Source organism: Ovis canadensis, chromosome 16 (assembly GCF_042477335.2).
Source record: "Ovis canadensis isolate MfBH-ARS-UI-01 breed Bighorn chromosome 16, ARS-UI_OviCan_v2, whole genome shotgun sequence".
Lineage (NCBI taxonomy): Eukaryota > Metazoa > Chordata > Mammalia > Artiodactyla > Bovidae > Ovis > Ovis canadensis.
The window spans coordinates 28573631-28861988 of NC_091260.1; the positions used below are offsets into that span (position 1 = coordinate 28573631).

The following is a 288358-nucleotide window of genomic DNA, read 5'->3' on the forward strand; positions in this document are numbered from 1 at the left end:
CGAACTATCTCATAGGCTCGCTGGCCATCACCGACCTCATGGTGTCGGTGCTGGTCCTGCCAATGGCCGCGTTGTACCAGGTGCTCAACAAGTGGACTCTGGGACAGGTCACCTGTGACCTGTTCATCGCCCTCGACGTGCTGTGCTGCACCTCGTCCATTCTGCACCTGTGCGCTATCGCGCTGGATAGATACTGGGCCATCACCGACCCCATCGACTACGTGAACAAGAGGACGCCCCGGCGCGCCGCTGCGCTCATCTCGCTCACCTGGCTCATTGGCTTCCTCATCTCCATCCCGCCCATGCTGGGCTGGCGCACCCCGGAAGACCGCTCGGACCCGAACGCGTGCACTATCAGCAAGGACCACGGCTACACTATTTACTCCACCTTCGGCGCTTTCTACATCCCTCTGCTGCTCATGCTGGTTCTCTACGGGCGCATCTTTCGAGCCGCGCGATTCCGCATCCGCAAGACAGTTAAGAAGGTGGACAAGAAGGCAGCCAACCATCGCCTTGCGGCGTCGCCGGCCCCGCAGCCCAGAAAGAGCGTGAGTGCTGAGTCGGATAGCAGAGACTGGAGGCAGGGCACTGAGAACAAGGTAACAGGGGCTCCGTGCGCCAATGGAGCCGTGAGGCAGGGCGAAGAAGGCGCCGCCCTGGAAGTGATCGAAGTGCACCGGGTGGGCAACTCCAAAGAGCATCTTCCGCTGCCCAGCGAAGCCGGTGCTCTCCCCTACGTCCCCGCCTCCTTCGAGAAGAAAAATGAGCGCAACGCCGAGGCCAAGCGCAAGATGGCCCTGGCCCGCGAGAGGAAGACGGTGAAGACCCTGGGCATCATCATGGGCACCTTCATCCTCTGCTGGTTGCCCTTCTTCATCGTGGCCCTCGTCCTGCCCTTCTGCGAAAGCAGCTGCCACATGCCTACCCTGTTGGGGGCCATAATCAACTGGCTGGGCTACTCCAACTCTCTGCTTAACCCTGTCATTTACGCCTACTTCAACAAGGACTTCCAAAACGCGTTTAAGAAGATCATCAAGTGCAAATTCTGCCGCCGATGATGACGGAGTAGCGGCGAGTAGGCCCATCCCATTCATTCTGCCTCCCCTAGTCCTCTGGAATCAAAACCTTTGCTACTTTCCCTCTGACATTCACAGCTGCTTAGGCGCGCTGCTTCCAGACCTCCTCCCCTCAAGCCTCTCCCAAGCCTCAGTCCCCGGGGGGAAGGATGGCGCTCCGCATAAAGAGGCTCTAGCCTCCGGGCAAGAGAGAAACTCCTGTGCTCTGTGAGAGGCGACCTTGGCTCAAACTGACTTCAGAATCAGTTTGATTCCAGCAATTGCCTCCTGCTTCTTCTGCCCCCCAATCTTCGCGGGGGAACTTTAAGCCTCAGCCGTTAAAGGCAAAAAAAAAAAAAAAAAAAAAAATCCACACGAAAAAGAACCTGTACACCCAGCCGCTGCGCCCACAAAAGGCTCCCAAGCGATCGCCCACTGCTACAACTTGAACTTAAGGTTCAGGACTTCGCTTTATTTCCCAGTAAACCCATCCCCGCCCCGTCCCGCTCTCATCTCATCCTTCCTCCCCATCTTCCCTTTATGCCCTCGCCAGTCCTAAAACACTGATTTGCTAGTCGGAAAAGCTGGGAGGGTCTGCTTTTCCCGGTGCCTAATGTGTCCCGGGGAGTCTCCGTCTGCTGGCGTGGGCTCCCAGAGTAACTCTCCCGAAAACAGCCCCCATGCTTTGTTTTCTTGGATTCAAAACAAGTGGCTAGAGGTTGTCTGAGTGGACCAGTAAGTACAAGGCTGGGCCAGAGGGAGAGAGCGAGGGAGCGCGGAACGAATTTATCCTTGCCTGCCTTGATGTCAGCACTCACCAAAGAAACTCACATTCATTGGGAAGGGAGAGCGGACTTATTCGGACAGGTTGCCGGCGAGTCTGTGCGAGCTGGCATCGCCACTTACCTACTGTGGGTGGCGCCCGCCGGCCACGTTGCGTGAGCCGGGCTGGGGCGCCGAGTGTCGAGGATCCGCGCACCTTCGCGGCTGTCTGAGGTCTGGTTTGTGCTGGGCGGGTGCACCGAAAACTAACCCCAACTCGAGCCATCCCGCCTACGCCCCGGGACTTACTCAAGCGAGGGTGTGTCGGCTTGGTCGCTCCGTCCGGTTTTTCGGACCTCATGGACTGTAGCCCGCCAGGCTCTATCCTTGGGATTTTCCGGGCAAGAATACTGGAGTGGGTTGCCATTCCCTTCTCCAGGGTTTCTTCCCGACGCGGGGATCAAACCCAGGTCTCCTACACTGGAGGCGGATTCTTACCGTATGAGCCACCAGGGACGCCCAACAGTTAAAGTTAATGGAAGCCACAGCTTCCAGAGCAGCTCTAAGGACTAGAAAAACTAGGAAGTCCCGAGGGTGCCATTGTCCGGGTGGGCCCGAGCTCTGGCTGGCCCTCCCTTGGAACCTGAAAGGAGAAATTTATCCAATGGAAGCAGATTTTTTTTTCTTCTCCTAATTCACTCCCTCCTTTTCCGAATGGGAAATAGATCTATTTCGCGCACCCTGACACTGAACAAGATTTGTTCTGCAGAATGTCCAGGACACTTGGTTACCAAGATTTTGTTTCCAAAAGGGAAATCAGGGCTTTCAGTAGAATGGGCCCCCACAGGTTTAGCACTATCTGTGACCTCAGAAGTGCTCATATTAAATAGAGGCCCTAGGGCGGCAGAGGATGAGTTGGTTAGATAGCATCACTGACTCAATGGGCAGGAGTTTGAGAAAACTCTGGGAGATGGTGAAGGACAGGGAAGCCTGGCATGCTGCAGTCCATGGGGTCGCAAAGAGTAGGACACGATTTAGCCAGTGAACAACAATAAAGGACTCACTAGGGGTGCTTTCTCTGCGGAGTCCAGGGGACTCCTGTACACAGCTCCTTGCCCTGACTGTCCTGCAACACAGGTTTGCCCAGAAAACGGTCTCTTGTCATTTTAATGTATGGAGCACTCTAAGCTTTCTTCTTAAAGTCCTTTCAGCCTTGCCACTCCTGCTGAAAAACCAGTTATCTTTACTGCCCCCAGAAGGGAAGTTTTTCAGCTCCATTTGAATATAAGTTTCCATCCATGTGACCAGAATCAAGAAGTTTGTTATAATTAGAGCTAGCCTCTAATTTTCTGATGAATGATGGTTTCTTTTCCAGTAATTGCACAAAGTTAATGATTCTTACTCCCTTCTCCATCCCTGCTTACCTTTGGAATGATTCCTTGGCCTGTTTTGAGAATTGTGTTAAAAAATTTTGCCAATGAAAAAAGTTCTCTTGTGTTAAAATGAAGAAAGTGAAAAGACAGCTCTATCACTTGTAGCCCTTTTATTGTTTGTCAAACAGAACAAAACCTCCATTTGGTATCTTTTTCTCAGACCTAAACCAAGAGTAAGCATCACATCCCCTTAAAAGAGAGGAACTATAAGCACTCTGGGAACTCAGTGGATGATTTTTCTATGCATAAGTAATGCTTCTCTTTTTTTAAGGGTTTTTTTTTTTTTTGATGTGGCCCATTTTTTAAAGTCTTTATTGAATTTGTTACAATATTGTTTCTGTTTTATGTTTTGTTTGGGGGAGGGGGAGGTGGCTAGAGGTATGTGGGACTCTTAGCTTTACCACCAGAGATCAAACATGCACCCCCAGCATTGGAAGGGAAAGTCCTAACCACTGAACTTGCCAGGGAAGCTTGGCATAAATAATGCTTAAAAGGGGCTATGGTGGATAAAATGAGAGAGATTTCTCCGGTCCATCACTTATTTATTTAAAAATTCAATTTTTTTTTCTCACAGTAATTTAAGTAGAGCTATATGAAAAACCAAACTTTGCTGTATGTCTTCCTACATTTTAAGGACAAATTCTCTAGATAAGATAATTTGAGTCCTAAATTGCTCATCCAAATTTTACCTTGATCAGCATTTGAAGTCTTGAGACTTCTATTTATTTGTGTCTTTTGCAGAACTTTGTCAATGGCTTTGGGACCTTTGTTCTTCCTGACTTGGAGGATTTACACACAAATGGGGAAGGAGCATCTAATTAGAGTATAATTGCCAAAACAATAGGAGAGATTTGAGGAATAAGTGCAAAAGAGCTGCATAGCACTAAAGAGCCCCTGATGCTTTTTTTTTTTTTTTTCTGTTTAAGTATTGTATTAAGGTAAAGTATATATGCATCAAAATTGGCCTTCACTCTTCCCAGTGACCATAAAGGACTTTAATAATGGTAATGCTACAATAAACTGATATCAGTAACATATACATCTTTATTTTAATCATAATCACTGTCTGCTTGTATTTATTTGTATAATTTTAAAGTTGAAGTTAAAAAAAAAATACTGTTACCAGGAGAAGATCCTGCTATACACATCAGGGATCTGACACCTAGAGAAATAAATTTCGTTTTAGCACAGAAACTCATGTAGTTTCTTTTTTAAAAATTCCTGTCTCTGGAAAGAGAGCCTGACATTTCATCTTTTACCCTTGAAACCATACAGTTTCCCTGACTGACACCTACAGTGAAGACTTAGACATCTGTCTAATTGATATAGACAAGGTGGGGGACTTGCCGAAGAGAAATGCAGACTCTAGTAAAAGCGCCAGGGGCCTGTGTTGCCTTTTGAGTGCAGTTGACAGTGACAAGCCCCCTTCCCTGTCTCCCCTACAGTTTCCAGCTGGAAGAAATTAGCCTTCCTGGTTTCAAACGAAGCAAAACATCGTTTTGAGGTTTGTCACTTATTTAAAAGTGAAGGGGCATTTTCCTTTCTGGCTGGGTCTCACTTGATAGTGGGATTTTTAAATGGAAGATCTATTACTACATTAAGATTCAAATGCTCTCTTTTCCCTGTGAAATCATCAGTAAGGCCTCTTGTTTCCCATGTTATGTTTGTTAATTTCACTGTTTTCTGGTGCCAGAAGGATGGCTGTAGGGCAAGGTAAACCCAAGTAAGCCTCAAGGGGAAAACAAAGTCAGAGCTATTATGGCCAGAGAAGAGGACACTGTGAAGCCTAATTTAGGCAATGTATGTACATACATATTCTCCTGATAATGAAAAGTCAAGATAGGAATCGAGATCACAAGAACTGTCTAGAGTTTTTCATTTGAAAAGTATTACATAAAGACGTCCCTGACCTTGAGTAAAATGATGCATTTGGTACATTTGTCTTATAGATTGTGGATATCGCCCTTCTTGGCCTTTGCTTTATGCTCTGGCATCGTTTCCTCCAAGGAGACAGCAGCTTTCTGTTTTCTACAGGGCTTCTTGAGCCTGTGTTAACACTCTAATTAAGAAAGAGAGTGTTGTAATCAGTCACTTCCAGTGTGACTAACAAGCCCAGATAAACAATTAGCGACTGTCACGTGTCAGGCTTTTTTGGATAATGTTGAAATATGGGACTGTAATATAAGCTGCTATAGACACCCTGAAGGCATTTTCAACCTACTTGGGTACTAAAGAATATACTACTAAGGCTAATAAGTAAACACTCAGCAGAATATAGGTATCATCTAAATACAGGAGTGGTTCTAAGGATTTGGAGGACAATGATCATTGTGGGCTGGGGGATGGTAGGGAAGATTGGGTAAAGAAAACTGTGTAGAGCATCCAGGATTGAGCTCTGAGCACATGAGGAGTGATAGAAAATGCAGATGTTCTTCACGAGGTGACAAAGAGAGTGCAATTCCCTCTACCAAGTGGGGGCCTGGAATGAAATTTTTATCTGGATTCCTTACATGCATCAGTCTGGATTGATTATGAAGGTAGTGATTCTAGCAAAAGATTCAGGCTCAAGACTTCCCATGAGTTATAACAACATGAAGAGTCTGGGAAGAGAGAGAAGAATCTAAAACCAAAGGAATGGGGATTAGGGTAGCTAGATAAGAGGAGGAGGAAATGGCAACCCACTCCAGTGTTCTTGCCTGGAGAGCCTGGTGGGCTGCCGTCTATGGGGTCGCACAGAATCAGACACGACTGAAGCGACTTAGTAGTAGTAGTAGTAGATAAGAGGAAGAATGTTCTGAGCAGAGGCAGAGCACATGAATAAGAAGAAACTCATCAAACCATTTAAGAGTGACAACAGGGTGACCAGGGTAGGTACAAGATAATAACTCATATTTATGTAATGTTTGTGATTTTGCCCAGTGGTTTTCACATGTAAAGTGGAAGTGTTTGTTGCTGAGTCATGTCCAACTCTTTGCAACCCTAAGGATGATAGCCCACAGGTTCCTCTGTGTGTGGACTTCTCTAGGCAAGAATGCTTCAGTGTGTAGGTAGTTATTCCCTTCTCCAGTGGGTATTCCCAACCCAGGGGTCAAACCTGAGTCTCCCAATGGCAGGCAGATTCTTTACTGTCTGATGCACAAGGGAAGCCTCAAGAATTTTGAAGCGGGTGGCCATGGTGGTTTGGATGGTAAAAAATCTGCTGCAGTGCAGGAGACCCAGGTTTGATCCCTCACTGGGAAGATCCCCTGGAGAAGGGAATGGCAACCCACTCTAGTTTTCTTACCTGGAGAATTCCATAGATAGAGGATCAGTGGGGTCGTAAAGAGTTTGACATGGCTGAGCAACTTTCACGCATAAGAAACATATAAATTTGAGATAGCAGATCCTTCTGGAAATACTAAATAGACCATTTTAGCCAAAGCAGAAGATTCATACACTAATGGGTACATACAGTAATGCTTGAGATCATATATGGAATCATTATAATACCAGTGGTTTCATTCATGGGGACCACTGTTATTGAGAGCAGATGTGTACTGTTTGCAGGTAATCTCAATGATGCAGGTAGGAAACAATAAATGCCTGAATGTGGGATGCTGGTAAGACCGAAAAGTACATCAGAGAAAGAACTGGCAAGACTTGGTGCCTGGATGTGAAGAGAGAGGGAGCTGAAGATGCTGATGAGGTTTTTTTTTTTGTTTGTTTTATAGATTCTTCTAATCTTTTGTTAATTAATTAGCTTATTTATTTTTGGCTGTGCTGAGCCTCATTGCTGCATGAGGACTTTCTCTAGATGTGTTGAGCGTGGGCTACTCTTCGTTGTGATAAGTGGGCTTCTCATTGTGCTGGCTTCTCAGAGCACAGGCTCTAGGAACACAGGCTCAGTAGTTGTGGCGCATGGGCTTAGCTACTCTGAGGCGTGTTGAATTCTCCTGGACCCGGGATCCAATCCATGTGCCCTGCACAGGCAGGTGGATTCTCACCCACTCTACCATCAGGGAAGTCTGCTGATGAGGTTTTGAGCCAAGGAGATTTGAGCAAATAACAGAAGAGGGAAAGTCAGGAATTGTTTCTCCTATGGGTCTTTGTTTTTTCAGCTTTATCTATAAATGTGAAAAAGCTTTGTTCTCTACTAAAAAGAATCCCCAGCCCAGATGGCAGGGAACTGCTGATAATGGTAGTGATACACGTGGTGTGGCATTTGAACAATCTGTCATTTGGGTGATTATGTGAAGAACGTCACCTCCTAGATCAATGGTTGTACTGATTATTGATACATTTTTAAAAAGTAGAATATGTTCATTGTTTTTTGGAGAGAGCACAATTCCAAGGGACTATAGCAGCCTTTCAAGAAGAGTGCCCCAATCTCAGATGTTAGGCAGGGATATTTGAAACCCAGAAGGCTGGCAATGTACAGTTGACCAAGCGAAGAACAGAGCAATCCAGTTTGCTCTTCAAGTTCACTTATTAAGAATCAAAGCAGACCTATTTTACCCTTGAACTAGATCTTTCTAGAAAATCTAGATCCATGAGACTGAAGTATCCAGTAAATTTTGTTTTCCAAATAAATCACTTTGCAATGGCAAGGATGGGGAAATGAGTCGGATCCACAGGCAATTTCACAAATCTAATCCTATCTCAGATATTTCCAGGCTCCCTGTATGTAATCCTGAACAATTGCTCAGACTTCCACAAAATTCGCCAGGCCAAAATTTCAAGGAGCTGTCTTGCATTGGCAAGTGGTCCTTTTGTGTCTCATATGGTTTCATCTCTGAAGAAAGAAAAGGAAGTAGGTTGACTGGGAGAAGAGAAGGGGGAAGAAGAGAGGAGACAACAGGACCCACCTATCTTGTTATTCGGCTGGCTGTGGAGATTGATGAGGAAGTTTTGAAACTTCTCCAAAATCCTTGCAGGGGAAGCATTCTGTGAAATATAGTGTGCTTCATGGTTCCTGGAAGCAATGAGTCTGTCTTTGCAAAAATTAAAAAGAGAGAAAGCAAACTTTGAAAGCTCGTTTTAATTTTAAAAGAACAGTATTAATAGAAACAGGAGTCTAATTGTAAATATTGACAATGTAGTGTTTGAAAGTGTATCCTGTATTGTATAGATACATCATTTTTAATACAGACTAAACACGCTGTATGGATATCACAATGCAGTTGTATAGTGATGATCTATTCATGAAGATGCACAGGGCTTTCAAGGTTTAGGAGGGACTGACCATGCACTAGGCTGTTAGAGAGCCCCTAATGCACTTCAGTTCCTATAAAGAATTGGGTGGGTATCCACAATTCTAGAAATAACCTTAATAATCATTAATGACATTGACATCAGTGTTAATAGTTTCTGTTTGGTTAAAACATCCTGTTATGGATTAAAGATGTTTTAGATGGTGGTGATTATGCTCACCAGTATCCAAGACTTTTTCTTCCTGGGTATAGTGCTAGATTACATATCTCAACCTCCTTTCTTATGAGGCTGATGTTAGACTAATATAATACATACAGAATTAATATCTTTCTTTTGAAGGTTGGACTGTAAATACCTCCAGAGTGATCTTCTTTTCCCATTTGATAGCTAGAGAGGATTCCCTGCACCTGGAGGAGGATGGAACCACAGGTACAAGGATCCCTGGATCCCTTCTTTATGTAGACCAGATTCTTCTCCTTTTCACACCCCATGCAACCTTTGATTGTGATATGAACAGAAATAAAACCTGAGTTTGACTTAATTAAGCTGAAATTTGGGGGATTGTTTATAGAACAATCTATTCTGATCAATATAAAATATCCATAAGTAGTACACTGAGTGAAAAATTTGCAGTCCTGTCAGTGACTTTGTCAGGAAGGTTGCTCCAGATAACTGAAGTGACTGACTGCCAACTTCTTTCCATTCTGGCCAAGGTCACTAACCTGCTGGGGAGGCATGGACGTGGGGCAGGATGACACACACGCAGTGTATGTTCTGAACAGTACTGGGCGTCCAAGAGGAGCCTGGAGTCCATCTCTGGTACCTAAGCCCAGAGACTTTGTTTTATACAGAGCCTTTATAGGTAGGCCCCTGGGCAACAGCTTTGGCTATTTCTTGGGTTTTGCGGAAAATTATAAAGTAGGAAAATTGATTTTGAATGCCTTTTCTTTTCTTTCAGGCAGCTTTTTCTTCCATTGTGCTTTCTCCATTAGCCTCTCAAAACTTGCACTGCCTGTCATACATTTAAAGTCTCCTACAGGCCATTTTTATTCCCCATTCTCTTAATTTTGGATCATACCAAAGGTAGCAGAGGAGCAGGCCAGTCCAGAAGAAAAACAAAGTTGACTAAGTTGACTGGCAATGATGGTGAACAATGACAACTTTTTTTTTTTTATCATTTGGACAGCTGAGAGAGGAGGCATTCCATATTCTTTATAGAGACACAGCTAATAATAATAACATGCAAAAAATAAAAATACTATAGAATATCTTGTGATATGGTATATTTCCATGGTTATAACACATAAACATTATCTCCAGGGAAATGAAACCATCTGATCCTAGGTATACTGCATTTTTCTAATAGCAGTTTTCTTTAAGCCCATGTGTTTATACATGTAGGTAGATGAAAATAAAATGCAACTGGCCAAGAACATTTCCTGTATTAATACATGAGATTTTTCAAGAGTTCTTGCAGCTGGAATGGCTTAGACTAGCATTATGGAGGAAAGACTGATAAGGGAGTGATTATAATAGAGGTCTGCAAAGAAAGAGCTGAGAGGTCTTAGAGATGGATTGGGTCTGAAACAGGCTGCTAAAGAAAAAAACACATTTAGAGATTTTAGAGAGTGGAATAGACTAGAAATAGGGAAATAACAAGCAGAAGGTACTACTCTGGGAAAAAAGAAATAGGTCTTTGATAAATTTACAGAATTCAATTTGAATAACAGGAAAGAGTAAGAAACCAGCAAAACTGATAAGAGATAAGGGGGCACAGAGAGGCCAAGAGGTCATTGCATGTGAAACACTACCAGGAGAGGTTATGTTGTTATAAGAACTAAAGGGAAGGATTACATGAAATAAACATTTCTTTTTTCTTTTCGATAAAAGGAAACCAGTGCATGCCAATAGTGACTAAGGAAATGGAAGTAACAAAGAGGGAAGATTGAAGGCTGCTGCTGCTGCTGCTGCTAAGTCGCTTCAGTCGTGTCCGACTCTGTGCGACCCCATAGACGGCAGCCCACCAGGCTCCCCCGTCCCTGGGATTCTCCAGGCAAGAACACTGGAATGGGTTGCCATTTCCTTCTCCAATGCATGAAAGTGAAAAGTGAAAGGGAAGTCGCTCAGTCGTGTCTGACTCTTAGCGACCCCATGGACTGCAGCCCACCAGGCTCCTCCGTCCATGGGATTTTCCAGGCAAGAGTACTGGAGTGGGGTGCCATAGATTGAAGGCAGTAAGAAAATATACTGGAGAAAGAAGGAATAATTGGAGTGAAGTCTTGACGAAGACAGGAGGTTGGAGGGTTAAATTTTGAGATGGAGACACTCTGTGATATAGGAGGTAAAGGGAGAATGTGTGGAAAAGTAGAGATATAATCCAGCCTTGGGGAGGAAGGAAGAAGCTGCATGGTTTCATTCCAGAGTTACACATTTAGATGGATGCCCCCAGTGAACAATCAAAATGGAAGCACATCTGTTATCTGGGAGCCAGATAGAAGGCCAGATAGTTGAGTGGAGCTGGAGGCTGCGGCAGTGCTTGGCAAACCTTGTCTCTGAGTTTGTGCTGACCTTTAAGCTACAGCATGTGAGAGCATTTTTTCTGCTCCTCCTAGCCTGTCTCTCTCATTTTCTTACTTCTTCACTATATTTGGCATGATCCAAAATTGAGGAATCAATGCATTGGAGTACTTTCTCAGGCTGGAAGTGGTATCTGATCATATTTGAACATTCAGTTGGTATGAATTTCAAATGTGCTCTTACCTCACTTGATAGTTTTTTATGTAAATTTTCATATTACTTGGTTTACTATACTTCTTACCCTTAAGTCATAGTTTGATAATATCTAGTGTGATAATAATGGGTTTGACAGCACTACTACTGATTTTTTATAAATGTTTATATCTCATTGGAAAAGACCCTGATGCTGGGAGGGATTGGGGGCAGGAGGGGAAGGGGATGACAGAGGATGAGATGATTGGATGGCATCAGTGACTCGATGGACATGAGTTTGAGTGAACTCCGGGAGTTGGTGATGGACAGGGAGGCCTGGCGTGCTATGATTCATGGGGTCGCAAAGAGTCGGACATGGCTGAGTGACTGAACTGAACTGAACAGATATATACATATATATATATATATATATATACACACATACATATATGGGCTTCCCTCATAGCTCAGTTGGTAAAGAATCCACCTGCAATGCGGTCGGGAAGATCCACTGGAAAAGGGATGGGCTACTCACTCCAGTATTCTTGGCTCAGCTGGTAAAGAATCCGCTTACAACGCAGGAGACCTGAGTTTGATCTCTGGGTCAGGAAGATCCCCTGGAGAAGGGAAAGGCTACCCACACAGTATTCTGGCCTGGAGAATTCCATGGACTATAGTCCATGGGGTCGCAAAGACTCGGACACGGCTGAGCGACCTTCACTTTCACTTTCATATATATATATATATAACATATATATATATATATATATATATATATATATAAAACTTGGGCTTCCCTAGTGGCTTAGTGGTAAAGAATCTGCCTGTAACGCAGGAGACACAGGAGACACTGGCTGGATCCCTGGGTCAGGAAGATCCCCAGAATGAGGCCATGGCAACCCACTCCAGAACTCTTGCCTGGAGAATCCAGGATCCTGAGGATCCTGGTGGGCTACAATCCATAGGGTCACAAAGAGTCTGATATGACTGAAGTGACTGAACACACAGGCATGCATATAGTAACAGGGTGCAGTAGCTTTGATCTAGGTGGATGGGTATGTGATTTCATGTTTTAGAAAAAAAAATATTGATAGTCCTTTGATGGCTACCAAAGAGGTAGTGCTTGCATTAAGGAAGAGTCTAAGAATAAAAGTGCCATAGACTCCATCTTCCTTTTGTAATTCTTGTTAGTTGATTGAGGAGCTTTCACCATTAGAATGTTATATAAGTCTTATATCATCCCTGGGATATATAAGTGGAAGAGTTTCCAAATAAATCTGCCTTTCTACAGATTCAAAACAGGTACAGACAATTTAAGTGATGATCCTAAGTTTACATGGCTGATTAGAGAGTCTAGTTCTCTGTCCACAGAGCATTGAAGCCCCCAAGAAAGAAGCATATCTACCAATCTAAGAGAATTAAGAGGCAGACCTTTTAAGTCCTTAGAAAGAAAACAGGCTAGCAGTGCTAATGTGCAAAAAAAGCCTGCTCTGTCTTCTCTCAGCTTCTCCCATCTCCTCAGTTAAATGAAAAATCCAAGGAGAATAAGGTCACCATCTATTTAATAGTTAACATTGAATTATCTCAGATCATAATTTGAATTAAAATATACCTCTTTATTGAGGTAGAATTAAATTCACTTGTGGTAACTTGAAGTTCACATTTAGCATTAATCACGGCATTCGAGGAAAGTTAATCCCAAATTAATCCTATAAATTCTGCTAATGTAGCCATGCTAAAATGGGACAGCTCAAGCAATATGGCCTTTCCATGTTTTTCCTCTTCAGGTTCTAAGTTATGACTCCTCTTTCAGCTATTGAATAATGAATGTATTTATCACAGAGTGCCATCGATCAGAGTAGAGATTTAAGTTAGAAATGGAAACAGCATTGATGCCTAATAACTATGATGTTAACCTTGGATAATGGTGTCATGATTTTCAGAGTATTTAACCTACAGGAGGAATCCACTGTCATTTTCATCTCAAAGTTGCTTCTACTGTCTTATTTTGGCCAGGAGCTAAATCCTCATGCTTTAACTAGGAAACTGTTAACATTATGACATAACACCTTGTTTGTATAGTTGAGGTAATTAATCTTAATTCAAGCAGGGCTGTAGTGTAAACTTTGTAGAAATACTGATTATTCAGAATAAATTATATTTAAATATGTTCCAACAAGTTGTGCAAACCTTTGAAAATGAAGGCACAGAGAAAAGTTACAAAGCCTTTCTTCTTATTAACTATTTGTCAATCAAAAGTTTCCTGAAATTTAGGGTCTACAAACTGGAGTAAGGATTTGTTTTCAATATTTTTACAGAGCTTCTACCACGTTTCCAGTACTGCAGATACTCTAAAGAGGCACACAGTTTTCATACACATTTCCTGCAATTAAACACTTTTTATCTAGGCTGTAGACTGAGGTAAATTCTGGAGTATTCATAAGGAGAAAGAGTAGCCTAGACACAGAGAGAGATGGCTGACAATAGTAAGGGCTGTCAATATCCCAACATAAAGGAGACGTTCCAGGAATTTGCCACTTAGTGAATGGTGGGCAAAACACTGAAACGTAGGAGGACAAGGAAAATCAGGGGATGAAGTGACCCCACAGCAGTATTTTCAAGCTATTTATGTAGCTGGATAGTGAGGAAATGAGTTGTGACCAAAACTCCCCATACCATTTAACATGTTGAAGTGGGCAGTTCAGTTCAGTTCAGTTCAGTCGCTCAGTCGTGTCCGACTCTTTGTGACCCTATGAATTGCAGCACACCAGGCCTCCCTGTTCATCACCACTCCCGGAGTTCACTCAAACTCATGTCCATCGAGTCGCTGATGCCATCCAGCCATCTCATCCTCTGTCGTCCTTCTCCTGCCCCCAATCCCTCCCAGCATCAGAGTCTTCTCCAATGAGTCAACTCTTCACATGAGGTGGCCAAAGTACTAGAGTTTCAGCTTTAGCATCAGTCCTTCCAAAGAACACCCAGGGCCGATCTCCTTTAGGACGGACTGGTTGGATCTCCTTGTAGTCCAAGGGACTCGCAAGAGTCTTCTCCAACACCACAGTTCAAAAGCATCAATTCTTCGGTGCTCAGCTTTCTTCACAGTCCAACTCTCACATCCATACGTGACCACTGGAAAAACCATAACCTTGACTAGATGGACATTTGTTGGCAAAGTAATGTCTCTGCTTTTGAATATGCCATCTAGGTTGGTCATAACGTTCCTTCCAAGGAGTAAGCATCTTTTAATTTCATGGCTGCAATCACCATCTGCAGAGTTGTTTGTAAATACTTACACTCTAATGGTTGTTCTTAATTCTGGCTAATTTAAATTATTGGGGAGCTTTTAAATATATAAATGACTGACTACCACCTGGAGATTCTGATTCATTGAGTCTGGAGTTAGGCCTAAGAAATCACTATTAACAACAACAACAAGAAAGAACCTCCTTGGGTGATTTTAAAATACAGGAAATGGATACAAAGAAGTTAGAAAACATTTAAGGGCATATCAGAAAACTCTTCATATAAAGATGTGTTGTGTGCTTCATGATAATTTTAACTTTATGAGTCTGAGACTTTATAACAGAGAAATATGATATTTGGGGCTATCTTCTACCTTTGAGAAAAAATGAGAAAAGGCCAATAAAACTTTGCTCTTGGTCTCCTGCTTATGATAGGAAGCCTTCTGGGAACCAACAATATAGCAAACAATTTAGAACTCAGCATAAATAGAAGTTAACTGTAAATGGACTTTTAAAAAGTGATTAATATTTAGGGTATCTACATTATACAAATACATCAATTTTAGATCTTGTGAAGTTAAAAATGACTGCCAGAGCTGAAAAGGTTAATGACATCCTCTGTTAACCAGAATGAGGCCTTGTCATTGAGAGAACATTTACTGCCCAGTGTTGTGAAGGAGATATATATGTACCTTTTGCAAAATGACCTTTATACACAAATCTTTAAGGTTGTAAATTTGTTTACTAATGATAAATCACAGTCCTGGAGTTATGGAATGAGGAAGGGGATTGATCTATGTAATAACTCAAGAATAAACAGGAAATATTAACAAGGAATGGGATGTAGGTCAGTGGTCATTTTGGCAAATACAGTTTTGACCTCCTGATGTTCTATATCTTTGGTTCTTAAATTTGGTTCTACTGTTTTTCAATTTGAACTTAAGCACTAGAGATGCACTCAGTGCACTAGAGATGAATTTAAGCACCAAGTCTAGAGATGTGTGCTAACCTAGTGTAACAATTTATTTAATCTGCCATTATTTTAATAGGAATGTACTTATAAATACAAATTATTTGACAAAAATTAAATCTCTGAGGAAAATTAAGGACTAATTTTGAAGGAATTAGATGATTAGAATAAGTACTATGTCATGATAGATGTTAATTTTGTTGAAGTATAACTGTTCTAATAAGTTCAGTTCAGTTCAGTCGCTCAGTCATGTCCGATTCTTTGTGACCCCATGAATTTCAGCACGCCAGGCCTTCCTGTCCATCACCAGCTCCCGGAGTTCACTCAAACTCATGTCCATCAAGTCAGTGATGCCATCCAGCCATCTCATCCTCTGTCGTCCCCTTCTCTTCCTGCCCCCAATCCCTCCCAGCATCAGAGTCTTCTCCAATGAGTCAACTCTTCACATGAGGTGGCCAAAGTACTGGAGTTTCAGCTTTAGCATCAGTCCTTCCAATGAACACCCAGGGCTGATCTCCTTTAGGATGGACTGGTTGGATCTCCTTATAGTCCAAGGGACTCTCAAGAGTCTTCTCCAACACCACAGTTCAAAAGCATTAATTCTTCAGTGCTCAGCTTTCTTCACAGTCCAACTCTCACATCCATAAATGACCACTGGAAAAACCATAGCCTTGACTAGACAGACCTTTGTGGGCAAAATAATGTCTCTGCTTTTCAGTATGCTATCTAGGTTGGTCATAACTTTTCTTCCAAGGAGTAAGCGTCTTTTAATTTCATGGCTGCAATCACCATCTGTAGCGATTTTGGAGCCCCCCAAAATAAAGTCTGACACTGTTTCCCCATCTATTTCCCATGAAGTGATGGAACCGGATGCCATGATCTTCGTTTTCTGAATGTTGAGCTTGAAGCCAACTTTTTCACTCTCCTCTTTCATTTTCATCGAGAGGCTTTTTAGTTCCTCTTAACTTTCTGCCATAAGGGTAGTGTCATCTGTGTATCTGAGGTTATTGATATTTCTCCTGGCAATCTTGATTCAAGCTTGTGAATCTTCCAGTCCAGCGTTTCTCATGATGTCCTCTGCATATGAATTAAATAAGCAGGGTGACAATATACAACCTTGACGTACTCATTTTCCTATTTGGAACCAGTCTGTTGTTTCATGTCCAGTTCTAATTGTTGCTTCCTGACCTGCATATAGGTTTCTCAAGAGGCAGATCATGTGGTCTGGTATTCCTATCTCTTTCAGAATTTTCCACAGTTTATTGTGATCCACATAATCAAAGGCGTTGGCATAGTCAATAAAGCAGAAATAGATGTTTTTCTGGAACTCTTTTGCTTTTTCCATGATCCAGTGGATGTTGGCAATTTGATCTCTGGTTCCTCTGCCTTGTCTAAAACCAGCTTGAACATCTGGAAGTTCATGGCTCATGTATTGCTGAAGCCTGGCTTGGAGAATTTTGACCATTACTTTACTACAGTACAATTGTGCATTAGTTTGAGCTTTCTTTGGCATTGCCTTTCTTTGGGATTGGAATGAAAACTGACCTTTTCCAGTCCTGTGGCCACTGCTGAGTTTTCCAAATTTGCTGGCATATTGAGTGCAGCATTTTCACAGCCTCATCTTTCAGGATTTGAAGTAGCTCAGCTGGAATTCCATCATCGCCACTAGCTTTGTTCATAATGATGCCTTCTAAGGCCCACTTGATTTCACATTCCAGGATGTCTGGCTCTAGATGAGTGATCACACCATCATGATTATCTTGGTCATGAAGCTCTTTTTTGTACAGTTCTTCTGTGTATTCTTGCCATCTCTTCTTAATATCTTCTGCTTCTGTTAGGTCCATACCATTTCTGTCCTTTATTGATCCCATCTTTGCATGAAATGTTCCCTTGGTATCTCTAATTTTCTTGAGGAGATCTCTAGTTCTAATAAATTTACTATTAAATTTTGTTTATAGATTGAGTGTTCCCATCAAGGCTGCAATGTAATTTGTTAAAGTTAAAAATGGAAAACTCAAAAATTGTACAAGAATTTTCTAGTTAATGATAGTCATTTTCATCCCCACATTTAATTCTAAGCTTTCCTGAATTCTTAAAATCAACAAGACATAGAAAAAGAGAAAAAATACCCACATAGATTATATCAGTGGGGATGAAGTGGTAAAACTGACATCCATGAGCTAGATATTTTAAGAAATTTCTGCAAGATGTAATAGAAATAGTACCAGATCTGAGGGAGGTTTCTACATGCATAGAATGTAATTAATTCTTCCATCCATCCATGCACTCTTTCACTCACTTAGTTTATAAATATTTATAGAGTGTATATAATGTGTCTCATATTTTTGAGACATTAAAGCTTCCTAGGTGGCCCAGGGGTAAATAATCTGCCTGCAGGGCAGGAGGCGCAAGAGACACAGGTTTGACCCTTGGGTTGGGAAGATCCCCTGAAGTAGGAAATGCCAACCCACTCAAGTATTCTTGTTTGGAGAATTCCATGGACAGAGGAGCCTGGTGAGCTCAAGTCCGTGCGGTTGCAGAATCGGACAAGACTGAGCATAGACACTCAGCTTCAAAGATCACAGAGGCAATAGTATTAACACAATTTTTGCTCTCATGAGGTCTAGTGAGGGGAGACATTGTCCAAAAGTCTGTGAATAAACAAACAAGATACAATATTATAATAAGGAGGATTCCTGGGGGGAGTGCTAGCAGTGGTTGTATGAAGCTCTATTTTATTGTGTGTCAGGAAGACCTCCCTGAAGACATGATGATAGTGCTGAGATCTGAATAGTAGGAGGGAATCAGCCACAAGACGATTCAGAGGAACAGCATTTCGGGCAGATGCAGTAACAAATGCAAGTGCTAAGAAGAGCTAAAATGGTCCAGCATGGCTGAAGAGGTGTGAAGGAGAGAGTTACAAGACATGAAGCCAAAGTAGATGCAACTTTACTGCTAAGGTAGTAAACTGTAAGCCTCAGGGCCTCACATTGACATCAGTTCTTGTAAGACCTTGTATTGAATTTTGTATTATTTTTCTTGAATTGGACCCATCAGCTTGCATAAACTTTAGGTTCCTTAAAGTTTGGATTCGCTCCTGAATCAGAGGTCCAGGGACAACAAGGAAGAATTTATAGGCTCTGGAAAGGGCATCTAGCTTTTTTGGTTGTTGATCTGGGGAGCCTTGGAAGGTTTGGGGCAGGAAGTACAGTGCTATGACTGATATGTGCCATGTATTATAGAAGGATTTCTGAGGCAGCTCTCCAGTGGATGGACCACATAGGTAGGTAGGAATATAAGGCAAGGTCCCTTAGGAGGGTTTTTACAGAATTGTCCCAAGGGCTTAGGAGATGGTGGCTTGGAACAGTGAGGCTGCAGTGGAGATGGAGGGAAGGGGATCTGTGTAAAATCATCTGAATAAAATCTCTAAAAAATATCCTTCCAAGTTCAAGTTGAAGGCATGGGTGGGAAGTGGGTAGTGACTAGAAGTAATATCTTAATCCTAATAATGACTTTGAGAAATGCATACTACTGAACCAAATCATTACATAAAAGGCTAATGAGATGTTTTTAAAAGAATAACATTCATTATTAGTGAAAATGTGGTGACAATGAACATTCATATGTACAGCTAATAAAACATCAATTGGCACACATTTTTCTGAAGCGAAATTGGTGCTATGCATCACAAACCTTTCAATGTGTGTTATTTTTGTTTCATTAATTCCACTTTTAGTAAAATCTTCTGTGGATATAATCAGACCACTGATGAATCATGCATTTATAGAAATGGTTCTTATAGCATTGTTAATATCGCAGATGAACTGGACAGAGGTTAAATGTTCAATAATATGGGTTTGAGTGAATTCATTAGGGTAATCCTTACAATGAAATACTGTGAAGTAATTGAAAAAGAATGCATAAGCACATATGTATTGGTTTTGAATGATATTAGCAATCTGTTGTTAATGAGAAAAGCAAGTTACAAAATATTGTACATGAAGAAATATTTATGCATATGAATAACAAAAAGTCTTGGATATATATCTACATGCTAACAATGTTTATCTTTCTGTGGTAGGACTGAGGATGGTTAAAATTTTTTCTGTCATGAATTTTCATAACATATGATATAAAAAATAAATTTAATTAGTGGTAGGAAATATTTTATATTTATAGAAAATTTGTATTATGTTTGTTATAGCTTTTGAGACTCCAAAGCAAATATCTTTTGCCATGTGGGATGTATTGTATATGTAGTTATAACCCACTAAAATTTTATTTCCATAATATTTTAGTTGTGGAGACAAGAATACACATAAGAAACAATTAGACGGAATGAAATGAAATAAATAACACAATGTTAAGTGATGTAAATGACACGATTTGCATCAGAAGATCAGTACAGACAGAATCTAAAGGGACCCAGGGAATCAACTCATTCTACCTTCTCCACGAAGTGAGATGAGCATGGCTTTTTAAGCTGATAGGATTGACAAGGAGTCACTTGGATGCAGAGATTAATGACTTATGAAGGCAGAGGTAAAGTGGTTGGTATAGTTAGACCTTGTTTGTGCATTTGAATGAATAAAGTCATAAGACGTATGGTAAGCTAGGAAGAAGAATTCATAAATTTCATTATGAATCCATCATCTGCATGTCAGGAAATTATTCTGGCCTCTTGAACAGTAGAGAGATGTGTGCCTTTTATTTTATTCTATGCAACAGGGACTAGGAATCCCTGGTGACTCAAATGGTGAAGAATCTGCCTGCAATACAGGGACCTGGGTGTGATCTGTGGGTTAGTAAGATTCCCCAGAGGAGGGCATGGTAACACACTCCAGTATTCTTGCCTGGAGAATCCCATGGGCAGAGGTGCCTCCTCCCCAGAGGAGTCCTTGGGGTTGCAAAGAGCTGGACACAACTGAGCAGCTGACACAGCACAACACCAGGGATTAAAGGAAGAAACCCTTGGCCAAGAAGAGTAGCGACAAAATTACTGACCTACGTTTACTGGGTTAGATACAGGGCTTGTCAGAATGGTGGCTGTGAGACCATTCAGGGAAGCCTCAGCAACTTACTGAAGTTGAATGACAGGAGTGAGTCCTTTTTCAAACTGGAAAACTGAGGTAATGCAAAACCAGCCTAGAGAAAGAGTGAGATGAAGCTTGAAGAGAAACAGTGGCCCTTCCCACAGGATAAGAAGGAATCAAACCCACAGTTTTTCTGATTAGCTATGTAGCTCAGGCTTCTGTGGTTAATGTGGTCCATTAATCCAGTTTGGCTGCCTGTGATGCCCTTGCTGAACATACATTGGTGTGTTTTGTGTTTCTGAACTAGATCATGGCACGTCTTTAATTGTCCCTCATTTCATACACCATGCTTTGGTTACACGGGCCATGAAATTAGCTATTGATTCTTTGATGTTTATCTGTAACTTGGCCCTCAGTTTTCTTGGTCAAGATTATGTACCGAGCTATACATTTAGCTGCTGTGACCAAAAGTGCTGTGTCTCCATTCTGGCTTTGGCTGTCCCTGTCCCTGTGCTCAGTTGTGTCCGACCTTTGCCACGCCATGGACTGTAGCCCCCCAGTCTCCTCTGTCCATGGAGATTTTTCAGACAAGAACACTGGAACAGGTTGTCATGCTTCTCCAGGGGAATCTTCCCAACCCAGAGACCAAACCCATGTCTCTTGTGTCTCTTGTCTTTCAGTTCAGTTCAGTTCAGTCGCTCAGTTGTGTCCGACTCTTTGCGACCCCATGAATCGCAGCACGCCAGGCCTCCCTGTCCATCACTAACTCCCAGAGTTCACCCAAACTCATGTCCATTGAGTCGGTAATGCCATCCAGCCATCTCATCCTCTGTTGTCCCCTTTTCCTCCTGCCCCCAATCCCTCCCAGCATCAGAGTCTTTTCCAATGAGTCCACTCTTCACATGAGGTGGCCAAGGTACTGGAGTTTCAGCTTTAGCATCATTCCTTCCAAAGAAATCCCAGGGCTGATCTCTTTCAGAATGGACTGGTTGGATCTCCTTGCAGTCCAAGGGACTCTCAAGAGTCTTCTTCAATACCACAGTTCAAAAGCATCAATTCTTCAGTGCTCAGCCTTCTTCACAGTCCAACTCTCACATCCATACATGACCACAGGAAAAACCATAGCCTTGACTAGACAGACCTTTGTTGGCAAAGTAATATCTCTGCTTTTTAATATGCTGTCTAGGTTGGTCCATAACTTTCCTTCCAAGGAGTAAGCATCTTTTAATTTCATGGCTGCAATCACCATCTGCAGTAATTTTGGAGCCCCCCAAAAATAAAGTCTGCCACTGTTTCCACTGTTTCCCCATCTATTTCCCATCAAGTGATGGGACCAGATGCCATGATCTTCGTTTTCTGAGTGTTGAGCTTTAAGCCAACTTTCTCACTCTCCTCTTTCACTTTCATCAAGAGGCTTTTTAGCTCCTCTTCACTTTCTGCCATAAGGGTGGTGTCATCCGCATATCTGAAGTTATTGATATTTCTCCCCAGAATCTTGACTCCAGCTTGTGTTTCTTCCAGTCCAGCGTTTCTCATGATGTCCTCTGCATGTAAGTTAAATAAGCAAGGTGACAATATACAGCCTTGAAGTACTCCTTTTCCTGTTTGCAACCAGTCTGTTGTTCCATGTCCAGTTCTAACTGTTGCCTCCTGACCTGCATATAGGTTTCTCAAGAGGCAGGTCAGGTGGTCTGGTATTCCCATCTCTTTCAGAATTTCCACAGTTTATTGTGACCACACAGTCAAAGGCTTTGGCATAGTCAATAAAGCAGAAATAGATGTTTTTCTGGAACTCCCTTGCTTTTCTGATGATCCAGCAGATGTTGGCAATTTGATCTCTGGTTCCTCTGCCTTTTCTAAAACCAGCTTGAACATCTGGAAGTTCACGGTTCACATATTGCTGAAGCCTACTCATGATCATATATCTCATTATCTATATCTGATATTAATATAGTTACTGCAGCATTATTTGGGTAGTGGTAATAAAGTATATCATTTTCTATCTTTTGCTGTTAATTTAGCTGTGTCTTTATATTTAAAGTAGATTTCTTATACATAGCATAGAATTGGATCTTGTTTTTTTATTAATCTGAAAACTTCTTTTAACTGATGTATTGTGATGATGATTTAGTCTCTAAGCCATGTCCAGCTCTTGCGAGTCCATGGACTGTAGCCCACCAGGCTTCTCTGTCCATTGGATTTCCCAGGCAAAAATACTGGAGTGAGGTGCCATTCCCTTCTCCAGGGGATTTTCCCCACCCAGGGATGGAACAAAGATCTCCTGCAGTGCTGGTAGATTCTTTACTGACTGAGCCACCAGGGAAGCCCCTTGATGTATTTAGACCATTGGTATTTATGTGTATACCAGTATGACTGATGCAAGGCTGTTGATTTGCTCATATCCCCCTTGTGCAGCAGTATCATGGACCGTGCTTTCTCCCCAAAGAATAGATATCACGGCACAGTTTGCCAGGTGCCATATGATACACAAGCTTATGCTAAACAAAGGAGTATAGATTGGGTCTGAAACAGGGAAAGATACTCTCACACTAAGCCCAGCACAGCCTGAGAAGACACTGTGTCTTGGCAAGAAGTTATTCCAGATCCAAGGCCTGCTTTCATTCTTGGCATCTAAATGGTGGTCAAAAGACTATATACACAAGACTGTCTTTCCCAATAAATATGTATTATAGAAAATTTGAAATAATACAAGAAAGTACAAGGAACAAAAACATTTTACTCATAATGCTACCAGCAGTAGGTAACTTCTCATTATTTTTGATATTTTTTCTTTCCATTTGTATATATTAGATATACATAATATTTTATATACTTAAGATCATAGTTTATAACCTGATTTTTTCACCTTGTGAGCATTTTATTATATTCCTAAATATTTCAAGATCACTCCTTCATATGACTATATTTAGCCTTATCTGTGACTTTTGATATTTAAATTGTCTTAAACTTGTTTTATTTTTGCAAATACCATTACAATAAATATCCTTCTCCAAAATCTTTGTGCATATCTTTACTATTTTTCAAGATAAATTCTTAAAAGTAGATTTATCAGTCCAGATGGTTTGACCATTTTTAAACATTTGATGCTAACTGCCAAATTATCCTTCATAAAGATCAAGCCAATTTACTCTTCCACTAGAATTGTAGGAAAGATTTGTTTTTGGAAAGGTGGAGGAGTTTTTCTACCTAATTTTTCCAGATGAGGAGAAGCAGAAAGAAGCATAATTTTTCTTGATAAAGGCAAAATTTAGGGATAGTTTTGTGGATTGTGGGTTCCTCTAGTACTTCCTGGTTGAAAACATAGCTAAGAGCAGCTCCCTAAAGAGTGAAATGGTAGATAAAATTTGAGTTTGTGTATTTTAAACATTCCTTTAAAAACAAAATTCAAGTAAATGCTTTCTGTTCCCCTTAAAATTTCTTTGAATATCTTGAATTTTCAGGCACTTTCTCACTTTTTATGGAGTTTGGGAGTTTCCTCTTCTCTTTCCTCCTCCTTTTTTTTTTCATTTTTCAAGGTTCTTCATGCTCCTCAGATTCTGACTCGAATGTCTATCCCTCCTGAAATCATTTCTGGTTCCCTCAAATCCGGCAACTGTTCAGGCACTCTGAGAATTGTGTGTGGGATCTACTGTACAAACTTGAGATTTTTAGTACATGTGGTTTTATGTATGGATCCTACTTGGGCTTCCAACATGGGGCTGGGGTCTTGCAGTGTTTCTGTTTCTCCAGGAAGGATTCTATCAGTTTGTATGATTGTAACATGAACCTATAGACTCCATAATAGCAGGAACAAACTTTATTTTCTCACTATTCCACCTAGGTTTCACACTGCTTAAAGCATAGTTGCTGCTGGAACTCAGGAAATACTTTTGAATAAGTGAATGAACAAATAGATCTAATTTATAGGGGCAGGGTGACTTCAGAAAAGTTATGTGCTTCATTTTCTCTTGAGCAGTCTTATCAGGGATGAAGAAAGATTGCATTTTTCTCCCCCAGGAATCTTTGGACTTCTAACGCTTGACTTTTCTTTACTCACAGAGCTCCTCCACTTCAGTGATGGTGACAAGCAGGCTTGGGCAGACCCTTCTGGGGAAATAAAAGCCATTAAGAAGACTCGTGTCATGTGTGTTTATATGTGTGTGTTTAAGGCAATTAAATTCATTAGGTCTAATTTTTCAAAAAAGAAGAAAGAAAGAAAGAGAATTTGCTGTCATGTTTGACTCTTTGTGACTCCATGGACTGTAGCCTGCCAGGCTCCTCCGTCCATGGGATTTTCCAGGCAAAAATACTGGAGTGGATTGCCATTTCCTTCTCCAGGGGATCATCCTAACCCAGGGACTGAACCACACTGCAGGCAGACTCTTTACCATCTGAGCCACCAGGGAATTTTTACAAAAAGGGAGGAGAACAAATCAATCTAAGTTTATAGCGTCAAAAGGAGGGAAAAAAAAAAAATCTGCCTGGGTTTATCCCCAGGAGTAAGATGAGGAAAGGATCATAGTTCCCTTGGGAGGTAGAAAGTCCTGAGCCCATTTAGATGCGGTAACTCCGAGGGTCAGGAATCTGAGGGGACCACTGTGAACTCTGAGCCGTGCCCTTGGGGGCAGGCAAAGCCTCCCTGTGGCCAGTCTTGGCCTGAAAGTGAGTGAAGCTGCCCATCCACAAATGGAGCTTGTTGGCTTGGGCCACAGATGGCATGACAGCTTGGACAAGTGGTGAGAAACTAATGCTTCACAGTAGCATGTGTCCCTAAAGAATGAACGGCGATTGTGGCAGCCGCAGACCGAGGTGCTTTTCAGCTCAAAACGCTAGTAGGCTGGAAGGCCAGTTTTTTTATCTATCTATCTGCTGGGGTCCAGCCCCGGTGGATACAGGGTGATTCGAAGGTGGGGACGGAGTCGGCATCTTTGGAAAAATACATATTTAATCACAGATATAGAGAGATTAGAAATGGATAGTGTAGTAGGAAGATTAGTGGAGAAAAAGAGGCTGAATAACTTGGATTACGTGGAATAGCATCCATGCTCCAGATGGGAATTCAGCCAGAAAAACGGGAGCAAGAAAGAAGCGACATGGGGGAATCAGTCTTTCCAGAAACTGATCCAATTTCTTTATTTTTGGGTTTGCTTATATACCTTTTGTTACACATAGAGATGAATACAGAGTCACGCGGGAGTCAGCAGTCCTGACCTTTATCAAAATCAGGTGATTCACATAAATGTATAAAAAAGGTACATCATCTTCTGGCCATGAGTAAGACCTGCTGACATTTTATGATCCTTTCTTTCTGATAACCAAAAATCTTATTTTTTCCAAGGGTGTTTTCTCTTAAACCAGGAACCACCCTCCAAATAAAGTTGCATTCTTATAGGGTGAGGGTGTAGTGAGTTACAATCAAGAAAGGAATTTATTTAACCCAAGGTTAACATGATTAGTCTTAAAGGTTAATACTTATTTCTCCCATATGCTTAAAGGTTAATACTTACTTCTTCCTATATGCTAGTTATATTCATTATAAGGGTAGGGAACATGGAGATTTAGCAGCAAACATCAGCCCAACAAATGAAAATCCTTTCACCAATGCTCCCCTTAAGATCTATTTAGTCTTAAGATAGTGATAAAGTTACATTTTTACATAGCAAGGACACAGTGATTTATAACAAAGCACAGTGATCTATTACAAAAGAGAAAAACCATTAACTCAAAAAGTCTAGTATTGCTAACATCAAAAACTACTGTATTTCCTTTTCTATATTCCAAATACATTGATTAATATATTCCCAGGTGCCTAAGGATATGGAGGCCTGGTGGCAATCATTGACTCCACGAGAAGAAAAAGCCCTATGCTAATTAAGACTCTCAAAATACTCCAAAACTCTCTGCACTGTTTATGGTTGAGGGGTAGTAAACAATCGTGTGCCTAGTGGCAGCACTATGGATAATCCTGTCACACAAGCTAGTCTGTCAGCAGAGAGGTTTGACCTGAAACATCCTTGTCCCACCCAGGGGAGGGAATTAGCAGCAATTATTGACACAACAAATGAAAAACCCTTCACCAATATAATTCCTAACCAACCCACTATACTAATAATTTCTAACTCCCCGAAATAATTTGCCTTTAGTAAGTCTAAAACATCTCATGCCTCTCAGGTTGGGAGGCTGTAAACAATCACATGTGGCCGGACGAACCTATACAGGTGGGCTAGATAACCTTCGGAGGAGTCTGTAAGCTGAAACACTCTTGTCACACCCAGGAATTTTTATTGCCTTGGAGCTGCACATTTACTCCTTCTCCAAGAAAAACGGTTATGGGGGAGAGCCCCCCGTAAAGTCAGAGGTGTAGGTGAGTGCATAAAACAGACTCTGGTTTTGGGGTTAGATGCTCAGGAACAGGGGGTTTCCTGAGGCTTGATCACGCCTTTGCGTATGCCAAGCCTCCTTCCTCATGACCTTTGCCGTGGGCGGAGTTCCTCACGCTGGCCCCTGGCATCTATCGAAATATTCTGGCAATCTTAACAGGGTGCAGAAAGCCCAAAATGACTGATATGTCTTCCTGCTAATCTGACTGAGTAGGGAATTGATCTTTTTCTAATTCACTTGAAACATTTAAGGAACTGTAATATAACACATACCTTACACGTCTCAGGGCAATTCATACCTCATATAATTGTAATTTTTGTTTTCCTAGTCATGACTTCTTACAGTTAGGGGCTTCTTATATAGATTTCTAGGGTATTCTTATCTGCTGGTAAAAGGAATACTCCCGCTTACTGTCCAACTTTTAGCCTGGGTATTCATAGGTTTCTGGACTAATTCTTATGTTTTAATGTTTTAAAATTATTATTGTTGACCTTAGTTTCCCTTTTCTTTGTATGGAGCAATATTGGGTGAGTATATATCACCACACCCACTGCAATATATAATTTTCATTAACAGCGTATGCTGTGGGATGTTTTAGGAACTATTCTTCCAAGCTTATATTTAACATTTAAAAAATGGTTGGAGGATAGATTTTGTTGCCGACCAGCTGTTTAGCTTAAATTTAAATTACTTTCTGAAACATGTTTCCTTGTTGAATATGTGCAAATTACATCTCGGATGTTAAAATGATGGTATGTAGGTGAAGAATCCTTGCTAACATCCTTCCATCAAGCTTCTCTCCCTTGTTTTTACTCCTTTATCCTCCCAAATAATTAAATGAAGTTCTCTGTGCATCATTGATTAAAAGGAATTGAAACTCGAGTCTATAATAAGGATCAAGGTACAGCTGGATTAAATAAACTTTCTCCCTTTTTCATTAGCATGGAATTGAGGGATGCGTTGCTGGCTACCCTCACATTTCTAGTATTCTCAAGTAGTGCTCTTCCATTCCAGGAGAGGTATAAAAATGTTTACCTTTGGAAATCAGTTTATGATATCAGCAAGTAATTTCAGAATCATCAGTGAAAAATTCTGTCTCATACTGTAAAGGTGTTTTTCCCCCTGAGGGAGAAGGAGACCAAGAACAGTTATGAATTTTAGACACAGTGTTGGTTATCTGGGTGCCTTTTACCTTACACCGATTGCATCCGCAGGACTTCCAAGGCAGTCCTTATCTCTCCATGGAAGCATAAGAAATGACATTGATTTGCAAGGTCTTTAAGCTTCTCCACCCTCTGCCCAGTTTTTTTGCTTGTTCTCTTCTAGGCTGTGTTAGTAGGCTCCCTGGCCTTGACTTTTAGTTAAGTTATGGCAACAGGCATTTTCCCCAGCAGACAGTAGAATCACAGGAGAAAGAGGTCACAATGTCGGTGTTTCTTTGTCACCACCCCTCTCCTTTCAGCTCTATCTATTCCAGCAATGGATATTTCCTTCTGAGATGACAAGTCCTGCAGTTCTGATGTGTCTTTGGTTACACTGGTTTTCTTCTCTACCCTCTTTTGGGGCCTGAAGGTGGAGATAATTTTCTGCTATTTTAATCCCTTAGTGCTCTCAGAGTTCCTTGTATGCTCTTAACCTTCACCTCACTTCTGTGAATAAATAATTCCTTCAAAATTCCTGCTGAGTGCATCTATATTTCCTTCCAAGACACTGAGTGAGAAAGCACTGCTTACACTGGGCTGATGACTTGAAAATATTAACTTTTGGAATGACCCTGAGTTTACCACTCTTTCAGATTGCTTCCTGGGCAGTAAGTGGTAATTTTATAATAACTTTTTGGAATCAACCAGCACCCCCATTTCAAAGTAAGGCTTAGGTTGTTGAGCCCAGGTGCCTTGGGCTGGAAGAAAGGCAAGTTTCAGTAAAAAAAAATGTAGATTACCAAAATGGACTCAATCAAATTTCCCTTCTACCTTTGGCTTATTGTGAAAGTAGTACTTGCCTAGTAAGCTTAGGCATAACCATTTGTTCTGAGACAAATCATGATCTAGACAGGCCTGAGGGAGGGCCAACAAATGATAGTGGTCCATTGTAGGAGCTGTTGATGAGTAGGGCTTGTACTGTGTTTATTTGTAGGTAGGACAAATGTTGGGCAGCCCATGGACCACCAGGCTGTGATAATACTTTCTAGTGCTTTGCAAAGCAAGCTGTGTCCTTACCATCTGGTCCTAGAGCTTTGTGAATTGCTACGCTTGACTGGTTTGGCACTAAATAGCCCAGAGAGGTAAGAACGGTGGCATCTATGGTGTTGCTTTTCTGTTAATTTTTAAATTAATTCCAAGTGAAAAATGAGGGTAAGTGGGGTGTTGGATCTTTGTTCTTTTTGTGTTAATGTTTCAAATAATCTGTCCTTCCTCTTGGAGGCTTCCCAGGTGGCTCAGCAGGAGACAGAGGGTTCAATCCTTGGGTCAGGAAGACCCCTTGGAGAAGGAAATGGCAACCCACTCCAGTATTCTTGTCTGGAGAAAAATGAGGGTAAGTGGGGTGTTGGATCTTTGTTCTTTTTGTGTTAATGTTTCAAATAATCTGTCCTTCCTCTTGGAGGCTTCACAGGTGGCTCTGCAGGAGACAGAGGGTTCAATCCTTGGGTCAGGAAGGCCCCTTGGAGAAGGAAATGGCAACCCACTCCAGTATTCTTGTCTGGAGAATCCCATGGACAGGGGAGCCTGGCAGGCTACAGTCCGCAGGGTTACAAAGTGTTGACGATGACTGAAGTGACTGAGCATGCACGCACATCTTTGCTCTAAGCATGCACACACATCTTTGCTCTTAATGTAAAGGATGGATAAGAGAACACGTGAGGATCAAGTACCATGCCATTTCCCATGTCTGGAGTGAACTGAATGTGGCAAAGGGGTGCATCTGAAGGTTTTGCGCTGGTAAAAATATCAGTTACCTCCAGGGAACCTTTAGATAAAAGGAACTTTGAATGAAATCTAGATAAAGATTTGTTGAGAAACTTTGAATCACTTACTTATATTTTCACTTGCTAGAAAAAATTTTTTTTTCTTTTTACTTGTTAGAGGGCTTCCCTGATAGCTCATTTGGTAAAGAATCCTCCTGCAATATAGGAGACCCCAGTTTAATTCTTGGATCAGGAAGATCCCCTGTAGAAGAGATAGGCTACCCATTCCAATATTCATGGGTTTCCCTTGTAGCTCAGCTGGTAAAGAACTGCAATGCTGGAGACCTGGGTTCGATCCCTAGATTGGAAAAATCCCCTGGAGAAGGGAATGGCTACCCACTCCAGTATTCTGGCTTGGAGAATTCTATGAACTATGTAGTCCATTGGGTCGAAAAGAGTCCAACAGGACTGATCGACTTTCACTTTACTTGTTAGAAAATAATATCTTCAATTCACAACCACTCACAAGTTTATGAAGTGTTTCTTGCAGGATACAATCCAACTACTTTTCTAGATCCTACAAAATGAATTGATGAGTTGGTAGACAAGAGAGGGCTACTTGCTTGTATTGCATCATTTTAATACCCCTCTCTTATCAAGTGCTCTTAATCAACTGGGTTTTGTTTTTCATTGCGTTTTTTTGACCTGCCTTGAGGGACTTGGTTAGAAAGTCCTGAGTGTCTTATTTTGCATTTACTACAGGATTGTTGTTGAGAATCCTGTTACTTACATTTCATATAATTTTTTACATAAGAACTTATGGCAAGACTGTCTCACAGGACAGTTTCAGGAATAATTTTTTTTTTTTGAGCAATTGGTGTTTGTTTGTTTGTTTGTTTAATTGAGCTGTATTTGACTTAAGATATTGTGTAAGTTGCTTCCCAGGTGGCTCAGTGGTAAAGAATTCATCTGCAAAGTAAAAGATGCATATTCGATCCCTGTATTGGGGAGATCCCCAGGAGAAGGAAATGGCAACCTACTCCAGTATTCTTGCCTGGGAAATCCCATGGACAGAGGAGCCTCACAGGCTATGATCCATGGGGTCACAAAGATTTGGACATGACTTAGTGACTAAAGAACAACACTGTGTGAGTTTAAGCTGTACAATGTATTGAGTTGATGCATCCATATTGCAATGTAATTGCCATAATAGGCTTGCTAACACCTTTGTTATGTCACGTAATATGTGACTCAACTAATGTGTTTTTATTTTATGGGGTCACATAACATACTGGGAGGGGGGTCACATAACTTATACTTTTTCTCCTTGTTTTGGCTGCTGGAAAGTTCAGAGCTAGTTCCTGGTCTATCTCTAAGCAATAAAGTTTCTATTCTAACATACCATCTTGATGTTATTATCTCTTTTCCAGACCTTTTTTAAAAAAAATTCTATTGTATGTATTTTTAAAAGCTACCTTAAATTATTTATGAATATAGTTCAGTTCAGTTCAGTTCAGCCACTCAGTGGTGTCCAGCTCTTTGCCACCCCATGGAATGCAGCACACCAGGCTTCCCTGTCCATCACCAACTCCCAGAACTTGCTCAAACTCATGTCCATAGAATCAGTGATGCCATCCAATCATCTCATCCTGTGTTGTTCCCTATTCCTTCTGCCTTCAATCTTTTCCAGCATCAGGGTCTTTTCCAAGGAGTCAGTTCTTCCCATAAGGTGGCCAAAGTATTGGAGCTTCATTTTCAGCATCAGTCCTTCCAATGAATATTCAGGACTGATTTCCTTTAGGATGGACTGGTTTGATCTCCTTGCAGTACAAGGGACTCTCAAGAGTCTTCTCCAACACCACAGTTCAAAAGTATCAGTTCTTTGGTGCTCAGCTTTCTCTATGGTCCAACTCTCACATCCATACATGATCACTGGAAAAACCATAGCTTTTACTAGACAGATATTTGTTGGCCAAATAATGTCTCTGTTTTTTAATATGCTGTCTAGGCTTGCCATAGCTTTTCTTCCAATGAGCAAGCGTCTTAATTTCATGGCTTCAGTCACCATCTGCAGTGATGGTGTCCATATTTTTTTTGGAGCCCCCCAAAATAAAGTCTGACACTGTTTCTACTGTTTCCCCAACTATTTCCCATGAAGTGCTGGGACCAGATGCCATGATCTTAGTTTTTTGAATGTTGAGTTTTAAGTGAGCTTTTTCACTCTCCTTTTTCACTTTCATCAAGAGGCTCTTTAGTTCCTCTTCACTTTCTGCCATAAGGGTGGTGTCATCTGCATATCTGAGGTTCTTGATATTTCTCCTGGCAATCTTGATTCCAGCTTTTGCCTCATCCAGCCTGGCATTTCATATGATGTATTCTGCATATAAGTGGAATATGCAGGGTGACAATATACAGCCTTGACATACTCCTTTCCCAATTTGGAACCAGTCCTTTGTTCCATGTCAGGTTCTAACTCTTGCTTCTTTAAAAAAAAAAATTATTTATTTTAATTGGAGGCTAATTACTTTACAATATTGTATTGGTTTTGCCATATATCAACATGAATCCGCCACGGGTGTACACGTGTTCCCCATCCTGCACCCTCCTCCCACCTCCCTCCCCATATCATCCCTTTGGGTCATCCCAGTTCACCAGCCCCAAGCATCCTGTATCATGCATCGAACCTGGACTGCTGATTCATTTCATATATGATATTATACATGTTTCAATGCCATTCTCCCAAATCATTCCACCCTCTCCCACAGAGTCCAAAAGACTATTCTATACATCTGTGTCTCTTTTGCTGTTTTGCATAAAGGTTTATCATTACCATCTTTCTAAATTCCGTATATATGTGTTAGTATACTGTATTGGTGTTTTTCTTTCTGACTTACTTCACTCTGTATAATAGGCTCCAGTTTCATCCACCTCATTAGAACTGATTCAAATGCATTCTTTTTAATAGCTGAGTAATACTCCATTGTGTATATATACCACAGCTTTCTTATCTGTTCATCTGCTGATGGACATCTAGGTTGCTTCGATGTCCTGGCTATTATAAACAGTGCTGCGATGAACATTGGGGTACACGTGTCTCTTTCCATTCTGGTTTCCTCGGTGTATATGCCCAGCAGTGGGATTGCTGGGTCATAAGACAGTTCTATTTCTAGTTTTTTAAGGAATCGCCACACTGTTCTCCATAGTGGCTGAACTAGTTTGCATTCCCACCAACAGTGTAAGAGGGTTCCTTTTTGTCCGCACCTTCTCCAGCATTTATTGCTTGCAGACTTTTGGATAGCAGCCATTCTGGCTGGCGTGAAATGGTACCTCATTGTGGTTTTGATTTGCATTTCTCTGATGATGAGTGATGTTGAACATCTTTTCATGTGTTTGTTAGCCATCTGTATGTCTTCTTTGGAGAAATGTCTGTTTAGTTCTTTGGCCCATCTTTTGATTTGTTCATTTTTCTGGTTTTGAACTGTATGAGCTGCTTATATATTTTTGAGATTAATTATTTGTCAGTTTCTTCATTTGCTGTCTTTTCACCTTGCTTATAGTTTCCTTCATTGTGCAAAAGCTTTTAAGTTTAATTAGGTCACACTTGCTTATTTTTGCTTTTATTTCTATTACTCTGGGTGGTGGGTCATAGAGGATCCTGCTGTGATTTGTGTTGGAGAGTATTTTGCCTATGTTTTCATCTAGGAGTTTTATAGTTTCTGGCCTTACATTTAGATCTTCAATCCTTTTTGAGTTTATTTTTGTGTATGGTGTTAGAAAGTGTTCTAGTTTCATTCTGTTACAAGTGGTTGAACAGCTTTCCCAGATTCACTTGTTAAAGAGATTGTCTTTTCTCCATCGTATACTCTTGCTTCCGAAACGAGTATTTATAAACATGTTTTCTGTGAGAATTTTTTATGCCTACAAAGTGTCAAACAAACAAACAAACAAAAAATCAAAATATAGCACTGATCAAGATGTGAAATATTAAAATCATTGATTATTTTGCATGGTTACATAGTGAAAAATAATGGTTGTCTGCCACAATAAGATTGCTCCTCCTTTGCTTAGTTCATTCAAAGTGATTTATGTTATTTGATCTGGACCATATAAGGCAGGTTTTTCCAAATGTCTGGTGTTCTATTCTAATTGAGAAGTGTCATTAATGGGCACTGGGTTAATTAGATGGAGAAGGAAATTTAGAAGGAAATTCTTGGGGCTAATGCAAAATGCGGGCTTGAAACAGTGCAGAACTCTGTGGTCCTTGCCCCACCCCCATGTCCTCAGTCTGCCTTTTGTCTGTAGGAAAAACTTTTGCCAAAGAGTAAGTTTCATTAGGTTTTCCCCAGGTGGCACTAGTGGTACAGAACCTGCCTGCCAAAGCAGAAGACATAAAAGACAACGATTCAATCCCTGGGTTGGCAGATCCCCTGGAGGAGAGCATGGCAACCCACTCCAGTATTCCTGTCTGGAGAATCCCCATGCACAGAGGAGCCTGGCAGGCTACAGTCCATGGAGTCCAAAAGAGTTGGACATGGCTGAAGCAACTTAGCAAGCAAGCACATTTAATCAAAGAAATGAGAACATGCAGAAACAAAGGAAAATAGTCAAAGGAAACCAAATAATAGTTATGCAGTCATTAAGCATAGTGAAGGACCTTTAGTTCACCCTGAAGTGTTATAGATAATGTTCTGAGCCATATCCTATAAGCTGTTTTATAGATACAGAAACTCCCACCAGGTGGAAGAAGTTGACAACATGATGAACAGACTGTAGCCATGGCATAAATTGCTATAATTCCAATAATTGGCTTCAATTGGGAACAAACCAATCCTGGATCTGAAGACTAACTGTACTTGAAACAATCAAGATGACACTGGTCTGACCACTGATGACCAACTTCAAGATGCTTGTAAGAGCTGACTGTGCTGTTTCTGCATGTAGCCCCCCAACCCCCTGTCTATAAATGCTCTTATCCACTAACTGTCAGTAGGGAAGCGCTGGCCTTTGAACTGGTGTCTGCCCTCTTCCCCCACCCCCACCTTTGCTAGCATCCAAAATAAAGCAAAATTTCCTTACCACCAGCTTGGCCTGTTTAATGGCCTTTGAGCAACAAGCAACTGGACCTGGGTTTGGTAACACATTGACCAGAGATTTGGATGTAATATTCATTTTTGTTAATGTGGTAGTAGAATTTATTAAATATTAAACCAACTTGTTAGTTAGTTAGGAGCATGGGCTGTAGTCCCCCAGGCTCCTCTGTTCATGGAGTTCTCCAGGCAAAAATACTGGAGTGGGTTGCCATTCCCTACTCCAGGGGATCTTCCCAACCCAGGGATTGGACCTATGCCTCCTGTATCATAGACAGATTCTTTACCATCAGGAAGGGAAGCCCATTAACCAACTTATATATACAATTATACTTTTTCATATTTGAAACAATCATTCAACACAGAAACATGCATTATATGCTTTATTAATTCTAAAAGAATATTTTGTGGAAGGTAAAACATTCAGAACCTTTAGACTTAATTAAAATTCAAATTTCAAACTGGTAGGTTTTTTAAGTTTTAAATATTTGATTCTCAAAAGTTTAAGAGGAGGAAAGTCATGAATGAGTAGCTGATAAATGGCTAAATAGTTTAATTGTCAAGTTTTGCAGAATTTATGAGTTCAACATCCAACTGGAGATTAACTTCATAAGGCCAGTGAGAGATGAAAAGTTCTGAATGATTCATTTAACTGTGTAATTTATTTGTTTCATACTTTCATGTGAAATATTCAAGTTTTCAGATTTTACATTTTACAAGAGGTACACTCACAAGTCTAAAGAGAAACAGTTAAGCCTTCAAGGCAAAAAAAAAAAAAAAGGATTTCAATTCCTAGAGTTTAATAAAGCAGCACTTACATACTTATGGTGTCTTTACATTTCACTTGCATAAGGGAAAAGTTAGCAGCATTTCTTTCACTTCATTTTCCCTCCACAGACCATTCTCATTATTTGTTCTTACAAACATCTGCTCTACTCAGGGCTATGAGACATGACCAGGATACCAAAAATAATGATGCTTTCATTCTGTCTAGATGTAAAATGATTGCACAAATAATTAGACAAGAATATCAAATCCCAAAGACATGAAATTCACACAACATAGTAATAAAATATATTGCAGCCTGCAGTATGATAAAATTCTGTGTGCCTTTGCTCGTTTATTTATTTATTTATTTTTTGTTAGGACTGGAAAAAGCTTTAATCATGAGTCACTGCCTAAGTTGTTGTTACACAGTACAGGGGACATTTTGATTTCTGACATTTTGATAATACTGATGAAATGGGGAGACAGGGAGGTGTGTGTACACTTAGAAATTTTGGCTACTTTAGTGGCTCCTAACTATGGCCATACTTGGGAATTATATGTCGAGTGGCTTTACACCTTATTGTTATTTCTTTAAAGACTTAATGTCTGCCTGGTAATATCCTTGAAGGTCAAGCTTTAGTAGGCTTGGATGGGGGTTGGGTATTTGTATTTTTATGAAGTTCCTTAAAACTTACCATGTGCATCTGAAGCTGAGAATTTCCTGGCATAATTTTAACTGACATAGAGTTTAGCCTGTGATATGATTTTTTTTTTCCTTTCTGACTTAATCCTTATATACATGTAGCTGAGTGTTTGACTCAGAACTCAAACACACCAGGTCTTAATTCAGTACTTAGAATTGTAATACTACCACTAGGAGATACCACTACAAGAGAAGAAATAAAAAGCCAACAGATTCCTGGCTCCTCAGTCTCAGTAATTTGAATATCCTTTGAGCAGAACCTCTAACTTGCCTTGTCTGATAATAGTGCAGATGACTGTGTTAGTTGCTTAGTTGCATCCGACTCTTTGTGACCCCCTGGACTGTAGCCTCCCAGGCTCCTCTGTCCGTGGAATTCTCCAGCCAGGAGACAATACTGGAGTGGGTAGCCATTCCCTTATCCAGGGGATCTTCCTGGCCCAGGAATTTAGCTGGGGTCTCCTGAATTGTTAGGCATATTCTTTACCATCTGAACCTAGGGTTACAAGTGCCGATATGCTCAAAAGCCTGCCAATCTCTCCCATTCCAACCAGGAGAAGGTCAAGTTTGGCACCACAGGGGGCCTCCAGGTCATTTGGTCATTCCTGAAGTTGAGGTGCCAATGCTTGATTATTTAAAGTTATTTCTAAGTCTGCTTATCTGTGTGGAAGAGAGGAGCTACTCTACGTTCAAGGTCAGGAGGGGCGGCCGTGAGGAAGTACCCCTCGTCCAAGGTAAGGACCAGCGGCTGTGCTTTGCTGGAGCAGCTGTGAAGAGATACCCCACGCCAAGGTAAGAAAAACCCAAGTAAGATGGTACGTGTTGCGAGAAAGCATCAGAGGGCAGACACACTGAAACCATAATCACAGAAAACTAGTCAATCTGATCACACGGACCACAGCGTTGTCTAACTCAATGAAACTAAGCCATGCCGTATGGGGCCACTCAAGATGGGGGGTCATGGTGGAAAGGCCTGACAGAATGTGGTCCAATGGAGAAGGGAATGGCAAACCACTTCAGTATTCATGCCTTGAGAACCCCATGAACAGTACAAAAAGGCAAAATGATAGGATACTGAAAGAGGAACTCCCTAGGTCAGTAGGTGCCCAATATGCTACTGGAGATCAGTGGAGAAATAACTCCAGAAAGAATGAAGGGGTGGAGCCAAAGCAAAAACAATACCCAGTTGGGGATGTGACTGGTGATAGAAGCAAGGTCTGATGCTGTAAAGAGCAATATTGCATAGGAACCTGGAATGTCAGGTCCATGAATCAAGGCAAATTGGAAGTGGTCAAACAGGAGATGACAAGAGTGAACATTGACATTCTAGGAATCAGCGAACTAAAATGGACTGGAATGGGTGAATTTAACTCAGATGACCGTTATATCTACTACTGCGGGCAGGAATCCCTCAGAAGAAATGGAGTAGCCATCATGGTCAACAAAAGAGTCCAAAATGCAGTACTTGGATGCAATCTCAAACAGGACAGAATGATCTCTGTTTCCAAGGCAAACCATTCAATATCACAGTAATCAAAACCTATGCCCCAACCAGTAACACTGAAGAAATTGATTTGAACGGTTCTATGAAGACCTACCAGAGAAGGCAATGGCACCCCACTCCAGTACTCTTGCTTGGAAAATCCCATGGATAGAGGAGCCTGGTAGGCTGCAGTCCATGGGGTCGCTAGGAGTCGGACACAACTGGGCGACTTCACTTTCCCTTTTCACTTTCATGCATTGGAGAAGGAAATGACAACCCACTCCAGTGTTCTTGCCTGGAGAATCCCAGGGATGGGGGAGCCTGGTGGGCTGCTGTCTATGGGGTTGCACAGAGTCAGACACAACTGAAGCGACTTAGCAGCAGCAGCATCAGCAGCATGAAGACGTACAAGACTTTTTGGAACTAACACCCCCAAAAGATGTCCTTTTCATTATAGGAGACTGGAATCCAAAAGTAGGAAGTCAAGAAACACCTGGGGTAACAAGCAAATTTGGCCTTGGAATACGGAATGAAGCAGGGCAAAGGCTAATAGAGTTTTGCCAAGAGAACACACTGGTCATAGCAAACACCCTCTTCCAACACAAGAGAAGAATCTACACATGGACATCACCAGATGGTCAACACCAAAATCAGATTAATTATATTCTTTGCAGCCAAAGATGGAGAAGCTCTATACAGTCAGCAAAAACAAGACTGGGAGCTGACTGTGGCTCAGATCACGAACTCCTTATTGCCAAATTCGGACTTAAATTGAAGAAAGTAGGGAAAACCACTAGACCATTCAGGTATGACCTAAATCAAATCCCTTATGATTATACAGTGGAAATGAGAAATAAAATTAAGGGACTAGATCTGATAGATAGAGTGCCTGATGAACTATGGACGGAGGTTCGTGACACTGTACAGGAGACAGGGATCAAGACCATCCCCATGGAAAATAAATGCAAAAAAGCAAAATGGCTGTCTAAGGAGCGCTTACAAATAGCTGTGAAAAGAAGAGAAGTGAAAAAAGCAAAGGAGAAAGGGAAAGATATAAGCATCTGAATGCAGAGTTCCAAAGAATAGCAAGGAGAGATAATGCCTTCCTCATCAATCAATGCAAAAAAATAGAGGAAAACAACAGAATGGGAAAGATTAGAGATCTCTTCAAGAAAATTAGAGATGCCAAGGGAATATTTCATGCAAAGATGGGCTCAATAAAGGACAGAAATGGTATGGACCTAACAGAAGCAGAAGATATTAAGAAGAGGAGGCAAGAATACACAGAAGAACTGTACAAAAAAGATCTTCATGACCAAGAAAATCACGATGGTGTGATCACTCACCCAGAGCTAGACATCCTGGAATGTGAAGTCAAGTGGGCCTTAGAAAGCATCACTACGAACAAAGCTAGTGGAAGTGATGGAATTCCAGTGGAGCTATTTCAAATCTTGAAATATGATGCTGTGAAAATACTGCACTCAATATGCCAGCAAATTTGGAAAACTCAGCAGTGGCCACAGGACTGGAAAAGGTCAGTTTTCATTCCAATCCCAAAGAAAGGCAATGCCAAAGAATGCTCAAACTACCACACAATTGCACTCATATCACACGCTAGTAAAGTAATGGTCAAAATTCTCCAAGCCAGGCTTCAACAATATGTGAACTGTGAGCTTCCAGATGTTCAAGCTGGTTTTAGAAAAGGCAGAGGAACCAGAGATCAAATTGCCAACATCCACTGGATCATGGAAAAAGCAAGAGAGTTCCAGAAAAACATCTATTTCTGTTTTACTGACTATGCCAAAGCCTTTGACTGTGTGGATCACAATAAACTGTGGAAAATTCTGAAAGAGATGGGAATACCAGACCGCCTGACCTGTCTCTTGAGAAACCCGTATGCAGGTCAGGAGGCAACAGTTAGAACTGGACATGGATCAACAGACTGGTTCCAAATAGGAAAAGGAGTACTTCAAGGCTGTATATTGTCACCCTGCTTATTTAACTTTTAAGTCAAAGGACATCATGCAGAGGACATCGTGAAAAACTCTGGGCTGTAAGAAGCACAAGCTGGAATCAAGATTGCCGGGAGAAATATCAATAACCTCAGATATGCAGATGACACCACCCTTATAGCAGAAAGTGAAGAAGAACTAAAAAGCCTCTTGATGGGAGTGAAAGTGGAGAGTGAAAAAGTTGGTTTAAAGCCCAATGTTCAGAAAACGAACATCATGGCATCTGGTGCCATCACTTCATGGGAAATAGATGGGGAAACAGTGGAAACAGTGCCAGACTTTATTTTTTGGCTCCAAAATCACTGCAGATGGTGACTGCAGCCATGAAATTAAAAGATGCTTACTCCTTGGAAGGAAAGTTATGACCAACCTAGATAGCATATTCAAAAGCAGAGACATTACTTTGCCAACAAAGGTCCATCTAGTCAAGGCTATTGTTTTTCCAGTGGTCATGTATGGCTGTGAGAGTTGGACTGTGAAGAAAGCTGAGCGCCAAAGAACTGATGCTTTTGAACTGTGGTGTTGGAGAAGACTCTTGCGAGTCCCTTGGACTGCAAGGAGATCCAACCAGTACATCCTAAAAGAGATCAGTCCTAGGTGTTCATTGGAAGGACGGATGCTAAAACTGAAACACCAATACTTTGGCCACCTCATGCGAAGAGTTGGGTTTCTCTTACCTTGGGCCTGGGGTATCTCTTCAGGCTGCTCCAGCAAAGCACAGTCGCTGCTCCTTACCTTGGAGGAGGGGTATCTCCTTACCGCTGCTCTTTCTGACCTTCAACGTGGGATAGCTCCTCTAGGCCTTCCTGCGCCCATGCATCCACCACTCCTTGGTTGCGGGGTAGCTCCTCCCGGCTGCCGCCCCTGACCTCGGACTTAAAGTAGCTCCTCTCAGTCGCGCTTAGTGCGCTGGTCTCAGCCGCCCATGCTTCAATCACAATAAACTGTGGGAAATTCTGAAAGAGATGGGAATATCAGACCACCTGACCTGCCTCTTGAGAAATCTGTATGCAGGTCAGGAAGCAACAATTAGAACTGGATATGGAACAACAGACTGGTTCCAAATAGGAAAAGGAGTACGTCAAGGCTGTATATTGTCACCCTGCTTATTTAACTTATATACAGAGTACATCATGAGAAACGCTGGACTGGAAGAAACACAAGCTGGAATCAAGATTGCTGGGAGAAACATCAAAAACCTCAGATATGCAGATGACACCACCCTTATGGCAGAAAGTGAAGAGGAACTAAAAAGCCTCTTGATGAAAGTGAAAGTGGAGAGTGAAAAAGTTGGCTTAAAGCTCAACGTTCAGAAAACTAAGGTCATGGCATCCGGTCCCATCAGTGCATGGGAAATAGATGGGGAAACAGTGGAACAGTGTCAGACTTTATTTTTTGGGGGGCTCTAGAATCACTGCAGATGGTGACTGCAGCCATGAAATTAAAAGATGCTTACTCCTTGGAAGAAAAGTTATGACCAACCTAGATAGCATATTCAAAAGCAGAGACATTACTTTGCCGACTAAGGTCTGTCTAGTCAAGGCTATGGTTTTTCCAGCAGTCATGTATGGATGTGAGAGTTGGACTGTGAAGAAGGGTGAGCTCTGAAGAATTGATGCTTTTGAACTGTGGTGTTGGAGAAGACTCTGGAGAGTCCCTTTGACTGCAAGGAGATCCAACCAGTCCATTCTGAAGGAGATCAGCCCTGGGATTTCTTTGGAAGGAATGATGCTAAAGCTAAAACTCCAGTACTTTGGCCACCTCATGCAAAGAGTGGACTCATTGGAAAAGACTCTGATGCTGGGAGGGATTGGGGGTGGGAGGAGAAGGGGACGACAGAGGATAAGATGGCTGGATGGCATCACTGACTCGATGGGCATGAGTTTGAGTAAACTCTGGGAGTTGGTGATGGACAGAGTTGCCTGACGTGCTGCGATGCATGGGGTCACAAATAGTCGGACATGACTGAGTGACTGAACTGAACTGAACTGAACTGAGAGCTAAGATGGGAAACAAACAGGTCGTTACAACTGGAGGCTTTCTTGATTGAACGCATTCTTTTGGGTGAAATGGAGTAAGCTATATTATTGTGAAAGTGAATCTGTGCACGTGAAAAATGCTCAATATCACTAATTATCAGAGAAATGTGTGAAAGACTACCTCACACCTATCAGAATGGTTGTAATCCAAAAGAGCACAAATAACATATGCTGATGAGGGTGTGGAGAAAGGGAATGATAATGCTGTTGGTGGGAATTTAATTTGGTACAGCCTCTGTGGAAAATGGTATTGAGGTTTCTCAAAAAAACTAAAAATAGAGCTACCATGTGACCCAGCAAAAATTTTATTCCTGGTTATACATCAAAAACACACACACACACACACACACACACACACACAAAATAGCAAAGAAAACCCTATTCAAAAAGATACATGTACCCCAATGTTCATAGCAACATTATTTATAATAGTCAAAATAGGGAAACAACCTAAGCATCCATGAACGGATAAAGAAGATAGGGTTTATTTGTTATATATATATATATATATATATATATACACACACATATATATATACACATATATATACATATATATATACACACACACATATATATACATATATATGTATAATGGAATATTAGCCATAAAAAGAATGAACTTTTGCCATTTGCAACAGCATGGAGGGACTTGTAAGGTACTATTCTTGGTGAAATAAGTCAGACAGGGGAAGCCCCCTCACAGCCTGGTACCATAACTAAACCCAACAAGATAAAGAAAAGACTTCTATCCTAGCAAGATAAGCCAGGGACCGTCTTACTCCAACCCTCCCAACTTCCTTTTCTTCTATATAAAGACCTCCTTTCCTTGGTGGGTGGGCACTTGCATTTTGCTCACTGTGGCCACAGATTCTGAATTGCAATTTCTCTGCTGATCCTGAATAAACCCATCTTTGCTGGGAAAATACCTGGCAGTCTATTCTAGGTCAATAGTTCAAAGTGTTTTAAGTGTTAATATTCTATGTGGGCATTTAGAATGAGAGAGGTTTTGAATGGCGTGTTGTAAATAATTTTTAGATGCGATTGATAACTGAATTCAGTCCCCAGATCCCCAGATCTTGACCAGCCACAGTTAAACCTCTGCTGAGCTCCCAAAGAAGATATTAAGCCTAGAGGATTCAGAGATGTAAGTGCTTAGTCTTTGTTGCTAGCTTTTGGCCCCAAGTTTTTAAGGGAACTGGGTTGAAATCATTGGGAGTTCTTAGAATTTCCTTTTCCTTTTCTCCTGTGATTTATGGTAGAGCAATTTCTGAGAGGCAGCTTCTGAAGTTTTTTCTCTGGCAGCTATCTTCTTTTCTCCTAGTCAAGAGGAGGAAGAGGAGCGATGAGAAAGGGAGAAAGATTTCTCCCTCTCGAGTAGGAGGAGGCCTGGGTTTGTCTCATGCATCAGTAACATGGCAAGAGGAAGAGCCAAGAAGATGAATTCAGAAAGAAGGTGGGAATTCTTTCAGAAACACAAGTTACAGAGGCAAAAAGGGGGAGCTACATTTCCCAGAAACCCAGAAGTGTAATCATTTTCCTCTACTAAACCCTCTATGAGCATTTTTGAACCAGTAACTTTCTTGATCTTGGTCCTGACACATCCTGGGAGAGAAAGCAGACTTAAGCTGGCTTCTAGGTATTTATATTAAGTCTCAGTATATTTTTACATATGAAAGAACACCTTCATGTTTTTGTTTCCCAGACTGTTTTCCTTCCTGCCATTTCCCCAAGGTGATGCAATCTGATTTGGGGGATCTTTTAAACATTGTCTACTATGACTAGCTATTGAAAAATAAATCTTGGGAAATTACAAAAATGATAGGGTTACTTTTAGGTAGTATCTCTTGTGAGCCCCCTACCTGTCAAGCACCAATTGCTCTCACATATTTATTTTTTGAACTGTTTGAATTCCCTGGTGGCTCAGACAGTAGATCTGCCTGCAGTGCGGGAGACCCAGTTTCTATCCCTTAGTCGGGAAGATACCCTGGAGAATGAAATGGCTACCCACTCCAGTTTTCTTGCCTGGAGAATCCCATGGACAGAGGAGCCTGGCGGGTTACAGTCCATGGGTTCACAAAGAGTTGGACATGACTGAGCAATTTCACTCACCCACTCACTCATTAAACAGGTAAAGTAATTAGCCTCCAATTAAAATAAATAAACAAAAACAAAATGAAACAAAATATAAATAAATAAATAAACAGGTATACTAGCATTACTGTCGGAGAAGGCAATGGCACCCCACTCCAGTACTCTTGACTGGAAAATCCCATGGACAGAGGAGCCTGGTGGGCTGCAGTCCATGAGGTCGCACAGAGTCGGACACGAATGAAGTGACTTAGCAGCAGCACCAGCAGCATTACTGTGATGCAGCATGGCATAATGCTTAAAAGAATGAACTTCAGGGCTCACCTTCTTGAGTTTGCCTTCTGGTTATATCATTTATTAGATTAGCTGTATGTGGTTGGGCATTTTTCCTAAACTTTCTTTGCCTAATTTTCTTATTTGTAAAAAAAGGAAGGAGGAAGGTCAAAGTGAAAGTTGCTCAGTCATGTTGCTCTTTGTGACCCTGTGAACTGTAGTCTGCCAGGCTCCTCTGTTCATGGAATTCTCCAGGCAAGAATACTGGAGTGGGTAGATGTTCCCTTCCCCAGGGAGGTGAGTAGCCTTTCCCTTTTCCAGGGAATCTTCCCAACCCAGGGATTGAACCAAGGTATCCCACATTGCAGGCAGATTCTGTACCAGCTGAGCTACTGGGGAAGCCAAGGGAATAACAATAACAGTGTTCCTGTGAAGATGAACTGATTTAATATATAAATATTTAAAACTCTCAGAACTGTGCCTGGCATATATGAGATACACAGTGAAAATTAGCAATTATTTTCTTCATTTTTCAGATGAGGAAATAGGCTTGAGAAGATAACAATTTGCTTAGGACTATACAGATGATCCATGACATAATCTAGTTTAACACTCAGATTGTAAGTGTGAAAAGACCTCTAAGAGCACAGTCCTATGGCACTCATAGAAATGGCCAGAGATTTTCAGTTCAAAGTAAATATACTACCTAGCCTCTATCTGTCTCCAGCTGGATCACCTTCTTTGCCATCCTGCTCTCTGTCTCCAAGAACCTGACAGGTATGAACCCCATCATGGGAGACCCTTGCCCTCTAGGTCTGTCAATGGGGGCCCCTGGTAGAGAATCAGAGGGGAAGAGAGCAGAGTATGGTAGAGGTATGTCTTTTCCCTTGATTTCCTGTGGGTGTGATGGCTTTGGCCTGGCTGTATCCCTTTGGCATAGTAATTGCAGTGGATCAATAAGCTTGTTTAAAGCAAGGCATGTGTTGTGTTAGTTGTTGGGATGGCTAATCAAGCAACAGTGTCAAAGGAATCATAGCGCTTTAGTGAAGATGTAACAGAACAGAGAACAGACTCCCAGAGGAGTTTCAGCCTTCAGGTCTTATCCCAAGGCCTCTCTTGAGTCTTTGTTTTTCCCTCCCAAGTGAGAAGAGATGCCACCCCTGAGTCCCAGCTTCAGTAGCCTCCAATTCTGAACCTTCTCTATATGCCTGAGGTGGAGTAGGGCAGGGAATTATAGTATTTTCCCTTAGGATTAAAGACTATTTACCTTTAAAATTAATTTTTATTGGGTGTAGTTGCTTTACAATGTTGTATTTCTACTGCACGATAAAGCGAATTAGCATTATGTATGCATATATCCCTTCTTTTTTGGATTTTCTTCCCATTTAGGTCACCACAGAGCATTGAGTAGAGTTGCCTGTGCCCTAAAGTAGGTTCTCATTAGTAATCTGTTTTATACATAGTAATGTATACATGTCAGTCCCAATCACCCATTCATCACACCTCCTTCTCGTATCCATATGTTGGTTCTCTCCATCTATGTCTCTATTTCTGCTTTACAAATAAGATCATCTATATCATTTTTCTAGATCTGGATATAAGCAATATTATACAATATTTGATTTTCTCTCTCTGACTTACTTTACTTTGTATGACAGTCTCTAGATCCATCATTTCTCTGCAAATGGCACAATTTCATTCCCTTTTATGGCTGAGTAATATTTCATTGTATATATGTACCACATCTTAAGAGTAAAGACTTTATTATTTGGTCAGGGCTCCCATAGCCCTACTCTGTGTGTTTTGGGTAGACTCCTGACCCACCCAGAGTTTGAAGAACTAGACAGGGCACATCACATATAAGGGTCTTGAACTGCTTCCTCTATATCGTTTCAAATACATGACTAATTTAGAATCCTTATGAGGAAAAGAGTTTGCTCATTAGCATTGTTACTGCTAATGTTTTATTAGCCTTGATTGATTTAGATAGATTGGCACAAGGTTTTTAGAACTGGTGGATTAATTTGCTTTTTGTCAAGAAGATACATAATGAACTGGGCCTGTCTGAGCTGGTGCCTATGAATGATTTATGTGGTCAGTAATTGATCAATCATCTTTCATTTGGAAACTTCCACTGTTGAGGGAAATATAAATTGGATCTCAATGATCAAATTTACACCAAAGTCTTAAAAGAAGAAATAAAAATGATTTGAAACTTGTCCTGCTATGACATTAGCAAATAAGTGTGTGGTGTTTAGATAGAGGACCGGGTCCTCACTTTCCCACAATGTAGCTTTGGGTAAGACAATTAATGTTTGACCTCAGTTGCCAATTTGTGAAAAGTGACAATATTCATATCTTTTTCCTTCCTTTCCTGAAATGTGGAGAATTTAGTAACAAATAAAACCGACATGATATTTAGTGAATGTCTACAATCTAGGCCTCATATGTAATAGAAGAGGAAATATATTATGTTTATGCCTGTCTGAGACTTAGCTATGCCATTTGTAATGTGGAAGCTTTGGATTTGATTAAGAGTTCTGTCAGTTTCTGAATGTGGCGAAAATTATTAAGCATTTCTTTGATGCAGGCGCTGTATTAAGCACTACATATATAAATGTTAGTCTTTACAACTCCCCTGGGAAGGTGCTAATTTTTTACTCACATTTTACAGCTCAGGAAACTAGGACTTAGAAGGTTAGAGTAGCTTGCTCAAAATACACAGCCAGCAGAGCATGAGCTTTAGCCTCTGATCTCAGCCAGCACCTCACCCTTCCTCCTGAGAGTCTATCTTCTGCCTTATGGAATGCATCTCACCTATTCTCAGACAGCTATCTACCACTCTTCATCTTTTTAGAGTTTTTGCTGCCCACACCACTATCACCAGCCAGTGGTGGAGGACTTCTGAGTTACTGCCTCTGTAATTAACCTAGACCAGGGCTTCTCAGCCTCAGCACTATCGGCACTTTTGTCCAGATAGTGCTCTTCATGAGCAGCTGCCATGGGCATCGTAGGATGTTCAGAATCATCTGTGGCCTCAACTCACTAGATGTCAATAACAACCCTCCAGGTGTGACAACTAAAAATGTCTCTGGAAATGTCTTCTGGGAGAAAAGTTACTCCAGGTTGAAAACTGCTAAGCTAGACCTTGACTGTGGGTTGATATGTCTTGTGTGTGTGTGTGTGTGTGTGTGTGTGTGTGTGTGTGTGTGTATTATGTGAAGCACTTTGAACACTTAGTAATGCTGACAGGGGCCTGCTGACCAGTGGATTTATAGTTGTAGGAACCTCCTGTTTCATATTGTTAAAATGATGACTGCCTTATTTGGAACTCATGCAATAGGGTATGAGCTGGATACGCTGTCAGATCTCTAGGCTCCTTTGTGTCTTCTGCAGATTAGCCTATGAGTAACCTATGTAGGTTGGAGAAGACACTTGAGAGTCCCCTGGACTGCAAGGAGATCCAACCAGTCCATTCTGAAGGAGATCAGCCCTGGGTGTTCTTTGGAAGGAATGATGCTAAAGCTGAAACTCCAGTACTTTGGCCACCTCATGCAAAGAATGGACTCATTGGAAAAGACTCTGATGCTGGGAGGGATTGAGGGCAGGAGGAGAAGGGGACGACAGAGGATGAGATGGCTGGATGGTATCACTGACTCGATGGACGTGAGTCTGAGTGAACTCTGGTAGTTGGTGATAGACAGGGAGGCCTCGCGTGCTGCGATTCATGGGGTCGCAAAGAGTCGGATGCGACTGAGTGACTAAACTGAACTGAACTGAACTGAACCTGTGTAGGTAAGCGGTAAGGGCACAGGCTGGAGTGAGGTGACCTGGCTCCTATACATAGCACCTCTACTGCTCCACAAAACTTGCTTGCTCTTTGGGCCTCAGTTTTATTATCTGCCAAAGTATGTAATTAGGTCAGATGATCGCCAAGGTCTCTTCTTGATTTAATAACAATTTTCTATCCAGATACTCAGTTACTCATACGGCAAACTAGTTCTTTCTGTACATATATGGTTTGTGACAATAAGACTGCTTATTTATTCAATTTTAATGCAGAAATAAATGACACCCTCTTCCTAGTTCATTCCTGGAATTTTGATATTCTTTTCACATATAAATCTCAACTATTACTAGTCAGAGCCTGCTTGTCAGTCCTGGTGATGTCTGCCTTAAAGAAATTAGGACAATTTTACAGCTGGGCTACAGTTGGTCTAATGGAATGATGAAATCCTTCCCCAAATCAGGTTTTTGTTTGTACGTCACAAATTGCATCCTGAAAGACCTCCACCTTGTAAAAAAACAAAAAACAAAAGTCCAGTATATTGCCCTCCCCTTGCATTATATGGGTGGGTATGTTCTGCTTTGTCTTACTTCCTCCAGAACAAAGATGTTAAGAAGAGGGCAGAAAGAGCAGGCCCCTACTACAGGGATTCTGTTCTCTGGCCCCAGAGTCCCACTGGTTGGGGATTCCATTAAAAAAAAAAAAACACAACACCTTGTTTTGAGGCAGAAAAATACATTGTAACAACAGCATAATTTAGTGAAGGGTGACTCCCAGAACCAGGCAGTGGGGAGGGCTGATCAGTAGCCCAGGTTTCTGCTGAGCACAGGTTTCTGGTGGCAGAACTGGGGGGAGTCAAGTTTGAAGATGCAGAGCTGTGCTCATGTGTGATTCAGGAAGAAAGACCATCACAGAGAATGAGGTTGGACAGACTAGGACACTTGTTACCAAAGAGCTTCCCAGTTCAGTTCAGTTCACTTCAGTCGCTCAGTTGTGTCCGACTCTTTGTGACCTCATTTATCGCAGCACGCCAGTCCTCCTTGTCCATCACCAACTCCCTGAGTTCACTCAAACTCAAGTCCATCGAGTCCGTGATGCCATCCAGCCATCTCATCCTCTGTCGTCCCATTCTCCTCCTGCCCCCAATCCCTCCCAGCATCAGAGTCTTTTCCAATGAGTCCACTCTTTGCATGAGGTGGCCAAAGTACTGGAGTTTCAGCTTTAGCATCATTCCTTCCAAAGAAATCCCAGGGCTGATCTCCTTCAGAATGGACTGGTTGGATCTCCTTGCAGTCCAAGGACTTGCAAGAGTCTTCTCCAACACCACAGTTCAAAAGCATCAATTCTTCAGTGCTCAGCCTTCTTCACAGTCCAACTCTCACATCTATACACAAACACTGGAAAAACCATAGCCTTGACTAGACAGACCTTTGCTGGCAAAGTAATATCTCTGCTTTTGAATATGCTATCTATGTTTGTCATAACTTTTCTTCCAAGGAGTAAGCGTCTTTTAATTTCATGGATGCAATCACCATCTGCAGTGATTTTGGAGCCCCAAAAAATAAAGTCTGACACTGTTTCCACTGTTTCCCCATCTATTTCCCATGAAGTGATGGGACCAGATGCCATGATCTTCGTTTTCTGAATGTTGAGCTTTAAGCCAACCTTTTCACTCTCCTCTTTCACTTTCATCAAGAGGCTTTTGAGTTCCTCTTCACTTTCTGCCATCAGGGGGGCTGTCATCTGCATATCTGAGGTTATTGATGTTCCTCCCGGCCATCTTGATTCCAGCTTGTGCTTCTTCCAGCCCAGAGTTTTTCATGATGTACTCTGCATATAAGTTAAATAAGCAGGGTGACAATATACAGTCTTGACATACTCCTTTTTCTATTTGGAACCAGTCTGTTGTTCCATGTCCAGTTCTAATTGTTGTTTCCTGACCTGCACACAAATTTCTCAAGAGGCAGGTCAGGTGGTCTGGTATTCCCATCTCTTTCAGAATTTTCCACAGTTTATTGTGATCCACACAGTCAAAGGCTTTGGCATAATCAATAAAGCAGAAATAGATGTTTTTCTGGAACTCTCTTGCTTTTTTGATGATCCAGCAGATGTTGGCAATTTGATCTCTGGTTCCTCTGCCTTTTCTAAAACCAGCTTGAACATCTGGAAGTTCACGGTTCATGTATTGCTGAATCTTGGCTTGGAGAATTTTGACCATTACTTTACTAGCGTGTGAGATGAGTGCAATTCTAGGGGCTCTTAAAAAGCTTCTCAAATGTAAAATGCCCCAAGCACAGCTGACCAGGCACCTTCTCTGTGCTATTCCCTCTGTGTGCCTTCATCTAGTAAATGACATCACCGTTTGCCCCCAGCCCAAGCCAGAAAGCTGCATGAATTCCTTGATTTTCTTTGCCTTTTCTTTCCCTACACAGAGTATCAATTTTTCCTGCTTGTCTCTCTCACTCTGGCTCACTTCTATCCTTCCTCCCTGTTGATACCTAGTCCAGGCCGCCACTGCCACCTGCCTGCGTTGCTTCTATCATCTCCTAACACGTGTCCTAGCCAAGTGTCTTCCCCTCTGCAATCCTGACTCTTGGCTTAAATCACAGTGATTTCCCCTGAACTCCAAGATGAGCATGATATTCTCGTACCTAAAATACTTGGGTGGCTTCCTATTGCCCTCAGGCCTCCCATCATGGTTTTAAAGTTCATCTCAACCTGTCCTTGCCTCTGCTTCTGATGTCACCTCTCAATACTTCCTACCTGGTACTCTGTGCTCCAGCCATACAGAAATAATCCATGACCTTGCGTTTCCTCTTATCTCCAGGCCATTTCCATACTGTCCTTCCTGCTTCAAAGCCTATAGATGAACACTTAGAAGCTCATGGATAGGAAGGTAGGAATGTTTAGTCACTGGAAAAAACTATTTGAAAAAGCATTCCTTAAACAGACCATTTATCAGTTGGAAATTTCTGGTTGAGAGCATAGAACACCTGTGGTTTAATTTCCAAAACTTGTACCTCAAGCCCTTTTCTTAGTTTTACCCTTTTTTCCTCTCTAATCTAGGCATATAAATATAAAGGATACCTTTGTGAAGGTGGGATTTTAGTTTTTCTGGTAATAATTAGGCTAAGGAAAGATTCTGAAGTAGAAAGACCTGATCTCAATTTTCAAACTTTACACATGTGTGCAAATGTGAAATGTGTGAGAATTAAAAACAGAGATAACATTAGGGAAAGAAGAACAAAGCTTTGTGATATGGAAGACAAAAGGAGTAAGGGTTAAAGTGTAGGAACAAAAAATTCCTTGGAAATGACCACTTAAAAGAGCAACTATTAGGAGATTATATGAAATCATCTGTGAAACTTTTGAAAATTATAAAGCACTATAGAATTTAAAGGATCTTTCCTTCATTAAGAAAACAGAGATTAAGCCACATACTACTAGAACTGGAAGAAATCCTCATTTTACTGATGAAGAAACTGAAGTCCAGAGAGGTTAAATATTCTGGGCATCATCACACAGCAAGTTAGCAGTGAATTGAAGTACCATTGTGGCCAGCAGAAAGGGGATTTGTCAGAACATTTTAAATCCTATCGAATTTTTTGTTTGTTTGTTTGTTTTTGCAGTGGATTGACAATTTCTATTCTGTAAATTAATATGGTATGCCAGAGGATGCTAGGAATGTGTAATATAGAAATAGAGAGTTCTTATCACAGGAATCAGTAGCAGCACAGAGGTGTCAAGACTGAGTTCCAGGAAACTTCTGCTGCTGAAAGACTGTCAGCTGTGCTTTACTGGAGAGAGGCTATGCCTCCCTGTCAGGCTGATTTGGTGATAAATGTCAATAGGAGATATGGAAGGAAATTAAAGTTCATGGATGGTTAAGGCAGCCAGGGTAAAAAGTAAAGGAAATTATTGCAACCTGACCATCAGTTTCTTTTTTGGAGATAATTTTGGTGTCAGATAAGACTCTGGCATAAAGGACTCAGTCTTTTTTTATTGGAATTGAAAAAGAAATCATGTTTTAATAAGCTTGAGGTCCCATTCAGAAGGCAGATGGTGGAGTTAGAAATAACAACTAGTGTTGGACTGCCTCAGCTCACCACTGGCAAGCAGATTTAGAACCATACCCTAGAACATGGTTTCTGGACTAGTAAATGACATCTGCTCTCATTGATTGGGATATCCTGCAAGAACCTCCAAACATTCAGCCTCCCCATCATGGTATTCCAGAGAGATTAATGCCAAGGCCACATAGAGTCATAGTGGCCGAAACTTCCTGGACAAATGATAAAATTCTGGTGCCAACTCAGGAGAGTACACGAAACAAGTGCCTTTGGACTCATGCACTTCTCACTAACCTGCCTCTTTTGCTGGCTGTGGTTCTAATTTGTGCCAATTCATCATCATCTGAGTTTGCTTCACACCCCTGTCTCCATATCCTCATTCTGTCCCTTCAGAGATAGTTTCAGTATCCTTTGTGCTGAGGAGGCTGGCTGGTTATCATCTGCTATAACCCACCAACCAATGTGCTTATCATGGTTGTGTAGGTGAGAACATGCCCTGGTTCATGAGGCACTGGCATGGAGATGCCCACCGGGGATGGATGATGGCCATGTGCTCGAGAGGGCACTGCTGTCCCTGTCTCATCCACCTACCCTCAAGCTCAAGCCCAAGGAGGCATCTCCTCTAACCCTGCCCACCCACCCCAACTTAGCTCAACAGCCCAGCATCTACAAGCCAGAGCAGGAGCCCACAGCTAACTCCTGCATCTAGCGCAAAAGCTCTGGGCACACTGGTCACAAGAGAGAATGGTTAACTGGTCATGCCCTCTGCAGGGCCTGAGAGGAGGGTGAAGGCAGAGATGGCTTCCAGATGACTAGGATGCCCAAGAAGGGTGGGGCTTTTTGTAGAAATCATGAGTTCATTATTTCTTACTGGTTCTCACTTTGTCACTTGTGTCTGTTCTTGGCAAAAGCATTTCAGAGTCTGAGTGATGGACTCCATGCTCAAGTCAGACTTGCCTTCCACTGCATCTCATTTTGGTTCTAAAAGCCTCTGCTGAGGGCCTGCGGGGAGGCCTAACCTCCTGGACCTTGACCTTGGAGTTGACACTCCAGGCACCTGCTTCCTGACCATACCTCAACCCCCAGACTCAAGATGTTCCGGGGCGGGTGGAGGCCAAGCCTTCCAAGGGTTTCTGACTGAATAGGAATTAACTCCCTCTGTCCCCTGGTGTTGGTTTGCTAATTGCTACCTCCTCCCACCTCCATCTTGTACAGGGAGGGTAAGGAGAGATCAAAGAAAAGGAAGATGGCTCCAGTTTGGCAGGTTGCAGGCCTAATAAGCAAGGGAACTTACTTATGGGAGACTGTGAGACAAGCACATCTCCAAACATGCCCACCATAATCTTAAATATTTTGTATAGAGTTCTTAACTGAGTTCAGTCACATAGTCAGTCCAGATGTTCTCAACAACAGCTTATGCTCTCAAGTCTGTGTCCTTGACAACAGCTCCCACCATGGGCGTGGTGGGCAGAACATGTATTCTAAGGACAGAGGTGGAGGCGAGGAGCCTCTGGCTGCATTCTGAATGCATTCATGAAGCAGATGCACAAACAGTATTTATTAGACACGAAGGATTTTTTCTATCACAAATAATGCTGTTAATTATTTAGCTTGTCATAGTATTCACGCAACAGAGACTGACAAATCCATGAAAGTGAAAGTGTTAGTCACTCAGTCATGTCTGACTCTTTGTGACTCCTTGGACTGTAGCCCACCAGGCTCCTCTGTCATGGGATTCTCCAGGCAAGACTACTGGAGTGGGTTATCATTTCCTTCTCCAGGGGATCACTGCAGACTCTTTACCAACTTAGCCACCAGGGAAGACAAACCTATGGTTTCCTCTAAGAATACACATAAAAGGAATATCCCCATAGGCTTTGGTTGCTCTTTTTCTCTTCCTTTAACTATTTGTATTGCAATAAAAATAACGATAAAAATGGTTGCACCTGGCTCACTGACCAACCAGAAGCCTCTTCCTCCTATTGTTGGTATCTATTCACTCTGGCATAGGTGAGGCCCAGTGGCTAGGCATACAGATTTATTGAGGGAAATAAATGTGAAGGATAGAGAGTAGAGGGAACAGGAGGAAGCATCAAAGATCTTCAGACCGCAACATAGGTCTGACACTTGTGAAAGAAGAGAGGGAAGGAAGAGAACCAAGTAGGTTGGACTTTAGTCTACTATAGCTCTGAGAAACTTGTGGCCAAACCTGAGTTCCCAGAACAGAGATTGCCTGTTAGCAGAGTCTTGTGTTGGTGAGAAATAATCTGTCACCTTGCTCTGCTCAGCTAGTGAGGAGCCTGTTAGGAACAGGAATTTAGCATGTATGTTACAGCGCCTTCAGAGATGTGGCTGCTGGAGGCTGTCAGTCACCCATACTCTTCCTGGAAGGCTTTCTGGAAGGGAGGTCTGAGTGGTGCATCCCCATGGCCACCGGTATTGTAGAAGACTTTTAAAAATGTCTATTGTAAATGCTCTAGGAAATACTCTCAGTTAAAATCAAAGTCTGTAAAACTCTTGCTAAGTCATGCAGTGTGAAGAGAGAAGCAAAAATTTTTTTAGAGAGTGAATTATAGAAAATTTCATATTATAGATTAACATCATTGAGAATTTCATCAGGAAAGAAGAGTGTGCTCTCAATTATAGACTGCTGTTGATATAAAACATGTTTCTAATCCAGTAGAAGTAATGGGGACTCACTCAGTGTATCAATATCTTCCCTCTCTTGCTTGGCTCTCATTACTAAAAACATTCATTTTTGGATGCCTGGCTAGGCCGTGAGTGCAGTCTATGAAAAATGTGGTAATTTCCTTGGTGTCAACACCTACCATTATCTAACTAAAAATATGACAGAAAGTGGGAATATCAATTTTTGTGTATGCTGGTAAATTAATAATTTTTTCATATACATGGGCAGTAGTTGGCCTTTTTTCCCAACTATCCTGATTTGTGAGAGAGTGAAAGGAGATGGCTCAGTGGTAGAGAATCTAACTGCCAATGCAGGAGCTGCGGGTTCAATCCCTGGGTCAGGAAGATCCCCTAGAGGAGGAAATGGCAACCCAGTCCAGTATTCTTGCCTGGAGAATCCCATGAACATAGGAGCCTGGCAGGCTACAGTCCATGGGGTCACAAACAGTTAGATACCATTGAGCCAGTGAGCATTAACACACGCACAAAAGATAAACTCTTTTCAAATGATTAAGCTAAGACATCCATTTAAATGTCAAGCTTATGAAATTTGTCTTTTTGTTTCTTATTAGGAAATTATCTCAGGTCTCTTTTGCAGCTGACTTTAGAATTCTGCTTGCAATGAAAAGCACTCTCTTGTAGTATTTCTGCTTCTTCAAATACCAGGGCATAACTTCAGGGGAGAAAGACAGCACCTAGGAGGGGTTTCAATAAATGTGGAATAGCGTTAACTCAAGTTTACCCATATTTCCTTATTATCATAACTAAGTTAGTGCAGGGGAGAAGAGAAATACAATGTATACCACTGATTTTTTAGTTTATTACTTTTAAAAATATTTGATAGCACTCTAATAAGGAAAAATATTTTTACCTTAAAAGGGTTCTAATATTAGGTTGTGTATTATTTCAGAAAATTAACTTGAAAATTCTATTTATGTATAGTGATTAAATTAGAGTTGTTACAAAAATAAGAACCAGATTGTTCATAGATGGGAGTTCAGCATCCTTTGGAAGCATTCATTTTATATATGGAACATTTATATATGGAAAAACTAACTACAAAATGAACTCTTGATTATGATAAGACAAAATCATTTTTCTTCCTTCATTAATAATATGGGAATATGCTGTTGTGTTCTTTAGTGTACCTAGAAGTTACATTGATTTGAGCTAAAGTGAAAGTTGTTCAGTTGTGTCTGACTCTTTACAACCCCATGGACTAAACAGTCCATGAGAATACTGGAGTAGGTAGCCTTTCCCTTCTCCAGGGGAGAAGCCTTTCCTTTCCAACCCAGGGGTCAAACCTAGGTCTCCTGCACTGCAGACAGATTCTTTACCAGCTGAGCCACCAGAGAAGCCCAAGAATACTGGAGTGGGTAGCCTTTCCCTTCTCCAGCAGATCTTCTAGACCCAGGAATTGAACCAGGGTCTCTTGCTTTGCAGGTGTATTCTTTTTTTTTTTGCTCTTTTAAAAAATTATTATTATTATTATTATTTTTTACTTTACAATATTGTGTTGGTTTTGCCACACATCAACATGAATCTGCCACGGGTGTACACATGTTCCCAATCCCGAACCCCGCTCCCTCCTACCCTTCCCCCAACACCATCTCTCCGGGTCATCCCAGTAAATGAATGGATAAGAAAGCTGTGGTACATATACACAATGGAGTATTACTCAGCCATTAAAAAGAATACATTTGAATCAATTCTAATGAGGTGGATGAAACTGGAGCCAATTATACAGAGTGAAGTAAGCCAGAAAGAAAAACACCAATACAGTATACTAACACATATATATGGAATTTAGAAAGATGGTAATGATAATCCTGTATGCGAGACAGCAAAAGAGACACAGATGTATAGAACAATCTTTTGGACTCTATGGGAGAGGGAGAGTGTGGGATGATTTGGGAGAATGGCATTGAAACATGTATAATATTATATAAGAAACAAATCACCAGTCTAGGTTCGATGCAGGGTGCAGGATGCTTGGGGATGCTGCAGGCGTATTCTTTACCAACTGAGCTCTCAGGGAAGTCCAACTTGAGCTGTGTTGCACCTAATTTCTCTTTCACAGAAGAAGAGTAAAACATAAATGAAATAAATCATAAAATTTGTACTGATAAATATCAATTCCTAGCTTTGGATATGTGTCAGTTAATGACTTCTTTTCTGTCACTTTCCCTCCATGTTTCACAAATCCCATTATTTTGATTTTTGTTTTCTTATCAGCTAACAAAGTACTTCAAGATATGGAAAGAATTGCCTCGGAGTTGAAGAGTTTCCCATCACAGGGACACTTAAGGGTAGGAATTCTGTAGAGGATCCTAGCAAATGATGGGTGGTTTGATTAGGTAAAACTTGGGCCTCTTCATCTCTGGTTGCCTATCCTTATATAAAACTTACTTATGGTCATCAGAATATACCTCACTTACCATTCAGCCTTCTCCAGTAAACTGTTCTTCCATTTTTCAAAAGTCTTTCTTTGAATTAAGCTTGAAGAGCATTTGTTAAATACCTGTAACATGCAAGACTATATAATAGCTACATTGGGAGAATCAAACTAGCCATAATGTAAATGTAATATAAAACTTTGCAGATTTTTAAGTTTCTACTTTTCAACAGTTAAAATTAAAACAAAAAAAGCACTATTTACCAAAAAAAAAAAAAAATTAGCTCCAAACTTCAGAGAGTTTACGACTAAATGGATGTGGATATTTATTAATACTTTCTTAAAGTTCATGATCTTTGTTGCCAACAAAGGTCCACCTAGTTAAAGCTATGGTTTTTCCTGTAGTCATGCATGGATGTGAGAGTTGGAATTTAAAGAATACTGAGGGCTGAAGAATTGATGATGCTTTTGAACTGCAGTGTTGGAGAAGACTCTTGAGAGTCCCTTGGACTGCAAGGAGATCCAACCAGTCCATCCTAAAGGAAATCAGTCCTGAATATTCATTGGAAGGACTGATGTTGAAGCTGAAACTCCAATACTTTGGCCACCTGATGCGAAGAACTGACTCCTTGGAAAAGACCCTGATGCTGGGAAAGATTGAAGGAAGGAGGAGAAGGGGATGACAGAGGATGAGATGGCTAGATGGCATTACTGACTCAATGGACATGAGTCTGAGTAAACTCAGGGGATTGGCGATGGACAGGGAAGCTTGCTGTGCTGCAGTCCGTGGGGCCGCAGAGTCGGACACGACTGAGTGACTGAACTGAACTGACTGAAAATTTATGAATTTGATAATTTCAATCATTCCAACAGGTCTCTAACAATACTATATATTATAACAAAACTTATAATGTATATATTTCATGCATAGTTTATAAGAATAATTAATAATTTAAAATAACATACTAAATAGCCAAACCAATTAAAATGACTGACCCTTTATGTAGAAAAATAAGTTTTTATATTAAAAACAAACATTAATTTACTACTGTGTACTAAACATTGTAAGAATGATTTTTTAAATGAAAAGTTTCAAGTTATAAGAAATCAACACACTCATCCCCGTCTCCTACATTTTCTATGCTGCTCTCTCCCTTTAGACCTTAAGCCATGTCCAACTCTTTGCAACCCCATGGACTGTAGGCCCCCAGGTTCCTCTGACCATGGGATTTCCCAGGCAAGAATACTAGAGTGGATTTCCATTTCCTCCATCAGGGCATCTTCCTAACCCAGGAATCAAACCCAAGTCTCCTGCTTAGCAGGCAGATTGTTTGCCACTGTGCCACCTAGGAAGCTCCTATTTTCTATATGGTACAGAAAATACTTCTGAAGAATAGTGACTATGAATCACTGAAAAAGACGCAATTACACAGAGGAATTAAATAATATTTACCACCAAAGGCAAGAAATTTGCCTAAAAAAAAATGGAAAGTTATTCTAAAACAATCGGTAAAGTAAAAGGGTCATGTCTAAAACTTAGTTTTTACTAAAAGATAAATTTGTTGAAACACTTCATCCCCTCATTCTTCTGAAAAATTGTGGTTGCAGTAAATTCTTCATTTCATCTATGTTTATCCACAGGTGCGTCTGCATGTAGTGCTGGCAACACTAGGAAATAAAAAGAGTAAAGAAATGCTGGGACTTACAAACATGGATGTGTAATTTTTTCACATTCTTAACCAATAAAAGAGAAAATAAGAAAGCCTTTGAACAAAAATACTGAAATGGCCTTGAAAGTGAAAGTGAAGTCGCTCAGTCCTGTCTGACTCTTTGCAACCCCATGGACTGTAACTTATCAGGCTCATCTGTCCATGGGATTTTCCAGGCAATAGTACTGGAGTGGATTGCCATTTCCTTCTCCAGCGGATCTTCCAGACCCAGGGATAGAACCCAGGTCTCCTGCATTGTAGACAGACGCTTTACCATCTGAGCCACTAGGGAAGTCCTTAGGCAATAATCAAATCAAAGGCATAGCTGCCACAACCACTGTTTAAACCTTTGAGTGGATTGAGGTGTTTTAGAACAAAGACTCAGGTAAGGTTGTGGGACCCAGAGAGTTCTTTCAATAAGACAAAATTGTTCTGGTAAAAGACATAAGTATGTCTCTCGCTGGAGAGCCTAATTGGTCCTTGTTTCCAGCAATGATTTAGAGAGAGAAGGAAGGACCCAGCCATGGGAAAGAGAAAATAAAGCTGTCATATTAAGAATATATAAGAGAACTGTAAGTGTGGCTGAGACATTCCAGCCAATTCAGAGGGAAAGGTTGAAGTCTAAGTTCATGGAACAGAATTGAGTCAGTCACCGTGACAGAGAATTTGAGAGCAAGAAGAGAAGGGGGCATGGGGGATGAGATTGTTGGATGGCACCACATCAGTAGACATGAGTTTGGGCAAACTCTGGGAGATAGTGAAGACAGGGAAGCCTGTCCTTTTTGACAGGACAATTTGTGACCCCATGAACCGCAGCACACCAGGCCTCCCTGCCCATCACCAACTCCCAGAGTCCACCCAAACCCATGTCCATTGAGTTGGTGATGCTATCCAACCATCTCATCTTCTTTCGTCCGCTTCTCCTCCTGCCCTCAATCTTTCCCAGCATCAGGGTCTTTTCCAAGGAGTCACCTCTTCGCCTCAGGTGGCCACAGTATTGGAGTTTCAGATTCAACATCAGTCCTTCCAATGAACACCCAGGACTGATCTCCTTTAGGATGGACTGGTTGGATCTCCTTGCAGTCCAAGGGACTCTCAAGAGTCTTCTCCAAAACTGCAGTTCAAAAGCATCAATTCTTCTGCGCTCAGCTTTCTTTATAGTCCAACTCTCACATCCATGCCTGACTACTGGAAAAACCATAGCCTTGACTAGACGGACCTTTGCTGACAAAGCAATGTCTCTGCTTTTGAATATGCTATTTAGGTTGGTCATAACTTTCCTTCCAAGGAGTAAGCGTCTTCTAATTTCATGGCTACAGTCACCATCTGCAGTGATTTTGGAGCCTCCCAAAATAAAGTCTGCCACTGTTTCCACTGTTTCCCCATCTATTTGCCTTGAAGTGATGGGGCTGGATGCCATATGTGCTATTAATGTTGTCAGTTATGATTGCCTCTTTTATATGCACTCTTGTAGCTTTTAACACAAAACTTGGAAAACAGTAGTCATTGAGAACATTTCTGTTGAATGAAAGAATGAATGACAAATGAATGACAGGACAGCATTGCACTTCCCTTAAAAGGCTGACACTGTTTCCATTTTATACCTAAAAAAGTGACATTGCCATTTCATCTGGTTCTATTTCAGAAGCAGCTTTGTTGGAGAAGGTCATGGAGAGGCCATGATTGCTGGTTGAAGTGAGAGCTGGATACAGGTAATCAGAGGCTCCTGATTCCCTCCCTTCTCCTTGGAAAGTATGTTTCTCTCACCATTTCCCATTCCCATAGTAGGACCTGTTTCAGGGACACAGGCTTGAGAGAGTCTTGATGGTCTCTTGCTGAGACCATCTGGACTGAATATGTGACTGGACCCAGTTAAGGTCTCTGTGTAAACTTTCAAGATCCTGGTGGGTGGCTGCAGAAATCTACGCCTCTTTTGACTGCCCAAGACAAGCCTTGTATGTTCCCTTGCTTACTAAACCCGCTACCTGCCACTCTGAAGTGATCTACTTCTTTCTTTGGTATCTCCTTACTCTTTGTGCATGGAGGTCAGTTTCAGACTTCACCCCAGGAACTCCTGTGATTTTAAACCAACAACAAAAAGACATAACAACATGAAGAAGAGGACATGGAGCAGATTATTAAAAAGGGAAGGGAAGAAAGAACCCCTGAAACTCCATCAAGATATGACATCAACCTGCCTATTTTCTGCATTAAAAATATATCAGTTGGCATTAGTTATTAACAGCTGAATATTTCCTTCTGAAGAATTGAAGTAGGTTCCTTTATAAATGTGTGTTTTCTTTATTAGCCTTGAGGCTTTCCTTTTAGCTGTTATATATTCAGTTTTGGACAAATGAAAATCAATGACTCATTTTGCACCTGGCTGGGGACAGGATGGCTAGCCCATCTGGGCAGGGTTGTAGGAGCTGCAGTATGAATAAATTCTCTGAAGATTCACAGTATAGTGGAATGAATGTCTTTTACTAACATCATGTTCTGATTGTACTCATCAACTTTCAGCTGATGTGTCACTAATGGGTTTGGTGGGTAATCTTCTACTTCCTATGGTAAAGATGCTTTAAGAATACATGGCTTCTACTAGAAGTTTATTTCTATGAGACCTCATTTTAAATACCCAAGTGCCATGGAAGGGCAAGTAGAGGGTTTGGAAACAGTTCTAAGCTTATTAAATATTATAAATTTAAAGCATTGTGTCATTTAAAAATGAATCACTTGAAAATAATTTGAAAGTTTAATAACCAAGATATAGTAAGAAAATATTAAGTCCAAAGCATTGAGGGAAAAGAAGTATTCACCCCAATAATTCCCTGACATTTTGTGATTGCAACACATTTTTGATTGTCCAAATTATAAATACTCCCCCCTCATTTTCTTAAAAATGGTTTAATCGGCAGGTTAATTCTTAACCTAAAATGGGTAAAAATTGGCTTCATTTTGATAATTTAGTAAACTCCTTCTTTCTCAGATTAAGAAATTAAGTGGAAGAGTGTCAAAATAGATGTTGATACCATATTTTGGATAATTTCTTAGATTCATATGTGAAAAAACCAAGTAACAAGTAAACTCTCTAATCTCTAAGATAGCAGTCCCCAACCTCTGACACCAGGGACCGGTTTTATGGAGTACAATTTTTCCACATACTGGGGTGGAGCAGGGGTTTGGGGATGACTCAAGCACATTACATTTATTATGCACGTCGTTTCTACTATTATTAAAGCTCCATCTCAGATCATTGGGCATTGGACTCCAGAGGTTGGGGATCCCTGCTCTCAAAGGACTCTGGCTTGCCTTGTGTCTTCATTCTGACAACTATAGGAAAATGCCATAGACTGGTGGCTTAAAGACAACTAACATTTATTTTTCACAGTCCTGGGGGCCAAGAAGTCCAAGATCAAGGTACCAACAGACAAAACATATGGTGAAGGCCTGCTTTCTGATTCATAGGTAGTGCCTTCCTACTGGGTCCTCACTGAGGGGAAGGGAAGAGGGGGCTCTCCAGGGTCTCTTCTATAAGGCACTGATCTCAGTTGTGAAGGCTCTGCCCCATGACCTAATCAATTCCCAAAGACCCCAGCTCCCAATATCTTTAGCCTGGAAACAGGATTTTAGCAAAATAAATTTGGAGAGAGAGACAGTGGGCACACCTATTCAGACCACAGAAGACTATTCACTGTCTTCTGCCACATTCTTCAAAGAAGTCATGTCTTATGCAATAAAGTGTTCTGAGAGTGAGAGTGAAGTCACTCAGTTGTGTCCAACTCTTTGCCACCCCACAGACTGTAGCCCACCAGGCTCCTCCCTCCATGGGATTCTCTAGGCAAGAGTACTGCAGTGGGTTGCCATTTCCTTCTTCAGGGGATCTTCCCGACCCAGGGATCAACCCAGGTCTCCCACATTCCAGGCAGATGCTTTAACCTCTTAGCCACCAGTGTTCTGAGGTTTTGTTAATACAGAATCAGGAGAAAGGCTGTGAAGGAGAAAAACTGTGAGGGAAGAACTTGCAGAATTAGCTTGAGGGACAGCAGGAGAGTAAGATGAGGGGAAGCTGAGGTGTTTATAGGAACTTGGTGGGCAAAAAAGAAAGAAGGAGTTTAAAAAATGTGTGCCCAATCACTGTATATCTACAAAATTTTTGAGAAATTGCAAGTAAAGTTTTGCATTCCTTTACAATTATTTTCTGCTTGCTGGAATTTTCTCTCTTTGATTAACATGCTGCTCACTATCTTTGCATCCTGTATAGGAATATCATGAGCATTACAGGTACATAAACTTCATGAACATTATATGTTTATATGCATAAGGCTACCACCTCTTCTTGTTCCATATCCATCATCAATGTTGGATAAATATATCAATCACATTACATATTCATAGTCCTTTCATGCATATTACACAAAGAGTCGGACATGACTGAGCGACTGAACTGAACTGAACTGAACAGAGGTGTTACAGCTATATTTATATTTGTTTTCTGTCCATAGTCAAATGTTTCTGATATAATTTGGAGAAAATATGGTGAAAAGCTTTCATCTGTGAGAAAATCACACAAACTGAAAAATATATTTGACATAGTTCACTTTATGTAATAGATTTCAAATTAAGTAAGTGATGTTCTTGTGTCGAATATCATGATTTTTTTTCTAAGTGGAAATGCAAGTTTACAGAGTCCAGACTATCAATGTGGTATTGTTTTAAGCATCAATTAAAGAAAATACTTAGCATATTAAAAAAGCAAAGACATTACTTTGCTGACAAGGGCCTGTCTAGTCAAAGCTGTGGTTATTCCAGTAGTCATGTATGGATGTGAGAGTTGGACTATAAAGAAAGCTGACGCCAAAGAATTGATGCTTTTGAACTGTGGTGTTGGAGAAGACTCTAGAGAGTCCCTTGGACAGCAACGAGATCAAACCAGTCAATCCTAAAAGAAATCGGTTCTGAATATTCATTGGAAGGACTGATGCTGAAGCTGAAACTCCAATACTTTGGACACCTGATGTGAAGAACTGACTCCTTGGAAAAGAGTCAGTCTTTCCTGATGCTGGGAAAGATTGAGGGCAGGAGGAGAAGGGGATGACAGAGGATGAGATGGTTGGATGACATCACTGACTTGATGGACACGAGTTTGAGCAAGTTCCAGGAGTTGGTGATGGACTGGGAAGCCTTGTGTGCTACAACAGTCCTTGGGGTCACAAAGAGTCGGACACGCCTGAGTGACTGAACTGAAGTATGAGAAAATACTGCTAATATACACCCAGAAACTGAAATTTTGTCACTGTTTGAATTCAAATGGGTTTAGGAATATAGTGAATGGATCACTAAGACCCCCTCTTTCACCTTCTTAGTTTACCTCTTAGAAGACTTCCTTTTATGTGGAGGCCAATTAGACTCAAAAGCAACAATAAACAATGACCATTGGTCCAAGAACTATTACCATTTATTTGATGGATATCAACAATAACTGTTGAGATCAGAAAGGAACTTGGCATATAGAGAAAATATGAGTTCAATCATGGTTGACCTTGTGGTTTCCAAGCACCACTGGCATCCCATTAGTGTGGAATCAGCATTCAATCTTGTCAATATAATCACTGTGAAGTTGAAAAGTTCAATCACTTGCAGAAGAAAATAAAACCCTTGCCAACTACCATATTTGCATGAGATAGAATGAAGGTAAGTGACACTAATCATTGAATTTATGGCTAGTTTCTTTCTAGTTATAAATTAAAAACACATCCTTCTGGCATAATCAGTATTGGTCAGACACTCAAAAGAATTGATTCGTCCAATTAACTTAAAAAAGTTTATGTTCCCATTGAAGAAATGAAAATATTTTAAATGCTTTTCTAATTCTGGAATCATGTGGATCTCAGAGATGTGTCAGAGTCAGGTAATATATCATATCACTGTCCCAGATCATTGTTTTAATGTGTCAATGTTAGGTAAATGACTTTTGATTTAGATATGTTTTCTAAATGAAAAATTAAAACTCAGTAGCTCAAAGGACTTCAAGGCCTTTTTTCAAGTGACACAAGAATCCTAGGGTGTATCTCACGGTAATTTATGGGGACAGTAGAGAAGAATTTCTGAAATTATAACGTTCCTAGATGATTCAAGGTATATGAAAAATGCACCTGTCTGAAGGGGTACTGTTCTCCAGCTGTATTATTGCTATTCTATTGGACTGCTCTTATCTAAAGATAATGCTTGGAGCCCCAAATATTTCTCACTGGCCTAAAATGCTATTGTTCCTTATTCTACCTCAAATACATGAGATTTCCACTTTTGGGGTCATAAATGGCTAGCAGAGGAGCAGAAGTCCTGCTTTCAGAAGATCTTACTTAAAATTTGCAAATAATTAAAGAGGCTTCCTATGGCTTTTCTCCTTAGTTAGTTAGTTGCTCAGTTGTGTCTGACACTTTGCGACCCCATGGACTTTAGCCCACCAGCCTCCTCTGTCCATGAGATTCTCCAAGCAAGAATACTAGAGCAGGTTTATTTCCTTGGGAAGGGGGCAGATACAGGTGAGAACTGTGAGGAGGGGAGAAACTGTGGAACCACAAGTTCACCAGCATGTGTATGTTAGTACTACAGTGGTTTATGCCTTTTATGGCCATAGCAATTGGCACTTAGGAGAGTTTGGGAGGCTCTAGGAATAACAAAGATGTTGACCGTGGTGGAAAAACAGAGTAGCTGACCAGGCAAGGGGAAAGAGAGCCCTGAAAGTTAGGACTGAGCTAGTGAATTAAGGGCCTTGAATGCCAGACAGTTTAGAATGTCCTGCAGACAAGAACATAGTAGAGGGGGGCAGAAATAAGGCAACGATCAAATTTGTATTTTAGATATATTATTCTGATTAGCCAGACTGGAGGTGGAGGATGGACCAAATGGGCAGGGGGTGAGAACAGTTGGCGGGGGTAAAAACCATGTTGTGCTGTGGTAAAGAATCCGCCTGCCAGTGCAGGAAATACAGGAGAAATAGGTTCAATCCCTGGGTTGCGAAGATCCCTTGGAGAAGGAAATGGCAACTCACTCCAGTATTCTTGCCTGAAAAATCCCGTAGACAGAGAAGCCTAGCAGGCTACAGTCCATGGGGTCACAAAGAGTCAGACATGACTGAGCAACTGAGCACACAGCGCTCAGAACACTCAAAAATATTTACTGAATGAATTGAATGAAATGGCACTGCACCTCTGTTGTAGGCGATTAAATGAGCATTATATTTTTTTCTTAAAGAACGCTCTCTACTTTAGGCTTAAACAAAAAAGTAATCAACTAAAAACATAAAAGTGGTTTAGATCTTTGTGGTCAAGTGATTCTCAAAAATGTTAGGGAGCATCAGAATTACCTGAGGGGCTTATTAAAACACTAATTGGTGAGCCCTATCTTCAGAATTCCTGATTCAGTGAGTGTGGGGTGGGGCCTGGGAACGTGCATTTTAAATGAGTGTCACGATAATGCCCATGTTGCTTTTCCAGGGCCCACACTTTGAGAACCACTGTCCCAGATCATTGTTTTAAACAATAGATTTTGATATGTCTGTTTCTGGAAGAGGGGATCTATCATATAATCTGTAGCGACTGATGGAGCTATGAAAAAAGAGAAATAGATGGATATCTTATTTTCCTTTGCCCAATATATTTTTCCTTAATACATTTTAACTTGGCCTAGATCATGAGTTATTTTAAATGGCAACTCTGGTACTGTTTTTGTAAGAGCACCATTAATTTCTTTCTATCTAAATCTGAAGGCATTGCCTCTGTGATTCTCACAGAGTAAAGTCATTTAATCTCTGCCTTGTAATTTACCAGGCAACATTTAAAGTTGTAGATCCAAGTAATTCTTTAAATCTATGTCTGGAACACTTATCATTGTAACCATTTAAGAACTATAATGTTTGTCTAGTATCAGTTGCTTTTATTAGATGTATCACCATCATAAATCACAAGCCTAGAAATATACCATTCTCATTCGCCTCTTATGAATCTCAATTATTCACTGTAGACCACCTCAGTAAAGTTTTAAAAAAATATGGTGTCTTCCAGGGAGTTGAGAAAAGAACCAAAGTATTATGAGAGTAAAGATAGTGTTGGGGCTTCTCTGGTGGCTCAGCGGTGAAGAATCTGCCTGCCAATGCAGAAAACTCAGGTTCTATGCCAGGGTCAGGAAGTTCCCCTGAAGGAGGGCGTGGCAATCCACTCCAGTATTCTTGCCTGGAGAATCCCATGGATAGAGGAGCCTGGCAGGCTATAGTCCATGAGATCATAAAAGAGTTGGACATGACTTAGTGACTAAACAACAGCAACAAAAGATAGTGTTAATATTGGAACAGATTTTGTCACTGAAAAGCATAAATTGCCTTAATACTTGTTACGGGGCAACTAACATAGAAGAAATATACCTATATTGAGATAACCATTTTGTTTATTTTACCAATCAGAGAAATTTGAGGATGAGAGAGAAGACATTTACAAGGAAATAATAGTATTGATGTAGAAAGATTTATTTCCTATAGAGGCTCTTGTGACTGGAACAATCAATTAAGCTTGATTCTCAGAACTAGGAGGTCTCTTACGTGGAAAAAATCTGTATTGCTCAGGGATAAAAAACATTTTGTAAACTCCTCCTGTGAATTTTATACATAAAAGTCATGGTCTTTCTGAAAGCATAGAATTTTTATATTTTCCTTCAAAATCTGGATTAGCTTTTCCAACTGTTTTCTGGAGCTCTTGAGGTCTGCTTCCTCACTAGCTGACTGTTTCCCTCATCCTAGCATTCGTATTTTTCTTATTTATATGCTTGCCTCTGACCCACTTGACCTTTATGGAATCAGAGTAACCCACTTTCTAACCTGGTTCTACCATCCTCATTGAAATATGTTTCCCATTTCCTTGAGGGAGGAATTAGCATCATGGGGAAAATGGCTGAGAGTCTTTTATAAACACATACTCCCTTAAAATTGCTCAGAAAAGTTTCAATATTGTGATTCCTGACTTTTCATCTGAGTGCTCAAGCGGAGGACAGTGCATAGGAAATAGTAAGAATAGCTGATGATCTGTCATTATCCTTCAAATATGCCTTCCCATTGAGGCAGAAAGATTTAGTAAGTGGAAGTCACTCAGTTGTGTCTGCTTCTTTGCAACTGCACAGACTATGAAGTCCATGGAATTCTCTAGGCCAGAAAACTGGAGTGAGCAGCCGCTCCCTTCTCCAGGAGATCTTCCTAACCCAGGGATCAAACGCAGGTCTCTGGCATTGAAGGTGGATTCTTTATCAGCTGAACCACAAGGGAAACCCAAGAATACTGGAGTGGGTAGTCTATCCCTTCTCCAGTGGATCTTCCTGACCCAGGAATCAAACTGGGATCTCCTGCATTGCACGCAGATTCTTCACCAACTGAGCTCTCAGTGAAGCCTGAAAGTGAAAGTTGCTCTTTGCAATCCCATGGACAGATTCTTCACCAACTGAGCTCTCAGTGAAGCCTGAAAGTGAAAGTCGCTCTTTGCAACCCCATGGACTATACAGTCCATGGAATTCTCCAGGCCAGAATACTGGAGTGGGTAGCCTTTCCCTCTCCAGGGGCATCTTCCCAACCTAGGGGTCGAACCCAGGTCTCCCACATTGCAGGCAGATTTTTAACCAGCTGAGCCACAAGGGAAGCCCTGAAAGATTTATCAATACATTAAATGGAACTCTCACAAAATAAGAGCTTTGGGTTTGGTTAACATAGCAGTAAGTTTGTTACACAGAGTTCTTATTATCTTAGACCCTACCCTCCACATTCTAGGGAAATCATTTATCTATTGGAGAATATAGTCTTTTATATAAAAATGTTTTTGTTGTTGAATCTCTGTCATATTTGACTCTTTGCGACCCTGTGGAAAAATATGTTTAGGATATGCTTGCTTTGAGGTAATCAGTCTTTACCCTTTAGGTCAGCAATCCCTTTCTTTATGGATAAAAGCTTTGGCCTCTTTTTGTTCCAAAATTTACATATTCATGTGATATAAAGTTATCTGAAATTTTCTGAAGTACATAGACCAGAGGTAAAAAGTCTCTGGTAACCTCCTGGGATGTCTAAAGAGCATTTATGCTTCTTTGAAACTGAAGGTTTTAAAATAGAGGGTACCTGTGTTTTGTATTGATTTCTATGTATATGTGATTGACTTGTAGCGTAAAAGAAGGGAAATGAAAACATTTGCTTTCTGCCTTGATTTTTTAAAATAAATTATTTTATTTTAATTGGAGGCTAATTATTTTACAATATTGTGGTTTTGCCATACGTTGACATGAATCAACTACAGGTGCACAGGGATTTTTTAAATTTAAAACTATTAATAAATGCTATGGCAACTTGTATTATGTTCTGAAGGAACTGCTTTAGTCTTAAACTATGATTTTTCTTCCTCCTCAAGAGTTCACCAGGGAAACTTAAAATAGAAACAAAGTATATATATGTGTATGTTTTCCCACTTCGCAAATTTGTTTTAAAACCTAAGTCATCTATCACCATGTCACAGAGTCAATAGAATCCTCCCCTGTAGAGTCTTGCCTGGAGGTTTTCTGTGTGATTCTCAGAAAAAAGGATTAGTTGAACCCAGAAGAGCTAATGTTACAGATTGCAAGGTGACTTGGGGCCTTTTTTTGATCTGTCTCTCTTCTTTCTAAGCTGCACATGAACTTCTTCCTATTCAGATCCTGTAGATTCTTCTTAATCCATATTACTTATAATTTTTAGTGCATCATGCACAGCTGATCACATTCTTCCTTTATTATTCCCTGGAGATTTTCTGCATAATAGTGTTTCTCAGCCTTGGCCATGCATTGGAATCACTGGGGGAGCTTTAAAATCTATTAATTCTTGAATGGGTCTCATCCCCAGAGATGTTAATTAATTAGTCTGAAGCATGACCTTTGTATCGGAACTTTTTGTTAAGAATTTTAAAAAGCAGTTTTATTGGGGTCTAATTGTCATACAAGGAATAATACATGCTTAAAATGTAAAATTTAATGTTTGATATACATATCCACATATAAAGTTGTCACCAAGAACAAGAGAGTAAAAACCAAAGGTTTGCTCAGAACAAGAGAGTAAAAAGCAAAGGTTTGCTCATGCCCCTTTATCTTTTCTCTCTTCCTCCAGGTCTGCTTCCCTCCATTCCCTTTCCAGGCACTCATGTACTAATTATAGTTATTTTAACATTATATGTATCTTAAAACCTATTGAAATATATCTCTAATTGTCTATGGGGTCGCACAGAGTCGGACACAAGTGAAGTGACTTAGCAGCATTAAAACAATAAGTGATCTATGTTTCAGCCAAAAGCTTATTTGGAATCACCTTACTGTAGAGTCAGTATTTGGCTACTCTTTGTTTTCTGAAAGAGCTCTAATGGAGGCTTACTGCCAAACATAGATCTATCTTTAGGACAAAGGTGTGAGAAGTCTCTTTCCCACTATTACTGCAACTAGAGGGATGAAAAGTTTGGGTGGAGGACTGTATTTCTCTTTCTACTGAGTAACAGCCTTTTCCATGTTGCAGGTCAGCTTATACAACCCTTTTAGTAAGGTTTGTTATTAATCAAAGGTTAGGCTTTATGAAAAATTGTGTCATTAAATAAAAATTGTTGTTAGTATACGTCTTGCTTGGCTAGACCTAAGATTTAGAGAAGACTAAATTTTCTCATACTTCAGTAAATCAAGTCTATTTTTTTTTTTTAAAAAGGTATCTAGCTTTATTTCACTTTCAGTGTGCATTTGGGAAAGTATGCTACTGTGTTCTAGCTCTTACTTTCAGCCATCTCAAGATGAATTTAGATTTTCCCCAGTGATGAGTTCAGCAGATGTTGGGAAAAAAGGTCCTATTTAGGAAAATAACTTTTACAAATACAGAAATAATGTTAGTATAATAGAATCTAAACCCAGCTTTGATCGACAATACAGAGAAAGAAATTTGGTTCATTTGAAAAAATAAAAAATAAAAAGCTTTAAAAAGAGAATCCTCTAAGGGTTATATTGGCAAATGGCCAAACTGTTGCAAGGGAATGACATAGCAGGGATTTTATTTATATTTCAGAGGAGTTCAGTCTCATTGGCTTAAACACAGGAACACCAATCAAAAGAACTTCATTTCACATCCATTCCCCTGCTGATAAACTATAACTGGTGACTGATTGCATGTGAAGTATGTTCTTTCTTCCCTGACTCTTTTGCTCCATAACCTGGTCATTTCCTGCCAAGGGTTGCTAAAGGACTTTTCCTTTACAGAGAAGAAGCACTCTCCTGGCACCTTAAAATGCTTCTCATTTGCAATATGAAAATGAATTGCTTTATGATGGAAGTATTTAGAAAGAACAAAACACTTTCAGATCAACTTTTAAAATAACAGATAATTGGCCAGGCACCTGGCTGAGGATATTACCATCTATACACAGATTGCTCTAGCCAGAGCATCTTACTTCCTCATTTTTTTCCTGCTATACTAATATTCAGTATCCAACAAATCTCAGCCATTAAAACAGAAGCTAAATGCAAATATTACCTGTCCAGTTCTTAGGGAGGAGAAAGTTTCTGCTTTCTTAAATGAATTCACCTGAAAAGTTAATGTTTGGGCTTTTACTTTCATTTAAAGGGTAAAGTAGTCAGTCCTGTTTCTGGAACTAGATAATACAATTTCAGAGAATCGTGGCTTTCTTCCTCTTAAACTAACATCAGATCTAATTTGAAATTATTGTGCTCTGTTTAAGTACCAAAAATAGTGGTTTCTGTTGCTGCTTAATGCCTTTGCCAAAAAGGTTGGGGGGAGGGTGTTCCAGATGGTGAAGATGGAAACTGAGCACACAATTTAAAATCAAGAAGGAATTCAGCATTCTTCCCCTCAGCTCTTGGTATCACCTTCAGCCTCAGCTTGTTACTTTCTTTAGTTTAAGCATCACTGTGCAGACAGTAAAGTCTCTAACTTCATGCAGAGTCCTAAAGGTCATCCTCTGTTGTTTCTTGGCTTTACAGCCTTTGCAGGCATTTTGTAACCATATAGCAAAGTTTACAGAATTCCCATTCGATAATGAGTCCTCACAGCTCTCAGCCTTATCTTCATCATTTAGCCCAAGTCAATATTCACACTTTCTCCTGATAGCATATTCAGTATCAGTTAATGTTCTTAGTTATAAATAACAGAAAGTGACTTTTGCTGAGTCAAGAACTGAGTAAAAATATTAGGAGGATATACAGTGATACACGGAGAAGGCAATGGCACCCCACTCCAGTACTCTTACCTGGAAAAACCCATGTGGGGAGGAGCCTGGTGGGCTGCAGTCCATGGGGTCGCCAAGAGTCAGACACAACTGAGCGACTTCACTTTCAGTTTTCACTTTCATGCATTTGAGAAGGAAATGGCAACCCACTCCAGTGTTCTTGCCTGGAGAATCCCAGGGACGGGGGAGCCTGGTGGGCTGCCGTCTATGGGGTCGCACAGAGTCGGACATGACTGAAGTGGCTTAGCAGTAGCAGTAGCAGTAGCAGAGTGATACACAGAATCTCTGGGAGAGCTAGAGATATTCACTTGAAGGTTAGGACTCTGTCAGGAAAAATGCCCTATGTCACTTTGCCGGAACGGTCCAGCTACTGGTCCAGGGAGTTCGTCCTAGATGACACTGGATATTGAATATTGCTGTGGACAGCCATGTTACCACTCCTTGGTAATTTGAACTTCCTGCAACCAGCATAGCTACCTAGTAGATTCAGTTTTATCTTGCTTCTTTGTGTGTGTGTGTGTGTAGTATGTGTATGTGTGTATAAATATGTGTGCTAGAACAGAGAAGAGAGACAAATTTAGTAATGCAGATATGTTGAATTTTGGCTACATGCTCAATTATTTTCTTAAATATATTTTATTCTGTATGCTTAGACCTCTGTGATGGCTAATTTTATATGTTAACTTGACTGGGATATGGTGCCCAGTTTTTGAGCCAAATTTGAATCTAGATGCTGCGGTTAGGTATTTTTTAGGAATAGTTAGCATTTAAATCATCAGGGTTTGAATAAGGTGGTTTGCCCTCTATAATGTGGGTGGGCTTCATCCAATCAGTTCAAAATCCTAAGCGCGAAGACTGAGGTTTCCTAAAGAAGGAATTCTAGCTCCAGACTGAAACATAGAAACCCTGCTTGAATTTCCAGCCTGCATATTTCAGGCTCAAGTTGGCAACATCAACTCTTCCTTGAGTTTCCAGCCTGCCAGTCTGCTCAACAAATTTCACACTTGCCAGGCCTCACAATTGCATGAGCCAATTGTTAAAAATCAATCTCTCTCTCCATTTAGTTCTGTCATTTTGGAGAACCCTAATATACACTGACTCAATTGGGCATTCTCAGGAGATAGTGAGGAACAGGAGGCATGGTGCACTGCAGTCCATGGGGTCGAAACGAGTTGGACAGGACTTAGTGACTGAACAACAACAACAATATACCCACTTTGTACATGAAGGATTATAAGTTGTCTAGTTCTTTTTCTAAATTTTTATAACATTTTAAACTACAACAACATACAAAAGATGCAAATGAATTACATAGCTTTTTCTAGATTTACTAGTTCTTTAGTATATATATATATATATATATATATATATATATATATATATATATATATATATGCCTGCAATGCAGGAGAGTCAGTTTTGATCCCTGGGTTAGGAAGATCCCTGAAGAAGGGAATGGCCACCCACTCCAGGATTCTTGCCCAGAAAATTCCATGGATGGAGGAGCCTGGAAGCCTATAGTTTATGGGTCAGAAATAGACACGACTGAGTGACTAACACTTTCTCTTTTTCACTTCGTATGTGTTTATGCTTATGGGCTTCCCTGATGGCTCAGTGGGTAAAGAATCCACCTACAATGCATGTGACACAGGGGATGCAGGTTGGATTCCTGGGTCAGGAAGATCACCTGGAGGAAGGTATTGCAAACGACTCCAGTATTCTTCCCTGGAGAATCCCATGGACTGAGGAGCCTGCCGGCTATAGTCAAAAGGGTCGCAAAGAGTTGGACGTGATTAAGCATGCACACATGTGCGTGTTTTAAAAACATAGGTTTTTAAATCTATTTGAGAGTAAGTGGCAGACTCCTAAACTCTTTAGCGTATATTTCTTTAACTCCTAAATAGTTCATCCTTTCTCCCAAGAATAAATGCTCATTAGCCTTTCTCATCAAATTCAGAAAATTAAACATTAATATAAGTATCTAATATAACTGTTATTCAAATTGCATTATTTGCAAATTACTTATAGCAATTTGAAAACACTAAGATCCAATCTCAGACTGTGAAATACATTTAGTTATCATATCTTTTCAGTCTCCTTGTCATATTCCTTTAGTTTCCTTTATTCTGAAATATTGCTTCATCATCTTTTTATCTTTTATTACACCAACATTTGGAAGAGAAAGGCTTATTATTTTGGAGGATATTACCCAAGGATTTTTCTCATGATGATGTTTTTCTTATGATTTGATTCAGGTTATGTACTTTTGGCTAGAGCACTGCATGAGTAATGTTATATCCTATTGAGTGCATTACCTGAGAGGCAAACTACCTTAGTACTTTTTCCCCCACTATTAGTGGTGTTAACTTTGATCTCTGTGTTAAAGTGGAGAGAAACAGTTTAAACAATGTGGATCATTTCACTTGCCACTGTATTCAATGAGCGTATGCCTCAAAACAAGGGTGAAGATACATCTATAGGCAGGAAATCAGTTAATGTCTTAGTTGGGTTCAGTTTCCCACATACGATTTTTTGTGAACATCTCACTGTACCAAATTCTGTTAACTATTTTTGTGAGAAATTTATGATATTATTTGAGTGTATTTTTGTATGCACAGTTGAACTTCACTTACCTACAAACAGGCTAACCCCACAGTAAAATCAAGTCTACTGTCTAACCATTCTTACACTGCTGCTGCTACTGCTAAGTCGCTTCAGTCATGTCCGACTCTGTGCGACCCCATGGACTGCAGCCTACCAGGCTCCTCCATCCATGGGATTTTCCAGGCAAGAGTACTGGAGTGGGTTGCCATTGCCTTCTCCTATCTCTAAAGGTAAACACCCTAAGTCAGCTTGCAGGCCAAATATTATATATTTTAAACTTCAATAGATGCCATCAGATTATTTCTGAAAACAATGCAGTAATCCCTAGTTCTACTTGCAGTATATTAGGGCTTCTTTCTTCATTTAATGTCCCACACTGAGTATTATTGTTCTGTTTTTGTTAATCATATACATTGTTGTAATTTACATCTCCCTGACAATTTGTGATACTGAGCGAGTTTTCATGTATTCATTGTGTTATCAAACAAGGTTTGTTTTGCCTAAAGCACAGCAAGCCAAAATGTAACTGAAATTGGGGTCCATCCGGCTGCTTGCCACTGAAAAGCCATTAAAGAAGCCATGTTGGCGAAAAGCAAAGTTTGCTTTATATTGGATGCTGGCAATGGAGAAGGGGGAGGAGCAGCGGATGCCTATCTAAAACCCAACTCCTCCCACCCCCCACCTCACTGGCACCCCTGATTGACTCCTGACAATCAGAAGGCAGAGCTTTTACAGACAGAGGGAGGGGGCTACATGCAGAAACAGCACAGTCAGCTCTGATAGTCATCTTGAAATTGGTCATCGGTGGTCTGACCAGGGTCATCTTGATTGTTTTAGGCACAGTTAATCTTCGCTTCCAGTGATGGTTGTTTTCATTTCTTTGAGGCAAATTCTTAGAATTGTGGTAGCTTATGTCATGCGACAGTCCAGTCGTCATGTAATTAACTTGTCCACCTGGGGTTTCAGTTATTTATAAAACAACTCACAGGACACGGCTCAGAATATTATCTATAATCCTTGAGGAGGAACTAAAGGTCCTTGACTGTGCTTAAACTATCATTATTTAGTCTTGTTGGACTGTTTTCTTTTGCTTCTGCATTTTCTCACCTCTCTGATTAAATTTATTCTTTGGCTAAAATTTTCCCACAAACAAATGGAAGACTGAGGACATGAGATGCAAGGCCATAGAGTACTCTTATCATTTCAAAAATGATAAGAGGAAGCTTTCAGCAAGGAGAGTTTATTCGTAAGGCAGCCAAGCTGACCTGAAAGAACAAATCTCAATACCCCCTCCCCCAAAGCAAGGGGCTTGAGGTATTTAAGGGATAAGGAATAAAATAACAGAGGGGTCTGAGGCCTGGGGAGAGTGGCAACAGGTGATTGGAAAAAGGTGGGATAACCTTCCTTCTGTGCAGGCGTAATTAAGATACGGTCCTCTTCACATTCCGAAGGTTACCCAGAGGAGCCATATAGGAAATGGCCTGGAGGTAGGCAGGAGCCTCATTTCACGGAGGAACTGAAATTGTTACTGCGTGGTTGGAGCACAGAGTACCAGGTAGGGAGTGGTAAGAGGTGACATCAGAGGCTAGGTTGAGATAAGCTTTAAAAAACCATGAGGAGGGGCCTGAGGGCAACAAGAAGCCACCACAGTATTTCAGGCATGAGAATATCATGCTCATCTTGGAGTTCAGGGAAAATCACTGTGATTTAAGCCAAGAGTCAGGATTGCAGAGGGGAAGAACTATTGGTTAGGACACTTGTTAGGAGATGATAGAAGCAGCGCAGGCAGGTGGCAGTGGCGGCCTGGACTAGGTATCCACGGTGGGGAAGGATAGAAGTAAGCCAGTGTGAGACAAACAAGCAGGAAAAACTGATACTCTGTGTAGGGAAAGGAAACACGAGGAAATCAAGGAATTCATGCTGCTTTCTGGCTTGGGCTGGGGGCGAACAGTGGTGTCATTTACTAGGTGAAGGTGCACAGAGGGAGTAGCACGGAGGAGGTGCCTGGCCCGCTGTGCTTGGGACATTTTACCTTTGAGATCTTAAGAGCCCCTAGAAGCTCTTTGGTAACAAGAGTCCTAGTCTGTCCAACCTCATTCTCTGTGATGGTCTTTCTTCCTGAATCACACATGAGCACAGCTCTTCATCTTCAAACTTGATGCCCCCCGTGCTGCCACCAGAAACCTGTGCTCAGCAGAAACCTGGGCTACTGATCAGCCCTCCCCACTGCCTGGTTCTGGGAGTCACCCTTCACATAATTATGCTGTTGTTATCAATGTATTTTTCTGCCTCAAAACAAGGTGATTTTTAATGGAATCCTCAACCAGTGGAACTCTGGGGCCAGAGGACAGAATCCTTGTAGTGCTTGTCTCCTCTCTCTGTCCTCTTCTTTACATCTCTGTGGTGGAAGAAGTAAGACAAACCAGAATATCCCAACCTGGATATTGCAAGGGGTGGGCAACACACTGTTTTTTTTTTTGTTGTTGTTGTTGTTCATTTGTTTGTACAAAATTGAGATCTTCTTGGATACAATTTGTGAAGCACAAGCAAAAACCTGGTTTGGGGAAGGATTTCTTCATTCCATTAGGCCAACTGTAGCCCAACTGGAAAATTTTCCTAATTTCTTTGAGACCTCTCCAGGACTGACAATCAGGCTCTGACAAGTAATATTTAAGATTTATATGTGAAAAGGATATTTTAAAAAAATCCAGGAATAAACCCGGAGAGGGTGGCATTTACTGTTGGGTTATGATTGAATAAGGAATCTCATTGTCACAAACTATAATGTGCTCAGAAAGAATTAATTTGCCATAGGAGTAACCGAGTATTTAAAAAGAAAATTGTTAGTTATTAAATCATGGAACGACCTTGGAGATCATCTGGCCCTATTACTGACACTGGCAAATCATGAAACTGAGGCTCAAAGAAGGGAAAAGCTTTGTGGAGCAGCAGAGGTACTGTGCATAGAAGCCGCAGCCCCTCACTCCATCCTGTGCCCTTACTGCCCACTTACACAGCTTCTCCATGGAATAACTCATAGGCTAATCTGCAGAAGCTAAAAAAGGGTATAGAAAGCTAACAGTATAGCTAGTTTATACCTTACTGCATGTGTTCCAAATAAGGCAATCATCATTTTAACAATATCAAAACAGGTGGTTTCTACAACCATAAATTCATTGACCAGCTGGCCCCTTACTAAGTGTCCAAAGTGCTTTACATAACACAAAAAATAGACACATATTTAATCCACAAAGTCTGCTTAATGGTTTTCAACCATGATCGGCTCTACCCTCAGGGGACAGTTCTAGAGGTATTTTTATTTGTCACAACTTGGATGTTGCTACTGACAGGTAGTGAGTAGAGGCCAAGGATGATTCTAAATGTCCTACAGTACACATGGCAGCTCCTCACAAAGAGAATTACACAGACCAAAATATTAGCCATTTGAATCCCCTGAACAGAGGTGCCCAGTGGGTGGGCCACAGTCCATAGGATCACAGAGTCGGAGGCAACTGAAGTGACTTAACACACACACACAGCTCATGGCCACTGACCACACAGTCAGTGGTCCTATCCAGTCTTTACCTGCTCAGCTTGAACTAGATGCAGCTGACTCCCAAGTTCCTAGAAAACAACTTGGCCCCAAATATCTGTTGTTAGGCTATAGGCTGCTTGGAAGACTTGTAAGTGTTAAAATGATCTTCATATGAAGGCAAATGAATTAGAAGAAATAGATTAACCAGCAATTTCAGTTGATATTTACATTTCCTTTTTTTAAAAAAAGAGTTTAGCTATTATCTTTTCCATTTTTGTTTATACTTTTTGGATATTAGAGATGATAATCTTTTGATGCAATTGTATTGCATTTTTTCCTCCCAGTCCATTATCTGCTTTTTATCTTCAGACAAAATTTAATCTTTTATGTAATTGATTTTATATTGTTTCAAAATTTCCTAAATTTCTAGGGAAATTGTTTTCCATTCCAAAATGTATGAATAGTCTCTGCTAGTTTCATCATATAAATTTATTGCATTATTTTTTAACCTTAAAATATTTTATCATCTTGAAATGTGTATAGGATACAGAAGCCTTCTGCTCGACCATTTACTAAACATATTACTTGTGACTCACTAAAGTGAAATCCCACATTTGCTACTTAAGTTCCTTTATAGTTTTGGAATTTTTTATGCTGCTGTATTTTATTGATCTATTTGTCTACATAAATATCAGTATGTTTTGTTAATTATAGTATCAAAATAATGTTTAATATAATATTGAGTAAGACTAGAGTCTTTCTACTATTTTTTTCCAAAATTTTTTAGCTATTCACAGACTTTTATTTTTTTCTTATAACCTTTAAAATTATTTTCTGTGAGCTTAAAATAAGAGAAAATTGGGAATCTGAATGTAATTGCATTACATTTATCAATTTATTTCTCAAGAAATAATATCAGTAGATTTCTCAAGGCTTTTATTTAAAAGTACGATTTTATGGGGAATTCCTGATGCTGAAGCTGAAACTCCAATACTTTGGACACCTCGTGCAAAGAGTTGACTCATTGGAAAAGACTCTGATGCTGGGAGGGATTGGGGGCAGGAGGAAAAGGGGACGACAGAGGATGAGATGGCCTGATGGCATCACCGACTCGATGGATGTGAGTTTGGGTGATCTCCGGGAGTTGGTGATAGACAGGGAGGCCTGGTGTGCTGCAATTCATGGGGTTGCAAAGAGTCAGACATGACCGAGTGACTGAACTGAACTGAACCTGTGGTCCAGTGGTTAGGACTCCTTATTCTCACTGCCAAGGGCCTGGATTCAATCCCTGGTTGGGGAACTAAAATCCTACAAGCTGAGCAGTGAGGTAAAAACAAAAACAAAAAAATTATGTCATTTCTAGGTTATAAAGGGTTAGAAAGATAGCATGAGTTTTTGTTAAAGTTATCCCTATATATTTTATAGTTTTAATACTATAAAGATATTTTTCCATATTTCTATATCTTACTATTTACTGCTAGCAGAGCAGTAATAAAATTTTCTGTATTTGTCTTATAATCAGGTTTTACAAATTCTCTTATTAATTTTAATGCCATTTTCATTGGAATTTTTTGTTTTTTAAAATCACAGTCGTACCTCATTTTGTCACTATTCTTCAACATTTCAATATTAATATTCTAATGTCATTTTTTTGCTCTGAATTGCAGCCTCTGATAAATGTGGAATTGTTATGACAGCTACAACCATGGCTGTTTTGTTCTTAATTTTAATGACAATAGCTTTGTTTTGTCCCCACAGTTGGAGTGCTGACTGTAGTCTATCATAATTTTGGTAAATTGTCTATCATATTTAAATTGTTTAATTCAAATATTAATTAGGTTTTTATTTTAAGTTTGGAATGACTGATGAACTTTATCAAATAGTTTTTCAGTGTCTATTTATGTGATTACCTAATGTTAACACTTTACTCAATTTCTGTTGAAATATTGGATGTTGGTTATTTGTTACCATTTTTATCACTGCTAGATTCCATTTCCTTATATTTTATTTAGAAGTTTTGAATATATATCCATTTGTGAGATTTATTTCTACTATTTTTTACAGATATTGAAACATGATTTTGTTGTCATTGTTCAGCTGGTAAGTGGTGTCCGACTCTTTTGTGACCCCATGGACTGTAGCCCACCAAGCTCCTCTGTCCATGAGGTTCTCCAGGCAAGAATACTGTGGGTTGCCATTTCCTTCTCCAAAGGTTCTTCCCATATCAGAGACTGAACCCATGTCTCCTGCATTGGCAGGTGGATTCTTTACCAGTGAGCCACCAGGGAAGCCTTATTGAAGTATAATTTACATACTATAAAATTCAACCTTTTGAACTGTCCAATTCAATGAATTTTACTAAATCTACAGAGTTGTGCAGCCTTTACCATAATCCAATTTTAGAAATTTCCATGGTTCTTGAAAGCTTTTTTGTGCCCGTTTGCGATAACTTCTCATCCTCTCCCACCACTCTCAGCAACCACTTGTTGTTTTCCCTGTTTATAGATTTACTGAACATTTTGAAATACTGAAGTCGCTTGTATTTGCCCTTTACTTGCCTTGATATTTTGGTGATTTATCCATTTTGTAATATGTTCGCAGTAGGTTTTTCTCTTTTTTCTGAAGAGTTTTACATTGTTTGGCTTTAAAAGATAAACCAAAGCATAGTAAAACATATGGTTTATTTCAGCAAAAACTGATTCAAATCAGGCCACCATCCAATCTAGCAGATAGAAAGGAGATTTAAGAAGCTGAACAGCATTCAGTGGGGCATCCCAAAGGGTCTCATCCTGGTCACCAGAAACTACAGAGAAGGAAAAATAATTTCTCCTCTACTTTTTGCCTTAGTAGGCAAAAATACATCTTGCGCATTGGAAATGGAAAAAGTAACACTGGGGACAGATCATCTATGGAAGCTTTATCAACAAGGCCTTCTGGCAGTTCACAAAATTAGTTCATAATTCACCTGGTTGATGAAGATATCAAAAGATAGTTTAAAGTGCTGAGTACTTGGCTGAGACCACTTCTTCTGTAGGGCATTTAATTAACGGATAAGCTTATCCAAGTTAAAATTTCTCCACTGTGACCACTGTAATTCAAGACCATCTTTGGTAAGACTAACTTGCTTATCTCCAGCCTTAGACCATTTTATTCACCAAAGGCCTCTGGATCCACTGGATCCAGTCCAGCTTAAGTAGAACCCAGTCTGACCCCAGACCTAGTTTGACCAGACCCCAGTCTGGTTTCTGAGTCAGACCCAGTCTGACTCAAACCAGTTCCAGGACACAGTCTGGAAAAAAAAAGTACTCAAATTCTAAAAGTTGGTAGCAGAAGAGCTATGGACCTAGGATCCAAGAGGGATTTCCCACCACTGCCTGGGACAGTAGGAAGACATCTAGATCGAGGGGCTCAATATATCACTGCTCCAAATACATTTTTAACATAAGTATGTCTCAGACAACATTTGGGGCAAACTTATATTAAAACCAAATTCATTATTTATCTGAAATTCAAGTTTAACTGGGTATCCTGTAGGACTCTGGAAGATGAATGGGAGAGGTGAGCCAAAGAAAATTCAGTTCAGTTCAGTTCAGTCGTGTCTGACTCTTTGCGACCCCATGAATCACAGCATGCCAGGCCTCCCTGTCCATCACCACCTCCCGGAGTTCACTCAGATTCACGTCCATCAAGTCCGTGATGCCATCCAGCCATCTCATCCTCTGTCGTCCCCTTCTCCTCCTGCCCCCAATCCCTCCCAGCATCAGACTCTTTTCCAATGAGTCAACTCTTCTCATGAGGTGGCCAAAGTACTGGAGCTTCAGCTTCAGCATCATTCCTTCCAAAGAAATCCCAGACTGGTTGGATCTTCTTGCAGTCCAAGGGACTCTCAAGAGTCTTCTCCAACACCACAGTTCAAAAGCATCAATTCTTCGGTGCTCAGCCTTCTTCACAGTCCAACTCTCACATCCATACATGACTACTGGAAAAACCATAGCCTTGACTAGACGGATGTTAGTTGGCAAAGTAATGTCTCTGCTTTTGAATATGCTATCTAGGTTGGTCATAACTTTTCTTCCAAGGAGTAAGCGTCTTTTAATTTCATGGCTGCAGTCACCATCTGCAGTGATTTTGGAGCCCCCCAAAATAAAGTCTGACAATGTTTCTACTGTTTCCACTGTTTCTCCATCTATTTCCCATGAAGTGATGGGACCGGAAAGAAAATTACAAAGTACTATAAGTATTTAAAGAAAATGAGAAGATGTAATTTATCCTATAATCATTAAAGCTTGTAATAAAATATACTTAACATACACTGTGTAGTGGCTCATGGCCATTTTGAAAGTGAAAGTGTTAGTCTCTCAATGGTATCTGACTCTTTGTGACCACATGAACTGTATCCTGCCAGGCTCCTCTGTCCATAGAATTCTCCAGGCAAGAATACTGGAGTGGGTAGCCATTCCCTTCTCCAGGGGAATTTCCTGACCCAGGGATTGAACCCATGTCTCCTGGACTGCAGGTGGATTCTTTACCATCTGAACCACCTATTTAAAAGACTTGTTACAAGTTTACTTTCCCTAGATTTTGTATTAGGAAAATACTTCTCATGTACTAGGCAAAAATATAAGCAAAATCTTGGGCACTGGAAAAGGAAAAAAATAATATTGGGTCCAGATCCTCTATGAAAGTTTTATCAAAGTCATCTGGCAATCATGAAATTAGCCAATTTATAACTCAGTTGGTTGATGAAGATATCAAAAGGTAATTTAAAGTGGATATTTTCCTAGATAAGTTTTTTGTTGGAGTCAGTAGCTTGTATGTAAAGTATAAAGAAATCATAGAATCTGTAGCATATTAAAAAGTAATTGACCTGATCAAGTTTGTTAGAGTCCTTGTTTTAGAGCATAAGACCTTAACATACTTATCAGTTTGCACTGAGAGTGTTTCTTCTGCTTTGCTAGAAAAAAAAAATGAGTTTGTTGCTCACATAAAGATTTTCAAAATCAATAATATTCCACAGTTATGTCACTTGAAAATTAAATTTGGCTATAATATGATTAGCAATTTGGTTTCTGTCCTTTGCTCTGCTTAGTAGGGTTAGGAGATGGTGGAAGGGTGGGCAGATGAGGAATGAGCTGAAGTTTTTATCTTCTGCAGGAGGCCAAGGGAGGCTTAGAAAGCAACTGCCTTGTGATTGTTTGGGATTTGCTGAATTCTGGGTGCAGACAATCTTATATGTAAGCTTCAGTATTTTTAATTTTTAAGACTTTTTCATTAACTTTGCAGTAAGAGCACATGTTTTACGCAGTTGATGTTTTGATCCCCACTATGAGCATTATATAAGGTTTATCTATCACCATGCACGTGCTGCGAAGATTAGCATACTGATTTGGAAGATGCCGCATATCTATGGTGACTAAACACCAGTAGATGATTATTACAATAACCTCCTCATTGGTCTGTCTTCCCCTGCTCTTTCTTTCCTTTTGTTCTTTATTTTCAACACAGCAAGCAGTCAGGGTAATCGTGTGAAAAATATAAATTAGATTTAATCTATTCAAAACTCTCTAAAGGATTTCCATTTCACTCACAGTGCTGTAAACACCTACAAGGATCTCTATTATTTCTATCTCCCCGCATCTCTGGGACCAGATTCCTTATTAGTCTTACTATGCCAAAGCCACAATAGAATTTTTGACCATGTCAGATTTCTCTCTGAACAAGGTTTCAGTATTTCCTTTCCCTCTTAACTTGCTCTTCCTGCAGATACTTTATAGACAAATATCTTCTTTTAGATTTTAAAAAATACTTTATTTTTTAGAGCAATTTTAGGTTCATAGCAGAGCTGAGCAGAAGGTACAGAGAGTTCTCAAATACTCCCTGCCCCGACACAGGCACAGCCTCCCCTATTATCACAGTGTCCCTCACCAGAGTGTACATTTGGTACAACTGATAAACCTAAATTGACATATCATAATCAGACAAGTGCCATGGTTTATTTTAGGTTTAACTCTTAGTGTTGTACATTCTGTGGGTTTGGACGAATGTGTAATGACATACGTCTAGTCATACTTATATCACCGTATCTTATAGAATAGTCTCACTGTCCTAAAATCCCCTGTGCTCTGTTTTTTCATCTCTCTTCCCCTTCAGACTGGCTTCTTCCTCTTAGTAACATGCATTTGAGGTTCTTCTTTGTGTTTTTATGCCTTGATAACTCATCTCTTTTTAGCACTGAATAATATTATCTGTGTTTATCCATTTACCTATGCAGAACATCTTGGTTACTTAAAGTTTGGCAATTACAAAAAAAGCTTCTATAAACCTGTTTGTGCAGGTTTCTATGTAGACCAAGTTTTCAACTCCTTTAGGTAAATACCATAGTGTGCAATTCCTGGTATGGTAAGAATACCTTTAGTTTTGTAGAAACCACCAAACTGTCTTTTAAAGTGGCTGTACCCTTTTGAATTCCCACCGGCAACAAATGAGAGTTCCTGTTGCTTCATATTCTCACCAACATTTGGTATTGTCAGTGTTCTGGGTTTTGAATTTTTACCACTCTAATTGGTGTGTAGAGATATCTCATTGTTTTAATTTGCATTCACCTGATGACATATGATGGGAGCATCTTTTCATATGCTAATATACCATTTGTATATCTTCTTTGGTAAAGTGTCCATTAAGTTCTTTGACCATTTTTTTTTTAAAATCAGTATTTGTTTTCTTATTGGTGCATTTTAAGAATTCTTTGTAAATTTTGCATAACAGTTCTTTATCAGGTATGCCTTTTGCGAGTACTTCCCCTGGCCCTTCCCCTTCCCCTGTCTTTCTGCTCTCTTGATATTGTCTTTCACTGAGCACAAGTTTTTAATTTTAGTGAAGTCTAGTTTATCCATTGGAGAAGGCAATGGCAACCCACTCCAGTACTCTTGCCTGGAAAATCCCATGGGCAGAGGAGCCTGGTGGGCTGCAGTCTATGGGGTTGCTAAGAGTCAGACATGATTGAGCGACTTCACTTTCACTTTTCACTTTCACGCATTGGAGAAGGAAATGGCAACTCACTCCAGTGTTCTTGCCTGGAGAATCCCAGGGACGGGGGAGCCTGGTGGGCTGCCGTCTATGGGGTCGCACCGAGTCAGACACGACTGAAGTGACTTAGCAGCAGCAGCAGCTTGTCCATTCTTTGTGTAGTGGATTGTGTCTGTGGTATTGTGTCAAAAAAGTCATAACCCAAACCCTCATCTAGATTGCATCCTATCTTTTAAGAGTTTTGTAGTTATGCATTTATATTTAGATATGTGACCCATTTGGGGTAGATTTTATGAAGCCTGTAAGGTTTATGCCTTGATTCATTTAGTTGCATGTAGATGTTTAGTTGTTCTAGAACTATTTATTGAAAATCTTTTAGGTTTTAATCAGAGCATCTTATCAAGGATAGTTTCTCTGTTCAACCTATCAAAATGTAACTTTACACTCACTGCAACACAATTATCTTCATCACCAAATGTATTCTTTTCCTCTTTAGCAATTACAAACAACATTCCATATATTTTACTTACTTATGTTACTTGCTGTTTGTCTTCCTCAGTTTATATCTGGGTACAGATAGGTCTATTTTGTTCCATGCAGCATCCCTACCACCTAGAACCATACTAACACACAGTAGGTACTCAATAAATGTTTGTTGAATGAATCAATAAAAGAAGAAATGCTCTGATCTGTAGGGTGGAAGCCTCACCAGCAACACTGGGAGTCCTGGAAACTTGTTAGAAGTACATATTGTCAGGCCCCGCAAAACCTACTGAATGAGAAATTTTGAAGTAGAGCTCAGCAATCTATGTTTTCACAAGCCCTCCAGTTGATTAGGATGCATGTTAAAATTTGAGAATCATTGCTCTAAAATTCTTCATGATCCATGCTTTCTTTGGTATTGGACACACATTGCCTCTTTTCTCTAAGAAGTGAGGTTGATGACTTTTCTGTAGCAAAGTACTTACTTACATCTTTAAATGTTAAAAAAGATAAGTTTCTTGGAAACCAAATCAGTCATTTTATTTTGATGCATAAAATAGAATTTATCCATTACTTAGTGTTCAACCAGCTCAGTAAATTTAATAGATTGCAAAATGGAAAACCCCCAGTAATGACTGAAAGGAAGAGGACAGCTAGCAGAAATCTTTCAGTTTGGATTTTAAAAGTCTAAAAACAGTACTTAGCCATTTATCCCTTCTTAAAGAAACATTTGTTTCCAAAACACAAAAGAACGGTCATAACAAAGTGAACTTGCAAAAGTCGAATGACACTTTACATTTTAATTTTATTTTATAATTATGCTCACTGGGCTTCTTTATTTTTATCTAGATTCAATCAATGATAGTGTTTGTTTTTTAGTTTGCTTGTGTTTTAGGTAGAACATGAATTATTTGAGCAATGACTTGCCAAATCAAAAAAAAATCAGGTATAGGTAAGGAGGGACTTCATTCAAAGAGATTGTTTCAAGAGAGAAAAGAAATGATTACGATATAGGGAAGGGGCTTTTGCAGTAGGAAGAACACTCTAATCATGAGATTTCTGAGTCTCAAGGATTAGGAAAAAAGAGGTTTTCTTTAATAAGAAGGAGTAAACAAAGTTAAAAGCAACCGGTTGGTGAAAGTGGGCTGAAAGTGATAAAAAAAAAAAGTACAATGATTTGAATGGACAATAGATCAGAGAATATTTTACTCCAAGATCAGCCTATTCTCAGTAGGGAATTATCAAGCAGGTATTCTATGCTGGTTCAGTAATCAGAGAAAATGACCACAGCAGGTCAGTTGCCCAACATTAACAGCTGGTAGATGTGATGCTGGGATTGAGACTGAGGCAGTCTGCACTGTAAAGTCTGTGTTTTTGACCATAAGCCATAATGCCTCCCATAGATAATATATGCGTTATATATTATCGCAGGGAAAAAAAAGACTATTTCCCTGGTGGCTAAGATGGTAAAGCGTCTGCCTGCAAAGCAGCAGACCTGGGTTTGATCCCTGGGTCGGGAAGATCCCCTGGAGAAGGAAATGGCAACCCACTCCAGTATTCTTGCCTGGAGAATCCCATGGACAGAGGAGCCTGATAGGTTATAGTCCATGGATTTGCAAAGAGTCAGACATGACTAAGCGACATCTTTTTTTTTTTTAAATGGGAAAAAAGACAAAAGAGTTCATTTATTTTTGATAAGGGCTTGTGAGAACCTATTCTGATACCCTATAGATGACAGTATAACAACACCCTGACGCCCTAGTCTTGCCAGTGGTGCTAATCTTCAATCAAAAAACACTACCAATGGCAGCTGCCAAGGATAGAAGTAGTCTGAAAAGGTTGAGGAACTTCTGTTTTCCTCAGTTTAAGAACTATAGGTGAGGTAAATTAAAAGGTACAAACTTCCAGTTGCAAAATGAGACAAAGATTATGAAAGGTACAGTATGGAGAATATAGTTAGTAACTATGGAATATCTTTGGGGACATGTCAAAGCTAAATTTCGTATGGTGATCAGTTTGAAATGTATAGAAATATTGAATCACTATGTTGTGTAATAGGAACTGACAGTGTTGTATGTCAATTATACTTCAAAAATAAATGTTAAAGTTGGTGGGACATTAGGTGGCTCTGGTGGTGACCGAGTGGCCCCTCCCTTCAGGAAGAAACAGATGTGTTCCTAGCCACCGCTTTCCAATCCCCAGTCTCAAAGCCAAGCTCACCCCCGTTGGACTCTGAGTCTTGCCTGCCCTAGTTCCTCAGGGCAGCCCCTGCTTTCCTGGGTCAGTTTGGTTATATAGACTCCAGGCTTTTGGAATAGCTTTCAGTTTAAGGTTATGTCACTGGTTGTAAGGTCCTTGGTGTCTCAGAGATGGAGTCCAGAGCCTTGACCTGTGATTTATTCTTTATTTTGTTCTTAATAAAAAATAAACTAATAATACACCCTAGAAAAAAAGAGTTGTGGTTGCCAGAAGTAGGGGTAAGGATAGGATGAAGGTTGTCAAGAGGTATAAACTCCAGTTGGAAGATAAATGAGTATCAGAGATGTCATCTTTTTGCTGTTGTCCAGTCATGTCTGACTCTTTGTGACCCCATAGACTGCAGCATACCAGACTGCCTGTCCTTCACTGTCTCCTGGGATTTGCTCAAACGCCTGTCCATTGAGTCAATGATGTCACTCATACACTGCTATATGTTTTGTGTGAAGATTTTTGGGAGAGTGAGTCCTGGAAGTTCTTATCACTAGAAATTTTTTTTTCTCTTTTTAAAATTGTGTACTTATGTGAGATGGTGACTGGACTTATGAAAATCACTTCATTATGCATGTGGGTCAAAGCATTATACTGTATACTTTAAACTTGTACAGTATTATATGTTAATTATGTCTCAAAAAACTGCAAGGAAAAATATAAATTTGTACTTTCTAAATGGAATCTAAGCAACTTAGTTTGTACAGCTAACTTAGTCTTGATGTAGAATTTCCTTTTGAAAATCTAGGTTAGAAAATGGAGTAGAGGGTAAAAATACTGGTATTTATCAATAAGATTATTGTATTTGCTTCAGAGTACTTGGGTGGAGACACATTTTAAAATTATATTAAGAATGAAATCGAAAAAGCAGAGGTAAAATTCCTTATTGCTGGCAATCAAATGTCTGCTGACAATGACAAACTGCTAGGGAAAGTACTCCTGGCTCTTTCCTCTGGCAATATGATCTGTTCCTGGATAAATTATATTAAAAGCACAAGTCTATCTCTGGGGCTTTGCTAAGAGAGCAGATTCTATCTGATTGTGGTTCTTTTTTCCTTCGGTGCCATTGGTAGACAGGGCTAGAGACTGGAGAGATTCAATAGGATTTCCCCCCTGAGTACTGACCAAAGAAATGATACTTAGGAGGCTCACATTCTCATAGCTTCTTCTCCAAAACAAGGCACATGTGAAAGGTTTGGGAATATGGGAAAGGACTCTAATCTGTAGGGTATTGCTTGGTTCTCATTCATAATTCTAAAAGTTGACAATAAATTAGGAAGCAGTCCCTCAGAATCTCAGGTGAATTCTTGCAGAAAGTGAAGAAGAAAGTGTTAGTCACTCAGTCATGTCCAACCCTTTGCCACCCATGGACTGGGTCACCTGGGTAGCCCACCAGATTCCTCCATCCATGGGATTTTCCAGGCAAGAATACTGGAGTGGGTTGCCATTTCCTCGTCCAGAGATCTTCCCAACCCAGGGATAGAACCCAGGTCTCCTGGGTCTCTTGTTTTAAATACAGATTACTTACCTACTGGGCTTCCCTGGTGGCTCAGACGGTAAAGTGTCTGCCCGCAATGCGGGAGACCTGGATTTGATCCCTGGGTCGGGAAGATCCCGTGGAGAAGGAAATGGCAACCCACTCCAGTACCCTTCTCTGGAAAATTCCATGAACTGAGAAGCCTGATAAGCTATAGTCCATGGGGTTGCAAAGAGTCAGACATGACTGAGCGACTTCACTTTATTTACCTACTGAGTCATTGAGGAAACTCTCAGTTCCTTTCCTAGACTTAGATTCTTATTAGACTCTTGGCTTTCAGAAGTCTCATTGGTTTTATTCCCATTGCGAGTTGACTTGAAGAAAGCTCCAAGTGTTTGTTCTTGCCTAGAGCATCTCTGACTATGTCTCAACCTGTGTAAAGAATTGTTCACTGGGTTTCTAAGCTTTGTGCATGCTTAATTGCTCAGTCATGTCTGACTCCTTGCGACTGGAGGGGATAGCCATCCCCTTCTCCAAGGGAGCTTCCTGACCCAGAGTTCAAACCTGAGTCTCTAGGTTTGGGGTATAAAGTTTCGCTATAGGAGGGAGCATCCATCCCTTTGGGTTCAGAGACCCAGTGGGACTCTGATTTAGGCAAATGATATGCCACTCACAGGACTGTATCACCGGCACACATTAGCACACTCCTTGATGAACGTAAATTCCCATAGTCATTCAGGGACGTCATCAGGACCCTTGTTATTATCTCCCTTTGAGAGATTAGAAAGTCAAAGTGTGTAGAAATAAGGTGGCCCATGTCACTCGGATGAAATTAGTGGCAGGTTTGATACAGGATGCAAATTCATGGACTTACATGCCTGTATATTCTCTCTCTTTCTACTTCATTGTCCCTAAAGTGCCTCAGAGGAAGCATTCTTTGAAGCTTTTAATTTGGAAATAATTTAAACTTATTGAAAAATATGCCATCTAGCATAAAGAACTCCTATGTTCCCATCACTGAAATTAACAAATTGTTAATATTTTGTCATACTTACTTTATCATTTTTGTTTGATTTCTTTTTTGGGTTGTTGTTATTTTACCATTCTCCTCTTACCACCATTTCTGTATTTGTTGTTGTTTAGTGGCTAAGTCATGTCTGACTCTTTGCAGCCCCATGGCTCGAGAGGCTCCTCTGTCCATAGAATTTCCCAGGCAAGAATATTGGAGTGGGTGGCCATTTTTTCCTTCAGAGGATCTTCCTGACCCAGGTATCGAACCTGGGTCTCCTCTTTTGCAGGTGAATTCTTTAATGCTAAGCCACCAGGGAAGTCCCCCACCCCTGCTCTTTCTATATACATAACATTAAAACAACAACAACAAAAAAAAACTCACTCAAGACAGCTGCTGACTGCAAGAGTGAGGGGGAAATAGCAGAAAGTGATTGGGAGCAAGAACTCAAGATGAGGGTGGCTCACAAGGGTTAGCCAAAGAGTTCAGTGCAAAGATGCAGATGGTGGTCTTTGCCTTGCAAGAGTATGAAGAATACATTAAAGCATTCAGTGCAAGAGGGCTGCATTCAAACACCTGCTATGGCAGAGTACGGAATAGCTAAGAGAGAGATCCACACAGTAGCAGCTCAGAAAAACTGCTTTATCCCTTCTTATCTTAGCCTTCTTCCCTTTATACTGATCCTGAAGGGTAGAGAAGCAGCTTGAGGAAGAGAGAAAGACAAGTGGGACAAGGAGAATAAAAGAACAGAGTAGGCTCTTTCTTTTTGTTTCCCAAGCTGAGGGTCAGAATCATGCCGAGAGAGGGAGAAGCTTTATTCAGATGAGAGACTAAAGTTTGGAGTTAAATAGGAGAGAAACTTTTTAAAAGTTTCAACTTTTAAAATACCTGAAAGGGATGGGAAAGACAGTGAGATCTGCTCTAATTGTCAATAAAGGATGTAGAAAATCCCATAGGTCATATTTAAAGGAAATGATAGGAGAAATATGACATTGCTTTATTATTATAACTTGTCAGTTTCAGCATGTTCAATAAACTGGCTACCCATGCTTAAAAATTCAAACACTAAATAAAGTAGAACTAAAATTCCTCAGTTCTAATTTTGTTCCTCCATAGACTTGTGGAAAGCTATGCTTTATATGTTTGTATTATATTCTTCCCAACTTTTAGCTATCATCCGTCTGTCTCTCTCTCTATCTATATATCTAACTTGCTTTTTCTGTGATCCAACGGATGTTGGCAATTTGGTCTCTGGTTCCTCTGCCTTTTCGAAGTCTGGCTTGTACGTCTGGAAGTTCTCAGTTTACGTACTGTTGAAGCCTACCTTGAAGGATTTTGAGCATTACCTTGCTGGCATGTGAAATGAGCACAATCGTACAGTAATTTAAACATTCTTTGGGGTTGTTTTCCTTTGGGATTGGAATGAAAACTGACCTTTTCCTGTGGCCACTGCTGAGTTTTCCAAATTTGCTGACATATTGAGTGCAACACTTTAACAGCATTTTCTATTAGGATTTGAAATAGCTCAGCTGGAATTCCATTACCTGCACTAGCTTTGTTTATAGTATTGCTCTATGTGCTCTTGCCACCTCTTTTAATAGCTTCTGCTTCTTTTAGGTCCTTGCTGTTTCTGTCCTTTGTTGTGCCCATTCTTGCATGATATCTCCAATTTTCTTGAAGAGATTTCTAGTCTTTCCCATTCTATTGTTTTCCTCTCTTTCTTTGCATTGTTCGCTTAGAAAGGCTTGCTTATCTCTCTTTGCTATTTGGAACTCTGCGTTCAGTTGGGTATATCTTTTCCTTTCTCCTTTGCCTTTTGTTTCTCTTCTTTTCTCAGTTACTTGCAAAGCCTCCTCAGACAACCGCTTTGCCTTCTTGCATTTCTTTTTCTTTGGGATGATTTACATCCCAATGTACACCTCCTCTACAATGTTATGAATCTGTGTCCATAGTTCTTTAGGCACTCTGTCTACCAGATTTAATCCCTTGAATCTATTTGTCACTTCTAGTGTATAATCATAAGGGATTTGTTTTAGGTCATACTTGAATGGCCAGTTATTTTTCCTACTCTCTTCAATTTAAGCCTGAATTTTGAAATGAGGAGTTCATGATCTGAAACACCATCAGCTGCAGGTCTGGTTTTTGCTGACTGTGTCGAGCTGCTCTAATCTATCTTTCTGTCTATCTTCCAATCTTTCTAGACATCCTACTCTAAAAGCTACCTTGTTCACTTTGCAATATACGATGGACATCTTGCAACACATAGTGTATAATCATAAGGGATTTGTTTTAGGTCATACTTGAATGGCCAGTTATTTTTCCTACTCTCTTCAATTTAAGCCTGAATTTTGAAATGAGGAGTTCATGATCTGAAACACCATCAGCTGCAGGTCTGGTTTTTGCTGACTGTGTCGAGCTGCTCTAATCTATCTTTCTGTCTATCTTCCAATCTTTCTAGACATCCTACTCTAAAAGCTACCTTGTTCACTTTGCAATATACGATGGACATCTTGCAACACACCATAGACTCTTCATATTATAAAACATAAGAATTCACCTTATTGTATGGATATACCATTATGTTGTTGTTCAGTTGCCAAGTTGTGTCTGACTCTTTACAACCCCATTAATTGCAGCATGCCAGACCTCCCTGTCCATCACCAACTCCCAGAGTTTTCTGAAACTCATGTCCGTTGAGTAGTCAGTGATGCCATCCAACCATCTCATCCTCTATCATTCCCTTCTCTTGCCCTCAATCTTCGCAGCATCAGGGCCTTTTCCAATGAGTTGGCTCTTTGCATCATGGGGCCAAAATATTGAAGCTTCAGCATCAGTTCTTCCAATTAATATTTAGGGCTGATTTTCTCTTGCCTGGAGAATCCCATGGACAGAGGAGAACCTGGTGGGCTATAGTCCATGGGGTTGCAAAGAGTCGAACATGACTGAGTGACTTTCACTCTCTCACTCCTTCAGGATTGACTGGTTTGATCTCCTTGCTGTCCAAGGGACTGTCAAGATTCTTCTCCAGTACCACAATTTGAACGTATCAATTCTTTGGTGCTCAGCCTTCTTTATGGCCCAACTCTCTTATTCATACATGCCTACTGGAAAAACCATAGCTTTGACTATGGACCTTTTGATGATTTATTTAAGCAGTGTGCTATTGAGGACAATTTATTTTCCATTGTTAGAGATAATTCAGTCATTTATTTAGGATACATTCCAGAAGTATTCTTGTGTCCAAAGTTTAAACTTAACGATGTTGTGATATACATTACCACATTGCATTTCTTACAGTTTGTGTCAGTGCAGAGTCATTCTAGCAATACACAGCACACCTCTTTCCCCATACCATTGCCAAAAATGTAGTGGATACTATGTGTCTACCAAGTACTTAGCCAACCACAAAGGAACACACATCAGTTTAGTTTCCAGTGATCATAATCAGAAATAAGAGAGTATCATAGAATAAAATAAAATAATTGTAATTGTTTATGTGTAGAGCTATTTAAATGGAAAACCTGAGAAGTAATGGGAGAAGGAAACAAAGCAATTCTAAAGCACCACCAATTTTGAATATGTTCCCAGCTTCCCAAAATGTGATAAGTGGGTCTAAAATTGTTTTCGGCATTAGTACAGTTTTGTTCCTGACTGATTATATGGATCATTGCAGAAACTACTTCCACTGTTGACTGGTTACTTTCAGTGACATCTGTGTGTGTGGGATGCTAGTGTATTATTCAAAACCCGCATTAGGAATGTGCTTCATTTGATGCTATGCCAGTTCTCTCCTTTTCTTTTTCCCTAAAATTGCCTCGCTAAAGACTAAAAATTTAATAATAACAGCAATGAGGTTGAAACAGCAAAACTGGCCCTTCAAAAAGCTGAGCACTTAAGAGTATCTCAACTATGAGTTTGCACTTCATCTGCTTTCCTGATGATGGGAAAATTCAAGTCATTTATTTTCCTCATGATGCTGTATTGTCCACAAATGATATGCTTCTTGCTTACTCTTGAGGAAAAGCCATGCTTAAATTTCCAAGGAGAGTGTACTTCACGGAGAAGAAACCTGAATCTGGTGGGTGTGTAGGACGAAGAAAGACCTGGCCTGCTGTTTCCAAGAACAGCTCCCAGTGGGCCTCCTCTGCTGCTCTGAGAGAAGTACATTGCTCAGTTTTGGAGTTACTCTTTGTGCCTTGCAAAATCCACTTAGGCCATCAAAACAGTGGTTTTGGTTCTGCTTTTTTTTTTTTTTTTAAGTGGAATAGTACTCGATTACAGAATGAAAACCTCTCTAAAAGAAAGTAATAACTCTTTGCCCTCAGGCCATGCATTTCCAAAAGCTGCATTGCTGAAACATATTGGCTGTCTGTAGGAAGTTCTTGCAACTATGGAACAAATGCGTAACTTTCTTGAATAGCTCAGGAGTTCTGTGACAGAAGCAGCCTACAGAATACAGTGCCTGAGTTCTTACCCATAGATCACCTTCACATGCTATAAATCTGAGGTGGAAACCCAAAGGTTGCACACTAGTGTCCAGTGGGCCAGTCTTGCCTGTAGGTTTTCAATTTGTCTAGCACAAGGCTTTAAACAATATTTGTTGGTGACCAACATTTAAAAATCCAGATTTCAGGGTTTCTTTTGGAAAACTGAGAGATCTGGTATTTATAAGGTGGCTTTCTTCCTAAGATAGCCGTTTAGCGTGAAACGTCCCATAGAATATGGGCTGCGCTTGTTTATCTCTCTTGCTTACTTCCGGTCTCCTGCCCTTTTGTTATTGTTTGATGGCTTAGTTGTGGCCTACTCTTTTGTGACCATGGACTGTAGCCCACCAGGCTCCTCCGTCCACGGGATTTTCCAGGCAAGAATACTGGAGTGGGTTCCCATTTCATTCTCCATCCTCTCTCCTGTGGGCCCTTAAATGTACTGCCCCTGGTGAGTTCTGAGAAGGCAGAATATATCTTTTTTTTCTTTTTTTAAGATGATAAAAAGCAAGAGGGAAATCTTTACAACAGCTCAGTTTGTTATTTCTCCTCTGTGAAGTCTTCTCTCCCCAATAAACAGAGAACACTCTGCTCTAACAACAGTTTGTATACACCCAATGAAGGTACTTTTCACAGTATATTATCTCTGTTTTTCCCCACATGTGACTTTCCCCATAAACCTAGAGGGTAGAAACTGTATCTTGATTGCTGTTGTGTTGTCCAGTGCCTATTACTGTGTGTAGGTCCTTAAGGATCTCCTTTCTGACTTGAATGACTGTCTGGATAGGTGGATGAACAAAAGGTCCCTTGGGGATATTCGTGATGATTTTATTTCCTGAGAGGCATAGAAGTGACTCAGAATGGATTTTTCTCAATACTTGGTGCTGCTGGGGTAGTCTGAGTCTTAAAGAACTTTGAGTCAGTGCCCCTGAGGCCTAAGCTATATATTAGTGAACTGAAAGTCACTCAGTTATGTCCAACTCTTTGCGGCCCCATGGACTACACAGTCCATGGAATTCTCCAGGCCAGAATACTGGAGTGGGTAGCCTTTCCCTTCTCCAGGGGATCATTCTCAAGCCAAGGACTGAACCCAGGTCTCCCACATTGCAGGCAGATTCTTTACCAGTTGAGCCACAAGGAAAGCCCAAGTATACTGGAGTGGGTAGCCCATCCTTGCTCCAGCAGATCTTTCCCACCCGGGAATCAAACTGGGGTCTCCTGGATTGCAGCCTGATTCTCTACCAACTGAGCTATCAGGGAAGCCCTAAAAGCTATATATTAGAGCAACACTATTTCCATGGAGCAGCTTTATTTTTCTCTGAATATAGGAAATAATGATTCTTATTTGATCATCCTATTAAAATTAACACAAACCCTAACAAAAGCTCATTATTCCTGTCAAATTTTTAATCATTTCCTGACAAAAGAAGAAGTTAAAGTCATCCAAAAATATAATTTCTGTCCTCCCTTTGGAAGAATAACTCGTTCAGGTTTCTCTCATTGTAATTTCCTTTGACTAAATACTTCTGTTTTTAGTTAGAACCTTATAAAAGACAGCAAAATCTTCTTTCCAATCTCACCTTTGTCAAGAACATAAATACAAAATGTTCAATGTTTTGGAACAGTTTTGAGATATTTCTCCTTTAAATTAGGTTCAAAATAACTAGAAGATAACATAGCTATTTAATCATAAATATTTTAGTGACTGCAATAAAAGAGAAGCAATTGAATAAATGGTATCTGACGATGATTATTCTAATTAGAACTGTTGTAAGAGAAAAGCAAAAGCAAGTCCGTGTATGGAAAAGGCGAAGTTGATTTACTTCAGTCATATTTAACACAGGCCTATTGTGAATAAGCTCTTAATTATTTTATCATAAACCAGAAGGTTCTTTAAGGTCTGTTTCTCACACAGAGACTTTAATATTTCTGTCGCTCTCAAGTGCCATCAGTCACTTTGACACTGATACATTTTAGAAGTAAAATTTAAATAATGTGGATTACATATACTTAATTCTATTTTGCATGTACTTACATTATAAAATTGGAAATAGATTCATTTATTTGAGGGACAGTGGGGAATCATCAGAGAGCTGATTATGAAGAAAGGGTTTATATTAGATCTGACTGTGAGAAATTCTGAGTAGATTCTGTCTTCTGGGAGTAGTTAGTACTCATTCTATGAATGTCAAAGTCTTGTTAAAACAAGGCTATGGTTGGAGAAGTTGCATTGAATGTCTGTTACACAATTTTTATTTATATATCTCTAAAAGTATATTTTTATATAGCATGCTGCTGCTGCTGCTAAGTCACTTCAGTCATGTCCAACTCTGTGCGACCCCATAGAAAGCAGCCCACCAGACTCCCTCGTCCCTGGGGTTCTCCAGGCAAGAACACTGGAGTGGGTTGCCATTTCCTTCTCCAATGCATGAAAGTGAAAAGTGAAAGTGAAGTCACTCAGCATACTTAATAATAAAAAAGCTACATATTCGGTATGTTAATTATTTAAGAAAACATTTTAAATAGATATTGCATTAAAATATCATTAAAACAAAAGCACTTGCTCAAACACAGAATTTATTTAGTGTTCTTGACCATGGAACACCACATTTTTCTCTGCTGGCATAATCCTTGGGAAAGGTTAATCTCTTTTCTAGGCATTTGAAGCTTCTTTCCCATTTTACAATGAGAACATGCCAACTTACACTAAAATGTTGCTTTAACGCTCTTTGTTTGACTATTTAGTAAAGAAAGAGTGCAAAAGAGATTCATCCAAACTCTCCACTGGAAATGAATTCCCCATCATTTTGATGGTGAGTTCCTATGGTTCTAAAGCACTGTAAATGTACAGCAATTACTGAACCCGTGAAGTAGCAATTTTCCCCACACAAATATAATTTTATGTTTCTTTAAAGACAACTGTAAAAATATCTAACAAAGAGAAATTCTACCAAGTAATCCTCTTAGGCAAATCTTTGTTTGATGTGGAACAGTGGATAGGAAAATAGGAACCACAGGCCACAGTTGGACTACTGGGACGTTCTGTTTGGCGCTGGGCTTCTCAAGGCAGCTCTGTCAAGGACTAGTTCTCAAGCTCTTGGGACATCATGTAAAGTTGTTTCGTGGCTCCCAGGTGGCTACTGGCGGAAAGAAAGGGCATGGAGCTCACTGGGAAAGGTAGGGCTGTGAATTCCTCTGGCCAACATCTAAGAAGCTGCAAATGGGCATTTCTAAGAGCCTTGGGGTTCTCTGCTGCTCCTGCAGGGCTCAGGGAAGACTGCATTTTGAAAATGGAAACTCAAAAGGACTTCTCAGTTGCCTCAAATTTCAAATTACTGGTTGGCTCTGAAGTGTGGGGTGGTACCGTTCAATGGCAAATGGAGGTTTTCTGAAGACAGGTTGTACTGTAAAGAAGGCAGTCCTTTAGCAGGCACTGAGGTACCTGTCACTGGGCTCAGGTCTCCCTTCATTAAGCTCTTCTTCAATCCAAAGCAATTTCATCAGGTCCTCTACCTGAATTGTGGGTTCCCATTTCTCTGGCATGGAAGAAATGTGCCAAATCCTCAGAAATCCAACTTCTCCCACAATTCTCCTTAACCAGCCCTCACACTTTCAAACTATGTCAATGTGCTTTTTTTTTTTTAATATTTTTTTTGATGTGGACCATTTTTAAAGTCTTTGTTGAGTTTGTTACAATATTGGTTCTGTTTTGTGTTTTGCTTTTTGGCCCTGAGGCACGTGGGACTTTAGCTTCCCAACAAGGGATAGAACCAGCATCCCCTGCATTGGGAGGTAAAGTCTTAACTACTGGACCACCAGGAAAGTCCCTCAGTGTTCTCATTTTAAAATAAAAATGAAGATACCAAATTTACTCCATACTTTTAGGCTCATAGTGACAAACTGAAATAGTTTTAAGACATATATTCAATTTAAATATATTATGTTAATTTTTATCAGTTATCAGGATTCCATTTTAATAAGTTAATTCTAAGACCCTTTGTCAAACAGCTGTGTAAACTTCTGAAGAAAAAAATAATGATCTGTCTTTGAATTTTCAGCCCTTATTCTTTTAAAACATTCTTGTTCTTACCACCCTATTTCTATCACATATTACCTCACCTAGACTACCAAAATATCTTTTCACTTGATTCTCTTGTTTCTACATTCCTCTCAGTCTGCAACTCTACACTATCAGAATATCAGATTAATTTTCCCCAAACAAGATATATCTTAAAAGATATAATTTGTTTATGACAGTCTCTTGTTTAACAATTATTGTTGACTCTCATTGCCCTTAGAATAAAACAACAAATGCCTTAAAAATGGTTCATCTAGCTCTTTAAGACCTATCCCTGACTACCACTACACTGACCTCACGTATCTATATTCTCTTCACTGCACCTGACCTGTCCTGGATGTTGTTGTAGCGCTATGAACTCTACCGTGGTTAGCCATGGCTTACTTAGGGTCTATTGGAAATACAGAGAAGCCAGAGCCAGCTCACAAAGGGCTTTATTAGACAGCACTATCCCTAACCTGGCTGTCCATCGTGACTCTGCCAACACCCTAGTCCAATTCACCATCATTTCTCATCTTGACTACACATTTCTATTTGGTTTACGCCTATCCACTCCTGGCTTATGCCTGGTTTTCCTTATCATTTGTCATGCTTGATCTTGCCAAAGAGCCATTTCCTTGCTGATCACTCTGTCTCAAATGCTGCTGCTGCTTCTTTATGCCAGTTATATCGTTCTCATTATTTACATCTCATATCAGTTATGCTTTTCTCAAGAAAGGCTGCCTTAAACTTTCTGACCATGTCAAAAACCTTTCTTATATGCTATTTTAGCTATGTGTGCCTTTTATTCACGACACTTTTCACAGTAAGTGATTTTCATTTATTTTTTCTAGTGTTCGGTTAGTATCAGTCTCTTCATGATACTGCAAGCTGCATTAGAATAAGGATTCTGTCTTTATTTCCTTCTTTTAGAAAATTATGTTGCAGCTTGAGTGAACCTGGAAAACATTATGCGAAATGAAAGAAGCCAGTCACAAAGACCACTTTTTGTATGATTCTGTTCATATGAAATGTCTAGAATAGGCAAATGATAGAGGCATTAAAAAAAAAAAACAAACATGAGTGGTTTCCAGGATCTGGAAGGGAAAGGGTTCAGCAGGAACAGAAAATGGGTACTAATGGGTTCAACTTTTCTCTTTGATGGAAATGGTCTAAAATTAGATTGCAGTCATGGTTGAACAGCTTTTGGAATATAGTGACAAGCACTGAACTTTACAGATAGGTAAAGTATAGTGTAGTATGTAAATTATATCCAAATAAAGCAGTTAAAAAATTGCTCTATCTCTGATGTCCAAAGCAATACTTGGTCAAAAATAGGCTCAGTACATATTTTTAAAATTAATATTGAATGATGGCTCAAAGTCATCCCTTAAGCTTATTTCAAAGAATAAATATTAATCAGATTTACAACTCCTTCCCCCCACAGTGAACATCAGAAAAGAGATTTTGTTAATGTTCAACTTCTCTAGAATATTAACTTTTTTTCTGTTTTCTGAGAAAATACAACAGCTAAGCAGATCCTCTTATGTCATACTATCTTAGATTTTCTAGAAATAAGGTAAAGTTTTTTGCATGTTTGATTGGTTTTTTTAAAAATATCAGGTTCCAAATTACCAAATTTTATTAGCTATACACACACACACACACACACACACACACACACCTTCCATTCTATCATTTCCCTGTGTGTGGAACCATGCCTAAGTTTTTTTCCTGCTGTATCCCCAGCTGTGATGCCTTGCACATAAAAAACTGCTATTTAGTATTTATTGAATGAATGAATAACCTTGAACACCTGAGTGCAACCTATATTTTATACTGATGCTGACACAAATATTATATTCCATTTCTGTCTATGGTAAGTATTGCTCCTATTATCTATAGACTTTCTGTGATAGTCCATCTTAGAAAAGCTCCCTCTTTCTCTACCTCTATATATCTATCTATATCTCTACCTATCTGTATCTATCTATACATGTTTTTTGGTTTATTTTATTTTTGTTATAGAGTCTTTCCATCCTTCATCCTTTATGGGCTACCCAATTCCAAATACCATCTGCTTTACTGTAGCTTTGTATTTCCCAAGCTAAAATAATTCTATTCTCCTATGTGCTCTCAAAGCAGTTAATTTATCACAGTTCTAAGGTAATGACACTTTGTATTATAAGCATTCAGTGAAAGGCTCATGTATCTTCAATTTAATTGTAAACTCTTTCAAGAATGCAGGCCATTTTGATTATATTCTATCTGCCATAATTCCCAACATAACATTTTGTATGTAATAATTACGTATTTATTCAGTATTTGTCAAAAGAATTAAACGATGGTCATTCCAGATAACCAAAGGCATTCCTGGTCTTTATTATTTACCTTGCTTGCTTAATTTATGTGTTTAGCTCCCCTTATGTAGTAGAGATTCTTTTACTGTAGAGTCCTCTTGAAGCAGTTTCTTGAAACTTCATTTCTGTCATCTTATTTTAGGAACTTCTTGTGGATTTATTGGAATAAGAATCTCTAAATAAATAAACAAGGCTCAAACCCTATTCACAAATCCGCTACATGGTAGGCTAATAATAGAACAATTTTCTCTGATCTAGAAAGAGGTTACTATATGTAAGAGTCAGTCCTAAAGCCAGTATAATTGGACCTTATCGAGAATTACTAGAATTAAACCGAGCACAATAAGTAAATTGAAAAGTCAGCTTGGTTCCAAGTCTGTTCAGTTTTCAACTAGTATAGAGCAAAGCATATTTGAGAATGTCTAGTGTAATTAGGAATTTGAGGGGCTGAGGGAAAAAATGTTGATAAAAGTACTTTTGGAGAAACCCTTTGCTTATAAAAAAAAAAAAAAAGATGCCCGAAGGACTGGTAAGTGATGGTTCAGAAATAAAATACATCCACCCCCCACCCCATTTCCTCTCTCTTTCTCTCCTTCAAGAATAAAAACACCCTAAATTCAGAAAAATTAGGAAGAGTTTTCTAAGCAGAACACACTCAAGGCTTCAGGGTTATGACTGAAGACCTGCAAGGGGTATATTTAACTTACACTATCATGTTCCAGGTATGCAGCAGAGTGATTTAGTTACATGTATACATATATTCTTTTCAGATTCTTTTCCCATATATGTTATTATAGAGTTATTATTATAGAGTTATTATTATAGAGTTATTATAGTTATTATTATAGTTATTATTATAGTTATTATATTATTATTATTATTATATTATAGAGTTATTATTGAATGGAGTGCCCTGTGCTATACAGTAGAATTATTTCATAGAATACTTCAGAGCTACAATTATATTTAAATATTTAAAATTGTTCTACTATTTGCCAGTACTGATACAAGCAACTTGCCTTAGAGCATTCCAAACTACTAAATTTATACAAATGATAGATCTGCTTTTTAAAAAATTCTACAAAAGTGTTTTTCATTCTAGAAAGATCTTTTAAGTAATAAACCCTGTAGAGACATTGTAATATTATTTATAAATTGTATGTATGTGCATGCTCAGTAGTATCTGACTCTTTGCAAACCCATGGACTATAGTCTGCTAGGCTCCTCTGCCCATGGAATTTTCCATGCAAGAATGCTGAAGTGGGTTGCCATTTCCTCCTCCAGGGGATTTTCCCAACCCAGGAATTGAACCCACATCTTCTGAGTCTCCTGCATTGCAGATGGATTCTTTACCCGCTGAGCCAGTGATGAAGCCCCACAAATTATAAAAATATAATTTATACATTTTGAATTTATTCAGCTTTAAAAAAACACATCTACTTAATAAAAACAAGGTACATTTGTAATTATCAAAAAGGATTACAAATTAAATGATGTTAAGAAATTAAAATGTATTTTCCCAAAGTGAAAACCTGCCCAACAGGGTAAATTCTGATGCTCTTCTGTTCTTAAATGTTTATTTCCTCATTTGTAACAAGAGTGGGCCATTTCTGCCTCAAATAAAAAACACCCAGTTTTAGACAAAATATTGAATTTCTGGTGCTAGGGTCATATTCCCATGTTATTATCCAGACAATTTTAAATATTAACAGCCTTGATAGGATATTTCCCTTCCCACTCTTGCTATGATCCTTGCCTTGTTTTTGAGATTCTATATTCTGTAGAATTTGTTTCCCATAATGGATATACTTTGCTGAGTTTTTTCTTTATAATATCCTTGGAAAGCAAGTTAATCTTTCCTTCCTCTAGTACTTTCTCTAATAGTGGCAAAGAAATTATTAAGTAGTAGGCAAATGAATATTTACTTTCTTTGTTCTACCTGCTTCTTTCTTAATAATAAATCCAGACATGTATCCCCAAAGATGTCTTATTTTTAGAATTATTCTGTTTCCTAGGTATTTTTAAGTTTCAAATCCATCTGCCATCAGAGTTTGGTACAAAGTCTCTGTACTGTTTATAATAATTTACCCAGAAGCTACTCAAAATATAGTAACCCTAGAAATATTCTACAGCTGTCTTCCTTTTACTATCTCTTATTTATCTTTTGGTTAAATACAGTTAAACAAATGCTTTCATTTGAAATCATCTGCTGAGAATATCAAAATTCTTAGTAATTATAAGCTTTAATTTCCGGAAAATTAGGATGGTTGTTTCATTTTCCTCTTCTTTTTCTTTCATCATAGGTGGGACAGAGCCATCACTGGTGCAGGTTTAATTGAATATAATCCATTTGAGTCAGAAAAGATGCTTCTGTCTTTTCTGAGGATGAGAGTGTATAATTTCAGAATGAAGGGAAGTGGGGCTACGTGATGGTGGGAAAACATGGTGAGACAAGCTGGGCAGAAGAGTGAGCACTGCTGGGCTGCGTGAAGGAGAGAGAGCCCTTCCTGTGGCCAACAATTCGCCCACCTGGTCTACCTCAAATGGCAGTGCTGGCTCATAGGCCAGTCCTGAAATCAGCTGAGCCACCCCATCGTGTGACAGAAAGCTGCTCTGCAGGAACCTCCTGATCTTGTGATCTAGAAGATGTGTCCTGCCTTGTTCCACAATGAAACTGGCCATGGGGATAATAATCTACTTCTGCCACCCCATTTAGGAACATTCTGGGACTATGAGACAAAAAAAAAAAAAAAAAAAAAAAAAAAATCCTTCCCAGGCAATCTTGATTTTTCTCTGTAAACTTTCCATTTTATCACACTGGAAAGCTGGTGTTTGTTGAGCTAGTTATATTCATTCAAAAAGTCTTTGCTAAGCCCAGTGTCTGTGTGTGGTAGCAGCAGTAGTAACAACCATTTATTAATGTTTACTGTGTGCCTGGAACTGGGCTAGGTGCTTATTTCCCTAAATATTTATGGAAACCATTGCATGATTATTATCAGCAATTAGCCGGAGAAGGAAATCAAAGTTTACAAAGGAGTAGTAATTTTCCTAGGGTCACGTGACAATTAAGTAAAAGTGCAGAGGTTTGAATTTAGAATTCTCTACCTTTTGAGACATTTTTCTTTTCAGTGCTTTAAAAAGCTCCCCTATAGTGTTATTCTAAGTAGATGTCTTGGGCAGAAGTAAAAGGAAAGTAGGGCCACTTTCTTGCTGTGCACATGTTCTAGCTGGGGAGAAAAACATATTTGTATAACAAAGACAAATTCAGTGAGTTGAATATCAAATGGACCTGCACCACAAAAGCACATGTGTTCTCACTTGAAGGTATGATTTTTATTCGAGGTCCTGCATTTCAGGAATGAAAAGAATTTATGAACAGAGAGTATACATCTTACTTTAATTTTTCTGTGGAATTGTTCTTTGTTGTTCAGTCACTAAATCATGCCCGACTCTTTGTTACCCCATGAACTGAAACATGGCAGGTTTCCCTGTCCTTCACTATCTCCTGGAGTTTTCACAAACTCATGCCCATGGAGTTGGTAATGTCATCCAACCATCTTACCCTGTATCACCCCCTTCTCCTCCTGCCTTCAATCTTTCCCAGCATCAGGGTCTTTTCAAATGAGCCAGCTCTTCACATCAGGTAGCCAAAGTATTGGAGCTTCAGTTTCAGCAACAGTCCTTCCAATGAATATTCAGGACTGATTTCCTTTAGGATTGAGTGATTTTATCTGCTTGCAATCCAAGTGACACTCAAGAATATTCTTCAGCACCACAGTTCAAAAGCATCAATTCTTCAGTGCTTAGCCTTGTTTATGATCCAACTCTCACATTCATACATGACTACTGGAAAAATCATAGCTTTGATAATATGGGCCTTTGTCAGTAAAGGAATATCTCTGCTTTTTAATGCTCTTTATATGTTAGTCATAGATTTTCTTCCAAGGAGCAAGTGTCTTTTAATTTTGTGACTGCAGTCATCCTCTACAGTGATTCTGGAGCCCAAGAAAATAAAATCTGCCACTGCTTCTGCTTTTTCCCCAACTATTTGCCACAAAGTGATGGGACCAGATGCGATGATCTTTTATTGAGTGTTGAGCTGTAAGCCAGTTTTGTCACTCTCCTCTTTTAACCTCATTAAGAGGCTCTTTGGTTCCTCTTCATTTTCTGGCATTAGAGTGGTATCATCTGCATATCTGAGGTTGCTGATATTTCTCCTCTCAGTCTTGATTCCAGCATGTGATTCATCCACCCAGCATTTTGCATGAGGTACTCTGCATATAAGTTAAATAAACAGAATGACCATATACAGCCTTGACATATTCCTTTCCCAATTCTGAACCAGACAGTTTTTCCATGTCCAGGTATAACTGTTGCTTCTTGACCTGCATACAAGTTTCTTAGTAGGCACGTAAGGAAGTCAGTCTGTTATTCATATTTTTAAAAAATTTTCCACAGCTGTGATCCACACAGTCAAAGGCCTCTGCATAGTCAATGAAACAGATGTTATTCTGAAACACCCTTGCTTTTTCCGTGATCTGACAACTGTATGTAATTTGATTTCTGGTTCCTCTGCCACTTCAAAGCCCAAATTGTACAGCTGGAAGTTCTTGGTTTAGTTCGGTTCAGTCACCAAGTTGTGTCTAACTCTTTACCACCCCGTGTACTGCAGCATGCCAGGCTTCCCTGTCCATCACCAACTCTTGGAGCTTGCTCAAACTCATGTCCATCAAGTCGGTGATGCCATCCAACCATCTCATCCTCTGTCATCCCCTTCTCCTCCTGCCTTCATTCTCTCTCAGCATCAGGGTCTTTTCCAAACAGTCATATCTTTGCATCAGGTGGCCAAAGTATTGGAACTTCAGCTTCAGCATCAGTCTTTCCAATAAATACTTAGGACTGATTTCCTTTAGGATTGACTGGTTTGATCTCCTTGCAGTCCAAGGGACACTCAAGAGTTTTCTCCAACACCACAGTTCAAAACATCAATCCTTTAGTGCTCAGCTTTCTTTATGGTCCCATTCTCACATCCATACATGACTACTGGAGAAAGCAGTTTTGACTAGACAGACCTTTATAGGTAAAGTAATGTCTCTGCTTTTAAATATGCTGTCTGGATTGGTCATTGGAGAAGGAAATGGCAACCCACTCCAGTGTTCTTGCCTGGAGAATCCTAGGGATGGAGGAACCTCGTGGGCTGCCGTCTATGGGGTCGCACAGAGTCGGACACGACCGAAGCAATTTAGCAGCTTAGCAGCAGATTGGTCATAGCTTTTCTTCCAAGGAGCACGTGTCTTTTAATTTCATGTCTTCAGTCACCATCTGCAGTGATTTTGAAGCCCCTCCAAATAAAGTCTGCCACTGTTTCCATTGCTTCCCCATCTATTTGCCATGAAGTGGTGGGACCAGATGGCATGATCTTAGTTTTCTGAACGTTGGGCTTTAAGCCAACATTTTCACTCTCCTCTTTCACTTTCATCAAGAGGCTCTTTAGTTCTTCTTCACTTTCTGCCATAAGGGTGATGTCATCTGCATATCTGAAGTTATTGAAATTTTTCCCGGCAGTCTTGATTTCAGCATGTGCTTCATCCAGCCTGGGATTTTGCATGATGTACTCTGCGTATAAGTTAAATAGTCAGAGTGACACAATGCGGCCTTGGCTTACTCCTTTCCCCATTTTGAACTAGTCTGTTGTTCCATGTCCAGTTCTCACTGTTGCTTCTTGACCTGCATACAGATATCTCAGGAGGCAGGTAACGTGGTCTGGTATTCCCATTCTTTAGGAATTTTACATAGTTTGTTGTGATCCACACAGTCAAAGGCTTTGGAGTAGTCAATAAAATAAAAGTAGATTTTTTCTGGAACTCTCTTGCTTTTTCTATGATCCAACGGATATTGGCAATTTGATCTCTGGTTCCTCTGCCTTTTCTAAATCCAGCTTGAACATCTGGAAGCTCTTGGTTCAGGTACTGTCGAAGCCTAGCTTGGAGAATTTTGACCATTACTTTGCTAGAATGTGAGATGAGTGCAATTGTGTGGTAGTTTGAGCATTCTTTGGCATTGCCTTTCTCTGGGATTGGAATTAAAACGGAACTTTTTCAGTCCCTTGGCCACTGCTGAGTTTTCCAAATTTGCTGGCATATTGAGTGCAGCACTTTCACAGCATTGTCTTTTAGGATTTGAAATAACTCAACTAGAATTCCATCACCTCCACTAGCTTTGTTCATAGTGATGCTTCCTAAGGCCCACTTGACATCACATTCTAGGATGTCTGGCCCTAGGTGAGTGATCACACCATCGTGATTATCTGAGTCATTAAGATCTTATTTGTATTTTCTTCTGTGTATTCTTGCCACCTCTTCTTAATATCTTCTGCTTCTATTAGGTCCATACCATTTCTGTCCTTTATCGAGCCCACTTTTGCATGAGATATTCCCTTGGTATCTCTAATTTTTTTTGAAGTGATCTCTAGTCTTTCCCATTCTATTGTTTTCCTTTATTTCTTTGCATCAATAGCTGAGGAAAGCTTTCTTGTTATTCTTGTTATTCTTTGGAACTCTGCATTCAGAAGGGTATACCTTTCCTTTTCTCCTTTGCCTTTTACTTCTCTTCTTTCCTCAGCTATTTGTAAGGACTCCTCAGACCACCATTTTTCCTTTTTGCCTTTCTTTTTTTGGGGGATGGTCTTGATCACTGCCTCCTGTACAGAGGCTCAAACCTTTGTCCATAGTACTTCAGGCAGTCTATCAGATCTAATCCCTTGACTCTATGTGTCACTCCCACTGTATAATTGTAGAGGATTTGATTTAGGTCATACCTGAATGGTCTAGCGGTTTTCCCTACTTTCTTCAATTTAAGTCTGAATTTGGCAATAAGGAGCTCATGATCTGAGCCACAGTCAGTGCATGGTGGTGTTTTTGCTGACTGCATAAAGTTTCTCCATCTTTGGCTGCAGAGAATATAATCAATCTGGTTTCAGTATTGACCATTCGGTGATGTCCATGTGTAGAGTCTTCTCTTGTGTTGTTGGAAGAGGGTGTCTGCTATGACCAGTGCATTCTCATGGCAAAACTCTGTTACCCTTTGATCTGCTTCATTTTGCACTCCAAGGCCTAATTTGCCTGTTACTCCAGGTATCTCTTGACTTCATACTTTTGCATTCCAATCTCCTATGATGAGATGGACATCTTTTTTGGTGTTAGTTTCACAAGGTCTTGTAGGTCTTCATAGAATTGTTCAACTTCAGCTTTTTTCAGCGTTACTGGCTTGGGCATGGGCTTGGATTACTCTGATATTGAATGGTTTGCCTTGGAAACAGAGATCATTCGGTCATTTTTGAGATTACATCCAAGAACTGCATTTTAGACTCTTTGTTGACTATGAGGGCTACTCCATTTCTTCTAAGGGATTCCTGCCCACAGTAGTAGATATAATGGTCATCTGAGTTAAATTCGCCCATTCCAGTCCATTTTAGCTCACTGATTCCTAAGATGTCGATGTTCACTCTTGCCATCTCCTGTTTGATCACTTCTGATTTACCTTGATTCATGGACCAACATCCCAGGTTCTTATGTGATATTGCTCTTTATAGCATCAGACTTTACTTACATCACCAGTCACATCCATAATTGGGCATTGTTTTCTCTTTGGCTCTGTGTCTTCATTCTTCCTGGAGTTGTTTCTCCATTCTTCTCCAGTAGCATATTGGGCATCTACTGACCTGGGTGTTTCATGGTTCAGTGTCATATCTTTTTGCCTTTTCATACTGTTTCTGGGGTTCTCTGATAGCTCAGTTGGTAAAGAATCTGCCAGCAATGTGGGAGACCCTGGTTCAATTCCTGGGTTGGGAAGATCCCCTGGAGAAGGGATATCTACCCACTCTAGTGTTCTTGGGCTTCCCTTGTGGCTCAGCTAATAAAGAATTTGCCTGCAATGCCAGAGACCTGTGTTCGATCCCTGGGTTGGGAAGGTCCCCTGGAGAAGGGAAAGACTACCCACTCTAGTATTCTGGCCTGGAGAATTCCATGGTCGAGTCTATGAGATTGCAAAGAGTAGGACATGACTGGGCAACTTTCACTTTCGCAGGGGGTTCTCAAGGCAAGAATACTGAAGTGATTTACCATTCCCTTCTCCAGTAGACCACATTTTGTCAGAACTCTCCACCATGACCCATCTGTCTTGGGTGGTCCTACACGGCATTGCTCATAGTTTCATTGAGTTAGACAAGGCTGTGGTTCATGTGATCAGTTTGATTAGTTTTCTGTGATTGTGGTTTTCATTCTGTCTGTCCTCTGATGGATAAGGATAAGAGGCTTATGGAAGCTTCCTGATGGGAGAGACTGACTTTGTGGAAACTGGGTCTTGTTCTGATGGTCAAAAAAGTTATCAAATAAGCTTGTTCCATCACCATTGTCATCATCAGCTGCCATGATCCTATTTCTTTTTGATAGTCACCATCTGTGCTAGTCGTTGCCCTGCCCCCTCCCAAATCCTCTCAAAGAAACACGGAGGGATCTGGTGTGAAAGCCCAGAAGCTGCATCCAAGGAATGTGGCTTCCTAGGGGACCCAGATATCAGAAGCACGCCAACCCCCACTGATTCCACTGCTCCTTTAAACCCCCAGAGGCAGCAACCCTCCACCTAGGGGACTACTGCGTAGTGCAAACTCTTCCCAGAAGCTCCCAGAAGTTCTTGGTTCATGGACTGCTAAAGCATAGCTTGAAGGATTTTGAGCATAACTTTCCTAGCATGTGAAATGAGTGTAATTGTGCAGTAGTTTGAACATTCTTAGTCATTGCCTTTCCTTGAGATTGGAATAAAAACTGACCTTTTCCAGTTCTGTGGCCACTGCTGAGTTTTCCAAATTTGCTAACATGTTGCATTTTAACAGCATCGTCTTTTAGGATTTGAAATAGCTCAGTTGGAATTCCATCACCTCCACTAGCTTTGCTTATAGTAATGCTTCGTAAGACCCACTTGATTTTCACACCCCAGGATGTCTGGGTCTAGGTGAGTGACCACATAATCTTGGTCATCTGGGTCTTTAAGACCATTTTTGTACAGTTTTCCTGTGTATTCTTGCCACCTCTTCTTAATCTCTTCTGCTTCTGTTAGGTCCTTACTGTTTCTGTCCTTTTTTATGCTGGTCCTTGCATGAAATGTTCCCTTGATATCTCCAATTTTCTTGAAGAGATCTCTAGTCTTTCCCATTCTATTGTTTTCCTCTATTTCTTTGCACTGTTCTTTGAAGGCCTTCTTATCTCTCCCAGTTGTTCTCTGAAACTCTGCATGCAGTTGGGTATATCTTTCTCTTTCTCCCTTGCTCTTTGTCTCTCTTCTTTCCTCAGCTATTTGAAAAGCCTCATCAGACAACCACTTTGCCTTTTTGCATTTCTTTTTCTTACAATGCTTTTGTTCACTGTCTCCAGTTCAATACTCTGCATCTGTTCATAATTCTTCAGACATTCTGTCTACGAAGTCTAATCTCTTAATTCTATTGGTCACCTCTGCTGTATAATCATAAGGGGTTTGATTTAAGTCATACCTGAATGGCCTAGTGATTTTCCCTACTTTCTTTAATTTAAGCCTGAATTTTGCGGTAAAGAGCTTGTGATCTGGTTACAGGATATGTACATTTAACTAAGTAAATTTTTATAGTGTGTGTTTAGGTAAAAGGAGAAATATTCATAAATATGTATGATGAATACAAATTACATAATGTACAAGTTTTCTAGGACCTCTCTTACAGAAAGCTGACTCTGTAAAATGCTTTTATTTGAACTTTGTGTTTGTGAAAGATCTACTGACATCATGGGTTGAAACAAATAACTGAAACCTTGAAAAGCATTTCTATTACTTTAAAAAAATTTTATGCATTATGAAGTCATAGTTCTTTTGTTCAAAGAATGACAATGGCGTACTTATGTATTTCTACTTTTAAGGAAATTGATTAAATTGATGGGTTTCATTTTCTTTTTTAATCCTTAGAAAGTAGGTTAATCTTCTTCTACTGCTGTATTTGAAATGCTATCTCAATCAGGATCCCATCAGGAGACAGAAAGAATGCAATAATTTGAATAGGAAAACTTTAATATAAAAATTATTTAAAAATTTCATATCTATCTATCATCTATCCCTCTATCTGCTTATAATTAAGAGGGAATAAAAGAGAATTCCACAGAATACCATGGGTCTGAGGGAGAGGGCCTAAGGAAGAGAATAACTTAGAAAGAGAGCTATTCTCTCTGAGAGTGGGATGTAGATTTTGTTGAAAAGGATGTGTTTCCAGTTCACTGGGTAGTGGAGAGGTTTCCTGGCTTGCTGAGCTGTCAGGACCAGAACTGATCCAAAGTCAATGAATTGAGGCTTGCTAGTGATGCTGTGTTTGTGTTTAAAGTTCTTATGCTTGCTTTGTGTTTAAAGTTCTCCAGACTTTAGTTGGGATTTATTTTAAGGTTTTGTGCTTCCAATTTTAGCCTTGATCTGTATTTGAGTACTCATATGGCACTTCAGTCTGATTTTGAGTCAGACTGTTCCATTAGAAGCTGGCTGAGACATCTTTGGTCCATTCCTTTGGGACCAGGGAATCGTCACTGAAATTGGGATGAATTGTAGCCTTTAGAATGCATGTGTGCATGCTCAGTCATGTCCGATTTTTTGCAACTCTATGGACTGTGGCCCATTCTTGGTTCATAGGATTTGTTTTTTTTTTTTTCAGGCAAGAGTACTGAAATCATTCAGTAGTTGGGCTAAATTATTGGATTGCTATCTCTTCCTCTAGGGAAATCTTCCTGACCCAGACCTGTTTTATGGGAGCTGCCTACAAAGACTGGCCTGGCTCCTCTGGAAGTAAACTGTTTCCTTAGAACTATAGGCTATTTGAGTGGCAGGCTGTTAGAACTGAGTTGTTTGAGCTTTAAACTGTTTAAGCTATTTGAGAACTATTCTTTTACTCTGGGGGAAAACACCTCTGAGAAAAGGGATTCCAGTTATCTGAATATTTTGAGAATACCCCTCACTACAGGAACTTTGGCTGATTTTATGTTTAAAAATCATGATCCTTCCTTATGGGCATTTCTAACTAAATGGACCTACCTGACCAAAGAGTATTTAGAATATCAATGGCCATTACAATGGGAAGCTTTTGAAATCCCCAAACTTACTTTTCTTAAAACTGAATTAGATTATTAGTTTTCTTAAAACAAAAATTTCTAGTACTGAAGGGAATGCCTATTTTGATGGGTATTTTGAGGCTTCCTAGGGTTATCAGGAGTTTTAAATTGCCTCTCTGCAAAATAAGACTTTAAGATTCACTGAAGTAAACAGCCAAAGGAAGAGAAAGTGGCTCCCAAGCCTCAAGCTCTTCTTCTTGGGCTTTGTCTCGGGATCTGCCTCTACTGCCATCCACCTCCTTCCTTTCCACACCACCTGTACCTTCAGCTCCCCCAATACTAATACTAATACTAATACCTCACTGAAATTCCTTTTTTTAAAAAACACTTGTCCCACTCCCTTTTCCTCTGAACTTGTTGGAACCTTGCTCTTTGAAATTAAGCCTTCCAAGAATCCAAAGGTTAAACCTTTAATTTCTTATATTCCTTGGACTAAGTATTTTATTTTCTTGAGCTCCAAAGTCACTGCTGATGGTGACTGCAGCCACAAAATCAAAAGATGCTTGCTCCTTGGAAGAAAAGCTATCACAAACCTAGACAGCATATTAAAAAGCGGAGATATCAGTTTGCCGACAGAAGTCTGCATAGTCAAAGCTATGGTTTCTCCAATAGTCATATATATTTGAGAGCTAGACCATAAAGAAGGCTGAGCACTGAAGAATAGATACTTTCAAACTCAATCAAACTAGTCATTATATAGATCAAACCAGTCAATCCCAGAGGAGATCAACCCTGAATATTCATTGAAGGACTAATGGTGAAACTGAAGCTCCAACACTTTGGCTACGTGATGTGAAGAGCTGACTCAACAGAGAACAGACCCTGATGCTGGGAAAGATTGAAGGCAGGAGGAGAAGAGACAACAGAGGATGAGATGGTTGGATGGCATCACTGATTCAATGGACATGAGTTTGAGCAAACTTCAGGAGATGGTGAATGACAGGGAAGCCTGACATGCTGCAATCCAGGAGTCACAAAGAGTCGAACATAACATAGCAACTGAACAACAAAAACTGGACTAAAACTGAATTGCAAGCCATAGTCAAAGAATTTCCCAAAGTAACCAAAGATCCCCACAGGTTTCCTAAGGAACTTAACACATCACTCAAACTTTTCAGCCTGGTTTCTCTGACTTATATCAACTAATTCTAGTTTGTATGCTTGTCAGCGAAGGCCAGCTGAGCACTTGATGAAAATCACAATTTGGGAAAACCCTAAAGCTTCTCTAGAATTACAACTGGGAGACCAGTCCATTAATTTATTTTATGGTCAGTTTCAGGCAATTGTTAGGTGACTTCATGAAGCAATTCCCAGGAATTTTTCAAAGCTTGTTAATTGGAACAAAACTCAGGCTTATAAACAAAAATCTGAATGATCTGTTCATGACTATTACAACTGACTTCAGTTTATTTTGGGCTTCCCTGGTGGCTCAGATGGTAAAGAATCTGCCTGCAATGCAGGAGACCTGGGCTCAATCCCTGAGTTGGGAAGATCCCCTGGAGGAGGTTATGGCAACCCACTCCAGTATTCTTGCCTGAAGAATTCTGCTTTTCCTTCCAACATTGATGCCTCAAGGTAGCTTTTAATTTTATGTATATTAATGTGCTGAATCAGGACCTTTGGTAGAAAGGACCCTGGTAGAAAGGACCAAGATGGAATGGAAAAACCACTTCAGACTGAGTTGATCTGGCAAAGCAGTTTTCTTACACTCTAAGTGTGCATACACGCTGAGTCACTCAGTCATGTCTGACTCTGTGATCCATGCACTGTAACCCACCAGCCTCCTCTGTCCATGGGATTTTTCAGGCAAGAATACTGAAGTGGGATGCATTTCCTTCTCCAGGGGATCTTCCCAACAGGAATTAAAGTCTCTTAGTATCCTGCATTGGCATGTGGATTCTTTACCACTAGTGCCCCCTCAAGACGGGTCACCTCAAAGGGAGGTCAGCAATATCTTTAATCTCAACATCAGCAATCAAAAGCTCCTAAACAAAACTAAAACTCCCCTGTGGTTAGTCACTCAGTCATGTCCAACTCTTTGGGACCCCATGGACTGTAGCCTGCCAGGCTCCTCTGTCCATGGGGATTCTCCAGGCAAGCATACTGGAGGGGGGTGCCATGCCCTCCTCCACGGGATCTTTCCAACCTAAGGATCAAACCCAGGTCTCCTGCGTTGCAGATGGATTCTTCACTGACTGAGGTACTAGGGAAGCCCAAGAATACTGAAGTGGGTAGCCTGTCCCTTCTCCAAGGGATTTTCCTGACCCAGGAATTGAACCAGGGTCTCCTGCATTGCAGGTGGATTCTTTACCAGCTGAGCTACCAGGGCGCTCCAAACTCTTCTAGTTTCTGCTATTATTTGAAAGAGCCAGGGCACTAGAAAAGAGACTGATACAAATGTAAGTGCTTTAGGCATCTCTAACCCTCTAACCAACCTTTCCAATATCTTCCTAATTTTCAGTGGTGGGCTTCAAGAAAATACAGGGGCTCTTTCCAGTCCTTCCTTTTAATTAGCCTGGAGAAACATTTCTCCAGATTCGGTATGAATCTCTTCTAGCCTGAGTCATATTCTCTTTGCTCAACGCCACTACTGTACAACAGCCCCTTTGTTGGAGTACTAAAACAGTTCAAGTTGGAGGGGATCTTTATTGAAACTCAAGAGGCTCCTGTCTCTAATCATGTTTCCTTTTGTTTCAGCCTAGAGAGATACAAACTCTTTTCTTTTCTGTTCTCCCACCCCAATCAATTTATTAGGCTGAAATTTAGAGAAATATCATGTCAGAATTTCTTTCTCCCCCAAACAGAAAATAACTCTAGAATTTGATGATAGTCATCAAACTAACCAAACAGGTGAATTAAATGACCCTTGACATCTTTTCTTTGTTTCATCTCTGACGGTACTAGAACTGATTTTGTAAACACTGATCACTTACTCCTATTGAATCTTCTACCATCTTCCTTATGGGCAAAAATCTCCAACTGATATTGGCAAGATCACAGTGCACCTCCCATCAAGATTCAAATAAATCTCTTAAAACTTCTTCCAAGAATTAATCAATACTCTTTGAGTAAAGAAGCCCTTCAAGACATAAAGCTCATAATAAAAGATTATGAAGCTCAAGACCTCATTTTCTCTTGTAGTAGTTTATATAATATTCCTTTAAAAATAATTTTATTATTTATTTATGGCTGTGCTGGGTCCTTGCTGCTGTGTAGGCTTCTCTCTGGAGAAGGTGATGGCACCCCACTCCAGTACTCTTGCCTGGAAAATCCCATGGACGGAGGAACCTGGTAGGCTGCAGTCCATGAGGTCGCTAAGAGTTCGGCACTACTGAGCAACTTCACTTTCACTTTTCACTTTCATGCATTGGAGAAGGAAATGGCAACCCACTCCAGTGTTCTTGCCTGGGGAATCCCAGGGCCGGGGGAGCCTGGTGGGCTGCCGTCTATGGGGTCGCACAGAGTTGGACACGACTGAAGCGACTTAGCAGCAGCAGCAGGCTTCTCTCTAGTTGTGGCAAGCGGGAGTTTCTCTTTAGTTGTGGTGCCTGGGGTACTCATGGTGCATGGGGTTCTCTTGTTGCAGAACATGGGCTCTAGGGTGCACGGGCTTCAATAGTTGTGATTTGTGGGCTCAGTAGTTTCAGCTCCTGGGCTCTAGAGCACAGACTTTGTAGTTGTGCACAGGCTTAGTTGCTCTGCAGCATGTGGGGTCTTCCTGGATCAGGGGTCAAACCCATGTCTCCTACATTGGCAGGTGGATTCTTTTCTACTGAGCAACCAGGCATATACACTCATAATTTACTGGTAAATAAAACTAATAGCCAAGAGTGGAAGTTTGTCTAGGACCTCCAACAATAAACAGCATTGTTATCCCTGGACATCTTGTTATTGCTAATCCTCATATATTACTAACATTCATTCCCATCAGGAGCCATTTCTTTGCCGCTGCTGATTTATGCAGTGTGTTCTTTAGTGTTTCAATCGATGAAGATATACGATGCCTTTTTACCGTCAACAATTCACCTGGACAGTAATGCCTCAAGGTTTTATGAAGGGTCCTTATTTCTAGCAAATCCTGAACCCTAACGTGGATGATACGAAATTCCCTAGGGATTTTATTTCCCTTCAGTGTGTCAATGATTAACTTCCAAGTTCTCCCCAAGTCTTCTCACATGAAGGCAGCATCCATTTGCTGGAGCTGTTAGCTTTAAAGGGACATAAGGTTGCTAGAGTAAAATTGCAGTTTACCCTAACACAACTTTCACTTTTAGGGTCTCTGATATCAGAACAAGGGCTACAACTAGATCCAGATAGACTTTGTCATGTCCTAAATCTCCCCAAAATCCAAAACTAAGAGCCAGCTGTGAGGTTTCCTGAGGCTCCTTGGTTTGGCTATTGCTGAAATTGGATTCCAATTTTTTTCTCTTATATCCAAACTTTTGTATGTTTTACTAACAAACAGTGACAATCCCAATCCAATTTTATGGGAAGAACTGGACAACATAACATTTTAATGAAGAGTGTGATGCATCCACTTGCCCTTGGGCATCCCAATATTTAGATTTTCTTTTCTGTCTTTCTTTTATATATATATATATATATATATATATATATATATATATATATACATATACACACACACACACACACACACATATATATATATATGAAAAGGAAGGAAATACTCTCGGTATACTCATCCACAAATACAGGGAACACTGTTGACCTATAGGGTTTTGACCCTTGCCTTAGGGCCATTACAGCCACTGCCCCATTAGATAAGGCTACATCTAACTGTAGAATTACCTTTAGCCACTTTTGTATCTTATGCAGTAGAAAATTTCCTGACTGCTCATCACACTCAACTTTTCTCACCCAGCTGTCTCACTTCCTATAAAGTCTTTTGTTAATTGCTTCTTATGTAACTCTTTTGTGTTGTAATAATCTTAACCCAGCTACTCTTGTCATCTCCATCACAGACAAAGTCCTTCACAATCTCTCAAGGCTGTTAGATCACCTTCTGACTCATCATAATGATGTATAGGAAACTTCTCTAAGTAATACCAACTTTTCATGGTTCACTGATAGTTCTTATTTTAAAGGTGATAGTGGCAAATATTGTGATAACTATTCTATTGCAGCTTCTTTTGATGTTGTTGAGGCAGCATCTTTACTACTACTTTAGCTAAGGACAAAATTACTAATATTTATGCATATAGTAGATATACTATTGAAATAGCTCATAACTTTAGAATGTTGTGGAAGCAACATGGCTTGCTTACTTCCAGTGGATATAAAATTAAAAATGGTCTTATGTTCAGGATTGTTGGGTGAAACAATTTTGCCTGCCACTTTAGCTATTGTAAAAATTCTGGGGCATTCTATACTTGACTCTCTGAAAGCAAAAGGAAATTATTTTGTTGACATTTCTATAAAGAATGCTTTCCTTATAGATACCAACAGCAGCCAAACCTCTGTCATAGTCCAAGAGAATGTTTCTCCAAATAATAATTTGGAAAAACTGGCTAGAAAAAAACAACAGTTGGCCTCAGAAAAAGATAAAAAAAAGATTGGAAATTCAAATGTTGGTTTAGCAAAGAAAAAAGGTTCTGGTTTAGAGCAAATAACAACCCAGTCCTGTTGGAGACTCTAAAATTCCTAATTCTTAACCACTATACTAACATTAGTCCATTGACCTACTGATAGAAATGATAGTATTCACTAATAAATAATGATGGGAAAATAATAATAAGGTCCCAGAATGTGCCCTCATCTGTCCCACTTGTCCAAAGTACAACTCATGCAAGTCCACGAACTGCTTCTAGACACTTCAAACTGCCTAATGGATGTTTCAAAATCTGGCAGATGGATTTCATATAACTTCCTCCATTTAATGGATATGAGTATGTCTTAGTCATGGTCTGTCTGCCAAGCCACCTGGGAAGCCCCATATGTTTTCTGTTCTGGGCTGAAGTCTTCCCTTGCAGACAGGCTACTACTGCCACTTCTGTGGCTAAAGTCCTTTTGCAAAGGATTGTCACTGCCTGAGACACTCTTTTTCAGCTTCATTGTAATTGAGGAGCCCATTTTACTGACAAGGTGTTTCCACAAGTCTGCAATGTTTGGCCAGTTTTACAACACTTTTACTGTGCCTGCCACCTCTAATCCTCTGGTTTAGTTGAATACACCAATGGCATTATAAACACTCAATTGGCCCAATTTGTAGAAAGTCTCCAATTATCTTGGCCCAAAACATTGCTATTCATCCTTACAAGTTTCAAATCCACCACTTTCGGAACTTACAAACTTTAAACCTTTAAGATAATCACAGGATGCCCAATGCACTTGGCTCCTGCTTTCTTTTGACCCACAACTGATTTAAAAAAGAGATACTCTAACACTGCAAAGGCCTAATTGTTTCTATTAAAAATAACCATGTTTTTGAAAAAAATGTTCAACATCCTTATTATTAGAGAAAGGCAGATCAAAACCACAATGAAGTATCACCTCACACTGGTCAGAATGGCTATCATCAAAAAAATCTACACCCAATAAATGCTGGAGAGGCTATGACCAAAAGGGAACCATCTTGCTTTTTGGTGGGAATGTAAACTGATACAGTTACTATGGAGAAGAGTATAGAGATTTCTTTAGGAATAAACTACTATATGAGCCAGCAATGCCACTACTGGACATATACCCTGAGAAAACCATAATTGAAATGGACGCAGGCACCCCAGTGTTCACTGCAGTATTATTTATAATAGCCAGGACATGGAAGCAACCTATATGTCCGTTGACAGGTGAATGGATAAAGAAGTGGTGAGATACATATATATATATATATATACACATACATACAGTGGAATATTACTCAGCCATCAAAAGGAACAAATTTGAATCAGTTCCAATGAGGCAGATGAAACTAGAGCCTGATATACAGAGTGAGGCAAGTCAGAAAGAGGAAAAACAATCTGAAAAAAAATATTGTATGTTAACTCATATATATGGAATCTAGCAAAATGGTACTGATGAAACTATTGGCAGGACAAGAATAGAGACTCAGATATAGAGAACAGATTTATAGAGACAGTGGGGACAGGAGAGAGTGGGATGAACTGAGACAGTAGCATTGAAATATATACATTGCCATATGTAAAATAGATAGCTAATAGGAAGTTGCTCAACCTGGTGCTCTGTGACAGCCTAGAGGGGTGGAATGGGGTGGAAAGTGGGAGGGGAGTTCAAGAGGACAGGAACATATGTATGTCTATGGCTGATTCATGTTGATGCATGGCAGAAACCAATATAACATTGTAAAGCAAATATCCTCCAATAAAATAATCTCACTTCAATATTTATTTTAAAAGATCAAGTTTTGATAGTCTTTCACAGTGCGCTCTCAGGAGACAAAGGTATTAAGCATCACACTTTGCAACCTGGAGCTTTTGTCTGTAAAAAAAAGGCATCTCCAATAGAATTGTTTTTAACCTTGCTGTAGAGGCCCTGTGTTGCCAGACTCCAAGGAATATATTCTTGGATTCACATGACACATGGTAAGAAAGCACAAACATTTCAGGTGGATTCTTTGAACTGAGCTCCCTTAACAGTTTTTATTGATAATCTACATAGATGAACCACTTATAGACCTTACTGGAACACAGGCTGAACATAAACTGTTCTTGATAATTACTGTGTTCATGAAATCCTATTATTACCTGGGTCAGGAAGATCCACTGGAGAAGGGATAGCCTACCCACTCCAGTATTCTTGAGCTTCCCTTGTGGCTCAGCTGGGCAAGAATCTGCCTGCAATGCAGGAGACCTGTGTTTGATCCCTGGGTTGGGAAGATTCACTGGAGAAGGAAAAGGCTACCCACTCCAGTATTCTGGCCTGAAGAATTCCAGTCCATGGGGTTGCAAAGAGTCAGACACGTCTGAGCGACTTTCACTTTCAAACACACTTGGGACGGTAGTGAAATTGACATTGTCACTTAAACATAGTTGGAAATTTATTCAACATTGATATCCTAAAATGTGACTACTAAATAGTAGATGTTAAATAAATGTTGTTTGAATAAATAAATGTCTTAATTATTCCACTATTTTTGGTATCCACTATGTCCTGGACCTTGTACCGTGTGCTAGAAATAGAGCAATGTTCAAAACACAGTCTCTACCTAAAGAAGTACACAGTCCATTTTGCAGGAAATAATTCTTAAGGCTTTTGGAGATTCTCCTGAGTGGGAAGAGATGGTTGACGTTCTGATAGGGGCATATAGTTGCAGGGTCTTTAAAACAGGAGTTATGTATATTCCTTTGTTTTCAGAGAAGCTGAAATTAGAAGATAGAATATTTTTTTTCTTCTCTCTTTCCTCATCTCTTACTCCTCCTACTTCTTCCCCACTCTACATATTCAAAAGAATCAAATGGATATTTTCAAAAATTTAAGAAATATGTTAAGGTACTGGTTCACCCACTAAAGTTTAATTCTATAGATAATAGTGAAGAAAATCACCATCTAGAGTCATTCTATGCTTCATCATTTTCTTTTGTTTTCTCCCGTGTACGTACTCACTATTCACTCTATTCAACAACGCTGCCTGTTCCTTGTTAGGATTTATTAAGTATTAAAAAATGTTATTACTGTTTAGTCTCATTCCTATCCTCTTACACACTAGGCTAAACATTCCTCATGATTATTCCTATTTTACAGAAGAAAAAATGCTAAGTAGCTTGTACAGGTCACATACATGATGACAATTTTTTTCATCACCTGCTGCCAAAGTTATTCTGCCTTTGATCCCATAGACCAATGGTTGGACCATTTCAAAATTGAATATTTAGAGTTACCTAATAACTAATTGGAGAAGGCAATGGCACCCTACTCCAGTATTCTTTGCTTGGAAAATCCCATGGATGGAGGAGCCTGGTGGGCTGCAGTCCATGGGATCGCGAAGTCGGACACGATTGAGCAACTTCACTTTCACTTTTCACTTTCATGCATTGGAGAAGGAAATGGCAACCCACTCCGGTGTTCTTGCCTGGAGAATCCCAGGGACAGAAGAGCCTGGTGGGCTGCCGTCTCTGGGGTTGCACAGAGTCGGACACGACTGAAGCGACTTAGCAGCAGCAGCAGCAATAAATAATTTCAGGCATTTAAATGTGTTTTTTTTAGTTTGCATGATCATCTTTTATTTTAGTTATATATTTTGGAGATAAAATATTGAAACTTGGTCTTAAAGAAAGGAAGTGAAGTCGTTCAGTCATGCTGACTCTTTGCAACCCCATGGACTGTAGCCTACTAGGGTCCTCCGTCCATGGAATTTTCCAGACAAGAGTACTGGAGTGGGTTGCCATTTCCTTCTCCAGGGGATCTTTCTGACCCAGGGATCGAACCCAGGTCTCCCACATTGCAGGCAGATGCTTTACCATCTGAGCCACCAGGGAAGCCCTGGTCTTAAAAGTGGGGTGTAAAATGGATACCTGTGTGTTCTTATATGTGCTTGTTGGGCATAAAATGAAGAGGATTCCATTCTCTGTTTTTAGTGGGGTCTTTCATAAAGACTGTCTTTCAGAAGTCTGGATTAAAAAGACTGGCTCTGTACCTGCATAACACATTACTATTTCCCGACACTCAAAGGCTCTGTCATAGACATTCAGATCAATCCTGGTGCTAGTGGCAAGTAATAAGAGCCATCAGCCTCAGCTTTGCCTCTCCCATTGGGCACAGTTCAATAGCTATTTATTAACTCTGACCGCTCATTTTATAGGTGAAACTTCATATTAGCACACAAAAGCCAAATAAATCTGAGTTCAAAGATGCACAATAGTTTCTGAATGAATTTTTACTGTTTATTGTGTGCCAAAAGGAGAAACAGAAAAAAGAAATCAGCAAAGAAAAGCTAAGCTGCTTGGAGTTGGGGTGGGAGAGTATATCTGTGCCCTGCAATATTTTGCTTCATTGGTTTTTATGTTTAAATATTTTATGCCACGTCTGCTTTTTTTTTGCTGGTTGTCAGTGCAAGTTTATAATTTTATGTCAGATGCTTGAATTATTCAATTAAAAAAACGTTAGCCTGAGCAAGCCATCCAAGACTGTAGAAACAGCAAGCCATATAAAATAGATTGTATTTTTACTGGAACATGAACAAAAGTATAAAAAGTATAAATTTAATTCTGGAGGCAGTTGCGCTAGAGGATTTCTGGTCAAACCCTTTTATTTTCTGTTACACACTATAGCAAAGAGCACCAGCTTCCTTTTTGTGCTTTGTTTGCAAGTTTTAATAATTCTTTCAGGTTTATTTTGGTACAGATACAGATCTTTCCCTGACTGTCTCCTCTGGGCTTCATTATTAAATAGCATGGCAGTGAAAACATTTGACATTGACATTGACAACATTTAAGAGAGATTGTCTGTGAGCCACAAACACCTAGTAAGCTTTTTTTTTTTTTTCTTCAAATATATATTCACAGTCTCCACCCTGACATTTTTGCCTCAGGAGGTCTGTTGGCTCCTAGGAATCTCCATCGTGAATGCAAAGCACCTCAGGTTATGTGGGTGGTTGAGGATGAGCTAAACCATCCTTGCAAAAGTGAAACAATTCCAAAGGCAGTGACCTTCCTTAGCAAGTGCAAATTCAGATTATCTCAACTACTACTCTCTGTCTCTTCCCAGAAAAATTCAGACTGGAACTGTACTTGGATGTGACTGTTATATCTGGGTAGCTTCCCTACAACATGGTTCTGTATCAGACCCTCTTGTAAATAACTAGTGAAATCTTGCACAGCAGATACTTTTCATGAAAAAGATCTGCTTCTGGCAAGCAGAAACAGAGGATCTTATAACTGTGGTCAGAAACCATGGAAGAGAAGCTAGAGGTGACGGTTTCTGTGTTTGATGGTTTGAGACAAATTAAAAAGAAAAGACTGGAAAATGAAAGCATAAACAGTCAAACAAATAGCTAAACATTATAAGTAATGGATTTTGACAATTAGGATAAAAGTATTTGATAGTGTTTAAAAATTATTGAATATTTTATCCAGCTTTTTAATTGCACCCTTAATCATTGATCTATTAGCTTGAATGTACATTGGTTTTATTTTGACTCATTTGAGTAACACTGTAATTAAGTCTTTGATATCTGTGTCGGCAAACTATACATTAAAAAAAAGTACAAGTTCATTTACAAAAAAAGAAAATACAAAAGAGGAATCAGTGAATTATTTCTTTATAGAATTTTATATATTCTTGATTATATAGTATAATTGTATAATCTGTATCGTAATTTAACACATTTTTATAATTTGGTGATTATTAATATTAACCTTAGGCAGTTTGGTGTGTGTTAGGTATCTAGCTACAGATTTCAAGAAGATACGTAGATATTTGTGTTTTCATTAGCTGAGTAAAGGTATTTTTATAAGTTGAAAGATAATTTGCTTTCAAAGTTGAAAGTAAATCTTAAAATTCAACTGATTATTAACATGTAAACTTAGAGTTTATTTTATTTTATTTTTTATTTTATTTTATTTTATTTATTTTTTTTTATTTTGCATTTTTTTTTAATTTTTAGTTTTTTATTTTTTAAATTTTAAAATCTTTAATTCTTACATGCATTCCCAAACATTTAATGAAACTCTGAATTGACAGTTTCTAAAAGTAAAACTCAGATATCAACAGGCTGAAATGGTTTTGTTTTCAGTATTGCAACACTCAAAACACTGATTAATATATGTAAAGAAGCACAGGAATCAGCTCTGATTTTCATCTGATTCAAGTATTCCTGGGTTGACATTGCTTATACACTGAGGTTGGGGAACAGAACCAGTTACCTGGATTTCGTATTTTCAATTGCTTAGTTTTGTTTCTGTTGTTAAAACTATCCAAAAATATGGGATGATATAGAATAAAATGTTAAAATAAGTATGTGCTTACATCCGTATTTTTGGTTTTCAACATTGTCCATATGCTATGGGAAGTCAATGTATTACAAAAGTAGACAAAATAAAAGAGAGAAAATGAGATCTCCTTGGCTTGTATGTTGAGGCAAGATTTTAGGAGTCACGGCGAAAAGTTGGGAGACCTGTTAGACTAAATCAACCTATACTTTCTATAATAATAAAATCACAATGTTTCCATAGCATACAGTAGTGAGAATTTCTATCTCATATATCTTTGGGTTGGCTAGATGTCTCTGTGGATCTCAACTGAGCTCATAAACTCATGACTCGTCTGTAGTTTGGCTAAAGAATGTTTCATTTTAATTTGGACTTGAATGAGGTCACTGAGCTCCACAGATTTGTTATCTTCCTCTTGGGACCATCAAATCAGGTAAGTATATTGCAATGTTAAAAGCACAAGAGACTTACTCTTTATACACAAATACAGTGAGAGTCTTTGTCATTTTTTTCTAAAATTTCATTTGCCAGAGCAAGTTGCATGACGAAAGTCAAGGGCTAGGGAAGTAAATACTACTTTTATTTCTGGAGGTTTTTCTTGGCCACATTGTTCAGCATGTGGAATGTCAGTTGCTCAACCAAGAATTGAACCCAAGCCACATTAATGAAATCACTGAATCCTAACCACTAGACAACCACTAGAAAACCCTTCCACTTTTGTTTCTTAACAGTCACTTGGTGGGAAAAGGTGTCGCTAAAAGACTACATAATTGGGGTTAATATGGAGCTTTCCATCCCTGGTAGCTCAGCCGGTAAAGAATCTTCCTTCAGTGCAGGAGACCTGGGTTCGATCCCTGGGTCGGGAAGATCCCCTGGAGAAGGAAATGGCAACCCATTCCAGTATTCTTGTCTGGAAAACCCCAGGGGTGGAGGAGACTGGCTGGCTACAGTCCATGGGGTCACACAGAGTCAGACACGACTGAGTGATTAAACCACCACCACCACAAAGTAACTTGCAGTTGTTCATTCAGATTTCAGGGTTTAGACCAGCCCTGCAGCTATGGTAGTTATAAGAAGTGTAAGACTATGGATACAGCTTTAGGTAGTGAATGAGTGAGTATTGCGTGCTCAGTCGTGTCCAACTCTTTGAGACCCCATGGAAGTAGCATGCCAGACTCCTCTGTCCATGGGATTTCCCAGGCAAAAATACTGGAGTGGGTTGCCATTTCCTCCACCAGAGAATCTTCCTGAGCCAGAGATAAAGCCTGTGTCTCCTGCATTGGCAGGCAGATTCTTTACCTGGTGGCATTAATTGTAAAGAATCTGCCTGGCAATGCAGGAGATGTAAGAGACACAGTTTCAGTCTCTGGGTGGGGAAGATCCCCTGGAAGAGAAAATGGCAACACACTCCAGTATTCTTGCCTGGAGAATCCCTTGGACAGAGGAGCCTCATGGAGCTACAGTCCATGGGATCTCAAAGAGTCGAACATGACTGGAGACAGAGCTCACAGCACAGAGCCATCTGGGAAGGCCTTTAGCCAGTGAGATGTATTAAGCTTATGGGAGAGATGTCAATGAGGACTCCAAATTTCTTGTATGAGCAACTGGAAGGATAGGGTCGTCATTAACTGAAATGTGAAATGTTGCATGTGATGGATTTAAGGGCGGTGGGGGGAGGGAGAGATAAATCAATTTAGGACAAGCTGAGTCTTGGATGTTAAAAGACATCTAATCAGAGATATTGGGTAGCACATTTTATATATAAATCTGAATTTATAGAAGAATGGTCTGGACTCAGATATAATTTTGGAAATTGCTCATTATAATATTTAGAGCCCTAAGTTTAGATGAAATTGCTAATTGATAGAAAAGAGAGGGAGGCCAAGGACATTTTAACATTAAGAGGCTTGGAAAACTCAGCAAAAAAGACTGAGAAGAAGTGACCCATAAGATAGAAAAAACGTTACCTGAGGAGGTTGCTGATGACTTAGCAAGGACTGGCTCAAAGGATTGCACCACAAGGAGAAATCATATTTGGGATTTGCTGGGCTCCCTAAGTGTGAGGATTGGATTCTTTAGCAAACTTAGAAGAATTCTATTATCTTTTAAGATGTTGACTTTTCCTCCCCCCTAAATTTTCTTTATTGTTTCCAGAGTATCTTTTAGAGATATGATATGCCATGTGACTTTATTCTCTACATGTTTTTACTACTCTATCACACTTTTAAACTCTTCATCCTTTTGCTTCCCCAATTTAGGTTTCTTTAGCTCTATATTCCAGTTTGCAAATTATCTATTTTTGTCTAATCTGCTTTTCATTCAATCCATTGAATTTTTAACTTCAGTGATCAAATTTTCCTCGAATCTGCCTGTTTTTGTTTTCTCATTCTTCTGATTCATTTTTAACATAATCATTTTAAACACAGATTTTGTGATCTATATAATTCTATCACCTGACATTCTTAGGAGTCAACTTCTGTTATTTATTTTTTATAAAACCAATACCTACTTTCCTCCCGTGTGTCCTAATTTTGGACTGGAGACTCATGTTTGGTGTGGCCTAAACTTGATAATACTGTGCAGCCTAATATGTGAAGTTTCATGTATAACAGTCCCTCCAGGATTACAGCAAATCCTCTTGGTGCTCTGCCAATATTCCCTCAGGCCTTACCATTTCCGTGCATGCAGGACTAACGTTCATCTGCCAGCATCTATATCTCTTTGCATAAGAGTTTTCTTTGGCCACTTACTCTTACCATGTGTACAGTGAGCGAGAAGTGTGCACAGATTAATGCTGCACACCTTGACAAATGACTGACAGGAGTTGGTGTGCAAACACCTCCCTTGCTTCTGGGGTGGGATAGTTCTGACACGTTCTATGTTAGCCCCAGATTTCCCCACTGGGAATAAGAGCCATTCATCCTCAGGGGAAACTCGCTTGATTATGCACCCTATACTGGCTGCTCCCTTTTCCTGACTTACCTTCTCCCTCCCTTGCTTACTCAAATACTTATCTCCGTGCCTATTTCAGGAATACCCAGACTGAGACAGTGGTTATGAGTCCGGAACTAACTTTTCTCCAAAAGTCTAATTTTCAGAACTACTTTTTAAGGTTAAGTATCAGCTTTGGGTTCTCTGACACGCGGATATGGTGTGGGAGTGAATCCTGAATGAGTGCAAAGCAATACTCTGCTTCTAAGGCTTCAGGGAAGACTTCTCCCCACTACCTAGTGACTGAGCAGAGGCAGAGAAACTATGCTGACATCAATTGCTGCCCCTGGAAAGATTATTTTCTAGTCTATAGCCCCGGGTTGAAGAAAGAGCATCTCATATTCTATGCTTTGTTCTGGGTTCATTCTGAGACTCCTGAGCCTATGGTATATTTCTGGAAGTGGAAGTATACTTCTAATTTTTTAGGAATGGTGATTAACAGAATCATAATGAAGACATGTACTTTCTTGGGCCAGGAAACTGGGAATTTTAATCACAGTACAAGAATAAACAATATGATACAATATATAAGCTGATGCATACAAGAATTGGAGTTTATCAGAGATTGGGTCAAAAATGAGGAAATTTTACATTTCTCTTCTTTTAATTAACACTTTTGGTTCTGGAAAGTTGGCTAGGGAGAATTTTTCTCCCTTTCCTCCTCTTATAAATCTCTATGTAGTACCAATAAAATAGCCAAAGGAAAAAATTTTACTGAAGTTCTTGACATCTATTTGCTGCTGTTTGTGTTTATAAGGAAAAGATGAGTAACTGTCTTATTGGATGTTTATATTTATATTTTGCTCATTTGACTATGTAAGGATGTTGGTTCCCATAAACATTATTTTCTGTATTCATCACCTTCAATCAAGTGTTGCTGTTGTTCAATTGTCCAGTTGTGTCTGACTCTTTGTGACTCCATGGACTGCAGCATGCCAGAACTCCCCGTCCCTCACCATCTCCTGGAGTTTGCCCAAGTTCATGTTCCTTGTATTGGTGATGCCATCCAGCCATCTCATCTTCTGACACCCTCTTCTCCTTCTGCTCTCAATCCTTCCCAGTATCAGGGACTTTTCCAAAGAGTTGTCTGTTTACATCTGATGATCAAAATATTGGAGCTTCAGCTTCAGCATCAGTCCTTCCAGTGACTATTCAGGGTTGATTTCCCTTAAGATTCACTGGTTTGATCTCCTTGCTGTCCAAGAGACTCTCAGGAGTATTATCCTGCACCACAGTTAGAGGGCATCAATTCTTTGGTGTTTTGCCTTCTTTACAAGGTAATCTAGAGCTGTTTTAGTTACAGTAGAAGTGGGCTACCTGGCCTGTATTTCCTAACTAAATACAGCACCACCATCCTTGACTTCCGTCTTTGAAAATTTCTGACTTAACCCAATCTACCATGCAAATTTTAATGTCACAATGTTAATATGTTTTCAAATCAGTACAGCCATGGAATCAAATAACTTCCGTCAGTAATGAGACTTTCTTAACTGCATTAGTGTCAACTAAAAAGGTGCATTATGTGAGATTTGCAAGTTAAGTTTTATTTGGGGCAAAATGAGGACTGCAGTCCAATAGACAGTACCTCAGATAGCTCTGAGAGACTGCTCCAAAGAGGAGTGGGGGGAGGTCAATATATGATTTTGGTGAAGAAGGAGGTCAATGCAATCAAGGGCTTATTTTACAAAAGGTTTTCTGCTAGTCACTAGGAACTGATATCACCATGAAGGGATTTAGTGCTTTTCTAGATATGAGGAAATGCAAGGATTGGGATCATGAAATCACTTCTTGAAAATATCTAACTATCTAAAGACCTGTTCCACCAGGTTCCCTGGAGCCCAGGGTGCCTCACTCTCCACGCTGAATTCCCTTCAGAGAGTGTTGAAGGTCAGCAGCTGGAGCAGCACAGGCAGATGGCAAATACCCTTGTTTTTCAGTCACTGGCAAATGCTGTTGGCAAGTGCCAATTTGTAGTTGACAAAAGTGTTGGTTGCCTGTAAAAAAGACAAGCTCAAGTTGAGCATACAACAGATTCTTAAACATATACTCAATTTGCTCCAGAGCATTTAAGATCATACTACCGTTATTAGATTAGTCTGAGTTTCCCAGAAAACAGAACCAATAGAATATATATACCATAAGAAATTGTCTTAGAGATTTTAGTCTTCACAGAGTTCAAGATCTGAAGTTAGGAAGCTGGAGACCCAGGAGAGCTGATAGTATAATTCTTGTCTTGTACAGATTTCGAAGGTCAAAGAACGAGAAGAGCTGATGGTGTAAGTTTCAGTCCAAGTCTAAGCGTAGAAAATCCATGTCGCTGCTTAAAGACAGGCAGAGAGAAAAAAATTCTTTCTTACCCAGTTTTATTCTACTTAGGCCTTCAACAGATTGGGTAAAGCCCACACACGCTATGGAGGGCAATTTTCTTTACTCAGTTTGCCGATTCAAAGGTTACTCTCACCCAGAAGTTCCTTTACAGACACATCCAGAATAATGTTTTGCTAAATGTCTGAGCATCCCATGGCCCAGTCAAAATGACACATAAAATTGACCATCACAAGTTCACCCCTTGTCATTATGGTACCCATAAACATCTCCTCAAATCATGTATCTCCAAAAAGACAATAAGGTCAAAATTCATCTAACATGAAATAGCTATTCTGTGTACAACTGAAAATGCATTAACCTCTTACCTCGAAGAGGAGGCAAAGTCCTTGAGTGCTTAATTTTCTCACTGATTTTCCCTAACTTACCAACTATCATATAAAATTAACAATATTTAAATAGTATGGCATAATGTCAATACAACTTAATGATTTTACATGTTTATAACAATATATGGAAACACTTGACTTTATTATATTTAATTTATGGTACATTAGAGAATAAGAGAAAAAAGAAAATAAAAATGTTTGTCTAAAATATAGATATATTTATATATTCTATCTATACATGCGCAGATATATTCATAACAAAATAAAGAATACCAATGGCACAGTCTTCATGGTTATAACTGGTCACATGGTGACAGCTGATATTTTATGACTACCTTTTTCCACAACCCACTTCCTTTACCTTCAGCAAGAAATCAGTTAGTTACAGTTCTAACCTGGTAGAATGATCCAAGTCTTCATTGCTGAAAGATATGGGCCATTAGTACCCCTACCTATGTTCAGTTATAATTTCCCATTGAACTTAATCAGAGTACAGCAATGTTACGAGATATCCAAAAGGATCTCCTATATTCCATCTTTCCATTGTGGAGTAAGAATCCAATTTTCTCTTGCTAGTCAGGATCAATTAACTCAGCCATCATGGTAACTCCCTTCTTTGCTTATTGATCATAGGAGTGAGGAGTGCAAAGTGGCCAGGTGGCAATCTTAATTACTACTTAAGAGCAATCATTGTTGTGTTTCCTGGTAGAAACATTTCTACCTTTGGAATTAAGACTGGCAGAGCAAAGATCACAGAACAGGAAACACATTTTACTAGCTGATCACTAGAGGTAGTGCCATTTGACACTGCTTTCATTTATGCTCCTTGATTCCTGAATCCAGGAATCCTACTTATGGGAGAAACACCACCAGCTACTGAAATGAGATTCAGAACAGATAAGGCCTTCGGAGTACCTTGTGCCAGCCCTTAAGACACCTAGCTGGCACTTTATCTCAGTCTTCAAAAGGCCGTTTTACCGTTCGATCAAGCCAGCTGCTTCAGGATGGTGGAAAACATAGAAAAATCGCCGAATTTCATGAGCACGGACCCACTGCTGCTCTTCACTTGCTGTGAAGTGAGTTATTTGATCAGAAGCAATGAAGTGTGGAATACTATAATGATGGATTAGTCATTCTGGAAACCACAGAGAGTAGTTTTGGCAGAATCATTGCCTGCAGGGAAGCCAAATTCATATCCAGAGTGTCTATTCCAGTGAAAACGAAGTGTTTCCCCGTTCACGGCAGAAATGTTACAATGTCAAAACTGGTCTGAGAAAGTTTCCTACTCCTTTCTGCCATTGAGAACACAGAAGTCTGCAAACCAGAAGAAGCTCTTTGGCAGAACCTGACTGTGGTGTTGGAGAAGACTCTTGAGAGTCCTTGAACTGCAAGGAGATCCAACCAGTCCATTCTAAAGGAGATCGGTTCTGGGTGTTCTTTGGAAGGAATGATGCTAAAGTTGAAACTCCAGTACTTTGCCACCTCATGCAAAGAGGTGACTTATTGGAAAAGACTCTGATGCTGGGAGGGATTGGGGGCAGGAGGAGAAGGGGATGACAGAGATGAGTTGGATGAGATGGCTGGATGACATCACTGACTCGATGGACGTGAGTTTGAGTGAACTCCGGGAGTTGGTGATGGACAGGGAGGCCTGGCATGCTGCTGTTCATGGGGTCGCAAAGAGTAGGACACGACTGAGTGACTGAACTGAACTGACTGACTGACTGACATGTTAGCACCCTGATCTTATACTTACAGTCTCTAGGACAGTGAGCAGTAAGTTCCTGCAGTTTATAAGCCATCCAGTCTATTGTGTTTTGTTATAACAACCCAAACAGACTGACAATGAGAAACCAGGTGGTCTGCTTGAAGTTCTGCCCACTGGGAGGAATTCCACTTATCACTGTCCTCAGGGATGTTCCAGAAAGGAGCTGTAGTGCTGCAGTTGTCTACTCTCAAGTGGTGCCCAGATATTGTGCAGAGCCATCTGCAAACCAGGCAACAATCTTCTCCTCCTCTGTCAACTTATGGTAGGGAATTTCCCATTAAGACACAGGCTGCGAAAGAAAGGGTCGTATAACAGGAGTGGGGACCATGGGCATTTTGGTCATTGTCCATGTAAGTTAGTTGTGCCTTCTGGGCACATGGCAGAACACTGCCGTGTGGTGGACACCCAACTTTATAGTTCAGATAATACCCAGTTCATAATGTGTAGCTCTGACCACATGGTATCTGGTGGCTCATGGTTAAGTGTTCAAGACCTGGTAGCAGGGTTAGAACTGCTTCTCAAAGGACTGCTTCTCTTGCTTGTGGAGGATGGTAGGATTTTTGTCCCCAAATCCCAAAGGGCTGTGCTATGTGTGACTCACCTGTAGGGATCTGTCAAAGGATACAAACTGCATCCCTATCTACCGTTAACATCTTCAGTCCACTTTGAATCTGCCAGATCATATGACTCAGGGCAGCTTGCACAGTAGCCTGGACCTGTTGCTGAGCCTTCTGCTGTTCTGGGCCCACTTGAAACTAGCAGCTTTTTGGGTCGCTCAGTAAATAAGCTGAAATAACATACCTACACGAGGAAAATATTACCTCCCACATCCAAAGAACTCCCCTGGACATTGCCTGTCTTTCTTGGTATGAGGAGAGGTGAGATGAAACAACTTGTCCTTCACTTTAGAAAGGGTATCTTGACATGTCTGCACCACTGGATGCCTAGAAATTTTATTAGGTAGAAGACCTCTGATTTTTCATTGGATTTATTTCCCACCCCCTGTTCAGTTCAGTTCAGTCTCTCAGTCATGTCCAACTCTTTGAGACCCCATGAATTGCAGCACGCCAGGCTTCCTTGTCCATCACCAACTCCCAGAGTTCACTCAAACTCACGTCCATCGTGTCGGTGATGCCCTCTCATCCTCTGTCGTCCCTTTCTCCTCCTGCTCCCAATCCCTCCCAGCATCAGAGTCTTTTTCAATGAGTCAGTTCTTTGCATGAGGTGGCCAAAGTACTGGAGTTTCAGCTTTAGCATCATTCCTTCCAAAGAACATCAGGACTGATCTCCTTTAGAATGGACTGGTTGGATCTCTTTGCAGTCCAAGGGACTCTCAAGAGTCTTCTCCAACACCACAGTTCAAAAGCATCAATTCTTCAGCGCTCAGCCTTCTTCACCCCCTGACATGTTCTTAAATATCTTGTCTATAAGTCTGGAATAGTAGCTATTTCTTGTTTACTAGTTTCAGTCAGTGTAATATCATTAATGTAATGAATGTGTGTGATATCTTATGGAAGGGAAAAAAGATCAAGATCCCTGTGAACTAAATTATGACATAGAACTAGAGAGTTGATATACCCCTGAGGTAGGACAGTGAAGATGTATTCCTTTTCTTACCAGCTGAGAGCAAACAGCTTCTGGTTGGTTTTATGGACAAGTGGGTTTTCTGGAGAAATCAGCTTTTGCCAAATCAATAACTGCTACCAAGTACTAGGGGATTTGTTATTTACTGAAGCAATGAAACCACATCTGGTAGATCAGAAGTAATTGGAGTTACCACTTCACAATTTACAATAAGCCACTGTTATTCTCTAAGATCCATCTATCTTCTGCCCAAATCAAATAGATGAGTTTCATGGGGATGTGGTGAGAATCATCACCCTTGCATCTTTCAAGTTCTTGATGATAGAATTAACATTGGAAATGCCTCTAGGAATGCTGGATTGTTGTTTCTGGTTTGCTATCTTCCTTAGTAGAAAAAGCTCTAGTGCATTCTACCTGGCCCTTACTTTACAGATTCAGTTCAGTTCAGTTCAGTTGCTCAGTCGTGTCCGACTCTTTGCCACCCCATGAATCGCAGCATGCCAGGCCTCCCTGTCCATGGAACCAATATGAGGATTCTGCCAGCTGCTGAGTATATCTATTCCAATTATGCATCCCAGAACTGAGGAAATAACCACAGGATGTGTTTGTAGCCCACTGTGAGATGAACCTGAGTCGACACTCCAGGGATTACCTGACCTCCAATAAGCCCTGAAGGTTACACTGGCCAGTGGGCTGCAGTGACATTTCGTCTCTTTGGATCAGTGTCAGGTTCAGAACAAGTAGCCAGTAGTCCTGACAAGTCTGATTATTTTCTTCTTTCCAATCTATAGTTACCCTGGTGAAAAGACCATAGGTCACTTTGGGGAAGGCTAGAAGACAGTATAAACTTTTGATAGTATTCATGGGTCCTTCCTCAAGGGACCTAGTCTCCCCTCCATTTAAGGGATTCTGGGTCTACAAACTGGCTCAGGTTTGGTAACTGATTGAAGGGTCCTGGTTCTCGGTGTTTCCCTTACAACTTGGACTTTTGTTCAGTTGATCTAGAAATTTTCTGCTTATACAGTTAAAGTAAGAATTTAGTAGGTTTCCTATCTATCATACTTCACTTCTGCTGCTGCTGCTAAGTCGCTTCAGTAGTGTCTGACTCTGTGCAACCCCATAGATGGCAGCCCACCAGGCTCCCCCGTCCCTGGGATTCTCCAGGCAAGAACACTGGAGTGGGTTGCCATTTCCTTCTCCAATGCATGGAAGTAAAAAGTGAAAGGGAAGTCGCTCAGTCGTGTCCGACTCTTCACGACCCCATGGACTGCAGCCCATCAGGCTCCTCCATCCATGGGACTTTCCAGGCAAGAGTACTGGAGTGGTTGCCATTGCCTTCTCCATCACTTCTAGTAACACCAGAATCAACTAGATCTTCATGAATTAGACTATTTTGACTGTTGCTTTGACTCTTTGACTCGGCTCTACACTATGACCACCACATCCATCTTCCCCCAGCAGTTGAGTGGTGCCACTTTGCTCCTGCCACCAAAAGATATTATTACACTCACTGCATTTAGATTCTCCAATTTGGTGACCAAATTTTCCATTGCAAGATCTGACCTACAAAGAAGAGCTATCATAGAACTCTTCAAACATGCCTGGGCTCCCTTCACAGATTTCCTTCTCAGTATTGACGAAAGGCATGCCTTCTGGGGCCTCCTAGTGGAGGTGAGAAAATATTAAATGATAAATGAACTCTAATGTTGCAATCTCTCTAAGACTTTAGTTTTACATTAAATAAAGGCAGGTCTTCCAAAGAAAACACATCAAAATTTTGGGGCTCACTGTCCCCATTTCAACTTATAGTACTTCATTTTTTCCCAATCAATGCCCACACAAGCTAGAATCAAGATTGCCAGGAGAAATATCAATAACCTCAGATATGCAGATGACACCACCCTTATGGCAGAAAGTGAAGAAGAACTAAAGAGTCTCTCAATGAAAGTGAAAGAGGAGAGTGAAAAAGCTGGCTTAAAACTCAACATTCAAAAAAATGAAAATCATGGCATCCAGTCCCATCGCTTCTTGGCAAATAGATGGGGAAACAATGGAAACAGTGACAGACTACTTCTTTGGGCTCCAAAATCAAGATGGCTACAGATGGTGACTACAGCCATAAATTAAAAGGCACTTGCTCCTTGGAGGAAAAGCTATGACCCACCTAGACAGCATATTAAAAAGCAGAGACATTAATTTGCCAACAGAGGTTCATATAGTCAAAGCTATGGTTTTTCTAATAGTCATGATGGATGTGAGAGTTGGACTATAAAAAAAGCTGAGCACTGAAGAACTGATGTTTTTGAACTGTGGTGTTGGAGAAGACTCTTGAGAGTCCTTTGGACAGCAAAGAGACCAAACCAGTCCTAAAGGAAATCAATCCTGAATATTCATTGGAAGGACTGATGCTGAAGCTCCAATACTGTGGCCACCTGATGCAAAGAGTTGACTCATTAGGAAAGACCCTGATGCTGGGAAAGATTGAAGGCAGGAGGAGAAGGGGACAACAGAGGATGAGATGATTGGACGGCATCCCCTACATGATGGACATGAATTTGAGCAAGCTCTGGCAGTTGGTGATAGACAGGGAAGACTGGCTTGCTGCAGTCCATGGGGTCAAAGAGTTGGATCTGTGAAATACAACTAGTGTTCTAATTCAGCCAGTCACGGGATAATATTCTACATTTGATTTTCAGGAGTCAACCCTGTGGCTACAGGAGGTAAGGGTCTCTTTAAGGGCACATAATGAAGCATTCAATTCATTTATGTGGCACTTGAACTGGGAATTCAAATCCCTGAGTGCATCCTTTTCTTTCAACATTTTGTCCAGTGACATTTAGAAGAAACCAGGTAATCTCATTATATTTACTAGATTTCAAAAAGTGTTAGAAAGTATCCCATAGTTAACCCAACTCCTTGCCTTTTTATGTGGTTGATTGGGAACATCCATTGGGTTATATTTTGTGTATCTCTACTGGCAGATCATGCCAAGCAAGAGAAGACAAATTGAGGACAATAAGTCAAAGAAAAGGCGTTCTTTCTTACTCAGTCTTTTGTTCTATTTAGGCCTTCAGCAAATTAGATGAGGCTCATTCGCATTGGGGAGGGGAATCTGCTTTACTCAGCCTACCTGTTTAATTGTTAATCTCACCCAGAAGCATCCTCACAGACACGTCCATAAATGATGTTTGACCAAATATCTAGGCATCCTTGACCAAATCAAGTTGACACATTAAATTAGCAGTCTCAGCTCCTAATAATGATATATGTACCTTGATTTTATCGAAGATACAAATTTATTCATGATAATTACAGATATTGGGTAATTATTATTTTTCTTCCTATGGTGATGGTTGAAAATTTGAACATCTATCTAGTGAACAAATTATGAAATCTTTTTCTTTGTCTTCCAGTATATGAGCTTCTAATCTCCTTGTCATCACTTAAATAACCTTTATTAGGTTTGCATAGGCATCATTTCAGAGAAGGCAATGGCACCCCACTCCAGTACTCTTGCCTGGAACATCCCATGGATGGAGCAGCCTGGTAGGCTGCAGTCCATGGGGTCACTAAGAGTCGGGCACAACTGAGTGATTTCACTTTCACTTTTCACTTTCATGCATTGGAGAAGGAAATGGCAACCCACTCCAGTGTTCTTGCCTGGAGAATCCCAGGGACAGGGGAGCCTGGTGGGCTGCCGTCTATGGGGTCGCACAGAGTCAGACACGACTGAAGTGACTTAGCAGCAGCAGGCATCATTTTGGGATATTGGTAAAAACAAAGATTTCTGGAATTCATTTCTAGAGATTCTGACTTGAAAGAACTGGGATATATCTCAGGACTCTGTGTCTTTAACAGTAATTCTAGTACCAGCAGTTCAAATTTGTACTTTGAGAAATACTGACTTGTATCATGGTCATTAACAAAAAATGGAAAATTCATGGCTTTATAGGCAGCCTGTGACTTAAAATAACATTCGTTTTTTTTTCCTTTTATTTTGTGAGACTTGTTTTAAAACAATTTCCCCCCAAAGTATTTTGAACCCATTTTCTTTTGAAGTCTTACACAAAGTGTTTGTCACATGGCTGGCATTCCTGAGCTCTAAGATGAGTATCTAACAGATATTCCAGTCCTATCATCCTGCTCTTGGAAACACAGTTCTCATTTTGCACCTGACCTTCTGCATATCAGTATGCAGAGCCCGTCCACCTCACTCAATACAATTGAGCCCGTCCACCTCACTCAATACAATTGGCATTAGCTTGAGAGAGGCTGTCACCTCTCTCTTTGGTGTCCTGATGCAATTATTGCAATTCCCACACTTTTTTCCCTCCCTTAGATTTTGTTCTTTCTCATTTCTAGACTTGTTCACATATTTCATGAGACATAACAGAGAAAAATAACTGTTAGTATAATGAGCCTGAAAATTAATAATTTCCTTTAATATGTTTTTTTTTCTTTCTTGTTGGTGCTCTTTAATGAAAATTTAGGAAGGGGAACCAATAGATGGGCCCTAAAGGGCTTCTCATTACTCAAATTCTAGATGGAAGATGAAAATTTAATGTCATCTCCAATAATTATTGTAAGTGTGCCATCACTCACATCTTTTACCAGTAAAATATCTGTAATAATTTATTACTATTTTGTCCTTGTTTTACCTACATAGAAGATAGATACATGGAGCAAATGCACTGGTAGGTAGGATTCTACCATTTAGACACCATCTTAGAAGGATAGCTGCTGTTGTATGAAGGTGAGAAAAACAAATTTCCTGGAAATAGCAAGATGTGTATAATAGTTCAAGACCTGAGTTAGTTAAATCATAACTAGCATCCACTTGACCTATGTTGACAAATACAGTAGCTACCAGCTGCATGTGGCTATTTAAATTTAAATGCATTTGTTATGTTAAATAAAATTTAGTCTCACTAAACAATTTCAAAAACTCAAAAAACAAATTTAGCCAGTTGCAGCAATATAGAACACTTCCATCAGAAAGTTCTACTAGACAGTAATATATTAGACTCTCCTAGCCCAGCTGAACATACTTGAGCAGGGAGGGTAGGGGTGGGGGAAGTATCTTCTCTGTAAACTGCTGATACTATTGTTTATTTCAATTAATCTCTTGGGTTAAGATGATTTTTGAGAAAATTTTGTTCTAGAAAATTCCACTTAGGACTGTGCTGAGTGGCACTAGAACTGCCTGTACCAACTATGATATATTTCTGAAGTGTGAATATGTGTCTTTACCAACAATTAAGCTGTTATTGTTTTTTCCATATGAGTCCCTGGACTTACAGATAGCAGATGAGTACTCTACAATGAGTTAATGCCTTACAAACTTACCTTACTCTGTTTTTATTTGGAGGCCAAAAATTGTTATTTTAAACTATATTTATAAATTACTTTGTGGGTGTTTGCTGCTTAAGAAAATCTGAAAAACTCATGAGGAACTGATTTTCCTGAAAATCATTTTCCACTGAAAGTGAATCATTTGCTTTGTATTAAATAAATTTATTTTTTATCTTCTTTGTATTAAAAAAGAAACTTTTGAAATAAAAATATTTATTGACAAAATTAAAATCCAACCTGATATATTTTATCATTATATTGCTTCCAAAGCTTATGGGTTCACCCTCCACTGACAACTCCAAATAACTGCTTTCCAGGTCCTTGCCAGAGATTTCAACTTTCAGTTCCATAATTCTACCTTTTATAAACATGCCTGGCTGTGAAAAGATAATGAAGGATATCATCAACAATGTATAATTGGGCTCATTATATATCTTCATTAAAATAAAAAAATTATAATTTGAAAAATACAAGTATTACTTCCTATCTCAATTCTCCCCATAATTATTCTGTTTTTGACCCAGATTCAGCTGTCTGAACCAGTTATCTGGAATAAAGTACACATGCTAGTTTGTTTTAGCAAAATTGAGGACAGAAGGGCATGAAGTGGGCTGCAACTATACTATAGTTATTTCTTTGAAAAATGAACAATAGCCAAGACATGGGAACAGCTTAAGTGTCCATCAAAAGATAAATGGATAAACAAAATGTGTTACATATGTATGTGTTTATATATATACAGATTTGTTTAGTTGCTAAGTCATGTCTGACCCTTTGCGACCCATGGATATAGCCCACAAGACTCTTCTGTCCATGGGATTTCCCAGGCAAGAATACTAGAGTGGGTTTCCATTTCATCCCTAGGGGATATTCCTGACTCATGTAGTGAACCTACATCCCTTTTCATGGGTCAGCCTTGCTAATCTTGTTTGTAGGAAAGCTTGCCTTTTTCTAGGCAGCTGAAACATTGAAACTTTCATTTGTCACTCAGCTACTATATATCCCTTGATGTTTCCTGTGTGACATATCTGTAGAGCCCCCTTTTTAGAAAGATTCGGGCATTTCTACTTATTCTAGTAGAGAAACCAAATACAAATACTATCCATCTATGTAAATACAGATAGATAGAGATATTACGTATCTGTAAATGTCAATGCAAAGTGGGAAACAAAAATATACTGCAGAGAACATGATACTTTCTAGAGTTCACCTGGAAACTAACTACATCTCCTCTGCTGTCTCACTTTACTCCCATGCACCTGTGTCCACTTTCACTTTCTTGGATTTTTAATGTCCCTTCCTGCAACAGACTTTGCGGACTCTCTTCCTTTGCATGCAAAGCTCATTCTTCCCTTATTTACCTTGTTGGCTCTAATTCAACTTCTATATCTGAGTTCAAATGTCATTTCCTTGGAGAAGTCTTTCTGATCTTTTTATTATTATTATTCCTTGTACCATTTAACTATTAATAATAGCTCATATACCATTGTGATTTAAAACTTTTTATTATTTGATTCATGCCTCTATCTTCCATCAGAATGTAAGCCACTTAGAGTCAGAGAATATTTTTCTTTGCACGCCATTTTGTCCTTAGTACACAGTATAGTGTAATGAACACAAAGCTGATTTTTGTCTTACAGTTTGCTTTGTTTTATGTTTAACACATTGGCATAGTTCTGTAGGTTCTATCTGTATATGTGACTTAGCTTATTTGAGAGTCAATGTAAAGCTTTGTCTAATTTTTCATCTCATTCATCGTAAGAGTTTGCTGTTTTTAGGAGAGTTATACTCATTTAATCTCATATTTTACTAAGATGAAACTTTATAAATTTCTACTGACTGGTTTATAGTGATTTTCCTCAGCTTCGCAGTAGATAGGATCTAGAATCTGTGAAGCTACTTGTTCATGGATCCCTTTGGAGGAAGAAACAGAAGCTTGTCCAGGACTTCACACCTGCAATGATTCTTGATCTGTGTATCTCTAAGATCTATCACAAGTATCTCTAGATGGAGCTATTTAACCTTCTCTCTTATAAACTAAAACTTTAAGCAATGAAATTAAAGGAACTTGCCTAACATTGTTTCTAGGATCGTAGGCCACAACTTGAAGATGGCTTGATGCTGGAAGTTCCTGATCATGTGTCCTGACTTCTTTCTTCTTTTTACCTTTTTCTTTATCACCAAAGCTAGTGAGGCATGTAAATCCCAGATATGAGAAAAATAATTCTACCTTTGGTCTAATATTAATAAGAATATTTTTTACTTAAATCATTATTTTTCCTGAAGAATCAGCGTTTCACTGACCAAACTGGCAAGCATTGCCTATGGCGTGGTAGATTCCACTCCATAGAAATCCGTACTAATGTACTAGCAAAAGCAAAAATCAGAAAATAGGTGCAAGGCAGTGGAAAAAACTGGTTAATTTTTATTTTAATACTGAGCGTCATGGACTTCAGTGGTAGGACAAAATTTATCTTTTAAATAATAATGATATTAGCAGATATATAGTAGTTCTTACTGTATTCTAAATGCTTTCTATATATTATCTTTTAGTTTTCAAATCATCTGTTTTTATAGTTACGTATTAATTATAAGTTAAATAGAAAACACAGTCCAGCCCTCAGATATACAATTTAGTGTATGTCTAAGAACTAGATTTAATTCTCAATGCAGGTTAAATTCTGTATTTGTTCTGCATAACCAGCTCAAATGCCTTTTCTTTTATTAAGACTTGTGATGCCTTTTGAGCTTGTATTTCTGGACAGTGAGCTCCTTGAAGGCAGAAGTTGTGTCCTGGTTATGTTTATCTCTTAGCATCAATATGGTAGTCACTAACCACATGTGGCTAATTAAATTTAAGCTTAATTAATTAAAATGATAGAAAATTTTAAAAAAATTTAGCTCCCCAGTTACACTAGGCATTTTTCAATTGTTCAATAGTCGCCATTTGTGGCCAGCAATCACACACACTATCAGGTAAAAATTGCATGAACATTTCCATAACCACAGAAAGTTCTGTGAAAGCACTGCCTAACACTATGATTTGTCCATGAATTAATACATTAACTGAACTGATCACTGTTTACTTAGTGCTTTTTTAATATTGGCATTTTATTGACATAGAAGATAGAATGACAAAAAACAAAAAGAGACATGTTATCTTTCCTATTGAATCCTAGCATTTTTTTGAACACAGAAATTAAGCTAACCGAAGTTAATGGGTACATATTTAACAATTGACTATTTCAGATTCAGTGTTAGAAAGGGCCATTTTGGAATAAGGTGAAGAGGGCTTGTTGTTGATATGAAATGTCATAGTGGAATGATTTAGCTTTCCCATGGTCCTGTTGGGCTTCATGGTGGCTCAGATGGTAAAGAATCTGCCTGCAATGCAGGAAACCCAGTTTAATCACTGGGTCAGGAAGATCTCCTGGAGAAGGGGATGGAAACCTTCTCTAGTATTCTTGCCTGGAGAATCACATGGACAGGGGAGCCTAGTCGGCTGCAGTCCATGGAGTTGAACATCACTGAGACTATCACTTTCAAGGTCCTGTTACTAAGAGCAGGAGCATTTCTAAGCAAAGCTGGCATCAGAAGAACAAAAGATGGTTGCCTTTTTTCTGGAGCCATTAAAGGGATAAGAAATTAGCAGATTTTACAACTCTTAAAATATGTGCTACCATTTTCAAGCTCAGATGTGTAGGAATCGAAACCATATTTCCCACTAGAAGTGGGAGGAGAGAGAAAGCATTGAGTACAGCAGGCAGACTATTAGTGCAGCTGCAGTAGGGCTGAACAGAAGCAAAGTTTTCGCTATATTCCTGTACCCATGGTCTTGGGAGCTTTACGTTTCATTTGCTTCCATTATTTTCCTCTTGTCTTTTTGGAAAACCAGTTTAACATGTGTTTTGGACACCAGAGTATGACAGGGAATAATAGAAACTTCATGAAATGTCTAAACTGTTATGTGATGAAAATATACTAATTATCTGAGAATCAGTCACAGTTCTGTTGGTAAATACAGAGGACTCATTTCTGCTGTTGGCTGCACAAATAATGCAGCTGTAAGTTTTCTGATAACTGGTGTGATATTAGGTTAAGTCATCCCAATTGCCTACATTGTACTGCTGGAGCAAGTGTGAACTGGCGTTTATGTGTGATTGCCCTTTCTGGAAGAGCATGTTGTATAGGATTTTTCCATGCACTCAGGAGATTAAGACTGTAATTACTGACAAAAGAAGGATGGAAATAAAACAGTTAAGAGTGGGCACATGGTATATGTAAGACTCTGTTAAAAGAGTAAAGAAAGTTTCACTTCAAACAAGTGATGCATTTTATTTTATAAATTTCTGGATTCTAAGGAACAAATAATAATCCTGTAGTTAGGGATAAAGTGGTTAATGGTTATTTCTTATGTCTTCTCCCAATACTTAGGGCACAGCAAGATTTGACTTGGGCATTCCTGGGGGCTCAGTTGGTAAAGAATCTGCCTGCAATGCAGGAGACCTGGGTTCGATCCCTGGGTCAGGAAGATCCCCTGGAGGAGGAAATGGCAACCTACTTCAGTATTGCCTGGAGAATCCCACAAAGGAGCCTGGAGAGCTCTAGTCCATGGGGCTGCAGAGTTGTACACTACTGAGCAACTAACACTTTCACTTTAAAGGATTTGACTTGGGGCTTTCCACAACCAAATACAACACCTATAGAAGGAACAGAATTTCCAATGATACTAGAATTTCTTTTCTGCTTCCAGACAATATTTTATTGATTGAAGTAGCTGAAAATGGCGTTTTTTGAAAATAATTTTAAAATAAATTAATGACTTTCACATTTGGTGAAACAGAGTGAGCTGGATTTTATTCTTCAAGCTCACTGAAGTCATAATTGGGCTTCCCTGGTGGTTCAGAGGCTAAAGAATCTGCCCGCAATGTGGGAGATTGGGTTCAATCCCTGAGTCAGAAAGATCCCCTGGAGAAGGAAATGGCAACTCACTCCAGTATTCATGCCTGAAGAACTCTATGGACAGAGGAGCCTTGCAGGCTACAGTCCATGGGGTCTCAAAGAGTTGGATATGACTGAGCAATTAACACTTTCACTTTCACAGTTAGAAATATTTCTAATTTTTATCCATTTACTTAATCTTTATATTACTTATAGGACATTGTTTAAAGGCAGCGAAAGAAACGTTAATGAGAAAATGCACATTAATAGGATAAAATGATCACTTTTTCATCAGATCTATTGCAACCATCTGATTTAAATTTCTGTGTCCCATCTGATGATATATTTAGTATGCCAAAAAGCACTGTTAAAAAAGAAATTCTTTATTTATATCTATTCTTTCATTTCTTAGCAGATAACACTTTTTATACATTCAATGAATTTTATGATGAGAGGGTCTTACAGATTGTGGTCTAAAAATATTCTCAAATGCTTCAATAACTAAGCATGGAAATTAGAAACATAATTCAGAAAGCAGGAATTTAAAATATCATATAATAAAAATAGATTTTGTTTTCTTCTGATGCTGTTAATAAAACCATAACCAATGTTCAATCTATATTTAAATGTATATTTGGCCCATATAAACAACATGATAAAATATAGCAGTTTAAGATGTTTTTAAATATGTTATCTTTGTAGTCTCTTTAAAGAGAAAAATTAAAATATATGTCAAAATATTAAAATAGTATTAATTATTAGTATAATTTTAGTGATTAATTTATTTGAAAGTTTTTAGATGATTATTAAAACACACAAATTAAGGAAATTATTTTAGCAGTTTCTAATACGATGAAGTTTCTATATTACTTTAAAATAAATTTATATGTCAAACAAAGCTGGGAGACTAGTTAATAAACTCTTAGATATTTTTGTTATAAATGTTTGCTAATAGATTTTTAATTCTCTCTCCCTCTCTTTACTTTCTGCTTTTAAAATAAATTATTTAATCTTTCAAAAACGTCTCAAGTTTCTAGAAAATTGGACATGATACAGAATACATTTGAGAACATTGAAGACCAATTCCTAAAATCCAAAAGCCATTGCCATTTTGACTTTCCTCCTTGATGGACACTGCTAGCTCCTTCTGAGGTTGTGCTTTGAAATGTATCTCACTTCAAGAAATGAAAGATTATTTTAATTCTGTTGTTTCTTTCATGGCCAAAGCTTGGTACAATGGACAGTTGTTGATACTGATTGGCTCCATTCACACTCTTCCTTTTTAAGGGAATTTCCTAGTTGTAGTTAGCAGAGTCTCAGATTTACAGGCTAAAGACACTTGACCTATGCTTCATCAGTTGGATGCTTCTGCTTGGGACTTAGAAGGGGCATCAAACCAGAAGAGTGTTTTAGAATTCATGCACAGCAGCAGTGGAACAATTCACTGGCAGAACATTGGCTATGACCTGGGTAATATCTTAAACTAAGAGTTTCTGTGGTGTGATGTAGGCTGCTTGGGCTCCTTTGAGTCTCACTGGATTTTTGATCCTTATTTTTGAAGCTTCCTTCTAGATTGTGTAAGCTGGTCCATAGTTTTCTCATAATTACTTTTTTCCTGTTTAAAATGGCTGGAGTCAGTGTCTGTTGCTTATAGTTGAGGATCCTGCCTGATGCAACTTCATATTCTAGAACTCAGAAGGTACGCTTCCTATTTTTTTCTGAAGAATGAAATGTGATATGACATCTCCTGGAGATCTTATTTCGTAGAAAGGAGACTTTCACACTGATAAATATGGCATTTCAAGTAGTCTGTGAGAATAGCACCAAAAAGCTACTCTTTTCCCCCAAGCTGTTCTTACAGGAAAGTTAGAAGATCAGAGAGTCAGTTGGAGGAATATGGCCTATGTGTCTGACTCTTGGCTTTTTATCCACTGTCCTACCTATAATGGTTACCATGAGACATAGTCTGTGCCTTTCTCTGTCCTTCTAGATTAAATTTATTTTATAGCAAATGGGAAAGAATTACTTCCCTTTCTCTTAAAGCCCTGATATCGTAGATATCTCTCAAAGCCCTGAAGAGGTAGAAAGGTAGTTGAGACAAAGAGTTTTGCTGAATTTAAATTGCTGAGAATGAGAATGGGAGGGATATACTTCTAGTGATTGTAGTGTCAAAATAAAATGATAGTATCAGTGTTGTAGTACTTATTCTGTGTTAGTATGAAAGTATGGATATTAATACTGATATTTTGTTTTTAAAGTGTCTAGAATTTATTTTTAAAGTGTCAGTGACCTGTAACATTTACTGTATTCAAGTATAAGAAGACATTTATTGAACTTTAAAAATACTGTCAAAAATATTAAAAAATTACAAGAAATATAAAATTTTTTACCAGCAAATAGGTTGTGAACATTATTAGCAGAAGAAATTTTTTAAAAATGCTGTTACAAAAATAAGGCCAGACACTACCAAACAGAAAAAAAGTTTAATCATTAAAAAATTTGACTAGGTAAGTGAAATGATTCTAATAGTAGAAATTATTTTCTATATATAAATGACATGTATTATTCAAAAATGGAATAAATTTATTTGAACTTCTGAAAAACTGTGACCTTAAACAACAAAGTGCGTTAGTAGTATCATTATTTACCCATGGGTATATTTTCTGGTAGTTTCTCCAGCTGGGTGAAACAGCCCTGTCTGATTCTGTACTAGTAGAGCAATGGTGGAGAGAGTTACCAACTATTGCTAGAAATTTTTCTCTGAAAGTTTTATCTTCAAATAATCCCATGTCTTGTTTGATGATTTTAAGCTCTTTTAAACAACTTCTTTTTAGGAACTGCAAACTTTTTGTTTTGGTTTTGTTTCAAAAGAAGTATTCCCAGTTTGTGCTCAGCTTTATTTTCTTTTGTTTTCATCATGTGTAGATGAGACACTCATGTAGCCTTACCCACATCAGTTTCAAAACAGTCTTGTTCATGTTCTCCTTGTTTGAAGTCTTTGAACTGGAATGAAATTATTCTTGCAATAGAAACTTTACACTGCGGATTGTTTTCAACCCTCCCCTCTGCCATCTTGAAGCTGAAGGAGATTATAGAAGACTGCTTTTAAAAAGTGCAACTTTGTTGAGTGTGAATTTTAGTGAAGTGTATGACTCTCTGGATAAATCACAGGATATAAATGATTTTCTCAGATATTTTTAAAAGGCTGAAATAATGGCATCACATCAAGAGAAGTATGATATTTTAGGAGGGAAAAGTAACATGGTATATATGAGAATAACAAAAAATTGCATGACAACTATGAAGCACCGCTGGGTAGAATCTCACCAGACTATAAGTGGAGGAGGTGACATAGAGGGTCACAGAATCATGCCCCATGAGAGACTTCCAAATCTACTCATATATTCCTAGGGCACTAGGGCTCACCTATAGAAAGTGTGAAACTATGGGCCCTGATCATGCAGAAAAAGATAAAGTGGGAGTGGGAAAGTATTTGAAGTTGGAAAGCACATGATGAAAGTTAGCATTTCAAAATTACCGAGGGAAGCATAAAAGAAATAATTACCATACTACTCAGTGGACTAGCATTTATGACTAGGATATAACATTTATGACCAGGACATAACATTTATGACTAAGAATCAGCCAGCATTTCCAGAGGCCTCCTCGTTAGTCAAGTTTCATGCAATTTTGTGAAGGATTTTTTTTTAACTTAAGATTTACTGAGATGCCTTGAACCTCATGCTATGAAATTAAAACTATAAGTCTTAGCACTGTGTGTGTTAGGAGGATAAGAACAAGATATGTTGTGAAAATGGAAGCACTAACTGTATCATTGCCACTCAGAGTTGTATTATCCCAGTTCTTATGTAGCTGTATTCCCAGAATCATACATCATTCTTCTATCCTCTTCAATTATTTTCGGTTATTTTTATGTCTCCAATTATAGTTTGTTCAAATTATTGTTCCTTGTTGTTGTTTAGTCACTAATTCTTGTCTGACTCTTTGCGACCCCATGGACTGTAGCCTGCAAGGCTCCTCCATCCTTGGGATTTCCTAGGCAAGAATATTGGAGTGGGTTGCCACTTCCTTCTACAGGGGATCTTCTCAAGCCAGGGACTGAACCCTCGTATCCTGCATTGGCAGGTGGATTCTTTAGTGTTTGTCAACTTAAGGCTGAAATGATGTTTATACTTCCTTTTATAGTATCAAATAACTTTTATCAGTCCAAAATTATTTACTTATTGTTTCCCTTTTTTCCTTGGCCATTGCTTAGAAATGACTAGAGCTGTCATTAAACTTGGATTTTTTAATACCCAGGATGATCATGTACTTTGGAAATTTTGTAGTCTCCCAGGCATGTTTATACTTTGTTCTCTTTGTCATCCATTGTGGGTTAAATGTTCTTATAAAAATGAAATAGTAGTGGGAAATGAGCCCACTATAGGGTAAAGAAGTGCATTAGTGAGTGTCAGTTCAGGTAGGAAGAGCAAAATGCCATGCCTCCATATTCGATGACAGAGCTTGGCTTGTGTTTGCGCTACTGTACTGTTTCAGTGGTCATGAGAACCACTCATGTGACATATGTGAGCTTTAGTGATAGTCTTGCAATGGATTTGCATATTTAAATATAAAAATATTTTAGACAGATAGCATTCTAATAAATCATCACTGTGTAGGGAGGTGCTCCACGAGGGACAAATGCATTTACAGCATGCCAAACATGACTTGTAAATGCTTCCCAATAGAGTGCTTACATGAAGTGTTCGTTTCTCTTTACAAGGAATTTTTGAAACCCAGAATTGAGTTGTTATAGGAGCATTATTTCTACTCTGATTCTAGTCTCTGTTTTCCAATTTTTTGCTCTGTTCAATGTCTAATGGTTTTTTTTTTTTTTTTTTTTGCCCAGGCTTTTCCAGGCAGGAATGGACTACTTCAATTAATTTTTTCTGATCACCTATTATGTGTTGGGTCATGTTCTAGGCTTTAAATACTATGGAATCTGAAGGAAGGACTAATTTTCAGATTAAGTTCATTTTCTGAACAAATTTCTCTGGGAAGGACTGAGAGCATTATGCTTCATGGTTATGAAAGCATTACAAAGCTCAGGATTTGACTGTTTCAGTCCCATTAACAATAGCCCACCCTCCAGTGACAGACAAGACCTTCATACTATTGGTCCATAGATCAAAGGGAGCAGATCTTTCTAAAGGTGTTCTATTTTCAACTTGGAATGGAGTGAACTGAATCCACATAGCTTTAAAATATCTTCTGGAATACCTACAATCTGACAAAGAATGCTTGTTATTCCTTAGCTGTCTGCTGGGACATAAAAAAGGCTTGCCAAATGAAAAGCAGCATATGCACGCAGAACACATCAAAATCGTGAGAAACCTATGCTTTGCTTGACAGGACACGTTTACACCCCTGTCTTGAGGCCTGTGTTGTTTTGTTTGTGGTTTCTCTAAGTGTCATAGCAGGTGAGAAATCTTCAGATAGCAAAACCCCCATAAGATTTTCAGGTCATGGTGTAATACAGTGTTTAAAATAACATCTCTTTTTTACATATAAAGTCTTTTCCTTAGGTCTTATGTTAATCTTTTTGACATTTTAAAGAAACATTGTATTCTTACTATTTGTACAATATCAAATGGAAACTCTGTTTCAGAGACAGGTATTGATATTCATTGTATGTACTCCCTCAAAATGACTGTCTTATTTTGTTCTATTTGAATTTGCCTGTGAGATCCCTGGGTTGGGAAGATCCCCTGGAGGAGGGCACAGCAACCTACTCTAGTATTCTTGCCTAGAAAATTACATGGACAGAGGACCCTGGTGGGCTCGATCCATAGGATAGCAAAGAGTTGGACATGACTGAAGCAACTGAGCACACAGCGCGCATTCTATTTGAATATATTGCCTATGGAGAGGGAATGTCAAGGAGAAATAAGATGGAATTATCTGACCAAAAATGTATGCTTATTTATTTTATTTTTTTTGTTTAGAATGAGAGAGAATTAAAACACATTTAGTTGAGGGATACTACATTTGTATATTTAAATTTGTATTTTGTCTAATTTTAACATATTCCTCACTCCAGGATGTTCTGTAATGAATAACTTGAGGCCCTGATTGCTTTCTTTCTAAAATCGTAATTGTAAATTATGTTATTTGTTTCATATTTTTTTATTCAGTTGGTGAATTATCTGCCATTATATACCTTTTGGTAATGTCATTGCTCATTAATACCTCTATCACAGAGGAGGTAGGAAAATGGAAAGTAATGAAACAAAATTCTCTCATTTTTATTTTTAGCATTGGCAGGAGATTTGGAAAAGACTGTCCATGGGAATGGAAGCGCGAGTCTCTTTGAAAATGGGACCAGTGGAGAAGAAGAAAAAGCAGGAAGAAGGCAGGCAGGTAGGTGGCATCTGTAATCAGCCCTGGGCTTAGTTGCTGGGTATGTGGTTTGATTATGCAGTGTGACTTCAGAGGCATTCCCGGACATCTCTTCCTACACTAAAAAGTCTTTATCTACTGGCTGACCCTTGAAATCACTTTGAAGACTTTTATTTCACCCTCAGAAATAAGGTTAATATCTCTTGGGAATTGTAATCATGACATAAATGCAGTCCAAAATGTAGATTACTAGGATTCTTTCTTAGGATAGATATTGGGAAAAACTTTGTTTAAGGGATAAAAGAAGAAAAATAAAAGGATGCAGGCATTTTAAGGAGTAAGAAATTAATAGAGTATGAATCTATAAGGTAGAAGGGCATAGAAAAGAGAGATCAGAGGTAAAGAGCTATTTTCACAATCTGTTCAGGGCTAGGCCCACCCATCAGCTTTGGTGACCGAGAAAGAAGAGGACTTTCCTCAGAGTTCTGATTGTCATAAATATTTGCAACATATTTTCAGTATAAATTCTAAGCATTTATTTGATGTGTCTATTTTTCTTGTTTCTTCATTTATTTTCCTAGTTTGAAAAGATTAAAAAATACCATTCCTTTAATTAAAAAAGGAAGTGCTACCACCAAGAGGTTCTTGTTTCTTCCACTGTATTCTCTTCAGAACATAGTTTGCATGTATCCCAATTAGTGTTGCAGAGACAAACTTGCTCATGATGCCCTAACTTACCTTTCCCCTCGGTTTTCTTGTCTATAAATTGGTGATAATAATAACATGTCATGAGGTTAAGGGGATTGAATGAGATCATATCTGCAAAGCATTTTGCACCAATCCTGTCATATTTAAACACTCAGTAAATGAATGGGAGTCTGGTGGATGATGATGGTGATGGTGATTATGATGAGTTCTGTGTTATAATGCAGCAAATATAAAATCCTCAAACTAAGGGACTATATCTTAGCTGTTTTTATGCGCTTCAAATATAGCATGAAAAATGCATAGAGTACACAAGTATATACTTAGTTATGTCAAGAACTGTGCAATCTTAAATTAGTGATTTTTTTTTTACAGTTAGTAAAAAAGGTACAACAATGGAATATTAGCAAGCAAATGTAGTTGGATTGAAATATGTGATCTTTAGTTGTTAATAAAGTGTTATCAAGTAGAGGTCCTTTGGGAGCCTAACTTGTTGATGAGCAAACAATTTTGAAGTTGGCACATTAACTGACATGAAATGGCATTTCTAGGTTGTTTGAAAATTGTCCTTCCCCTAAAGCACATTAAAAATTTTCTTTTTTCTTTTGTATACAGTTTGTGTACACAGCAAACTTTTTGTGTTTTATTCCGTAGGTATTAAGCAGCACAGTAAGGAAATTGAGAGTTGGTAAAATTTTGTAAATGAATGGAAATGAAAAGAATTGAGAATGTTTGTCTGAAATAATAGAAGATAATAGAGAGAAAGTAACAGCAATCTTCAAATATACATAGAATGTTGATATGAGTATTTCAATCAAGATTGTTTTGGCTGCAGTTGACAGTAAATCCAACCTAAGCAAACCTAAGGGGAAAAAAAAAAAAAGGAATGTCTTGGTTTATATAACTGAAAGTTGTACTTGGCTGCATATTTTGGGACCCAGTCACTCTTTCTATCTACACTTTCTCTTTCTTTGTTGGTCCCATTCCATAGAGTCTCTTGATGCCTTTGGACAAGATGGTGGGCAGAGGAGCTACACCTTCAAGTCTACTGAAATTATTTGAGTATACCTCATGCTCAATATTTCAAAGTTCAGTTGTGAATTAGGTCTCATGCTCATTCCTTCATTAATAACTATGTTCATAAGAGTACTGTGAATCCATGTTTAAATCACAGACCCACCCTATAGACAGTAACCATCAGCAACACCAGAACTAAATGTACTGAAACTTTGTGATGGGTGGTTTTCCAGAAAGAGAGGAGAACCACGAGGATAGTTACCATAACCTGGAAGATGAGCCCCGATATTCTGTATTGCTCCATAGTACAGAAGTAGAGTCAATTAGAACAAATAATTGTAAAGTGGATTTTAATTCAATAGAAAGAACAAAGATCTTAGAACTTAAAAAGAACTAACCCACCTAAAAAGTTGGAGGACTGCCTGTGAAGTTTGTCTTTAAGTTCTATCTTGGTACCATCTTTGACAGACTGGAGTAAATGATCTTTAAGGTATTTTCTTAGTCTGCAGGTGGTTACTAGATTTCTTCCTTCAAGTCTGGATGAGATAAAGAGATTGTATGCTAAATTATTTTGAGGTTATATGTGTAAAACATTATTTTTAAGGGGCTTGCTCAATGAAAACACAGAGGCTAGGCAGGAAAAACCTTCCACAGAAGGCAATATGCTTCACTGAGAATTCAAACATCACTGCATTGATGTTCATATAATGTTTCTTGATAATGCTTCAAAAATGTTTATCCATAATTTTCTTTTTAAAAATTCTCTATTTAAGAAAGATAAAATATTAATCTCTCCAGTTTCATAATATGCAATCTTTTAACTGTTTTTTCTGCTCTTAATGCTTATTTAAGAAGTAATATAGGTTTTTTTTTTTTTTTTTTTTGCCACCAAAAGGAGGGCGGGAACTCACAAAGATGATATGATAAGTTAAGAGTCACTGCTTTTAGTCTTTCAACATGTTTCTGTTCATAGAGATATAAACGAGAAATTAGGGAATAAAACTAGTAACAACTGAGTATCAGTTATGTGCCAGGTGTTTTATATAATTTAACTCTCACAGTATAATAAGCTTCATTAACATGTGAAAAACTCAAGTTAATGTATCTCATTTCAGTTATTTAACAAAAGTTAAGAATTTCCCTGGGCTTCCCTGGTTGCTCAGCGGTAAAGAATCTGCCTGCCAATGCAGGAGACAGGAGTTCCATCCCTGGGGCGGGAAGACCCCCTGGAAAAGGAAATGACAACCCATTCCAATATCCTTGCCTGGGAAATCCCATGGATGGAGGAACCTGGGGGGCTACAGTCCAGGGGGTCACAAAAGAGTTGAACAAGACTTAATGATTGAAAACAAACAACTTGCTCAAGGTCATATTCTCTTCATCTGGCAGATCCTAGATTCGAATCTGTGTCTATCCATCTGTAATCCCATCATCACCATATTGCCTATCTGAGAAAGAGATGGAAAATATGAATTGTTTCCTATTTGCTTGATATTTCTGTTGTTGTTCAACTATATTTGCATAAATTAAAGTGATAGTACTACAGGGAAATTAGTAAGTGCAGACTACTAAGGCAAAAGAAGAAATCAGAACAGTTCATAATTCAGCAAAAGACACAGAAAATTGATAGTACATTATACAGTTTTGGAAGATAATGGCAATTGTCTGTGTAGGATTCAATATTCAAAACTACTACCTTATATCTCTTCTACTCTTCATTCAGTTGGAATGATCATATTCCACCTTTCTCTGAACTTTTAAAATTAACCCATTTAAGAGCGAAATGTGGATTCAAAATCATTTCTCTTTATTGAAGGAAGCAGCTTTTTTTTTTTTTGAATTTCAACCTTGTTGTGAATTTGCTACATTCATTTCTAGTCAAAGATTTCTAGCCATTAATTTATAGCCATTCAAAAGGAAAATAAATTGTTGAAAAGCTTTTACTGCTTAACTTATTAAAGAGTTAATTGTAATATGATTTCCCTAGAAAGATTAATTGGCTTTCTCACAAACAATAAGATGTGAATTAAATAGAAAAGACTATTAGTGCTCACTTTTGGGCTCCAAAATCACTGCAGATGGTGACTGCAGCCATGAAATTAAAAGACACTTACTCCTTGGAAGAAAAGTTATGACCAACCTAGATAGCATATTCGAAAGCAGAGACATTACTTTGCAGACTAAGGTCTGCTTAGTCAAGGCTATGGGTTTTCCTGTGGTCATGTATGGATGTGAGAGTTGGACTGTGAAGAAGGCTGAGCACTGAAGAATTGATGCTTTTGAACTGTGGTGTTGGAGAAGACTCTTGAGGGTCCCTTGGACTACAAGGAGATCCAACCAGTCCATTCTGAAGGAGATAAACCCTGGGATTTCTTTGGAAGGAATGATGTTAAAGCTGAAGCTCCAGTACTTTGGCCACCTCATGGGAAGAGTTGACTCATTGGAAAAGACTCTGATGCTGGGAGGGATTGGGGGCAGGAGGAGAAGGGGACGACCCAGGATGAGATGGCTGGATGGCATCACTGACTCGATGGACGTGAATCTGAGTGAACTCCAGGAGATGGTGATGGACAGGGAGGCCTGCTGTGCTGCGATTTATGGGGTCACAAAGAGTCGGACACAACTGAGCGACTGAACTGAACTGAACTGAACTGAACTGATGGGCTATAAAACCTCAGTTTTTAATAAAAAGAGCTGACACATGCAAAGTTGTAATTTCATAAAAATAAGTTGTTTTCTCTTGCATAACAAATTTGATGTATAGTTATATTAGAGAAAGAATTTGAAAGTTTTGAGAAGACTAACCAAGAAAAAAGAGCCATCTAGTCAAATGGGAGAGACTTCAAGGATCTTGAAGAATCATCTGCTTGGCAGATGTGTGCTTTGGAGTCTGTTAGGTAGATGTTTATTTAACACTTTTATCTGATGCTCAGTAAATGAATTTTGTTGCTGCATTGGAAATCTTACAGGGTATTTAAAAGAGTTTCCAGCTTGCTATGGAGAGTTTAAATTTCTTATGAGATTTTGGTTGAAATTTCAAGAACAACTAACAATTCTTACCTGGTCTTAATATGACAATGGACAATAAAGAGTAACAAGTTTCTTAGTTTTACTTTGGTTGAGTAAATTATTTAAAACCAGAAAGGCACACATATCTTCTGAGAAATCACAGAGCATGACCTGCATCAGGATGAACTATGGTAAAAGGGCTAAGTGGTACTGCAGAGGACAGTAGCAAGAGAATAGAATCTGTATGTAGTTAGTGTTCTTTTCCACAACTTGGAGACTGTGACCTCAGGCAGTTTACTTCACTTCCTAACCTGTAAAGTGAAGTTAAAGAGAAACTATATTGTGGGGTTGGTGTAGGAATCCAAAGATACATGACTGCCTACTAGAGAGTAGAAATGCAATAAATTTTTCTTCCAACTTGATTGATGTAACTGAGAATTAAAGGATCCATGGAATCAGTGGAAAGAACACTTGACAAGATGATTATGAGTTTTAATATTTACGATTGATCATTATTTTGTCAATATTGAATGTAATTATTGCATGCAAAAAAGCACAAGCTCAAGTGGTGGAAGACTTGGGTCCTATTAATAGTAACAATAGCTACTAACTAGCTGTGTAGGTGTTAGGCTAGACTTGATTTAAGATACTTTCTAGATCTTATATTTAATTTTAAAATTAATTTTAAATGACCTTTTAAAATATGAATTTTATATACAATGTATTGGAGAAGGCAATGGCACCCCACTCCAGTACTCTTGCCTGGAAAATCGCATGGATGGAGGAGCCTGGCAGGCTGTAGTCCATGGGGTCGCTAAGAGTCGGACACGACTGAGCGACTTCCCTTTCACTTTTCACTTTCATGCACTGGAGAAGGAATTGACAACCCACTCTAGTGTTCTTGCCTGGAGAATCCCAGGGACGGGGGAGCCTGGTGGGCTGCCGTCTATGGGGTCGCACAGAGTTGGACACGACTGAAGCGGCTTAGCAGCAGCAGCAGCAGCAGCAGCATACAATGTATATTTCATCCATTCATATTTATTACAAAGCTTTTGATGAGTACCTAATTCTGTGCAAGATATTACTTTAAGGCAACTTTATGATTTGAATGACTGACAACAGAGAGTATGATAGGGAATGCCATCAGCCTCTGTATCTGCAGATTCTGCAACCATGGATTCAAGCAACCTTAGATCAAAAGTATTTGAAAAAGATTCCAGAAAGTTCCCCAAACCAAAATTAAAATTTATAATGCCCTGGAAACTATTTACATAGCATTTTCATTATATTTATAACTATTTATATAGTATTTACATGATAGTAGGGCTTCCCTTGTGACTTAGCTGGTAAAGAATCTGTCTGCAACACTGAGACTCCAGCTAACTTGACCTGCCAGGAGTTTTCTCAAATCTGTTCCTAGGTCTACACTGCATCTGTTTCTGGCTTGCTAATGTTTGTTTTTCTGGCAAAAGTATCATTGCTCTTGAATAGGCACAGTTCCTGTCTCCCAGTACTTGCCTTGTATCTGTTTGTCTTCCTGGAATCTCACATCACACGTTTGTAAAGGCAAATCCATTTTGATGTGTCTGCCAGTTCTCACACTGTGAACCAGTTTCATTATCCTCCAAGTTCTAAGACATTTAGATAAGAAGGCAGCTCTTACTGGATATCTTTTAAAACAGAGAACCTGTTCATTTTGGAATTTTCAACAATCCTTATCTTTATAAGAAACTCAAATATAAAAGAATTGTAATTCATATTCAGCTATTACAGTCAACAAATTGCTGAAGCTGATTCAAAAAGTACCAGATGAGAGGCCTATGTGAAAATAATATGCATCTAATTAAATTTTGTGTCCTTTTGAAATCTGAATTATAACTCAGCAAAGGCAGTCTTGCAAAGAGTGGGACACGACTGAGTGACTAAACACAGCACAAAGGCAGACATGGAGAAACTTAGCATATGCAATGGCAGCCAAATCTGAAAGGATTAGAAAAACTAACAGATTTGCCTTGTTCTAACCAGTTCACTTTGATCAGTGAATTTATTTTAACTTGTGTGTGAATAGTCAATCTTTACTATACATGAAGCACTGTGGAGGGTTATGAAACAATGGAGATGCTGGCTTCTGTTGTTAAAAAAAAGAATCTAATTCTTTTAGATTTTCATGTAATACCGTAGGAGTCTAACAATATGAAGAAAAATACTAATTATGAGAAAAGGAGAGGTAATCGTGGTATTTTGGGGTGGTCAAAATATATATTATTAAGGAGTGGGTGGCTTAGATTGGTTTTAGTGTTGGCAAAGCTGAGATAAATTCTTAGATATTCTCAGAAACCCTTGTCCTGTGTAGTCTATAAGGACATAATGGAGATGAAGATGGGCCTCTCTGAGGTAGGTCATGGGTATCACAGTGAGAGGAAGAATGGGTGCCTTCATTCCGTTTTTTCAAATGTTGCTAGTTATTACACTTTTGAGGATAGCTTGAAGGTGGCAAGAAAGCTGAAAATGTGAAAGGGTAGTGTAAGTCTGTTATTTTTTCATTGCCTAATATTTCCTCATTATTTGCTCAAGTTCAGTTACAGTTATAATATTTACCTTGGGAGATTGTTACTGTTTGCTTTGAAAAGTGAATTAAATTTACAAATTGATTTGACATGAAATTAATGCAGTTTTAGAATTAAGGGTGATCCATTCCAGCTCTCAGTTTTATTGATGAAGTCCAGAAAGACTGAGTGACTAGTCCAGGGACACACAAAAATCTATTGTCTGAGGAAGTAACAAATTGGTATTCTGACTCCATCTAGCATTCTCTCCACTGGTTCACACTGCCACATCCAAAATTATATATTTGTGTATGAGGGTGTGTATGTGATGTGCCACCCGCTTGGATGTCATATTGTATATGGTTTGGTGGTGGTGGTTTAGTCGCTAAGTCGTGTCTGACTCTTGTGACCGCGTGGACTGTACTCCTCTGTCCATGTGATTTTCCAGGCAAGAATACTGTAGTGGGTTGCCATTTCCTTCTCCAGGTCATGTTGTATATGGCCCATGACAACTCTGCAGAAGACTTTCGACTATTCTAAGAACTTCTGCTTAAAGTACTAACCTAAATAGTATTGAGAGCTATAAATGAATGTGAAATCATGCTTGAAAATGTGAATACCACTTTTCTGCCTGTAGATTTTATACAGAACCTTTCTGTATACACATTTGCTTTAAGGAAAGAATAGACATGCCATTTAGCTTTTATACCTATAGTTTTCTTTGATCTTTTTCTTCTATTCATCTCTCCCTCCCTTTCTTCCTTTTGTCCTTTTTTTCTATTTTCTATTAGATGGTGACTGCAGCCATGAAATCAAAAGACGCTTACTCCTTGAAAGAAAAGTTATGACCAACCTAGATAGCATATTCAAAAGCAGAGACATTACTTAGCCAACAAAGGTCCGTCTAGTCAAGGCTATGGTTTTCCCAGTGGTCATGTATGGATATGAGAGTTGGACTGTGAAGAAAGCTGAGCACCGAAGAATTGATGCTTTTGAACTGTGGTGTTGGAAAAGACTCTTGAGAGTCCTCTGGACTGCAAGGAGATCCAACCAGTCCATTCTAAAGGAGATCAGTCCTGGGTGTTCTTTGGAAGGACTGATGCTGAGGCTGAAATTCCAGTACTTTGGCAACCTCATGTGAAGAGTTGACTCATTGGGAAAGACCCTGATGTTGGGAGGGATTGGTAACAGAAAGAGAAGGGGATGACAGAGGATGAGATGGCTGGATGGCATCACCAACTCGATGGACATGAGTTTGAATGAACTCCGGGAGTTGGTGATGGACAGGGAGGCCTGGCGTGCTGCGATTCATGGGGTTGCAAAGAGTCTGACATGACTGAGTGACTGAACTGAACTGAACTGAACTGACTAATTAGTGGTAATAATGGTTTCTCGAACCCATAAAAAGCCATTGTACCATGGTACATAAATTTTTATATTTACAGTGAGTTTGAGGACATAATATGGAGATGGAAACATATAACACCTGCTATTGTACCAAACATTTAATTTTCCAGAGTATTTTCTCATGTATTACCTCATATAATCCATACAGTACTTTGCATACTTTAGTTCCATTTTATATAATTGTAGAAATTGAGTGTCAGAGAGGGAGAGCAACTTACCTAAGTCTAACCTGGTGTCTAGCACAGAATTAGTGGCCAGTACTTTGGCCAACTGATGTGAAGAACTGCCTCATTGGAAAGACCCTGATGCTGAGAAAGATTGAAGGCAGGAGGAGAAGGGGGCAACAGAGAAAGAGACGGTTTGACGGCATCCCCGACTCAATGGACATGAGTTTGAGCAAGCTCCAGGATGTGGTCATGGACAGGGGAACCTGGTGTGCTATAGTCCATGGGGTCACAAAGAGCTGGACATGACTGAGTGACTGAACTGAACTGAACTGATATAGTTGTTGATTTTGTTGGTGCTTATACAGTCTCATGCTCTGCAGAGTCCCCACGAGGAGGATTTCATGCCTAGGAACAGTCACTGCACTGACTTCTGCCAATTTAGTGAGGCACAAGGTGAATGTGTCCAGTAGCCTCCTCTTTCCCTGGCTACACAGTGAATTTGTGATGTATATATTTTAAAGACCCCCTCTTTCCATCAGTTTCCTTGAGTTCCTAGATGACCCTCAACCTGCACCTCAACTACACTCTGGCAGTACTTCTTTCCAGAATATTTCCTATCCCTCACCACCATTTCCCTTTTTTCCAAGGGTAATTGGGTCAAGGTATTAATGATGATTTTAATCATCTAAAATAACATATTTATATTCTTAAAACAGTCTTTCTTTAAAAAAAGAATGAGTACTATGTCATGATGTAAATTTTCTGCAACAAATAACAGGGGAGATATTTGGAGTGAGCATCACTCAGGAATGAAAGCAGTAGCCTCATCTGTCCATCATTAGAGATTTCCTGGCTACCTGCCTCAAGAGGCAAAAGCAAAGGCATTATCATTCATTTGGAGAAGGCTACAAGGTTGATCTTTTCTTTTAATTTGATAATACCTAGGAATAGATCGTGAAATATATAGCCCTTACTGTTCCCATAAATCATGGTTGTGGAAAAAAAGCGGGGGAGTCTCTCTTCCCCTTATAGATAATGGTTTAGACAAAATATTTTAGCTAGAACTGTGGCATTATAAAATTTCTTTATAGTGTGGCAATGAAAAAGAAAGATATGGTGAGATCATTCAGTGTATGTCTGTATTTGTAGAGAATGGGAAAGTATAGCTGCCATAATAATGGCCCCTAAAGATGTCTGTGCATTAATATTTAGAACCGGTGAATATGTTACTTTGCATGGCAGATGTGGCTAAGATTAAAAACAGTGAGAAGGAGGGATTATGTTAGATTACTTGGGTGGTCCCAAGGTAATCACACAAGTCCTTAAGCACAGAGAATCTTTCTTGTCCACATTAAACTAGAGACAATAGCATGGGACTCAGTCAGCCTTTAGTTACTGGTTTTACACATGGAGGAAGGGGTCATGTGCCAAGGAGTGTCAGCAGCCTTTATAAGATGGAAAAGGTAAGGGAAAAATTCTCCTGTAGAGCCCTTAGAAATTAATACAGCCCAGCTGTTACTTTGATTTTAAACCCAATGATACCCATGTTGAGATTTGAATTGTAGATCTGTAAAAGAAGGATAGATATTGGATAAAGGTAACTGACATATTAAATGAATATGATCCAGTAAGGTTAATAACAAGAGTTAACATTTTTATAATACTGTTATGCACCAGACATTTTTCTAAGAATATAACTTTCAAGACTCCAGTGTTTTCTTTTTCATAACCTAATTTTGCAAAAGGAAAACTGAAATAGATAAATTAATTTCAAGATTAATCTAAGATGAATACAGCTGTATGGTGAAGCTAGGAGTTGAACCCACACCATATGGCCTCAGTCTTGGCTTTACAACCAAGTCACAGTGTTCATGCTCTTAATAACTACACCAAAATTTACCCCTACTCTCATTTTGACAAAACCAAAGTGCCAGTAAGTTTGTTTTCTTTCCCAGATTCACAGAATCAGTGGAAAAATCTATGAACACTTCATTTTATCAGAAATGCCTTTTTCTTCCTCCCTCTCTCCCTTCTTCCCTGCCCTTCTCTCTCTTTCCTCCTTATTTCTACTTTAATTTCTTATTTCTTCCTTCCTTTCTTCTCTCTTTCACTTGAAAAAATCAGTACAGTTTGACATAAGTATGGTGCATTATTAACTTTTTCATCTCAGTGTCAGAGAAAGAGAAACTTCTCTGCTGAAACTAGGTTCCTAGCTCGTTAGAAGTCTATGATCAAATAGTTTGTTGGAATTTTAGCAATGTTGAACATTCTTTTTCATCAAATAAAATATAAACAGTTTTAAATCATGCAAATATTTAATGCTTCTTTGTAAACCACTTTTGAAATACAAGATGTAGAATGAAAACTATCACCTAGCTTTACCACCCAGAAACAACCATCTTCTGTTTCTTTTCTGCTGACTTCTTTCTCTGTACGAGAGAAAGAAATCCACTTATATCTTTCAAGTGCAGTACAGTATTTTATCTTAAGTATCAAATAGGCATGCCTTGGAGATATTGCAATTTTAGTTGCAAACCACAGCAATAAAGCAAATTACATGAAATTTTTAGTTTCCCAACACACATAAAGGTTATGTTTATACTGTAGACTAAGTGCACAAGAGCATTATGTATTAAAAATGATGTGCATTCTTTAATTTAAAATTATTTTATTGCCTAAAAATGCTAACCATCACCTAAGCCTTCAGTGAGTTGTAATCTTTTTGCTACTGGAGGGTCTTGCCTTGATGCTGATGTCTGCTGACTGATTAGGGTACTTATTGCTGAAGATTGAAGTGACTGTGGTAATTTCTTAAAATAAGACAACATTGCAGTTTTCTGCATTAAAGAATGATTTCTCAATAGCATGCAATGCTGTTTGATAGCACTTTAACCTTAGTAGATCTTCTTTCAAAGTTGGAGTTAATTTTCTCAAAAACTTTCTATTTTATCTTTTAAGTTTATGTAATAGTCTATGTCCTTTGTTGTCATTTCAACAATCTTCACAGCATCTTCACCAGGAGTAGATACTATCTCAAGAAACACTTTTGTTGTTCATCCATAAAAAGAAACACCTCATCCATTAAAGTTTTATCATGAGATTGTAGCAATGCAGTCACATCTTCAGGTTCCACTTGCAACTTTATTTTATTTTTTTAAAACTTTTTATTTTGTGTTGGGGTACAGCTGTTTAGCAAACAATGTTGTGATAGTTTCAGGTGAACAGTGAAGGGACTCAGCGATTTATATATATATATATATATATATATATATATATGAATCCATTCTCCCCCAAACTCCTCTCCCATCCAGTCTGCCACATAACTTTGAGCAGAGTTTCATGTGCTATATAGTAGTTCCTTGTTGGTTATCTATTTAAATATAGCACTGTATATATGTCCATTGCAAACTCCCTGACTATTCTTTCCCCTCATCCTTTCCACCAGCAACCATAAGTTCGTTCTCTAAGTCTGTGAATCTCTTTATGTTTTGTAAGTAAGTTCATTTGTATCATTTATTTTTAGATTCCAACATATAAGGGATGTCATACACTATTTCTTCTTCTCGGTCTGACCTACTTCATTTTGTATCCACACCTAATTTTAGTTCTGCTATTTCCACCTCTGCGGTGACTTCCTCTACTGAAATCTTGAACCTCTCAAAGTGTTAGCTATGAGAGTTGGAATCAATTTCTTTGAAACTCTTATTATGGATATTTTGACTTCTCATGAATCATGAATGTTCTTAATGGCATCTAGAATGATGAATCCTTTCCAGAAGGTTTCAATTGATTTGCCCAGATCCATTAGAGGAATCACTATCTCTGGCAGCTACGACCTTATGAAATGTATTTCTTAAATAACACTGAAAATCAAAATTATTCTTTGATCCATTAGCTACAGTATGGATGTTGTATTCACAGGCATGAAAACAACATTAATCTCACTGTAACCTACATCAGAGCTTCTGGGGTGACCATGTGCATCGTCAATGAACAGCAATGTTTTGAAAAAAATCTTTTCTGAGCAGGAGGTCTCAGCAGTGAGCCTAAAATATTCAGTAAACCATGTTGTCAGCAAATATGCTGTCATTCAGGCTTTGTTTTTCCATTTATAGAGGACAGGCAGAGTAGATTTATATAATTCTTAAGGATCCTAAGATTTCAGAACAGTCAATGAGCTTTGGCTTCAGTGTATAATCACTAGCTACATTAGCTCCTAATAAGAAAGTTAGCCTGTCATTTGAAGCCAGGCAATAATTTCTCCTCCCTACCCATGAAAGTCCTAGATGGCATCTTCTTCCTATAGAAGGCTGTTTTGTTTCCATTGAAAATCTATTGTTTAGTGTAGCCCACTTCATTAACTATTTTGAGTTTCTGGATAACTTGCTGCAGCTTCTACATCAGCACTTGCCGTTTCACCTGGCACCTACATGTTACAGAGACAGCTTGTTTCCTTAACTCTCATGAGTCATCTCTGCCAGCTTTAAATTTTTCTTCCAGAGTTTCCTCACCTCTCTCAGCCTTCATAGAAGTAATGAGAGTTAGAGTCTTGCTCTGGATTAGACTTTGGCTAAAGGGAAGGTTGTGGCTGGTTTGACTTCTATCCAGTAAGCTAAACCTTTTTCCATACCCTCTATCTGCCTGCAATGCAGGAGACCTGGGTTCAACTCCTGGGTCAGGAAGATCCCCTGGAGAAGGAAATGGCAACCCACTCCAGTATTCTTGCCTGGAGAATCCCATGGACAGAGGAGCCTGGCAGGTTATAGACCACAGAGTCACAAGAGTTGGACATCACTTAGTGACTAAACCACCACCACCACCATAAGGCTACTTTGCTTTATTATCATTTGTGTGTTCACTGGAGTGGCAATTTTAATTTCCTTCAAGAATTTTGACTTTGTATTCACATCTTGGCTTTTTGGTGCAAGAGGCTTAGCTATTAGCCTACTTTGGCTTTTGACATGCCTTCTTCACTAGAACTTCTAGGCTTTGATTTAAAATGAGAGATATGTGGCTCTTCCTTTCACTTGAACATTTAGGGGCCATTGTAGGGTTCTTCAGTTCAGTTGCTCTGTTGTGTCTGACTCTCTGCGACACTATGGACTGCAATATGCCAGGCTTCCCTCACAAGAATTCAGGGAGGGCATAGAGAGGACAGAGAAGGAGAGAGATGAGGTAATGGCTGATGGAGGACTCAGAACACACATTACATTTATCAGCTATATTTACTGTCTTATATAGGTGCTGTTTGTGGTGCCCCAAGACAATTACAATAGTAACATTAAAGAACACTAAGCATATATCACCATAACAAATATAATAATAATGAACAAATTTGAAATATTGCAAGAATTACTAAAATGTGATGGGGAGATACTAAGTGAGCAGTCACTATGGGAAGAATGGCACCTGTGGATTTACTCAATGCAAGTTTACAAAAAGCTTCAATTTGTAAAAAAGATACAATATGTTTGAAGCACATAAACGGAAGTGCAATAAAATTAGTTATGACTATCATTACTTAACCATTCTCCTGTTACCAGAAGGTAAGAATGTTGCCAATATTTTTTCTAATAAATCAGTTATAGTAGAGTTTATTTATGTATCTTTTTTATTTCACAGTTTTTCTCAGACTAGAGCTGAAGTAGAATTATTAGATTAAAAGGTAAAAACATTTTGACACTGCTTTCAGATAAATTATATCAATTTATGTTTACAGTTATAATGCATGAAACTGTACAGCTTGCTCCACCTCACCAGTAGCATTTAATATTAAAACCCGCTACTGTACTAGGCAGAAAGTATTTTATTAAAATAATTGCCCCTTTAGATTTATCACACTAACCTTCTCAGTGTGAAGCCACTTATATCGTAGATAACAACTTCTCTCATTTAAGGGGCAATCATAAAGGGGCATTACTTACAGACTTCAACTGAGTCAGAAGTCAAATTGACATATTTCATGAACAAACTGAATATGGGAGAAAAATAAGGCAAACTTAATAAGGACAAGTTTTAAAAAATACCAGTTTACTAAGATCTTAAAATATAGCAAAATAGACTGAGAATTAACTAATTCAAGTCTAAAGAGTTACTTTATATATATATATATATATTTTTTTTTTTTTAGCTAACTTTTTGTTTGCTTGTTTTTTTGCCTCTAATTATTATTACTTGCCAAAGCAAGATTATAGGATAGCATTATAATAGAGGTCTGTCTTTTAACTCTATGGATTTGGTTTTAATCTTGGACTTTGCACTGGGCAATCTTTCTGTTTTTCTGTGTGTCGTTTTGTTTTGGCAGACCCTAACACAGAATTGTATACATCTTGGAGATGTTAGACTAACTGTTTGCAGTATAGACTCTGGAGACAGATATGAATTAAAGTTCATAGCTTTTACATTTACCAGCTACTCTTCTTAAGCAAGTTATCCAAATCTCTAAAGTTTCTCTTTCTGTAGCTATTAAACTGAGATAATAATAGGGCCTGCATTGAGTGGTTGAGGGAGAATTAAAAGAAGCACTGCAAAGAGGGACATTGTCTAGTAAAAAAATCAGCAAATAATAGCTGTTACTATCATCATTATCATCATCCCCATTATTATAATCTTTTTTCCCCCTCTGATTATAATATGAGTTATTTCTGCTTTAAGTATACAGTCCTAAAACTCTACCTTCTCTTCCTTATCTCTCTTAATATTTACTCATTTATCAACAGGCATTTATCTAGAACAAAATAGATTAAATCTGGAAACAGGGATCTTATATGCCTGTGAGAGAAGACAAATAATGGACAAATAAGCAAATAGATACTCAGAATGTCAGATGGTGTTGTGTTATGGAGAAAAATAAAACAGAGCAAGGGAGATAGGGAGAGTCAGAGATGGGAGCAGGGGTGACATGGGAGAAAGATAGGTTGTTATTTTTTTAAAGTGGTAGAAACCTCTGATGAATGATATATCTTGAACACAATTAAAGAGAAGAAAATGTAACATTCTCAATGACAGAAACATGCCTTGTATGTTCAAGAGTCAGCAAGAAGGTCTGTGGGGCAGAGAGAGAGTAACTAGATGGAAATGAGGTTAAAAATGGAGGTGCGCCACACATGTAGGGGCTTGTAGGCCATCGTCAGGGCTTTGAGTTTTAGCATGGGTGACATAGAAAACCGGTGGGCAGTAGTGAGCAGCAGAATGACAGGGCAAAGGCAGAAGTGGATCAGCTACGGAAAGCTATTTTGGTATCCTAGGGGAGATGGTGATGGCTTAACCTGGAGATGAATGAGTGAGTGACAGTCGCTCAGTCATGTCAGAGTCTTTGCAACTCTTCTCCCGACTCTAGGCAAGTAGCACTGAAGATGCACAGAAACTCTCCTATAACCTTTGGTGTCATGCGTGTCCATGAGTTTTGTCCCTTTTCCGTGACTGGCTAAGCTTCAAAATTATTCTCTCAGTGTTCTATGCAACAATTCGTTCAAAGATGAAAGTCAGAAAATATATCCAGGCTCTGTTGGATTCTCACTGAAGCTTCCCAGTTTTTTCAAAAAACCATAGAATTTGGAATAAAAAGCACTTTTGACAAATTGGGGAAATGTGGAAAAAACAACTCTAAGTTGAAAGACATTAAACTGTATTGGACAGAGCAATAAAAAGGGAGTCAGGAAATTTGATATCTGGTTTTTAATTGAAGGTTAGCTGGCTCTGTGACCTTGATGAATCCATTAACCTCCAGGGGCCTTAGTTTGCACATTACTACAATGAGAGGTATTGCTAGGTCAGCACTGTCCAATGGGAGTTTCTGCAGTGATGGAAAGATTCTATATCTTCACTGTCCAATATAGAAGCCAGTAGCCGTGTGTGTCTATTGAGCACTGGAAATGTGGTTGGTACAATTGAAGGACTAAGGTTGTAATTTTTTCAGTAGTTAGAGTGGATATTTGCATTATTTGGTTGCCTATAATCTGAAATCTTCCTGACCTCTCATTAGAAGTGTTAAAAGTCTCTGATAGTTGCTTTTCTTGCTTTCACTGCGGTGACAGGATGGGCACATGACTTAAGCTCAACCAAGAAGATGCACTCCCTCTAGAAGCTCATTTGGCAAAGAAGGAAAAGAAGAAGATGATATATTCTGGAATGGTGGCAACCACATCAGGTTTCCAGGGCAATGGCAGTGGTTCTGGTATGGGGTTATCTATTGTTCAGCTGGCGATGGAGCAAGCTGTGGCGTCCTTTGTTCACCATTCCTTAATTGTAACTTTAGGCAAACCACTTAATTTTTCCAACCCTCAAGGTAAATTCTGTAAAAATTGTCATAGTGATATCTATTCTCCATGTGCCGTAAGTAAATAAGTTTGGTAAATATTTCATGTTTGGAGATACATACAGATCTTATGAATTTCTCTGGACACAAAGTTCTCAAATGTCCACTAAGTAGAGATGCTGGCTAGCACTTATAAGCTCTTCTTAGGAAAAAAAAAAAATGATGGTAAATTGCTATTTTAAGGTCTTTTCACCCCTCTCTTAGGTCTCCCTTTTCTTATTCAGTAACTCTGCTTCCAGCCCAGAGCACCCCCACTGGCCATTATGCCCTTTGCAGCACCAAAAGGTCTCAGCCTTCCTCTTACCTCTGCCCCATTGATAGATTACCTTCAGAACCCCTGGACTCCCCTGTCAAAAGGAAACTAATATACTCATTCTAACCAAGGAATCAATGGCATATAATTAATGACACACTAGACCACTGAAAAATACACACAGAGAGCAAATAGGGACTCACTTCATTGCTGGTAAAGCTCAGCTAGGGAATATGGCCTCAATTTGTTTGTAAGATGGTAAAATTGACTTCCTAGTGCTTCCTCCACTCTCTACCCCTCATCATACCACCATGTTCGTATCTTCAGACCCATCTGAGGGAAGTGCCAGTTTACAGAGAAGCCTTACCCAGCCAGGTACGTGGAGAACACCTCTCAACTCTCACCTGTCAACAGTAGGGCAGAGAGTTGGAGGCCATCCATACACAAAGACCTTCAGCAACTAAGTCCACCTGACAGAGAGATAGGAATTAACAGAAGTCATATTCTTACCATCTCATCAATCATTAAAAAACACGCCTTCTCACATAGGAAAATCAATGCTTGGATCTTTAAACCAATGTTTTTTCTTTAAACCATCCAATGCTTGGATGCTTCTAACCAATTATATAATTGAAGAAATCAGAGGTTCCTATTGCATGGACCAGTAGAAATTTGGGACAGGAAAAGAATGCTTCCTCTTTCTTTCCTGAGCCATAAGAATAAGATTAGAAACACAGGAGATTGAGGCGCTTTCCAAGGGCAGAGGTAGTATTTTAAAGGCTTTACTGATGTCATTTAATCATATCTCATATGCAGAAATTTGCTATGCTTTGTGATCATTATTTTAAGCAGTTCTGTTGTCCTGCATTTTTAAAAAAAATCCAGTCATTCACAATTCTTTAATTTTTCCACATAATATAAAGGGCCAGTTGAAGAGAAGATAATATATCCAACTTAATCAGAATATTTCAGGTTCATCTCTAATTAGAACTAATATTTATGACAAATTCTACCTCTTTTGAGGTCTGAAATAATCTTTTCCTTTACCTTATAGAGAAGACCTACAGCAGTGCTTAGCACATAATCATAGTGAATGCGCAATAAATGAATGAATTAATCTAATCATACTTATTTTCTTCTCTCTTAAAAGGCCATGTTAATTCTTTATACTTTTTTCTTTCAATTTCTTGTGTTTCCTGTAAACATCTTCATTTTCTTTCCCCTCATTCATTTTTCTTTCTCCTGGGAAACTGCTCTCTGTAATTGTTTTATTTTCCTATCTTTCTGCCTCTTATATTCTCCTCTCACTCATCCTTTGTCCTCTGTGTCTATAATTATCTTTAAAATCACCTTTTCAGGTATAACTTGGATAAATGGAGAGGAACATCTTAAATCAAGAGATATTGAAACTGAGAAATTACTTATTAGTCATGGGGAGAAAAGCCAGAAATCTATCCTGAGCTGCTTTGAGACAAAGACAAACCAGTATCTATTTTGATGTCACAAACATCCTAAATGGAATTCCAGTCTTCCTTCATTGGGCATTTACTTGAATATAGAACTTATTTAAAAAAAAAAGCTGATCCACACTTTACTAGCATGCATATTTATATAGCCAAACCTACAAAAAATAATCCTATTATCTCTGAGTAACTGAATGGAGAAAATCAAATTAGTGAAAGAAGCAATGCTATTTTTTCTTTAAGCATCTACAACCAACAGAACCCATCTTATGACTTTGTATAAGGTAATAAATATTAATTTGAAATAGATAGTTCAAATTATTACTATGAAGCATCCTAATTTCTAATATTTTAAAAATTTTCAACAGATCTAAAATATATGGAATATTTTCTGTCTTTTCCAATAATTCTGCCAACCACAAAATTGTTGAATTTGATTATAATCAAACAAAGACAACATGAGTAATACAGAATATATAGTTACTGTGGGAGATATAACTTTCTCATGAGACTACTGTGCTAGAAAGTTGAAATGAAGCTTAATATTGACAGACATAAATTAAAGAATGACAAATTATTTTTTAATAAATTAATGTGCATATTCAGTAAATTAATTCCTCATGGATTGTTGATTTGGGGATTTTGGCCTTAAGGAGAAAGAAAGGAAAGAAGGGATAGTGACCCATATTCAAAATCTGGTCACATGGGAATGAGAAAGGTTTGTGAGTTAAATTACTCTTTTGGAGCAGAAAAAGTGAGAGTTCTGAGAACAGACAGCAGGCAAAAATTCAGTTAGGTGAGAAGCTGACGTAAGAGAAGGACAGCAATAATTACTGGGGACAAGTTGCTGGGTTTCAGGAGCAGAGCTCTAGGTGTTTCAGTCTCATAAAGACCAAGGAACCACTCAAGAAATCAAAGGAGAGACTTATACAATAAGATGGACAGGGTTTGGGCTGCTATGAGTAAGAGGACAGCCTTACTCCTGGAGCTCAAAACCAAGGTCAGAGCAGAAGCAAAAATCAGGCTGCCTGGAGTTTGATTCTCTAAGCTGTGACCTTAAAGTTCCTGAAATTTCCTGTGATCAGGGACAGAATTTGTTCCAAGTGGGGAAGGGGGATGAGCTAAATTTACGAGAACAACAGAAGTGTTACCAGCTTTGAAATTTAGAGGAGAAAAGAGATAAACATCATTATGTGAATTAATTCATAAAGGGGGAGAAAATCTATTCTAAAAGTCCAATGTTATAAAAAAAAAATTCCAAGTTGGTTAGGGAAACTCTGTTCAGGTGGCTGGGATGGTTAAATGTGTTAGAACAGTGGCTAACATACAGTAGTTATTCAATATATGTTAACTTACTACTGTTAGTATTACCAATCTACGACTGCTTTGCAGTTCTTCATGCAAATGCTGCTTTACCAAAGTTTCTGAAAGAAAGCACAAAGGGAACTAACTGGTAGGGGGTTCTTTAAGGACTTCATGACCTGGAAGGATCTAGTTTGGTACACTTTGGAAAGCAAACAAGGCTTAGCCAGCATGGGTTACAGAAGATCCTCTCAGAAATCTGTGAGAGTAGGGAGGAACAAGATCGCGGAAGAGGCTCTTTAGTTCCTCTTCACTTTTTGCCATAAGTCTTGTGTCATCTGCCTATCAGAGGTAATAGATATTTCTCCAGGCAATCTTGATTCCAGCTTGTGCTTCACCCAGCCTGGCATTTTTCATGATGTACTCTGCATATAAGTTAAATAAGTCAGGTTACAATATACAACCTTGACAATAAATGCAAGAGTGACAGATGGCAATATAAAGTTATATTAAAGGACTGTTAAAATTATGGTTTCCATGCTTTGTCTTTAAACATTAATTTCTTTGCCCTTTGGCTTTTCACTTAGTTATGGTTTAGGTTAAACTTGGTTTTTGGATAGGTAGTGGCAAGATTTTAATCACTATGTAAGAAAGGTATTAAGACCATCCCCATGGAAAAGAAATGCAAAAAGCAAAATGGCTGTCTGAGGAGGCCTTACAAATAGCTGTGAAAAGAAGAGAAGTGAAAAGCAAAGGAGAAAAGGAAAGATATAAGCATCTGAATGCAGAGTTCCAAAGAATAGCAAGAAGCGATAAAAAAGCCTTCCTCAGTGATCAATGTAAAGAAATAGAGGAAAATAACAGAATGGGAAAGACTAGAGATGTCTTCAAGAAAATTAGAGACACCAAGGGAATATTTCATGCAAAAATGGGCTCGATAAAGGACAGAAATGGTATGGACCTAACAGAAGCAGAAGATATTAAGAAGACATAGCAAGAATACACGGAAGAACTGTACAAAAAAGATCTTCAAGACCAAGATAATAACGATGATGTGATCACTCACCTAGAGCCTGACATCCTGGAATGTGAAGTCAAATGGGCCTTAGAAAGCATCACTACGAACAAAGCTAGTGGAGGTGATAGAATTCCAGTTGAGCTATTTCAAATCCTGAAAGATGATGCTGTGAAAATGCTGCACTCAATATGCCAGCAAATTTGGAAAACTCAGCAGTGGCCACAGGACTGGAAAAGGTCAGTTTTCATTCCAATCCCAAAGAAAGGCAATGCCAAAGAATGCTCAAACTACTGCACAATTGCACTGTGGAAAATTCTGAAAGAGATGGGAATACCAGACCACCTGACCTGCCTCTTGAGAAACCTATATGCAGGTTAGGAAGTAACAGTTCAAACAGGACATGGAACAACAGACTGGTTCCAAATAGGAAAAGGAGTACGTCAAGGCTGTATATTGCTACCCTGCTTATTTAATTTCTATGCAGAGTACATCATAAGAAACGCTGGGCTGGAAGATTTGCAAGCTGGAATCAAGATTGCCGGGAGAAATATCAATAACCTCAGATATGCAGAAGACACCACCCTTATGGCAGAAAGTGAAGAGGAACTAAAAAGCCTCTTGATGAAAGTGAAAGAGGAGAGTGAAAAAGCTGGCTTAAAGCTCAACATTCAGAAAATGAAGATCATGGCATCTGGTCTCATGACTTCATGGGAAATAGATGGGGAAACAGTGGAAACAGTGTTAGATTTTATTTTATTTTTTGCTCCAAAATTACTGCAGATGGTGACTGCAGCCATGAAATTAAAAGATGCTTACTCCTTGGAAGAAAAGTTATGACCAACCTAGATAACATATTGAAAAGCAAAGACATTACTTTGCCAACAAAGGTCCATCTAGTCAAGGCTATGGTTTTTCTAGTGGTCATGTGTGGACGTGAGAGTTGGACTGTGAAGAAAGCTGAGCGCTGAAGAATTGATGCTTTTGAACTGTGGTGTTGGAGAAGACTCTTGAGAGTGCCTTGGACTGCAAGGAGATCAGCCCTGGGATTTCTTTGGAGGGAATGATGCTAAAGCTGAAACTCTAGTACTTTGGCCACCTCATGCAAAGAGTTGACTCATTGGAAAAGACTCTGATGTTGGGAGGGATTGGGGGCAGGAGTAGAAGGGGACAACAGAGGATGAGATGGCTGGATGGCATCACTGACTTGATGGACGTGAGTCTGAGTGAACTCCGGGAGCTGGTGATGGACTGGAGGTCTGGAGTGCTGCGATTCATGGGGTCGCAAAGAGTCGGACATGACTGAGTGACTGAACTGAACTGAAGCCACACTTTCCTTGCCTTTTTTCATTGCTTCCTTTACTGTTCACCCTCAGTCTTTCTACTTGCTGCCTGCTAGAAAATATCCTGACAAGTGATCTGACCTTTGGATATTCAGTCTTAGGCTTAGTCACATTGAGCAAGATGCTTGGGAAGCTGCAATAGCTCAAGTTAGCATTTGAGGTACCATAAAAGGCAAAAGGGAGCAATTATCCCTTTTGGTACTTCTAAAATTGTTATGTGGTATGATTCATATATTATAACCTTCAACATGGTAACTGGTCCTTAGAACAAGGCTTTTCTCATCCTTCTATCTGCGGTATAGTCTCTATACATGAGGTTTAATTCCCTAAACCCATAAACAGATCTAATGATGCCAGACCTTAAGTCAAGCCTTTTAAAGAGAGCGGTCAAAAGATTATAATACAGTTCTGCATGGCACCAAAGCATCCTGGGGAAAAGTCTGTAGATGAGAGAAAGCTCTTACTTAAATTTTCTCTTCTTTACATTGTTTTACTAAATATAAACATTCTAGGCCAACATATATTTGGAAACTATTAGTCTATTGCAGGCTGTGTTCATATGAAACAAGTGTTAAGGTTTTTATTTTAAAATAAATCTAGATAATTTCTAACATTATGTTATTTGTTGGAGTAACTTAGTTCCTTGACCTAAGGACTGAATGAATTAAGTTGGTGAAAAACTGAACACAGGCTTATTTTACAGTTAATAAAATAATTTGAACAAGAGAGAATTGTTTTCTTATTATGGATTTTACATTTTTTACTCTATGACTTGATTCTCAATTACTGGGCCAAGGTTCTTATCATAAAAAATGGAAGAAAAATTCCATTGATTTGTTAAATTTAGCCATTAAAAAAAAATCTACTAGCAGGTTCCATCAATTGTGATAAGTGCAGAAGAGTTCAGTGAAATACATAAGTAGAATTGATAATAGGAACATAAATAGAACTCTAATCGATGCTATTCAATAATCAATCTTCCCTCTTTTGAATATCAGATATGTTAGTCATGTTATATTAGCTACATAGGGGCTTTCCTGATAGCTCAGCTGGTAAAGAATCCACCTGCTATGTAGGAGATCTAATATATATTAATTATCAGGTTTATATATATATATATATATATGTATATATATTAGACACTACAGCTTAAAGGAACAAATATTACTCTACTCAATAAACTTAGCAGCTTAGAAGTAGAAGTTTAAAATGATGGACAATTATTATCTCAGTTTCTGGGTGAAGTATGTAGAAGCTACTTAGCTGGGTGGTTCTAACTTGGCATCTCTCATAAGGGTGCATTAAAGTTGTCTGCTGGGGTATCATTTGAAGGTTTGAGTTGGGCTGGAAGATGTACTTCTAAGATGTCATACTCATATGACCCATACTAGAAATACTTGGTCCCTTGCCACATGAGGGCTTCCTTTGTGGCTTAACTGGTAAAGAATTCACCTGCAATGCAGGAGACCTGGGTTCGATCCCTAGGTTGGGAAGATCCTCTGGAGAAGGGAAAGGCTACCTACTCCAGTATTCTGGCCTGGAGAATTCCATGGACTGTATAGTCCATGGGGTCACAAAGGATCAGACACAACTGAGTGACTTTCACTTTCACCTGCCACATGAACCTCACGAAACTGCTTGTGTGTCTTCTTAGCATGACAGCCAGTTTTCCCCAGAGTGAATGATCTGACAGTGTGAGAAATAAGCCAGAGTTCCTTTTATGAGTTAATCTTGGAAGCCATATGCTATTACTTCGACCACCACTTATTAGCAGTGGGTCACTAAACACAAAGAATAAACTAGTGATTGCCAGTGGAGTGAGGGAAGAGGGGAGGGGTGAGATGGAGAAATAAGCCTAAGAGACACAAGCGACTATGTATAGAGTAAATAAGGAACAAGGATAATATACAGCACAGGAAAATGAAACTATTATTTTGTGATAACTTTAAACAGAGCATAATCTATAAAAGTATTGACTCACTATGTTGTATACTTGAAACTAATATAATCTTATAGATAACTATACGTCAATAAAAATTTTTTTTTTCTTTCTAATTTTAAAAAGGGAAGAGAAATTTGACTCCATATTTCAGAGAAGAATCAAAGTGTTTCTTTACATATTTTAAAACCATTTTAAGTGTATTTGATTTTTGGTCAAGATATATATATATATATACACATATATATGTATATATATGTATATATATACATATGTATATATATATACATACACACATTTTTTTTCAGCATTACTAAATTATTGTCACTGCAGCTGTGTTCTGGTCCTAGAAGGTCACATTTACATGATTTAATAATTTTTGAACAGTTCTGCTTCCTCAAGGAAATGCTTTTGTTTAGGCTGTGGGGAGCAGAATACATCAAAGACATATCACTTTTCTTTTCTCCTTTCCCCCTACCCTTTACATCCCCCCATTCTCTTTCTCCCTTCTAACCTCCTCCCCTCCATATCCCTGCAGCCCCTAGAACTAAATGTGCAGTGATGAATTGTATAATATCTTACACAGATCTACATAGACATGAGTTTACTATAATAAAAGCTGATTTCTGAATAAGAGAATAAGCCTAATTTAAAATCTTGTTATATTTTTCAAGTCGTACATAATGACATTAGGCTCTTACTTAGATTTATATAAAATTGGCATCTGGGAATGGTACAAAAACCTATTAAAATATGGTTACCAGGAAAGATTTCTAGCTAAGAAGTTCTTCATATTCTATGAGTTCAGTTGCCTGTAGAGGTTTTAGTTAACTTCAAGTTCACTGTAAGTCAACCAGACTGAAAAATAAATGCTTAAGAGAACAAGGAGACAAACCACAGACTGGGATAAAATGTTTACAGAAGACATATCTGATACATTTTTTCTGTTACCCAAAATATGCAAAGAATTTTTAAAACTCAGCAATGGAAAATAAACAACCCAATTAAAAAATGGACAAAAGACCTTAACAGAAATTCCACCAAGGAAGATATTAAGCTGGAAAATAAGGATATGAAAAGATACTCCACAGCATATATCATGAGAGAAATGCAAATGAAAATAACAATGAGATAACACTGCACACCTACTAGAATGGCCAAAATCATCAGCACTATGATTAATCTGTCATGCTGTTAAGTAAGTACTTTTATCCTAGATTATTGAACAGGTAGGGAGAACAATGGATTGGCAATCAGGAGACCTAGATTTTTAGCCCCTTGATTTTAACGTTTACCTGGCTGACAGGCTAGCCTTGGGATATCATTTGTCAAGAGAGAATATTGGAGTAAATGATATTTACTTCTTTTAGCCCTGGTGCTCTGTGATGCTGCCATATTATAGATAATTTCTGGCAGACTGATTAATGTTTACCAAGAGAAAACTGGCCATTACCAGTTTAAAGTTAAGGTTGAGTGTAAATCTAAAAATGGATGTTTTCTATCCTCACCTTTTCTTCTCTGCAATCCCAATTGTTTCATTTCTTAATTGTTCCTGATCAGACACACTGATGGCATGTCTATATGTGTCTTTTAAAGTGAATTAATGTGTTAATATCACCTAGATTTGGGCAGCAAGGGATCAGTGCTCACATTGCTAATCATTATGTCACTTACCTAAAACAAGTCATGGTTGAAATCACTGACGAACTGTGTCTTACAAACATACTTTAAAGTCATGTAGTGTAATTTCACTGCGTGGTTGCTCTTTGTTTTGTTTTTTTTTTAGTTTTTTATTTTTTAAATTTTAAAATCTTTAATTCTTACATGCATTCCCAAACATGAACCCCCCTCCCCCCTCCCGCCCCATAACATCGTTCTGGGTCATCCCCATGCACCAGCCCCAAGCATGCTGCATCCTGTGTCAGACATAGACTGGCGATTCAATTCACATGATAGTATACATGTTAGAATACCTTTCTCCCAAATCATCCCACCCTCTCCCTCTCCCTCTGAGTCCAAAAGTCCGTTATACACATCTGTGTCTCTTTCCCTGTCTTGCATACAGGGTCATCATTGCCATCTTCCTAAATTCCATATATATGTGTTAGTATACTGTATTGGTGTTTTTCTTTCTGGCTTACTTCACTCTGTATAATCGGCTCCAGTTTCATCCATCTCATCAGAACTGATTCAAATGAATTCTTTTTAACAGCTGAGTAATACTCCATTGTGTATATGTACCACAGCTTTCTTATCCATTCATCTGCTGATGGACATCTAGGTTGCTTCCATGTCCTGGCTATTATAAACAGTGCTGCGATGATCATTGGGGTACATGAGTCTCTTTCAATTCTGGTTTCCTCGGTGTGTATGCCCAGCAGTGGGATTGCTGGGTCATAAGGCAGTTCTATTTGCAATTTTTTAAGGAATCTCCACACTGTTCTCCATAGTGGCTGTACTAGTTTGCATTCCCACCAACAGTGTAGGAGGGTTCCCTTTTCTCCACACCCTCTCCAGCATTTATTGCTTGTAGATTTTTGGATTGCAGCCATTCTGACTGGTGTGAAGTGGTACCTCATTGTGGTTTTGATTTGCATTTCTCTAATAATGAGTGATGTTGAGCATCTTTTCATGTGTTTGTTAGCCATCAGTATGTCTTCTTTGGAGAAATGTCTATTTAGTAGTTGCTCTTTGGATTGATCAAAGTTGGGAGTGGAGCTGGTCATTCAGTTCAGTTCAGTTCAGTTCAGTCGCTCAGTTGTGTCCGATTCTTTGCAACCCCATGAATCGCAGCATGCCAGGCCTCCCTGTCCATCACCATCTCCCGGAGTTCACTCAGACTCACGTCCGTCGAGTCAGTGATGCCATCCATCCATCTCATCCTCTGTTGTCCCCTTCTCCTCCTGCCCCCAATCCTTCCCAGCATCAGAGTCTTTTCCAATGAGTCAACTCTTTGCGTGAGGTGGCCAAAGTATTGGAGTTTCAGCTTTAACATCATTCCTTCCAAAGAAATCCCAGGGCTGATCTCTTTCAGAATGGACTGGTTGGATCTCCTTGCAGTTCCAGGGACTCTCAAGAGACTTCTCCAACACCACAGTTAAAAAGCATCAATTCTTGGGCGCTCAGCCTTCTTCACAGTCCAACTCTCACATCCATACATGACCACTGGAAAAACCATAGCCTTGACTAGATGGACTTTAGTCGGCAAAGTAATGTCTCTGCTTTTCAATATGCTATCTAGGTTGGTCATAACTTTTCTTCCAAGGAGTAAGCGTCTTTTAATTTCATGGCTGCAGTCACCATCTACAGGGATTTTGGAGCCAAAATAAAATAAAATAAAATAAAGTCTGACACTGTTTCCACTCTTTCCCTATCTATTTCCCATGAAGTGATGGGACCAGATGCCATGATCTTCATTTTCTGAATGTTGAGCTTTAAGCCAACTTTTTCACTCTCCTCTTTCACTTTCATCAAGAGGCTTTTTAGTTCTTCTTCACTTTCTGTCATAAGGGTGGTGTCATCTGCATATCTGAGCTTATTGATATTTTTCCCGGTAATCTTGATTCCAGCTTGTGTTTCTTCCAGTCCAGCGTTTCTCATGATGGACTCTGCATATAAGTTAAATAAGCAGGGTGACAATATACAGCCTGACGTACTCCTTTTCCTATTTGGAACCAGTCTGTTGTTTCATGTCCAGTTCTAACTGTTGCTTCCTAACGTGCATACAGATTTCTCAAGAGGCAGGTTAGGTGGTCCGGTATTCCCATCTCTTTCAGAATTTTCCACAGTTTATTGTGATTCACAGTGTAAAAGGCTTTGGCATAGTCAATAAAACAGAAATAAATGTTTTTCTGGAACTCTCTTGCTTTTTCCATGATCCAATGGATGTTGGCAATTTGATCTCTGGTTCCTCTGCCTTTCCTAAAACCAGCTTGAACATCAGGGAGTTCACGGTTCACATATTGCTGAAGCCTGGCTTGGAGAATTTTGAGCATTACTTTACTAGTGTGTGAGATGAGTGCAGTTGTGCGGTAGTTTGAGCATTCTTTGGCATTGCCTTTCTTTGGGATTGGAATGAAAACTGAGCTTTTCCAGTCCTGTGGCCACTGCTGAGTTTTCCAAATTTGCTGGCATATTGAGTGCAGCACTTTCACAGCATCATCTTTCAGGATTTGAAAGAGCTCAACTGGAATTCCATCACCTCCACTTGCTTTGTTCGCAGTGATGCTTTCTAAGGCCCATTTGACTTCACATTCCAAGATGTCTGGCTCTAGATTAGTGACCACATCATCATGATTATCTGGATTGCAAAGATCTTTTTGTACAGTTCTTCCATGTATTCTTGCCACCTCTTCTTAATATCTTCTGCTTCTGTTATGTCCATACCATTTCTGTCCTTTATCGAGCCCATCTTTGCATGAAATGTTCCCTTCATATCTCTAATTTTCTTGAAGAGATCTCTAGTCTTTCCCATTCTGTTCTTTTCCTCTATTTCTTTTGCATTGATCGCTGAATAAGGCTTTCTTATCTCTTCTTGAGCTGGTTATTACTGTGAGCCAAATTTTACTCACGTATAAACTTGTTTCAGAAGCCTGACTTTATGATAATCTCAACCCAGGTTTTCATTATAAATATCAAGTGTTGCACAGCATATGGTCAGTGTTTCTCTAATTAGAACTTAGACCTTCATGTTTTGACACTAAAATGCCAAGAAATGTGTTAAAAACAATAATATTATTTTTATTCTCAGGAGACCAATATGATATTGTCAGGGACAGTGAGACACTTTCCTAGAATCTAATTTAATAATGACATGGTTGAGCAGATGGAACCTAAAATGACAAGTTGTGTTCTAGTTTATTTTATAAGCAGTGCTATTTTCTCATGCACCAATCATCCTACTGGGCTTGGAAAACAGCAGCAAATCAGAATTGTAGAGAAGGTGACAGTAAATTAAACCTTATTGCAAAACATTACAAGTAAAGTGACTCATTTAAAATCATGAGGTCTCTAAAGGAACTACTAATTTAGTTAATCAAGGTGATATGGCTTTAGAAAGTAAATTATGCTTAAATGAGGCTTTGATGTGACTCTATTCTTTAAATGGCTCCCATAGCATGTCCACACTGATAACAAAATTGAAATACTTTCAGTGGATGCTGTGTAAAGTTAGAGTTTAACTGCAGAAAGGCTAAGACTAAAATTCCTGAGTTAAGCTGTTATGTATAGAATAATGTAGAAAGGAAAGAACCCCGAAGTCTCTCAGTGCAATTCTAAAGTCAGGAGTCAAGCACATGTCCCCTTTCCTACCTACTGTAGTGGGAATAAGACATTTTCCTTTTCTCTCTAGTTTCCATTACCAAGCATAGGTAGTCTCTGTTATAGTAAGTGTTAAATATGTAAGGGCTACATGCTGAGGTTTAAGAGAAAAAATAAAGACAGAGTGGAGAGGAGAAATAGCATACCCTACTGTATCATCCTGCTAGGAGATATCCTATATAACCCCCAGGATGTAAAGATGGTCTCAGCTACCTTTCTCTTTATTGCTACCACTTTTACTCTTGGTCATCATTTCTGCACAATAGTTCAGTCCAAAACAAGTGTCCTTTGCACAGTTTGTTAAAAATGTATCATGAGAGGACTTCTGCTTCCATACATGGTGAAGTAACAAGGACAGGATCTACCTCCCTGCTTTAAACGACTAACAAAACAACCAGCATGCATGAAAAAACTGCTTTTAGACATCAGAAAATAGCCAGCATAGTACAGTGATTTTAGAGAGAAGCCAAACCAAATGAAGTGAGCCTTGTGATTGTCCCAGCTCACTGTGTACAGAGAATATCCAGCCTGTGGTGATGGGAAGGAAATTTAAACAGAAGCAGAGACAAAGAGTTCTCAAGAGATCTGGAGAGAACAGCATATCACATCAACAGCAAAGTACTGATGACAAAAACAAGCATATAAGGAAATCACCCAATGTTGGCCAAAGAGCCAATATAAAGAAACATGTCGGGCAATGTCTACGAATCACACCACACTGGGCCAGGAATAGTTCACAAGCAAAGATGGAAAGACCTCTTAACATAGATGTGGTTAAGTAAAGTTCTTAGAAGAGTATTGCCTCAATTTATGATACAAATTAGCCCTAGACTAAAGACTGATCTCTGCCTGTCTCAGAAAGCTTAAACACAAGCCTCAAATGGTTGAGATTATTTCAAATTAACTTAACTGTGGCCCAAAACAAATCCCTAAAAAAATATTTAAGGAACTGTGACCAAATCCAATGCCCAACACCATAAAATTTACACTTCTGACATCTAAAAAATTTGCCTCCCAAGTCAAGAAGCAATATAATGAGGGGAGAAAATGAATCAAGAGAAAGAGACTTCAAAATGTAACAGAGGATAGACTTAACACACAAGGACATTAAAACTTGCTTAAATATACTCTTGAACAGATAAATATATGTTATAGAAGGTAGCAGAAAGTGTGAGCGTAGTAAACAAAGACATAGAAGACCTTAAAATGAAAATCAAATTTCTGGAGATTAGATACACTGCCTGGGATGAAAAACACACTGGATGGAATTGAGAGCAGATTAAACAGTACTATGGGGAAAAGCCAGTAGATTTAAAACTGTATCAATATAAAACTCCATACTGAAACATAAAAAGAAAAAAAAAGACTAAAACGTCAGCAGAGCTTAAAGACATGGGACAATACCAAGTGAGCTAAAATATTTGTGATTAGAGTCCCAGCAAGAGAAAGAGGCATAAAAATATTTAAATAAATGAATAAAGTTTTCCAAATCTGATGAAAAGTACAGATTCTGTTCTCCACCACCAGTATACAAATCCAAATTTATTAGGTAGACCTATGTGTCTGATGCAGGCTTCCCAGGTATCTCAGTGCCTTCCAAAGCAGGAGACAGGTTTGATCCCTGGATCAGAAAGATCTCCTGGGAGAAGGAAATGGCAACGCACTCCAGTATTCTTGCCAGGGAAATCCCATGGACAGAGGACCCTGGTGGGCTACAGTCCATGGGATTGCAATGAGTCAGGAATGACTTAGCCACAAAACAAGAACAACATATCTCTGATTTTAAAAAATGAACCACTGGAAACAGGTGAATACAACGGGAAAATGAAAAGTGTCTTTGAGGAAAACTGTAACTCTGAATTAAAGTAGAAGAATGATCTAAATCCTGAAGGTTTACCATTTTGGAGTAGGTTATTCTGTTTTTGTGCCCAACACAAGCACACACAAACACATGATATTGTAAATTATTTATAAGGAACATTTAATAAAATCTTTGAAGAAAAAAATGGACTTCTCCTAAATATCTCATACAAGCTCTGAATGGACATTTATCTTTTTTGTCTCATGAACTCAAGCTAGAGTAGAGTGGATGGGCTGTATTAACATAGATAAATAATTAACAATATTATAATTAATAATTATATGTTTCAGATAGGCAGGTTATAGATTTTCTCAGTTTAGCATGAGCAAACTGAAAAGTGTAAATATATCAGTACCTCTTTACCTTAGAGAGAAAGGGAGAATAGAAAATGCAGATAGAATGCCTGGTTGAAGATAAAACATAATCTAGTAACAAAAGCTGGAGAAGGCAATGACACCCCACTCCAGTACTCTTGCCTGGAAAATCCCATTGACGGAGGAGCCTGGAAGGCTGCAGTCCATGGGGTCACTGAGGGTCGGACATGTCTGAGCGACTTCAATTTCACTTTTGACTTTTCACTTTCACGCGTTGAAGAGGGAAATAGCAACCCACTCCAGTCTTCTTGCCTGGAGAATCCCAGGGATGGGGGAGCCTGGTGGGCTACCATCTGTGGAGTTGCACAGAGTTGGACATGACTGAAGCTGCTTAGCAGCAGCAACAGCAGCAGTAACAAAAGCATCTGAATACAGAGCTCCAAAGAATAGCAAGAAGACATAAGAAAACCTTCTTCAGTGATCAATGCAAAGAAATAGAGGAAAGCAACAAAATGGGAAAGACTAGAGATCTCTTCAAGAAAATTAGAGATACTAAGGGAACATTTCATGTAAAGATGGGTGTGATAAAGGACAGAAATTGTATGGACCAAACACAAGCAGAAGATATTAAGAAGAGGTGGTAAGAATACACAGAACAACTGTACAAAAAAGATCTTCATGACCAAGATAATCACAATGGTGTGATCACTCACCTAGAGCCAGATATCCTGGAATGTGAGTCAAGTGGGCCTTAGAAAGCATCACTACAAACATAGCTAGTGGACGTGATGGAATTCCAGTTGAGCTCTTTCAAATCCTGAAAGATGATGTTGTGAAAGTGCTGCACTCAATATGCCAGCAAATTTGGAAAACTCAGCAGTGGCCACAGGACTGGAAAAGCTCAGTTTTCATTCCAATCCAAGAAAAGCAATGCGAAAGAATGCTCAAACTACTGCACTATTGAACTCATCTCACACGCTAGTAAAGTAATGGTCAAAATTCTCTAAGCCAGGCTTCAGCAATACGTGAACCGTGAATTCCCAGATATTCAAGCTGGTTTTAGAAAAGGCAGAGGAACCAGAGATCAAATTGCCAACATCCACTGGATCATAAAAAAAGCAACAGAGTTCCAGAAAAACATCTATTTCTGTTTTATTGACTATGCCAAAGCTTTTGACTGTGTGGATCACAATAAACTGTGGAAAATTCTGAAAGAGATGGGAATACCAGACCACCTGACCTGCCTCTTGAGAAATCTGTATGCACGTTAGGAAGCAACAGTTAACTGGACATGGAACAACAGACTGGTTTCAAATGGGAAAAGGAGTACGTCAAGGCTGTATATTGTCACCCTGCTTATTTAACTTATATGCAGAGTACATCATGAGAAACGCTGGACTGGAAGAAGCACAAGCTGGAATCAAGATTTCTGGGAGAAATATCAATAAGCTCAGATATGCAGATGACACCACCCTTATGGCAGAAAGTGAAGAGGAACTAAAGAGCCTCTTGATGAAAGTGAAAGACGAGAGTGAAAAAGTTGGCTTCAAGCTCAACATTCAGAAAGCAAAGATCATGCCATCTGGTCCCATCACTTCATGGGAAATAAATGGGGAAACAGTGGAAACAGTGTCAGACTTTATTTTGGGGGGCTCCAAAATCCCTGTAGATGGTGACTGCAGCCATGAAATTAAAAGACGCTTACTCCTTGGAAGAAAAGTTATGACCAACCTAGATAGCATATTCAAAAGCAGAGACATTACTTTGCTGACTAAGGTCCATCTAGTCAAGGCTATGGTTTTTCCAGTGGTCATGTATGGATGTGAGAGTTGGACTGTGAAGAAGGCTGAGCACCGAAGAATTGATGCGTTTGAACTGTGGTGTTGGAGAAGACTCTTGAGAGTCCCTTGGACTGCAAGGAGATCCAACCAGTCCATTCTAAAGGAAATCAGTCTTTGGTGTTCATTGGAGAGACTGATGCTAAAGCTGAAATTCCCATACTGTGGCAACTTCATGCAAAGACTGGACTTACTGGAAAAGACTCTGATGCTGGGAGGGATTGGGAACAGGAGTAGAAGGGGACATCAGAGGATGAGATGGCTGGATGGCATCAGTGACTCAATGGACCTGAGTTTGAGTGAATTCCTGGTGTTGGTGATGGACAGGGAGGCCTGGTGCTGCTGCTGCTAAGTCGCTTCAGTCATGTCCAACTCTCTGTGACCCCTGAGATGGCAGCCCACCACGCTCCCCCATCCCTGGGATTCTCCAGGCAAGAACACTGGAGTGGGTTGCCATTTCCTTCTCCAATGCATGAAAGTGAAAAGTGAAAGTGAAGTTGCTCAGTTGTGTCTGACTCTTCGCGACCCCATGGACTGCAGCCTACCAGACTCCTCCATCCATGGGTTCTTCCAGGCAAGAGTAGTGGAATGGGATGCCATTGCCTTCTCCAGGACAGGGAGGCCTGGCGTGCTGCAATTCATGGGGTCGCAAAGAGTCGGACATGACTGAGTGACTGAACTGAACTGAACTGAGTAACAAGAGAAAAGTCCTACTTAATGTTTTGCATCATAAGAGAAGTTACTAAAAGGACAAATTTAGTGAATCAATGGATTGAGGTCCAAGGGAAAAAAATATGAAAATAAAATCTAAAGAAAATTTATAAAAATCAGGAAAAAAACCTTTGATCCAAAATCCAACTTTAGAGAACTGAAATGATGAATTACAAATAGTAAGCATCAAAACAAATTACATGAAAATGGAATTGAATAATTTCAAGAAAGAAAGTCTTAATATAATTACCATGAACACAAAGAAATGAACAAAGATATCAAAGCAATAGGACAGACATAAGATACACAACAAAGAACATAGAAGTAGGAAAATGTTTTCTGCTAACTCATGGAACATCATAATAATATTATTTAAAAGAAAGTAAACAAAACTCCCTGAATTGATGGTAAAACTGAATATGAAAATTGAAAGATATATCTTAGTAAAATGTTATAAAATAATCAATAACAAGACATGTTCAGTTATTGAGCATTTAAGTAAAATACATCATTCTTTAAACATTGTAGTAGAAAGTGCAAGTCACCTTCTATAATTGGAAAAAAAACCCCTCAGGTTATTTGAACATTTTCCTCAGCAATTTACTTACACAGTTCTAAGAAAAGAGAGTAATAAAAATGTTTTAGGCGACCAAGTTGTTTTCATTTGTTAAGTAAATGGGCTCAAATTATCAAATAAAAAAGCAATTTTTTTCCAGAGGTCACTTTGTCAGCATCTTACATTAGTGGAAGCAAAACAAAAGTGTAAACAGAGGTTGATAAACTGAATGTCAAAATTTTAAAGATTATGCCTAATATATACCTACCTTGATAAATATACTTTCAACTATCTGGTTTAAATTAGTAATTGTTTTTTAACTCCTTAGAGTTACAAATTGGAATATGGATGAACAGCCCTGATGGCCTCATAAATATTTGGAACCATGAGGGGCCTCATTAGTATATGTACAGATACCTTAGAACACACGTCCAAGCTTTCTCCATACTTTCACAAAGAAGCCACCTTGATCTGGGTGTAGTGGTGCGGTTCACATTCAGGAGAACAAACTCTGGGGAAAATGCCTGTGCAAGCTCTGGAAACAGGCTCAGGGCTGTTCAGACAGAGAGTGTTGGACTCCCAGGCTCCAAGTGCCTTACTCTAGATCCAAGTGTGATCTAGAGTAAGCATAAGCACAGAGCCCCTGGGGATTTTTTTACCCTTTGTTCCATGTGGAAAGACATGTGCTGGGATAAGCTAGTTTAAGCTCCTTTAAGGTACAGAGCTTGGGTCAGGAGCACCTTTTCCCAGGCCCAGGTGCTGCACTGGTGGCCAAAGCACTCATAAATGATTCTTGAAACCGCTGAAGATGAAATCCTGCCAACCAAAAGAGAAATGGAGAAAACACTAAAGAATTAAACCACCACTCAGTTCCGGGAAATGGTAGAGGATGACTACAGCATTTAGCAATAAAGAGACTCAGCCAGTAACTTAATTCACGTCAACATTTTTTTCCTCTAGTACAAAAGGCAACATACGGACATTTGCAAGCATGTACCAATTCACAGAATACAGGAATCATGAGTCCTTCTTTTTAAAAAATTAATGATTAAATCCATTCAATCAATAAATTACTATAGAAAAATGTGCTGAAAGGCCTGGGGGTTATCTTTGCATATACTTAAAACAGACACTTAGACTAAGTAAATGAAGGAACCATGGTTATAGAATAGAATATAAATGCTATTAACCCTGTAATATAAAAAATTAAACCAAAATGAGGAGGGTGGAAGAGAAGACTGAAGTATGCTAATTTCCTCGTTTTTAAAAGCAGAGTAAATTATTTCATCTAAAATTGAAACATGTCATTTAAAAGAAATCAAAACTCTAAATGTTTAGTATTGCCCCACATCTATGTTTTTATTCATAAAAAAGTAAGAAAATTGTGTATTGAAACGAAGAAACATATGTTTAAGTTTCAGCAGTTTCTTCAGCTTCTTTTAGATTTCTTCTCTGTTAAATGCAAAAGTTAAATGTAACATTCTTTATAAAAAGTAGCATGTATAAGGTGATCAACTTTTTATAAAATTACTTTGTCTTTTAGTCCATCTATCTATCTACTGATCTTTTCACTTATCCATATTTCTATGTACCAACTTCTTTATCCACTTCATCTATCTGTTCCTCCTTTGATTTGGCAATATTCATCAAGAGATGCCTAGAATGATAAGCATTTAATATAAATTTTATAATGTTATTTCACTTACTTTGTTATATTTTTCCTTATCTTTATGTCTATTTCCTGACTTAATTACAATGCAATAAACATGTATAAGTTTCACCAAAACAATGAAGTTATCTAAGGTGACTAGGTTTGCAAACTACTGATGCAGAATATTTTAGTTGAGAATATTCTTAGTGGAAGCATTTTGCAGAGACAGAGGACAAATGAAGGAAAGGAATAACAATGAAGGAGGAGAATAGGGTTATTGATCTAATTGTCAAGGGCCTATATCAGAATGAAGGCCAGACTTGGGTCCTATTGATATCTACCAGCAGTTCAATCAAATAGCCCAACCTTGCTTAGAATTTCAAATGAGTCTCAAGGATTAAAGTCTAATGGAATATTATCTGCTGATATTTATAAGTAGTCAGCAGTCTTGCTTAGGAAGTAAAGTAAGGTTCAAATGCCAACTTGCAATGCCCTCATATCTCTTATTCTCTCCATCTGGGTCTGGATGCTGAAATCTGCAATGGATACAGAGATGGTAAAGCTGCAACATGTAGAACTCTGAAAAAGGCAGTGGGAGAGCATCACCCCATGGGATCTCTGTATGGTTCTTTAGATTGTGGCATAACGTTGCTAAGATCTGTTCTGCAAGTAGCCTTTTTGCAATCTGTAAAGAACAAACTGAGAATAGAGACATCAGGGAAAATGCAGGAAAGTCAAAGGTCCTGAAACACATGTGGAGAATCAGCAGGCTCCTGGATGATAGGGAATTGAAGAAATCAAGAGACCAAAAAAAGACTTGGAATGGCAGAAGCAGAGAAAGAGAGAATTAAGCCAGGGACCTTTGGGTTTAAATCTGCAAAAGTATGAGACTGCCAAAATAAGTTGGACTGAGAATTTCAAATGACATCTCTGTTCTTTAGATATGTGCATCTGGCATCTCCATTTATGAAAATGAAATTTAATTTAAGAAGATGTGGGGATTTTATAAGACAATTAGATTCACCCATCTGATGTAGTTTTTGGCAATTTCTGATGGGTTGACCTAATGTGGACTTTGCTGTTCCCCCTGATTTTCCCCACAGTCAGACAAATTTGGGTTTGAGTTGTGCCAAGTCACATTCTAGCTGTGAACACTGGCCACACTTCCTCCACAAGAGTTAATTTACTCATCCAGAAAATGGGAATAATATTACTGTAGCAAAGATTAAAGGAGTTGATGTCCGAAATGGATCAAAGACCTAAATGTAAAACTGGAAACTATAAAACTCTTAGAGAAAAGTACAGGCAGACGTAAATCACAAGATCTTTTTAGGCCCACCATCTAGAGTATGAAAATAAAAGCAAAAATAGACAAATGGGACCCAATTAAACATAAAATCTTTTGCATAGCAAAAGAAACCATAAGCAACAACAAAAAAAAGACAACCCTCAGAATGGGAGAATATATTTGCAAATGAAGCAACTGACAAGGTATTAATCTCCAAATATACAAATAGCTAATGTAGCTCAATATCAAAAACAAACAAACAACCCAATCAAAAAAATGGACAGAAGATCTAAACAGACATTTCTCCAAAGACACTCAGTTGGCCAAGAGGTATGTGAAAAGGCACAGGTTCAGTGTTACTAATTATTAGAGAAATGCAAATCAAAACTACAGTGAGGTATCGTCTCATACAGGTCAGAATGGCTATCATCAAAAAGTCTACAAACAATAACTGCTGGAGAGGGTGTGGAAAAAAGGGAGCCTTCCTACACTGTTGTTGGGAATGTAAATTGGTACAGCCACTATGGACAACAGTATGATGGTTCCTTAAAACATTTAAAATAGAGCTACCATCAGTTCAGTTCAGTCAGTCAGTTGTGTCTGACTCTTTGCAACCCCATGGACTGTAGCACACCAGGTCTCCCTGTCCATCACCAACTCTTGGAAATTGCTCAAACTCATGTCCATCAAATTGGTGATGCCATCCTCTGTCATCCACTTCTCCTGCCTTCAATCTTTCCCAGAATCAGGGTCTCTTCTAAGGAGTTAGTTCTTCACATCAGGTAGACAAAGTATTGGAGCTTCAGCTTCAACATCAGTCCTTCCAATGAATAATCAGGACTGATTTCCTTTAGGATTGACTGGTTTGATCTCCTTGTAGTCTAAGGGACTCTCAAGAGTCTTCTCCAACTCCACAGCTCAAAAGTATCAATTCTTCAGCACTCAGCTTTCTTTATAGTCCAACTCTCACATCCATACATGACCACTGGAAAAACCATATGTTTGATTAGACAGACCTTAGTCAGCAAAGTAATGTCTCTGCTTTTTAATATACTGTCTAGGTTTGTCATAGTTTTCTTTCAAGGAGCAAGTATCTTTTCAATTCATGGCTGCAGTCACCATCTGCAGTGATTTTGGAGCCCAGAAAAATAAAGTCTCTCATTGTTTCCATTGTTTCCCCATCTATTTGTCATGAAGTGATGTGACTGGATTCCATGATTTTCATTTTTTGAATGTTGAGTTTTAAGCCAGTTTTTTCACTCTCCTTTCACTTTCAACAAGAGGCACTTTAGTTCTTTGCTTTCTGCTTATGGACAGTCTGCATGTCTGAAGTTATTGATATTTCTCCTGGCAATTTTGATTCCAGCTTATGCTTCATGCAGCTGACATTTTGCATGACGTACTCTGCATATAAGTTAAATAAACAGGGTGACAATATACAGCCTAAAAGTATTCCTTTCCCAATGTGGAATCAGTCTGTTACTCCATGTCCAGTTCTAACTGTTGCTTCTTGAACTGCATGCAGATGTCTTAGGAAGCAGGTAAGGTGGTCTGGTATTCCCATCTCTTTAAGAATTTTCCATAGTTTGTTGTGATCCACACAGTCAAGAGCTACCATATGACCAAGCAATCCCACTCCTAGGCATATATTGGGAGAAAACCATGATTTGAAAGGATGCATGCACCTTTGTGTTCATAGCAGCATTATTTACAATGGCCAGGACATGGGAGCAACCTAAATGTCCATTGGTAGAGAAATAGGTAAAGGAAATGTGGCACATACACAAAATGGAATATTACTCAGCCATAAAAAGGAACAAAGTTAGTCCATTTGCAGAGACATGGATGGACCTGGAGATTGTCATACAGAGTGAATCAGAAAAAGAGAAACAAGCATTGTATGATATTGTTTATATGTGGCATCTAGAAAAATGGTAGAGGTGAACTTATTTGCAAAGAAGAAATAGAGTCACAGATGTAGAGAACAAAATTATGCTTACCAAGAAGAGGAATAGGGAAGTGGGATGAATTGGGGGATTGGGACTGACATGTATATACCACTTTGTGTCCGACTCTGTGTGACCCCATAGATGGCAGCCCACCAGGGTCCCCCGTCCCTGGGATTCTCCAGGCAAGAACACTGGAGTGGGTTGTTTACATCTATTGAAATAATCATGTAACATATTTTTCCTCCTATTAATGTAATGTATCATATTTGTTGATTTGCATATTTTGAACCATCCGTACCCAGGGATGTATACACCTTGTTCGTGGTATAGATCATTCATAAGTACTGTTGAATTTGGCTTGCTGATATTTTGTTGAGAATTTTTCTATCTGTATTCATCAGAAATATTGGCCTATAGTTTTCTTTTCCTGTAGAATCCTCACATAGCTTTAGCATTAAAAGAAATGCTAGCCTTGTGAGATGAGTTTGGGAGTATTCCTTCTTCCTCAGTTTGTGAATTTTCCAGTTGTCCTTCTGTTATCTATTTCTAGTGTCGAGAAATTGTGGTTGGAAAAAGTGCATATATGATTTCATACTTCTTAAGTTTGTTTAGACTTGTTTTGTGCCCTAAATCAGGAAGAATCAGGAAGGACTGTACACCCATCCCTAGCTAGATCGGACCCCTGGGTTGGCTCTGTAACTGGGACATAGATCCACTGGCTGGAGAAACTCAGTCCACGCAGACTGGAGCATGGATTGTTGTAGGCTCTATCCAATCTGATCCAGTAAGTCAAGCCCTTGTAATCTTTATGAGGTAAGACCCAAATGGGCCTCCCAGATTGAGACCTGCAATGCTGGGGGAACTGGATGTCCACCTTGAGCTCTGTTTTTCCCACTAGAGGAAATCATAGACCCTGGAGTTAGAAGTGGGATTGGGGAGTGAGGGCACCTCTCTCTGTACTCTCTGCCATCCCTCTAGGAGAGGGATGATGTGGTTAGAAATAGCTGTTCTCCTTGTTCATCTAATATGGTCCTTCTCAGTCTCTGTGATCCAGAGCGGGTGCTTCAGCCTCAACCATCACGTTCTGGAATTTTCACAGTGGTGTCTTGTCTATGGATAGTTGCTATTTGGTGTTCTTATGAGGAGACCTGAAGTCAGGAACACCTATGCCACCATTTTGATGATATTACCTCCCACTATATAGCCATTGGAGAAGGCAATGGCACCCCACTCCAGTACTCTTGCCTGGAAAGTCCCATGGACGGAGGAGCTTGGTAGGCTGCAGTCCATGGGGTCACTAAGAGTCAGACACGACTGAGTGACTTCACTTTCACTTTTCACTTTCATGCATTGGAGAAGGAAATGGCAACCCACTCTAGTATTCTTGCCTGGAGAATCCCAGGGACAGAGGAGCCTGGTAGGCTGCCGTCTATGGAGTCGCACAGAGTCGGACACAACTGAAGTGACTTAGCAGCATATAGCCATCAGTGATTGGACTTGATTTCCAGCCTCTGTTCCCTCCCCAGAGTTTAGGGAGTGGACCTGAAAGTTTTAACTCTTTAGTCACATGGTTGGTTCCCCTGGCACCCAGGCCCCATTCACAAGTGCTCTGTCACTAAGTTGTGTCTGACTCTTTGCAACGCCAAGGACTGTACTCACCAGGTTTTCTGTTCATGGGAATTTTCAGGCTAGAGTGCTGGAGTGGGTTGCCACTTCTCCTGCAGGGGATCTTCCCAATCCAAGGATCAAACCTTCGACTCCTGAATTGGCCAGCAGATTCTTTACCACTGAGCCACTTGGGAAGCCCCATCCATAAGTACTTTCCAAAATTTACATCATTAGTATAAACTTAGGTGTGGTTGAGATGGGCTTCTTACGTATATCAAAAGATACTTTATTGTACTTATCAGATAAAATTTTAGGAGCTTTGTACCAGAAATGGGATGAAGGCTGTGTATTTCTTATTATAAATCATAATACCTTACGGGCCAATTTAGGGTCCATTTAGCAGTGAGAAAGAAGCAAGTTTTGCATATAAGTCTTCTCTAAACATAATTATAAAATAATTTATAGCCAATATATTTAAATGAGACTTTTCTACCTTTTTATTGTTATCTTACATAATGATCTATTCCATTGTTTTGTTAAATTATTTATTTTCTCCCAAAGAAAGCTTTATCTCATGTTGCTTTTTTTTACACTGTTAAATTTACAGAAATCTCAATGTCTCAGTTCAGTTCAGTCACTCAGTCATGTCCAACTCTTTGCGACCCCATGGACTGCAGCACGCAAGTCTTCCCTGTTCATCACCATTCCCCAGAGTTTTCCCAGACTCATGTCCATGAAGTCAGTGATGCCATCCAACCATCTTATCCTCTGTCATCCCCTTCTCCTCCCACCTTCAATCTTTCCCAGTATCAGGGTCTTGTCCAGTCAGTCAGTTCTTCACTCAGGTAGCCAAAGTATTGGAGCTTCAGCTTCAACGTCAGTCCTTCCAACGAATATTCAGAATTGATTTTCTTTAGGACTTGCAGTCCAAGGGACTGTCAAGAGTGTTCTACAAAACCACAGTTCAAAAGCATCAATTCTTTGGTGCTCAGCTTTCTTTATGGTCCAACTCTCACATCCATACATGACTACTGGAAAAACCATAGCTTTGACTATATGGACTTTTGTCAGTAATGTTTCAATTAGCTGATTAAATGTATAGAAAATAAAATATTTTAAATATTAGCTCCTAAAGACTATGGGTTATATATGGATCTTTCATTGCATTTTCTACAATATATTGCTTCAGTGCCTTGGGGCTTTTCTTTTGCTTGTATTTACTGGACAAAACATTTCTCATAATCCTATTTAAAATATGCATTTGCTCTCTTACCTCTCTATTATTACCTTCCCAAATATTGTCCTTGGAAAATACAAACAGAAAGGTTTTTGTGTGAATAGGACCTAGATAGAAAAGAAATCATATTTACTGCCTCGTGTCTAGCATTCTGATAGGACGTTTAGTAGCACAGAATATGATAAAAAGAGAAAACATCCTTCTGTGGTTATTGCCCTTTCATAGTATAAATGTTTAACCTCTAACAGAACATTATTCATATTATTCTTTTTTCTAAGGAATACCAGAGCAGAATTAAAATTTCAAGGTAAATGTGGAAGAATAATTTAAAACAAATTAAATTATTTTTCTGATTATAAAAATATAAAATGGACATTGCTAAAAAATGTTTTTTAACCTTGAAGTATAGAAAGAAGAAATTAAAATCCTTGCAGTTCCATCCAAACAGGATAATACCCTTAAACTCTTCTTTCCTTCTAAGCAGCTCAGGGTCTCCAGGGGCCTCCCCAGCCTCCCCTCCCATCCTGTGCAAAATCACAGGGCCCTTTTAAAAACCCTCATGCCTGAGACTCTACAGGTATCAACCTGGTGCCTCATATTTTCCACCTCACTTTTTTCTCCCTCCTTGCTATCCTTCTGATAACGGAAAGAGTGTGTGGCTGGTAACACTGTCAGGGAGATCAAATTCTCAGTGCCTCCAAGTGTAGAACCAGTAGCACAATGGGTGTCTGCCACTTGATGGAAATCACACCCTTTTTAGGGTGTTCCTATTAGACTGTCTTCTTGGTTCCTGATTTCAATTTACTCTCCGATCGTTTTCCTGTTAGCCCAGCCCCACCCCTCTTGGCTTCATAGCCTGTTAACTGTCAGGGTGATTTTTGGAACCCTGTCTGGCCATAGGATACTATATGCTTTAAAAAGGTGTTTGGCACATAACAATTTTGTGCATTCTGCCTTCCTTCTGATTCCTGGAAGTGGAATTATGGGCTACAAGTGAGGGACTATTAACTATTTTGTTTACATATTGCCAAATTACTTTTCTTGTTAATTAGTATATACTCTATAATAATTATAATAAAAATTTTCTGCCAATGCTGTTTTAAGTAAAAATTTGCATGTTTACTTTCTTCTAAAATAATTTTTTTTTTCAGATTTTAAAGAAGTCCAATCTTTCACTTGTTGGCAAGATCTTTCACTGTTTTGATGATGACAGAAGTTTTACATGTATGAAGTTTTAGGATACTCATATTTACTTCATGTTTTTCTATGGGATACTATATTTTTATTGATCTCTTTTTAATCTAAAATTTTAGTATATTGTCTGATGGAGCATGATAACATGAGTATTTTTAAAATTCCAAACAGTTATTCCAGTTTGAAGTATTGAAAAATCTAGATCGATCCATTTAAATCATTAGTATGATAAAGCAGAAAGCAAACTCTGGTTCTGCACATATTTATGACTACTGTGCTTAATATGGTTTGCATACATTAAAAAAAATCCAACTGGAGTTTGAATTATGACAAAGGAAGGACTATGTAAGTGCTTGTTATTTTAGCCCATGTTGTGTGTGTGTGTGTATGTGTGTGTGTAGTTGCTCAGTCATGTCCGACTCTTTGTGACTTCATGGACGATAGCCTTCCAGGCTCCTCTGTCCATTAAACTTTCCAGGCAGCAGTGTTGGAGTGGGTAGTCATTCCTTTCTCCAGGGGGTCTTCCCAACCCATGGATTGAACCCAGATCTCCTTCATTGCAGGCAGATTCTTTACCATCCGAGTCACCAGGGAAGGCCATGATAGTGAGTATAATTCAGTCCCTTAAATGATGTGATAATGAAAAGTCCTGGAAGCCATAGGACTAGACTTGGTAGAATCATAAAACTGCCTTAGTGTTTTACTTAGTGGGAAGGCAGTGTGAATGAGAATAAACATGAAAGTTTGGATTAATACATATAAAGAGGACCCCAAATGTTCCCTTTTAATGTTCCAGTAAGCACAGTCCAGTTCCAATAAGTAGTGTTCCAATAAGTACAGAGACAATGGACAGAGCCACAGCCATTCAAGCACCCCTCCAGCATTATGTAAACCTGGAGACACCCTTCATCAGGTTAGTGTAGTTTATGAACCGTCTAGTTGCTTATCCTCATCTCCTCCATACCAAGAATTCATGTTCCTAGAAAAGACAGCAGCTCATTCTCCTTATACATCTCCTTTTACGAGTTACTCTGGGATTAGAGACATCAGGAAAGTCAACTTAGTCCATTTTCTCTGTTATTATTATTATCCAGGAGGTTGGATCATGCAGGAATACACTTGATTTTCAAATTCTAGGGTGGGATCCAGAGTCAGCAATGTTTCCTAGTCCCCCAGGTGACTCTTATACCTGTTTGTGAAAACTACGAGTTGGGACTATTTTGAAGAGATGTATTCTGTTCCATTGCCTATATATTATTTTTGCTAGTTTGTCCATGCTTCCATTCATGACATTTTCATATGTTTATTTACCTAATAGAATAAGATTTATTTTGATTATTTTTATTTATAATTTCAAAATGTGCTTTTTTTGGCCTTCCAGATGAATTTCAGAATAATTTTCTCAGGCTCAGAGGAAAATTTTACTGGACTTTCATAGGAATTTAGTTCAACTTAAAATAGTGAAATTTTACTGAGATTTTCATAGAAATTTAGTTCAACTGAATCATCATTATTATTTTTAATCATTATTTTAAAAATATTTTTGCATTTCAGGAACATAAAAGTTTGTGTTTGGTAAAGATTTTTTGTTATTTTTCCTAGATGAAATTATATTATTTTTAAAGGACTATAATATTCTTATTTATGTTACTATTAAGTCTTATCTTCTTAGTTGCTATTATGAATAAGTTTTTGTTGTATCTTTTGCTATATCATTGATTTAATTGTTGTTACTATACAGTTAAGCAATTAATATTTAGACATGTATTTTGTGCCTAAGCATTTTAATATTTTTTTACTCAACTGGAATATATTTTAAAATTTCATTTGTATTTTTTTGAGTTTCTCCATATAATGATTCATATCTGAAAATTCCTCTTGGTTTTGATGCAGAGACTACTTATGTTATGACAAAATTTGGGGGGAAATTTCTGTTTCTGGATGTGGGTGCTGGTTTCCTGGATGTGTTGAATTTCTGAAAATTCCTCAAGATGTATGTAAACTTAGAAGCTGTGCATATTTCTGCTATAACATTATTTTAAATCCCTTGTCAAACTTTGTGTTCCTGTGGTTCTTCAGCAGGGTGTATTAGAATTATCTGTGAACTCATTAAAATGTAAACTCTTGAGTCTAATGTCTCAGAGATTCTGGTTCAGAAGATGTCAGATGAGCACAAAACAACTGATTTTGCTGGAGACCTCAAATGATTCTCATGCAGGAGGCCCTCAGTACAGTTTAGGGACTCTGCTGATACATTTTTTCCAGTGCCTTCTAGTGTTCACTATTTCACGGGGAAAGCCTCCTCTACTTCCCATCCTGTAAGACCTAGTCATCTTGCCCCCTGGGTAAATACAGAAAAGGGAGAAGGAAGGAGTAAGAAGCTGGTGAAGGCAGCCTGCAGATACAGTTTAAACTCCTCCAGAATGAAGCGCCAGCTGAGCAATGGGCTTCTGCAGTTGATACAGATCATAAGAGAGGGTCGGCCTTTTCTTTTACCTCCAGACAGGTGCTGCTGCTACCATGTGTTTTCAAATCTGAATGAAGCCTGCAATACGTCATGATCAAATTCATCAATGCTAATCGATTTACATGTATTTATCAAAAATTCATCCTGATAGGCAAACAACTTCCTCAGGGCCTCCTCAATGTCCCATGCCATATCTTCATCTGTATTTTAATGAAGAGTTAGGGATTTGGGGAAATGTAAGTCTGGAGTTGCACTGAAGTAGAAATTTCAGAAAAAAAAAATCACACCTTTTTTCTTCCTTAAAAATGACACAATGATTAATAGAAACAAAATTTGCCAGAATAATTATAGATACGGGTGAATATAAATATATGGCTTTACATTATTAAAAGAACTTATATCTCGGAGCTCTAAAATATTAATCTTTCCAACATCAGTGTCTTTGAGCAACAGAATTAGAGTCAGAAGAAAGGTTTAATCAAGGCCCCGTCACCTACTTTCTATGTACTTTGCACTTAAACTACCAAGGTTTTCCCCTGCAAAATGAGGAATCTGCAGTCCATAATCACTTAGGGTATTTTTTAGATATGTGTAATGATCATAAATAATAAAAAAGCTTTATTTCTATGTTGTTTGTTTTTTATAGCAGGATATAGTACATTTCCGGAGAAGGCAATGGCACCCCACTCCAGTACTCCTGCCTGGAAAATCCCATGGACGGAGGAGCCTGGTGGGCTGCAATCCATGTGGTCACTAAGAGTTGGACATGACTGAGCGACTTCACTTTCACTTTTCAGTTTTCACTTTCATGCATTGGAGAAGGAAATGGCAACCCACTCTAGTGTTCTTGCCTGGAGAGTCCCAGGGATGGGGGAGCGTGGTGGGCTGCCGTCTATGGGGTCGCACAGAGCTGGACACGACTGAAGCGACTTAGCAGCAGCAGTGGCATAGTACATTTCAGAAATTTTTCAACAGAAATGAAAACAAACAAAATATTTAGATTAGCTCCTAGCTTTAAGTTCCTGTAAACTATAACTTATATGCCTGGTTATAAATTTGAATAGGATTTTCCTGTACAGTTTTTTATTATAAGATGGGCACTGAACTTGGAATTCACAAAAATATATCCTTTTCTTTGTTTTTGAAATTATATAATATCTCTTTATCATCTATTTCTGTGTATATGTATAAACAAACAGACATTTAAAATATTGTCTTAATATTATGAAAGCAATTCCTATTTAGGTAAAAACTTCAGCTTTTCTGGGAATCACATTGCTCCCCTTAGTGAAAAAAAAAAAAAGTTGAATTTGTTGATTTTTAGTGATCTTGAGTTAATAAAAGCATAAGCATTTGCAATTTTTGCAAACCAGTGAAGCTTGAGAAGCAGATTTTAAAATTTGAGGTATAGAGTGACTACTAACATTCAATTGGCTGAAAATCACAACTACTAGCATATTTAAGAAAGATTGAGAAAACAAACATTCTTTTCTTCTGTTGACTTCTTTGTGAGTCCAAAGAGCTCTTAAGAGAGGGCAATATGACATTAAGAAGGAAACGATAGTTTGATTCTGCTTGCTAAGGAGATAAAGGAGAAAGATATCGTAGTTATGTGAAGGTAAACAGGAAGAACAATTCTGAAAACAGGAAGCTCCACCATCTAATTTTGCATTAGAAACAGAAAAGCATTTCGAAAGCCATTATGAATGTTATCCAACCATAGCATAAAAATGTAGAAAGCAGCCTATGGAAAAGAGGTGCCAGAGATGAAAAGACACTAAGTCCCTGACCTCAAGGTGCTTAGGCATTGGAGGGCAAAGACAGTAAATAGATAAGAACATAAAGTATAATAACTACTGCAATAAAATCATGTTTAGGGACAAAGGAATAACCTCAGTGTTTTTAAAAGACCAACCACCAGTACTTTGTAAAGCTCCCTGGTGATTCCCATACTCTGACAAAGCTAAGAACATCTGTGTAAAAAGAGTCAATTAAGGGATACATCCAATGTTTATTTGCTCCAAAGTAATAGAAAGAAAAGAGCAACTCATATTTCCATTTGGCATGACAATTTTTGTGATGTTAGTGGACATATTTGTGGTCCTTTTTCTTTTCTTTCTATATGATCATGGGTATTCCTATAATTTGTCTTAAAAATTCCAATCATCTCAAACAATTTTCAACTATCATAGAAATTTGTCTAAAACTTTCTTTCCAAAGTCTATATTGTATGTGTTGGTACATGCATAAGATCACTATATGAAATGAATGCCCAGTGAGGGGAGCTAACAAAATAAAATTCAAATAAAAACCCTCTATGGCTTTCTAGAGTGATATGGCAATGTCATAAACTCTTTTTGACTCTAAACAATCAGATATCTCCTAATTAGGAACAGATTAAAAATTAACTCTGAAAATTGAAAATGGCTCATCAAAATAATACATAACTGAGAGTATTGTAAAGAATGAAAACACAGACATGATAAGGATTATTTCATTTACAGGACTTTGGCTGGGGATTGACCACCCAAAGCATTAGAAGATAATTCATTTTGTTATCGTTGTTGTTTAGTCGCTAAGTCATATCTGACTCTTTGCAACCCCATGAACTGCAGCAGGCCAGGCTTCTCTGTCCATCATTATCTCCCTGAGTTTCTTCAAACTCATATCCATTGAGTGAGTCAGTCAAACCATATCTTTGAGTATACTGACATTGGTGGGCAAAGTGATGTTTCTGCTTTTTAATAACACTGTCTAGGTCTGACGCAGCTGTTCTTCCAATAGAATATTCTTCCATAGCTATTCATTAGACTGTCCTAAACTTCTGCATCAGCTCATAGCCAGCCACTGCGATTTGGATTCTTTGAAAGTTATTGTCATCTTTTCCTTTTCATGTGTGTGCATGCATGCATGCCCACTCGGTCATGTCTAATTTTTTGCAACCCCATGGACTATAGCCTGCCAGCTCCTCTGTCCATGGGATCTTCCCAGCAAGAATACTGGAGTGGGTGGCCATTTCCTTCTCCAAGGGATCTTCCCAACCCAGGGATCAAACCCAGATCTCCTGTGTCTCTTGCATTGCCAGGCATGTTCTTTACCACTGAGCCACCTGGGAAGCCCTCCTTTTCATGTTCCTCTCCTCAAAATGACAAACATTTCCCCTCACCTTCTCTATAGCAGGGAAGATAGAGGCTGGGAGAGATTAGCATCTAGGGTTTGTTATCCTTTCCAGCTCTTGTCAGCTGTGTAACATCTTGTCCTTTCTCTAACAGGCTTCAGAAAATTTATTCACGAACCAAAATATGTCTCTTCTGTGACTACTTTCCTCTATCCATGTATCAAACCCAAGATAAAGGATGCTATCAGTACAGTAGGAAATGAAAAGAGAAAATATATTAAATATAAAAGAAAACTGAAGTTTCAGTCCATAGATCGAGGAGATCAGAATTCTTTTGAAAAAGATAATGTCTTTCTGTTTCTCACTCTTTCTGTCTGTAGTTTTCCATCTCCATCAAGAACCCAAACAATTTTTATGCTCTTGTCACACTGACAATTTTCTTCAGCTGGAAGACCTATAGATTCCTCCTCTATAAAGTTTCTTCTTAACATCTCTGTATATCTCAATATCTCACCATCCACAAGCTCCTGAAATAAATGAAGCTGCTTTGCTGTTTCATAGCTGGAGCCCTGAGGCTTAGTCAGGACCAACAATTTCTGCCAAGTGCGCCTCCATTAAACTTTCTCTTTCCTCCGTTTTGGAGTTTCTCAGACTGAAGGGATAACCTGTGCTACTGCAACACAGCAAGAGCATTGTCTTCCGCATCCTCCTTCTGAGCATCTTTGGGTGTAGTTTTCCCGCATCTGGACTCTGTTGGGGTAATTATGGTGGTTTGCACTCATATCAATAACCTTTGATATGCAGATGACACCACCCTTATGGCAGAAAGGGAAGAGGAACTCAAAAGCCTCTTGATGAAAGAGAAAGAGGAGAGTGAAAAAAGTTGGCTTAAAGCTCAACATTCAGAAAATGAAGATTATGACATCTGGTCCAATCACTTCATGGGAAATAGATGGGGAAACAGTGGAAACAGTGTCAGACTTTATTTTTCTGGGCTCCAAAATCACTGCAGATGGTGACTGCAACCATGAAATTAAAACACACTTACTCCTTGGAAGAAAAGTCATGACCAACCTAGATAGGATATTCAAAAGCAGAGACATTACTTTGCCAAGAAAGGTCCATCTAGCCAAGGCTATGGTTTTTCCAGTAGTCATGTATGGATGTGAGAGTTGGATTGTGAAGAAAGCTGAGTGCCAAAGAACTGATGCTTTTGAACTGTGGTGTTGGAGAAGACTCTTGAGAGTCCCTTGGACTGCAAGGAGATCCAACCAGTCTATTCTAAAGATCAGTCCTGGGTGTTCTTTGGAAGGAATGATGCTAAAGCTGAAACTCCAGTACTTTGGCCACCTCATGCGACGAGCTGACTCATTGAAAAAGACTCTGATGCTGGGAGGGATTGGGGGTACGAGGAGAAGGGAACAACAGAGGATGAGATGGCTGGATGGCATCACCGACTCAATGGACGTGAATTTGAGTGAACTCCAGGAGTTGATGATGGACAGGGAGGCCTGGTGTGCTGTGATTCATGGGGTCTCAAAGAGTCGGACACGACTGAGCAACTGAACTGAACTGCACTGCACTCTTAGAACCCTTCTTCTCAGATTTCTTCCTCCAGTCATACCCCATATGCATAATCCCTAGTTTGTCTTCCTTTCCATATCATATCCTGCTAATCTGTACTTCAGTGAATTAACCTTTCTTTTGAGGAGATAGATTCTTCTTTTTGTAGCTCAATGGGCAGTTTTTTTTTCCTTACCTTTCTACTAATTCTGAATTGTCTATGAGAACAAAGTATGTTCTTAATATGATTAGTCTCCTTTTTGAGTCTCTTAGAAGCCTCAACTCCTAGAGAAGTTGCTCCAGAAACAAAAATTTCTATACTTCCTTGAACTTTGGGGCTGAAATGTTTTCATTAAATTGGCTGCACCTGTTTAGGAGATGCTGTTACCCTCATGCTAACTATTAACTGATAAAATACACTAATCATGGGTTGGAGTTAGTCTGAAGTTCTGAAACCCATTGTTGTTCAGTCACCCAATCGTGTCCGACTCTTTATGACCCCATGGATTTCAGCACACCAGGCCTCCTTCTCCCTTACCGTTTCCCAAAGTTTGCCCAAGTTCATGTCCATTGCATTGGTGATGCCATCCAGCCATCTCATCCTCTGATGCTCTATTCTCCTTCTGCCCTCAGTCTTTCCCAGCATCAGGGACTTTTCCAATGAGTCAGCCGTTCATATCAGGTGACCACAATACTGGAGCTTCAGCTTTAACATCAGTCCTTCCAATGAGTATTCAGGATTGATTTCCCTTAAGATTGACTGGTTTGATCTCCAAGCTGTCCAAGGAACTCTCAGGGGTCTTCTCCAGCACCACAGTTTGAAGGCATCAATTCTTTGACTCGCTGCCTTCTTTATGGTCTAGCTCTCACAACAGTATGTGATCACTGGGAAGGCCATAGCCTTGACTATATGGACCATTGTCGACAGAGCAGTGTCTCTGCTTTTTAACACACTGCCTAAATTTGTCCCAGCTTTCCTGCCAAGAATCAATCAACTTCTGATTTCATGGCTGCAGTCACCATCCACGATGATTTTAGAGTTCAAGAAGATGAAATCTCTCCCTACTTCCACCTAAAAGTCATACCTCTCATTAAAAGCGGTCAAGAGACAGTTTAGAGGACAAGTGGTGATTGTTTTGGGGGAAGTAGAGGTTCTTAAAAACCTATCAGCCTGTTGATAGGCTTCCTAGTCACTAGGAATATCTGCTTTTGTCCTTGAGACCTAAAGTCTGGACTGCAATGCAGTGCAAGGTTTATCTCCTTAGGCCATTGAACAGCTATATGCTTAACCAATGCTTATTTTTGCTTCTAAGTGATACTTGGGACACTTTTACATAATACAAAACTTACCACAGCTGTGAGTGCTTGTACTTGCTGTGGTCAAGCTGCTGTAACCTCCACAGTTCAAAAGTCCCCATTTTTCACTGTGATTCTTGATCTCAATTAGCAGTCATTGGTGTTTGCTTTGTTTTTGTTTTTTTTCTCGGAAGCTTTTCTGCTCAATGCCCCATGTGACAAAGATTAGATAATATGAAACATTTATTCCTCTTATCATCTTGATTCTAACTAGTGAATATAAACGTAATGATAGCAGAGAGAGTCAAAATATTGGCTTCATTAATGAAAAGGAAACATCCTTAAACCCGAAAACACAGAGCTATAGAGTCAATAGTAGTGAAAACTGCTGCTTGATTTAAAGCATGTACTACGAACTTTCTTCTCTTGACTTCTAGCTGTAAAGTTGAAATGGGCTCTAACTGGTTTGCCAAGGAAGGAGAGGGATGGCTGTGAGGTTTGTTTACTCTAATGGCTTGCAAGCTTGAGTGTGCATCAGAATCACCTGGAGAGCTTGTTCAAATACATTGCAGGGCCCCACCCCCAGAGTTTTTGGTCCAGTTGATTCGGGACAAGAATGGATAATTTGCATATCTAACAAGTTCTCAGGTGATGCTAACGCTGCTGGTCTGTTGTCTATACTTTACAACAGCTGATTTACTTTGTGGCAATTAGAAGTGTGACGCTGATCAACCACCCCCATTACAGTGGCCCACATGAAAGAGGTTTGCATTACTTTTCCAGTGCAGTACCCCTACCCCCACAGCCCTACGTCTCACCCTCCAGACCATGTGACCTAGTGGATATCAGATTACATCAATTTTGCTCATCAGGAAGGTTACTTTTCCTCCTAGCTGAGGAGTAAGCAAAAAGGATGGAACAAGAAGCCAAAATTATGCTCTGAAATTTTGCTCCTTTCTTTCAATTGTTGCCATTTCGAGGAGGAGAGAGAGGTCAAGTAAAGCTTTCTCGTTAACCGTTAAGAGCAGTGATTAAAATTTCCTTCTTGAAGAATTAGTTGTGGTAGAATAACAGAGAACATACATCCAAAGGAGGCTACAAGACATTTTGAGGGGATACTGGATTCCTCCTTCTTCGTGTGACATAGAGGAGAATGGGTGATTCCAGGTTAGAGAATTCAGAGACCACAGGACCACACAAAGGTAAGGCTTTTGTTCTGAAGGATCTTAAACTGGCACTTATTATCTGTGTTTTCCTGGGGAAGTCAATTTCTTTAAGTTTCTGTTTTCTCAACTGAAAATATGGGGATAAACTTCCTCTGAAGAAGATGTTCGTGGGTGTCTTTAAGCAAGTCTTTAAAATTCTCAGTATATTGCTTGGTCTATTATATACTCAGTAGGCGGTAACTTGGAGAAGGCAATGGCACCCCACTCCAGTACTCTTGCCTGAAAAATCCCATGGAGCCTGGTGGGCTGCAGTCCATGGGGTCACTAAGAATGGGACATGACTAAGGGACCTCACTTTCACTTTTCACTTTCATACATTGGAGAAGGAAAATGGCAACCCACTCCAGTATTCTTGCCTGGAGAATCCCAGGGACGGGGGAGCCTGGTGGGCTGCCAACTATGGGATCGCACAGAGTCGGACATGACTGAAGCGACTTAGCAGCAGCAGCAGCAGGCGGTAACTTTAGTGAGAGGTTGGCAGCATGTGAGAAGTCAAACACAGAGCTTTAAGAAGTGTGTATTAGTTTCTTACTGCTGATTTTGTAAATTATCACAAATTTAGAATGTTAAAACACACATTTATTATCTTATAGTTCTGTAGTTTAGAATTTTGATACAGGTGTCACTTAGCTAAAAGCAAAATATCAATAGGAATGTATTCCTTTTTGGAGATTCTAGAGAAGAATTCATTTCCGTGCTATCATCAGTTTTTAGAGGCTGCCTGCATTTTTGGCTAATGACCTCCTCTTTCCATCTCCAGCAACATAGTATCTCCCTGACTCTGCTTTTTATCATCACATATCTTTTTCTTTGGCTCTACTTTTCTGCCTCCTAGTGTGATTATATTGGTCTCATACAGGTAATTCAGGATAAACTCGTCATTTTAAGGTAAGCTGGTTAGCATCCTTAACAAACTGTAACCTTATTTGTCTTTGAAGCCTAAGATATTAATAGGTCCTGGGACTAGAACATGGGTATCTCTGCAGGTGGGAGCATTATCCTGCTTTTCACATGAGGGAAACTTCATTCTCATTGTGTCCCATGAATATATGTTTGAGACGTGGAATTTTATTTATTCATTCATTAACCAGTGTACATTACGGCTTCCCTGGTGGCTCGGAGGTTAAAGCGTTTGCCTGCAATGTGGGAGACCTGGGTTCGATCCCTGGGTCAGGAATATCTGCTGGAGAAGGAAATGGCACCCCACTCCAGTATTCTTGCCTGGAGAATCCCATGGACGGAGGAGCCAGGTAGGCTGCAGTCCATGGGGTCACAGAGAGTTGGACACGACTGAGTGACTTCACTTGCTTACTTGGTATACATTAAGCACTTATCTATTTCCCTAAAATCTCTGGAAATACAAGATGAACAAAACTATTCCTTAAAGGAGCCTGGAATCCACTAGTGTTTTACAGACTTGTAAGTAAGTGAAATAGTAAAATGGTGAAGCCAACAAGGGAATGGTCCATTCTATTATGAATGGATTTTGTGGGACTTCAGGAAAGGCTAATAGGAAAGATGCTTGAGCCTTAAAAATTGTTAATACACCTTTTGATGGGGAGGCAGAAAAACATCCCAGACAAAAGATACAGAAGGAGCACAATGATATGACCTAGAAAACTGCAGGTAATTCAGCAAAATAAGAAACATGCAAAGAGAGAAGCCTGGAGAGGCAGATAGGTATCAGAATCTCAAATGACTACCTACTGCTCTTTTGGCATAACCTTGCTTTTCCTACATTATGGCAGTTTGACTTTATCTTAACGTCAGTGGAGGACAGCTGTGCAAGTTATGATGAAGCTAAATTACAGAAGCCCTTAGATTCCATGCTGAGGCTTCCTCCTGTTTGGGATGATTTCTTCTCACCTGATTCAAGTCTTTTAATTACCGATCATTAACTGTATGCTGACCACATGACACAGTATTGTTCTGGGGATAAAGGAAACACTATGTTTGACCTTGAGCAATGTCAAGAAGACAGAAAATATAATTATGGCATACTGTGGTAAGCAATGGATGTCCATACTGCTTACGTCACCTTGTGACCTACTGCACTGTGATTTTTTTTTCCCCAAATGTGTACTGGTTTTGGCTACTTTTCACTATTAATATCTTTGAAAGCAAGGGAATAGACAGAGGCATTGCTTAGAAAATCAGTATTAACTCTCTACCCCCTTCATATTCCATGGCAATGTGAAATGTTTGCCATAGACTTCTTTGCATGTTCATTTGTCTGGATTTTTTTTTAAGAAAGTTCTTCAATCATTGCAGACTTAATTGGGTTTTTAAAATTAATTAATTTATTTTAATTACAGGCTAATTACAATATTGTGGTGGCTTTTCCCATATATCTACATGAATCAGCCACGGTGTACTTGTGTCCCACCATCCAGAACCCCCCACCCTCCTCCCTCCCTACTCCATCCCTCTGGGTTGTCCCAGAGCACTGGCTCTGAGTGCCCTGCTTCATGCATTGGACTTGCACTGGAGATCTATTTCACGTATGGTAATATACGTGTCTCAATGTTTTTCTCTCAAATCATCCCACCCTCACCTTCTCCCACACAGTCCAAAAGTCTGTTCTTTACATCTGTGTCTCTTTTGCTGTCTTGCATATAGGGTCATTGTTACCATCTTTCTAAATTCCATATATATGCATTAATATACTGTATTAGTGTTTCTTTTCCTGGCTCACTTCACTCTGTATAATAGGCTCCAGTTTCATCCACCTCATTAGAACTGACTCAAATGCATTCTTTTTTATAGCTGAGTAACATTCCATTGTGTATCACAACTTCCTTATCCATTCAGCTGCTGATGGATATCTAGGTTGCTTCCATGTCCTGGCTATTGTAAACAGTGCTGCAATGAACATTAGTGAACATGTGTCTCTTTGAATTCTGGTTTCCTCGCTGGGTATGCCCAGCAGTGGGATTGCTGGGTCATAAGGCAGTTCTATTTCCAGTTTTTTAAGGAATCTCCACACTTTTCTCCATAGTGACTGTACTAGTTTGCATTCCCACCAACAGTGTAAGAGGGTTCCTTTTTCTCCACACCCTCTCCAGCATTTATTGTTTATAGACTTTCTGATAGCAGCCATTCTGACCGGCGTGAGATGGTACCTCATTGTGGTTTTGGTTTGCATTCTCTGATAATGAGTGATGTTGAGCATCTTTTCATGTGTTTGTTAGCCAGCTGTATGTCTTTGAGAAATGTCTATTTAATTCTTTGGCCCAATTTTTGATTGGGTCATTTATTTTTCTGGTATTGAGCTGCATGAACTGCTTGTATATTTAGGAGATTAATTCTTTGTCACTTGCTTCATTTGCTATTATTTTCTCCCATTCTGAAGGCTGCCTTTTCACCTTGCTTATAGTTTCCTTCATTGTGCAAAAGCTTTTAAGTTTAATTAGGTCCCACTTGTTTATTTTTGCTTTTATTTCCATTCCTCTGGGAGGTGGGTCATAGAGGATCTTGCTGTGATTTATGTCAGAAAGTGTTCTGCCTATGTCATTTGGATTTTGTTGTCAGTCTCAACACAGTATCTTAGAAATTTCATGTACCATTTCCTCTCCATCTCAAAGACCTATCTTTGTAAGTTAATTTTCTAAACAGTAGCTTTGAAAGGTATAATGTCCTTCAGCTGTGTTGCACTCTAGGCTGCAATGCAAAAGATCTTCAATATTGCTGTTTAATTTAAAACAGTATCATAGCTCTGAACTTCCTCTCCTATTGCCACCTCTAGGAGTTGCTACCTCACTAGAATAGACCTGCATTGAGAGTCTCAAGGAAAGCTGTTCATCTTCATATTCTCCTACAGGGGACAGATGGGAGAAGGAGCAGACCCCACTGGTCCTCATCATCCATTATAGAAAACAGCTTCTTTGGGCTACCCTTCTTTCCTGCTAATTGCTTCCAGTCTCCTGTTATTCATCCACATTCTGAGAGGGTTTTGAGAGTTCTCTGCTTGGGTAGCATCATCATCTTTGGTGACTTGAATGCTCACAGTCCTCGAGTCCAACAGTCCTCAGGCCTCTCTGACCTCAGTGATTGTTTAGTCTATCCCACCTTAGTCATCTATCCCAAACTATATACAGAATTTCTGAATCCTTTCTACATCTTAAACCTCAATTTGAAGAATCTGTATTTTCCCCTTTGAACCCATCATCCAGTGTCTCATTCCATTCGGGCTGTCATAATAAAATACCACAAATAATAGACATGTGTTGCTTATAGTCAACAGCAGATTTGATGTCTGTTACCTGATTTGCTGTGTCTTCACATAGCGGAAAAATCTAGGAAGCCCTGTGGCTCTTTCCTAAGAGCACTAATTCCATTCATAAGGGCTCCATCCTCATGGCTTAAGCATCTCCCCAAATTTTTACCTCTTAATACCACCATCTTTGGGGGGTATGGTTTCAAAATTTTAATTTTGGTAGGGATACAAACATTCATTCTGTTGCATCCAATCTGCTCTACCCTTGTCTGTGCCCCAAGAGACAGATCTGCTAGACTCCATCAGTGGGCTCCCTTGCTCTCTAGTTTTTAATTTGTTTCAATCAACAGAGAATGCAGATCAAAGAGAGGAAGACACTAGTCAGGAAAATTAGTCTTCCTGCACCCTCCATGTGGAGTTTCTATTAAGAGGCCCTTCCCTGGTGGTGCAGAGGTTAAAGCGTCTGCCTGCAATGTGGGGGACCTGGGTTTGATCCCTAGGTCGGGAAGATCTCCTGGAGAAGGAAATGGCAACCCACTCCAGTATTCTTGCCTGGAGAATCCCATGGACTGAGGAGCTTGGTGGGCTACAGTCTATGGGTCACAAAGAGTTGGACACGACTGAGCGACTTCACTTTCACTTTCACTTTCACTACGTTAGCAAGAGTTATCCTCCCTTATGTCTAGGAAGTCCTCCTTCCACCTACCCCTTCAGGTTTAGGCATGATCAAGCAATTCTGCCACTGTCATGCTCAGGGAATTGTTTCCATGGTTTCTGTACAGCCTGCCCTTACACATCTGTGAATAGTTGTATTAAATTTTTCCATAATTGCTCAATATGAGAGTTCCATATGTTTTTTATTGGAACACCAACTATTATCCTACTCATCTTACTCTGATTCTCAACATACAACTTTCAATCAAGTCATCTCCTTCAGTGCATGTGTGTGTGCAGCTGCATCTGACCCTTTTGAGACCCCATGGACTGTGGCTCACCAGGTTCCTCTGTCCATGGACTTTTCAAGGCAAAGAATACTGGAGTGGGTTGCCATTTCCTATTCCAGGGGATCTTCCAGACCCAGGGATTGAACTCGCATGTCCTATTTGGCAGACAGATTCTTTTCCACTGCACCTCCTGGGAAGCCCCCAATCAAGTCATCAAGCTGCCAATTTATCAACTTTTCTCTCAATGTCCTTTTCTTCACTAGAGCGTCTGGTCCTTCAGTTTACTTTCCTGTGTATTCTTCTCTTTTCCCCTACTAACTCTCTTTTCCTACAAATCTCTAGTCTTAAAACAACCTGCCTAGTTATATCTCAGTGGATATTGTAAGTTCAAACACTTTCCCTACTGCCTTTATCATACTTTCAATAGACAGACTCTCTTGCTAATTTATCACAAGAATTACTCTATTTCAGTTAGCAATTCCCTAGTTCTCTCCCTGTACATAATGTTCTTTCCTTCCAAAGATTTTGTAAGTATGATAAAGATATTGGTTACAACTAACAGAAAACCTAACCCCAACTGGTTTAAGAAAAGGTTTTTCATTGGCTTAAGTATTTGGGAAACTCAGGGGGAAGCCCATCTTAGGGAAGGTAGAGGCTCAAATCCTGTCACCCGAACCTGGTTCTCTCAGTCTCGTCTCATTCTCCATCTTATTGTGTTAACTTTATTGAGTGGGCCCTCTGCTGTGGTCCCAAGGATGTCCACAGTAGCTTCAGATATCCCATTCTTTCATGTTCATTTCCCCGTAACAGTCAAGTAGAAGTTCTGAGCCTGTGTCAAATTAGCTTGAAGTGGGGCAACTCCCCCTCCCTGAACCAATCAACCTAGTCAGAATATATGCTAATTAGCTTAAATCATTCAGTGATTAATCTTGGACCTGAGGATTTTTTCAAGTATGCATGAGATTTGTGTTGAAAAGCTAATATTTGGTTTAATTGAATTAGTTACTGCAGCAATGGAATAAGAGATGTCCAATCAATGGAGAATGCAGCTGAGACCTTGCTACTAGAAAAATTGACAGCTATTTTCTGATCAATAAACTCCAAAGCAAATGTTTCTGGGCTCCATGAACCGCCACAGTGGATGGTAATGTGTGGTAATGTCATAATCACGACCTAACCTGGAACCCCTGCTTCTGCTTATCTGAACTTCCTTACACTTATAAATTGACTATACTTCAAAAAAAAATACATAAAATTTGATTTTATTGAAAGAAATCCTACTGTATGATATTATTAAACTTCTTATTTTCTTTAGTACTTTTTGTTACAACCTAATCAATAAGATAAAAATGGGTATTGTAGGTGAGCTAGTGATGAGCCTAGTTTCTTTAGGACTAGTGATTTGGCATTTAATATGTAACACTCCTGAAAAATCCAATCAGAAATTGGATGAGTCTCACGTTTTGTTTCATTCTCTTTTAAAATATAATAAATTAAGATTGGTAAATGTTGGTAGCAGAATCAGAACTCATCCAGCTTTGTACTCTATACAATAGACCTTCAAGAAGAACACGGTGTTCTATTATATCCGTGTGTGAATACAGAACTAACAAAGACATTTGCTTCAAGGAACCTCTGATGATTTAATGTTTCTAGTATGGTGAAGACTTCCCAGGATATTATGCATATTTCATGAAAAAATTATTTCTTTTGAATACACTTTTCAAAATTGTGAAGCTCACCATGTTTTGAACCTCCTTTCCACAGTTCAGCTCATTTGATTTTTGATAAACAACCTATTATATATCCAGACATTTTTAGGGAGAAACTTGGTTATAGAAACTCTATTGCAATGTTTTTCTATCTAACGGAGATAATTTTACCCAAGTAATTTTTCATTTACTTATGTTATTAGCTTGGTTTCTTGTATGCAAATGAGGAAAGAGAACATGAAATCCTTAATGATTCAACATGTCTTTTTCTCCAAAGTCTGAAGAAATGCTTTAATAAATGACCAGATTTCTAGTTTATTTCTTTTCTCTTACTTCTGTTTATTAATAGTTATCTACACTTTTGAGTATAAAATATGATTTGTGAAGAATGTATGACTTGGGATCAAATCGTGGGTTTGAGTGTTGGCTTAACCAGTTATTATGAGATTCTGAACAATTTTACTATTCTGAAATTGTTTCCTTAGTAAAAACTGGGAAGGTAATAGCTCCTCAGTATCTTATAAGATGTACATATGTCATGTATTTAATAAGTCTTGATTTCAAACCTGGCTTATGAGAAAGAATATATTTTTACTTTTCTCTCAGTGTTTCAATCCAAACACATTAATTGTGCAGAAATGTCCTAGTGTTTCCAATACTCAAAAAAAGCTGTTTTTTAAAATGCCATGTTTATTCAAGATGTTCCTTCTTTAACAAAGAAATTATTTTTTTTAAGTAACAATACAGGTTTTAGTTTACAGTTTGCAAAACACTTACATCATTTTTATCTCACTATTAAGGCCAAATAAGAAATAAGGGTCTGAATTAAAATTCAGTCTTAGCTCCCAGCACAAAGTTTAAGTACTATTTCATAGTGTGACATCTTTGGGGTCATTCCTGGCTATTGGCATTATTAGGTAATAGGACTAGAGAATTATGGCAAAAATTCTGTAGGCTAAAGTGTGAAAGTGAAAGTCACTCAGTTGTGTCCAGCTCTATGGGACCCCATGGACTATACAGTCCATGGAATTCTCCAGGCCAGAATACTGGAGTGGGTAGCCTTTCCCTTCTCCAGCAGATCTTCCCAATCCAGGGATCAAACCCATGTCTCCTGGATTCCTTACCAGCTGAGCCACACGGGAAGCCCAAGAATACTGCAGTGGGTAGCCTATCCCTTCTCCAGCAGATCTTCCCAGCCCAGGAATTGAATTGGGGTCTCCTGCATTGCAGGTAGATTCTTTACCAACTGAGCTATGAGGGAAGCCCCCACAGGCTAAAGACCCTCTGTATTTTACCTCTTGCAAGCATTATTGATCATCTCAGAAAAATAATTTTGTTTACATATTTTAAACAAAGCTTTATTTGTCTATAATCCTGATGGAAATGTTTATTAAACATATTCTTGGAGGGAACAGTTGATAAAGGAAAATTGATCTCTTTTCTAAGCAAATAATGTATCTTATTATTTGATGGGGTTTGCAAATTTCCATTTATCCTCTCATTTTCAGTACCTGTGAATCAGAAACAGTTCAGGTCAACCTACATTATCCTCTCTGCTGTTAGCTCAGCCTGGCTTAGTCACTGCTGAGATGTTGTTATAGCTGTCCCAGCAGTGTCTGTGATTTTCAAGAGATGACAAGCAGCTAGCTTCACTTCACAGCCTAGCAGCTGTGACTGTTAACACCTACACACAAACCCTGTCTTCTTTCCTAAATCTTATGGACTCCCCTATATCTAGACTCCTTGTTAGCTATGAAGCCCTTGTGCACACACACTTCCTCACCTCACCACCCTAACTATTACTAGTACTGACTTGGAATTCAGGCTTTGAGGTTTTCCAGCTGTGGCTCCTGGGCAAGAAATTCCTACTCGTTTCATCATATGTCCTCAATTTTACACCTAAGCTAATTGTAAGGGGCCTTCCCTGATGGCTTAGATGGTAAAGAATCTGCCTCCAATGCAGGAGACCTGGGTTTGATCCCTGGGTCAGGAAGATCTGCTGGAGAAGGAAATGACAACCCACTCCAGTATTCTTGCCTGGAGAATCCCATGGACAGAGGAGCCTGGAGGGCTACAGTCCATGGGATTGCAGAGCTGGACATGACTCAATGACTGACACTTTTCACTTAATTTTAATGACCATGAGACATTTTGTAAAGAATAGACAAAATATATGCAAAGCATCTGGCACAATTATTGAGGCTACAGGTGAATTTGAAAATATACAGTAGCATTTTTCTCTCCAGCTATCAGGAGTGAGATTGTGGGTAGAGTATGAGTATGTGGTATAAGAAGGGAATAGGAAAATATTTGGAAAAGTATTTTTAATCACCATAAGGTTTATGAGAGTGGGAAAAATCGGCACTCTACTAGTATGTTGGAAATTCATCTACCTAACACAGGTGTGAAAAAAAAAAGTAAAAGCATTAGTCGCTCAGTCATGTCTGACTCTTTGCTACTTCATGGACTTGGCCCACCAGGCTCCTCTGTCCGTGGAATTCTCCAGGTAAGAATAATGGAGTGAGTATCCGTTTCATACTCCAGGGGATCTTCTGACCCAGGGATCAAACCTGGGTCTCTTGCATTACAGGTGGATTCTTTACCATCTGAACCACTAGGGAAGCCCTAACGCAGGTGTATGGAGAGCATTTTATGTGTCCGGCACTGTTCCAGACTCGAGACATGTTAATGAGCAAAACAGGCAAGATTCCTACCCACATGGAACTTAAGTTCTAATAGATTAGACAGCCCCATTATATTATCTCCCAAGAACAATTTAAAGGAACTGAAGAGCAAAGAGGTGAGTTATTGATATTGAAGGAGAAGGAGGGGGGAGTTTAGTTCCCAGCAGATGAGAGGTTCTGATATAGGCCTAGAAGATGAAAGGCAGAAAGAGTGGCAAATGAGGAGAAGTGGAGGAAACAGCAGCCTGACACATACATGGGGAAGATGCTCTGGCTTGAGAGAGAGCCCTGGCCAGGATCCTCTGTTCGGTTCCTCATAAAGTTTGAAAGGCTGGAGGCAAATGGCTGTCTGGCAATCATTACACAGAAGCAATGTGATAGGACCAAATAGTGGGGTCACTTTGGAAATATAGTAAGAAATCATACCTGGAACCCAGGTGAGATCCAGATGATGTGACTTTTTAAAACCATTTTGCAACTATATAAATCATTATGCTAGAGTTTCTTGATGTACTTGTTTGAAGGTGTAAGAGACTTCCCACCTCCTGATGTAAACTTACTCTGGAAAAATTATCATCATACCATCCTCTATGAGGGCACTAGAAGTTGAAAAAAGAAGCCTCATCACCTCTGGCATCCTTTGCTGGAAAGATCCTTCAAGCCTATCCCAGTAAAATGTAATTGTTTCGAAGTGAAATATTAGCCATTTCAGACTCAGTTATGTCTGACTCTTTGCAACCCCATCAACTAGAGCCCACCAAACTCTTCTGTCCATGGGACTCCCCAGGCAAGAATACTGGAGTAGGTTGTCATTCCCTTTTCCAGGGGATCTTCCCAACCCAGAGACTGAACCCGTATCTCCTGCATTGCAGGCAGATTCTTTATCAACTTTTAGTCTATTCTCAAACCCAGATCTCTATGATAGTAATTTCCTTTGGGAACCAGAAACATGGTATCTATTACACCAGGGCTGGAATAAAGGGTAAGAAGTGGCATGGAAATAAGGACTTAATTAAACATCTGTTTGTAGAAGTCAACTTGCTTCTACTCCTTCTTTATTGCATTGCTATCAGTTCAGGGTTTACCCCCAGCTCTTCTCTAAGAAATTAAACAAGTGATCGAGAGAGAAGTAAAGTTTTAGTGTGTTGCTCAGCGCATCTGAGCAACATCCTCCACACCCTGGCACATAGGGTCACCAAGAGAAGCCATCAAAATTCTGCCTACTTATTTGAAAGCAAAGTCTAAAAGGCAATAATGCATACATCTTATAATCAGCATTTTTTTAACTTGATCATTTTTCCCTCCCTTTGTTTTATTTTTATTTTTTATTTTTTTGGTTTTATTTTTTTTAATTTTTTTTTAAAAATTAAAAAATCTTTAATTCTTATATGCATTCCCAAACATGAACCCCCCTCCCACCTCCCTCCCCATAACATTTCTCTGGGTCATCCGCATGCACCAGCCCCAAGAATGCTGTATCCTGCGTCAGACATAGACTGGCGATTCAATTCTTACATGATAGTATACATGTTAGAATACCATTCTCCCAAATCATCCCACCCTCTCCCTCTCCCTCTGAGTCCAAAAGTCCGTTATACACATCTGTGTCTTTTTTCCTGTCTTGCATACAGGGTTGTCATTGCCATCTTCCTAAATTCCATATATATGTGTTAGTATACTGTATTGGTGTTTTTCTTTCTGGCTTACTTCACTCTGTATAATCGGCTCCAGTTTCATCCATCTCATCAGAACTGATTCAAATGTATTCTTTTTAATGGCTGAGTAATACTCCATTGTGTATATGTACCACAGCTTTCTTATCCATTCATCTGCTGATGGACATCTAGGTTTTTTCCATGTCCTGGCTATTATAAACAGTGCTGCGATGAACATTGGGGTACATGTGTCTCTTTCAATTCTGGTTTCCTCGGTGTGTATGCCCAGCAGTGGGATTGCTGGGTCATAAGGTAGTTCTATTTGCAATTTTTTAAGGAATCTCCACACTGTTCTCCATAGTGGCTGTACTAGTTTGCATTCCCACCAACAGTGTAGGAGGGTTCCCTTTTCTCCACACCCTCTCCAGCATTTATTGCTTGCAGATTTTTGGATCGCAGCCATTCTGACTGGTGTGAAGTGGTACCTCATTGTGGTTTTGATTTGCATTTCTCTGATAATGAGTGATGTTGAGCATCTTTTCATGTGTTTGTTAGCCATCCGTATGTCTTCTTTGGAGAAATGTCTATTTAGTTCTTTGGCCCATTTTTTGATTGGGTCGTTTATTTTTCTGGAATTGAGCTGCATAAGTTGCTTGTATATTTTTGAGATTAGTTGTTTGTCAGTTGCTTCATTTGCTATTATTTTCTCCCATTCAGAAGGCTGTCTTTTCACCTTGCTTATATTTTCCTTTGTTGTGCAGAAGCTTTTAATTTTAATTAGATCCCATTTGTTTATTTTTGCTTTTATTTCCAGAATTTTGATTTATGTCTGAGAGTGTTTTGCCTATGTTCTCCTCTAGGAGTTTTATAGTTTCTGATCTTACATTTAGATCTTTAATCCATTTTGAGTTTATTTTTGTGTGCGGTGTTAAAAAGTGATCTAGTTTCATTCTTTCACAAGTGGTTGACCAGTTTTCCCAGCACCACTTGTTAAAGAGATTGTCTTTACTCCATTGTACATTCTTGCCTCTTTTGTCAAAGATAAGGTGTCCATATGTGTGTGGATTTATCTCTGGGCTTTCTATTTTGTTCCATTGATCTATATGTCTGTCTTTGTGCCAGTACCATACTGTCTTGATGACTGTGGCTTTGTAGTAGAGCCTGAAGTCAGGCAAGTTGATTTCTCCAGTTCCATTCTTCTTTCTCAAGATTGCTTTGGCTATTCGAGGTTTTTTTGTATTTCCATACAAAGCTTGAAATTATTTGTTCTAGTTCTGTGAAAAATATGGCTGGTAGCTTGATAGGGATTGCATTGAATTTGTAAATTGCTTTGGGTAGTATACTCATCTTCACTATATTGATTCTTCTGATCCATGAACATGGTATATTTCTCCATCTATTAGTGTCCTCTTTGACTTCTTTCATCAGTGTTTTATCGTTTTCTATATATAGGTCTTTTGTTTCTTTAGGTAGATATATTCCTAAGTATTTTATTCTTTTCATTGCCATGGTGAATGGAATTGTTTCCTTAATTTCTTTTTCTACTTTCTCATTATTCGTGTATAGGAATGCAAGGGATTTCTGTGTGTTGATTTTATATCCTGCAACTTTACTATATTCATTGATGAGCTCTAGTAATTTTCTGGTGGAGTCTTTAGGGTTTTCCATGTAGAGGATCATGTCATCTGCAAACAGTGAGAGTTTTACTTCTTTTCCAATTTGGATTCCTTTTATTTCTTTTTCTGCTCTGATTGCTGTGGCCAAAACTTCCAGAACTATGTTGAATAGTAGCGGTGAAAGTGGACACCCTTGTCTTGTTCCTGACTTTAGGGGAAATGCTTTCAATTTTTCACCATTGAGGATAATGTTTGCTGTGGGTTTGTCATAGATAGCTTTTATTATGTTGAGGTATGTTCCTTCTATTCCTGCTTTCCGGAGAGTTTTTATCATAAATGGATGTTGAATTTTGTCAAAGGCCTTCTCTGCGTCTATTGAGATAATCATATGGTTTTTATTTTTCAATTTGTTAATGTGGTGAATTACATTGATTGATTTGTGGATATTGAAGAATCCTTGCATCCCTGGGATAAAGCCCACTTGGTCATGGTGTATGATCTTTTTAATGTGTTGTTGGATTCTGATTGCTAGAATTTTGTTGAGGATTGTTGCATCTATGTTTATCAGTGATATTGGCCTGTAGTTTTCTTTTCTTGTGGCATCTTTGTCAGGTTTTGGTATTAGGGTGACGGTGGCCTCATAGAATGAGTTTGGAAGTTTACCTTCCTCTGCAATTTTCTGGAAGAGTTTGAGGAGGATAGGTGTTAGCTCTTCTCGAAATTTTTGGTAGAATTCAGCTGTGAAGCTGTCTGGTCCTGGGCTTTTGTTTGCTGGAAGATTTCTGATTACAGTTTCAATTTCCGTGCTTGTGATGGGTCTGTTAAGATTTTCTATTTCTTCCTGGTTCGGTTTTGGAAAATTGTACTTTTCTAAGAATTTGTCCATTTCTTCCACGTTGTCCATTTTATTGGCATACAACTGCTGATAGTAGTCTCTGATGATCCTTTGTATTTCTGTGTTGTCTGTTGTGATCTCTCCATTTTCATTTCTAATTGTATTGATTTGATTTTTCTCTCTTTGCTTCTTGATGAGTCTGGCTAATGGTTTGTCAATTTTATTTATCCTTTCAAAGAACCAGCTTTTGGCTTTGTTGATTTTTGCTATGGTCTCTTTTGTTTCTTTTGCATTTATTTCTGCCCTAATTTTTAAGATTTCTTTCCTTCTACTAACTCTGGGGTTCTCCAATTCTTTCTTTTCTAGTTGCTTTAGTTGTAGAGTTAGGTTGTTTATTTGACTTTTTTCTTGTTTCTTGAGGTATGCCTGTATTGCTATGAACTTTCCTCTTGGCACTGCTTTTATAGTGTCCCACAGGTTTTGGGTTGTTGTGTTTTCATTTTCATTCGTTTCTATGCATATTTTGATTTCTTTTTTGATTTCTTCTGTGATTTGTTGGTTATTCAGAAGTGTGTTGTTCAGCCTCCATACGTTGGAATTTTTAATGGTTTTTCTCCTGTAATTGAGATCTAATCTTAATGCATTATGGTCAGAAAAGATGCTTGGAATGATTTTGATTTTTTTGAATTTATCAAGTTTAGATTTATGGCCCAGGATGTGATCTATCCTGGAGAAGTTTCCATGAGCACTTGAAAAAAAGGTGAAATTCATTGTTTTGGGGTGAAATGTCCTATAGATATCAATTAGGTCTAACTGATCTAATGTATCATTTAAAGTTTGCGTTTCTTTGTTAATTTTCTGTTTAGTTGATCTGTCCATAGGTGTGAGTGGGGTATTAAAGTCTCCCACTATTATTGTGTTATTGTTGATTTCCCCTTTCATACTTGTTAGCATTTGTCTTACATATTGCGGTGCTCCTATATTGGGTGCATATATATTTATAATTGTTATATCTTCTTCTTGGATTGTTCCTTTGATCATTATGTAGTGGCCTTCTTTGTCTCTTTTCACAGCCTTTGTTTTAAAGTCTATTTTATCAGATATGAGTATTGCCACTCCTGCTTTCTTTTGGTCTCTATTTGCGTGGTATATCTTTTTCCAGCCCTTCACTTTCAGTCTGTATGTGTCCCTTGTTTTGAGGTGGTCTCTTGTAAGCAGCATATAGAGGGATCTTGTTTTTGTATCCATTCGGCCAGTCTTTGTCTTTTGGTTGGGGCGTTCAACCCATTTACGTTTAAGGTAATTATTGATAAGTATGATCCCGTTACCATTTACTTTATTGTTTTGGGTTCGGGTTTATACACCCTTTTCGTGTTTCCTGTCTAGAGGATATCCTTTAGAATTTGTTGGAGAGCTGGTTTGGTGGTGCTGAATTCTCTCAGCTTTTGCTTGTCTGTAAAGCTTTTGATTTCTCCTTCGTATTTGAATGAGATCCTTGCTGGGTACAGTAATCTTAGCTGTAGGTTATTGTCTTTCATCACTTTAAGTATGTCTTGCCATTCCCTCCTGGCCTGAAGAGTTTCTATTGAAAGATCAGCTGTTATCCTTATGGGAATCCCCTTGTGTGTTATTTGTTGTTTTTCCCTTGCTGCTTTTAATATTTGTTCTTTGTGTTTGATCTTTGTTAATTTGATTAATATGTGTCTTGGGGTGTTTTGCCTTGGGTTTATCCTATTTGGAACTCTCTGTGTTTCTTGGACTTGAGTGATTATTTCCTTCCCCATTTTAGGGAAGTTTTCAACTATTATCTCCTCAAGGATTTTCTCATGATCTTTCTTTCTGTCTTCTTCTGGGACTCCTATAATTCGAATGTTGGAGCGTTTCATATTGTCCTGGAGGTCTCTGAGATTGTCCTCATTTCTTTTAATTCGTTTTTCTTGTTTCCTCTCTGATTCATTTATTTCTACCATTCTATCTTCTATTTCTCTAATCCTATCTTCTGCCTCCGTTATTCTACTATTTGTTGCCTCCAGAGTGTTTCTGATCTCATTTATTGCATTATTCATTATATTTTGACTCTTTTTTATTTCTTCTAGGTCCTTGTTAAACCTTTCTTGCATCTTCTCAATCCTTGTCTCTAGGCTATTTATCTGTGATTCCATTTTGATTTCAAGATTTTGGATCATTTTCACTATCAATATTCGGAATTCCTTCTCCGGTAGATTCCCTACTTCTTCCTCTTTTGTTTGGTTTGGTGGGCAACTCTCCTGTTCCTTTACCTGCTGAGTATTCCTCTGTCTCTTCATCTTGGTTATATTGCTGCGTTTGGGGTGGCCTGTTTATATATATTCTGATAATTTGTGGAGTTCTCTTTATTATGGAGCTTCCTCCCTTTGGGTGGGGTTCTATCAGTGGTTTGTCAAGGTTTCCTGGTTAGGGAGGCTTGTGTTGGAGTTTTGGTGGGTGGAGCTGGGTTTCTTCTCTCTGGAGTGCAGTGGAGTGACCCGTAATGGGTTATGAGACATCAAAGGTTTTGGGATAATTTTGAGCTGCCTGTATATTGAAGCTCAGGGGAGTGTTCCTGTGTTGCTGGAGAATTTGCGTGGTATGTCTTGTTTTGGAACTTGTTGGCCCTTGGGTGGAGCTTGGTTTCAGTGTAGGTATGAAGGCATTTGATGGGCTCCTATTGCTTAATGTTCCCTGAATTCAAGAGTTCTCTAATGTTTTCAGGCTTTGGACTTAAGCCTCCTGCTTCTGGTTTTCAGTTTTATTTTTACAGTAGCCTCTAGACTTCTCCATCTATACAGCACCGATGGTAAAACATCTAGGTTAAAGATGAAAAGTTTCTCCACATTGAGGGACACTCAGAGAGGTTCACTGAGTTACAAGGAGAAGACAAGATGGAGGGGGTAGTTAGAGGTAACTGGAATGAGATGTGGTGAGATCAAAAGAGGAGAGAGCAAGCTAGCCAGTAGTCACTTCCTTATGTGCGCTCTATAGTCTGGACTGCTCAGAGGTATTTACAGAGTTATACAGGGAAGAGGAGAGGGAGGAAGTAGACAGAGGTGACCAGGAGGATAAGAGAGAGGAATGAGTAGGAGAGAGACAAATCCTGCCAGTAACCAGTTCCTTAGGTGTTCTCCACCGTCTGGAACACACAGAGATTCACAGAGTTGGATAGAGAAGAGATGGGGGAGAAAAGAGACAGAGGCCACCTGGTGGAGAAAAAGGAGAGTCCAGAGGAGGAGAGAGTGATCAAGCCAGTAAGCTCGCTCTCAGGTAATCTTGGGTAGTGAAGTTTGGGTTTTTAAATGTACAAAATTGACAACAAAAACCTAAGAGCAAAGATAAAAAATCTAGAGTAGAGGTTGGATTTTCAAAGATACAATATTAAAGAAAAGCAGAAGGAAAAAGGAAGAAAGAAAAAAAAGAAAGAATTATTAAAAAACAAACAAACAAAAACCAACAAAAAACCACCAACAACCATCCAAAGACTATATATGGTGTTTGCCTTAAAAAAAAAAAGTCTTTTTTTAAAAAATAGTAATAATAGGTTATAGAAATAAAAATTAGAGGAGAAATAGAAGACTTAACAATTAAAAAAAAGTTAGAAAAAAAAGAAAAAAGAACAAAAAACAAAAAAGCAAAAAAAAAAAAAGGAATGATTTTAAAAATATTAAAAATATTTCTGGCCCTTCTCTGATGTTATGGGCCATGTGGGATCACTTCCAAGGTGGTTCCCTCTGTTTAACTTCTGTTTGCTGGTTTTTTAGGCTCACTAGTTCAGTCGCCCTGTGGGGAGGGGGGATGCTTCAAACAAATAGCACTGTCGTGTTCTCACAGTATCTCAGCCCCGCTTGACCTGTCCTTTCTCACGGCGGCGCACAAACCGCTCCGGCTCTACGATGCTCAGCCAGGAACCGTCTGGGGCCGGCCCTAGGCTGCGTGCACTTCCCCGGTCCAAGCCGCTCAGGTTCGGTGCTCAGGCAGCTCTCAGAGGCACAGATTCGGCTGGAACTGCACTTTGTGCCCTTCCCAGGTCTGAGTAGCTCAGGAGTTTGGCGAGCGCAATCGCCGTGGCTTGTCACCTTTTCTGCCGCTGCTGCTCAGCTTTCTGGGTGGACAGCTGGCGCACCCCGTGAGGCAGACTGTGACTGTCCAGCACCCCCAGAAGTCTTAGCAAAGGAGCCTGCTTGCAGTTAGGTAAGTAAAGTCTCTCTGGGTCTGCAATTGCCCCTTTCCAGTCCTTACGGCTCTGGCTGCCTGTCCCCGGCGGGGGATGGTCTGTAGCCGGCTTTTCTGTTCCGTCCTTTGTTCTGTGCTCGGTCCTGGCGGTGTCTTATATTCGAGCTTTTCGCGTGGTAGCTGTCCCACAGTCTGGTTTGCTAGCCCAAGTTAGATCGTTCTGGTTGCGCGTGGGGCCTTCCTGCCCGATTCTTACAAAGCTCTGCAGCCCGCGCCTCCCGCGCGTCCCTGCCCTGCCCCCACTTCCCAATGGCGGATGCAGGCGTCTGTGCTGCTTTTCTGCTGGGGGAGTTACTGGTGGGCTTGTAATCTCTTGGTTTTAATTATTTATCTATTTTTCCTTCCTGTTATGTTGCCCTCTGTGTTTCCAAGGCTCGCCACAGACTCAGCAGGGAGAGTGTTTCCTGGTGTTTGGAAACCTCTCTTCTTAAAATTCCCTTCCCGGGATGGGCTTCCCTTCCCGGGACAGAGCTCCCTCCCCACCTCCTTTGTCTCCTTTCTCGTCTTTTATATTTTTTCCTACCTGTTTTTGAAGACAATGGTCTGCTTTTCTGGTTGCCTGATGTCCTCTGCCAGCCTACAGAAGTTGTTTTGTGGAGTTTGCTTGGCGTTGAAATGTTCTTTTGAGGAATTTGTGAGGGAGAAAGTGGTCTTCCCGTCCTATTCCTCCACCATCTTTCCCCCCCCTCTTTTTTTTAAACCCACTCTGTGTTTTGAGTTTTTATGAGATTTGAATTTTCTCTCCTACTATTATACTTTTAAAAAGATGGTTACCCTGGAGTTTAGAATATACATATTAAACTAATATAAGTTCACTTTTATTTTTTTTTATTTTTATTATTATTATTTTTTAGTTTTTTTAATTTTAAAATCTTTAATTCTTACATGTGTTCCCAAACATGAACCCCCCTCCCACCTCCCTCCCCATAACATATCTCTGGGTCATCCCCATGCACCAGCCCCAAGCATGCTGCATCCTGCGTCAGACATAGACTGGCGATTCAATTCTTACATGATAGTATACATGATAGAATGCCATTCTCCCAAATCATCCCACCGTCTCCCTCTCCCTCTGAGTCCAAAAGTCCGTTATACACAGCTGTGTCCTTTTTCCTGTCTTGCATACAGGGTCGTCATTGCCATCTTTCTAAATTCCATATATATGTGTTAGTATACTGTATTGGTGTTTTTCTTTCTGGCTTACTTCACTCTGTATAATCGGCTCCAGTTTCGGGGAACCCTCCTACACTGTTGGTGGGAATGCAAACTAGTACAGCCACTATGGAGAACAGTGTGGAGATTCCTTAAAAAATTGCAAATAGAACTACCTTATGACCCAGCAATCCCACTGCTGGGCATACACACCGAGGAAACCAGAATTGAAAGAGACACATGTACCCCAATGTTCATCGCAGCACTGTTTATCATAGCCAGGACATGGAAACAACCTAGATGTCCATCAGCAGATGAATGGATAAGAAAGCTGTGGTACATATACACAATGGAGTATTACTCAGCTGTTAAAAAGAATTCATTTGAATCAGTTCTGATGAGATGGATGAAACTGGAGCCAATTATACAGAGTAAGCTCACTTTTAAATAACACTGTAATGCCTTACATGCAGTGCAGGAAATTTCAGAGTATTCCTGATTCTTCCCTGTCCTCTCTACAGTATGGATGCCATGCATTTCACTTATTCATATTGTATGATCACCCAAGACATGGTTGCTATTATTACTTTAAACAAACAGCTATCTTTTAGGTTGTTAAAGATAAGAAAATAACGTTTTATTTTACCTTTATTTATTCTTTTGAATGACTTTCTTACCTTCTTCTGGTCAATCCACACTTACGATTTATTTAATTTTCCTCCTTTGACTTCTCCAGCCTTTGCAGATTTATTTCCCTTTTCTCAGGAGTACCCACCCTGTGGTTTTTGATTGACACCTTCGCATCTTAACTGCACTGTTAAATGTTTAACTTGCATTGTTCTTTGTTTCATGATATAAGCCATGTTCTTTCAGTACATAATGATCACTCTGAATAGAGGTCCTGTATTATGTGTTTTAATCCCACGTGGTGCTTGTCACACAGACTGAGCACATAAAAGACACTGGATTCACCCTGATGGATTATAGGACAAATGTCCACGTGCCACAGGTAGGACTGCCCTTACACTGACTATGTCGTTTGAATAGCGCAAGAGTTTTGACAGAGTGCCTCCAGTGACTTCATTGTTCCCATCAGAGCTTCATTCCACAATGTAGATGCTTTGTGTGTGTAACTGTGATTATTGCAATGATACTTGGCAAGAATCTGAGAATAGATCACAGTCTAAGCTTCAGAATTTACGAGGATAGAGATATGCATGCAGGTGGTATAAGGAAAACAATAGCAGTTTTAGTCATCCATAACTGCTTGGAACTCAGGAACTGGTCCTGCAGCCTGCTGACATCTTGCCTTCTTCCCATCACAGTGATCAGGTAAGAAATAGAAGCATTTACCAACATTTATCAGTTTAATAGAGCATTTTGCCAACTTTTGCATTTTACCATTAGTACTCACGCTTCTTGTGTAAATTTTCATGTAAGTTTGCAGAACAGAGTTTGGATGGATTTGAAAAAAAAAATAAGGATCTCAAATACACTGGCTTCTTCAGTGTTCTCTAGATAACTGCAATTGGAGATTAAACACTAATGTTTAAATAACACTTCCTTTTTACCTACTGCAATAACTGAGCAGCATAATTTCTGGGCAGCAAAATTTCTGGGCAGCAATTTCTTTATCATCTAGTGCTACTTGTTGAAGTGTTTAATGACTGTAGTGATCTCTGAAATATTTCATGAGACCTGGATGAGTGCCTGTTCTTTTCATAGTGTTACAGGGTACGTGATCAACACACAGGGCCCTCCATAGCCACGCATTGCCTTGTTTTCCCAAAGTCATCCATGGTTCCCCTTATAGTTCTGAAGTAGCACTTTCCTGATAATTTTTATTAAAAGGAACTCCTTGTTACAGGTGGCAGTTCCCCAGGCAAGAACACTGGACTGGGTTGCCATTTCCTTCACCCCTAGGCTTCTCTGTCCATGGAATTCTCCAGGCAAGAATACTAGAGTGGGTTGCCATTCCCTTCTCCAGGGGATCTTCCTGACACAGGGATTGAACCCTGGTCTCCTGCATTGTAGGCAGATTCTTTACCATCTGAGCCACCAAGGAAGTAGTATAGTTAGTTAGCTTTCTATTAAGTGGAGGGGAAGGAATGGGGGCTCAGCCAGTAAAAGAATCCACCTGCAATATGGGAGACCTGGGTTCAATCTCTGCATTCGGAAGATTCCATGGAGAAGGGCATGGCAACCCACTGCAGTATTCTTGCTTGGACACAGCTAAGCGACTAAGCACAGCACAAGGGGTGAGAAGGCTTCTCAGGTGGCACCAGTGGTAAAGAATCTGCTTGTCAGTGCAGGAGACATAAGAGATGTGGGTTTGATCCCTGTGTCGGAAGATCCCTGGGAGGAGGAAATGGCAACCCACTCCAGTATTCTTGCCTGGAAAATTCCATGAAGAGAGGAGCCAGGTGGGCTGCTGTCCATGGGGTCACAGAGAGTCAGACACGACTGAGCAAGTATGTGTGCATGTGCGCACACACACACACACACAAGGGATGAAAAGTCACTTTATGTTTTCTTTTGATATCTCAGAAGGAAATTAGCTTTCTCAAGTATTTATTACTTAAATTAGTAGGATTCATGGGCTTTGATTCATTTTTTCATTCCAGTGGCAGCTCTACCACAACTACCTTTGTATTACACCCTCTTTTACTTCATATTTGCATCTGTAAAAATGTGTCTGGAGTGAGAGAGGTGACCTAGTGTATTATCATCTGGAACGTCTCTAGACTAAACTAAAATTTCAGTTTAATATTTTATCCCATGAATACTTGCTTTTATCGTGTAGCATGTCACAACGGTAGAACATCTAGTTTGCAAAATATACAAATATTTGCATCTGAGCCTTGAGATAACCTTATAAAATAGTCATGGTATATTTTATTATATTCATTTTACAGATAAGAAAACTGAAGTTTGAGGCTCACATAAGTCACAATTGAGAGCAGAGCACACTCTTTTGAAGCAGGGTAGATGTGGTCCAAACAATTGCATGGTTAAAAGGGGACAGAATCTAAGGCTAATTAATCCCTTAAAATGATCTCCCGTTGAACACAACCTGTGACTCCTATTTCTACGGCTTCTAAATATCTAAGAAAATCTTAGAATTTGGATTATACTAGATACCTATGGCAGTGTGCTGCTTTGTGGTTAAATCATTTGCCTTCTATGTTCTTGGCAGTCAGGAGGCATGGCTGGGGTGTGGTGTAATGGAAAGCTTTACCCCTGTGGTTTGCTTTTTAGCAGTAGTTTGCCAGCCTGATGCTGAGAAAATATATATTGTTAGCGCAATAGATTGAGTTTGCACGAGGTTCATGGCTTTGTGTTGGGTATTGAATAGAGAACAAGTCAGGCACTGCTAACACCTTGAAGTTAGTGTCTGACGGAATTCACGTTTCACTTGCCATTTACTAGCTGTTTGACCTTGGGAAGTCAATTAACTTCCATGTGTATTAGCATTACTGTCAGGAAAATGGGAATAAAGTTTTATAAACCTCAAAATTAATGAATAGCAAGTGAATTAATAAATATGCTTTGTTTATAGTATGTATTAAATAGGCATCCAGAATTATAATAGTAAAAGTTAACATTTACTGGCTATTTCCTTTGTCAGACATGAACCCAGTGATTTACATACATCATCTTGTTTAACTCACTTCAATCCTTGAGATAGGGACTATTTAATGCTCATTTTGTAAGGAAGAGCACTATGGAGAAGTTAAATAATTATTCCTAAATTCACATCAGTTCAGTTCAGTCACTCAGTCATGTCCAACTCCATGACCTAAATTCACATAATCCTAAATTCACATAGCCAATAGGTGTTAGCATATCTCTTAAAACTATGCCCTCACTTCTATGCTAAAAATGGTATTTTCTAATAGAAGTATTTTAGAAAAAGAGAGGGCGAAAGTCAGAAGCCCTGTTTCAGAGCATTCTGGGCTTCTAAGCTGACAAATTAACCTCTACATTGCAAACTTTGTCTTTGATGGCTTGTCTTAAATGTTGTCAATAGATGGTTGATATTGTTGATATAACTTGCGTGTGTGGTATATTATTTTCAGAGATTAACTTCTAAGTGTATTTTTTAAATGCAGTGACTCTGATTTCTTTGTAACTGTACAGATGATGAATGTTTAACACTGAAGGCCATGATTTTAATGTTAAAGATGAGCTCTATTATAATCAAAAGAAAATGTTGTCTCAATACAGATGCCTGGAATAAATTTGGGTTGCAATGAGATGGGATGATTCTTTTATTTATGTTGATTCTTTCCATTGTGCACTGCTTGTTAAAATGCTTTACAATGAAGGATTATTTTTCTTACATCTCTGTAAGCTTAATATTTCCACAATCTTTTTAGTAAGGAAGATGTTCATTGAAAATGCAGGTGTTTCAGACAGTAAGGGAGGTTAGTGTTTTAGAGAGCGTAAGCTTTAAAATAACTTAGATCCACTTAATTTGAATGTCCTTGAGCGAATTACTTAAACTCTCTGAATCTGTTTATTTACAAAAGAAAGATTTGTTTTAACTTCACTTAGCAAGGCTATGTCAAACATAAATACTGTGCTAGGCACTTTATAATATTCCTGTAAAAGCCATTGCTATTAAGACAGGAGTGTGCAGTAAGACAGGAATCTGTATGATCCCATCTATGTTAGTTACAGCTATTCTGTTGATTCTGCTTCTCCAGAGAACTGTCTCCCTCTCCTCCTCCCTCCCCTGCCAGCTGCCTGTATCCATGTATGCTATGTGTGCGTGCTCAGTTGCTTCAGTCATGTCTCACTCTGTGCAACCCTATGGACCATAGCCCACCAGAATCCTCTGTCCATGGGATTCTCCAGGCAAGAATACTGGAGTGGTTGCTGTGCCCTCTTCCAGGGGATCTTCCTGACCCAGGGATTGAACCCATGTCTCTTACATCTCCTGCATTGGCAGGTGGGCTCTTTGCCACCAGCACCACCTGGGATATATCTATCTAAATATATAGAAGAGAGAGAAAAAGAGAGAGACCTCCTAATTTCTCTATGTGTATATCTATACATATCTATACCTGTAAATATCTATATATTAGATAACTCTTGATAATTATCAATATTAACTAATTACTAATATTGACTACTATCATTAACTTGTATTAAACACTAATTATTATGACATGGTAGGAGCTATTATGTGTGAAATTTGTAGGGCTGGCCAGTAGGCTAGAAATTTAGGACAAGTTGCTATTACAGTCTTGAGTCTAAAATCTCCAGGTGGGCCAGCTGGCTGGGACATAAGACAATGCTTTTATGTTGTAATGTTGAGTCAGAATTGCTTTTTCTTTAGGAAGACTCTGTCTTTCCTCTTAATCCCTTCAACTGATTGGATAAGGCTCATCCATATGTACAATAATTTGCTTTAACTAATAGTCAAATGATTATAAATGTTAGTTATGTCCACAATTACCTTCACAGAAATACCTAATGTTTGACCAAATGACTGGGCCCCATAGCCCAGCCAAGATAACACATTGTAATCCATGATGTGGAATGTTTTTTCCTTTTCCTGGTGTTAGGGTCACAACTACACTAGTAAGTGTTCTAGTTGGCTATGTTACACTGTTAATGATGCCTTAAACCCATTCCACAGTCAACTGAGGTGGGAGGATTGTTAATGGCAGGCAAGTTATAGGAAAAAGCAGTCTTTGCTGTCAGAATTCCCGGCACTGACAGAGTCAATCATTTCTAACTGGGCAAGAATGGCAGACATGATGACATGGAAGTCAAGCCAGGAGAAGTGTACCTTGATTCCTTCAAAGTTGCTTCTGGGGTCATCTTCTCTTTACTGCAGCTCAAACCAGCTCCCCCTGGGAGATTGAACCCTGTTCTCACAAAGGTGTCCTGTTACTGTTAGGTGAAAGCAGTTCTTGGAGTTAGCACTCTGAACTCCCTATTATGCCAGGAAGATGGAGTCACCTATCTCTTAGCAACGGCTGTGGCTGCCTCATTTCCTGGGAAACCCTAGCTTTGCAGATGACAGACCATCATTTGCTTATATGAGTCATATCTGAGATATAGATAGTACTTTCTGGTAGGGCCGAGTTCCAATCCTCCCTTCTCTGTAGGCCCGGGGAAAAGTCCCATAACGCCTGGGTATCTGTAGGTGGCAGAAGACGTCTGTAAGGCCACCCCTTTTGCCCCCCTTCTTCTGCCTCCTCCCCCTTTCAGCCTGGCTTCCTTTCCTCCCTTGAAATCTTTGATGTTAGTACTTGGATCTGAAGTTCTGTGTCTCTATAGGAGGTTTTCTGAGAGACTGTATTGTATTTAAAGGCTTCCCTGGTGGTGCAGAGGTTAAAGCGTCTGCCTGCAATGTGGGAGACCTGGGTTCTGTCCCTGGGTTGGGAAAATCCCCTGGAGTAGGAAATGGCAACCCACTCCAGTATTCTTGCCTGGAGAATCTCATGGACGGAGGAGCTTGGTGGGCTACAGTCCACGGGTCGCAAAGAGTTGGACACGACTGAGCGACTTCACTTTCACTTTTGGAAGGAAACGTGGGAGTCACTCTTGATTTGTATTATAACAACTGCAGGTATCCACCAAAGAAGGTAATTCAAGTACTGTCTTTTTGAAATGAGATCCTAATGTAGTGCCTCTTCTGAGTGTTTACCTTTGTCACGTCTTCAGAGTATTTGGCCCACATGCTTGGTGGGCACAATGCCATTCCATTGGGGCTAGATATTCTTGACAATAAGTACTGGACATCCAAGTCCTGTAGAAAAACGTTCTTAGGTACTTGAGGGTATGTTGCTACCTATTATCATCTCAGATATCCTCCTCAGAAAGGAGGCAATCTATAGTTATAGGTTGATTTGGGGCCAGTATATAGTTTATTTACTTAAAGCAGTTTTTCCATAAGCAGGGTCCTGTGTATATATTTAAAAATCTTACCAAAATGAAAACCTGTATCTGCAGGATAAGAAGTTGAGTTGAGATACCAGTATGTGGACATTGTTTCATTTATATGGACTTTCTAAGAAAATAATGCCTTTGGTATTTGAGGAGAAAATTCCCTTTGAAGTGCTCCATCTTCAAAGCCATCTCTTTTATTCTACTGAGGGCTGACAGATGGTCACCATGAGGTTGTTGCTTCCCAAGTGACATTGGCAGCAAGGAATCTACCTGCCAGTGCAGGAGACGTAGACACTCGGGTTCACTCCCTGGGTCAGGAAGATCCCTTGAAGGAGGAAATGGCGACCCGCTTCAGTATTCTTGCCTGGAGAATCCCATGGACAGAGGAGCCTGGCTACAGTCCATAGGCTCACAAAGAGTCGGATTGAAGTGACTTAGCATGAAGGCTGACAAATGGCCACCATGGGGTAGCTGTATAGACTGGCTCCTGAATATAACACTTGTACCAAGGTCTGTAGTGACAGGGAGACTCTCCTCCCTGTAGAGGTTGCAGACAGGGCCTTGTTGGGGATAACAGGCTACTGTGGGGATGCCCTGTACATGGTGGGCATGCTGCTGTGACTTGCAACCAAAGAGGGCTGCTGCCCATGCAGGTGCTCTCAAGGTTGGTGTGATGAGAATGATTTTGGAGGTGACAACTTCTGCAAAATACCTCCTGAGACCATTTGCAATGCCCTTAACACGTTGTATTGAAGTGAGTAGATAAGACTCTGAAGAGATATGTTCAGGAGTATTGAAAATGAAATAAAAGTTTTGTTCCAAATACATTTCATGCACAGCCATGGGCTTTAATTAGGCTGGGTTTCGACTTGCTTGTTTCATTTGTCCTTTTCAAGAGACATAGAAGAGAGCTACTTCTGCTGCCTTGGGGACCAAAGATATCTGATGACCTGGGGGGCAGATGGGGAGTCTGTACTGACACGGTATACAACTGCCTGCCCCCCCCCCACCCCCCTCCATGGAAAAGTGACTGTCAGCTAAACAGAAGATAAATGAACTCTGATGCTTCTTTAAAAATTATATGACCACTAATGTCTTGACTTTGTTTTAAAACTTGAAGGGTAAAAAGGCGACACAAGAACATTTTGCTTATTGGCAGCTCTGCTATCGCTGAGACACTGACGCATAAGCTTTCCTCTACCTACCTCGTCTTCCTAGCGAGGTGATTTATTCTGATGTTGTCAGTCTAATCAAAGAACCCAATCTTTGTCATAAGAGAAAAAACGTCAACTCCAGATCTAGAGAAAGATGGCTTGATAACAGAGTGTCAGGGCTTTCTCATGGTTCTGAGCTTTTATCACTAAGCTTAATCTTTCCCTAATATACACACCTGCACATTGACATAGCTACATCTGAAGTTTAAAAGGGAATATTTTGGTTCTTGGAAAAGAGAGTTCCATCTGGTGGTTTAGGACCATAATTTTTCAAATGCTTTCCATGGGATGTGGCTACATGAAGGTGGTCATTTCAAGGCCCTTATAGAATTTTGATAAGCTTTGCACAATTTTACTCATTCCCTTGTAGCGTACTATCTCTGATCAACATTTGAACAGCTATCTGTGAGGTTGATAATTTTGTCTCTTGTGTCTTGTTTCCTTGAAGCCTCTTTAAATGTCTCTGTGATTATCATCTGAGTTTCCATTTTAATAAATGCCCACTGATATTCTTTTAATAATTTTCTAGTTTTCTTTTTTTCCTCCTTTGAGCAAAGTCTTTCTTTCATTGGCAATTAGGCAACATAATTAGGAAGCTTTCACCCACAGCTACTGGAAATACCTGGCAGTCGGGACATTTGTGGAGTGAGTGGTAGACACGGGAGTGGTTGTACGTATGGTTAGAACATTATGCCCGGTTTCCTAAGCTCACACCCTCAGTTCAGTTCAGTCGCTCAGTCGTGTCTGACCCCATGAATTGCAGCACTCCAGGCCTCCCTGTCCATCACCAACTCCCGGAGTTCACTCAGACTCACATCCATCGAGTCAATGATGCCATCCAGCCATCTCATCCTCTGTCGTCCCCTTCTCCTCCTGCCCCCAATCCCTCCCAGCATCAGTCTTTTCCAATGAGTCAACTCTTCACATGAGGTGGCCAAAGTACTGGAGTTTCAGCTTCAGCATCACTCCTTCCAAAGAACACCCAGGACTGATCTCCTTTAGAATGGACTGGTAGTTACCCTACTTTCACAGAAAAATCATGATAATCACAATCAGAATGCCAGGAGCAATAAAGCTTTCACCGAGTTGTAGAGGTCAATAATACGTAGTAACCGCTCTAATCTCTGGGTGAACCTGAGTGTATGTGTTGATTTGCCCCATGCCTTTGTTTAAAAATTGCAACTAGTCTATCACGCAGTACTAAATTCCTGGAAAATCTATATTTTTGATACATATAATAACTATCTATGTGTAAGCTAGATTTTTATTTGCCTAAATCTTAATATTTGGCTGGGAAATGGTGACTAACTTCCCACAATTAGCTACAGGAAGGTAGGCTTTAGTTAAAAAGCTTTCTATATTTTATTTTCAGGCAAAGGTGCTGAGTATTTTTTCTGGCTGGAGTGCTTTGAACTGAACCTTGTGCCTTTCATCCGAGTGTCTTACAGTCATTGTATTTCTCATTTAGATACACGACTGCCTTAGGAGATAGGAGTAGAATAAAGTAATCCTTTGTAGATAAAACCTTGGAATATAGAAATTTGAAACCATGTGGAACAGTCTGGGAGCAATGGTAATAGTAACTAGAATTCCTACATAGTGCTGAATAATGGGCTGAAATATTTTCTATACAGCAGGTACCCAGGCTTCCCTTGCTTCCAGCACACACTGAGGGTCTTAGGTTTTCAATTATGTAAAGATTATTTCAAGCATCCATTAAAGTTCAGCTTGGAAATCCTGAGTTCAGGTTGCCTGCTATTGCAGCCCAGCTATAGGCATTATAGGGCCTATAGTCTCAAAGGACCTTAGCTTTTTCTGACACCAAAACAATCTATGCCCAGATTCCCCTTAGAGAGTCAGGACCAGTTGAAGCCATCTGTGCCTCCCAATGCAGTGATCAGCCTCTTCCAGAAAACAAAGTTCTGTGTTTTGAGCAACTCTATATTTTTTGTTATTTAATTCCCATGCTGTTCAGTGATTCTTACCAAGCTTCATGGCTATGCTGCTGACCTTCCACAGCAATAAAATCATGATGCCCTCTAGGAACCCTGTTCTCTTATAGATTGCCTTCCTGAATCTTTAATATCTTCATATTACTCTATGGTGTGCTGATAAATATTTAACAGTGTGCTGTCTGAAAAAAAAGACATATATATATATATATATACACACACATGAGTTATTAATATTTTCAGTAATATGTGGAACATACTGTTTATAAATAATATGTGATATTATTTATTAAATTCTATATACCCAATGCATTGACACAATGTTTTCAAGATTTCTTGATGAACTCCTTTAGTTTGATAACCAACCATCTATTTACTAATAGATGTAAATTTGACATGAATGTTGGTTGATACTTTCATTTGGATAGGTAGAGTAAAAGCAAAACAATGAAGGCATGTTAGAATCATGCTCATTTTTCAATAATGTGAGTGACTTCTTTGCTGAATCAGATAGTGGTTTAAAATACCATGAGAATATTTTCTCAAATTTTACCTTATGCAACTCACAATAAAGTTGTCAGTGGACATGACACACTTTTAAGTTTAACCTGAATTATTTTCTCTACAGTTTCCTTAAGTCTAAACCATGATTTGGTTAACTTTGTCTTAGAAATCCAGGTATTAAATATTTCAGATTTAGCATCACAGTTTTTGTGGTAATTACTCAACTCTTGTTATAGTGGAGCCACATACCACTGAATACTGGCAGTATTCCAGTAAGAATTTATTTACAAAAATAGGCAATAAGTGGGCAAGAGTTTGTCTAGACAGTTGATATAACAGTAAATCAAGGCTTTATCTGTTAGCATGTATCAGTTTCTATGGTGTAAGACATAATCTAGGCAGTGTTTTAAAAAGCAGAGGCATCACTTTGCTGACAAAGGTCCCTATAGTAAGAGCTACAGTTTTTCCAGTAGTCATGTATAGATGTGAGAGTTGAATCATAAAGAAGGCTGAACACACAAGAATTAAAGCTTTTGAACTGTGGTCTGGGAAAGAATCTTGAGAGTCCCTGGGACAGCAAGGAGATCAAACCAGTCAATCCTAAAGGAAATCAACCCTGAATATTCATTGAAAGGACTGATGTGGAAGCTCCAATTTGGTCACCTGATGTGAAGAGCTGATTCATTGGAAAAGATCCTGATGCTGGGAAAAGATGAGGGCAGGAGGAGAAGGGTGACAGAGGATGAGATGGTTGGATGACATCACTGACTCAATGGACATGAGTTTGAACAAACTCTGGGAGAATATGTTGGACAGAGAAGCCTCCATGGGGTCGCAAAGAGTCAGTTACAACTTAGCCACTGAACAACAGTGGTGTAAGAGGGCTTCCCAGGTGGCGCTAGTGGTAAAGAACTGGCCTGCCTATGCAGGGAACGAAAAAGATATGAGTTCAATCCCTGGATTGGGAAGATCCCCTAGAGGAGGGCATAGCAACCCACTTCAGTTCTTGCCTGGAGAGTTCTGTGGACAGAGGAACCTGATAGGCTACAGTCCATGGGGTCGCAAAGTCAGACACTACTGAAGTGACCTAGCACACACGTAGCACACACACGTGATGTAAGAACTCCATCACAGCAAATTTCAAGCTACCAGGATGATGTTACTGAATGTGTATTAGGAGAGGGATGTACAGTAGCCCTCATTATGTTATATTTCAACTATATAGACATAATTGGTGGAAATAACCTCAAGAGTATGGTTAAGTTAAAATGTAATATGTTAGAAAATGAGAGGTTATCACCTTTGGTTTTAATATTACTACCTTAATTGTAAGGTCATATAGTCTAATATTCAATGATCATTATGTTTAACAAGGGCTTCCCTGGTGGCTTAGATGGCAAAAATTCTACCTGCTATGTGGGAGACCTGGGTTCGATCCCTGGGTTGGGAAGATCCCCTGAAGGAGGGCATGGCAACCCACTCCAGTATTCTTGCCTGGAGAATCCTCATGGACAGAGGAGCCTGGCAGCTACAGTCCATGGGGTCTCAGAGTCAGACATGACTGAATGACTAAGCATAAGCACATGTTTAACAAACAACTCTCAGATTTTACAAAAATATGTAATTAGGAAACATTAAAAAACTAAGATGATGGCATCTGGTCCTATCACCTCATGGCAAATAGATGGGTGAAATGTAGAAGCAATGACAGATTTTCTTGGGTTCCAAAATCACTCAAACAGACTGCAAGCATGAGATTAAAAGATGCTTGCTACTTGGAAGAAAAGCTGTGATAAACCTAGACAGCATATATGCATGCAAAGATATCACTTTGTCAACAAAGATCCATAGAGTCAAATTTATGATTTTTCCAGTAGTCACATATTGCCGGGGTCCAGCCCCGGTGGATCCAGGGTGATCCGAAGGTGGGGGATGGAGTCGGCGTCTTTGGAAAAATACATATTTAATTACAGATATAGAGAGAGATTAGAAACGGATAGTGTAGTAGGAAGATTAGTGGAGAAAAAGAGGCTGAATAACTTGGATTAGGTGGAATAGCATCCATGCTCCAGATGGAATTCAGCCAGAAAAACAGGAGCAAGAAAGAAGTGACATGGGGGAATCAGTCTTTCTGGAAACTGATCTGATATCTTTAGTTTTGGGTTTGCTTATATACCTTTTGTTACACATAGGGATGAATACAGAGTCACGCAGGGGTCAGCAGTCCTGACCTTTATCAAAATCAGGTGCTTCACATAAATGTATAAAAAACGTCTTAGGAATATTACATCATCTTCTGGCCATGAGTGAGACTTGCTGACATTTTATGATCCTTTCCTTCTGATAACCAAAAAACTTATTTCTTCCAAGGGTGTTTTTTCTTAAACCAGGCACCACCCTCCAAATAAAGTTACATTCCTACAGGGTGAAGGTGTAGTGAGTTACAATCTAGAAAGGAATCTATTTAACCCAAGTTAACATGATTAATCTTAAAGGTTAATACTTATTTCTCCTATATGCTTAAAGGTAAATACTTATTTCTCCTATATGTTAGTTATATTCATTATAAGGGCAGGGAACATGGAGATTTAGCAGCAAACATCAGCCCAACAAATGAAAATCCTTTAACCAATGCTTCCCTTAAGATCTATTTAGTCTTAAGGTAGTGATAAAGTTACATTTTCACATAGCAAGGACACAGTGATTTATAACAAAGTACAGTGATCTATTACAAAAGAGAAAATCCATTAACTCAAAAAGTCTAGTATTGCTAACATCAAAAACTATATTTCTTTTTCTATATTCCAAATACATTGATTAATATATTCCCAGGTGCCTAAGGATATGGAGGCCTGGCGGCAATCATTGACTCAACAAGAAGAAAAAGCCCTATGCTAATTAAGACTCTCAAAATACTCCAAAACTCTCTGTGCTGTTTATGGTTAAGAGGTAGTAAACAATCATGTGCATAGTGGTAGGAGTGTGGATAATCCTGTCACACAAGCTAGTCTGTCAGCAGAGAGGTTTGACCTGAGACATCCTTGTCCCACCCAGGGGAGGGAATTAGCAGCAATTATTGACACAACAAATGAAAAACCCTTCACCAATATAATTCCTAACCAACCCACTATACTAATAATTTCTAACTCCCCAAAAGAATTTGCCTTTAGTAAGTCTAAAACATCTCATGCCTCTCAGGTTGGGAGGCTGTAAACAATCACATGTGGCTGGACAAACCTATACAGGTGGGCTAGATAACCTTCAGAGGAGTCTTTAAGCTGAAACACTCTTGTCACGCCCAAGAATTTTTATGGCCTTGAAGCTGCACGTTTACTCCTTCTCTGAGAGAAATGGTTATGGGGGAGAGCCCCCCGTAAAGTCAGAGGTGTATGTGCGAGCATAAAACCGGCTCTGGCTTTGGGGTAAATGCTCGGGAACAGGGGGTTTCCTGAGGCTTGATCACGCCTTTGCGTATGCCAAGCCTCCTTCCTCATGACCCTTGCCATGGCTGGAGTTCCTCATGCTGGCCCCCGGCAACGTATGGAGGTGAGAGTTGAACCCTAAAGAAGGCTGAGTGCTGAAGAACTGATGCTTTTGAACTGTGGTGCTGGAGAAAACTTTTGAGAGTCCTTTGGACTGCAAGATCAAACCAGTCAATCCTAAAGGAAATCAACCCTGAATATTCATTGGAAGGACTGATGCTGAAACTCCAATCCTTTGGCCACCTGATGCGAAGAGCCAACTCCTCGGGAAATACCATGGTGCTGGGAAAAATTGAAGGCCAAAGGAGAAGAGGGTGGCAGAGGACAAGATGGTCCTCTCACCATCACAACTCAATGGTCATGAGTTTAAGCAAGCTCTGGGAGATGGTGAAGGATGGGGAAGCCTGGCATGCTGTAATCCATGGGGTCGCAAAGACTCAGACAAGACTGAGTGGCTGAACAACAACAACCAGCTGACATGAGCTGGTTCTACAACACCATTTCTTTTCCTGGTACACTTCCCATTGGAGTTTTATTATTTCATACTCAAGGTCCTTTGAAGCAGGACCCATAAATTCATTTCATAGGCACTTTATTAAGTATTCATTTATGTCAGACACTCCATTGTCACTCGATTCCACTCCATTACTTTTATTTTTTAAGTTAATTTTCACTGGAGTATAATTGCTTTACAATGTTGTGTTTCTACTGTAGAGCATAATGGATCAGTCACATATACAAATATTGCCTCCCTTTTGCACTTTCTTCCCATTCAAGTCTTCACAGTGCATTAAGTAGAGTTCCCTGTGCTACTAGTTTTCATTAGTTACCTATTTTATACATAGTATCAATATTGCATATATGTCAATCCCAGTCTCAATTCCTCCCTCCTCATCCCTCTTTTCCTCTTGGTATCCATATATTCTCTATCTTTGGGTCTCTATATTTGCTTGGCAAATAAGATCATCTGTACTATTTTTCTAGATTCCACATATATGTGTTATACACAATATTTGTTTTTCTCTTTCTGACTTACTTCACCATGTATGACAGTCCTAGGTCCATCCACATCTCTACAAATGACTCAGCTGAGTAATATTCCATTGTATCTATGTACCACATCATCCACTCTTTTGTTGATGGTCATCTAGCTCCATCCATTGCATCCATGTCCTGACTATTGTATATATGCTATGAATATTAGGGTGCATATATCTTCTTGAATTCTGGTTTTCTCTGGGTATATACTTAGGAGTGGGATTTCTGGGTCATATGGTAGTTCTATTTTTAGTTGCTTAAGGAATCTAAGCACGACTTTTCATAGTGACTGTATCAATTTACACTCCCCCCAACAGTATAAGGAGGTTCCCTTTACACTACACCCTCTCCAGTATTTGTTTGTAAATTTTTTGATGGCCATTCTGAGCAGTGTGAAGTGATATATCATTGTAATTTTGATTTGCATTTCCCTAATAATTAGTGACTTTGTGTATCTTTTCGTGTGTTTGTTGACCATCTGTATGTCGTCTTTGGAGAAATGTCTGTTTAGGTCTTCTGCCCATTTTGGGGTTGGATTTTTTTTTTTTAGTATTGAACTGCATGAGCTGCTTGTATATTTTGGAGATTAATCCTTTGTCAGTTGCTTCATTTGCAAATGTTTTCTCCCATTCAGAGTTTTGTCTTTTCATTTTGTTTATGGTTTCCTTTGCTGTGCAAAAGCTTTTAAGTTTAATTAGGTCCCATTTATTTATTTTTGTTTTTATTTTCATTACTCTAGGAGGTGGGTAATATGTTTTAAATATGGACATTTACTGAGGAGTGTAATAAAACATCAGACTCCTGCCAATGAAATCTTTTAAGGTTTTTGACTGGGTTAATATTGTGGGAAAAATATGAGAAGAAATAACAGGATTTTGTGAAGACTTACTATCCGAAAGCAAATGGCAGTATATTAATACAATCTTTTTCTCAGGAACATGTATCTTTTTGAATTAATGTCTCTAGTTTCTTTGGATATATACCCAGGAGTGGAACTGCTTGATCATATGGTAATTATATTTTTAATTTTCTGAAGAACCTCTATACTGTTTTCCACAGTGGCTTCACCAGCTTGTGTTCTCACCAACAGTGTTCAAGTATCACCTTTTCTGTACATCCTCATCAACACTGGTCATCTGTGGTCTTTTTGAAGCTAGACTTTCTGACAGATGTGAGGTGATATCTTACTGTAGTTTTGATTTACATTTCCCTGATGATTGATGATGTTCAGTATCTTTTCATGTGCCTGTTGGGTATCTGTATTCTATTTTGGAAAAATGTCTGTTTAGATCTTCTGCCTTTTTTTTTTAATCTAGTATTTTTTTCATAATGATTTCTGTGAGGTATTCATATATTTTGGATATTAATCACTTACTGGTTATATCATTTGCAGATATTTTCTCCCATTCACTAGGTTGTCTTTTTGTTTATGATTTCTTTACTGTGCACAACTTTTAACTAGGTTCATTTGTTTGCTTTTGTTTCCTCTGCCTGAGAAGACATATACCAAGAAAATTACTATAATTTATGTCAAAGAATGTTCTACATATTTTTTCTTTTAGGAATTTTCATGGTTTCTGACCTTACATTTAGGTCTTTAGTCCATTTTCTATGTGGTGTGAGGAAATGTTCTAATTAAATCATTTTACATGTAGCTGTACAGTTTTCCCAATACAACTTATTGTGTGTCTTCCATATTGTATATTCTTGTCTTAGATTAACTGACCAATAAGTACATCGAGTTATTTCTGGGCTCTCTGTTCCTTTGATCTATGCATCTGTTGTGGGGCCAGTACCATACTGTTTTGATGACTGTAGCTTTGTAGTGTAGTCTGAAGTTTAGGAGCTTGATACCTCCAGATTTTTTCTTTATGTTAAGATTGCTTTGGTTATTTGGGGTCTCTTGTGGCTCCATACTTACTTAAAAACTATTAGTTCTAGCTGTGTGAAAAATGTCATGAATATTTTGATAAGGATTGCATTAAATATGTAGATTGTTTTTCTTAGTATGGCCATTTTAATCATATCAATTCTTCCAATCCAAGAGTATTGGATGTCCTTCCTTTTTTTTTTAATCTTCACTTTCTTTCCCCAGTGTTTTGTAGTTTTCAATGTATAAATCTTTCCCCTTTCTGGTTAAGTTTATTCCTAGGTATTTTATTCTTTTTGATTAAAATTGTTATTGATTTCTGCTTTCTCTGATAGTTCATTATTAGTGTCAATTATGAATAAATGTTTACTGTTGCACAGCTTTACTGCATTCATTTATTTACTCTAATAGTCTTTGTGTGGAGTCTTTAAGGTTTCTTATATATAGTATCAAGTCATCTGTAAATAGTGACAGTTTTACTTTTCCAATTTAGATGCATTTGCTTTATTTTCCTTCTCTTTTTAGGTCTGATTGCTGTAGCTAGGACTTTTAATACTGTGTTGTATAGAAGTGGTAAGAGTGGGCATTCTTGTTCTGTTCTTGACTTTAGAAGAAAAGATTTCAGCTTTTCACCATTGGGTTTGATTTTAGCTGTGGATTAGCATAAATAATCTTTATTATGTTGAGATATGTTTATTATGTTGAGATATGTTTCCTCTACACTCACTTTGTTGAGAGTTTTTATCATAAATTGGTATTGAATTTTGTCAAATGCTTTTTCTGTATCTATTGAGATCTCTGATTTTTATCCTTTGTTTTGTTAATGTAATCCACAGTCTTCCCTATATACTTGCCTTTACTAACGGGATTTGTCCTATAATTTCTTCTTGTTCTAGTCTTTTCTTTTCCACTTGAAATAGATGCTTTACTATTTCTTTTATGGTCAGTTTTGCATTGATGGACCTTTAGTTTTTGCTTGTATCTCCAATTCTGAATGATAATCTTGCTGAGTAGATTGTAGGGTTCCCCCTCATTCATTAATTTAAATATATAATGTCACTCACTTGTGACATGCAAAGTTTCTGCAGATAAATCAGCTGATAATCTTATGAAGGATCGTTTGTATGTGACTCTGTATTTTTCTCTTGCTGCCTTCAGAATTTTCTCTTTAACATTTGCAGTTTTCAGTTTTGATTATGATGTATCATAATTCTTGTTGGGTCATTTCCACTATTCTGTCTGTCTTCCAGATTTTCCTTGTGTTCTTCTATATCACCTAGTCTACTGTTAATGTCTTCTAGTGTGCTTTTCATTTTAACTACTGTGTTCTTCAGCTCTGACTGGTTCTATAACATATTTTCTAATTCTTTGCTAAAATTCTTACTGTTCATCCATTTTTCCTCAAGTTTGTTTCTCATTCTTATTATTAATGCTTTGAACTCTATTTGGCAAACACGTATCTGTGTTTTCTCAGGGTTTTTTCTTCTTTCATTTGAAACAAATACCTGACTTTGCCTTCGTCTAACATTTTCTATTAAATTTGGTGATAGTTACCTGTCTCAGTTTTGTATGGGTTTTCTTGTGGGGGAACATCCCTATGCAGTCTGTATATGCCCAGTGACTTTAATTGGAGAACTGATCTGAAGGAAGCTAAGGTCATGTATTCCCTCAGGATTTGCTAGCAGCTGTCACCCTGGTAGGAGGTACGGCTGGAGATGCATGGGCTAAAACCAGAGTGAAGTATGAGCATGAGCGTCCCGTGCACTCAGTGGTTGTTACTGCCCTATCATAGGCAGGGGCAGAGGGAAGGGCAAGTCCCAAAGTGCTGGAACAGCAGCCCTAAGGGTCTAGTCTTAGCTGGTTCTTTTCCCTTTAAGATTATGGTCTCCACTCTCCTTTCTATAGCACCTTCACCCCAAAGGGGAGCAGCACTGGAGCAGAAGGGGCCGGCACTGTCTCCTATTGTGGGCCAGGGTGCACACTGACAGTCCTGGCATGCTAGTCAGAGCCTGAGACAGTTTCTTACCCACCACCTCTGCCAGTGCTTGCAATGGCCATCCTCGCTCTTTCATGATTCATTGCCAGGTGTGAGCAAGCTCTGTTTCCCACAACTACACTCTCAACAACAGGAACCTTTGCCTTAATAGGGATCTCAATAGGGATCTGTAGCTATGGAGCATGGAGCAGGAGCCCAGCAATCTGGGCATGCACTGAGGTGGTCACAGGAGACTGGCCTGAGCCCAGAAGGCTTCATTCTGCTTCCTCCTACTTGTTCCAGGGAGCAATCAAGCATGTGCATTCTCTTCAGGAGAGCATTCCAGATTTCTTACAGTCCACCTATAAGTCCCACTGGTTTTCAAGCCAGCTAAGAGAACTCATCTTCCCCATGTCAAACCCCAGTCCTGGGTTTCCCATTATATGGTTGCAACTGCTCAGTCTCCAGGGAGGATCTCTGAGACCATGCGATCCCTCTCCTTTTCTGCATTCTCTCCTAGGGATAAGAGCTCTGATCTGATTGCTTCGCTTCCTTTCCTACCTGACTCCATGTTAATCTTTCTTTACAGCCTTGGTTATATGAGTCTTTCTGCCAGTTTCCAGTTTGTTTGCAGTGAGAATTTCTCTACATGTACTTATGTTTGATATGTTCACGGGGGTGGCAAACTCAGGATCCTCCTATTCCACCATCTTGCTCTCCTCCCTTACATTGAAACATGAAGTACTTGACATTTTTCTCACCTGTTCTGATTTAACCTCATTACCTGTTGTGGGCCATCGGCATCATTTCAACTAGTATCACCAGAGTTTTTAATATATCATCTTATTGGTCTACTTTCATACTGGAAAACCACAGTCCTGGGTTTGTATAAACATTGTTTTCTTTTTCTATACCTCTGCTAAGATTATAGGTAACAAGCGATATTAAAATGTATGCATTTTCTGTTTTGGTATCCCATTCTGCTTTGGCTCCCAATCATTTGTTTATTGTAATTTACTCTTTTTTCCATTTCATGTAGCCAGGACTTCAAGTCTTAACCTATATTGTCACACAAATGATTCCATCCCTGCCTCTGCCAATCTCAAGCTGACAATCTTGCCTTTACAACTCAAAGCCTGGTTGGTTGGGATGGGGCGCCAGAGCATATACATCGATACCTTGGAACAGTTGTCTCAGGGGAAAACTGCTGAATCTCACCGCCTAAATAGGTTCAAGAGAATATGAGGAACAGTCTTGAGAAATATGAAATAATAAATAGGCTGAGATCTGCTTATCCCTTGGGAGTTTTTCCTTGGCTTGCTCATCTTGTTTCAATTCATATTCTCTCTTGGGCTTCCAAATTTTATTTGTGATTACACATCTTCAACTGCAATTTTCAAAAACAAAATAAACTTAGCATGTCTGTTTCTAAAGACTGTGCTTATGCACTTCTGTCTGTCCTGAGGCTGCACTTTCTTGTGAATTTCTTCTTTTGATGTTTGCAGAGCAGACACCTGGGAGTATCCTTCATGCCTCTTTCTCCCTCATTTGCCCATGTCCATAAGGTTTTCAATTCCAGAAAACTGCAACTTCAAATATCTTTCATCCCTCTTTCCTAACATTTTTGCCTCTCCTTTAGTTGAAAAGTTCTTCTGTCTTCACTTTTCAATAATGATCAAACTATTCTTATCCACTCCAGTAATCCTTTTCTATGTAGTTACCAGAGTGCTATCTCAATACACAAATTCCAGATTTCCTTTTAATAACTTCTTCCAGATTATTCAAGTCTTTCAAGAGGTCTTTGCCTGCCCTTTTAACCTCAGTTCTTTCTACTCCATTTTCTTTAATCTTAGTTTCCTAGGGTCAATTTTTCTTTTATAATTTCTCACATTCTCATATGTGCCATACCTCAGAAAAGAAAACTTTTCAAGTGAGTAACAAATAGATATAGTACCCTAAGACCCAAGTGTGCATTAGATTAAAAAAAAAAAAAGTTGGGTGTCCTGCTCTATGGCTTTTGAGTTCCAGTTCATGAGCCAAACAGAATGTTCCCATTTTTTTCTCTCCCATTTTAATTTTTAAAAGCTTATTTTTCGGTTGTGCTGGGTCTTTGTGGCTGTGCAGGCTTGCTCTAGTGGTGAGCGGGGGCTGCTCTTCACTGGCACACAGGCTTCTCGTCGTGGTGGCTTCTCTCTTTGCGGAGCACTGGCTGCAGGGCACTTGGGCTTCAGTAGCCGCAGCTCGTGGGCTCTAGCACTCAGGCTCAGTAGTCGTGGTGCTGAGACTTTAGTCATTCTGCGCCATGTGGAATCCTCCAGACCAAGCATCAAACCCACGTCCCCGGCACTGGCAGGTGGATTCTTATCTTCTATACCACCAGAGAGGTCCTATCTCTCCCATTTTTAACAATGCAGGCCAAGATTTTAGTATCAGGGGAAAAAGGCAGAAAGCAAGTGGTGGAAAAAGACTAATGATGATGCAGTACATTTTTCAAGACAATGTACTAGAATATAGAATAGGATAGAATAGGATTATTGAATATTTTTAATGGACATAATCTGATGATATAGTACATGCTGAGTTCGTTCCAATTGTAATTGCCATGCATAAATACAAGTGGGGCCCTGGAAACAGATCATGGGAATTATCGAAGAAGTATCCAGTGGGCTAGAAGAGAGATGCTGCCCACATATAACAGAGGTAACACAAGTGAAACCTCTTAGAAACAGAAAATTAAATCAGGACTTGAACATATTAACCTGCCTAAGGACCAGAAAAGGAAATAATATAGCTACAATATAGGCTGATAGCAGAGACAAAAGTAGTCTAAACATGCTGAAAATACATTTTTTTTAAGGGAGCATCATTTAAAAGTTACTTCATAATAGAAAAGGGAACAGAATTTTGAAAAAACAAACAATGAACATTCTGAAAAGTATCACTCGTAGCCACTGGGAAATTTGGCAATTATAACTGCACACAAGAAGGCACCATATTTTTTAAAAATGGTAAACATAAAACAGTGTGGACCATAGGGACTGACATCATCAGGGTAAAATGCAAAATTAAATTACTGTTACATGTAAACCTTTTCACAAATAAATTAAAACTCACTTTAAGGGCAGTGAAGAATGGGTGTTCATCTGAAGAAAACTAAAGTATTAATGTGAAGGAAAAAAATATCCATTCTATGCCAGAGGGAAAGTTCATTTAGATGAAAACAGTGAGACAGAAGATCACAGATACGGACAAGAGAGAATGAAGACTCAATTTTCTTATGACTTGTGATTCTAAAGGGAGCCTAGAACAAAAGAAAGACAAAAAACAATTGTATGTAATAAGAATTTTTGAGATGGAAATAGAATAAGTTTCCTATGATGGAATAAAGAAAATAGCCATACTTCAGTGTGCTCTAGTAAGTTTTGAACCTCAAGAACATATGTATAATCTACAAGTGTTTAGGCAGGAGGGGAAAAAATAAACCTCACCTATAAGGGCAGTTGGTGCTACTGAGAGAGGGCTTGGAGAAGTTTAGCCCCCATCTGGCACTTCAGTAATGTCCAATCAGTTTCCAGCCACTCCAAATAAAGACAAATTTTTAAAACATGTTGCCACCATGGTCTTAGGTCCCTAAACACTCTACTAACGCTATACCTAATGCTCGCCTCCTGTGAGAACATTCTGTGGCTAACACCATTACAGACATACCTGACCAATGGAAAAAGGGAGCCAAAAATAAATGAAGAATGGAGACCACACTATAGAAAATTCACTAGAGGTGAATCCTGACAAACATGTTGAGTTCGTTTGTTCTGCAGATACTTATCAAGTGCCTCTCACATGAAAATCACAGAGCTAAGAATTAAGGTTACAGTAAAGAACAAAAGACAAGGCCTCTGTTTTCATGGAGGAAACATAGTAAGTATGGGGGACTCCATTTTAATGTTCTAGAGAATGGGATACCTGCATGTTTCCAAGAAAACTTTAATAAGGAAAGGCTTTGCAAAGTGATGCGAAGGTCAGTCTGCCCTCCATATCCATGGGTTCCACATCTGTGGATACAAAGGATCAACTGGACTAGCCATTTAGTGTAAAGCACTTGAGCCTCTGGATTTTTGTTGTTGTTGTTATGTGCAGGAGGTCAAGGAACAAATCACTTATGGTTGCTGCTAGACCGGTTTCCTTTTTAACACTTAAATGACTTGATTGTAGGGGGAAAAATTCTCCAGAAGCTGCAGCAGTTCCCACTTAGAACCCATTGTTTCCCCACAGCTTTGTGGTGGAATCATGGGGAGGGTGTGAAGAACTCCAAAACTGTCCCATTTCCTGACTAGGCTTACTTGTTACGAGATACAGAACTTGCAGTGTAATGTTTTATAGGCTTCATGCAGAGTGGGTAGAGATAAGGACTTAGGAGAGAGTCAGCTCCACAGTCCAGATAAGAGGATGTTTGCCAGGTCATTGTGTGAAGTAGTTGAAATGCTCAGGGGACCACACTCTGAAGGCCGATCTTGGCTTTGCCATTTTCTAGCTGATTGCTTTTGATAAGTTACTTAATTTCTCTTATTTTTTATTTAATCCCTCTTTTTGCTGTTCTTTAGTTGCTAAGTCACATTTGACTGTGACCCCATGGACTGTAACTCACCAGGTTTCTCTGTTCATGGGATTTTCTAGGCAAGAATATTGAAGTGGGCTGCCATTTCTTTTTCTAGGGGATCTAAAAGATTACATGTGATAATATATGTGTATAATTGTTGGGGTTACTTCTGTGGCACAAGTGTCTATGTATTGGTCTTTTTTTTTAAAAAACTGTCCTTTTATTCATAATCAATGTAAACTCTAGACAGAATATAAATAATTTCCTTGACAAAATTATTTTCTGGTTTTTGTGGGTTTTTTGAACAAGAGAAATATGTAGGATAAGTACATAGGAAAAACTTTTTTTTTCCTCATGAGAAATCGAATAAGGAATAAACAAGCAGGAGAAAATATATAGCCAAACATGGTGTTTATTATTTGGAGACAATTTACTCCTGTTTTGATTTGTGCTGAGTGATGAGCACTTAGCAATTAACAAGAAGACTTTTGTTAAATTTTTCGGAGCATTTTAAATTAGGTAATTGACACTGTGCTTCAGTGAAATTTGCTTTTCAAAGGAATTGTTGAAATGGATTTTTGTTTTTTTCTAGAAGTGCTCAGTGGCATGGTTATAGATTTTTTTCAAAGCAATCAAACTCTGGGTAACGTGCTGTGTCCTTTAGAAGTGTGTTTATATTTCTGTTGTTAAATTGAAACTTAAAAGGATAAATGTATTTCTTCTTTTAAAAAAGCACCTAAATATTTAAGTTTCTAATGTCTGCAAAAAAGAATAGCTATGGTTTAATCTTATTTCAATCAAAATAATAAAAATAGTGAAACTGACCTGATTTAGGTCTAAGGAACACAGTCACTTTGATGCTATTTTAAGATGATTTGCTTTGGAATAAAGAGGTCAATTGAGGTGATTTGCTGTTTGTTTCTCAAGAAGCCTTATTTATGATATGGATGAAGACTTTTTAGTGCCATCTGTTTCAAAGTAGACCCTGAAATGAATTTTCCTCCATGCATTGTGGATAAATATTTAAAATACCATTTCTTCAGACCCTATGACAACTCCATAAAAATGAGTGGTGATTATTAGTAGAATTTATGCCTATAATTTCCAGTCCTTATATTGTGTAGAAATAGTGTGTCGAGTCAGAATAATGTAGAGCAGCAAGAGATGGTCAGAAATGAATCATTTCTTCAGAGAATGGGTTGGCAATTCTAGGCACACAGGCCAAATCTGGCCAGGTGCCTCCTTTATTTATTTATCATTTGTGACTGCTTTGGTGCTTTAGAGACAGAAACAAGTAGTTGTAAAGCAAGCAGCATGGCCTCCCAAACCTAAGACACTTACTATCTGGCCTTTAACAAAAAAGAAGTTTGCTTTGGCCACCTGATGCTAAGAGCCAACTCATTAGAAAAGACCCTGATGCTGGGAAAGATTGAAGGCAGGAGAAGAGGGAACAACAGAGGATGAAATAGTTGGATGGCATCACCAACTCAATGGACATGAGTTTGGACTAGTTCCAAGAGACGGTGAAGGACAGGGAAGCCTGGCATGCTGTAGTCCATGGGGTTGCAAAGAGTAGGACACGACTGAGCAATTGAACAACAATAACTATGAGATCCTCAGCTAGCCAGGCCAATAAGTTAGCAAGGATGAATAGTAACAAGTAAGTTTGCAGAATGGGACAGATAGTGGGAAAAGGAAGAGATTAGGGCACATATTGACTTCTGATAGTTGAGAATTTCAGAAGGAAGGTAGACAAAAGTGAGGCATGTTGGGAAAATGGATGAGCCATGAGGGAAGACTTTAGGATGCTTTCAGATGCTAGCCTCTGATCTTACATGTCTAGACATCGGTAGTTCTCTTTGGGCCTCTTGTTCTTGCTATGAAGTTTTTTATTTTTAACATCATAGCAGACTAAAATGTGATCAGTTTTTGAACAGATAAGACCTACCTTGACTTCAAGGACTTGTGTACTTCCTTGGTTTCCTTCTTCATCTTTTATCCCTGTATCTAGTTGGCTTCCTGGCTTTTCTCCTTCTCTGTATTCCTCATGTTTATCCCAGTTCTTTTGCTCCCTCTCCCCATTCTACCTGTGTGATATTGCACCCTCTATAGCTTTATCTACTGCATATATGTTGCTGATTCTTACAGGTATACTGTTTTTAAGCAAAGTATGGTAGATTGTAGTACTACTATTCCCCTCATAACAAGGTCATACACCCCTGTCCTGCTGACTTTGGCTTAGTTACATGACTTGTTCTGGCCAAAGAAATGTGAGTTGATGTGATATATACAATGCCTAGTGGACACTTCAAATTTGCTAGTGTGGTTTGGCTTGGCTTCCCTTGCTTCCACTGTCTGCCACAAAACAGTATGTCTCAGAAGGGGCTGCTCCTTCTGACTGCATTCTGGAAAGAGCCTCAGCCCATCCTGTGATATGACCAATAACTGAACATTATTTTTGTGAACCATTGTGATTTTTGAGGGGTGGTGGTTCTACAACAAAGCTGGCTAGAAAGCAAAATTTTGGCTAGACAGTTTTTGGTCGGTATTTTTCAGACATCTCATTTTCAAAATTTCCAAAATTGAACTGACCCTACTTTACGTCCCCCACAAACTTTTTACTTCTCTGGTGGTTCTCTGTCTTGGCAAATGCAACTTTAAGACATATAGCATCCCAAGCCAAAACAGTGAGAGTTATCTAGAATTTTCCTTTCTACTATAAACATTAAGGCATTTATTGAAAACCTATGTTACAGGACCACTGCAGGTACCAACAATGTAGCAGGAAGCAAAAAAGATAAAGTTCCTATTTTTGTACAGTGTTTGTGGAGGCAAATGATAAGATAGTTTAATCACACACATTTTAGGAAAATGTATTACGACTTATACAGACATTAGGAAAATTCCTACTGTTAAGAAATAAGAAATATCCTACTGTAGAATAATAGGAAAGATTATACCTGAAGACCTAATCTAGTTTGGGATTTGGAGAAAATCAGCTCAACACATGACAGCCCTAGAAGCTGTTACATACCATAAAAATGTGTTTCTTTTGTTGCAGGAAGAAGGACCCCTTCCAGGGCCCGAAACTGGGCTCTTGTCTAACACTCAGAAATGAATTGTCCGAGGAGACACATGTGTGGACAAAGCAAGAGATTTTATTGGGAAAGGGCACCCGGGTGGAGAGCAGTAGGGAACTACTCAGGAGAAGTACTCTGCCGCATGGCTTGCAGTCTCGGGTTTTATGGTGGTGGGATTAGTTTTCGGGTGGTCTTTGGCCAATCATTCTAATTCAGAGTCTTTCCTGGTGGTGCACGCATCGCTCAGCCAAGATGGATGCTAGCGAGAGGGATTCTGGGAAGTGGACAGACACGGGGTGTCGCTTTTAGACCTTTCCCGAACTCTCCTGGTTGGTGGTGGCTTATTAGTACCGTATTCCTTATCAGGATCTCCTGTCATAAAACAGCTCATGCAAATGGTTACTATGGTGCCTGGCCAGGATGGGCGGTTTCAATCAGTATGCTTCCCCTAACACTTTCTTGCCATGTGCTCTGTTACTCTTTGGTCTTTTTTTCAATGTGAAGTTTAATACTATACAATACTATACTTTACAAGTGTTCAGCATAGCAATTACAATTTTTAAAGATTATATTCCATTTATAGTTATTATAAAATGTTGGCTATATTCCTTATGTTATACAATATATCTTTGTAGCTTATTTTATACAAAGTAGTTTGTACTTCTTAATCTCCGATCCCTGTTAATAACACTGGCTTGTTCTCTATGTCTAAGAGTCTGTTTCTTTTCTGTTATATTCACTAGTTTGTTGTATTTTTTTTTTAGATTTTACATATAAACTATATCATACAGTATCTGTCTTTGTCTGACTTATTTTATTTAGCATAATACTCTCCAATTCCACCCATGTTTTTGCAAATGGCAAAATTTCATTCTTGTTTATGACTGACTAGTATTACATTGTGTGTATATACCACATCTTTATCCATTCATCTGTTGAGAGACATTTGGGTTGCTTCCATAGCTTGGCAATTGTTAATAATGCTGCTAGGAACATTGTGGTGCATGTGTCTTTTCACTGCTGCTGCTGTTGCTAAGTCGCTTCAGTCATGTCCGACTCTGTGCGGCCCCATAGATGGCATCCCACCAGGCTCCACCATCCCTGGGATTCTCCAGGCAAAAACACTGGAGTGGGTAGCCATTGCCTTCTCCAATGCATGAAAGTGAAAAGTGAAAATGAAGTCGTTCAGTCGTGTCCAACTCTTAGCGACCCCATGGACTGAACTATAGCAAATAATCTTAAAATTTGTATGGAAACACATGTGACCCTGAACAGCCAAAACAATCTTGAGAAAGACAGAGCTGAAGGAATGATACTCCCTGACTTTAGATTATACTACAAAGCAACAGTAATCAAAGCAATATGCTATGAGCACAAAGACAGACATATAGATCAATGGAACACAATAGAAGCCCATGAATAAACACACATACTCATGGCCAATTGATCTATGACAAAGCAGGCAAGAACATACAATGGCAAAAAGACTATCTCTTCAATAAGTGATGCTAGAAAAATTGGACAATAATATATATAAAAGAGTGAAATTAGAACATTTTCTCTCACATGTTTAAAAAAAAAACTCAAAATGGACTAAAGATATAAATATAAGACTGAAAACCATAAAACTCCTAGAAGAAAATAGAACACTCTGACATAAATCATAGCAATATTTTATTTTTTGGACATTTCCTAAGGCAAAGGAATTAAGGGCAAAAAATAAACAATTGAAACCTAATTAAAGTTCAAATCTTTTGCCCAGAAAAAGAAACGATCAACAGAAAGGAAAGGCATCCTCTAAATGAGAGAAAATGTTTATAAATAATATGACTTTTAAGCTGGCTTAAATTCAATATTCAAAAAACTGAGATCATGACATCTGGTCCTATCACTTCTTGGCAAATAGAAGGGAAAAAGTAGAAGCAGCGACAGATTTTATTTTCTTCAGCTCCAAGATCACTGTGGATGGTTTCTGCAGTAAGTGCACTCATGAAATAACAAACAAACAAAAAGAACACTTGCTGATTCGAAGGAAAGCTATTACAAACCTAAACAGCATATTAAAAAGACAGCACTTTGCCAACAAAGGTCTGTATAGTCAAAGCTATGTTTTTTAAAGTAGTCATGTAGGATATGAGAATTGAACCTAAAGAAGGCTGAGCATCAAAGAATTGATGCTTTTGAATTATGGTGCTGGAGAATATTCTTCCAAGTCCCTTGAACTGGAAAGAGATCAAACCAGTCAATCCTAAAGAAAATCAAGCTTGAATATTCACCAGAGGGATTGATGTTGAAGTTCTAGTACTTTGGCCACCTGATGTGAAGAGCCGACTCATTGGAAAAGACCTTGATGCTGGGAAAGACTGAAGGCAACAGGAGAAGAGGGTGTCAGAGGATGAGGTGGTTGTATAGCATCACTGACTCAGTGAACATGAATTTCAACAAATTCTGGAAGACAGTGAAGGAGAGGGAAGCCTGATGTGTTGCAGTCCATGGGGTCACAAAGAGCCAGACAGACACAATTTAGCAACTGAACGACAACAAGTGGTTAATATTCAAAATATGTAAGCAGGTCATAGAACTCAGCATAAGAAAAGCAACTCAACTGAAAAAGGTCAGAAGAACTGAATAGATATTTCTTCAAAGAGAACATACAGATGGACAATAGGCACACGGAGAGATGCTCAACACTACTAATCATCTGGAAATGAAAATCAAAATCACAATGAATTATTACCTTACACCTATTAGAATGACTGTCTTCAAAAAGACCACAAAACAAATGTTGGCAAGGGATGTGGAGAAAAGGGAACCCTAGCACGATTTTGGAAATGTAAATTTGTTCCACCCCTGTGGAAAACAATATGGCGGTTTCTCAGAATAAAAACAGAGCTACCATATGACCCAATAATTCTACTCTTGGTATATATCTGGAAAAAAAAAAAAAACAATTTGAAAAGATATGTTACTGTTTCTTGGAGTTCTTGACATTGTTCACTTAAATTGCCTCTTACTTTACTTCCATCTCATTTCTCATGTAGTTACAGAAAGACTTTTCTCAACTGAAAACTTTGTTATATCATTTCTATGATTTAATGGCTTCCCATTTCCTTCATGGTACTATGCAAACTTAGCATGGAGTGGAGGGATTTTTACAATTTCATCCTTGCCTGCTTGTGTAACTTCATCTCTGGACATATCCATTTTCACTGTGCTTTAGTCCTGCTTAACAAAATTTTCTGAACATACAATGCAGCCATTTTTAAAAAAATTTTGAACAAGAAAAGTCAAGAATATACACATCTAATTCTTCACATGGTTACTTTTTAGCTTATATTTACATACACAAATCAGACATCACTTCTGCTATGACACTTTGCATAACTATAGACAGAACCATAGTCTTGTCCTTTGTCCAACTTCTTCCAAGTTTAAGTTGGGTGGCCCTCATATAAGCCCCGATACTATCCTAGGTCTGCCTCTATCCATGGCACTTATGGAACTGTGTTGTTTATGGGACTTTAGATCTTTTGGTCATTTCAAACTCTTTCCTCCTTTTCTGTACTTTTCATCCTGTCTCATGAGCATGCTATCTAACGAACTATATTCTCAAAGGCTACTCTTAGGTAGGGGCTAAATTTCATTTGGGGAGAAGGGGAAAGAAATGGTAGGGAATGGGCAAACAAGACCATAGATTTTAATTCCAGACTATTTTAAATTGTATCTGAATGGTTAAAAGCAATAATAAGTAATCTTTGAGGTCATTCACAGCCAGTTTTAGATGCTGCTTCTAAAGGACATAGCTCCTAAACAAAGCATGAATCTGATTGATATTAAGATGAAAGTGAAAGTCGCTCAGTCGTGTCCAACTCTTTGCGACCCCATGAACTATACAGTCCATGGATTTCTCCAGGCCAGAATGTTGGAGTGGGTATCCTTTCCCTTCTCCAGGGGATCATCCTAACCCAGGGATTGAACCCAGGTCTCCTGCATTACAGGCGGATTTCTTACCAGCTGAACCAGAAAGGAAGCCCAATATTAAGATGGTAGATGTTTAAAATATTGTTGGTCTACCTAGTTAAAATCTTTTATAAAGATAATACCCAAATATATAGTTTAACAATACCTACCACTGTTAAGTGTACTAAGTGGATCTCTTAATAAATTTCTGATAATAATGAAAATTAAGATAACAATTGGGAGAGTCACTTGGCTCATAAGAATATCCTGACTTTTCTTCAGTACATTTATATCTGGGAAATTACCCTATATAAAATAATTAGGAAGTATATTAATTCTAAATACTCAAAGGATAAATATCTTAAACACTGCTAAATGTGATTTTACATTTGTAATGTAAGTTAAATTAAAATTTAACGTTAAATTATTTTAACTCTGAAAACTGGTTAGATAGAATGATGTGACTCAAATCCTATCAGTTCAGTTCAGTTCAGTCACTCGGTCACGTCCAACTCTCTGCGACTCCATGAATCGCAGCACGCCAGGCCTCCCTGTCCATCATCATCTCCCGGAGTTCACTCAAACTCACGTCCATCAAGTCGGTGATGCCATCCACACATCTCATCTTCTGTCATCCCCTTCTCCTCCTGCCCCCAATCCCTCCCAGCATTAGAGTCTTTTCCAATGAGTCAAATCTTCACATGAGGTAACCAAAGTACTGGAGTTTCAGCTTTAGCCATCATTCCTTCCAAAGAACACCCAGGGCTGATCTCCTTCAGACTGGTTGGAACTCCTTGCAGTCCAAGGGACTCTCAAGAGTCTTCTCCAACACCACAGTTCAAAAGCATCAATTCTTCAGCACTCAGCTTTCTTCACAGTCCAACTCTCACATCCATACATGACCACTAGAAAAACCATAGCCTTGACTAGACGGACCTTTGTTGGCAAAATAATGTCTCTGCTTTTGAATATGCTATCTAGGTTGGTCATAACTTTTCTTCCAAGGAGTAAGCATCTTTTAATTTCATGGCTGCAGTCACCATCTGCAGTGATTTTGGAGCCCCCCAAAATGAAGTCTGACACTGTTTCCACTGTTTCCCCATCTATTTCCCATGATGTGATGACACCAGATGCCATGATCTTCGTTTTCTGAATGTTCAGCTTTAAGCCAACTTTTTCACTCTCCTCTTTCACTTTCATCAAGAGGCTTTTTAGCTCCTCTTCACTTTCTGCCATAAGGGTGGTGTCATCTGCATATCTGAGGTTATTGATATTTCTTCTGGCAATCTTGATTCCAGCTTGTGCTTCTTCCAGCCCAGCATTTCTCATGATGTACTCTGGATAGAAGTTTAATAAGCAGGGTGACAATATTACAGCCTTGACGTTCTCCTTTTCCTATTTGGAACCAGTCTGCTGTTCCATAAGTACTGAGAATATTAATAATAACAGCTGAACACTGTTACACTTTGAAACTGAGCACTTTGTGACACTGGAGAACCACAGAGGGAATTCTATATTACCATCAACTCTTCATTAGAGCCTATTATATGAAAGATGCTACACAAGTTACTTGAGATAGTTGCCTCAGACATAGGCCCTGTCCTCAAGTCAATTAATGGTTTAAACTATCATTAGATAATCATTAAATGTGATAGTTATGAAGATATTGATAATTAAAAGGGTGACGCAGTTAGGTTTAAAAAAAAGTAGAATATAGGATGTATACAATTATCATAGCTATATGCAAAATATTTGCATAGAAGAAAATGTTGCTATCCAGAGTGCTAACAGAGGTTGTGGTGGTTTCATTTTGCTTTTCAAATTTGTGGCATTTTTAATTTTTAAAGTTTTGTTAAAATTGATGACTGTATCTTGTATATGGTTGAAACATCCGAGTCTTTTTTCATCCTAGCGCATGTAATTATGTAGATTTCCAATAAAAAAAAAAAGGAAAATTGAGATGGCCAGGAGGTGTTGATTTTAGCAGTTTCCCAAATGTAACAGGAACATAAGAATCACTTCAGTCCTTCCTTCTTACAGATTCCTGCCTTCTTTCTTGATTTGTGAATCAGAATCTCCAGCAAAAGGGATTAGAAATTTGTACTTTTTACAAAGACCCTGGTAATTCATATGTTTGGGAAATCCTGATGATGACTCGCAACACTGTGCATTAGAATTAAACTGGGAAACTTTGTGAACCAGGCCTTAACCCAGAGAAAGTATTTTAAAAGCCACTCTGAGTGCCATAATGTGCATCCAGAAGCAGAGAACCACTGATTCGCAGACTGTTCTCTGCAGCTGCAGTGCCAGGATTCCACAGTGCGCTTTGGCTGATGCTGCCATCCTAGGGTAGCTACGTCTATACAGACTTGAAAATTATTACTGCTGGTTTGGGAACCATTATTATACTGTACTATGACAATGCTGATACACTCTGCTATTGTTACCACTCAATTTACTCAAAAGACTGGTTAGTAGAATAATGTGACTCTAATTCTATAGTTGCTTACAGAATATTAGTGATAATAACAATAGCACAATATACTGAACATTTACTATTTGCCCAGCATTATTCTAAGGCATTATATGTGTTGTCTCACTTAGATCAGCTAAGTGACCTAAAGTTACTGTACTAAATCTTCAGATGAGGAAACTGAGACATAGAAAGTTGAGATAATTTTTCCAAGATATAAGCTATTGGAGATGGAGCAAAGATTCAAACCCAGAAAGCCTAGATCCAGAACCTATGAGCTTATCCACAATTATGATTTACCTTCCAGTGTGATCTGATTCATGTTCTTAACATAGATAAAAAGTTAACGGAGTCATAGCTGGAATCTGTTAAGGTTGAGAGTTTGGGTTCTGGAGTAAGAGCAAGAGGGTTTAAACTGGTTTTTCTCACTTATTGGCTATTTACAATGATAAGAGGGCCTTCGTAGCATCCTGGTTAAGGATTAAATTGGATAATGCACATAAAGTAGTGTGCAAAATGGGTAAATTGTTTCCTTTGTGGAAATAAATGTCTTTTGAAAGAAGATACACATACTTAACTTGAACTCAGTTCATATATCCCAACATTTTATGCTTTCTTCTTTAGGTATAGCATGAATGGATAAAGAACTCTGGCACAATTCTTTCCTGCTTACCTAAACTTTCTCTTTAGAATTCAGGAACACATAAGGATTGTGTATAGTGGATGGGTTTGGAAAGGGGCCACCTGACTTCTGAGAATGGAATTCTACAGTGTTTTGCTTTCAGGTGAATGGTATTTGCTTCTCTCTCTCAAGTGAGAGCAAGCATAATGTTAGGGAAGCCATTTTTCCCCCATAGCATATAATTGGCTGTAGAAGCTGGAAACTCAAGGTGGTTAATTGCATGAGGGTTGGGCACCCCTTCTTATATTGAGTTATTTTTCTACTGAAGTATTTATGAACATCATCTAAATATCTTGAGGCAGTTACCCAGGACCTGCCTTCTGGGGCTGCGCATGTTCCCAAAGCAAAATAGACAAAAGAGCAAGTATCAGTTTGCAATCAATTCTCAGCTACAAACCAACAACTCAAAACTTGTGCCAGAATGGTTGTTCAGGCAGAGCTCAGACTCTGGGCTCAACCTAAGTCTGAATCACTGCCGTGCCAGTTACTAGGCATGAGATATTAGGTATTTACTTGGGTCTAATTTTTTCTCACATATAATATAGACATATTGGAATCTTACCTCATTATTTTATTGTGAAAGTTTAAAAGTTAATACATGGAGAAGCAGGATGTAGTTAGATCTGTGCTTGTGGACCATTAGTATGTATATAGATCCCAAAGGGATTCTATTCAAATGACAATCCTGATCTAATAGATCTGGGCTGAGGCATGCAGTCTTGCCTTTCTAACAGTCTCTCATGGGTATTGAAGCTGCTGTTCCACAGACCACATTTCGACTGGTGCTGTGTTTAATCACTCAGTCATGTCCAACTCTTTGTGATGCCATGGGCTATAGCCTGCCAGGCTCTTCTGTCCATGGGGATTCTCCAGGCAAGAATACCAGAGTGGGTTGCCATGCCCTCCTCCAGGGGATCTTCCCAACCCAAGGATCAAATCCAGGTCTCTCACATTGCATGCAGATTCTTTACCATCTGAGCCACCAGGAAAGCCCAAGAATACTGAAGTGGGTAGCCTATTCCTTCTCCAGGGGATCTTCCCAACCCAGGGATCGAACCAGGGTCTCCTGCATTGCAGGTGGATTCTTTACCAGCTGAGCTTCCAAGGAAGCCTTTTTGAGTGTTACGGAGATTAAATAGAATCCTAGCCCTGCCTTTTGTTAGCTGTAGGATTTTATGCAAATTACTCAGCCTCTTTGTGCCTCAGTCACTTTGTTTTAAAATGGAGATAATAGTATTTACTTCAGAGGGATGTTTGAGGTATAACATGTAGTATTTGTAAAGATTTAGACATGGTAGGCAACCAATGCACATTAGCTAATGCTATTACTTTTATTATTGAATGATGAGAGGTATCTCCTCCACCCCATTACCACATTTAAATAAAGAATATATGTATTACTCAGAGTAGAGGGATGCTGGTATTGTCACTTGAAACATTTCACAGGAAGTATGTAAGCTGACATATCCTGCCTAGTCGGATAATATAATAGACCTTACTATGTAAAAGGTATAATTATAAGTGCTTAAAATATTTTACTAGATGAAACTGAAAAGAGAAAAAGGCATTGATACAATATACTACCCTCCTTACCTAAGACTGTTCTCTGGAAGGTAGGTATTTTTTATTATACACATTTAACATATGAGGAAACTAAGACATGTAGCTTAAGTAATAAAGTCAAGGTCATATAACTAATTAGCGGAAAGTCAGGGTTTGAACACCATCAGTCTGGTTTCAGAGTCTATACTTTTAAATACCATACCACTTTGAGTTTTATTCTATTTATCATTGGCCCATAAATTTAACTCTTTTTATTCTGCTATATAGTTATTTTCTGATTAATATTGCATTTATACTTAGATACAACTATGGAGAGAAAGTGAACTAGTCAGTAAAACTGATTTTTTAAAAATCATGTCAACTATGCTTATGCCTATAGAGATACACTTGGAGAAGGAAATGGCAACACACTCCAGTGTTCTTGCCTGGAGAATCCCAGGGATGGGGGAGCCTGGTGGGCTGCTGTCTATGGGGTCACACAGAGTCAGACATGACTGAAGGGACTTAGCAGCAGTAGCAGCAGCATAGAGATACACATCTGTCTCCTTGGGTTTATTTAATGTGAATTTGTTCTTGAGTAATGGCTCAAATTTTGGGGCTCCATAAACATTGGTTTCCTTAAACTGGAAGCCATAGGGCCAAATCCTGAGTGCAGTGAGTTATCAATTGACGAGGTCTCCTGGGAAATAGCCAGAGAGCTTCTTCTCCTGATGACATGACCATCACGAATGCTTTTCTATCCAGTCTTCAGTAACACCACCAGGGATGGGCCTCAAAGGACAACCAGCTCACCAGTCTTTAAGATATGTCGGCTGAAATTCAGCTTTCCCACCCTAGACGTCAACAAAAGTTGCAGTCAGGAGAGTCAACAGAAGCAAGGGTCTTAAAAGCCACATGAACTGAAAAAATAATATTCTTTTAAGCCTTACTTTTAAAATGAAGTTGCTTTTAGTTCAGTTCAGTTCAGTCGCTCAGTTGTGTCCAACTCTTTGCAACCCCATGAACCACAGCACACCAGGCCTCCCTGTCCATCACCAACTCTCGGAGCTCACCCAAACCCATGTCCATCGAGTCGGTGATGCCATCCAACTATCTCATCTTCTCTAGTCCTCTTTTCCTCCTGTCCTTAATCTTTCCCAGCATCAGGGTCTTTTCAAATGAGTCAGCTTTTTGAATCAGGTGCCCCAAGCATTGACGTTTCAGCTTCAACATCAGTACTTCCAATGAAAACCCAGGACAGATCTCCTTTAGGATGTACTGGTTGGATCTCCTTGCAGCCCAAGGGACTCTCAAGAGTCTTTCCCAACATCACAATTCAAAAGCATCAATTCTTCACTTCTCAGCTTTCTATTTAGTCCAACTCTCACATCCGTACATGACCACTGGAAAAACCATAGCCTTGACTAGACGGACCTTTGTTGGCAAAGTAATGTCTCTGCTTTTGAATATGCTGTGTAGGTCGGTCATAACTTTCCTTCCAAGGAGTAAGCGTCTTTTAATTTCATGGCTGCAGTCACCATCTGCGATGATTTTGGAGCCCCCCCAAAATAAAGTCAGTCATTGTTTCCACTGTTTCCCCATCTATTTCCCATGATATGATGGGACAAGATGCCATGATCTTCGTTTTCTGAATGTTCAGCTTTAAGTCAACTTTTCCACTCTCCTCTTTCACTTTCATCAAGAGGCTCTTTAGTTCTTCTTCACTTTCTGCCATAAGGGTGGTGTAATCTGTATATCTGAGATTGTTGATATTTCTCCCAGCAATCTTGATTCCAGCTTGTGCTTCTTCCAGCCCAGCGTTTCTCAGGATGTACTCTGCATGTAAGTTAAATAAGCAGAGTGACAATATACAGCCTTGACGTACTCCTTTTCCTATTTGGAACCAGTCTGTTGTTCCATGTCCAGTTCTAACTGTTGCTTCCTGACCTGCATACAGGTTTCTCAAGAGGCAGGTCAGGTGGTCTGGTATTCCCATCTCTTTCAGAATTTTCCCTAGTTCATTGTGATCCACACAGTCAAAGTTGTAATCTTTTAGTGATTAATAATAATCAGTAATTGATTCTAGGATGGCTTGTAATAAGTAGGCATTAAAAAATGATATACTTCTTAATACCTGAGGCACCTTTTTAATATGGGGCATTCACAGCTAGTCTCACTATCAGATGCTTTTATCTATGAATCCCAAAGTGTAGGAACGGAGTTAAAGGAAGACCATGCTACTGAAATACATTCTGTTGTACTGACTTGAACTTTCATCCCAAATGCCTATTTCACTTCCTATATTTTTGAAGCAAGCCTGACCACATGCAAGCCTCAACAGTTTTTTTTTTTTTTTCCATTCATCCCTTCTCTAGTTCACAGGCGATATAAATAACCCATTTTTTCTCCTTTCTCCGGTCTATAGTCTTTTAGACTTAACATTTTAACTTCATGGGGAAGAGAAGTAAAAAAAATGTTCTTATTATAGACCCTTTATAACCTCTTAATCCTCCTTTCCAAGGATGACCCACAGACCCAAACAGATCTCTTATTCATTTCCTTTGCTATGTAATAAAGAACTAGAGACTTAGTGGCTTAAAACAACTTTTTATTAGTTTAAAATTCTGTAGGTTAAAAGTCTGGATAAAATTTGACTTGTTTATCTGTTTAGAGCCTCAAAGTCTGAAATCAAGATGTCAGCTGGGTTGAGTTTCTTCTGAAGGCTTGAGAAAAAAAAAATCTACTTCCAAGCTTATTCTTTGTTGTTGTTGTCCAGTTGCTCAGTCGTGTCCAACTCTTTGCGACCCCATGGACTGTGGCACATCAGGCTCCCCTGTCCTTCATCTCCCAGAGCTTGTTCAAACTCATGTCCATTGAGTTGGTGATGCTATCCAACCATCTTGTCCTTTGTTGTCCCTTTCTCCTCTTGCCTTGTATCTTTCCCAGCATTAGGGTCTTATCCATAGTTGGAATAATTTAGTTCCTTGAATTTGTAGGACTGAGGTTCTCTTCTTTTTGTTTTCTGCTTTTGCTGGCAGTCAGCCAGGGGCTGCTCTAAGCTTCTAGAAGCTGTCCACATTCCCAACTATTTGGTTCTCTCTTTCTCTAGTCCAGTGACAGCATACCAAATCCTAATGCTGGAAATCTCTAACTCTTTCTACCACCAACTGGGGAAAAAACTGTTTCTTTAATAGACTGGTGTGCTTACATCAGGCCCACTTAAGTAATCTCTTTTTTTCAAATTCAACTTTATGATGTGATCATAAAGTTGAAGTAGAATCTGTCCCATTCAGTCCCATGGATTATACAGGTTGTGTCCACCATGGATGGGAAGTCTTGAGAGGCATTTTAGAATTCTACCTATCACGGGAATGAAATGAGGTGGTAAAGCCAAGGGTTGCCACGAGTTTTGAGTCTTTGGTCAACAGTCACCTTGGCACAACTTCTCAGCATTTTAGAAAGAAAGCTGAGACAGAGCAATGTTAATAACGCTTAGTTCAGTTCAGTCGCTCAGTCGTGTCCGACTTTTTGCGACCCCATGAATCGCAGCATGCCAGGCCTCCCTGTCCATCACCATCTCCCGGAGTTCACTCAAACTCACATCCATCGAGTCGGTGATGCCATCCAGCCATCTCATCCTCTGCCGTCCCCTTTTCCCCCAATCCCTCCCAGCATCAGTTACCTAATGTATAATATGTTTCCGCCCCCCCCAAATTGGCCTGTTTTGTGCTTCAAAAAATCTTCATGGAATGGTTATTGAATGTCATAATAAATTTTAACACAGTGGATTAATGGGATTAATAGGGTGTAGCCTATTGGACCAGGCTATTTCTCCCACAAATTTGACATCCTAGGCTTCCTTTAATGTGTAGTGTGAGTTGGCATTTGTGAAAAATAGAGAAGGATGGTGACTCCATCCTTCTCTAAACCTTGTGTGTAGTCCCTCTAAGCTGTTTTAATTCTAATTATTCTTAATAGCTGTGTTATTGTTTGATGCCTCTATCAAGCAGTATTAATTGAGTTTTACCTCATCATTCTTCACTTTTATGTCTCTTTTCTGGCAGCAAATTACACATAGAACTAAATTTTTGTGTTAAGAAATTTGTAAAATAATAGGTTTTACCTATATTTTGATATGACCTAAATCGGCAAGACTTCCAGTAACATATACTTTAGTTCTTGATACTTATCTTTCCTAGAGAATGAACAAGCAGAGAAGACCATGAAGATTAGATTACTGTATACGTGTTAGTTATCTGTTGATTAGATAATCTAGGATGCTATGGGACTGCAAATATTGTGTGCCCCTTTCTGCAACTCAACTAGTTAATGATTCTCCTTATAAATCCCCCAGACTTCTTCAACAGGATATTTAAATCCTACACACAGAATATTGGGGCAGCTGTCAATGTAATCATTAATAATCACAAAGCGATTTTTAAATAATCACTAGCTCAAGTGAGTTGGTAGAAGTCAGTGGAATGAAGAATAGCCAGTGTTATACTTTATTTTCAACACTCTCAATGCTTGTTAAAAAGGGCACAGTGGTTGAAGCAGTTCTGTAATTTCTAGTATTTATGTGTTTTGATTTTCTGTCATATTTATTTTTTCCTTTAAAAATGAATAATTGCGTAGAAGTGTAAAAACAAATTTAACATGAAAAATAAGCTATAAGTGATTAAAAAAACAACACTCCAATAGAAGTATAGGCAGAAGACATGACAAGGTCTTTTTGTTTGGTGTTCGTTGCATATAATTTCACAGTGCTCTGTCTCACAATTATAACTATATACCTTGTGTGAGCACTTGATTAACAAGTATTTCTCATAATAGACTAATAGCTCTGTGAGGTGTATTTCTTGCAATTATCTCTATAGCACCAGCCATGACTAAGGGCAAACAGAAATAATAGACCTCTCATAATAAAACCTAAAATGAAGCCACAGAGGATGAAATGACTCTATCAGTGACTTAACTGCACATTAGATCATAACAATACTTCTCAAAAGAAGGTAACAGAAAATTGGCTATAACATACTATCCTTAACATCCAGTATAATATAAAATTCATTGTACATGCACATTCGTGATAAGACGTTAGTAGAAAGAGACCTAGTGATGACTACTATGGTGGAATTAACAAATGAAAATGTTAAAATAATCACAGCAATGAATAGACATAATGGGTAAAGAAGTAAAATTTTAAAAGGGGTATGAAAACTTATTTTTATGGAGTTATAACATATATTGAAATATATGGCACACAGAATGGAGGTGGGATAGAAATTATAAAAAAAGAGGGATACATTTAATTACACTGTTGGAAGATTCTTGTATTATACATGTAGAGATAATACTAATTATAAATAGATTGTGATAAATTAAAGAATAGTATATTAATCTGAAAAGGAACCATTCTAAACATAATACAATGAGGTAAGTTAAAAGTTAAAATTCTATGTTTAAAAACCTGATTTTAAAAAAAAAAAACACAAAAACCTGATTTAACCCTTCTCAACCATATATAAACTCTTTTGTAAAACGAAGAGAATTCTTACCAATTTCTTTCATAAAGCCAGTATAACATTGATCCTAAAACCTGATGAGGACATTGCAGAAAATAAATTTAGACTAATATTGCCCTTGAAATTAGATACAATAATCCATAACAACATATTTGTAACTGAATTCAGCAATGTAGATAAAGGTTAATTCATCAGAATAGCTGTGGTCAATGCAAAGAATACAAGAGTCGTTTAACATTTGACAATCAGAGCAAAGACCTTACAGTTCATATTATAATTAATGGTAATATTGAATATTTTCATGCAAAGATAAGGAACAAGGCAAAAATGACCCTTCTAATGGCTTCTACTCAACATTGTTCTGTAAGGCAATACACACATGTGTACCATATGTGTGGAATAATATGAAAAGATGCCTAAGATCATGAGTCATCAAGATAATGCAAATTAGTATATGTGCTGCTGAAGTGAGCATGGGGTAATACAAACGAAAATAATAATGAGTATACTTTATGGATGACTCAGAGATTTGAGTGGACTTCTTTTTTAAAGATCTGTCTCTGTAAGATACCTAAAATCCTACTCTTCAGACCCGACAAACTTGTCTTTCAGTTCATGAAAACTGAATGGATAACTGTCTTCATCTTTGAGAGTCGGTAGACTTTCAAGAATCTGCAATATGTTCTAAATAGCTTTTTACATTGAGGTAGGTAAACAAATATCTTCGATGCTTCTTTTCAGACCAATCGCTCTTTATGTTTCAAAACTTTGTTCCTTTTGTCACCTTGGTCTCCTACTGACTGACATTAAATTCTTATATTCTTGTATGTGACTTCTTGAAGTGTGTTGGAGATATATCCAAAGATTTCTGACTTTCTCTCACCCAACATATAAGCAAATAGGTCAACAGTGCCTACTATTAACCTCTTATTCACAGGAAAAGAAACTTCATTGCAAAGTTCTGCAGCTTTGCAGATAGGTAAAGGATGGGGGGAAATCTGCTGTAAGTGCCCAATTTATTTTGTCAAGGATCTTAAACACAATGAAAGCAATGTAGCACCATTAAGCAGTAGCCAATGGAGCATATCTGGTAGAGTTCATAACTTTGGGTCCTTTGGGGCACATAAGAGCTCAGAAAGAATCGTGTGTAGTGCAAGAAAGACACAGACTTACATCACCATTCAGGAAAAACTTAAACGTTAAAAAAAAATGCATACACCAATAAAGCAATAAACTCAGTCAGAAAGAGGAATCGAAATTGATGCTCAGGAGGAGCCTCTCAACAATTTCTTTGCTTTCATCTTTTCAGTGCCTGAAAAACCCTGAATCCTTGCTAGTTTAAACCGAGTAAGTTCAACAGCATTTTACTTGGCAGCATTTCTAGAGAAACATGGAAGTTTTCTTAGCAATGCTACCTTTGTTAAAAAATCAATAACTGTAAATATTTCCTAAATAGACAAGCCTCCATTTTTGATCACGGGAGTATCTCTAAACCCTATTTTATGCTGTAACATTACATAGTTCCTCTGTCGCCTCTGTATCTCCCTTCAACTTTTTAAGAAAAATGTAAACTTTTGTGCTATTCCCTTGGAACTCATGTTTATTTAGAATTTTAGCTTTTAGTCTCTTGTGTTGCCTTAGTTTTTATTAATTTTGTAATCACATGAGAAACCTTAGCTTGCCAATAAAATAAGGAGCTAGGATAGTATATTGTGGAAACTGTAGTATCATTGTAATTTCCTTAGTTGAGATTCAACAATGAACCTTCAGGTCTTTTTCAAATGTGTTCTTGAAATTTAATTTCCTTTTCATTTGATAGGTAGCAGAAAACTAAGATATTCCAGTTAAGGTCATTTTATTAGTACCCTTTATGTGTTTTTCAGTTTTAGTGAGGTACTTTACAGGGCTTTGGAATATGCTTAGCTTGAGTGCAGCCTGAGGACTAAAGCAGATATGAAAAGCAGAGGTTTTCCAAGTGTTGCTGAGTGATGGAATCTGGGACTGAGCCTGATTTTCATGATGGTTTTAGTATTTTTCTTTCTGTAATACAAAAAATCAGCGCAAGCATGATAGATACATTGTGGCTAAAACATACAAATGTATACAGAGAAATGTCAGTGCTATTAGTTCTATCCTCATGTGATTAGCAAGTTTTTCTGTATATGAACCTTGAACTGAAGAACAAAATTATTGTTCTATGAGTAAATTTGTCATTGTTACTTTCAAATCACCAATTAAAAAATCAAGGAAAATGCTTTCCCTGAAAAATTCTCAAACTCATAATACTCATCTTTGAATCACTAATCATGCTATCAATAGATTTCTTGAATTAAGAGGTATTTTTTCCCCTTTCCAATGAAACAAAACATTTCAGGAGTGTGGTCAAGGTAGAGTTGATGAGCATTTGCTCTTGCAATTCTTTAGAGCTACAAAAATAGACTTTTGCTTTTAACTTTTTTGGTACTTGTTTGCTAGAGCATAAGGAAGTCAGGCCCTCAAAAATACGTGAAAGAAGGGTTAAGGAAACACAACTGACCTTGTCCTTTACTTCACTGACTCAAAGACTGAGTAGCACCAAAACTGAAACGATGGCTATGCTTCTGTTTGCTTCTTTTTTCCCTAATGATCAACTATTCATGTCTGCTTAGATTTTTAAATCACCTTGTCCTTCAGATTACTGCATTTTCCTAATCGAGTCAAGTTCAGAAGTCTTCACAGTATAAGTTAGGAAAATTCTCATGATGTCAGTGCCATGGGCAAACCAGTCACCACTGCCTTAGACTGCCTGTCATGCACTCTATGCACCAGACAGAAAAATATAATTTCCCATTGTATGACCTACTTATATAGAAGTGAAATTCAGCAGATCAGCATCAAGCGGTACAAATACCGAGGATTATTTTCAGACTCTCCTCTGACTCACGTCCAGTGATAAAATCCTCATATATAAGTTTCTGTTATCTATATCTGAAGACAGACTCAGAATTCATGATAGAGTACAAAACAAGTGAATATATTCACAACATCACATTTATTCTCAATGTAAAAGTTTAAGTGAAATACTTAATAACATTGCAGTCACTAGGTGAAATTCAAATTAGTGGTTATCTAGAAGTTCATGTGGACTCTGTAAAAACTGGATTACAGAGTACATTAAACCTAGAGAAACAAAGACTAGAGAGCCATGATATCTGTTTTCAAAGGATTGTCCACTGAAAGAAGGGTTAGATAATGAGTGATGTTGAGCATCTTTTCATGTGTTTGTTAGCCATCCGTATGACAATGAGGTACCACTTCACACCAGTCAGAATGGCTGCGATCCAAAAATCTGCAAGCAATACATGCTGGAGAGGGTGTGGAGAAAAGGGAACCCTCCTACACTGTTGGTGGGAATGCAAACTGGTGCAGCCACTATGGAGAACAGTGTGGAGATTCCTTAAAAAATTGCAAATAGAACTACCTTATGACCCAGCAATCCCACTGCTGGGCATACACACCGAGGAAACCAGAATTGAAAGAGACACATGTATTCCAGTGTTCATCGCAGCACTGTTTATAATAGCCAGGACATGGAAACAACCTAGATGTCCATCAGCAGATGAATGGATAAGAAAGCTGTGGTACATATACACAATGGAGTATTACTCAGCCGTTAAAAAGAATTCATTTGAATCAGTTCTGATGAGATGGATGAAACTGGAGCCGATTATACAGAGTGAAGTAAGCCAGAAAGAAAAACACCAATACAGTATACTAACACATATATATGGAATTTAGGAAGATGGCAATGACGACCCTGTATGCAAGACAGGAATAAAGACACAGATGTGTATAATGAACTTTTGGACTCAGAGGGAGAGGGAGAGGGTGGGATGATTTGGGAGAATGGGAATTCTAACATGTATACTATCATGTAAGAACTGAATCGCCAGTCCATGTCTGACGCAGGATGCAGCATGCTTGGGGCTGGTGCATGGGGATGACCCAGAGAGATGTTGTGGGGAGGGAGGTGGGAGGGGGGGTCATGTTTGGGAACGCATGTAAGAATTAAAGATTTTAAAATTAAAAAAATAAATAAATAAAAAATAAAATTTAAAAAAAAAGAAGAAGGGTTAGATATATTTTATTTTGCTTCAGAGAGTACACAGACCATACCTAATTGTGGAAGGTTATCGGATACTGAGTTCAGCTACATAAAAAAATCTAAATAATTAGTATCCTACAACTCTGTCTGCACCAGCAGTCAGTCTCTGTTATTGAAAATATTTTAGACTCTCAATGACAATCTGCCAGGGATATTGCAAGGAGAACTGTTGATCTGGCAAGGAATATGAATTTGTCACTTTTAAGGTTCATTCCAACACTGGTTCTGTTATGGTCACCCTAGAATAAATAGACGGTACCATTGCATCCTTTCTAGACCTCTCATTTCCTTTTGTTTACATAGGATAATACACAAAGAAGGAAGAAAAGAAGGCCACATTCACCTGTTAATTAGCAGTGGAGACACAGGCATAGAGAACTGACTTGTGGACACAGGGAGGTGGGGCGAGGAGGGGGTGGGACAAACAGAGTGTAGCAAGGAAACATACACATTGCCATATTTAAAAGAAGATAGCCGATTTGCTATGTAACTTAGGGAGCTCAAACCTATGCTCTGTGACAACTTAGAGGGGTGGGATAGGGGTGGTAGGGAGTTCAAGAGAGAGGGGGCATATGTATACCTATGGCTGATTCATGTAGATGTATGGCAGAAACCAATGCGATACTGAAAAGTAATTATCTTTCAATTAAAAATGTATTTGTTAAAAAAATTACTAATGGATGACCTTGTTAGTGAAATCTCACAGACGTTTTTTTTCCGTACTACTTCTTAGCTGCTTCTGGGACCATCTTTTCATTAATATAATTCCCAAATTCTATTACCTAATTTTTATGCAGCTATCCCTTTATTCTTTTCTGAGGTCATGAGTATTTACTTTCTCTGTCAGCCTTACTTAATATAATTATTGGCTATCTGAAAATGCAAACTTAGAGTCTTCTGTATTCACTTATGTAAAAAAATTGCTTTTCATTGAAGCAGATTATGTTTGACCTCTCAGCAATCTCAATGCCCTCAAATTCAAGGCAAGGATGAAAAGTGACATGTTTGCGGTCCAGCAGGAAATGAGTCAAAGAAAAACAAACACACTATTGTTTTGCATTAAGTACAATATATCCTTAATCCAAAACTTTTCAAAATATGTTTCCATGGTCAAATAAGTTTCAGAACATTTAGTGAGCATTTACTAAGTGTATGTATAGGTTAACTTTAGAGTTTTGTATATATAATTTAATTTTCAATGTTCCCATGAAGCAAAAGTTATTACCAGTCTTACAGATGAAGGTTTCAAAGAATACCTAGGTAATGAATGGTAGTGCCAAGAATTCAGCTGAGCATGTAAAACTCTATGTCTTTACTGGAAGACTTCTCAGAGGCTCAACTGCACATTTATGGTTTATCAATCTTCACACAGGAGAAATATCTTATCAACTCTATTCCAGAAGTGTTTGACTAGAGGGAGCTTTAATGATGTGTGATGACAGATTAGTATTTTTGCAGGCACTATCTTAAATTATATTTTATCTGTATCACTAGTTCAGTTCAGTCACTCAGCCATGTCCAATTCTTTGCGACCCCATGAATTTCAGCACACCAGGCCTCCCTGTCCATCACCAACTCCCGGAGTTCACTCAGACTCACGTCCATCGAGTCAGTGATGCCATCCAGTCATCTCATCCTCTGTCGTCCCCTTCTCCTGCTGCCCCCAATCCCTCCCAGCATCAGAGTCTTTTCTAGTGAGTCAACTCTTCGCATGAGGTGACCAAAGTATTGGAGTTTCAGCTTTAGCATCATTCCTTCCAAAGAAATCCCAGGGCCGATCTCCCTCAGAATGGACTGGTTAGATCTCCTTGCAGTCCAAGGGACTCTCAAGAGTCTTCACCAGCACCACAGTTCAAAAGCATCAATTCTTTGGCGCTCAGCTTTCTTCACAATCCAACTCTCACATCCATACAGGACCACTGGAAAAACCATAGCCTTGACTAGACAGACCTTAGTCGGGAAAGTAATGTCTCTGCTTTTGAATATGCTATCTAGGTTGGTCATAACTTTCTTTCCAAGGAGTAAGTGTCTTTTAATTTCATGGCTGCAGTCACCATCTGCAGTGATTTTGGAGCCCCAAAAGATAAAGTCTGACACTGTTTCCCCATCTATTTCCCATGAAGTGATGGGACCAGATGCCACGATCTTCGTTTTGTGAATGTTGAGCTTTAAGCCAACTGTTTTACTCTCCTCTTTCACTTTCATCAAGAGGCTTTTTAGTTCCTCTTCAACTTCTGCCATAAGGGTGGTGTCATCTGCATATCTGAGCTTATTGATATTTCTCCCAGCAATCTTGATTCTAGCTTGTGCTTCCTCTAGCCCAGCATTTCTCATGATGTACTCGGCATAGAAGTTAAATAAACAGGGTGACAATATACAGCGTTGACGTACTCCTTTTCCTATTTGGAACCAGTCTTTTGTTCCATGTCCAGTTCTAACTGTTGCTTCCTGACCTGCATACAGATTTCTCAAGAGGCAGGTCAGGTGGTCTGTTATTCCCATCTCTTTCAGAATTTTCCACAGTATATTGTGATCCACATGGTCAAAGGCTTTGGCATAGTCAATAAAGCAGAAATAGATGTTTTTCTGGAAATTTCTTGCTTTTTCGATGATCCAGCGGATGTTGGATGTATCACTAGTAGTCTTGGTTTTTATTAGAAATCAGTTCAATAGAAGAAAAAGTTCTAGTTAGATGAATCTACATTGTGACTTGCAACAAGATGTTGTGAAATGCTGTTTGAGATTGTTTTTTATAACTGAAAGCAAATCATGAAGAAATTACAGTGGAAATAGCATATTTAGACCAAAGTTTTGTGTGAGTAATATGTTTGTGATAAATTTGGAATAGTTTCTAATGGAACAAGAGATACAGAGAGAGACTATATCTGAGTTGTAGGACTCCATAATATAGGGTGACAGACACCTCATAATCCCAAGGATGCTATCTCAGTTTGTTGAACTTGTCCAAAATCTCTGATTCTAGTGAAAGTTCTAATGAGAGATGGCATGGTGATATGGTCATATCGTGAGGTGAAAAGAACTACTTTGCAACTTCTGGGTTGCTGAGAAATTCTACATATTTTTTCTTAGACTCGAAGCTGGGCTTTGGAAGCAGATGAGCGTAGAAGTTATTGGAAATTTCCACAATATGAACAAAATTGATTTTCACCTGAGATTGCAGCATCATTTCTCATTCTGGAGATGAAGTTGAATCTCAAGGTTTAAAAATGCATTTGAGAGGCACTTGGGATATATTCCCCATGCAGATAATGAGCTTAGAAAGAGCTGATAACCAGTAGAAAGGGAACAACAACCTTACTACCATGTACATTTGTTGTTGTTCATTCACCAAGTCACATAAAACTCTTTGTGACCCCATGGACTGCAGCACATCAGGCTTCCCTGTCCTTCACTATCTCTCAGAGTTTGCTCATACTCATGTCCATTGAGTCAGTGATGCCATCCAACCATCTCATCCCTGTTATCCTCTTCTCCTCCTGCCCTCAGTCTTTACAAGCATCAGGGTCTTTTCCAGTGAATTAGCTCTTTGCATCAGGAGAGCTTCAGTTTCAACATCAGTTCTTCCAGGGAATATTCAGAGTTGATTCCCTTTAGGATTGACTGGTTTGATCTCCCTGTTGTCCAAGGGACTCTAAAGAGTCTACTCCAACACCACAGTTCGAAAGCATCAATTCTTCAGCACTCAGCCTTCTTTATGGTCCAACTCTCACATCTGTACTCTCACATCATAACTACTGGAAAAACAATAGCTTTGATTATATGGACCTTTGTTGGCAAAGTGATGCCTCTGCTTTTTAATATGCCATCTAGATTTGTCATAACTTTCCTTCCAAGGAGCAAGCATCTTTCAATTTCATGGCTACAGTCATCATCCACAGTGATTTTTAGCCCAAGAAAATAAAATTTGTTACCGTTTCCATTGTTTGCCCATCTGTTTGCCATGAAATGATGGGACCAGATGCCATGATTTTTGTTTTTGAATGTTCAGTTTTAAGCCAGCTTTTTCACTCTCTTCTTTCATCTTCATAAAGAGGCTCTTTAGTTCCTCTTCACTTTTTGCCATAAGGGTGGTGTCATCTTTGTATCTGAGGTTATTGATATTTCTCCCAGCAATCTTGATTCCACCTTGTGCCTCATCCAGCCTAGCATTTCACATGATGTATTCTGCATAGAAATTAAATACAAAAGTTTACAATATACAGCCTTGACATACCCCTTTCCCAATTTTGAACCAATCTGTTTTCCATGTCTGGTTTTAACTGTTGCTTCTTGACCTGCATTCAGGTTTCTCAGGAGACAGGTGAGGTGGTCTGATATTCCCATCTCTTTAAGAATTTTCCACATTTTGTTGTGATCCACACAGTCAAAGGCTTTAGCCTAGTCAATGAAGCAGAAGTAGATTTTTTTTTTGAATTCCCTTGCTACTTCTATGATCATATGATATATGAGTATATATGATGCTCAGGTAAAGAAACAGCAGTTACAACTACAAGAAAGGATAGGCAACTGAACAAGGGTTATTCCTCCTTTTCTGCTACAGTGACAGAGAAGCAAACCTAGGCAGCTAGGAGGGGAAATATCCTACTATATTTGCATCCATCTCAGCCCAAGTTTGTGAATAAGAAGGTTAGCAAGACTAATAAACTTTTATTGGTAGGCAGAATGAAGAGGGATTTGCATCCAACACAAAATTAAAGTATTATCTGTACTAAACTATTTAATAACAAATTAGCCCTGAGGTGATGGAAAGTTTCTAAGCTTTTATCAATGAAACTCACCATAGAAAATAAAAGAAAATACTCAAAGCACCATTAGTAGCAATTACTGATAAAATTTAAAAAAAAATGTTTTGTGTCTGTATTTCATGAGATTATTCAAATTGATTAATAAATTTTGATTAAATCTATTTAGTGATCCTGAACAGAACTTTTTTTTTTTTAAGTTGGTCAGCATAATTTTGGGAATGTGACAAAACAGCTGCTTTTCTTTAAAAAAAAAAAATCAATTTGGAAAAAGCTGAGTCATGTTTAATCAGCCACTTGGAGAGATAGTGTAACCTAATTAAGGACAGCTGAGGCATACAGGGTTCTCATCTGTAATAAAGGAATATGGCTGCTTAGTTGTAACCAAGGGCCAAATAAAGATGCCAAGATGTGTTTCAGAGGCGGCATTAGTTCCTAGAATACTACATAAACTAATTGTTCTGAAAAAAGATTCCTTACATGTGACTATGGTAGAGTTAATTATTATGCTAAAAAGCACTAAATTAGAACTGTCTGGTATTGATTTATCTATTTAACATTTCAGAGCAAATTGCAGTTATGTGGGAAAAATAGGTAAAGTCCAGAGTCAACAAGTAAGAACATGAGTGTTGCAGCCAAGTAAAACTCAATCTTTGAGTCTATTTGGAATTACTGTGAAACTCAGGGTTACATATAAGGAATAGCAACTTTTTTGTTTACAGACGTTTTAGCTCAGTTCAGTGGCTCAGTCGTGTCTGACTTTCTGCGACCCCATGGACACCACACCAGGCCTCCTTGTCCATCACCAACATCCAGAGTTTACTCAAACTCATGTCCATTGAGTCAGTGATGCCAACCAACCATCTCATCCTCTGTCATTCACTTCTCCTCCTGCCTTCAATCTTTCCTAGCATCAGGGTCTTTTCCAATGAGTCAGTTCTTCTCATCAGGTAACCAAATTATTGAAGTTTCACCTTTAGCATCAGTCCTTCCAATGAATATTCAGGACTGATTGGACCTCCTTGCAGTCCAAGGGACTCTCAAGAGTCTTCTCCAGCACCACAGTTCAAAAGCACCAATTCGTTGGCACTCAGCTTTCTTTATAGTCCAACTCTCACATCCAAACATGACTACTGGAAAAATCATAGCTTTGACTAGATGGGCCTTTGTTGGCAAAGTAATGTATCTGCTTTTGAATATGCTATCTAGGTTTATCATAACTTTTCTTCCAAGGAGTAAGCGTCTTTTATATTTCATGGCTGCAGTCACCATCTGCAGTGATTTTGGAGCCCCCAAAAATAAAGTCTGACACTGTTTCCCCATCTATTTCCATGAAGTGATGGGATCAGATGCCATAATCTTCGTTTTCTGAATGTTGAGCTTTAAGCCAACTATTTTACTCTCCTCTTTTGCTTTCATCAAGAGACTCTTTAGTTCTTCACTTTATGCCGTAACAGTGGTGTCATCTGCATATCTGAAATTATTGGTATTTCTCTCAGCAATATTTATTTCAGCTTGTGCTTAATCCAGCCCAACATTTCTCATGACGTATTCTGCATATAAGTTAAACAAGCACAGTGACAGTATACAGCCTTGGCGTATTCCTTTCCCAATTTGGAACCAGTCTGTTGTTCCATGTCCAGTTCTAACTGTTGCTTCCTGACCTACATACAGGTTTCTCAGGAGGCAGGTTAGGTGGTCTGGTATTCCCATCTCTTTCAGAATTTCCCACCGTTTGTTGTGATCCACAGAGTCAAAGGCTTTTCCATAATCAATAAAGCAGAAATAGATGTTTTTCTGGAACTCTCTTGCTTTTTCCATGATCCAGCAGATGTTGGCAATTTAATCTCTGGTTCCTCTGCCTTTTCTAAATCCAGCTTGAACATCTAGAAGTTCACGATTCACGTACTGTTGAAGACTGGCTTGGAGAATTTTGAGCATTACTTTACCACAGTATGAGATGAATGTAATTGTGCGGTAGTTTGAGCATTCTTTGGCATTGCAAATGTTTGATTTCTTATAAATAAATATCATTGTCTGTAGTCTCAGTGGAACAGCAACTCTCTGACAATAACTGGTATTAGTAGCATAAAAAAGATGCAAAGAGAGCTTTTAATGGATTGGAAAGGTTGGTGTGCAAAGAAATTGGGGTCATCACATTTTGAAAGCCAAAAGTACCAGCCATGATAGAAATAGCACAGTTTGAACTAATGGGCCTCTGAAGCTCTGAGACTTAACAATTTTTCCCAAGTGGTCTTTTGATGCAGGAAAGTTTTTTATAGACAAATATCAAATGAACAAGAGGAATGTTAATTTTAGAATATAGTTTTAAGGAAAAGGAAAAATATTGGCCTTGTATTTTCCATACAACTCAAAGTGCAGAAGCTTATAATCTAGCAGCTATTTGGCTGCAGATCTCCTAGTCTAGACCATTGCAATTATGTCCTTCATCATTGTTTGTAACGAAGAGCCACTGAGTCTTTTTTATCAAAGGGAAATTTGTAGGTACAAAGCATGGGAAGTGAAAAATATGATGTAATTTCTCAAATTTTCCCTTTATCCTAGCATAGAGAGTTAATCTAGCCACAGAATTACAGCCCACACCACCAAAATTAAGCTGAAAGGCATGGCAGCTAATAGTTCTCTGCTTGCAGTGAGCTAAATCAATTGAACAGAAATATAAAATTTGATTTCAGTTAAGCCTAGAATCATTGTCTACAATTCCACATCATACACAGCCAGCAATTTTTTTTCCCTAAGGAATAATGTTCTTTAAACTGAAAACCCAGTGTACATGTTCTAAGACAGTTAGAAAAGCTGTGTTAATCAAAGCCATTCCACGATGTGACCATTTCCCTAGGGCATCCTTAGTTAAGAACCAGAATTTTGAACCTTGAAAATACATGGTTATAAAGATATTTGTTGATAATTCAGTGAAATGATGAAACACTTCAAGCAAGTGAGGAAAAAAGACTCTGTACTAAGGGATAAGTTTGTTCTGTTCCTGGGAAAGCCACTATTTTAAGTTCTCTTTCGCTAAGTTTTTTAAAGTGCTGATATCCAAATATATAAATCCATTTGTCACTTAATCTAGTGACATTAAAGGCAAAGCAAAGAATGATAGGTCCATATACTCTATTTGTCTGGCAAACATTTCAAAAGAGGTGGTGTGGCATATGAAATAGTCTGCCACATTGAAGTACTATAGCTCATAACATTGTTTGGAGTCTTAAATAAGAAATTAATATAGTATGCTGCTGCTGCTGCTAAGCTGCTTCAGTTGTGTCTGACTCTTAGCGACCCCATGGACTGCAGCCTACCAGGCTCCTCCATCCATGGGGTTTTCCAGGCAAGAGTACTGGAGTGGGGTGCCATAGCCTTCTCTGAATATAGTATGACTGATAGTTATTATTTCCCAAAGCCTCTGTTTATGAAAGTTCTATTTCCTTCAAGGTCCAATGATGTTTCTTACTCTATTAAAGCAGAATTTCTGTGGATCTCTTTTGCCTTTAGTGATTAAAAAATGCTCTTCAATGAACTGACACCTAGTTCATGAACTCAAAAAGCTTAAGCTGGTTAGAGTGGCTCATATGCAGAAAGGTAGACATGGAGAGTTATGGGATTATGGCCAGTTTAGCATAAATTATGTTGATAAAATAGCAGAGATATAAAGTAAGCTCATGGTAAACTGCAAAGTTCAAGTTCTAGGAGGCTTCACAAATAGATCTTGGGTTAGATGGGGAAAGATTTCTGTAAGCAAAGAGAAAAGTGAAGGGAATTACAAATGGGGGTGCAAAAGGGGAAAAGGTGAATGAATATGCTTCAAACAAACAGTAATTTTGGGACTTCCCTGGAAGTCCAGTGGTTAAGACTTCACCTTCCAATGTAGGGGGTACAGGTTCCATCCCTGGTAGGGGAGCTAAGATCCCCCATGTCTAGTGGCCAAAAAAACCCATACATATATATATATGAAACAGAAGCAATATCATAGTAAATTTATTAAAGACTTTAAAAAATGATCCACATCAAAAAGTCTTTAAAGAAAAGTAAAAAGAAACAGTAACTTCACTTATCTTGCCAGAGGACTGTTGTATTAGTATGTTGGGCTTGCAGAAACAGGCAACTACAGATTGAGTATGGCTAAACAACAGACATTGATTTTCTCACAGTGCTGGAGCCTGGAAATTCAAGATCAAGGTGCTGCCAGCATTAGTTTTTGGCAAGGCCTTTCTGGCTTGCAGGCAGCCACCTGCCTGCAGAGTCCTCACGTGGCCTTCTGTGCCTGCACACTCTGGTATCTCTTTCTCTTCTTTCAAGAACAGAGCTTTAGGATTAGGGCCTCGGTCTTTTGCAACCTCATTTCATCTTAATTACTTCTTTAAAGGTCCTATTTCCAAATATATTAACATTGGGAGTGAGGATTTCAACTTATGAATCTGAGGGGAACAAAATTCAGCCCATTACGGCTGTAAATGGAGAAGAAAATGGCAACCCACTCCAGTACTCTTGCCTGGAGAATCCCCATGGACTGAGGAGCCTGGCGAGCTACAGTCCATGGGGTCGAAAAGAGTCAGACATGACTGAGTGACTAAACACACGCACACAGAGACACACACAGACACACACACACACATGTAAAGGTGAACATAACACTTGAAGTTCGGCCAAGATTGTCAAGGAAATTGCTCAGCCAATGTTCCATATCCTGTGTCTCCTGACTAGATACCCATAAGCAATGATATTCACATATGTGGCTAGTACTACTGGATGATTCAGGGCAGATTAGCTGGTGTTCAAACCCTTCTTCTTTTCTCTCCACCTTTCTCTTGAAAAATGCATGAGAGTGATGTTGTAGAGATAATCTTGATTCTGCTTGGATTTACCTAAAAGAAACTCAGTTTTTAATAGGGACAAAAGTACCAAAACAATATTTACAGACATCTCTTCCGCAACTTTGTAAGGAATATGATGTGTTCTTACCGTTTGGCCCCTGGGCCCTGATCATGCTAAAATTCTTATGGTGGGGGGTGGTGATTCGAAGCCACTCAGGAAGACTGCAGTGGATATTTGGGGCTTTCACCTATAGCTAGCTGCTCACCACAATCTGAGTGGACAATATGTGCATGTGACTGCCGTGTGACATGTTAATGGAGTTCAAGCAAAAGTACCTAACATCACTTTAGGCCTGGCCATAAAATGCTCTCGTATCCACTGATCTAAAGTCCGTTAACAAGGCAAAATTAATCTATGGCATTAGAAGTCAAAAGTGGGGTTGCTTTTGGGTCAGAGGGAAGAGGTAGTAATAAGGAGAAGACAAAAAGATGATTCTTGAAAATATTATTTGACCTGAATGCTGGTTATATGAGTAATAATTCATGTTGCTTTATAAATATATCTTTTTATATTACATGTCAATGGAAAGAATGAAAAATCTCTTTTCATGGCCTTTTTCCAAGTTTTTTCCCCTTTGGTAGGCTGTGATAGAAAAAAAAAAAAAAATTCAGGAACAGGCAGAGAAGCACATGTTGAAGTTGGCGGAGTCTTTACTGGCCTGGGTCTCTGAGAGCTGTCAACCTGTCTGTTCACCTATACGCTAGAGAGGGTTTGAGCCATGTCTCACTTTTTTGTTTAAGTTACTGGTGGTGGTGGTTTGGTCACTCAGTCACGTCTGCCTCTTGCAACCCCATGGACTGTGGCCTGCCAGGCTCCTCTGTCCATGGGATTCTCCAGGCAGGAATACTGGAATGGGTTGCCATTTCCTTCTCCAGTTCAGTTCAGATCAGTTGTTCAGTTGTGTCTGACTCTTTGTGACCCTATGGACCCCCTGCAACATGCCAGGCTTCCCTGTCCATCACCAGCTCCTGGAGTTTACCAAACTCATGTCCATTGAGTCAGTGAAGTCATCCAACCATATCATCCTCTGTCATCCCCTTCTCCTCCCATCCTCAATCTTTCCCAGCATCAGGGTCTTTTCAAATGAATCAGGTCTTCATATCATGTGGCCAAAGTATTGGCTTCAACATCAGTCCTTCCAATGAACACACAGGACTAATTTCCTTTAGGGTGGACTAGTTGGATCTCCTTGCATTCCAAGGGACTTTCAAGAGTCTTCTCCAAGACTGCAGTTCAAAAGCATCAATTCTTCGGTGCTCAGCTTTCTTTTTAGTCCAACTCTCACATCCATACATGACTATTGGAAAAACCATAGCCTTGACTAGATGGACCTTTGTTGACAAAGTAATGTCTCTGCTTTTTAATATGCTGTCTATGTTGGTCATAACTTTCCTTCCAAGGAGTAAGTTTAAGTTACTAGCATAATGCTAAAAGTTTTCCCATTAACTGTTCTCCCCCTTTATTTTCAACAGTATTCTCATCTTCCTACATAAATTTACCTATTCCTCATTTTTGGATGAGATGGGTGGATGGTATCACTGACTCAATGGACATGAATTTGAACAAGCTCTAGGAGATGATGAAGGACAGGGAAGCCTGGCGTGTTGTAATCTATGGGGTCACAAAGAGTCAGACAGAACGAGTGACTAAACAAAAACAACAATTTGGCCACATGGTTTGCTTGAATTGTTCCTACCTCCAATTCCAGTCAATGATCCTCATTATATTAAGCTAATCGATATATCCTATCCCATTGTCCACTGTGAAGGGCTGGGTGTAAAATGAGATACAGTGAAATTTGCAGAAACTTGCTGGGGTTTCTGTGAACATAAGCTTCACTGGCTCCCAGAGGAGCTGTAAAAAGAGACTTTCTTCCTCTAGAACAAGTGATCTTATGGCTCAAGATTTCAGGCAACAACAGCATCTTGCCATCAGGGTCCTGTCATCCTGCCTAAGGCTAAAGATGACACAAAGAAGAAGTTGGGCTCAAAAACAGATCAATCTTGCAATCTAGTTTGAGCTGTGCCTGAAACAGACTTTTTGCTTTCCTAGTCAAGAGGTCCTCCAAGTTGGCAAATGCCTTAATGAATTTGACTAAATGTTGATATTCATTCATTTATAGGCACACATACATACTTGATATTGATAACATCTTTGACCTCAGTTGCTGAATCAGTAAAATAGGGTTATACAAAGGCTAAGGACATTTTCAAGCTGGTTTTAGAAAAGGCAGAGGAACCAGTGATCAAATTGCCAACATCTGCTGGATCATGGAAAAAGCAAGAGAGTGCCAGAAAAACATCTATTTCTGCTTTATTGACTATGCCAAAGCCTTTGACTGTGTGGATCACAGTAAACTGTGGAAAATTCTGAAAGAGATGGGAATACCAGACCACCTGATCTGCCTCTTGAGAAATCTGTATGCAGGTCAGGAAGCAACAGTTAGAACTGGACATGGAACAACAGACTGGTTCCAAATAGGAAAAGGAGTACGTCAGGGCTGTATATTGTCACCTTGCTTATTTAATTTCTATGCAGAGTACATCATGAGAAATGCTGGGCTGGAAGAAGCACAAGCTGGAATCAAGATTGCTGGGAGAAATATCAATAACCTCAGATATGCAGATGACACCACCCTTGTGGCAGAAAGTGAAGAGGAACTAAAAATCCTCTTGATGAAAGTGAAAAAGGAGAGTGAAAAAGTTGGCTTAAAGCTCAACATTCAGAAAACGAAGATCATGGCATCTGGTCCCATCACTTCATGGGAAATAGATGGGGAAACAGTGGAAACAGTGTCAGACTTTATTTTTGGGGGCTCCAAAATCACTGCAGATGGTGACTTCAGCCATGAAATTAAAAGACACTTACTCCTTGGAAGAAAAGTTATGACCAACCTAGATAGCATATTCAAAAGCAGAGACATTACTTTGCTGACTCTGGTCCATTTAGTCAAGGCTATGGTTTTTCCAGTGGTCATGTATGGATGTGAGAGTTGGACTGTGAAGAAGGCTGATTGCCGAATAATTGATGCTTTTGTACTGTGGTTTTGGAGAAGACTCCTGAGAGTCCCTTGGACTGCAAGGAGATCCAACCAGTCCATTCTGAAGGAGATCAGCCCTGGGATTTCTTTGCAAGGAATGATGATAAAGCTGAAACTCCTATACTGTGGCCACCTTATGCGAAGAGTTGACTCATTGGAAAAGACTCTGATGCTGGGAGGGATTGGGGGCAGGAGGACAATGGGACGACCGAGGATGAGATGGCTGGATGGCATCACCAACTCGATGGATGTGAGTTTGAGTGAACTCCAGGAGATGGTGATGGACAGGGAGGCCTGGCGTGCTACAATTCATGAGGTTGCAAATAATCAGGCACGACAGAGTAACTGAACTGAACTGAAGGACATTTTGTGATCCTTCTAAATTAGGTGTCAGTGTTCTTATTTTTTGGATGAAACTTGAGGCAATTATTGGATTTATTTAATATGACTTTAATTTTTGTCTAATTATTTTAATACATATTTATTACAGCAAGGCTATGTTCCAGGTTTCCATTTCTGCCTTTTATAGCCAAAGCATTTTATCTCAAATTTTATCCCCTCATCTTTCCTACAAAAAGTACACATTAATAATATTACATTAGTTTTCTGTCACATAAATGTTTTTCAAGTGAGAGTTTCCTGTCTCGTTTGTGCTGTTGGAAAACATTTTATAAAACTGGTTTAAAGAGTATAGTTTTTCAAATGTTTCCTTTACTTTTTTCTATATTAACCTCCAATTAGAATAAAGGCTTAATCATTGTTGAATGGCTGATAGAAAGATAATTCTTTGAAGATAATTGTCTATCTCATATAATGAATAACTCTGTAATCATGAAGGTTCAAGGTTCATCCTGTTTATAGGAAGCATAGAACTTGGTACAAGTGTCTCTGACTGATATCTTTTCATTCACGTAGATTAAAATGTCACAAAACTTGCCTTCTTAATTTAAAATTTATCTGAACTATAATTTTAGTTTTACTCTCTAAATTTCTCTGAATGAAAGCAAGACAAAAGTGATGAAATGAGAAGCAATTAGGAGGTACATATTACAGTTCAGGATTTTCTACTAATTTGTGGTATCAGATAACTTATCCTACATGGATCTCAGTTTTCTTGTTGTAGAAAGCCAGACAATCCACATGAAACTTGCCAGAACTAACCATCCTGCAGATAAAGAATAATGTGGATTAGAACTTGTCCTTTTGATCAAAATGTATATACTTTCTGTATCTAAGAGGCATAGTCTACACACCACTTAGCCTCAGTAAGTAAACAGGCAATTTCCCGATTTCACTGGATTCTCTCTTGCAACATTTGACAAGAAGGCATGTGTTTCTCAGGTTTATATGCAAGTACTGGGAACTAAGAACGTTTAGTTAAGTCAGAATATCTGGGTTTATGTCCTAATTCTGCTGCTTACAACATTTGTAACTTTAGGTAGCATATGATATATTGACTATTGTTTCCAAAGCTAGAGGAAAAAAACCTTGAATTCCTTATCTGAATATTATTATTTTTGTTTAGTCACTCAGCTGTGTCTGACTCTTCGCAACCCCATGAACTGCAGCATGCCAGGCTTTCCTGTCCTTCATGAAGCTTGCTCAAACTCATGTCCATTGAGTTGGTGATGCCATCCAACCATCTCATCCTCTGTCATCCCCTTCTCCTCCTGCCTTCAATCATTCCCAGAATCAGAGTCTTTTCAAATGAGTCAGTTCTTTGCATCAGGTGGCCAAAGTATTGGAGTTCAGAGTCAGCATCAGTCCTTCCGATGAATATTCCCTTAAGAATGACTGATTTGACCTCCTTGCTGTCCAAGGGACTCTCAAGAGTCTTCTCTAACAACACAGTTCAAAAGCACTAGTTCTTCTGCACTCAGCTTTCTTTATGGCCCAACCCTCACATCCATAGATGACTACTGGAAAAATCATAGCTTTGACTAGATGGGCCTTTGTTGGCAAAGTAATGTCTCTGCTTTTTAATATGCTGTCTAGGTTTGTCATTATTATTATTATTCAGTAATGAAAATATGAATATGACAGTGCTTTGCTCCTGTTGAAGTGTGCTTGAACCCATGCCAGAAACTTTAGTGTTCAGCTTTGGCATATAGAAACAACAAAGACATCATAGATCATGTGGATGGTGTTTTCCCACATTGAAGACAGATGCTTTCCTATTGTCTCTTCTTGTAATAACACTGAATCCAGCAGATAGCCAGCCCGTCCCTTTCTTGAAGGCCATGGCTAGCTCTTTAACTCAGAGATACCTGAATTCACTTTGGGTATTTTTATGTATTCTATAATTCTCTTTATTTACAAATAAAAATCTAATCATCTTAATGTCTCTGTCTATAATCAGTCCATTCAGATTTTTGTAATCTATTTAGCCTGTAAGCTTAGTTTCCTCCATTGGAGGATTTATAATTTCTTTTGGCAGCCTGCATTTTTTTTGGACCTTAAGGAGAGCTTAAGGGCCATTATTTTCAAATGATATTTTTGAACTATACAACTAGGTAGGTATTCTTGGTGCTTCTATACACAAAAGAGAATATTCTGCTAAATTATTGGAATTGCTCTTTTTTATGCTAATTTAAGCACAGAATTATTGGAATGAATTTATCAGCCCCTGAACACCCACTGTGGGTTATAACAGGCTGCTCCTGTAAATGAGATGTTGCATTGCAATGAGGAAATACATTTCAAAATGAAAAGGAACTCTATTTCAAGATTTTTTCTTACTTTGTTCAAATATTCTGTAGTTTGTAACTAAATTTGCTAATGTCTTAAGGTGAAAAGTACCATATAAAATTATATAAAAATCATATTTGTTTATTACATAGGTTGAATATTAAAACCATTAAAAATGTAATTGGTGTAACATTAATCTGAATGGGATGAGGTAAAACAAGAAGTTAAGTAACAGTTGTGTTAGTGAAAAAATATCTGCTTAAACAATTGAATGTAGCAACTATAGTTTATATCATATCAGTTGATGTTTAAAAGATTTAAAGCCATTTTTAAAAGCAAGTTGTTTACTCATTTACCCAGCAACAGCCTGGGAAACTTAATTGGAACAACTGATGCAATAACAGCAGACCTCAGTATAAATGTCAACAAGAGAAAGGGTTGTTTGTTGGTATGCTGCCTTTTTTTTTTTTGAGAGATAAATTTGAACTTTTTGCCTGAACAGAAGAACCAGAAGAAATGATATTTCTCCAAAGACTATAAGAGGGCTAGACTGACAACTCTGATAAACAAGAAAGAAGGTTAGTTTGAAATGTTGTGGCTCTTAATATAATAAACAGCAACGTTATGTAATAATATCATTGAGACATTGGAACATTAACTTTTAAGTACTCAGTCTAAAATAAAGAAGATCAAAAGCAGAATTGCAATCAACTGTAACTGTACATCAAAATTTGGATACTTTTTCATAATGGTGCCTATATTAAATTCCATAGACACAATTAGAAAAAATACTCAAACTTTAAGAATATTCTATGAAGAAAGAGGAAATCAGACACATTACATTTCTTATTAAAAGCATTGGATACTCAATCAGTTACTTCCAAGTTCCAAAAAAATTATTTAACCACCCAAAGATGGCCCATAAATGAATTCAACCTTCTGGTACTTGAATCAGGCAAAAGTGATGCTGCATAACATTTGAGGCTACATCTAAGTCCTGCAACATCTGCCTTGAAACATTTCTTGAAACATTCTCTCTAGGTGAAGCCGGCAGCTACATCCTAAGTGTGACTACACCAAGATGCTCACAGTGTAAGGAAACCCAAGATAGCCATGTGAAGGGCTCATGAAAAGAGAGCAATGATGAAATCTTAGTAATTGCAGTTAGCCCAGCCTCTAGACATGAAATGAAGGGGCCACCGAGGACATTCCAAGCCAGCCACCAAGTGGAGAAAATCTGAGCCCCAGTCAAGATGTTTTAGAAATCTATGGCCACTTAAGCAAGTTAGCTGAGGTGGCAAGCATTCTTTTTTTTTTTTCCCATGGTTAATATCTGAGAATATCAGTAGTAATATTGTTTCATTATTGAGGATATTTGCTATGAAACATTTTGGTGACATCTATATTAAACATACTTCTGTTCCTAGTTTATTAAGTATGTAGCAGTATGTTGAATTTATGGAATGTTCTTTCTTCATCCATCATGATACAAAATTTTAGTTGTAAGATTATCTAAAGGAAATGGGGAATAGAAAAGATTCTGACTGACTTCTCTAGTTATTTTGAATTTACTCAAAGTTCTAATATAAAATTCTGCACAGTGCTCGCTTCGGCAGCACATATACTAAAATTGGAACGATACAGAGAAGATTAGCACGGCCCCTGCACAAGGATGACATGCAAATTCGTGAAGCGTTCCATATTTTTAGCAAAAATAAACAAATGGGATCTAATTAAAATTAAAAGCTTCTGCACAGCAAAGGAAACTATAAGCAAGGTGAAAAGACAGCCTTCGGAATGGGAGAAAATAATAGCAAATGAAGCAACTGACAAACAACTAATCTCAAAAATATACAAGCAACTCCTGCAACTCAATTCCAGAAAAATAAATGACCCAATCAAAAAATGGGCCAAAGAACTAAATAGACATTTCTCCAAAGAAGACATAAAGATGGCTAATAAACACATGAAAAGATGCTCAACATCACTCATTATCAGAGAAATGCAAATCAAGACCACAATAAGGTACCATTTCTCACCAGTCAGAATGGCTGCAATCCAAAAGTCTGTCTACAAGCAATAAGTGCTGGAGAGGGTGTGGAGAAAAGGGAACCCTCTTACACTGCTGGTGAGAATGCAAACTAGTACAGCCACTATGGAGAACAGTGTGGAGATTCCTTAAAAAACTGGAAATAGAACTGCCTTATGACCCAGCAATCCCACTGCTGGGCATACACACTGAGGAAACCAGAATTGAAAGAGACACATGTACCCCAATGTTCATCGCAGCACTGTTTATAGTAGCCAGGACATGGAAGCAACCTAGATGTTCATCAGCAGATGAATGGATAAGAAAGCTGTGGTACATATACACAATGGAGTATTACTCAGCCATCAAAAAGAATCCATTTGAATCAGTTCTAATGAGGTGGATGAAACTGGAGCTGATTATATAGAGTGAAGTAAGCCAGAAAGAAAAATACCAATATAGTATACTAAGACATATATATGGAATTTAGAAAGATGGTAATGGTAACCCTGTATGTGAGACAGCAAAAGAGACACAGATGTAAAGAACAGACTTTTGGACTCTGAGGGAGAGGGAGAGGGTGGGATGATTTGGGAGGATGGCATTGAAACATGCATACTATCATGTAAGAAATGAATCGCCAGTCTAGGTTCAATACAGGATACAGGATACTTGGGGCTGGTGCACTGGGATGACCCAGAGAGATGATATGAGGAGAGTGGTGGGAGGGGGGTTCAGGATTGGGAACTCATGTACACCCATGGCGGATTCATGTCAATGTATGGCAAAACCAATACAGTATTGTAAAAAAAAAAAAAAAAAAAGGCAAAAAAAAAAAACCCCACAAAAGCAAAAAAAAAAAACTTTTAAATTCTGCACAGACTTAAAAAAAAAAAGCTTATATCATATAAGAGTTAAAGAAACAGTAACGAGAAGGGTGTTAGAGCTGGAGGATTATTCTGTGCGTATTTCTTATATACAAAAGAGTAATGATTTATATGACTAACTGCCTTAATATTTTAAAAGTAAGTTTTAATCCTCTGATATTTGAAGGCATATTTTCTTCAAAGAGGTCTGGTTTATATTGTAAGGGTTGTTTATTTAGCTCTTTGAGATGTTACATTAAACTTACAGGCTTCTTGTAACTTCTGAATACTTGAAAGACAAACTCATATTGGAAATCAGTGACTCCCTTACTCCCTCTTCTTTCCTTTCATTCTTCCAATTTGGCAACTCATTACTGTCCTGAATAGCTGCTGGTATGAGATTTGAATTAGAGAGTAATTTCATTTTCATTTCATTTGGATAAGAAATGTATGAAATTTCATCCAGTATTTATTAGAAAATAGTATATCATCTTTATTTTTATTGAGATTTACTTGATACATAACTTCCTTCTCTGGTGGCTCAGTGGTAAAGAATCTGCCTACCAATGCAGGACACACAGCTTCCACCCCTAAATTGGGAAGATTCCCTAGAGAAGGAAATGGCGACCAACTCCAGTATTCTTGCCTGGGAAATCCCATGGATAGAGGAGTGTGGCAGGCTACAATCCATGGGGTCTCAAAGAGTCAGACACAACTTAGTGACTAAACGAGAACAATAAATCGATACATATCATTGTATATGTTTAAGGTGTACAATATATTGACAATGCATTTACATATTGCAGAAGGATTATCTCTATAACACTAGTTAATAGCTCTATCATGTCATATAGTTATGATTTTTGTGGTGAAAATAATTGATATATACTTCATTAACAGTTTTGACGTTTATAAAATAGTATTGTTGCCCCAAAATCACTATGCTAAACATTAGAGCTCCAAAACCTTTTATTTCCTAGTTACAAGCTTGTGCTCTTGAATAACAACTCCCCAATTCCCCCACCCCCAGTCACTAATAACGGCCATTCTACTCTGTTGTCTGAAAGCTTTTTAAATTCTGCATACAAGTAATAATTAATTACACAGTATTTGATACTCTCAATCTGACTTGTGTCTGGCTTAGCATAATGCCCTCAAAATCCATCCTTATTTTCACAAGTGGCTTGGTTTTCTTTAACATGGCTGAATAATATTCCATCTTGTATGTGTGTATGTGTGTATAAAAGATAAAAATCATCCTTATCCACTCATCCACTGACAGATGCTTCTGTTTCCATATCTTGTCCATTGTGAATAATGCTGCAATAAATGTGCTACAGAAAACATACAGTAAGCGTTATGCTTCCCTGGTGGCTCAGATGATAAAGAAGCTGCCTGCAGTGTGGGAGACCTGGGTTTGATCCCTGGGTTGGGAAGATCCCCTGGAGGAGGCCATGGCAACCCACTCCAGTATTCTTGCCTGGAGAATCCCCACGGACAGAGGAGCCTAGTGGGCTACAGTCCATGGGGTCCAAAAAGAGTTAGATACCACTGAGTGGCTAAGCACAGCACAGCAAACAAGGCGAAGCAGGTGTATTTTCAGTGTGCTATTTTCCTTTGGATATATATCCAGTAGAATTGCTGGATCATGTGAGAGTTTCTATTATTGTTTTTCTGAGGAAACTCTATACTGTTTTCCACAGTGACTGTGCCAGTTTTCATTCCCACTAACAGTGTACCAGGTTCCCCTTTTCTCCACTATCTTGCCAATACTTGTTATCTCTTGTCTTCTGGAAGATACCTGCTTTAACAGATTAGGGCAGATATCTTGTTGTGGCTTTAATTTGCATTTCCCTGATGATTAGTATTATTGATTATCTTTTTTTATATACCTATTGTTCATTTGGGATGTCTTTTTGAGAAAAATATCTACTTAGTTCCTATGTCCATTTTAAAATTGGATCATCTGTTATTATATTGAGTTGTATGCATTTCTTGGGCTTCCCTTGTGGTTCAGATGGTAAAGAATCCGCCTGCAATGCAGGGGAGACCTGGGTTTGATCCCTGGATTGGGAAGACCCCCTGGAGAAGGGAAAGGCTGCCCACTCCAGTATTCTGGCCTGGAGAATTCCATGGACTGTATAGTTCATGGGGTTGCAAAGAGTTGGACATGCCTGAGTGACTTTAAATATGAGTTTCTTACATATTTTGGATATTAACCCTTTATCCAACATATAGG

At 39.1% G+C, this 288358-nt stretch overlaps 1 protein-coding gene, 1 long non-coding RNA gene and 1 other non-coding gene across 4 annotated transcripts in view; all 3 read left to right on the top strand.

Moving 5' to 3' along the window:
- Positions 1-1424, top strand: part of HTR1A (5-hydroxytryptamine receptor 1A) — a 1714-nt gene extending 290 nt beyond the window's left edge. Inside the window, exon 1 of the mRNA XM_069556102.1 lies at positions 1-1424. This exon is cut by the window's left edge and continues 290 nt beyond it. Coding sequence (XP_069412203.1) covers positions 1-1058 — 1058 coding nt within the window. The 3' untranslated portion in view covers positions 1059-1424.
- Positions 1425-28626: 27202 nt separating this feature from the next.
- On the top strand, positions 28627-151566 carry LOC138421882 (uncharacterized). Of its 2 annotated transcripts, XR_011249664.1 has the most exons (4): positions 28627-29059; positions 29199-29310; positions 60428-60494; positions 150075-151566. It is a non-coding gene; the product is annotated as an uncharacterized lncRNA (long non-coding RNA). The 2 variants fall into 2 exon arrangements; XR_011249663.1 differs by lacking the exon at positions 28627-29059 and having other exon boundaries at positions 29144-29310.
- A 133258-nt stretch (positions 151567-284824) lies between these two features.
- Positions 284825-284931, top strand: LOC138422053 (U6 spliceosomal RNA). The gene has a single exon (XR_011249724.1). It is a non-coding gene; the product is annotated as a U6 spliceosomal RNA (small nuclear RNA).
- The last annotated feature ends 3427 nt before the right edge of the window (positions 284932-288358 follow it).